The following is a 267,221-nucleotide window of genomic DNA, read 5'->3' on the forward strand; positions in this document are numbered from 1 at the left end:
TAACGTCGTATTACGTATTGAAGTGATGTTCTCACCTGTGTCCACTAGTTCAAAGGGTTTGTCCCCGTTCTCGCGATTCCTCATTTTTCTTCTGGAGTTCTTGCAATAAAACGATGTTTTTTTCAATAACAAAACACGAGGAAATCGTTTTTGAAGTTAGCAATAGAAATATAACAAAAACCAGCTATACACGTTTATATACACTGAGTTTATTTTTAACATCATCTCGATGCTATCCTACATCGTCAAAATACTAAAGACCGATTGAATTACGCAAATTGCAATAGCGCCCGGCCTAGTAGTGAGGGTATTGCACAACTGTTATTTATAACCCGGCCGCGCGGTCAATACCCGGTTCCGGGGATTCCCCGAAAACCACGGGGCAAACATGCCGTCCAAAGTCTGCGCACTGTCATGACTGCGCGCAGGTATTTCGCTGTGTATACACGTGCATATACCGGTACTCGTTGCCTCGTATGTGGAGCATACATAAACGGTGCTCTTATGCAACGTCCGGTCGAAAAAGAAACAAAATTTGTTCAAAGTCGCAATAACACAAGGAAAGCAATAGCTTCTCAACAACTTCCGTTTGTTGTACATATACTCAGCTAATTATACACTTTTTTATTTTTATATATTTACCTCATTTCAAATTGCCATAAATATGGGTTCCAGCGAGTGAAGGCATTATTCATTAAACAACGTCTGTATGAGATAGTCACGACTGGTGTCTCCCAGTGCGATATATTCTTCTGAGAATTGGCTGTGTAATATCAAGTTCTGGATATTTGATTTACTCTTTCTAAGTCTTAAACGATTTAAGGATTAAAAGTCGTTACGATCTTTAAGAAGTCTGGAGCTCCTGTTATGAGGATGGCGATGTACGCACTTTGCGTGTGGATAACGCTGGCCGCTTCGTCGGTGCTGGCATTGACCTCGGTGCCTTCGCAAGGTAAGAAATGGTTCCATGAATACTACGACTAATTAAACTGTCCATGAGTTTTACCCTTTTTTAAATCGGATGTTTTCTACGATGGCAAATCCTCCATGTTTTTGTAATACAATGCATAATTTCATATTAGTGTATGCATTTGAAACCTGAAAATGATTCAGATTATGAGCTAAATCTAGAATCCATGGGAAGTAGATTAGGTAAATGTTCGCGTCGTTATCATTTCCGTTCTCACGCAAGTACCCAAGTACGCATTGTGAAAACTAACGCTATTAGGTACGAACATCCTGATGTGACCGGTCCTATATGTAAAACTCGTTTTTACCCGTCTCCGACTGATTTCTCATCATTGTTTTCTTGTGAAATGCCAAGATACCGGGTAACTTTCCAACATGAATGTTTCTTGAGGTGATCACGGTCAGGAATCATTCTGTCAAAAAATTATACGCCAAGAGAAAGGGCAACCCCTTGTAACAGAAGGGTCACGAGGGGTCCGGAAGCTCAAGGACCAAATGACGTGCTTTTAGGCTCTTTACACACCCGTACATATCTACAATGTTTCTTACAACGGCAAGCCCATGTTAAATGTTGTAACGTCCTAGAAACCTGAAAACAACTGCTTGTATAATTATGTTGCATTTTAAACAGGATCGGATCAGGTTTGTGTTCGAGAACTAAAAAAAAAGATTCCATTTATTACACGTGGTTTTTAAAAGTAATAAAAACAGGCCAACGCAATAAAATAATTCTGAAATTGTGAAGACAGAGTAAATGGCATTGGTGGCATGTGGAGATTTGCCCCACCCCCCCCCCCCAAAACAAACAAACAACGAACCCTTTTTTTTTTAAAGTGACGTCGCAATAAAGGCAGGCACTGCGTAGCCTACACCACCATCTCTTCCTCAAAAAAAAATTGGATAAAGTGGTCAGAAATTGCCCCAGATCGCACCACAGGGCCTCAAGCGGGCCCCAAACCCGACGCCGTCATTTTTTGTACCCACTTTTGGGGACAAAAGTTTTCCCCCCCCCTCCCCAGAAAAAAAAATGTGTTCTGGACCCGCCCTTGGAGGGGCGAACTCTGAAAAAAGGGCCGCAGGGTTCCATTGGGGAACAATTACAATTTGCGAACCCCCCCCCCCCCCCCATGATGCGCCAGTACTTAATTACAATATAACATGTCATGTAACTTAAACTGAGATACAAATAGATCATAAGAACGCCTGACAGGTAATATCGAAGTGGAACATGAAACCGGATGAACTGTTTTCGATCAATGTGACGTGGTCATCGTTATTACAGCAATAAAGGAAATGGAATCGTTTTTATGTCCTATAGTTTCAATCTTACATGTTTTGTTTTACGGATCAAAAATGACTCAGCATTAATAGTGAAAGTTTACATCGAAAGTATAGATCAGTGTATGTGGGTAGCAGTCCAAAATATCATCTGACAATCTCTCTACGGGCATTTCAGTATCATTTCGTATATATCCGAAACATCCTTCAATAAAAAAAAAATCATTAAAAACTATTCCATGTTTTGAGATTATCATTAATGAGGTCTTCAACTTCAAGTTAAGAAGCGGGTCGGGGGGTTTAGGAAACCAATATTCAGGTGCAACTGTAGATTTTTGGTAGTGGTTTGAGGAGTTGTTGTTCAGGGACATAACTATTATAAATATCGAAGGGTAAATTCTTCTTGAGTACAGAAAAAGTCGAGAAACTTTGCCACCGCCTAAATGTTTACCGGTTGGAGGGGAAGGGGTAACACCCCTGGCCTATCAGTGTCGAAACTATCACCGTCTGGCCTCGCGTACACGTCTTTAGTCAAGAAGTGTGTTCATCATTGAAATAATGTTTCAGCTATTCATTAATGTATGCGTGAATGAATTGCCGATAATTATACTGAGAACTCTATAAAATGAAATTCATGCGTGGGATGGTGTGCAGCTACTCGAAGCAGAGCGGATGAGGTGGGAAGGGGGCTTGAAAAGTACTTGATCCCCGTCAAAACGTAAAAAAAAGATGAGAAAATGTTCAGTGTCAACCGAAAATCTTGCTACACAGAATGCAAGGGTTCCTTAATTACTGGTCTTGCACAAGAGGAAATTAGGCCTAACTAATTAGATACAGTCGAGTGGATAAGTAGGCGAACGGTACTTAAACACGAGTGTGCAAGATAAAATTATACCCATTTGCAAAGATCATTAATTTACCATATCTGCCTACGTCTCATACATATGCGTTGCCAGGGTTTTTTTTCTAGAGGGGGGGCAAAGCACACTAATCTCCAAAATCCTTGTACTTTCTCCAGCATAATCTCAATTGATCATTTTTTGTTCGAGGGTGGGCGGGGGACATTTGCCACCCCACCCCAATTTACACCCCACCCCAATGTTGTTCAATGTGCATTCCCCCCTTCTGTTTCCTTTTCTTCCTTTTTGTTGTTGTTGTTGTGGCTTTTCCCAGGGGGGCGCACGTACCCCCCCCCTCGCTACGCCCCTGCTACATTTATATATAATCATCATGTGATAATCATCATGTGAAGTACCCGGCCCTTTCAACTTGATGAAGTGCAGGCATCTACCATTATTGAGGTCATTATTTCCGGGTCGCGAGTTTCCTGCTTACGATCCCCATGTGTATTAAACTATTAACTGGTTTAGAATTGGTTCGAACAATAAGTCTTGAACTTCTTTGACACCTTTGTTCCAGCTAGTGCTTTTATGTCAGTTTCTTGTATTTTTGTATGCCAGGTATTCTTGTGTTGGTTTTTAGGCTTTTTTTAAACCGTATGTCAATATCTACTATTTTTAGGACATGATTGTGGGGTTTCTTATTGAGTTGAAAGAGTTGTATACTCCATTGCCCAATACAGTCTAAATGTTTGCTCTTCGTGTTTTTCCTTACTTCCCCGTTTTGACACGACGGACCGCAAAACATAACAGGCCTAAACATGAAAACAACGTTGCGCTTTATTTCCGTACAGGCGACTATCAGTATCACTTACGAAGCCGATTGCATTTGTCAACATTACTTTCGAAACAGTGAAGTGAAACACTATTACTGTTCAAACTTTCTAGTCAGTGGATTCGGACTATGCGGAGGACAGAATGTCCAACTCTAATTACTCAAAAATGAATCTGACATTATGTTTTAACTGAAACAAACAAATATCATGACGTCAACTTGACTTTTGCTTCTGCCCGCGGTAGTCTTTATTTTCCTTCTACACAGAAAACACAAAATTTGACTCAATATCGTAATAATTGAGTCATTTTGTCGGTGTAGTGAGACACTTTTTGAGCCAAAGTGTGTCACTATACGGATAAAATGACTCATTTTTTTACGATAATGAGTCTAATTACTCACTTTGTGTTTTCTGTGGCACACTACGCTGGCCTTTCATTGATACCCCCTTTTTTGAATGACTATATATTGTATAAACTGAAAGTATACATGTTGTCTTTAAATAGCCTTCCGTTCGAGTGAAATAACACGGGATGAAACCCAATAGGTGATTTTTATTAATTTTTAGCATTGCTAAGGTTTAATTGGGGGGGGGGGCATTTTCTAGATGATGCACTCATGGGTTTAACAATGAAAACAGTTCCGTCGGTTTTACCGCCCCCCCCCAAAAAAAAGAGACGTATGAGCAGGGGGCTGTACCCCTTGCTCTGATGTCACCTTATTTCATTGTATTTGGTTCAAAAGCTGGTCCTATACCCGTCTAACTTATGGGTTTACAAAAAAAAGTCTGCTTCGTTTCTTGTTTTTGCTTCAGGCTCGAACTTCGTATTAGTTTTCCGGAGCAATCATTGATTCATTTTCTCGCACACTATGTTCCGTCATACAACATCAACTTGAGGTTTGCCACACGGTTTGAACCTGGATACTTATGAATAGGATTGAAAAACCAGAAGCTATAGCCCGCTGCACACTTTTCAGATTTTGTGCGGTGCAACAGATGATGCGGATGTCCGCCGGTACATGTTTTTTTTTTATCACCTTTGCGGTTACACCGCATTCACCTCAACGTTACCGGCGCACGCGCCCGATTCCGTTCAATAATCGGTCACAGGATGATCAGGCACACACTGACATGGTGACAAAAATTGACAGCCGTCAATTTGCGACAACTGCTTTTTGGGGGGGTTCAACAACAAAGTTTACTTGTTCAGTTACGGAGATTGCATCGCCGACGAGCCTCGCGTTATTTTTGATCGTCGGATATGGACCAAAAATTGTTTGCAGAGATGAGGAAGACTGGGGGCTGTCCAGAACCTTCAGGCCGAATTTCGTCAGGAGGATGAGGAAGAGTTTTGAAGAAAACTCGTCCATTTTAGCGTCTGTTTGGGGGGGGGGGCGCTGCCATCTTGAATCATGCCGTGAACCGCTAAACTCAACCTCGTCCCCAGGGTGTCGAAAAGTACGCGCCCATCACTACCTGCTCTCTCACCCTGGTATTGGATCATTTGCATGTGCAAGATTTTTGAACACGTATGCAAATGAGGAATAGGCTGGTGCCTGGATATGCGATACATTAGCGTTTGTTTTTGTATGCGGTGTCTGGAGTCAATTCGTCGCAGCGCGAGCACGGCGTGAGTTACAAAAACACGATTTTTTCAAATTAAACTGTTACGATTTTATCGAGACAACATGCAGTATCATATTTCATATTAATATGACCATATTGGAAAGGAAATTAGCATTTTCGAGAAGGCATGGACAAATGATCGCGAAAACACGTACTGCACGTTGTGAATAATAACACCAAGTACACGATAAAAATCCATCACTAGCCAATTGCGGTATCGAATCAGGATACAGGAAGAAAGTTTCCTATCCAGGGTTTACTATTGGAAACCAGGTTGGAAATAAAGTAAGCCCTGGGGAAGAGGTTGCGGTAAACTCGGATAGTTATGCGGCAGGCTATAGTTTTCGTAAACTTGAATGCAGACGCCTCTTTTCCCCCGTTTTAGATTCAACATTCAACACAGAAGACGGCTTTTGTTTCAGGGTTTTTTCATTTTTTTTTTTTAGAGTGTTTAGTTCCCTCGGGATCCCGGAAGGATTGGGAGGGCCCAATCGGGAGGCGTGGCTTTAACATTCCCAGCAAGTTAATAAATATATAAAACAACCCAACCCAAATGGGTTTGAATGTGATGAATAATAGGATTATAGAATTATAGTAGGGGCGTCTCAAATATTAAGGTGCTCCATGCATGGTTTGTGGCTCTGTGCCACAACCACATATATATTTTTTTTTATGCAGGTCATTTGGGGGCCTTCATTGAGTATCCCACGCAGCTTCGCCTTAATAGCTTTTGCCTCAAAGATCATTAATTTTCTCGTCCAACTGTATAGTGAAGAAGTCTCTCGCTTGTAATGTACTTAAATTCTACTAATACTTCCCATTGTTCCTTTACCGTAAATTTTCACCCAAAACCACCATCCACACAAAGATTGGATCATGTTGCAATAAACAGTGTATTACGTAATTAGAATACGTTCTCACCTGCGTCTATTAGTTCGGAGGGTTTGGCCCCGTTCTCGAGATTCCCTGTTTTTCTTCTGGAATGGTTGCAATAAAATAATATTTATCAATAACTAAACACGAGGAAATCCTGCTTTTGAGTGAGCAATAAAAATAAAACAAAAGCTATTTATTTATTTATTCATTTATTTCTTATTTATCCCGTGTGATCCATTCAGTGAGAAAAGCTCACTGATCTCCCATGGATCCCAGCTCACACAAACTACTATTAAAATACAATTAAAATATTTAGAGTACAATGTAAAAAAAAAATCCATTTTAATAAACTTAAATAAAATAGGAATTACACAGATAATAAACAGACATTCACAATACAATACAAAACATCACTGCAAGATGACATTCCCCCCCCCCCCACCCCTGTTTTTTTTTCTTTTCTTTTTTCTTCTTTTTCTCCGGCTTATTTTCTTTTTTTAACTGAGCTGTACGTTTGAATTGATTGACGAAGTGAGTAAGGCTTGCTGGATGCGGAGATTTTAAATGTTGCGGTAAGTTATTCCAAGCCTGGGCATCCCTGGAGTTAAAAGTTCTTCTTCCATTTTCTGTTCTAGGGAGTGGAAGAGCCACATCATGATTGCCAACAGTGCTATTCCTATAGTTCGATGACAGTGGTTCGATGACAGTGTAGCTCAATGACTGGAACAAAAACTTCGCTAAGATAACTAGGAACATTGCCTGATAAACACTTAAAAAACCATGGTATTAATATGAATTTCTCTTCTTTCATGTATAGAGTTTTCCAACCTAGTTCACTACGTACAGTTATCGCACGTTTATATAAACTGAGTGTTTTTTTTTACAATAATATCATCTGGATGCTACCCTAAATCGTTTTTTAAAAGACCTATTGATTTCGTACATTGCAATGGAGCACGGTCTGAAAGCAAGGCTATTGCAAAACTGTTATGATAACCCGCCCGGTCCGCTAGTATAGAGAGTCCGTGTATAGAGAGACCTGGGTATTCCCCAAACACTGTTCCTTCTTAGCCATGTGCACAGGCATTTCTCTGTAGCTGTGCACACGTCCACACTCGTTGCCTCGACGTACAACTAGTGGAGCATTACACGACAGGTGATTATGCAACGTCCGGCCGAAAAAGAAACAAAATTCGCTCAGAATCGCAATAACGCTATCGCCTAATTATACATACTGTGCTAATATCCAGTTTATATTTTTATACATTTACCTCATTTCAGATTGCCATAAATATGGGTTCTAGGGAGTAAAGACATTATTAAGTTAAAGAACGTCTGTATGAGATAGTCACGACTGGTGTCTCCTAGTGCGATATATTTTTCTGAAAAATTGGCTGTGAAATATTAAGTTCTGGATATTTGATTTACTCTGCCTAAGTCTCAAACGATTTAAGGATTAAAAGTCATTACGATCTTTAAGAAATCTGGAGCTCCTGTTATGAGGATGGCGACGTACGCACTTTGCGTGTGGATCGGTTACATAACACTGGCCTCTTCGGCGGTGCCAGTATTGACCTCAGTACCTTCGCAAGGTAAGCTTATAAGAAATAGTTCCGTGAAAACTAAGACTGATGGATTAAAGATGTACCGTCCATGAGTCAAGTTCACCGTGATTTCTTTCATTTTTCCCTTGTAATTTTGGAAACGGAAAGCTCGATATAAAACGAGTTTATACTGAGTGCGTGAAGAAACTAGTTTGCTGTTAAAAAAAGTACCGGTATAAGGGTGAGAAGAGCGCAGCAGAGCGGGCCCGCAGTCCCTTATTACTCATACTAGAGCATCATTTTGCTTCTCAAACGACGTCACCTCCATTTTTGCCTACCCGTACGTACATTAATTTTGTACACACATCACACATCTTGGAGGACACGCGTACGGTCCGGTAATTTTGATTGTCAACCAACATGATCGTGCGCCCGTGACCACTGATATATACGTTCAGCCTAACCGCGAATTTCACTGAGTAAATTTTGCGGTTTCTTAAATTCAGTGAATCAGGCAGGCAGATTGTGCGTTTGTTATTAATAAACGGTTGAGGAACGTACGTGTTATATTACTTAATAGCCTCTTTTGCGCGATAATTTAATGAACCCTAGACCTGAAAATAATGATGTCATAATTTCATTTAGGGTCACAACATCATTTCACGGTGGGTCTGGGAAAGTTTTAAAACTATAATAACAATGCATTGCAACACAGTAGCAGGAAATACTCACGGTCGACCAGGTGAGCTCTGGCTTGATGCAGGCCCGCCGTCACTTCCAAAAATAGCGCCCATAGGCCTATGTGATGCATCGGTATTATATAAGCTGCATGGAGTTATCAGTTCGAAATCAGTAGCGAAATCAGTTCAACCCTCATCTTTTGGATAGTAAGATTCGATGGTTTTTAATTGCTCCAATACCAAAACTACACTCGTACACCGCATGCATGAAACTCATATCAGTTGCTAGGAAATTATTTAAAGTTCGAAATGACGATATGGATACAGAGCAGAATAACCCGGTGGCCGTTCAGAGTTTGCCTGGTTCTCTTTGCAGCTTCCTTCGCACAATGCTCGTCAGGTATTTTTTTTTCTTCAGTTTTTTTTTCTCTTCGGATTTTTAAATTCATAAACACGTATCAAAGTTCTAAGATCTACGTAACTTATTTGTTTTAAATTTCCTAAATTCTTTAATCTTAGCCAAACCTGCCAGAAAATTGTCTGAAAGTGCAGACTAAAAAATTAGTCAAAAATATATTCCAGCTATTATAGCCTAGAGTAATGTCTGTTTTTTACTAGGCTAAACCTCTTACGAGAAAAAAATTCTATGATTACTCATTCTATTGAAAACTTCTCATGGTGCTAGTTCTCGCCTCCTTGGCCAATTATTTTCAATGGGCCGATTGTTGCGTAAACTTAACGGAACTTCCGCCTGTAAAATATTCAATGAGCAAGCTTCTAGCGCGGAAAGCGTGAACTCTTTGATATATTACCTTGTTTTGTTCACCGAGTTCTGACTAATCACTCGATTGAAATCAAAACGGGGTGACAGAAAACGACGGAAAAGGTCTGGGATATAATCAGTTCGGCATGTTGATTTTTCAGAAATAAAAAAAAGTTGTCAACAATAGAGGGCGTCCTCCACATTAGCTGTTTGGTTTTGTGTGTACGAGACATCATACAGTTTTGTTGTAAACTTTGCAAGAAAACTCATCTTTTTCGGTCAGACGATCTCCATCTTTTCAAGTTGTAGGTGAGGCCTTCATTTATCATTAGAGTTCGTAGGCGCGGAACATTTAAATTGAAGTTGATTGATTGTTCAATTCGCTCTTATTAACAATAACATGTAGGCTATTTAATCCTCGACTTCCGTGTTTGTTTGCTGATGGCAGTGATGCATATATTAAATCCATGAAGTGACGTCTGATGACGAACTTTGGGAATTTTGATTTTGTAATCATAGTATTTAGTAAAAAGGGTCAGGGTTTTTTTTCGAAAGGGACGATATTGCGTAAAGCAATGGCTCATCGTTCCAGGAAGTTGTTAGCTTTCATCAAATATTCAAAGAAACTAAAACTCACCTGTTTGCGAAACAAACGGGAAATCAAACTTTGAAGTTTAACGAAAAAACTTGTGTGATTCGGGACCCCAATTTCCCATTCCTATATTAATTAGAACTAAAATGCATATGGGTGCTCTCTAGTTTTAGATGTATGTCTTTCCTAAGTAACAAACAGTGACAATCCACTTTTATGATATTCACCGAAATAGCTTGCGCGGTTCAAAGCAACAGGAATATGAAGTGGGAAAGAGAGCAAACAGTTGTATTTTGTAATGATAAATAATGTTTTTTTATTAAAATGTAAAAACATGCAATCACAAATACTTACTAAAAATATTTGTAATCAAATTACAAATAACCAACCAATGTTTACTGTCACAGATGCAGTAAACTTGATTTCTCAATCTGTGTCCAACAATCTGGGAAAAAAAATATTACAAAGGAGTGGTATTTACAGCATAATACGTGTATGTGTTGCGCAAGCAGGAAAAGGGACTAGTTTTTTTTATTTCATACCAAAAAATACTGAGTAATCTTTTCGCAGTCTAGTTACACTCAAATAAAGATTGTGTGAAATATAAAATTAAGTCAAAAGTCGTAGGATATCAGTTAAATATTTAAGTGATTTTTTTTTGGAATAATTTAGTAGTTGGTTATTGAAACTTGGATTTGATTCAAATATGACATTGAGCTAACAATTATGATCATGTATGTATCAACATTGAAGTTGAACAATTGAATGATACGCTCGTAAAGAGCTTTTAGTGTAGAATTTTAAGCTAATTTTAATACACTGATGTTATGTTGTGGATCATTCCACACTCTGGTTGGCTACACTGTTTGTTATAAACTGCTCATGAGTGCATGTATGCAAACTTGTTGATTCAAGCATGTATGGTTATTCCTAGTTTAAAGAAGTATACATGTACAATGTAGTGTCAGTACAGAGTACATGTACATGTACAATACAAAGGAGTTACATGTAAATGTACAATCAGCAAAAATCTGATCAGAAATAAAGTGACAAACTTCTCTTCCATATTGGGTACTTCACTCATGTTCAGTGCTCCATGATTTCATAATTCCCTTGAATAGTGAAGCTATAGTGAGATCGTTAATTTCTCTCTTTTTAGGAACAAATTGGGTGTAGTTTTAACATGTGAAAACGCAATGCAATTCAAAGGTGTTGAATAATATGTAGTGTGTTGAATATGACAAACTAAGCTTTTTTGATAACTCATACGACAAAACTATGAATATCATAAAAATTGATTTAAATAATAACAAAAAATCCGATTTAAGTTTTATAAAAATCTGATATTTGTTTTTCTTTTTAAGAATCAGGGTTTTTAAACCAGGCTGTTCGTTTGATGACATTTTTTGGTATATCCGGCTCAGCTGTGATGATGTTATTTCGTTCTTGACATGTTTGATAAAATGTCGATACAGTGCTACCCCGGCCAAATTTCTTGAATCCTAGAATTGTTTAACAGTAATGACGATGATGCATTATTAATGTGACTTTAAATATTGTTTTCTTGCCAGCTGATGACGAATGGAAATCCTGCATATACAATGGCAAGGAATCCTTCTTCAGACCGGATGACGAAGCATGTTGTCAGGGGAACATCTTGCCAAGAGCTGAAAACCTGGAGGAGGCATGCTGTGAGTAAATTTTATTTGAAGTCCAGTAAAACCAAGGCCAACTTTCAAGGCTAAAAGGTATAAAATGATGGTTTTGGGTGTTTTTCTCATTTTTCCCATAAAAAAAATTCGGGTAGGGGCTGTCAGAATAGGGTACATGTAGGTAGGGAAACCGGAAGCAGAACTATTATTTTTTTGGCCCAATCCTGAAAGAGAATCAAGCAAAAAATGCACAGCTGTTGGATTTGGTTATTAAACAGGCATGCAACTTTGCCTTATGGCGTACCAGAACAATGGGAGGTACCCCACAAGGAATGCCCACCGACTTGCGGGGTACGGTTTTGGTACCCCGCAACTTTTTCACGAAATAGATATATCGATTTTACTCAAAAACGAGGAATTTTCAAGGTGGGTTAATCCATCGCAAATGGAAGAGTTTTAGAAAAGGGATATTAAGTCCGAATTTCAGCCCAGGAAATTAATTCTGATTAAAATAAGAGCATTTTGAAATTAGTGTGCCAGATTGCAAAATTTTATTGCACACAATAGGGAACAAAAGATTGTATACATGTACGTCTCCACAGGACAATTTCTATATGTTCACTGCAAGTTCAGTCATCAATCTCAACCAAACTTGAAAGGTGGTCTGTGGAGAGAAGGCCTACGTCAAAAAAATCCTTTCCAATATGGATACAATGTACATGTATTTACGATGTCTCTGGAGAGCTTAGCTTAGTACTACTAGGAGACTCGAACATCTGCTGCAGTGGCAAGGGGAACGCACCAAGACTAGGCCGCACGGAGTCCTGTGTCTCTACCAAACCAAAACTTCCCGTTCAACCCAAACTCCCCATTCAATTGACAACTGGTACCTGCCGGATGGATAATCAAGGCCGTCACTGAATTTTTTTTACTAAACTGCCTTCACATGTATAGGCCTACACAAATTGCCAAGATGTAAAGGGATCAGGCAAGTTTTACTTGCGGTATTTTTACTTCCCATGAATGCCATTAGAAATTGAAAAATATCGTACAAAGTCTTGTGTGGTTTATAGTTTCCTTTTTTTAAAAGTCCCAGTTGCATGCCTGATTAAAGAACACTAGTGTAATACGGTTTGCGCATTGTAATAATAATGATGTTTTGTTTGCTGTTTTTCTAGGTAACGGACAGCTCTTTGACTCCACCACTGGCAAATGTTGTGGGGACCACACTTGGATCAACCATGACACCCAGCTCTGTTGCGGACACGAAGTGCATGCAATCAGTGAGCATGGAGAATGCTGTAACCATCAGTGGATAGAAACAACCACTCATACCTGCTGCGCTGGGCGCGTTGTAGAGGGCGTGGGAGAGTGCTGCGGGTACAGCGACGTCTACAATGACATGACGGAGCACTGCTGTCTGGGGCCTGGCTCCGCAGGCCACGTGGCCGCGGTCGGCAGGGAAGCTGTCGTCAGCGGTTTTCTGGAGTGTTGCGGCTTGGAGACCATCGACACCAGGAACAAACTCTGCTGTCTAGATGTAAGTTTGCCACGCCATTCCTCATCAGACGGAACAAATATGAACATGGGTTGTCAAAAGTAGTGGATGATGATTTTCAAGTAAACCCGAAGTATAAAATTCAATTTCTTCATTTGAAATTGAGCAACAAAAAAATCAGTGTAAAGTTGAACAAGGTAATTTCACTGGAGCAGGATGTGAACCAGGGAATGGTGGTGCTAGAACAGAGTTTTGTGTGTGACAGGTGCGAACTGTTTTTTGCTCTTCTGAAGATTGCAGCTTCAAATCGTGCTCCGTTCAGTTTCTTTGTTTAACCATACACGGATGTTTTTAAAAAGTTTAGGCATATTTTTAAGTGTGTTTTTCATTCAATCGAAGCCAAAGTCGTGTTTCATGAAAGCTTGTTTCTTGTTTCATTCCATTTTTTTTGGTTGATCTTGTTTTGTGCAAAACAACTAGCGTTTCACCTGAACTCCGTTTCAAGCACAGCGTGCGTACACGCATCCTTGTGGTTCATATAAAGAAACCGGTACACTCTTATCTAGAGGTGTCAGTGGGAAACGTAGGATTCTTCAAAGTGGGGTTAATGAGATGTTGAAGTCAACACATACTCATCAATGTTTTACAGTGCCCCAACACTGAAATGTTCTTCTTCTGTGTTTGGTACAATGTAGAATCCAACTGACCGGAAGTCTTCCTTCACCGAGTGTTGTGGAGCAGACACCTATGACACCCGGACTCAGGTCTGCTGCGAGTCCGGCATCGAGTATCGCATCAGCCCGCTGGTAGACGGCAAAGTCGAATGCTGTGGACTGGTAACTTACAATGAGGACACCGACCAGTGCTGTGAATCGGTCATCACTCCCAACATAGGTACGGCTTGATCTTACTTAACCAGTGTTTTGTGGACAAGGTTATTGTGAGCGATCACAAGCACATGCGATGGATCAGAAGTGCGTCACGAGGCCGGTCACAAGTAAATCACAAGTCCAGTCACAAGTAGCTTGCGATGAACAATAACAAAGGAATCCCCTGTGTCACAGTTAATTTGAATAGTTTGTGAGTGGACTTGGGACTTTGTGACTTGTGATTGACTTGTGATTGACTTGTGATAGACTTGTGATGGACTTGTGATGGACTTGTGATGAACTTGTGATGAACTTGTGATGGACTTGTGATCCGTCAGGAGTACCTTGACTACAATACTGATCTTAACCTTTTATCTTCAAGTAAACTTGAATCCTCGATCCTGATTGGTCAATCCCATGGCAACAAGCCGTGCTACATATAACCATGTAGCACGGCCCTCTGTCCGTACCGCTTTCTGCGCATTTTAAGATGCGAGCGCCATTCCGTACAACACGCACGTGTAATACGATAACCACTGAGAAGTTTGTGTACAGCGTGTGTTCCATCTTTACTGCGCGTCAAGTTTGCTTGAAGATACATGTAAATTCGTTATCACGCTGGTGTTCGTGGAACACGGAAAATGTAGTGCGTCTGTGTCCCACATATTGGCCTCGTAGTACCGTATGTGGGACACAGACGTGCTACATTATTCCGTGTTCCACTTGTGCTCGCGGGATAACTTATAATATCCTTCCAATAGAGTAGACCTCAAACCCCTGTCAAGATCCTTCAAAATCCATGAGGAGGTTTGAGTGATTTTGCAGGAATTGAGAAAGTTGCACAGTCCAGCCAAGTGTTCACATGTGAATTATTGGAGCACAATGAATGTGCAAATGGTTTTTCACTTAATTGAGGATTGCGGAGGGTTCCGGAAAAATGACAAGAGAGTTTATAAGTTTCAGGACTGCCTAGTTGTAACTCTTTTAACTCTGAAACGAGCCAATATTTCGCTTCCAAATGGTGCTGGCTGGAGAAGGTTGTCTGATTAATTGGCTAGAATGTCACAACACATATTTTTTTGGATATCTCGATATATAAGGCATTATTCCCTTCACACAGAGTTGATTCCACAGCAAACTGAGTCTAAGAATGGTACGTACAATACATGTATCGTTGAGTGCACCGTGAAGTGACGAATACATGTTTGCCCCACCACGAAGTGATGGATCTGTTATTGACGTGGTTTACACAATGTGTCACATAGTGGTACAAGACATCCCACTATGTGGTGTGACCGATGTAATATACGTAACAAAACAACAACAAAATAATATAAATATATTGGCGTGCTGTAGGCCTTTGCAAAGAGTTAAGCTCATGTCTGTTAAACAACATATTTGGGTACAGGTGTCGGTAAGTGCTGTGGTGCTGAGGCCTACAACCCCCTGCGGTCCTCCTGCTGTGACTCCGTGTCGCTGTCTATCCCCGAGATACCAGGCGTTCAGGCTTGTTGCAGTGGAGTATCCTACCTGAAAACCCAGCAAGTCTGCTGTGGGAATGCTCTCCACGATCTGGAACCAGGAAAGGAATGCTGCGGCAACAGTAAGTAGGCTGATAGAGAGAGTGATAAGTCTTGAGTTGGGGATCACAAATCATAAGAAACAGGTGATTCTTAGAGTTTCCTCTTGACTTCACTTCGCAGCTTTTGAAGAGAGCAAAATGCACTGTCACTGTGGACTGTTTGTGGAAAGGGAACACCCCATTTAAATATTATTTAAACACAAAATTGGTGGAGAATATATTTCTCTCTTCCAAACCACCCCTTCACAAAAATGTTTAAACCCGACTCTGTAGCGCTGGCTCTTTGGAACAAATTGGGCTTCGCGCAATGCTGAACCCGCATTCTAGCATGCTTTTGCACACAAATACCGCGTCATGGAACACGGATGATCCTAACAGTTGAATAGTAAATCCCTTTCCCCATGGGTGAACGGGACTTTTTGAGCGCCGGCGTGAATGGGAGCAATAACAAATGTCACGTGATGTGAGTTCCACCAATCAAACGACAAGGATCTGTAGTCCAGTTATATAATTATGGTTAAAACTGAAAAAGTAAAAGAGCCAAGGACCTTTCTGGTTAAATATTTGAACATTATTCCCCTTACCTGCAGGCCTGTACGACGTGACAAACCAACTATGCTGCAAGGGCAACATCATGGAGAAAGCTGCTCCAACATCTCAGTGTTGTGGGGGCAGCAACACGTTCGACCCTGAGCAACAAACATGCTGCGGTTGGCAGGTTTCTGACTTCCCTTATGGGTCCTGTTGTCGCATCAGGAGAAACGCGTTTCAGGCCTATCAGCCGGGAGAAAGCAAGTGCTGCAGCAGAAGTCCGCCTAACAAATATTTCCATAAACGTTTTGGTGAGCGTTTTCATTATATTTTTTTGTTTATTATAATTTAAGATGTACATCCGTGATCTCTATTTTTTCTCTTGGCAAATTTCAACTTATCTATATATTTTACTAAAAAAAATATTTAAAAAAACAAAACAAAACCCTGATTCCGGCTGATTCCGGGTGACTTTGTTATTGTTTGTGCTTATTTTTGGTTGCCATTAATTCTCACTTATATAGGACATAGAAGAAAATAAGAAATTGAAAAAACAGAAGGGAACGAAAAATAACATCAGTATTACATACTACCTTCATACTTAATGTGAAATGCAAAAATGGATCTGACTTGCCAGGAACATCGGCAGTGTAAAAACCTGCACAACTTTTGCAAATTCACAGGCAAAAACTAAGAAACAAAGATAGAACGGCATCCCTCAATTGGGATTGGTCCGGGTTTGGCTCACAGGCTGGGGGTTAGCTGTAAAGGAAAGCTTGCCCTGAATATTGATACTTTTCAGACCCAGGTATCTGACAAGATAATTTGGGTGTTGCACATGCTGTGACACACTCCACGCACCAACTGACATTTAGGCCGAAAAAAAAAATAGTTCTGCTTCCGATTACATGCCGTTTCTAAGTCGGAATTTTTTCTTTTTTTAGGCCAATTTTTTTATGCAGATTGAATGGGGTATTCAATTATATGCGAAGTTTTAGCCTGAACTATTTCCATTGCACTACAAAAGCTATACCCAAAATGGCCACAAAAAGTGAATAAAACCTAATTAGCCTGAACTATTTCCATTGCACTACAAAAAGCTTTACCCAAAATGGCCACAAAAAGTGAATAAAACCTAATTATTGTCAATATATTTACGTTCGATAATTCCTAAAAAATAATGGAAAATTCAGGTCGCTCGCATCATATGGGTTGATTGATGCTATATCTGCCATTACTTCATCAAATATTGCCTGGTAATTATTTTTGTTTTCTAATGTATCATTTTAGCTCTCGGCAGAGTGCAAAGCATTGATGCAGAGTGCTGCGGCATCCATGCCTTGGCTGATGGTCAGTTGTGTGATCCGTGTTCCAAACGGCCCGTGGCCAATGACTCCTTCACCGACGCCTGCTGTTCTGAGGGGAACAAAAACCCAAAGGCCTACAATAAAGAAACACATGTAGGTGCAACACTTTATGTTTTCCTCTGTCCCTGTAATATACAAACTCCAATAGACTAAGCACACAAACCTATTACAGAGGACCGTTTCCAACAAAAGACCCAACTCCCGAGGGCTGAATGGATCTGTTGTTCTCCCTTTGTGTGTCTGTCCTCCGGGGTCATGTAGAAGAAGTACATACAGGCAAACTTCTATGGGGTAACTTTTTTCGGATCTCACAAGTCTAAAAAATCATAAAATGTCTACCAATCTATTTCGATTTTATGTCGCAGAATTATATGTATGTATGGCAATATGTAAACTTCCAAAGAAAAGTAACTCCATTATGCACTGTGAATCAAAGGAAATTGTTTACTCTGTAATTTTCTGTCCAAATTTCATGTTTTTGAGTTTCAAAACAAGAAAACTAAGGTGGCTGTACTGAACCAATTGATTATAGAAATAAAAACTTTGAAAAATAAGTTTTTGAGAGTTACAAATCAACATGAATTTGTGAGTTGTAAATGTATACATGTTTGTGCAAGAATCAAATTTCAAGAAAATTTCAAATTATTTAGATCTTCTGTATTCTTTTGTTCAAGATTAAAATCATAGACAGTTTTGATGAAAGGAGGAAGTTAACTTTATTTATCACCTAGATTTAGTTGTAAGTCTTTTTGAATTTAAAGGTTTTTTTTTAATTATTTGTTTTTAAAACTTTGTTTGACTGTAGATCTGCTATGAAAATGAGGTTTACGCCAAGAAACAGTTTCAACTGGGCAGAGCACCCTGTGGAGATAAAGTCTACACCACAGACACTGAAATATGTTGCGATGGAACCATCCACCCAAAGATGTATCAAGCGAAAAAGCCTCATCAGCAGAAGTGTTGCGGCACCGAGGCGTACGTCCCAGATTGGCATACATGCGTGGGAAACAGCCAGAAAAAAAACAAAAACTTCCAGAGTTACAGACACCTCCAGGTTAACAAAAAGGTCCCGGAGCACTTTGCTGAGTAAGACTTCTCTTCTTTAGATTAAAAAAAAAACTCTTAAACTTGCTTGTGTTTGAAATCCCCTTAGTAATTTGAATACAATTGATCAGGCATTTGATCTCTTTCTTTGTGCGCCGCACCGGCGTAGATTATTGTTGTGCGTGGAAGAGAATGACACTCGGCACATGTGTCCTGAAAATGACAGCGCAATTTTTTTTTTTTTTTTACAACAAAGTGAACCTTTGAAGCTTAATCAAAATTGACAGAACATGCATTTAAAATACATGTGTGGCAATCGTAGTCATAGAGAATGTATGTTTGCGTGTACTGGATGTGCATGTTCATGAATGTTATCCATGTATAAGTAAAATAATCAAAGGATACAGGGTGAGTAAAAAAAATAAAACCCAAATGTTGGGACTATTGTTTCTCCATGTCACACTTTCAAAATCTAGGATATGAAAGCCCAATTTACAAGCTTTCTGTTAGTACAAGAATCATTCAAATCACTCATGTACTTTTCAAGTTACCTAATATCAAAGACAAGTACCGTTTTAAAGTTCTGTCCACGGATCAGAAAAAAAAGGTAAGTGTTCTTTCAGCAAAACGAAACCAATTCACATGCATCCCTATGACTTAATGACTGGGCTTTCATATCCTAGACTTTGAAAGTGCTACAGGCAAACTTCATTCAAAAAATGGTCCTGCCATTTTGGTTTCGTTTTTTTTTTACTTGCCTTGTAATGCAAATGGGCTAAACCAGGTCCATTGCGTAAACCAGATGCATAACCGTTATTGAATAACCAAGCTTAATCGATTGAATAGTATTTTATGTATTCTAGGACCAGAATTAATAGGCTTGCCTTTCCTTGTTATTGTTCTACCCACATGTAGGTATTGCCAAGACAACGTGTTCAACAATCAAACGGACGTCTGCGATCGCAGCAATTGGCACATCCGGCCCATTGAGGAAATGGAGTTGGGCCTGAAGGCCTGCGACAGCTTCAAAGCTGAACGCGGTTACTACCCTTACGATCCCGCGGAGCAGGAGTGCTGCGGGGGTGTCCTGATTGGCCCCGGCGAGACCTGCTGTCTCGAAACCCTACGTTTCTCAACCCCAGGGACAGGCATCGGAGAGGGAAGCTGTTGTGGCTCTGAGGGCTTCAACCCACACACCCACGTTTGCTGCGATGAGGTGCTGCACCCGATAACAGTACAAGGTAATTAGTGGTTTGTTGATGTTTTGATGTTATCAGAAATTTATTGCGTTATCAATTAGCAATTGAATATCTTCAGATGCGTAGAGGGGCTACAAGTAACCAAAAAATTCCAAATTAGTATCTCATTGCGGTGAGTTAATATCTCACGGCGGTGTGTTATCTCGCCGCGGCGAGAGGTGGAAACTTGCCATGGCGAGATTCTATCTTGCTGCAGCGAGATAGTAACTCCCACTGCAATTTATCATCTCGATGTGGAGATTTACTGTGTTTGGAACAGTAATTCACCGCAACGAGATAGTATCTCTAAATTGATGTAAATCTACCCTAGAAAAGTAGAGCAAGCAATTTTTAACATTAGTTATTAACAGTAACTTTTAATCCTTGTCCTTCTTTATTACTATTTTATTGTCGAATGCTTCTCACTAAAAATGTCAATACAATCTGTGTTTCTCAAGAAAATGTATGAATTGCAGACCCTCGTGTGCACAAATTCTCACAGATACATTAATGGCTTTTTAACATCAGGCCAAGAGTGTTGCGGACGTGAACTCTTTGATCCATCAAGCCCGGCGCCGATGTGCTGCAACGACACCCTTCTATCCACCACCGACATGGCCGATGGCAAGACAGTGTGCACCGATGGCGTGGCCCATCGACCCACGGACACCGTGTGCCAGGGCAGCGTCTACCCCGTGGAGAACGGTGAATGTTGCGGGCCGGTCCTGATGGACAGCAGCACGGAGATTTGCTGCCAGGAAAAATTGTAAGTAGTTTTAGAATCCCTAAAGGCTTGTTTCCATTCGGTGTGAAAAGTGAATTTTAGAAGTTGATCTGATGTCAAGCATTCGCAATGCAAATGTGTTCCTGACTTCATATTGCTCTGTGTTCAAATTTGTATTTAGAACTGCCTTCGGGGAGGGAGATTATTTCTAGGGTGGGCAGGCTTCTTTGAGATTATGGCTGTATCACCAATTATCCTTCTGCACAGGGTCACATCATTTGTTTCTCAATCTAGAGTTGAGTCCAGAATGGCACTCGGAATGTTGTCATTAAGTAATTTGATCCTGAGCAATGGGGTATTTGTATGAGGAAAGCAGCTGTTAATTCATCAGTTGTTACTTGTACCGTTGTACCGCCCCAAACCGCCCTACTTGTTACCCCTTGTACCACTCAAAACCGCCGCAGCACTCTGTGGTTTTATTGATTCCTGGAGGAGTGTATTTTAAGGAGGTTTGCAGGAAATACAAAACTTGTGAATACTCACCATTATTTTCATTGTTTAGCTATCATCGGAGGTATCATCAAATATGCACTTTTTTGGTGGCAAATTGACAATTGTTTCCTTTCGTTTCCGTTTATAGTCTGTATCCAAGGGCTACACATGGGAATACGTGCTGTGGACGGGTTGCCTACGACACCCTCGATGAATCGAAGAAGTGCTGCATGGACTCCCTCTTCCACGATGCGCAGAACTCGGTCTGCTGTCACAGCCGGATCATGGACCCATCGACGGAAACCTGCAGGGCAGTCGGCGACGTCCACTACAGCTTCCCCAAGAACTTCTTCAGGCCTGAGGGGGAGATCGTCCCTGGACACACTGTTTGTAACGGTCTTGAGTATCCATTCTCCGGCGAGTGCTGCGGGAACGAGATCGTCGGGAGCAGCGAGGTGGGCGCGATTTGCTGCGGGGGCAGGAAGCAGTTCCACGGGCATGGGCAGCAGGCAATGTGCTGCAGCGGGGAGGTGTTTGATTCCGAGCGGTACACGTGCTGCGGGGAGAAGCCTTTGGAGAAGCACCACCACTGGATGACTTGCTGCAATGGAGAACCAATGGGAAGACGGCAATGCCGACCGAGGCGTCCACCGGGTGACAACCAGGCCTGCAATCCCTCCAAGATGAGTTGCTGCAATGGCCAGATCTACAATGCCCCCATGAAGTGCTGCAACAGCCAGATCTACGATCCAGAGCTGTACAACTGCTCATCTGACAACGTCTTGCAACCCTTTTGCGGCGGTGCCGCATACGACAACAGCACCCTCATCTGTTGCTCGGGTGCGACCTACGATGCATCCTCCACGGGGTGCTGCAACGGGGAGCCCTACGTCCTCGGCAAACGCACCTGCTGCGCGGAGAAGCTGTACCGCGTCAAAAACGGATCCTGCTGTGGCCTGCTGGGCGATAAAGCCTACAATCAGGACCGGTATCTCTGCTGCGATAACAGCCTCCGGAGAAAGAAGAAGGGACGCTCGCAGTGCTGTGGAAGCAGCGCCTACAACCCAGAGACGGACACCTGCTGCAACCAGAGCCTGACTCGAGGCACTCGGCGGGGGAGCTGCTGCGGCGACAGGGCGTTTGACCCCACCCAAAAGCTCTGCTGCCCAAAGACGGAGGCGTTGTCCAGGCGCAGGGATGACTCAGAGGACATCTCGGAGCAGTGTTGTGCACCAGGTTTTCAGTACAACAAAGATGCAGGCGCCTGTCAACAACAAGGTATAAAATTGCATTCTTGATGAATATTTTTGATGCTCCTAAAATCTTGCTCTCAATGCACATACAATACAATTCCATCGCTAATCATCTCGGGTCATCAGAGGTCTATCACAAGTCATCCAGTCTAAAGTCAAGCGATAATCTATTGAAATGATTTGTTTGAGTTAAAAATCCTTTGACATTGTTCATCCCGTAGGAGTTGCATGTACATGCATGACTTCACTTGTGATTTGACTTGTGATTTGATTTCTGACTTAACTTGTTATGACCCAATACTACCTTGGTCCATTGCTAAACCAAAGCTTTCATTCAGCTATAGATATTTTTGGAATTAAGTTTTTATTAAGAAGAACTTGTTTTAACTTGTAAGGTTGAAAAGTGAAGTTGCTTAAATCGTTTGCATGGGTTTTTTTCATGACATTTCCATACTGTTTTGTGCTCACTGTTTGTTTCAAAAGCTTTACTTAGAAACTTTTCCAACTTGGCATGGCATTGCATGGCATTGCATGGCATTGCATGTCACCCATTTTCCCTTTTATATTTGTTTTTATTTATTTTTTTATTTATTGTATTTTGTCCAGTTTTGTCCAGTTTGGAACGTAATATAAGAAGCAGTTTTCAGAGGTAAAGAAACAATTATATGTAGCTTTTGAACTGGTGATGGGGTGTGAACAAAATGGATTTGCTTTCCTACCATTTGCTGCATAGTCGAGAAATCATATAGTTGTTTTGAGAAATTCCCTTGTCACCCTTTTTTTTGGTGCTCTTTTTTTTTTTGGCTTTTGCGGTAGAGGGATTTCTGTCACGCTAGGTTTGCAGGTGCTTCTTTTAATTTGCATTAATGAAAACCTTATACTTACATGTAGTGTTTTAAAGGTATAGTCCATCATTTGTAATTGTGCATTTTGTTCGTTCGAAGCAACAAAAGTGCTCAAAATCTAAAGAAGGGTACTGAACAAACTAACCTGATGAAGTTTCAGCTCAGCTTCAGCTGTTTATTTCGAGAAAAACAGCATTATAGGATCTCGATTTCTTAACAAAAGTTGTTGAATCATGTTTTGAATTGGACCAGAATTCAGCGTCCGAGATACGTTCTCACTGAGCCGATTGCAGCTACGCGATGTCAAATTATAGCAACCGCGTGCACTTGTGTGTCATGTCAACGCTTGCGCGCGGTTTGCCGAATAACAAAACAAACTACTAATTTAAATTTCCTACGGTGCGTCTCAAGAAGCACCGTTGGAAAGGCCTCCTTTTGTTGATTTCTTCAAAAGGACAGCTTGCCAGAAAGAATAATTTCACAGGGAGTTTAGTCCCCTTACTATCTTTCAACCAAGTATGTTTTTTAACAATAATTACGCCAGTTACTTTTTGGATAGCTGCAAATGATGGACTCTGGCTTTAAATGCACATCTTCTGTTTAGTGTGTGAGTTTGTTTATGGTGTACATGTAAATCGAGGACTCACGCATGCAACATCATCAGTGAATCAAGGACAGGGACCAAATCGAGGACGACCTCGATTAGAAAACTTGTACACAAAACCAATGAGAGCTGTTGTGAAAAAGTTCCTCAATTTACACCATTAACAAATGTGTGTGTAGATGTATGTGTGTAAACCACAGATCATTCACAAGTCATTTCACAAGTACATGTAACATTAGGTTCGTAATGCATTTGAATAGCTTGTCACGTGACTCCTGGCAAATTCCAACACCATGTGGGAAACTGCACACAGATATTTCTGACTTTGATTCTGGAGGTGTGCCAACCCAATGTAAATGACTGTCAGTTTAGGGGTACTGTACCCATCCTGACAGATTCCAACAAAACATGCCGTTGGGTTTGATGGGTTGAGTTCTGTTAGGGCTAATATAATTACAATCTATATAGCACTTAATACCTAAGGTGTCAAAGTGTTTACAATTATTATCCCTGTTCATCAGGAATGAGACCATTTTTTTTCCCGCAGCAGTGAAAAATCAGTGCAATATGATCTCTACCTTCACAGGTATCCCTTTATACTCCTGGGTGGAGAGAGGCAATCATAGTAAACTGTCTTGCCCAAGAACACAAGCGCCTTGTTCCCCGTCAGGGTTCAAACTTACGTACATGTACCATGGTACGAGTCGAACACCGTAACCATTAAACCACAGCTATATTGTCATGATTATGTTTTTGTTTCATTGAATTTTAGTGCCTACATAACAGAAACAGGCTTGACAGCTTCTACAAAGTCAATATCGAATGAGTGTTTCTCTAGCAGTCTTTTACATCTTGCCGCTTTATTCGTGTTTTGCAGAGTGTCGACTATGCAAGAACCTCAGGTCGACCAAGGGCTGGCAGAGTCACACCAGCAAGCCCACCCTGATCCGAGGGACAGCTTCCAATCTGACCAGCACTCCCTCCCACCACGTCCTACACCTGACCGGGGTCAGCCACCTGAATCACAACAAGCGCCAGTCCAGTCTGGACAGCCGCGAGCTGGAGGTGACCGTCCCGGGGCACTGCCAACGCTGCCCGGGTAAACTCCTTCTAGGCAAAGCCTACGTGGTCATGAGTGACGCGGAGGTCGTCCTAGAGGGCGCGGACTCGGCAAGCCTCACACTCCGCACCACTGACTTCTTGGCCAGGGCTAGGGACAAGCTGGGAATGAAGATCAAGCATCGGCTATGCAGGATGAGCTGAATTCACTCCCCAAATCCTCGTGTATATCTGTAAATAAATTGCTTATAATTAAGTTATTTGTTAAGTTATTTATATATTAATTAATTGATTAATTAATTAATCAATTAATTAATTAATTGCTTATAATTAAGTTATTTGTTAAGTTATTTATATACATGTATTAATTAATTGATTAATTAATTAATCAATTAATTAATTAATTAATTAATTTATTAACTTATTTTAATTATTTATTTATTTATGTATTTATTTGGTTCATAATTACAGGTATGTTACACATGTGTTTTAGGCCAACAAATAATAATTCTGCTTCCGATTACCCTACCTACCCTATTTTGACAGCTCCTACACCAATTCGTTTTTGGGAAAAATGAGGGGAAAACACCCCAAACCCTCAAAAAACACCTTTTACCCTTGACTCCACGCAGACACCTACATATAATCAACACAAAAAAATGGCCCCCCACCCCCCAAAAAAATAATAATTCCCTATCAACTTACCCTATTTTCAAATGCCATGTAATCAGAAGCAGAAGTATTTTTTTCTTTTGCCTTACCACCAGGATTGACCAGTACTGAAATTGTTGCCCTGTTGGGCATTTGCAATTTGATGGAAGAAATGTATTCTCAAGGTAATCATTTTCATACATACCAGAACCCTTCATTTGCATTGTTTATAGGTTTCCATTCATGAAATTGGAATCAACTTTCTGGACAATCTTTCCATTGGTAATATACGTACTTCCATGTTTCACCCAAGTCGGTTTTGCTTGTTGGAAGTTATAGTTTTTGTAAAACTAGCATTCCTTATTGGACCAGGGGAAGAAGACATCTGCTCATCTTCCAAAAATTGTCAATAATTCAATCGAAACTAAAAATAAATATGTGAAAATAAAGACGATCTGAGGAAGAACAATTTGATGGGTGAGAAAAACAATATATATTTTTGTGACAAAGACATGAATTGTTTACTTTAATAATCCAGATATTTTTCTTTAATATTTATTACAAAAAAAAATGTATTCAGTGTTTAAAGACACAATTGTTGAACTATTTTGTTTTTCATTGTGAGACATATTTATGATTTAACTGGTAGAGTAGTTGCACAAAAATAGTTAGTGGCCTGACGTTTCGACCCTAGCAGAGTCTTTCTCGAAGGCTAACAAAAAAACAAAAAAAGTAGACTAGTTGTTAAATGTCAAATCACAAGTCAATCACAAGCAAGGCTTGAGCTAACATGGCCTCAACAATGCCAGTTAAAAAGACACCGTGATGGCGTCGCAAGCTCCTGATACGAGCTCTGTAAATTTAAGTCCCAAAAAGGTACCTTCCAATAATATGGCAAAGTAAAATACTATGACAAAGTAAAACCTTTTTGGAGGTAGCTTATGAATTAACTTGAGACGTAAGGACTTGTGATTAACTTATGATTGACTAAGGACTTGTAAGGACAGGGCTTCAACTTGACGAGTTGTTTAATACGTACATGCAAATATGGTTCTTTTCTAACTACGTTTTTGTTTTCTGAGCAGTTTGTGTTTGTATATACATGTATTGTTATTTATTATGTAAATAGCCATAGAAATCAAATGAAAATGTCTATTCAGATAAGATAATAATTATGTGTATTTATAAAGTGCACGTATCCACCAGTATTGGTGCTCAAGTTGCTACATCATTGTTACCAAGTGGAGTGCCATGGCCTCGTGGATACCTGGGCTTATACACATCATTATGATTAAGATGCAATATGCATGGAATGTCGCTACACAGTACTTTCAGTAATATAATGGAACATGAATAATTCATAAATAGGCAGAATTTGAGATCTGTAAATTGATTGGAACAGAACAAAGTTTTTGGGAACTTTTATTTCAAATTAACAAGTAAAAGTAATTAAGCAATACAAAATTTATATTAAATTAGACATGGCTGTTTTAAGACAACCCACATTTTTGTAAAAACTCGATAGAAAAGTTCACAGGTTTTTTAATATAAAATTTATCGTAAATGTGATAATCAGGAAGTGCACAGTATTTCACAATATTGCAATTTCAAACTATGCAATATTTGCTACCAGAAATTTTAGAAAGATTTCAAATGTGTGTAACAGAAATAGAGTTATTATACATGTATCATATATTTTCTCAAAAAAAAAAAAGAGTGCTCAAAAATTTCAATAACAGTAATGAACAGTACATTTATATTCATGAATTATCAGAATTTTGCCGCAATTTTTTAATCAAATTTTGTTTCAAGATAACAGATTGCAGTGTGTGTCGAGAACCTTTTTTTCTCAGTTTGCATAGAGTTGAAAATGAAGCATTTATTTTTGTATTGGGTATTTTTTGGGTATTGTAAAGTGCCTTATTTTTATATACAGTTATTTTGGACTGTTCTATTTACAAACAAAACCGTACCACACGTTGTGGAAGACTTGTGTAAAACGCCGTTAAGTGTGGTTGTTTATAATAAACATCTACATTTTAATTGGTATGGCATAGTTCAGTGCCAGATCCTTTTAAAACTGTATATTATTTTTGCAGTGTTAATGCAACTTACTCAAAGTTGATATATACGTGCTTTTTCAAAATTTCAATTTTCTTTTCCAAACAAAATTTAAAGGAATATAATGTCCTGTAACAAATAAATTTGCTTGTTTGTTTCTGCAGGCCTTTATACAATTTCAAAACTTGATTTTAAATGGCGTGCCCCAGTTCAGAAATTGCGCACACTATTCAGAACGAATTAGGCGCGTCCCTCTTTTAATTCAAAACTTGAAATTAATTAATTGAGTATTTGTCATGGGCCGATCTTTTTCGTGCGATGTCTCATTGGAAAGCTCATTACCAATGTAATGCTAGAAACTATCAATTAAATTTGAAAATCTATTTTTTTCAAGGTGCCGCACCCAAAAAGCACGTATACACCAACTTTAAATGGATTTACTTACTTTAGCGATAACAGATAGGCAATGTATAAAACTAAGTTTTGAAGAAAAAAATATTTTTTTAGCTGTTAGTGGCATAATATTGTGTAAATATAATATTAAACTGCAGTAAATAAAGTAGAATTCATTAGATAAAACTTTTTCTTCTCGTTTAAAGACATTTGTGTTTGCTTCGCTTCCATCTGGCATAGGCAAATTTAGCTAAGTTGCTTACTTGGGATGAAAAAAAATTGCATAGTAATAAAACAATATTTGTCAAGCAGAAAAGTTAGTCAAAATACTTTGTGGTATTAATAATTATTGCTTGTGACGGATTCACACCCAGCGTTGTATGTTTTTAACACAAGAACATTTTGTAAGCATAATTTTTGGGGGCTGAAATGAAATTGGCGCATTTGCGTCGCTTTTTAGAATTGTAATTTACCAAGACTAGTATTAAAACATTTTTCAACGCCACATGATGTTTCTATCATATAAAAAGAGCCGGATTAAGGTTAGGCCAAAAATAATTAACAATATGCGGTCTCTGGTCAGACCAAAGTTTTTTTTTTTTCCTTTTTTTTCCCTTCAAGCTTGGATTGTACAGACAAGGTGGGGTACTATTTAGCTTTTTTGGTGTCCTCATGTACATTGGTGTCCTCCAATCGAGGAGGTGCGGCAATAGAGGGCGCTGTTGGAGCTACCGCGGAACATTTTGGAAAAAAAAAAGATTGACGCGCATGATTAAACTCGACGCGCGCGCTGACCAACCAGAGACCGACTTATTTTTTTTTGTTTTGGCCTTACGGGAGGCCCGTGTTACAAGGAAAGTGGGAGCCACAGGCAACGCACGAGGCGTTCCCTCGACTTTCCTCACGTAGTGTCCCACGAACCTCGATGTTGATGACCCTGGAATTCATTGCTACTTTTACGTCAATAGGACTTAAGTCAGGAAATTTAAGGGTGAAAATTATAAAGCTGGTGTCCGGCAATTTGTTGGGGTTGCCTAACGTTGCACACTTCAATCCAAGAATTGCCTAAGTGAACTTCTTTAAAGTTGAAAAGTTATTATTATTTTTTTACGTCATCTTTAATGAGGGTAAACTCCGATCAGTGTAAGGCACTGCTTTCTACGGAGGCCCTCAAGTTAATGAGAATTATGAGACCCATTATTTAGCACCTCTATAAGGATTTACAAGGTGCTGCGGCGTATATTGCAGCCACTGCCAGAAGCACCAGGGCAAACCCCTTCTCTATAGTGATAAGTGTAACTGGGTTCTTTAACGTGCATTACACAACACATGGGACCTCCGGCTTTGCGTCCCATCCGAAGGACGAAGCAATAATGGTAAAGTGCCTTGCTCAAGAGCACAAGCACCATGTTCCCACGGTCAGGATTCGAAACCATGTACCACGGCACACGAGTCGAACACCGTAACCAGTGGACCACAGCACCCAACAGTTAGTTAAACCTGACATTTATTACTTCAATGCTTAGGCTATCCAAAGCAATCTTACTCTGCGCTGCATTTGAAAGTGGAATTCGACAACACAATTAAGTCCACTCTTTCAACTTGTGTTGATGATTTGTTTTCTATATCAAAGTAAACAACATAAATAATAAGCATATCAAACAGTCATACAAAGAGAAGAATGCTGAGCGAGCTTAATTAGCGGGAAACTGCCTGTGATCTATCGGATTGACGCAACTCGATCCGACTGACAACAGGAGAAAGTATATAATTTAATGGACAGACAAAACAAACACAGTTTTCCCTATTCCTCGAAAATATAGTTTCTATTTTGTCCATGCATAACAATACCCCTCTTGTCTCGGCCAATTAAGACACATTGGTTAAAAGGGAGTTTTATGGGTATCCGAAGTGCTGAGTGGTTATGATCGTTAGATCTCGGGGCCCGGGTTCGAATCCCCTCGGTGTCTTTTTGGTTTTAATCGCACTGATTCAGTCATTCGCTATAAGACATTTAATTTCTCGTCGTAAAATACCAGCAGTAACTTAGCTTAAACGGTGAGCTCTGCTGTTGGGACTGTCCGCGAAGTCCAGGTCAGCATCTTCGTAAAGGTACTCTTTTGGTTGTCTTGGCAGCCAAGGTTTAGGACGTTAGGATGCCGCCTCGTTTCCTCCCTTTTATGTTTTATGGAAATTGAAGCTGATCAACAAAAAGGTTAGGTGACGTTCCTGGAGGGAAGTCGGGGGAATGTCTTCTCGAACTACCTGTTAAACATTCCTACAGAACTTCTATGGGCCTCAACAAGTAACTGAGTTTTGCTAACGGAACCCAAGTCCGCTTTATCGAGACATAGTACATGACCCCAACACAAAGGATAATGAACTAAATTAATGAAAATTTGAGAAGCAACCAATGCAACCAACTGCTCCTCATTGTTCGCTTGATATCAGCCGTACGTGGGAAACGTTTTGAGAATAGATGGTTCCCTTAAATGTAATGCAACCCTATTGTAAAGTAGCCCATGCAGAAAGAGACCGATCAATGTTGGGGTGAGTCGAACCATTCTCTTCACGGGTGATAGTATGTGTGCTGAACTACGGGTGGAAGGATGGACGTCTCGTATCTATGGTCTGCAGTACCGACAGCAGGTTCACACCCATTGGTTTCCTTGGGTAAGTTTGATGCTACTGTCGGTTGTGATACTGACGGTAAGGATGCGTCATAGCTACTTGCAGGCCTGTAATAGCTGTGATGCACGCCGGCTCCGAGGATGGACCTCTCATACCCAGGACCTGAGTTGGGAATAGGGTTGGTGAGTTGAGCCTCAAATTCCGGTGGTGATGGTTGTGGTGTTTGTTGTGGAATTGAAGGGGTTGTTGGTGGTGGCGGCGGTAGCGGCCGTGGTTGTGGGGATGCTACGGGTAGGTCATTATGCATGGGTGTGGTCACAGACTCACAGTCACGTCTCAGATTGGTCGAGGGAATGGACGCCTCATAAATGGGCTCTGGGTTGTCTTCACCTACACGCATGGGATCGTTCAGGCAGGTTTCATGAGCCGTTAGAGTCACCCGGTCAGGTCTACCCGTGCCGGCAGACCTCTCCACCATGCAGATCGTTGCCGTCCTTTCCAAACAAAGAGTGATAACAGACCAACATATTGTTAGACCAGGAAGTTTAATTGCACATTATAGCAAGACATCTTTAAATTGTATTTCTATAGGCCTACATGGACCAGTTTTTCTACGAGCATGGTGTCCAACACAGATTCGAAAAAACAAAGGATCTGACACCAACGAGGTAAACTAGTTTGTGCAGACTAAGAGGATGCAAGTTTGAAGAGGCATAACATGATTGAAAACAGATATAAACATCCGGGGTTTCTGTTTTGAGGGTTTGATACTTGCCTCTTCGCTCGAACACGTACGGTGGCCACAATAATGGCGAAGAGCAGGAGAGATGAAACAAGGACCCCGCTCAAAATCAGCCACACATGAACAGGTGCATCTCCTAGAGAACGCAAGAGATACCACACATAAAACAGTTGGGTTTAAATTTTGCTTTGATTTCCTTCTTTGCTGATTTGGTTTTACCAATTAACACTTGATGGCTATTGCATATTTGTATAAGGTTGTATAACGAAGGTTAACCCGCAACTAACTTTAAAATCAATTTTTAAGTTTAGAGCCTTTCAGGCGTTCTTCTTTTTTTAGCAACTTATCTTACTTCTTTACTTCGTGATCGACTTTTTAAAGTGCAGTCAAAGGGAACGATCGCCTGGTCGACCGGACAAGGCGAGCATAGATAGTCGGCCTATGGCCGGTCCAAAAGCACAAACGATTGTATTTGACCGATCCACAATGGCTACTCACCGGAAGTCTTTTCATGTACACAATGGGACCGGATTTTGCCCATAATGGTGATACCCTATACGATAGCACTGCCCGGCCATATTTACAGTAAGTCAGTGAGACAGTGAATCAGTCAGATACAAAGAGTTCATTATAGGCTGATCTTCTTGGATCAGCAAAACGTGTTGGAGATTCATATCTCCCCATCTCACGGATGGTATGTCCCTGGACACCCGCGTACACGGGATAATAAAACAAAAATCAATTGCTATTATTGAACCTTCTCCAGTTTCCTCCAGAGAGCACACCACCGGTTGACCAGACCAGCTCCCATCGTCCCGGCAGACCCGCCGTGCAGAGCCATCGGTTGAACCCGCAACAATGTAGCCACCGTCACAGGTGAAAGTCGCCTCCTCTCCGGGTTGAAACATCGGGGAATCTGGTTCAACTAACTTCACGTGGTTAGCTAAAGGTGGAGCCATACAACTACCAACACCTGAATCTGAAACTGAATTGTTCGGAAGGGGGCAGTTAGTTTGTTGTGCATCGTGAATACAAAATCAGACGTAATCGGAATATCATAACCTTAATTCAGTATTAAACCTGCTTAATTTTTCCCCGTGCCATTATTCTTCAAATTTTGATGTAAAGGAATCGGCCGGTGGTGGTATGCGACATGCCCGCAATGTATCTTGAAACCCGGGTTCAAATATCACCCAACGTGCGGCTGACGTGTGACGGGTTTTCAGTCCCTACGTGATTCTATGTGGTGCCCAGTTTTCTGTGATTTTCCTCTAAGGCTTGTGATTTGCAGTGCCAAATTAGGCCCAAACTACCAAAAATGAACTAACTGACAATAGTTCACGACACGATAGCAATGACTTAGGCTTAAAGTCATGTGGGATCATTTGCTTTCATGTATTTTTCCTCGTTTCCCATGATAAAACCACTCAAATAAAAAATAATGTTCAAAACTTGAACATGACGTTTCAGCTCAGTGGATGGCTCAGTGCGCTTTTCGAGAAAACAGTGAAAAACCACGCTCAACCATTTGATCACGAAACACATTTCGTCTATATAACCCTTTATTCAATTGTACGAATAATCCAAGTAAGCTTTTTGGTAATAATTCGGCGGGTTACTTTTGGGATAAATAAGTGCGAATGATCCTAAGTAGGCCTATGCTGTGCCTTAAATTAAAGTTATCGCAGGCCTACGTATGCATTCAGCTGGCTGTCCGGACCACGTGAAGTCAGACCGACATGTTCGGATGGCGGACCCGCTGAGATGATATCCGTCTGGGCATGCGTACTCAACCAAGTCACCAGGAAGGTATACGGACTGCTCCCCTGATAAGACCACGAGGCCATCGGATGAGTCAGTTGGAAGCCGACAGCTGTTGACTTTAAAAAAAAATGAAATAAGAAGCAAGTTTTGAAAACTACCTCAATATTTGTGAAATCTGACGGGCGTTGGTCCTCAGACTGAAGTTTCCGATATAAGGCCCATGTTGAGTTGGGATACTTGGGCTTAATATTGATCCGTTTTCTGCTTCACAGACATCCAGGTCCCAAGGAGTATGAGTAACAGTTCACATTCTTTCCATTGGTTTAAGACAGTTAAGGCTTCTAAAAGAATCTGAAGGCAGTAGTGAACTCGAAGCCTGACCGAGGAGTGAGCGACGTTTAGGAAATGGCCTTGGTTTGCGATCCAAAATTTGAAAAGTCAGAACACTGCTCCATAGGTGTACCATGCAAAATCGATGTCCCACTCCCACTATTATCACTATACATAACTAGAGCGATAACATAATGGAGGTTAAATTACGTTGAACTTGATATAAATCGCCGTTTATTCAAGTTGAACACTTACCAACTACTTCACTATCCGGAGAACACTCAAGAGGTATACCGGACCAGGTGCCGTCCGCACGGCAGACGCGCCGCGCCAAGTGATCGGTGGTGCCCGCCACGGAGAAGCCGTTATCGCATACGAACGTGACCTCCTGCCCAGGTGAAAACACGAGAACACCGGCTTGAACCAAGGTCACGTGACTGGACACAGGTGGAGCAAGGCATCCCGAGTCAGCTGCCCAAAGGATAGATGAGATAAACAAGGAAAAAGAAACGAAACATGGTAAAATTAAAAAGAGGTTATTTTGTGATACAACAAATCAGAATTATAATAATTAGATACATTTATTTCAATGCTGCTATAAAGGATGATACATAATGTTACATATTCAAATTGACAATACATGCACATAGATATATTTACAATTGATATAATAGTGAACATTGACTAAATGGCAACATCTAGGTCCAGCGTAAAGCACCAGCTTGTGTTCCCCAGCCTATGGACAGACAGACAAGTGATAGACATACATGAAAAGACAGAGCAAAATACACCGATGAAAGGCAGTAATCAAAGCCGTTATATTATATCCCAATAACAATGCTTTAGTATGCAATTTAAAAAAAGAAAGAGTTTTTAGTTTTCTAGCAAGAATAGAGAGAGTGGGTGATGATTTAAAAAAAGACATCCAGACTATTCCAATATAGAGTGCCACGTTGGACAACACTATTTTTGGACAATAAGGTTATACTATAATTAACATAAAGATTTCCCTAGTAGTAGTAGTACTGCGGGTATTATAGGAATGAATGTCAAGTAAGTGTAAAACAGGGGTTAAAACAAGCAGGTAATGCACGATTCATATATTTATACATACATTTTCCCAAGTTAAGATGATACAGGTCAGTGAATTTTAACAACTTCAAATTTGCAAATAGAGGCCCAGAGTGTTCACAAAAGCCAGTTTTAGAAATTACTCAAACAGCTCGTTTTTGCAGAGTAAGCAGTTCGTTGCATAGGAGTTGGACTACCACAAGTCAGAATTGAGTAGTTAAAATACGGTAAAAACAAAAGAGTTGTACAAGGTTAGTAATGTTTTACTAGGTAAAAAAAAGATATTTTAAACGGTTCATTATACCAATATTTTTTTTATTATATGTTAGCTGTTATAACGTCTATAATTACGATCAGTACCAAAGTAGGATATACGCTGGGTGTTACATTGATCGATACTCTTTTAATTGCCAGCATGGGGAAACTAATGCATTTGTCGGACAAGAAATATCAAACTTACGATAAGCACATGTCTGTCCGTGAAAGTCAGGAGCACAGTGACATGAAAATGAGTTGAAAACATCCGCACAAGTTGCTCCAAAGTTGCAGGGAGAATGTTCACAGTGACTGGGTTCTGGGATGAAAAGGAATGAGGTATTTAATACGAAACTATGATTACTACTTGAAAACAATTAAAGAGTCAGATTTTAAAACCATTTGAAGACGTAAGGTAGTTGCCTAGGTCATTTGATAACTAAATAAGCAGCCATAAAAACCGGATGCATTTACATGGGCGTCGCGAGGGCGGGGGGGGGGGGGGGAGGGGGCGCTTGGCCACTCCCCCCCCCGAAAAAAGGATAACAAAGGGGAAAAATAGGAAAAGGAGGTGCGAAGCCACATTGCTGTTAATTTGATGGGGGGGGGGGGGGGGTAGGGCAAATGTTCCCCTGCCCACGCTCGGAAAATGATAAATTCAGAATATGTTGAAAAAGTTAAGACATTTTTGGGGGAAATGTGCTTCGCCAGGAAAAAATCCTGGCGACGCCCATGTGCATTTAATGTCACTGTGTTGGTTTGACTAAACGATGTTCTAAAAACCACCGCTATCATAAAGAAGAAAAGCTCTAAGTAGAGCGCTAATAATTATCCGAACAAATAAGGACAAAAAATCACAACTCTTGAGACACACATCAAATTGTAAAGCTTATGTCATCCTCTTTCATTTTCTGTTAAATTTTTGTGGGAAATGATGATTGAGAGAAAATTTCATCCAATGATGATCATCCCTAAAAGTAGTCCAAAAACTGCGCAATAGCCGTAGCCTTGTTGCCATTTTGTGATTGGACAATAACGACGTTGAGTTCAATGGACGTTCGTATCATGTACATTACGTACGGGCGTGTACATACTCATACAAGACCAGATCGCGCAGGAACAACTTTATCATTTCACAAAACCCATGTGTGAAGATCTTGACAGTTCGATGTAAAATGGAAATGGAATGATCTTATCCAAAGAACATCGCAATGATTCGTTGGACATTTGTGCATAAAGCAGTTAGAAATGGAAGAATTACTTCTTTCTTTAGATTTTTTTTTATGCATCTAAATTTATTGATTTTATATACATATTCACGTTTGCGTATAAAATTTGATCCCTGGTTTCTTTTTTAGTATTGTTTTGATTTTAAAATAAATCAACCCCTTTCTTTACTTCATTCATTCATTCATTCATTTTATTTTGCCAATATAAAAACAATACATGACTAGCGGGATGCCGCGCTTCGCGCGGCACCCGCTAGATGGGTAAAGTTGACTGTTTCGTAATAATTACTGTATACAATGAAATCTCGATAATTTAAACTCTAATAACTCCAAACAACTGTTAAGTCTAATAAAGAATCATACCCTCTGCTGCACGCGAGGCGCGAGCCTATTTGGACTCGCCATCAGTCTCGCCTAATTTGTATTTGCGTTCAACGTGCGTGTACATAACGTTTCCTTCGGAGATTGTGCGAGGGTCCAGGACATATTGTCAATATAGGGGAAGGGGCTAGCTAGCTAGGGTGAAGGGTGCTAGTTGGAACGCCCAATTTCCGTAAAACCCGTCGACCATGTCACCAATATTTCCGGGGATGGGGAGAAACATTTCCAGGGATGGGGAGAAATGGCTTTTGTTATAGAGGGGAGATGGTGATATTGAAATCGCTGATATTGTGGAGGTTTATGTTTGTGCTGGGATTCATACCGTTTAAATGTTTTAAATTGCGCGCCGATTAGGAAGGTCTTGCTGTCAACAGTTGAATGAAATTAAGTATTCATTGCCGACCGATTGTCTCATGCGGTGTCTCATTATATAAAGCTCATAAATAATGTTGTGCTGGAATATTGTCCAATCAATTTGAACATTGAATTTTCAAGGTGCCAAACCATTAAGGACGTATACACCAACTGTACAATTAGGTAATTTAGATGAAACGCGGTTTGATCTTGGCCTATACAACGTCGTATCCATCGTTCTCACTACAGAGGAGAGGAGGGGGCAGCCAGTGGGGGTGGGGGTTGGATATTGTGTGGGCGTCGCCAGGATTTTTTCTAGAGGGGGGCAAAACATATTTTTGCCCACAAAATGCCGGTTTTTCTCAACACATTCTCGATTTATCAGTGTTAGAGGGGGGCAGGGACATTTTGCTCCCCCCCCCCAACCTATTAAATTTACACCACTATGAATTCGCGCCTCTTATTTTTTTTTTTTTTTTTGCTTTTCGGGGGGCCCCCCGCGACGCCCATGCCTATTTATGTTACACCTGTGAATGGTCACTTATTATATTTCCGGGGAAGTGGGCAACAATTTATATTTGTTATGGTGAAGGGGGTGTTTCTTATGTATTAAGTAGAAGTTAATGTCATTATAGCAGTTGGTTTATTATGGTGATGGGGTTGTACAGCAAAGTATCATAACACGTTTATTTGCAGAAGAGAGTAAAACTAAAAGAAAGGACATATTGGAGCAGTTGAACTGGAAAGAATAGGTGTCTTCGTCTTGAGTTGAGATTCTTGCTTTAGAAACTGGTTGAAGCATGCACTGGAGCATGCTTGGAGCATGGTTGGAGCTGGTCATGTGATGTGGGTGTCATCAGGAGTCCTGTGTAAAGGAGTTAGAAAGAAAAGAATAACGACTAAGGTGAAGAAAACTTGCAATACCCCATTTATGCGGAATGCACTACTGAAGTACTAACCAAACATGCCAAACAACGAAACATGTCTTATATGTTGTATTTTTGTGACCCCCCCCCCCCCGCATATGATTTTATCTCAGCAGAACAGCAGAGACACTGAACAGTCATCAACGTATTAGTTTCCTCTTTATCCTGCTTGGGTTCATGTCTGTTGTCGATTCAGGTGATTTTCTGCCAGAGTGTATTCTCTTAGATCCACTATTCTAACTGTGTTGGTTTCAGGTTTTAGTCTTTGCCTGTATTGTTTGGTTTTTGGCCTGAGGTTTGAACTTGATCACGTCTTTAATTTTGATTTGAGGGTTTCTTTATTAAGTTGGTTATTGGTCTTTGATTTGCAGTAAATTAATTTTGTTTTGCCTCTGAGTATGAAAGCCATTTCTTTAAAGGAAGTTTTTAGTATGATTTGCCGTGTTCTAAGATTACCACAAAGATTTAGTTTGCATCATTTGTATGGAATAAATGTACATTTCATGGCCTATATACAAATGCAGCAGTTTTTTTGTAGCTAGTACTGAGTAGTAGTAGTAGGCCTAGGCTTAGGACTAAAACAAACTAAAGCAAAATCCAAAAATAAACTACCAACAAAGCCCAATTGTGAAATCAAAAGTTGACAAAGTTCTACAAACATGTTCGGGTACATGTTCCAAGTGTGGCCTGTAGTTGCGGAGGTCATGCAGCATGCAGTAAATTGGCCACATTAAGCCTAGCTAAGTAAACACACGGCCAAACTCGGGCCGAGGCCTCCCCCCGTACAACCCTCCCCGTACAACCCTCCCCGTACTACCACCAGACTACGCCATCATTGGACACTCACAAACTCACACTTTTCACAAACAACAATGCTTCTCAATGCCAGTGGCGTTCGAAAGAATACCACTTTTCACAAACAAAAATACATATCATAAATGAGACTTACCGTTCAAAGAGAAAACTGGAGCAAGGAGGAACAGATACATCAACCATATCAACAACGCTGTGCTGTTGCATGCGCTGCATGCTCATAACGAACGTATACGTGGCACGTCAATTATCCGGCCCGTACGCTGCATGCTCATAAACGAACGTATACGACGTGGCACGTCAATTATCCGGCCCGTACGCAAGATGGCCGGCGCGGCCCAATGGGGAAGGGAATTATGGGAAAATGGGGTGGAAATAGCCGGGCCCCGTTCCGCATCCCCCGCGGCCAACGGGCGCGGGCGGGACGGGAGACCGGTCGGGAAAATGGCAGCGCCCTCCAATCATTTTCGTGATTGTAGTATAGATATACGCACCTCGTACTCGCGTACGTTGGAGTTATTAAACTGCGAACAACCAAACGTCGTTAATCGTCCAATCACAAAATGGCAACAAGGCTACGGCTATTGCGCAGTGTCCAAAAAGCCCATCGCCATTTTGAAAAATGATGTCTACGCTCCTATGCAAAATAGTTCATGGCCTATACAAAAAATGCTCAAATAGCAGACAATTTGAGGGCATGCAAATCGTGATTTGGTCGGCGTAGACAATCTTAATTGGGCCTTTTTACTAGCCTGCAACCTGAAATCTCGTATGCAGCAGAATAATAGTTCAAATCTTTTTGGATAAACTGAACATCTACAAAGTTAATTGTACCCTCTTGAATGTGAATTCCGGCACCCTGCAGGAAGCTATCTGGGCCAAACCTCTCTATGTCTCTAGCATACACAATGTCACTGCCATTGACGTGAATTCGATGCAGAGTGCCCGATTTCCAATCGGTCCAATACAGGCTGTTCTTATACAGAGCTAAACCGAAGGGATGTATCCCAGGATAAGATTGAATATCCAGCAGGATCGTACGATGGTTGCCTGAGAGGTCACTGCGCTCAATTTTATCCAGGCGAGCATCGCACCAGTACAGGTAGTTAGCTGCAAAAGGCAGGGCAAAGATATTTTAATACGAATGTTAAAGATCTATCGCTTTGAGACTATACGATTGCCGACTGTCGTTTTGAAAGGGAATTGTTGTGGTATATCTGTTGCGGATAATCTACCTTTTGAGATTATCGGAGGATGCACAAAGTTTGGCAACAAAATCCTGTTCACGAACACTGTTCGCGTGTTGGTTCTAGTCATTCAATACCCTGTTCTCGACAAGGGCGGATCCAGGGGGGCCAAAGGGGCCAAGCCCCCCCCCCCCCCCCAAAAAAAAAAACCACCAACAACAACAACAACAACAACAACAACAACAACAACAACAACAACAACAACAACAACAACAACAACAACAACAACAACAACAACAACAACAACAACGAATACAATTAGTTTTTTTAAGTGACTTCCGCAATAAATGCTGGCAATGCGAGGGCTCCCCCCCCCAAAAAAGGGGTTCTGGATCCGCCCTTGATTTTCGAGTTCATTCAATGGGAGAACGGGGTTTGGAATACGGGGGCCGTAACATAAGTCCGACGCCTCATAGGTCCGACGCCTCATATGAGGCGTCGGACTTAATATGAGGCATACAATTTATTTATTCGGCATCATAGATCCGACGTCTCATAAGTCCGACGTCGGAAAAACGAGGCGTTTAATTTGGTTAGGGGATGCGATTTTGTCGGACTTATGAGGCGTCGGACCTATGAGGCGTCGGACTTATGAGCGGACCCCAAGTAATACTATCCATCATTCTTGGTTTTTTTTATGCACAACATAAAAACTTTAAAAAATGTTTTCGTCCCGTGCGCACGATGTCGGGGGAAATTAGCAGGGCTCCTTTTCCGCAAGAGTGCAAAAAAAAAATCCTGTGTGATTTGGGGTACCATCCATCAAATTTTGGGCCGAATTGCGGAGTAAATCACGGGTTAGTGACGTAGCGCGCAGCTAGCCTGTGATTCAGCCCGCGATTCGGCCCAAAATTTGATGCATGGTACCCCGAATCCCACAGGTATTTTTTTTTAATGTTTGGCAATGTACAACGTTGAGGTAATCACAGGTGTTTCAAGTTGATTGGAATTCCTTGCTCATAAATTCTACACCTCCCTGTCTACCTCTTCAGGGGTGGATCCAGGAATTTTCGCAGGGGGGGGGGGGGGTCATCAGCCCAAAAAACCTGAAAATGCACACACGTTTTTTTTTCTCCGGACACTTGGCCTCCGTAAAATCAAAAACTGGCTGGTACCAATTTCAATAGGGGGCGCTGTTCAAATTCGACGATTATTAACACTCATTACAGAATGGTGTACCGTATTTTGAACAGGCGGACATTAAACCAGTATAATTTTTTTGGGATGTCACAGCGGGGGGGGGGGGGGGGGGGGGGGGGGGGGGGGGGGGGGGTTCGACGTATTTTTTAGGAATTTGTATGAGAATTTTTTTTGGACAGAGCTGGGGGGGGGGGTTTGCACCCCCCCTCCCGGATCCACGCCTGCTCTTTGTGCCTTGCTAGCGTTTATCTGCCTCGTTTTTGGCTAACTCATCCACTGTCTGGCTCGTATGTCTAGCCCGCTTTTGTGTGGCTTGATTTACAGTGTAAATAAAGTAAATAATCGCGGTCCCATTGGGACAGCTGGCGCAAATTTCTTGATTGAAAAAAAAAACCTTTCTGGGTTTCTCCATTCCAGGCCTAGGCCAGGTCAACGTAAAGGCTAGGAATACGTGAATGCCTTGAGGGAGGGTCGACGAACTGTCGCGGATCTTATAAAAAAAAAAATTGGGGCCATGTCTCAAATATTTTTGGCACTCCCATTGTACCTCTTCTTTGTCTAGGTCGCGTTCGTTTGGCTCGCTTTTGTCTGACTCGTCTATTGTCTTGGGGCCATGTCTCAAATATTTTTGGCACTCCCATTGTACCTCTTCTTTGTCTAGGTCGCGTTCGTTTGGCTCGCTTTTGTCTGACTCGTCTATTGTCTGGCTCACGTATGCTGGTTCCCTTTTGTCTGGCTTGATTGACAGTTGAGCACCTCGATCGATCCCACTCAGACACCTGTCGCAAATTTCTATGTCTCTGATTGGTCAAATGCAAGGCCTTTCTGGCTCGCCATTGGATGGCTTGATAGACGTTTTTAGTAACTTGGTCCCACTCGGATACCTGGCGCAAATTTCTAGGTCCCTGATTGGCCCATTCCTGGCCTAGACCAGGTCAACGCACAGGCTAGGAATAAGTGAATGTTAAAGCAAGCGGGTCGACGAACTATCTTCGGCTTATTTTTAAGTACCAACAAAAAAGGGGATGCTTTCATAGACTCCGCGACCATTGAGACGAGATGGCGCCCTCAGTCGGTGATCAGTGTAGATCCGCGCACTCGGCTTTCACATTTTATTTATTATCACTTTATAATGTAATAATTCAGGGCATGAATGTGAGTGACATTTTTTTCGCAGTGGAAAAGTAAAAAAAAATAGGGTAGAATGTTTCTCCAAAAATCATGGAATTACCCCCGAAACACTGAACAGGAAATGAGAGATGATTTCATGGGTGTCTCAAACCAGTGGCTTAAATCTGTGCCGGCAAGGGGAGGGGGGGGGGGGGGGGGATGGGGGATGTCAAAAATCCCAAAATTTCCCGCCCGTAGAAATTCGAAAAGGTGTGGGGGTGGAGACCACATTACAGTAGGGGGGCGCTCTTCAGATATACATATATATCAATATGTATACTCGCGCTAACATCAAAACGGCGCATATAAAAGCTTTGTACTTTGTTTTTCAGCTTTTCAGTGCTATTGAAGAAATTTTTGTTGTTGGGATGTTCGAAAAATACCTTGAAATCAGAATATCTTTTTCTCATCACGAAAAAGTGGGAGGAGGAGGATTCAATAGCCCATCCCCTGGTCAAAAAGTGGGGGGATATATATACCCCATCCCCCGGGAGTTACGCCCCTGTCTCAAACGCCTTGGAGAGTTGTAAATGTTTTTCCTGATCTTGAGAAATGGCGGTATTGATCATTGAGATCTACGGCAGCTTATATACTGGTCTGCAAGCCGAGTCAAATTCAAAGTTAGTCAAAATCAGCTGTCGGACATCATTGTCGTGAACAGGCGTAACATTATGACTTAAGTAAATATCAAAGTCAGTAAAAGTATTACGCTATGACGTTTGGGGGTTCTGATGTTAGAGAATGATATACCTTCGAAGTCTATGGCAATACCGTTCAGCCAAAGCAGATCCCCTTCAACAAGGAGAGTCCTGTTGTTACCATCAAGATCTGCTCTGTCGATCTTCGGATTGTCGCCCCAGTTCGCCCAATAAATGTGTCTGGGAAAAAAAACCGTGTTGTTTTGGTCAGTAATCTCATATAGCTATGGATTTGTACATAAAACCTTTTATTTGGTGACAAACATCTATCGCTATTTGGCCTTTGTTTTGTTGGTCATCAATGTGCGTAAATAAGTCGTCAAATCAGATTTAAATAGGTTAAAAACAGATGCACATAAATTATACGCGCTCTTAGTATTTTGAAAGGGAGTTAGGATTTGTGTATGTTTTGGTATTATACCTATGAGGCGTCGAACTTTATGGGTTAGGGGACCTCCGACGCCCTATAGGTCCGACACCTCATAAGTCCGACAAATCCAACGCCTCATAAGTCCGACGCCTCATAAGTCCAATGCCTCATAGCGCCGACGTCTCGTAGGTCCGACAAATTAAACACCTCGTTTTCCGACGTCGGACTTATCAGGCGTCGGACCTATGAGGCGTCAGACTTATGATACGGCCCGACCCCACAGCTGGTACGCCAAAGGCAAAACCCTTGGCTAGCAAAAACTTTAAACCTATAACTTACTGAAACTTTCGCTAAATTATTTGGCTTGGAGACCATTTATGGATCTTTAAACCCAATGTTTTGGAAATGTTCTCTAAATTTCTTCTATGGTAGGCCCTATGCTCACCTACGCTCATCATTTACTATAATGGCTCTCGGTTGATCAAGGGATTCGATGATGTTCATGCCACCTGATCCATTCAGGTGAGCTCTGCCAATGTGCCCGATATAGTCCGTCCAGTATATCATTCTCGATTGGATATTCAATGCCAGTCCGTCAGGCTCTGAATAAAAGTAATTAAAAAATCTGCATAAGCCGTACTACGGAAGCATGGCCATCTGGACTTCTGCGTTACTGATATAAAATATCTTGGAAACAAAGAGTTCCATCATAAAATATCTTTACAACTCGGAATGCAGCGATAGCCCATCATGAAAACGCCGAATTCCATGAAAGTCTATCATGGAAACGTGGAAATCCGTGGTAGGTTACCGTGGAAACGTGGCATTCCGTGATAGGCTATCGTGAATAAGTGGAATTCCGGCCAAAGCAAAAGGCAATGATATCGTTAGCCTATCACAAAATTCCACGTTTCCACGATAGCTCATCACGGAATTAAGTGCTTTCACGATAGCATATCACCGAATTCTATGTTTCTGTGATAGGCTATCACAGTATTCCACATTTCCACGATAGCCCATCACGAAATTCCACATTTCTGTGACAGGCTATCACAGTATTCCACGTTTGCACGATAACCTTTCACGGAATTCCACATTTCTGTGATAGGCTATCACACTTTTCCACGATAGCCTTTCAGGGAATTCCATGTTTCCAAGATATTTCTCAGTAACGCAGTAACGTGGATGGTCATATACGCTTCCGTAATACGCTGAAACCGAACCCAAGGCGGAGAGTATACAAGTTGCCAAAATGAGTATCAAGAAAAAGATCTAAGACCAAAAACTTCCCAGACCTAAAACTTTTTTTTATCTTCGTCTTGGTGCCCTAAAATAACGTGATGAAAAAAAAATTGTGCGGGGCGGCTGTGATTGATGATAAAAGAACGATAGGCCTACAAGCAATAGAACTGTTCAATTACAAACCCAATAAAATATAAATGCACGGTGCCCCTTTTACGGGCCGTATCGTAAGCCCGACGCCTCATAAGTCTTTATTTAGGGGTCTTTATTTGGTTGGGGATGAGATTTTGTCGGACTTTTGAGGCATCGGCGTCGGACTTATGCGCAGAGCCGCAGACCCCCTTTTACACACTCAGGGTGTAAATACAAAGTTATGGTAAATGGGAAATTCTTGAAAATATTGATGGCGGAAGACTCAAACTGATCTGTATCTGTTTCAGAATCTTCAAAATAAGAGATCGAACTGGGCTATATAGGAGTTACCTACATTAATTTAGTGTATGGCAGGCGGATGACAGTGCAACTTCGTCATAGTCTATATCCACAAGACTTTGAAAAGGGACACTTACGATAAAGGTTATCCACGATTGTCTCCTGTTTGCTACCATCCAGATTCGCCCTGGAGATCTTCGGTGACGGCAGGCTAGTGCTGATGTCACTCCAGTACACCATTCCTTCCACCGGGTCGTACCCGACAGCTACCGGCCGTGCAACCCCGCTGAGATGGAGGGGTGTCAGGTCGGAGAGACTCCGGGACATGCTCCCGGCGGAAATGGTACCATTTTCGAGGTCCGCAACCAGTGCAAAATCCCCTACAGCAAGTAAAACACAAAATCTCTGAAAGATGGTTTGTTTATGCCTTTGGGGTGTTGCAGCCCGAACATTACATTTCAAAATAACATTTCCCCATTTTTAAGGACGCAAATTATGAGCTTTTTACTGAGATAAAAACGGTATAGGCTAAAGTAGTTTTACGTATAAAAAGTCCTATTTTTTATCCTAAATGTTTGCTAATGGAATTAGACCAAAATGAAGCCAAAAATTATGCACACAGCATTATTCCAGGTTTCTCCGCCTATTATTAAGACAAACTGTTGAGGAGAATTCTAAGGAAGCCTGATGGCCGAGTGGTTAGATCCGTCATCCACAGTCGAGGCGCCACGGGTTCGAATCCCGCTGGTGTCTTTTTGGTTTTTAACGTACGCGTTCAGTCATTGACTATAAGAGATTTAATTTCCCATCGTAAATCACCAACAGTACCTTAGCTTAACCGGTAAGCACTGCTGCTGGTACTGTCCGTGAGTTCCAGGTTGGCGCCTTCGTACAGGTTCAGAGCATTTACTGACCACTCGGGGGTCAGGGCTTAGGGTGCCGCCCTGTTCCTCCCTTAGCTCTTTGCTTTTACATGGTGCCTGGCCCTCCGGGGTTATATGGATGGATAGGGAAGGAAATGTGTATTGGTCGGGAACGCCCAGATCCCGGAAGAGAACTAAGGGATTGGCTGGGGCATTGTTATGGCTCAGACCGATCCCTGAAAGCTTGACTAGCACATAACTTTTTGATTCTTTTTTAATCCTACTTTGGTTTAGTTTGATATTTACATCTGCTCAGCAGATGTACGGTAGTTTTAAAAACGAAACAGAGGTCTATGTCATGAATCAATGAATCATAATTGACTATAATTAAAACGGATTTCGTTCGATCAATATGACAATACCATTATTTATGTCGCAATTTCCAATTGAAGTAAGGAACGCAGTATGCAATATTGTACCGGGCAAAAATAAAAATGTACATTGTAATATGTTATTGACATGGAACAGACTTTCAGAAGCAGCCGTGTGTGCACCCTCCATCTGTGCCTTCAAGCCCATAGCACTAAACACCATCAGTGCTATGTCACACCACCGGCCAACCTGAGGACCCTCTAAACCAGTCTGCATGAATTTTTACTCGCACCTAAGTTTTGATGTACAGCACCATATTTGTTTGCACTGCACCGACTGTGAGGTCAGTCACCCTTCCAGTTTAGCTCAGAAAGCTGCTATAGGAAGTAAACTACTGAAGACTGAAGACTGAATGACATGTTTCAAAATAATAACGTTTCTTTAATTGTGAACATTGCCCGAAAATATAATCATTCGCAAACTAGGAAAACGCAAGAAAACAAAGCCCCTCACCCTTAGAACTGGAAATACAAAATAAAAAAGTCAAGTGGAACACCGGAATGTACCTAAAGGATAGAGTTTGAGAATTCCATATGGTGCTTTTACAGACTTGCCTTTTACTGTCAGTGACATGCAGACTCGGATCCGGGGGGGGGGGGGCGGTCTAACCCCTCTCCTGATTTGAAACACTAAAGTAAAGATATTCTGCAGTGGCTATTATGTTTTATTTCGGTTTTTGGTGAAAATTGAAAAAAAAATGCAAGGGGTTAGCCTTACTTTTTTATCAAAATTTTGCCAAATATTGACTTTTCTCCAAACATTACAGAACTTCCTTTTGAAGTCAGAGGAGCACTAATCAATACTCAAACACCCAATATTTGGAAGGTTTGGGCAAAGACCATCGATTTTGTGAGAAATAAATAAACATTTTTGACTGATTTTACCCCATATTTTCATCGAAATTTTCTTGTGAAAAGCAAATCTTTTCAAAATTGGAGTTGGAATGTGTTCTAAGGTCCTTAGGCATCTTTCTAGCAAGTTTCAAGGATTTTTATTTTTTGGTCAAAATTGAAAGAAAATGCAAGGGGTTAGCCTTGCTTTTTTATCAAAATTTGGCCAAAACTGGACTTTTCTCCAAAAAATGCAGAACTTCCTTTTGAAGTCAGAGGAGCACGAAACAATCCTCAAACACCCAATATTTGAAAGATTTGGGCAAAAACTATAGATTTTGTGAGAAATAAATTAACATTTTTAACTGATTTTATCCCATATTTTCATCCATATTTTCTTGTGAAAAGCAAATCTTTTCAATATTGGAGTTGGAATGTGTTTTAAGGTCCCTTAGGCATCTTTCTAGCAAGTTTCAAGGAATTTATTTTTTTTGGGTGAAATTTGAAAAAAATGCAAGGGGTTAGCCTTGCTCTTTTTTTCAAAATTTGGCCAAAAATTGACTTTTCTCCAAACAATGCAGAACTTCCTTTCGCAGTCAGAGGAGCACTAACCAATACTCAAATACCCAATATTTGGAAGGTTTGGCCAAAAACCATCGATTTTGTGAGAAATAAATTAACATTTTTGAGTAATTTAACCCCGTATTTTCATCCGTATTTCCTTTTGAAAAGCAAATGTTTTCACAATTGGAGTTGGAATATGTTCTAAGGTCCCTTAGGCATCTTTCTAGCAAGTTTCAAGGAATTTATTTTTTTGGGTGAAATTTGAAAAAAATGCAAGGGGTTAGCCTTGCTCTTTTTTTCAAAATTTGGCCAAAAATTTGACTTTTCTCCAAACAATGCAGAACTTCCTTTCGAAGTCAGAGGAGCACTAACCAATACTCAAATACCCAATATTTGGAAGGTTTGGCCAAAAACCATCGATTTTGTGAGATTTAAATTAACATTTTTGAGTAATTTAACCCCGTATTTTCATCCGTATTTCCTTTTGAAAAGCAAATGTTTTCACAATTGGAGTTGGAATATGTTCTAAGGTCCCGCAGGCATCTGTCTAGCAAGTTTCAAGGAATTTCATTTTTTTTTGGTGAAAATTGAAAAAAAAATGCAAGGGGTTCGCCTTACATTTTTATTCCAATTTGGCCAAATATTGACTTTTCTCCAAACAATGCAGACATTCCTTTCGAAGTCAGAGGAGCACTAATCAATACTCAAACACCTAATATTTGGAAGGTTTGGGCAAAAACCATCGATTTTGTGAGAAATAAATTAACCTTTTTGACTGATTTTATCCCATATTTTCGTCCATATTTTCTGTTGAAAAGCAAATATTTCTACAAATGGAGTTGGAATGTGTTCTAAGGTCCGTTAGGCATCTTTCTAGCAAGTTTCAAGGATTTTTATTTTTTGGTCAAAATTGAAAGAAAATGCAAGGGGTTAGCCTTGCTTTTTTATCAAAATTTGGCCAAAAATTGACTTTTCTCCAAACAATGCAGGACTTCCTTTCGAAGTCAGAGGAGCACGAAACAATCCTCAAACACCCAATATTTGAAAGATTTATATTTAATGATCGTTAACTTGGTTATCGTTAAGATCGGAGTAAACCTAAAGTTTACACAACCTAGATATACCTCACGGTATATCAAACGTTAAATCTGACACCGTGGTAGCAAGGAGATTTCGACCTCTCAAAGGATTTGCCTTTGAATGAGCATGACGACTATTTATAAAAGATATAGACATATATCATACTCGGCAAGAGGGATAGTCAGTGAAGGAACATGGGTTAATAGCATAGCGTAAGAACGGGTAAAAAATGCGGCAGTACATGGCAGACTACAAATTAGAAAACAAAGAGAATGGATACTTAGAGGCATCTATAAGCTACACGGTCATTGACAATAATATGATTCATTTTTAAATATTTAAAATCAAATTTTATCAAATTAAATTGTAATGTTTGTATTTATTTTTATGTTTATTTTTTTATTATTATATTAATATTTTTAATTTCTTAAAAAACTAGTTGATTTATTTTCAACGAAATGGATTTTTCAACAGGAGGACAGTGTCTATCTGGCTTTGAGTGCTGATGAAACATCGGGGATGAGGCGGTCTGTTTGAGAGAGTCGTGACTTGGACCTGAGCTGTCGAGGTATTGATTATGGTAATAATTTGTTTTTGTAGAACATTTAAAATGATAATAAATAATCTATATAGATATTTGAGATGGAGATAATGGGCATAAAAGTGAAGAAAACTTATTAATGGAGGTGACTAACCATCTTGGCTAGGAGGATATATTTGGGAAGGACATATGGAGGTGACTAACCATCTTGGCTAGGAGGATATTTTTTAGAAGTGAAATTTGGAGGTGACTAATCATCTTGGCTAGGAGGATATTTTTAGAAGGGAAATATGGAGGTGACTAACCATCTTGGCTAGGAGGATATATTTTAGAAGGGAAATATGGAGGTGACCAACCATCTTGGTTAGGAGGATATTTTTTAGAAGGGAAATATGGAGGTGACTAACCATCTTGGCTAGGAGGATATTTTTTAGAAGGGAAATACGGAGGTGACTAACCATCTTGGCTAGGAGGATATTTTTTAGAAGGGAAATATGGAGGTGAGTAACCATCTTGGCTAGGAGGATATTTTTTAGAAGGGAAATATGGAGGTGACTAACCATCTTGGCTAGGAGGATTTTTTAGAAGGGAAATATGGAGGTGACTAACAATCTTGGCTAGGAGGATTTTTAAGAAGGGAAATATGGAGGTGACTAACCATCTTGGCTAGGAGGATATTTTTTAGAAGGGAAATATGGAGGTGACTAACCATCTTGGCTAGGAGGATTTTTTTAGAAGGGAATTATGGAGGTGAGTAACCATCTTGGCTAGGAGGATATTTTTGAGAAGGGAATTATGGAGGTGACTTATCATCTTGGCTAGGAGGATATTTTTTAGAAGGGAAATATGGAGGTGACTAACCATCTGGGCTAGGAGGATATTTTTTAAAAGGAAAATATAGAGGTGACTAACCATCTTGTTTAGGAGAATATTTTTAAAAAAGAAAATATTGAGGTGACTAACCATCTTGGCTAGGAGGATATTTTTTTGGGAGGGAAATATGGAGGTGACTAACCATCTTGGCTAGGAGGATAGTTATTAGAAGGGAAATATGGAGGTGACTAACCATCTTGGTTAGGATGATATTTTTTAGAAGGGAAATATGGAGGTGAGTTACCATCTTGGCTAGGAGGATATTTTTTAGAAGGGAGAATATGGAGGTAACTAATCATCTTGGTAAGGAGGATGTGTTATTTAGAAGGGAATTATTGAGGTGACTAACCATCTTGGTTAGGAGGATATTTTTTAGAAGGAAAATATAGAGGTGACTAACCATCTTGGCTAGGAGGATATTTTTTAGAAGGGAAATATGGAGGTGACTAACCATCTTGGCTAGGAGGATATTTTTTAGAAGGGAAATATGGAGGTGAGTAACCATCTTGGCTAGGAGGATATTTTTTAGAAGGGAAATATGGAGGTGACTAACCATCTTGGCTAGGAGGATTTTTAGAAGGGAAATATGGAGGTGACTAACCATCTTGGCTAGGAGGATATTTTTAGAAGGGAAATATGGAGGTGACTAACCATCTTGGCTAGGAGGATAGTTTTTAGAAGGGAAATATGGAGGTGACCAACCATCTTGGTTAGGAGGATATTTTTTAGAAGGGAAATATGGAGGTGACTAACCATCTTGGCTAGGAGGATATTTTTTAGAAGGGAAATATGGAGGTGACTAACCATCTTGGCTAAGAGGATTTTTTAGAAGGGAAATATGGAGGTGACTAACAATCTTGGCTAGGAGGATTTTTAAGAAGGGAAATATGGAGGTGACTAATCATCTTGGCTAGGAGGATATTTTTTAGAAGGGAAATATGGAGGTGACTAACCATCTTGGCTAGGAGGATTTTTTTAGAAGGGAATTATGGAGGTGAGTAACCATCTTGGCTAGGAGGATATTTTTTAGAAGGGAATTATGGAGGTGACTTATCATCTTGGCTAGGAGGATATTTTTTAGAAGGGAAATATGGAGGTGAGTAACCATCTTGGCTAGGAGGATATTTTTTAGAAGGGAAATATGGAGGTGACTAACCATCTTGGCTAAGAGGATTTTTTAGAAGGGAAATATGGAGGTGACTAACAATCTTGGCTAGGAGGATTTTTAAGAAGGGAAATATGGAGGTGACTAATCATCTTGGCTAGGAGGATATTTTTTAGAAGGGAAATATGGAGGTGACTAACCATCTTGGCTAGGAGGATTTTTTTAGAAGGGAATTATGGAGGTGACTAACCATCTTGGCTAGGAGGGAATTACGGAGGTGACTAACCATCTTGGCTAGGAGGATATTTTTTAGAAGGAAAATATAGAGGTGACTAACCATCTTGTTTAGGAGAATATTTTTTTAGAAGGGAATTATGGAGGTGACTTATCATCTTGGCTAGGAGGATATTTTTAGAAGGGAAATATGGAGGTGACTAACCATCTTGGTTAAGAGGATATTTTTAGAAGTGAAATATGGAGGTGACTAACCATTTTGGCTAGGAGGATATTTTCAGAAAGGAAGTTCTTTTTTCTATTACATTATATATGTATATATATTATAATGGGATGATGTGGGGAATTACTATTTGATTTCGATTATTTTCAGGTGAATGATGGAGTATGTTAAGGATCTTCGAGAAGGGATTTAGTAGATGTGAAGTTGGCTGAGAACAGAAAGGAAAACAATTTTCTAGGTAGGTGTGTTTCATGTATTTTTACATTAAGGCATAGTTATAAGTTAATAAAACCACACGTCCAAGGATAAACCTGGCGTAACTGATGGTGAAACATGAACATAAGAATTACGACCCAATATTAGTTATTTTTGGAGTAAAACAAAAACATTTAATTAAAACAATGAGGAGAATTGAATGTTTGTTATTTGTATAATTTATTTTCTATACAAATTTCCGATAAATACAATTAAAATTGGTGCGATGCAAATTTCCGATATATACAATTAAAATTGGTGCGATGCAAATTTCCGATATATACAATTAAAATTGGTGAAATGCTAATTTCCGATATATACATATGAAATTGGTGAGATGTAACACGTATAATGGGAGGTAAAGCTGGCATAATGATATTAATAATTCTGTATAACCATGCAATTCTAAACCATGTTGTTGCTATTCTAAGCTATGTTATGTTAGTCAACATCCTATTTGTGTGTGTTAAAAGTAAATCAGGAGAAGTTGAAGGAAACTTTGACTTTTCTCCAAACAAAGCAGGACTTCCTTTCGAAGTCAGAGGAAAACCAATCAATACGCAAACACCCAATATTTGAAAGATTTGGGCAAAAACCATCGATTTTGTGAGAAATAAATTTACATTTTTGACTGATTTTATCCCATATTTTCATCCATATATTCTTGTGAAAAGCAAATCTTTTCAAAATTGGAGTTGGAATGTGTTCTTAGGTCCCTTAGTCATTTTTCTAGCAAGTTCCAAGGAATTTTATTTTTTGGTCAAAATTAAAAGAAAATTCAAGGGGTTAGCCTTGTTTTTTTATCAAAATTTGGCCAAAAATTTACTTTTCTCCAAACAATGCAGAACTTCCTTTCGAAGTCAGAGGAGCACTAGTCAATACTCAAAACACCCAATATTTGGAAGACTTTTGCAAAAACCATCGATTTTGTGAGAAATAATTTTTAACTGATTTTATCCCATATTTTTCATCCATAGTTTCTTGTGAAAAGCAAATCTTTTCAAAATTGGAATTGGAATGTGTTGTAGGGTCCCTTAGGCATCTTTCTAGCAAGTTTCAAGGATTGTTATTTTTTGGTCAAAATTGAAAGAAAATGGAAGGGGTTAGCCTTGCTTTTTCATCAAAATTTGGCCAAAAATTGACTTTTCTCCAAACAATGCAGAACTTCCTTTCGAGGTCCAAGGAGCACTAATCAATACTCAAACACCCAATATTTGGAAGGTTTGGGCAAAAACCATCGATTTTGTGAGAAATAAATTAACCTTTTTAATTGATTTTACCCCAAATTTTTCAGCCATATTTTCTTGTGAAAAGCAAATCTTTTCAAAATTGGAGTTGGAATGTGTTCTAAGGTCCCTTAGTCATTTTTCTAGCAAGTTTCAAGGATTTTTATTTTTTGGTCAAAATGGACAGAAAATGCAAGGGGTTAGCCTTGCTTTTTTATCAAAATTTGGCCAAAAATTGACTTTTCTCCAAACAATGCAGAACTCCCTTTCGAAGTCAGAGGAGCACTAATCAATACTCAAACACCCAATATTTGGAAGACTTTTGCAAAAACCATCGATTTTGTGAGAAATAAATTTACATTTTTGACTGATTTTATCCCATATTTTCATCCATATATTCTTGTGAAAAGCAAATCTTTTCAAAATTGGAGTTGGAATGTGTTCTTAGGTCCCTTAGTCATTTTTCTAGCAAGTTCCAAGGAATTTTATTTTTTGGTCAAAATTAAAAGAAAATTCAAGGGGTTAGCCTTGTTTTTTTATCAAAATTTGGCCAAAAATTGACTTTTCTCCAAACAATGCAGAACTTCCTTTCGAAGTCAGAGGAGCACTAGTCAATACTCAAACACCCAATATTTGAAAGACTTTTGCAAAAACCATCGATTTTGTGAGAAATAATTTTTAACTGATTTTACCCCATATTTTTCATCCATATTTTCTTGTGAAAAGCAAATCTTTTCAAAATTGGAATTGGAATGTGTTGTAGGGTCCCTTAGGCATCTTTCTAGCAAGTTTCAAGGATTGTTATTTTTTGGTCAAAATTGAAAGAAAATGCAAGGGGTTAGCCTTGCTTTTTCATTAAAATTTGGCCAAAAATTGACTTTTCTCCAAACAATGCAGAACTTCCTTTTGAAGTCCAAGGAGCACTAATCAATACTCAAACACCCAATATTTGGAAGGTTTGGGCAAAAACCATCGATTTTGTGAGAAATAAATTAACCTTTTTAATTGATTTTACCCCAAATTTTTCAGCCATATTTTCTTGTGAAAAGCAAATCTTTTCAAAATTGGAGTTGGAATGTGTTCTAAGGTCCCTAAGTCATTTTTCTAGCAAGTTTCAAGGATTTTTATTTTTTGGTCAAAATGGACAGAAAATGCAAGGGGTTAGCCTTGCTTTTTTATCAAAATTTGGCCAAAAATTGACTTTTCTCCAAACAATGCAGAACTTCCTTTCGAAGTCAGAGGAGCACTAATCAATACTCAAACACCCAATATTTGGAAGACTTTTGCAAAAACCATCGATTTTGTGAGAAATAAATTTACATTTTTGACTGATTTTATCTCATATTTTCATCCATATATTCTTTTGAAAAGCAAATCTTTTCAAAATTGGAGTTGGAATGTGTTCTTAGGTCCCTTAGTCATTTTTCTAGCAAGTTCCAAGGAATTTTATTTTTCGGTCAAAATTAAAAGAAAATTCAAGGGGTTAGCCTTGTATTTTTATCAAAATTTGGCCAAAAATTGACTTTTCTCCAAACAATGCAGAACTTCCTTTCGAAGTCAGAGGAGCACTAATCAATACTCAAACACCCAATATTTGGAAGACTTTTGCAAAAACCATCGATTTTGTGAGAAATAATTTTTTACTGATTTTACCCCATATTTTTCATCCATATTTTCTTGTGAAAAGCAAATCTTTTCAAAATTGGAATTGGAATGTGTTCTAGGGTCCCTTAGGCATCTTTTTAGCAAGTTTCAAGGAGTGTTATTTTTGGTCAAAATTGAAAGAAAATGCAAGGGGTTAGCCTTGCTTTTTTATCAAAATTTGGCCAAAAATTGACTTTTCTCCAAACAATGCAGAACTTCCTTTGGAAGTCCAAGGAGCACTAATCAATACTCAAACACCCAATATTTGGAAGACTTTTGCAAAAACCATCGATTTTGAGAGAAATATTTTTTTACTGATTTTACCCCATATTTTTTATCCATATTTTCTTGTGAAAAGCAAATCTTTTCAAAATTGGAATTGGAATGTGTTCTAGGGTCCCTTAGGCATCTTTTTAGCAAGTTTCAAGGAGTGTTATTTTTGGTCAAAATTGAAAGAAAATGCAAGGGGTTAGCCTTGCTTTTTTATCAAAATTTGGCCCAAAACTTACTTTTCTCCAAACAATGCAGAACTTCCTTTCGAAGTCAGGGGAGCACTAATCAATACTCAAACACCCAATATTTGGGAGACTTTTGCAAAAACCATTGATTTTGTGAGAAATAATTTTTAACTGATTTTACCCCATATTTTTCATCCATATTTTCTTGTGAAAAGCAAATCTTTTCAAAATCGGAATTGGAATGTGCTGTAGGGTCCCTTAGGCATCTTTCTAGCAAGTTTCAAGGATTGTTATTTTTTGGTCAAAATTGAAAGAAAATGGAAGGGGTTAGCCTAGCTTTTTTATCAAAATTTGGCCAAAAATTGACTTTTCTCCAATCAATGCAGAACTTCCTTCCGAAGTCAGAGGAGCACTTATCAATACTCAAACACCCAATATTTGGAAGGTTTGGGCAAAAACCATCGATTTTGTGAGAAATAAATTAACCTTTTTAATTGATTTTACCCCAAATTTTTCAGCCATATTTTCTTGTGAAAAGCAAATCTTTTCAAAATTGGAGTTGGAATGTGTTCTAAGGTCCCTTAGTCATTTTTCTAGCAAGTTTCAAGGATTTTTATTTTTTGGTCAAAATGGAAAGAAAATGCAAGGGGTTAGCCTTGCTTTTTTATCAAAATTTGGCCAAATATTGACTTTTCTCCAAACAATGCAGAACTTCATTTCGAAGTCAGAGGAGCACTAATCAATACTCAAACACCCAATATTTGGAAGACTTTTGCAAAAACCATCGATTTTGTGAGAAATAATTTTTAACTGATTTTACCCCATATTTTTCATCCATATTTTCTTGTGAAAAGCAAATCTTTTCAAAATTGGAATTGGAATGTGTTCTGGGGTCCCTTAGGCATCTTTCTAGCAAGTTTCAAGGAATTTTATTTTTGGTCAAAATTGAAAGAAAATGCAAGGGGTAAGCCTTGCTTTTTTATCAAAATTTGGCCAAAAATTGACTTTTCTCCAAACAATGCAGAACTTCCTTTCGAAGTCCAAGTAGCACTAATCAATACTCAAACACCCAATATTTGGAAGGTTTGGGCAAAAACCATCTATTTTGTGAGAAATAATTTTTAACTGATTTTACCCCATATTTTTCATCCATATTTTCTTGTGAAAAGCTTATCTTTTCAAAATTGGAATTGGAATGTGTTCTAGGGTCCCTTAGGCATCTTTCTAGCAAGTTTCAAGGAATTTCATTTTTTGGTCAAATTTGACAGAAAATGCAAGGGGTTAGCCTTGTTTTTTTATCAAAATTTGGCCAAAAATTGACTTTTCTCCAAACAATGCAGAACTTCCTTTTGAAGTCCAAGGAGCACTAATCAATACTCAAACACCCAATATTTGGAAGGTTTGGGCAAAAACCATCGATTTTGTGAGAAATAAATTAACCTTTTTGACTGATTTTACCCCATATTTGCATTCATATTTTCTTGTGAAAAGCAAATCTTTTCAAAATTGGAGTTGGAATGTGTTCTTTGGTCCCTTAGTCATTTTTCTAGCAAGTTTCAAGGATTGTTATTTTTTGGTCAAAATTGAAAGAAAATGCAAGGGGTTAGCCTTGCTTTTTTATCAAAATTTGGCCCAAAACTTACTTTTCTCCAAACAATGCAGAACTTCCTTTCGAAGTCCAAGGAGCACTAATCAATACTCAAACACCCAATATTTGGGAGACTTTTGCAAAAACCATCGATTTTGTGAGAAATAATTTTTAACTGGTTTTACCCCATATTTTTCACCCATATTTTCTTGTGAAAAGCAAATCTTTTCAAAATTGGAATTGGAATGTGTTGTAGGGTCCCTTAGGCATCTTTCTAGCAAGTTTCAAGGATTGTTATTTTTGGTCAAAATTGAAAGAAAATGCAAGGGGTTAGCCTTGCTTTTTCATCAATATTTGGCCAAAAATTGACTTTTCTCCAAACAATGCAGAACTTCCTTTCGAAGTCCAAGGAGCACTAATCAATACTCAAACACCCAATATTTGGAAGGTTTGGGCAAAAACCATCGATTTTGTGAAAAATAAATTAACATTTTTAACCGATTTTACATCATATTTTTCATCCATATTTTCTTGTGAAAAGCAAATCTTTTCAAAATTGGAATTGGAATGCGTTCTTAGGTGCCTTAGTCATTTTTCTAGCAAGTTTCAAGGAGTGTTATTTTTGGTCAAAATTGAAAGAAAATGCAAGGGGTTAGCCTTGCTTTTTTATCAACATTTGGCCAAAAATTGACTTTTCTCCAAAACAATGCAGAACTTCCTTTCGAAGTCAGAGGAGCACTAATCAATACTCAAACACCCAATATTTGGAAGACTATTGCAAAAACCATCGATTTTGTGAGAAATAATTTTTAACTGATTTTACCCCATATTTTTCATCCATAGTTTCTTGTGGAAAGCAAATCTTTTCAAAATTGGAATTGGAATGTGTTCTAGGGTCCCTTAGGCATCTTTCTAGCAAGTTTCAAGGATTGTTATTTTTGGTCAAAATTGAAAGAAAATGCAAGGGGTTAGCCTTGCTTTTTCATCAAAATTTGGCCAAAAATTGACTTTTCTCCAAACAATGCAGAACTTCCTTTCGAAGTCCAAGGAGCACTAATCAATACTCAAAAACCCAATATTTGGAAGGTTTGGGCAAAAACCATCGATTTTGTGAAAAATAAATGAACGTTTTTAATTGATTTTACCCCAAATTTTTCAGCCATATTTTCTTTTGAAAAGCTAATCTTTTCAAAATTGGAATTGGAATGTGTTCTAGGGTCCCTTAGGCATCTTTCTAGCAAGTTTCAAGGAATTTCATTTTTTGGTCAAAATTGAAAGAAAATGCAAGGGGTTAGCCTTGCTTTTTTATCAAAATTTGGCCAAAAATTGACTTTTCTCCAAACAATGCAGAACTTCCTGTCGAAGTCAGAGGAGCACTAATCAATACTCAAACACCCAATATTTGGAAGACTATTGCAAAAACCATCGATTTTGTGAGAAATAATTTTTAACTGATTTTACCCCATATTTTTCATCCATAGTTTCTTGTGGAAAGCAAATCTTTTCAAAATTGGAATTGGAATGTGTTGTAGGGTCCCTTAGGCATCTTTCTAGCAAGTTTCAAGGATTGTTATTTTTTGGTCAAAATTGAAAGAAAATGCAAGGGGTTAGCCTTGCTTTTTTATCAAAATTTGGCCAAAAATTGACTTTTCTCCAAACAATGCAGAACTTCCTTTCGAGGTCCAAGGAGCACTAATCAATACTCAAACACCCAATATTTGGAAGGTTTGGGCAAAAACCATCGATTTTGTGAGAAATAAATTAACCTTTTTAATTGATTTTACCCCAAATTTTTCAGCCATATTTTCTTGTGAAAAGCAAATCTTTTCAAAATTGGAGTTGGAATGTGTTCTAAGGTCCCTTAGTCATTTTTCTAGCAAGTTTCAAGGATTTTTATTTTTTGGTCAAAATGGACAGAAAATGCAAGGGGTTAGCCTTGCTTTTTTATCAAAATTTGGCCAAAAATTGACTTTTCTCCAAACAATGCAGAACTCCCTTTCGAAGTCAGAGGAGCACTAATCAATACTCAAACACCCAATTTTTGGAAGACTTTTGCAAAAACCATCGATTTTGTGAGAAATAAATTTACATTTTTGACTGATTTTATCCCATATTTTCATCCATATATTCTTGTGAAAAGCAAATCTTTTCAAAATTGGAGTTGGAATGTGTTCTTAGGTCCCTTAGTCATTTTTCTAGCAAGTTCCAAGGAATTTTATTTTTTGGTCAAAATTAAAAGAAAATGCAAGGGGTTAGCCTTGTTTTTTTATCAAAATTTGGCCAAAAATTGACTTTTCTCCAAACAATGCAGAACTTCCTTTCGAGGTCCAAGGAGCACTAATCAATACTCAAACACCCAATATTTGGAAGGTTTGGGCAAAAACCATCGATTTTGTGAGAAATAAATTAACCTTTTTAATTGATTTTACCCCAAATTTTTCAGCCATATTTTCTTGTGAAAAGCAAATCTTTTCAAAATTGGAGTTGGAATGTGTTCTAAGGTCCCTTAGTCATTTTTCTAGCAAGTTTCAAGGATTTTTATTTTTTGGTCAAAATGGACAGAAAATGCAATGCAGAACTTCCTTTCGAAGTCAGAGGAGCACTAGTCAATACTCAAACACCCAATATTTGAAAGACTTTTGCAAAAACCATCGATTTTGTGAGAAATAATTTTTAACTGATTTTACCCCATATTTTTCATCCATATTTTCTTGTGAAAAGCAAATCTTTTCAAAATTGGAATTGGAATGTGTTGTAGGGTCCCTTAGGCATCTTTCTAGCAAGTTTCAAGGATTGTTATTTTTGGTCAAAATTGAAAGAAAATGCCAGGGGTTAGCCTTGCTTTTTCATTAAAATTTTGCCAAAAATTGACTTTTCTCCAAACAATGCAGAACTTCCTTTTGAAGTCCAAGGAGCACTAATCAATACTCAAACACCCAATATTTGGAAGGTTTGGGCAAAAAACCATCGATTTTGTGAGAAATAAATTAACCTTTTTAATTGATTTTACCCCAAATTTTTCAGCCATATTTTCTTGTGAAAAGCAAATCTTTTCAAAATTGGAGTTGGAATGTGTTCTAAGGTCCCTAAGTCATTTTTCTAGCAAGTTTCAAGGATTTTTATTTTTTGGTCAAAATGGACAGAAAATGCAAGGGGTTAGCCTTGCTTTTTTATCAAAATTTGGCCAAAAATTGACTTTTCTCCAAACAATGCAGAACTTCCTTTCGAAGTCAGAGGAGCACTAATCAATACTCAAACACCCAATATTTGGAAGACTTTTGCAAAAACCATCGATTTTGTGAGAAATAAATTTACATTTTTGACTGATTTTATCTCATATTTTCATCCATATATTCTTTTGAAAAGCAAATCTTTTCAAAATTGGAGTTGGAATGTGTTCTTAGGTCCCTTAGTCATTTTTCTAGCAAGTTCCAAGGAATTTTATTTTTTGGTCAAAATTAAAAGAAAATTCAAGGGGTTAGCCTTGTATTTTTATCAAAATTTGGCCAAAAATTGACTTTTCTCCAAACAATGCAGAACTTCCTTTCGAAGTCAGAGGAGCACTAATCAATACTCAAACACCCAATATTTGGAAGACTTTTGCAAAAACCATCGATTTTGTGAGAAATAATTTTTAACTGATTTTACCCCATATTTTTCATCCATATTTTCTTGTGAAAAGCAAATCTTTTCAAAATTGGAATTGGAATGTGTTCTAGGGTCCCTTAGGCATCTTTTTAGCAAGTTTCAAGGAGTGTTATTTTTGGTCAAAATTGAAAGAAAATGCAAGGGGTTAGCCTTGCTTTTTTATCAAAATTTGGCCAAAAATTGACTTTTCTCCAAACAATGCAGAACTTCCTTTGGAAGTCCAAGGAGCACTAATCAATACTCAAACACCCAATATTTGGAAGACTTTTGCAAAAACCATCGATTTTGTGAGAAATATTTTTTTACTGATTTTACCCCATATTTTTTATCCATATTTTCTTGTGAAAAGCAAATCTTTTCAAAATTGGAATTGGAATGTGTTCTAGGGTCCCTTAGGCATCTTTTTAGCAAGTTTCAAGGAGTGTTATTTTTGGTCAAAATTGAAAGAAAATGCAAGGGGTTAGCCTTACTTTTTTATCAAAATTTGGCCCAAAACTTACTTTTCTCCAAACAATGCAGAACTTCCTTTCGAAGTCAGGGGAGCACTAATCAATACTCAAACACCCAATATTTGGGAGACTTTTGCAAAAACCATTGATTTTGTGAGAAATAATTTTTAACTGGTTTTACCCCATATTTTTCACCCATATTTTCTTGTGAAAAGCAAATCTTTTCCAAATTGGAATTGGAATGTGTTGTAGGGTCCCTTAGGCATCTTTCTAGCAAGTTTCAAGGATTGTTATTTTTTGGTCAAAATTGAAAGAAAATGCAAGGGGTTAGCCTTGCTTTTTCATCAAAATTTGGCCAAAAATTGACTTTTCTCCAAACAATGCAGAACTTCCTTTCGAAGTCCAAGGAGCACTAATCAATACTCAAACACCCAATATTTGGAAGGTTTGGGCAAAAACCATCGATTTTGTGAAAAATAAATTAACATTTTTAACCGATTTTACATCATATTTTTCATCCATATTTTCTTGTGAAAAGCAAATCTTTTCAAAATTGGAATTGGAATGCGTTCTTAGGTGCCTTAGTCATTTTTCTAGCAAGTTTCAAGGAGTGTTATTTTTGGTCAAAATTGAAAGAAAATGCAAGGGGTTAGCCTTGCTTTTTCATCAACATTTGGCCAAAAATTGACTTTTCTCCAAAACAATGCAGAACTTCCTTTCGAAGTCAGAGGAGCACTAATCAATACTCAAACACCCAATATTTGGAAGACTATTGCAAAAACCATCGATTTTGTGAGAAATAATTTTTAACTGATTTTACCCCATATTTTTCATCCATAGTTTCTTGTGGAAAGCAAATCTTTTCAAAATTGGAATTGGAATGTGTTCTAGGGTCCCTTAGGCATCTTTCTAGCAAGTTTCAAGGATTGTTATTTTTTGGTCAAAATTGAAAGAAAATGCAAGGGGTTAGCCTTGCTTTTTCATCAAAATTTGGCCAAAAATTGACTTTTCTCCAAACAATGCAGGACTTCCTTTCGAAGTCCAAGGAGCACTAATCAATACTCAAAAACCCAATATTTGGAAGGTTTGGGCAAAAACCATCGATTTTGTGAAAAATAAATTAACGTTTTTAATTGATTTTACCCCAAATTTTTCAGCCATATTTTCTTTTGAAAAGCTAATCTTTTCAAAATTGGAATTGGAATGTGTTCTAGGGTCCCTTAGGCATCTTTCTAGCAAGTTTCAAGGAATTTCATTTTTTGGTCAAAATTGAAAGAAAATGCAAGGGGTTAGCCTTGCTTTTTTATCAAAATTTGGCCAAAAATTGACTTTTCTCCAAACAATGCAGAACTTCCTGTCGAAGTCAGAGGAGCACTAATCAATACTCAAACACCCAATATTTGGAAGACTATTGCAAAAAACCATCGATTTTGTGAGAAATAATTTTTAACTGATTTTACCCCATATTTTTCATCCATAGTTTCTTGTGGAAAGCAAATCTTTTCAAAATTGGAATTGGAATGTGTTGTAGGGTCCCTTAGGCATCTTTCTAGCAAGTTTCAAGGATTGTTATTTTTTGGTCAAAATTGAAAGAAAATGCAAGGGGTTAGCCTTGCTTTTTCATCAAAATTTGGCCAAAAATTGACTTTTCTCCAAACAATGCAGAACTTCCTTTCGAGGTCCAAGGAGCACTAATCAATACTCAAACACCCAATATTTGGAAGGTTTGGGCAAAAACCATCGATTTTGTGAGAAATAAATTAACCTTTTTAATTGATTTTACCCCAAATTTTTCAGCCATATTTTCTTGTGAAAAGCAAATCTTTTCAAAATTGGAGTTGGAATGTGTTCTAAGGTCCCTTAGTCATTTTTCTAGCAAGTTTCAAGGATTTTTATTTTTTGGTCAAAATGGACAGAAAATGCAAGGGGTTAGCCTTGCTTTTTTATCAAAATTTGGCCAAAAATTGACTTTTCTCCAAACAATGCAGAACTCCCTTTCGAAGTCAGAGGAGCACTAATCAATACTCAAACACCCAATTTTTGGAAGACTTTTGCAAAAACCATCGATTTTGTGAGAAATAAATTTACATTTTTGACTGATTTTATCCCATATTTTCATCCATATATTCTTGTGAAAAGCAAATCTTTTCAAAATTGGAGTTGGAATGTGTTCTTAGGTCCCTTAGTCATTTTTCTAGCAAGTTCCAAGGAATTTTATTTTTTGGTCAAAATTAAAAGAAAATGCAAGGGGTTAGCCTTGTTTTTTTATCAAAATTTGGCCAAAAATTGACTTTTCTCCAAACAATGCAGAACTTCCTTTCGAGGTCCAAGGAGCACTAATCAATACTCAAACACCCAATATTTGGAAGGTTTGGGCAAAAACCATCGATTTTGTGAGAAATAAATTAACCTTTTTAATTGATTTTACCCCAAATTTTTCAGCCATATTTTCTTGTGAAAAGCAAATCTTTTCAAAATTGGAGTTGGAATGTGTTCTAAGGTCCCTTAGTCATTTTTCTAGCAAGTTTCAAGGATTTTTATTTTTTGGTCAAAATGGACAGAAAATGCAAGGGGTTAGCCTTGCTTTTTTATCAAAATTTGGCCAAAAATTGACTTTTCTCCAAACAATGCAGAACTCCCTTTCGAAGTCAGAGGAGCACTAATCAATACTCAAACACCCAATATTTGGAAGACTTTTGCAAAAACCATCGATTTTGTGAGAAATAAATTTACATTTTTGACTGATTTTATCCCATATTTTCATCCATATATTCTTGTGAAAAGCAAATCTTTTCAAAATTGGAGTTGGAATGTGTTCTTAGGTTCCTTAGTCATTTTTCTAGCAAGTTCCAAGGAATTTTATTTTTTGGTCAAAATTAAAAGAAAATTCAAGGGGTTAGCCTTGTTTTTTTTATAAAAATTTGGCCAAAAATTGACTTTTCTCCAAACAATGCAGAACTTCCTTTCGAAGTCAGAGGAGCACTAGTCAATACTCAAACACCCAATATTTGAAAGACTTTTGCAAAAACCATCGATTTTGTGAGAAATAATTTTTAACTGATTTTACCCCATATTTTTCATCCATATTTTCTTGTGAAAAGCAAATCTTTTCAAAATTGGAATTGGAATGTGTTGTAGGGTCCCTTAGGCATCTTTCTAGCAAGTTTCAAGGATTGTTATTTTTTGGTCAAAATTGAAAGAAAATGCAAGGGGTTAGCCTTGCTTTTTCATTAAAATTTTGCCAAAAATTGACTTTTCTCCAAACAATGCAGAACTTCCTTTTGAAGTCCAAGGAGCACTAATCAATACTCAAACACCCAATATTTGGAAGGTTTGGGCAAAAACCATCGATTTTGTGAGAAATAAATTAACCTTTTTAATTGATTTTACCCCAAATTTTTCAGCCATATTTTCTTGTGAAAAGCAAATCTTTTCAAAATTGGAGTTGGAATGTGTTCTAAGGTCCCTAAGTCATTTTTCTAGCAAGTTTCAAGGATTTTTATTTTTTGGTCAAAATGGACAGAAAATGCAAGGGGTTAGCCTTGCTTTTTTATCAAAATTTGGCCAAAAATTGACTTTTCTCCAAACAATGCAGAACTTCCTTTCGAAGTCAGAGGAGCACTAATCAATACTCAAACACCCAATATTTGGAAGACTTTTGCAAAAACCATCGATTTTGTGAGAAATAAATTTACATTTTTGACTGATTTTATCTCATATTTTCATCCATATATTCTTTTGAAAAGCAAATCTTTTCAAAATTGGAGTTGGAATGTGTTCTTAGGTCCCTTAGTCATTTTTCTAGCAAGTTCCAAGGAATTTTATTTTTTGGTCAAAATTAAAAGAAAATTCAAGGGGTTAGCCTTGTATTTTTATCAAAATTTGGCCAAAAATTGACTTTTCTCCAAACAATGCAGAACTTCCTTTCGAAGTCAGAGGAGCACTAATCAATACTCAAACACCCAATATTTGGAAGACTTTTGCAAAAACCATCGATTTTGTGAGAAATAATTTTTTACTGATTTTACCCCATATTTTTCATCCATATTTTCTTGTGAAAAGCAAATCTTTTCAAAATTGGAATTGGAATGTGTTCTAGGGTCCCTTAGGCATCTTTTTAGCAAGTTTCAAGGAGTGTTATTTTTGGTCAAAATTGAAAGAAAATGCAAGGGGTTAGCCTTGCTTTTTTATCAAAATTTGGCCAAAAATTGACTTTTCTCCAAACAATGCAGAACTTCCTTTGGAAGTCCAAGGAGCACTAATCAATACTCAAACACCCAATATTTGGAAGACTTTTGCAAAAACCATCGATTTTGTGAGAAATATTTTTTTACTGATTTTACCCCATATTTTTTATCCATATTTTCTTGTGAAAAGCAAATCTTTTCAAAATTGGAATTGGAATGTGTTCTAGGGTCCCTTAGGCATCTTTTTAGCAAGTTTCAAGGAGTGTTATTTTTGGTCAAAATTGAAAGAAAATGCAAGGGGTTAGCCTTGCTTTTTTATCAAAATTTGGCCCAAAACTTACTTTTCTCCAAACAATGCAGAACTTCCTTTCGAAGTCAGGGGAGCACTAATCAATACTCAAACACCCAATATTTGGGAGACTTTTGCAAAAACCATTGATTTTGTGAGAAATAATTTTTAACTGATTTTACCCCATATTTTCATCCATATTTTCTTGTGAAAAGCAAATCTTTTCAAAATTGGAATTGGAATGTGTTCTGGGGTCCCTTAGGCATCTTTCTAGCAAGTTTCAAGGAATTTTATTTTTGGTCAAAATTGAAAGAAAATGCAAGGGGTTAGCCTTGCTTTTTTATCAAAATTTGGCCAAAAATTGACTTTTCTCCAAAACAATGCAGAACTTCCTTTCGAAGTCCAAGTAGCACTAATCAATACTCAAACACCCAATATTCGGAAGGTTTGGGCAAAAACCATCTATTTTGTGAGAAATAATTTTTAACTGATTTTACCCCATATTTTCATCCATATTTTCTTGTGAAAAGCTTATCTTTTCAAAATTGGAATTGGAATGTGTTCTAGGGTCCCTTAGGCATCTTTCTAGCAAGTTTCAAGGAATTTCATTTTTTGGTCAAATTTGAAAGAAAATGCAAGGGGTTAGCCTTGTTTTTTTATCAAAATTTGGCCAAAAATTGACTTTTCTCCAATCAATGAAGAACTTCTTGTCGAAGTCAGAGGAGCACTAATCAATACTCAAACACCCAATATTTGGAAGGTTTGGGCAAGAACCATCGATTTTGTGAGAAATAAATTAACCTTTTTGACTGATTTTACCCCATATTTGCATTCATATTTTCTTGTGAAAAGCAAATCTTTTCAAAATTGGAATTGGAATGTGTTCTTAGGTCCCTTAGTCATTTTTCTAGCAAGTTTCAAGGATTTTTATTTTCTGGTCAAAATTGAACGAAAATGCAAGGGGTTAGCCTTGCTTTTTTTATCAAAATTTGGCCAAAAATTGACTTTTCTCCAAACAATGCAGAACTTCCTTTCGAAGTCAGAGGAGCACTAATCAATACTCAAACACCCAATATTTGGAAGACTTTTGCAAAAACCATCGATTTTGTGAAAAATAATTTTTAACTGATTTTACCCCATATTTGTCATCCATATTTTCTTGTGAAAAGCAAATCTTTTCAAAATTGGAATTGGAATGTGTTGTAGGGTCCCTTAGGCATCTTTCTAGCAAGTTTCAAGGAATTTCATTTTTTGGTGAAAATTGAAAGAAAATGCAAGGGGTTAGCCTTGTTTTTTTATCAAAATTTTGTCAAAAATTGACTTTTCTCCAAACAATGCAGAACTTCCTTTGGAAGTCAGAGGAGCACTAATCAATACTCAAACACCCAATATTTGTAAGATTTTGGCAAAATCCATCGATTTTGTGAGAAATAAATTAACATTTTTGACTGATTTTACCCCATATTTTCGTCCATATATTCTTTTGAAAAAGAAATCTTTCTACAGTGGAGTTGGAATGTGTTTTAGGGTCCCTTAGACATCTTTCTAGCAAGTTAAAATAAATTCGTTTTTGGTGAAAATTGAAAAAAAAATGCAAGGGGTTAGCCTTACTTTTTTATTAAAATTTGGTTAAAAAATTGATTTTTCTCCAAACAATGCAGAAGTTCCTTTCGAATTCAGAGGAGCACCAATCAATACTCAAACACCCATTACTTGAAAGATTTTGGCAAAAAACATCGATTTCGTGAGAAATAAATAAACATTTTTGACTGATTTTACCCCATATTTTCATCCATCAAGGGCGGATCCAGGAATTTTCGCAGGGGGGGGGGGATTTCATCAGCCAAAAAATCTGAAAATGTACACAGGTTTCCGGACACTTGGCCTCTGTAAAATCTGAATAGTGTGCGCAATTTCAGAACTGGAGCGCGTCAGTTAAAGCCAACTTTTAAAACTGTGTAAAGGCCTGCAAAACAAACAAGCCCATTTATTTGTTACAGGACATCATAATAAGATGTGTAATATCCCGTAGTAGAATACCAACAGTACCTTAGCTTGATCGGTAAGCACTGCTGCTGGTATACTGTCTTACAGTGAGTATTTTTTTTCGTATGGCGTAAAAGACAGTAGGACATTTTTTTATTTCACGAAGTATATTAATCGGGTTTAACATAATGATAATTGTCCTCCCTATATTCGCACGTATACGCACCGTGACGTTGAACATATTTTTTGCAGGTTGAAACAGTGTGAGTAAAGTAAATGAGCTGTTTTAAAGTGAAATTTCCGTCAGTGATTCTGATCAGGAATTCGTTTGTCGAGAAAAAATCCATTAAATTGAAGAAAAAAATCGATCACGGGTTATCTTTGTTCTAAATATTAGATTTAGAAGAGCAAGTCGAGATTATCATCAAGCATTACTGAGATGAGTATATTTTGATCGCCTGTATCAAAGTTGCATTTCTTTGCAGAGTGCGTTTGGCAAAGCCTAACAAAATTCCATTTGTATTCGTGCCCTATATAGACCAATCCAGGCAGAGCGAAAGCATTATGATATACACTCAACCAAAAAAGAATGTCCCCACTTCAAATACTTTTTTGCCTAACTCAAAAACTATTGAGCACCTTTCGCTCAAATAACGACTAATCAGTACAGAAATTCCTTAGCAATCTAGCCATAGGCCTACTCTTTACTCGGCCCAAAACAGTGATAATATGTACAAATTTGTGCAATTTATGACAAAATTAATGATACCGAAAACAGTTGCACTTTTGTATACGTGCATGTTGTGGTTCACCCTCACCTTGCAGTATACAAAAGTGCAACTTTTTCGGTACCATTTGTCACAAATTGCCTAATTGTGTACACTTTATCACTGTTTTGGGCCAAACAAAGAGTATGGCTGGATTGCTAAGGAATTTCTGTACTGATCAGTCGTAATTTGACCAAGATGTGACCAGTAGTTTTTGTGTTAGACAAAAAAGTATTAAGGGGGACTTTCTTTTTTGGTCGAGTGTAGCTGTTATTCAGATCATCCATCTTTGGAAAGTGGCGGCGCCAGACTCTACATTGCAAGTGGAGCATGGGGGTGGGGGGGGGGGGGGGCAAAGAATTTTTTTTTTAGGGGGGGGGGGGGGCAGTCACAATAATATTCTGATTGAAATAAACATCAGAGGCTGTGTGGGGAGTGTTTGTCTACCACAGTTTGTTATAATGCTATATATGGGCCAACTGTATGCACAGAACCAAAATATATTATACACTATACTATACTGTACTAACGGCGAAGGAAATAAATAAGAACTAATTTCTACGTTGACAACGTGTGGGGTGAGGGATACTGGGCAGGGGTGGGGGTCAAGAAAAAACTTGGGGGCTCCCCCCCCCCCCAAATCCGTTTGGAAAATTTGCTTTATCACGTGCTCTGCACTGATTCCGTCGATATAAGCTTGACCATGCCAAAAAAACTCACCTGCAATGGCGAAATCAAAGATAGCTCCTATCAGAAGGGACGTCGTCAAGAGGCGCAGCATGCTGATGTCTTCCAAACGACGCACCAAGCAGTTGGCAAATTTCTTAATATTCTAAAGTTACACCAAAACTGCATAGTATAAAACATAAAGCAGCAACTACCCCACCAACTTAGGATGAGGAACAAGTAATCATAGCTGAAATCATTCCGAGGCGTTTGGGCCCTCGTAGTGAGAACAATTGCTGAACATTTCAAATGCAACTGGCGGTATACCCTCGTGAAAACTTGTGTCAACGTGCATATATAGCTGTATTTCCACCTTGTTGGCAAGTACCGAATAAATCACCGCAAAGTACCCAACCTTTTTGTTGTTATGATCAATCGAAAAAATCACGAGAACAAACATAAAAGGATCAGCCAACACGGGTCACCTTACAATCAACAACTGACCTTCATAAAACGAAATGGGGACCGAAACTTTTGTCACCATGTACATGTAGGGCCCACATGTAGGGCCCACATATGGACTATGACTATTTATCATAACGCGACTCGCTCAAACTCAATTTGTGATTTGCCAGGAAAGTAGAAAAGGCTGAAATGACTGATTCACTGTAGGGGCATCGCTGAAAGCATAAACGATTGAAAATATCAAGCCATAATAGCTATACCGAATCATGGACAATTATAATTTGGATGCAGATGTCTCAGAGCGGAACTAATGGTCATCCCCTGGGAGATGAATATGGGCACCGATAACGTAAATAGCAAAAAAAATTAAAATTCCAGCAGGTCGAAAAAAGGGGGAAAAGATGCTCCTCTAGGAGAGCATATAAACACGGCATCGTCATGCAGTCATAATTTCCTAAAACTTCTTCTTTTCACTTTGGCACGATCTGACGTCGCGCCTGCCGATATCAAATTCACACTAACATCGTACAAAAGTGGCCAATGCCAAGCTTTTGCCGGGTCTTTTGTATTCATCATCCGCTGGAGTTTCTCAAGGTGTCAAATGAACAAGGACAATCAGACAAAGAAGGAAATATGTGCCACTTATTACTAGACGACCAATCAGCTGATATCTAGGCGCCTATACCTGGGTCCGGGCCTCCCACAAAATGATCAGGACACCTTCAAGAAATTATTTGTATTTTATTCTTCATCAGGGAACAAAAACTGACGCTACAGAAAGTTCATTTAGTTGGTCATCAATGGTAAATTAATATTAATTTACCAGTCAGTTACGTCACTGATATGCAGAAAAGGGCAAGTCTGCTTGATTTCCTATAAGTTCGCGTGTATTATGATGTACAATACATGTAATGAAGTGCATTCTTGTGTCCCATTTGACTTTGTTTTCAAATTTTATATTTCCAGTTTTAAGGGTTAAGGGGTTTTCTTTTTTTTTCTTTTTGTTTGTTGCCATTTTACGAATTACTGTATTCGTAGGGAATGCTCATAGTCAACCAAGGAATATTTGAAACATACATTACATCTTTTAATTGGGAAAGATACGTTCCTCGTGCTGTTTTGGAGTTTTGTTCCGAAATTTAGATTCCTTTTCTGAACTGCTATTATTCCTATACAACCTATTTTGGAGATATGGTGTTTCGCATCAATTTCTTAAATTGCACCATGAGTAATGGTAGTCATATAAACGCCAACTGATAGGTGGAACTAAAGTTTGTTTCGATATGGCCACATCATTAAGTATATGCATTTGTATTGCAATTAATTCATGAAGTGGTCTTTTGTTTCGTTTTAATATAGTTTTATTACTGTAACCATATAATGTCAGCCTGTGCACAAAATACGAACAGAGCCAAGTTGATTAGGGGGTATTTGCACACTATTCTGTGATATAGCAGGCGCAGATCCGGGGGGGGGGGGGTCACACCCCCCCCAGCTCTGTCCAAAAAAAAATCATACAAATTACTAAAAAATAAGTTGAACCCCCCTGACCCCCCAAAAATATTTATACTGGTATAATGTCCGCTTGTTCAAAATACGGTACACCATTCTGTAATCTAGTGTTAATAATCGTCGAATTTGAACAGCGCCCCCTATTGAAATATGGTACAAGCCCCCCCCCCCCCCTCGCCCCCTCGCCAGTGTCTGGAGAAAAAAACCTGTGTACATTTTCAGATTTTTTGGCCGATGAAACACCCCCCTCCCCCGCGAATATTCCTGGATCCGCCCCTGTACAGTGTTAATAATAGGGCGTCGGACCTATGAGGCAGAATTTATGCCTCGTTAGTCCGACGCCTTGTATAAGTCCGAAATTTCGGACTTAAAAGGCATCGGACCTATGCGGCGTCGGACTTACGATACGACCCTGCCGGAACGTAGACCATGTAAATATCAAACTAAACCAAAGTATAAAAGATAGAGGATTAAAAAAAAATCAAAAAGTTATGTGCTGGTCAAGCTTTCAGGGATCGGTCTGAGCCATAACAATGCCCCAGCCGATCCCTTAGTTCTCTTCCGGGGTCTCGGCGTCCCCGACCAATACACACTTCCTTCCCTATCCATCCATGTAACCCCGGAGGGCCAGGCACCATGTAAAAGCAAAGAGCTAAGGGAGGAACAGGGCGGCACCCTAAGCCCTGACCCCCGAGTGGTCAGTACGTGCCCTGAACCTGTACGAAGGCGCCAACCCGGAACTCGCGGACAGTACCAGCAGCAGTGCTTACCGATTAAGCTAAGGTACTGTTGGTGATTTACGACGGGAAATTAAATCTCTTATAGTCAATGACTGAACGCGTACGTTAAAAACCAAAATGACACCAGCGGGATTCGAACCCCCGACCCCCCACTCTCGGGTCAGCAATTTAACCGCTAGGCTATTTCACTAGTCACATTCTCTTTACCGTTTAAAACATAGACATTCCATGCACTGTATTCATAAAATTGTTTCATTTGTTGAAGTGCTACATTGTCTTTTCCGATTTCGGGCGACTGATGCAGCTCGCCAATTATACATGTAGTTGTGCTCTGTTGCGTAACGTCATTTGTGTATATTCTTATCCTCTTCTTCGCTCTCGTTTGCTTTGAGCAAACTCCCCCCCCCCCAGGCCAATGCAGGCATCAGTCGCCTATGTTCCAATCTCAGCTTACTTAGCTATGCAGTTTCAGGCGCGGTTCTAGAGCCCATATCCAGAAATTGTTACAGGGTGGCGTGCTGAATAGACCGTTTTTCTCAAGACACTTTTAAATAATAGGCATCCAAAAATCTATGGGAGGGGGGTGGGGGTTCGTACCATATTTGTAATTGGGAACGCTTATAAAATCCGGCAATCATGCACACTGCCCCCTTCTCACGTCTATTTATTTTTAGGGGAGACAGTTCGCATGTTACGTCACCTTCTAGCATTTGCTACTACCATGCTTTTTTAATGGAATTTTTTTTTCGGGGGGGGGGGGCTAACAAATGTTTCTTTTTTCATGGAAGAAAGGCCAGTTTACCGCGTCAGATATCTTGGTCCTGCTGGTCAAAAAAGCTTTCGGAAGCTCATATAATTTGTGATATCTACAAAACGCTTTCAAGATTTTTCAGATTGCGTAAATTAGCATTTTTAGAGCTTTTTAAAATCCAATTAAAAAGACTGAGCATGCCAGAGATCTTGTACAGTATATCACAATTTATTGACAACGCTTGTACTCATATAATTTTGCAAAATAAATCAAAGCATATGTACAAAATATAAAAACTGAAATAATTGCAATTTTAAAAATCAAGTATTCCTCTCAAATATAAATTTGATGCAGGAAAGGAAAAAAAAACACCAAACATCAAAAAAGCACGAGGAAAAAAATACAAGCTTATAACAAAACTCAATCTTACTAATTAACCTTCATTATAAACATTTTTCATTACTGAATGATCGTCAATATTTAAAGACAGCAGCTTTGTGATTAAAGAGTATTATAGTAAGTATTATCACACTGTTTTTGTTCACAAAATGGTGTACAATGTTTGTTATATGCACAGTATATTTAGAGTCAACGAATCAGAATGAATAATCCATGCAAGAACGAACTATACGTTAACTATTTGTTATAGCATTATAGACCTAAGACTAAAGTGAAATATTGAGGATCTAATAAACGCATACTATACTGACCTCAACCCCCATTCGTTAAAAACGGTACAATATTAACAAATATGAACCACCCCCTTTTGTATGTGATCCCTTTGGCAAAATGTACTATATCGCGAGAATGCAATCCGTAAGACTAGCAATATAAGTTTGAGTTGGTTCAAATTTAAACATTGGTAACAAGATCGAAAATGAATAAATGTTACAGGCTGAAGGTGTACAGATAACTTCAATGTAACAATATTAATAAAGGGTGATTTGAACAGGTTTCTGCAATAATGCGGTATCGAACCAACGCTAAATGTTAGAATTTGAAATCTTGCCATTAAGTTATTGCTCTCGTCTCTTCAGTAAGGAATGTACAAGAATAATTCTTCAGTAATTTTAAACAATTTAACAACACACTTTTTATGTTATGTTGCTTCACATGGGGCTTTGGTTTTGCAATGCAAACTTAACTTCACACTTTTTAGATTACAAAAGTAACGTTTGATTTCTCATAACAGCATTTACTATTTCATCTAAAATATGTTTCTCCGTTCAGTCTACAGTGACTTTTTTAAAGAAAAATTCTTACTGTGTTTTTAGAATCACTAGGAATTACTAGGGCACGGAATAATCACACACTCAATTATCTTGTCAACAGTTGTGATTTGGTTAATACACTTTTTATATTCATTTACACTGATATGTTATCATAAATATATGTTTGTTTAATTGACTGTACAATAAGCATGTGAATAAACGCGCGATAAAAACATGTACAGCATTAAAACAGTTGCAACGTAGCTGGCTTTTAGGGCAACTAACTATTGAAATGCAACAGAAAAAAAATTCAAAGAAATAAACTAAAACATGATTCAAAATAACGAGCACTTGATTAAGGTTCAATTAATTTATTGTAAAGCACACAGTGAATTTTATAATGCTGGATTTAACATGATACTACTTCTCAAATGTTTCATAAAACACATTAGACTAGAGGGGTGACAATGGCATTTTTTTCTTTGATTAATTCCTTTCAAATTTGACAGTTACTTTCCAAGCAAATAGCACAAACAGATAATGTCCCTGGAAGGGTCCAAGGGAAAAAAAGTACAAAGTTGTTGCATTTCTTCAATTTTAAAATAAACCTCCTACTTAATGATTGGCAAATGAACAGATTACAAAATCAAGATGGTGAACTCTATGTCAATTTAAAAATTTTATCACATTAAAAAAAATTATTCCATACAGTTTTTAAATGTACACACATGAATAGAACACACCTCTTTATATAATGAGACCATCCACTTTAAATGGACAGATATATGCTGTACTTACAATTTAAACAATACGGTACAAATTATCTTACATTTGGAAATTTGGGTGGGGGAAGTTTGAGTCCTTACAAGTCAATCACGACTCAAGCAAAGTAAATTTAGTGTCACGTCAATGCATAAGCTATTTAATTAAAGTTGTCAAAAGCAGTCCTTAAAGGTACAGTCCATCATTTGCAGCTATCCAAAAAGTAACCGACGCAATTATTGTTGAAAAACATACTTGGTTTGAAGATGGTAATGGGACTAAACTCCCTGTAAAATTATTCTTTTTTGCAAGCTGTCGTTTTAAAGAAATCAATGAAAGAAGGCCTTTCCAACAATGTGTCTAAAGATGCATCGTTGGAAATTTCCCTAAGTAGTTTTGTTTTTATTCGGCGAAGTGCGCGCAAGCGTTGACACGACGCACAAGCGCGCGCACGGTTGCAATCGGCTCAGTGAGAACGCGTCTCGGATGCTGAATTCAGGCCAAATTCAAAACATGACTCAGCAACTTTTGATTTGAAATTGAGATCCTAGAATATTGTTTTCTCGGAATACACTGCATTCACTGAGCTGAAACTTCATCAGGTTAGTTGTTAAGCACCCTTCTACAGATTTTGAGCAGTTTTGTTGCTTCAAACAAACATAACGTCCAAATTACAAATGATGGACGCTACCTTTAATTAACCCTAACCCTCCAGGGTATGTTTGCTAGAACCCTGCCAAGCGTAGCAACATACAGACTTGACTAAGTTTGTGACAAGCCTGCCCAGTGCAGCAAGATTCATCAGGGGAAAAGTCTCAAGGCCACACTGCCTCAGAGTCCAGGGTCACTGCACACAGCAGGATACAACTGTGGCTTTGTTTAGTGAGACTAGCGCTCATTGTTACAGAACTGGCCGTTCATGTACTGGCGTTGACAGCTGAATGCATCAAAGTGCACCAGGCTTTTCCACCTGATACACGTGTTGCATCTGGCAGGGTTAGGGTTAAATAATCACTGTTCATCCCCTTTTGACCATACTTGTGATTGCCTTGTACCTTGATTTGTGATAGACTTGTGAGTTGACTTGTGTTTTGACTTGCGTTTGACATTAGATTTCACTTATGCTTCAAGTTGTTGCAATTTGATTTGTGATTTGACTAATGTTTGACCTATGACTGACTCATAAATACATCTGACAGACATGTGATTGATCTTGTGATTGACTTGGCCACAACTCTAGGGGTTGGTGTGGCAGTGGAAGCTTCATCCACTGAAGTTACTGAAGTCCATCTTCAGTTTGATGCTGGGAGCTGCCGGCGCAACCTGCTTGAGCTGCACGTGCTGCGTCTTCTGCTTGTTCACGGCCGCCTGGTTGGCACGGATGGCGCCCTCTAGCTTGGCCTTTAGGTCAGGCGCCGAGCCGATGACGGACTTGAAGGCCGCGGGGTAGTTGGGACCGATCTTCATGAGCTTCTGCAGGGCTTGTTCGTGGAGGGTTCGGCTCTGCCTGGAGGTGGAAGGTAGGATGGTGGTTGGTACTAGGAGACTGATCAGGATAGGTACTAGGAGAGCCAAGAGCTGCACCCCTGAAAGACAGAGAATGAAAATCTGGAGAGTCAAAAAGTGACCTTGTACAGGGAATGGCATGTCAATGCCTTCGATGGAGGATATCCAAGCAGGTGAGTAATGGTGTCTACCAAGAAGTCTTTAGTTGGGTTTTCAGTGGACACTTTTGTGTCTGAAAAGTCCAATGCTGGAACCGCATTTTATAGGTATACCCTGGATTTACATGGACAATGAAAATTTGGGCAATCCAAACTAAGACATATCTCATCTAATTTTACAAGAGCAGTAATCATACGATATGTACATTTCAGGTTTGGTAAAACTTGTAAACAGCAATTTACAACAGCCGTTTCTTTCTATATGTATGCATTCGAGGATACATGATTAGCTATAGGACAGTATTTAGACAAGGTTGTCTGTAAAACTGGAAAGTGGCCTCTCTAGTGAACTGCTTCGATCAGGTGCTGGCTGCTTTGAATCCCCTGATAGAAGATGGGACTTCTTTGCATGGTTGTAAAAGCATAAGGCCTCTGCAAGAGTAACCCCCCTCCCCACACTCATGACAGGGAAAGAGGGAGATGAAGACCACTGAAATGCCACTGCTGCCATGCCCCCCCCCCCCCCCCCCCCCGGCACCCATGCAGAGATACAGCAGTTTTGGGTAAATTCATATGAAAATCACTTACCCAGTGCATGCCGAGGCAGGGACTGTGTTACTGGTACATTGTAAGTTTTCCAACATTTGGAACATTTTGGGCTATCGAGTGTTTCCACTACGTTTTTGGTCCCCCATAAAGGTATCATAAAAGTGTTGTGTGCTCCCCACAACTCCATATCTACATATACATGGCCTAATGGCAACAATGGGGTTCTGACAACAGTAGGGACAAGGGGACAAGCTGGTCGATAGAATTTTACCCAACAAATGCACACTACCGGGTTAGGAATTTCCAAAGACAGAAGGGAGAACAAAATCGGGAAATCAATATTAGGTTTTGCCCTTCACCGACGTATAAACATTGTATACCTCCTGAGTGAAAGTTGGGAAAAAATCACTAGGGTGGGACTCGAACCCACAACCTCCTGCTTTCTAGTGCAGACGTCTCACCACTGAGCTTCCGGGATCGGTCGGGAAAGTAAAGTTTACAATTGTGGTACCCCCCAACTACCCACGTGTATGGTGCCTGAGAGTGAATACAGTGTATCAGGCACACAGGAGCTTCTGTGAGTGGTCATACAGCGCCACCTACTGTTCCTACAGAGTTCGATCTCCTTTTTGACTTACTGTGGGCTTCTTCCGTCAAACTGACTAGCACCTCAAGGACTCTGATAGCCTCTAGGACTACCGGCACCTCATCGTCCTTGTCTGGCTTGTTGCTGCCTACACCGTGGAGATACTCCACCACCCTGGGCCCCAGCGCGTGGATGAACGGGGTTGCAATCTCACGGTGCTTGCACTGGAAGATGGAACACATGGTCTGGAGACTCTTCAGTTTCACCTGTAGAGGGGAAAGAGACACAGAATGAAGAATTTTGATCAAAAATCTGGACAGTTACACAAAAATAACAGACACTTTGTTGGGCAGTGGTCTGTCAGAGTTTCTTTCTGATCAATTCAGAATATGTGCCTGGTATGCATTGAAGTCTCAGTTAACTTAAGCCCATTTCATCACCACATATTTGCCCCAGTTGGATGTCTGACCTGCACGTTCCAAATTGGCTTTATGTAAACTAACTGCAGACGTGGATCTGTCAAATTTGAGCAGATGTTAAGCTGAGCACAATACAAGTAATTTGTATATGGATTGTTGTTTAACCCATTCATCCCTGTCATGCTGTGAAACCCTCTTTTAAGTGAAAACCAGAGTACAGAGCTCATATTCAGGTTTTTGCCCGAGCCTACATGTATACCAGGATTTCACCACTCTGTCATCTCAACTTTTAATTCCCTTGAGGGAGATTATTACGGTTGACTGACCACTGCAGGAAACAATTACAGTGGAACGCCGCTATAACGAACATTATGGGATCCACAGAAAGTGTTCGTAATAACGATCGTTCAGTATAGCGATTTTGAACCGCCGGTATCCTATTTAGACCAATAGTGAAGTCACTCAACTGGCATTTCTCACAGTCCCGCCGCCGCACAAAGAGTTGTCACAAAACTTTAGCAACGGGTGGTTTTCCCTTTTATTCCTTGGGGAAATAATAGCCATCTATCGTTCTTCAACATTCAAAATGATGTAACCGTGGGTGGTTTGATGTTCGGGAATTAAAAGTGGCCCAAAGAGTGTTTAATACATGTACCACTGGAAGGTTTTTGTTAATCTGTTGACTTTTTTCAACAACGATGTTCGATACGTTTTGTACATTAAAACCGGGAGCCAAGGATGATGTTCGGTATAGCCGAATGTTCGGTATAGCGGTGTTCCACTGTATTATCACTTTAATAGACTTAATGACTTGCTTGTTTTGCCTAAATTCTTCTTGATGAACCTAATCAGAGTTTCAATAAATGTAATATCCAGTGTAAAATGTGTTCATGTTCTGTAATGACATCATCTATTATTTTTTCGCATCATTGAAAATGGTCCATGAACAACGGAAATCCTGAAATAGTATGTCCATACACAATGTTATCCGATGTAGTACAGTGGAACGCCGCTATAACGAACATCGCGGGATCCACAGAAAATGCTCGTAACAGCAATCGTTCGGTATAGCGATTTTAAGCTGCCGGTGCTCCGGTACTCACTTTTCAATAAATACCCCCCTTCATAACTTCACCCTGCACGTGTACACCCTGGTAGTTACTGAAAGACGACTGCAAACACGCGCCGGCTATTGAATAATATAATTACACAGTTTTGAGCTTACTACCTACATCGATGCTGAGGTGGCATTCCTTTTCTATTCCTAGGAAAAATAATAGCCACTTGTCGCTCTTCTGTTGACATTTTTTAACAACAATGTTCAGTTGGTTTTTCTGCACAAAAATCGGGAGCCAAGGACGATGTTCGGTAAAACTGAATGTTCGGTATAGCTGTGTTCGGTATAGCGACGTTCCGCTGTACAGGTGCTAATGCGTTAATTAAGCTGAAAAGTTTAAAATTCTGAGTCAGACGTCTATAAGCATTGGAATTTATGAAAATGACTGTTACCTCAATTTAAAAAAAACGTAAGTGTTTGTACATATCTGGAGAGCGGAAATCTTCCTCAGAAACTGATTTTTTTGGAAAGAACGTTGCATCCTGACGCCACTTAAGCAGTTGCGTACAAATTCTATGGAGAGCCAAACAAAATTTCTAAGTATTTCCTAACAGAATTGGAAATGTTTCTCAGTCCCGGATTCATGTCTTTTCAACATTTTTGCAATGACTGACCTTAATTGAGATGAAATATGCAGAAAAAAAGTGGAGTCAGGTTGCAACATTCTTTACTTTCTCTTTTAATTATGGCTTATCTATGAGCACACTCTTGGGTGTGCTGACTTCACAAAATAAGAAGCATTCCCCGATCTACAAGTCAGCCCCAAGTAAAGTTGATTTACCAATGGTTCGTCGGAGTGCATGGTCTTCTTGAAGAGTTCAATGGCTTGGCACTGGAGGCCTGGAACGGCCGAGACGGATGTAGGTGCAGAAGAGACGAAGACAGCAACTGCTAAGAGAACACTGTTCTCATCAACACCTGTCTTGTCTTTGCCTGCAACGACAGAATAAAATTCATCAAGTAATAAAGTTACCAGTTTTGGTGAATTACATGGCAATACGGCACTGAATGGAACAAACAAAACAATTCAAACCAAAACTTACAAATGTAAGTGTATCTACATGTACATGTATGTCAATACTTAAAGGTAGAGTACATCATTTTTCATTTGTTTATTTTTTTGTTTTGAAGCAACAAAAATGCTCAAAATCTAAAAGAAGGGTGCTTAACAACTAACCTGGTTGAGGTGTCAACTCAGTGAATGCTGTATATTCCAAGAAAACAATATTCTAGAAATCCCGATTTCAATTCAAAAGTTGCCGAGTCATGTTTTGAATTGTGCCCGAAATCAGCGTCCTGTACACATTTTTTATTCAGCCAATTGCAGCTATGGGATGTCACACGCTCAACTGAGGAATAGCAACCTCACGTACTTGTGCATCGTGTCAACGCTTGCACTTATTTATTTACGGCTTTGCCGAATTAAAAATGAAGTACTGACGGAAATGTCCAAAAATGTGTCTTTAGATGCATCTTTTGAAATGACCTTTTTTTTTATTGTTTTCTTCAAAATGACAGCATGCCAGAAAGAATAATCTCACAGGGAGTTTAGTTTCCTTACTATCTTTCAACGTAGTATGCTTTTCAACAATAATTCGGTCAGTTACTTGTTGGATAGCTGCAAATGATGTATTCTACCTTTAACAAAAAGTAAACTTTCTGTTTCTGAAAATCTCTTTTATTTTTTCCCAACCCAATTCCACAACAGTTATTGCCCTTGACAGTTTTGATGAACCTATGGGGAGGAATGATGCCCAAGAACCGTAACAATAGTACTTGTTTGTAATTCTACTGTGGAAAGGCTAGTGAATAATAATTGTAAATATGGATCTAGAGTTGATGGTTCTTGGTTGGTTCTTCTCCTACAGACTACCACAAGGGAGTATAATTAGGAGGCCAGAAACACCGGGGCAAAACCCTTCTCTTAGCGATAAGTGTTACTGGGTTCTTTTACGTGCGTTAGGCCTTATACAACACACAGGACCATCGGCTTAACGTCCCATCCAAAAGATGAAGCAATAATGGTTAAGTGCCTTGCTCAATGGCACAAGTGTCTGGGCCCGGGCTCAAACCCACGTCACTGTTGCCTCTGAAACACCAGAGCTTGAGTCTGGTATGTGCTCTTAACCGCTAGGCCATGACACTCCCAGGTAAGCTAGGTTTGAAACAGAAATAGGAACCCTTTCATTTTATTTTCCCATATTTTTTTCTATGGGTACTTGCTCTCCATTATGGATTATTCATGAACATGTCTTCACCTGCCCAAGGATAAAAAAATTGCCTGCTGCTCACCTGGTCTGGCAAAGTCCAGCACAGTGGCCAGCGCACTGCGCAGTAACCTGACCCACTCCTTGACACAGGCCGGGTTGTTGAGATGTCGTGACTGTGTCAGGGTTCGCAGTGCCTGGAGCGAGGCGGAGACCGTGGGGGCAATCTTGCCGTCGATGGAGGGCTCAGCTGTCTCTCGCAGCACCCCCGTGGTTAGGAAGAGGATTGTGGGAAGTACTGATACACTGCCTGAAATGATGCAAAAATTTACGAAATCAAAGAGGGTACAAACACAATTGAAAAAAGGAAACTGTTCTTAGTACAAAGTTTAAGATTTTGAAGTCTTTGAACTGCACCATATTTAACAGTATTTTGTTAAGTGCCAACTCACATGTGAGCAGTGTTTCCAACTGCTGTCATTTATTGCCAAGAAAAGGATTCACAACCTTTTATTCCCTTGATCTTTTCCTACACTAAAGGCCCTGTCAGACTGTCTGCGATCATACATGCGCTCCCACTGCGTCCTTGAAAAATGGCTGGGGCGCAACAACAACTACTTGATCACAGCAACAACTACATAGGTCGCCAGATGGGTGCTGGAGGGTCTAAATGGTCTCTGATGAGCGCCTAAGTTTTTGAGCATGCTCAAAACAATCGCAACACCTCTGCGCTCTGGCCAGGGCGCCGTAATGACGCAACTCCGGCACTGTGCGAACGTGAATCGTGCGACATTGAAGTGCATTGAGGCAGCCTAGGCGCAAGGCAGTCGATGTAGTCTCCATGAGAAATGAACCCAACTGCGATGAATTTGCCGAATAAATTTGAAACTGGACTGCGGATCGACCGTTTTGTCGTGGTATTTATACAGCGCAAGTAACGTCACGTATTTTGGTCGGATAGAGAGCGCGACGCAAGCTACTAGGACGTATCAACAGCGAGCAGAGCGTAGTGTGAGTGCAGTGACAGCGCAGCGACTAGATCGAGTAATTGAGCTTGACAGGGGCGCATAGAGAGCGAGTTGAGTGGATTGTAAGCGGGAGATGAGCACAGTCTGGCAACTTGAGACAGAAAATTGTCATTTTCTTGCGTCCTCGCTGCGAATGTTAAATTTATGAAATATTTTTGGTCGCCGTATGGTCTCTTTTGAGAGCGCATATACATGTAATGTGACAGGCCCTTTACACAACAGTGTTCAATTCAATCTACTGTATCCCTTCTCTATTTACACTCCACTTCCTTCCGTCCTTTTTCCGTTTCATCTGTTATTTGGTGTCCCTTTCTGTCTTAATTGCCACTGCTCCCATACTCATTTTGCTTTTGAGAAAGTTCTACTCAGGCCAAAACATCAACATTTTACAATATTAAACATTTTTGGAAGACAATAGTATACAAATATTGAATGGCTCAGAGTGGAATGGGATGAATATTATCCCAAGGTAAAATCTGGACTTTTAATTGGAAATGTCAAGCGATAATATTCCTCCCATTTCAAAATTTAAAGCCACTCAATATTATAGGTCCTTGTCATTTGATTTACAGTTAAAATGAATTTTGTAAATTGGTGGGAAATGTATTTCTGTCTTCCAAACCACACCTTCACAAAATGTTTGAACCCAACTCTGTAGCTACTGGCTCTTGGGAAGAATACCACACCTTCACAAAATGTTTGAATCCAACTCTGTAGCTACTCGCTCTTAGGAACAATACACGCTACGTGCAACTCTCAACGGGCACACCAGCATGCATTTGCACACAAATACCGCGCCATGGAACAAGGATGATCCTAACTGTTGAATAGTAAATCCCATTCACCAAGGGCGACTGGGACTTTCTGAGCCCCAGCGTAAATGGGAGCAATAACGAATGTCACGTGATGTGAGTTCCACCAATCAAATGACAAGGATCTGCATGTCAGTTACATAAAACTTTTTTAAATGGTTTCGTTTCCAGCTCTGCACCAAGGAGACTTAGGGGACTTAGCAAAAGTTTACAGCAATTTCATTTGCTTGGCTTGTAAATAGAAGTCCTTCAGATCCTTAAGATCCATACAATCCATAAGATCCCGCAAGATCCTAAGATCCGGCAAGAATCTTAAGGTCCTTAAGATCCCGAAGATCCACAAGATCCTGAAAACCTGAAGCCAAAGCCAGTGACAAAGTCATATTTTTGTTAAACCCAAATCTTAGGCCACATCCGAATTTCTTGGATTCAGCCTGCAGTTACACATGCAAATGTATCTCTGGGAAGAGGATTCAGAAGCTTTGACAGGCGCGTGCTTAATTCGGGCGATTCACAATGCAGTTCGCCACCAAGAGTTTGCCACGGAGAGTCCATTTTTCAACTTTACGGTCGACAAAACATGGCCCATCGGAATGAGTGTCGGTAGACAACTTGAGCTAATATGTCATAGATTGGGGCATAGCGTTCTGCCGCCTTACAAAAAACACCATATTGATAACAAGAAAAGAAATGGGCAAACAGACCTCGAATCATACGCTTACGAAACCACTGACAGAAAAAACTAACAATTTCAAAAGTCCCGTGCTGCGTATTTGTCGACCATCTCCCACAATGCACTGGTAAAACTGAACTCTCCGTGGCAAACTCTTGGTGGCGCACCGCATTGTGAATCGCCCGAATTGCAAACCATAGCTATGGAAGTCAGACACGGCCCTACCTGTGGGTGAGCAAAGCTCCGGCAGGCCGGCCATGATAGCAACGGTGGTGGATATGAGCACGCTGGCCTCCTCAGACAACCCGGCGTTCTTGGCGTAGCTCTGGATGATGGCGCTGGAGGCGGTGGGGTTGAGGGCTGGTAGCTGCCTGACCAGCAGGCATAGACAGACCTCAAGAGTGGCAAAGACTACCGAGTTGCCCGGGACGATGTCACCGCTCTCCCCACCCTCTTCTTGGAAGACTCCGCCCCCGCCACTTGGATTGGCCCCAGAGATCTCACCTATTTATGACAATAATAATACAATATGCCTCTTTCAGGGGTGTGAAATTTCAGCTTAAGAGCTGATGTCAGCATTTTTTGTTTTGGATTTCAGCTTTTTTCCCTCACTTGCTGTGTACAAAGGTATATGAGATTTCCAAAGTTCAGCTTTTAAACATCTTTTTCAGCTGTTTCAGCTATTTTTATGGGTGGTCACTCACACCCCTGCTCTTTAACAAACTATGGTGCACTTAAGTGACATTTATTCACATGAACAATGTTGTTGAATGTATTAATATCTTGAAATAATCACTCTGAGCCTTATATGTGAGTAGACTGGTTCACAGTCCCTACATTATTCCACAAGTATAAAGCATGTGCAAACTTTTTTTTTTCACCACTGTCTCATTCAAAAGTACATAAGTTTTGTAAGGGAAGAAAAATAGAAGACTACTAACATTTTCGAAAATAGAATGCTATATGTATTAAGCCCAAAAAAAAAAAGTCTCCGGTTTCTGGTATGCGCGCATTTCGCCGTAGCCATGCGCGTCGGCAAAATTTTAAAAAAAATTGTTTGATGTCTCAAAACTGCCAAACTCACTGGTTTGACTGGAATCCTGCTGCTGCACAATTTAAATGTGTTTTTAGATGGGGTTACGACCGAGTATAAGCTTTATGTGGCCTCTCAGGGCTCCCATACACTTTGCATTAAATTTAGTCGAGCACTATTTGCAGTCATCAGCCAAGATTTGAATGGAAAAAAATGTAAAAATAAAATTAAAAAAAAGACGTGTCACTGCACCACTTTTGGGGTAAGCGCCATACCAGAAACCGGAGAACTTTTTTGGGGGCCTTTAGTACATCTTTTCAATTTTGTTGCGTGTTGCTATCCTTTCGGGGTTTGCATGGAACAAGTTGCTTGTATATCATACCATTGTCTTTGCTTTCCTCGGCCAGTCTTTCCTCCATGGCCTGAATGACCCTCTTGACCACCCCCGTGACCAGCAGATGAGTGCTCAGTGTCTCCCTGGTCAGCAGCAGCCGGTGCATGACGTTCAGGAGCTCCACGGCCAGCGAGGGGTTGGAGCTGAGCTGAGCCCTGGGCCAGGCAGAGTCCAGTAGGGTCTGGACGGCCTGCAGGCAGTAGTGGACACTCTGGATGGGTTCGGCTGACCGCTGGCTGGACAGGGCTTCCACGCAGACACCTGGGGGAGAGAAGTGGACAGACACTGTTAGAATGTGTCTTACACAGGGAGAACATGTCAAAGGCAGGTCACTTTGGAGCAGTACAAGAATAGATGGGTTATCAAGGATTTTCTTTTGTATTTCTTTTCCCCATCATGCAATTCAGGCAATTCACAATGCAGTGCGCCACCAAGAGTTTGCCACGGAGAGTTCATTTTTCCCAGTGCATTGTGGGAGATAGTCGACAAATTCGCAGTGCGGGACATTTGAAATTGTTAGTTTTTTTCCGGTCAGTAGTTTCGTAAGCGTATGATTCGATGATCTGTTTGCGCTTTTCTTTTCTTCTTATCAATATGGCGTTTTCTGTAAGGCGGCAGAACGCTTTGCTCCAATCTATGACATATTCTGACACTCATTCAAATGGACCGTGTTTTGTCGACCGTAAACCTGAAAAATGGACTCTCCATGGCAAACTCTTGGTGGCGCACTACATTGTGAATTGCCCGAATTAAATCAGCAAATATAAATTTAGCATATTTTTGTGACTTCAGCATTACCCCTTACTCCCTTGCAATTGGTTGTGTGAAACATATTAGAATTAGAGGGCTCAATAACTCAACATTACCAAAACGAATTTATAACTAGTGAAGAAAGTACACCAATTATAAAAATACAAGACATACATGTATAGACACAAAATCGGCCTAAGTAGAAAAGGAGATCAAATGTATACATAGAATCAAACCACAAAAAGTATATAAAAGCAAAGAATTACCCCATCTTAAAAAATAATAATAATGAAATAAACTAAAGAAAGAAACAATGTAGAATTATACATACATGTTTAATACAATAAATTATCGCTCTAGAGCTAGGCACACAAGCTTTATGAGAACAGGCAAATTTTGCTATGCACAAGTTACTTTTGAGATTCACAGGTATACTGCCTCTGCAAAAAATTTAGCTATTTTATTATTTGTCCCTTTTCAACTAAGCATGATAAAAAAAAATACTACCTAGTATGAGATGGAAGTAATCCTCTTTCAAGTGTTCAGAGGCCTTCCCCGCTGCCATGCTCAATGGAACCCCCATGCCCGGCAGGACAGGCCCACTGCCCGCCAGACTGCCAAAGCTCCCATCAGCGTTCCTCTCAATGGTCTGGAAGCCGCCATTGTTGAGCCAGAGGGCGGCCGCGTAGACGATAGGCGACCAGGCCCGCTGGTAGTGGGGCCGGGTGGTGGAGATGGCATCCGAGTTGTAGAAGGCCCCGCCGTCCTGGGGTAACTGGCTGGCGAAGTCCGGCGGGAGGGCCAGCAGGGCGTGGTCCCGTAGCGCGGCCAGCCAGTACTTGCTGAGGGAGACCAGCTCGGGTTGGACTAGATTCAGGAGGCTGTCCGCGGAGGGGTCGTTGTTGCCATGATAACCGTCCCGGTCGCTGGTGGGCTCGGGAGGGCTTAGATGCTGCTTCATGGCTACAATGTAAACCTGTGAAAAACCGATACAATGTCATTATTTCATCAATGATGTCATTATTATCATAACACCACTTTAGCATAATAGTGGCATTTCCGTATTAATGATCTCATTACTATACCAATGGCATCACTACCATAACAATGATCACTACCTCAATATCACTTCCATAGCAATGACATATTCCTATTACAATGACATTACTGCCATATCTAATCACACTGCCTTAACTTCGTTACCATAATAATGGCAGTAATATCAATAACATGATCACTTCTTTAGGGTGTCAGATATACAGGATGGTAAAAAAAAAACAGAACCGCATGCTTCCACTACCTTGAGACTCAAACCACCTGTACCCATTGATGGAGAATCCTTTTAGAAGAATTATAATACCAAAATATCCCGATTCGGTCCAGTGTTTTTTGCTGCAAGGAGCATATTTTGTGAAGGATACTTCTTTCATGTGGGTATTACTAGATAACAATCCCGCTATCAATTACAATTGAGGAGTGAGGAGTGAGGAGTTGAGGAGGAGAGTTGGAGTGGAGGGGATCGGTATCGTTTTGAGGAGGCATAGGCTGAGGTGGTATGGTCACGTGGAGAGAAAGGAAGATGCCAGCTGGGTCAAGAGGTGTACCAACATAGTCTTGGGAAGGCCCACACCCGTCGGCCGTCCGCACAAGACGTGGCAGAGCTCTATGACTGATGACATGCGACTTGCTTGGAGTCAATGCGAGGGACGGGACGGACAGGGCCAAGTGGAGGAGAGCCATAGGGAGAAAGCAGGCCAACCCAGAACAGACTGGACAACGGCATCAAAACCGATGATGATGATGATGATGGATTACAATGCAAGTCAAATTTCCGGGCGCGGATTAGTAATTCATCGGGACAAAAATGACCCCCATCTTGCTTCACAAAATAGGCTCTAAAGCAAAAACTACTGGACCGAATCGGGCAATCATGGTTTTATGTTCCTTCTTTAAAGATTCTCCATGCTTTGGTATGTGGTTTGAGTCTCAGGGTAGTGGAAGCACAAGGTTCCGTTTTTTTTATCAGCCTGTATAGTTACCCTCATTTTGCGAATCATTTGACCAAATCATAGGCTTTATTTCTTTAAAAAATAAATTAAAAGAAGAAATTTGGCCTTTGGATACAGTCAAATTGGAAGTTGGAAACTAAAAAAAAACCCTTAATGTCTAAGAAAACTGGATAGAATTACAGATCTGCTTTGCAAATGAGATATTTTTTTTAAAAGACATTCTTGTCTTCCTGTCATGAATAAAATACGCACTAACAAAATCACAAAAATATTGGGTTTTTTTGTAATGGCAGTAATATCAATTACATCACCAGTCAGATACAACCCTCACTTTGCGAATCACTTGGCTGAATCGTGGGCTTAATATTTTTGTTATGCATGAACAAAACTACAAACATGCTTTCCTTTATTCAAGGTATTTTCTTCACTCCTTGAAGTTTAATTTCATCAAACCACATGACAATGTTTAAGTTTGTTAGATAAAAGGAATACTGCCATTGCAGTTTATATGTACAGGAATTTTTCAAATCTTAATATCATGGAAAACAAAAGGGGAAGTGATGACTTACATTATGAATTAAAGTACACATCTGTAAAAAATCAATCAATAAATAAATAGGATTGTTTTTTCCTTGTCACTGTTCTGTCCTTTATAGTGTAAAATTCCAAAGTACAACTTTCAATTCTGGTTTATCAGTCTCTACGCGCACATGTTGTTGTCACAGCTAGATACCAATTAGCCAATGCACTATATCAAATGTGGTTTAAAGGGAATGTACAACAATTTTGCTGCAATTTTCAGAAATAAATGGATTTGAAGGATTAGAATGTTATAGCAAATATTGTTGAACTGACTTGTTTCACGTTTTGGGTTTGCGGATGCTGGAAAAACCAAGAAAACCAGTCATGTTCTTGTAGTCTGGTTCCCTGACCCCACTTAAGATGAAACAGAGCGATTTGTAGACTTTGGGGAATCGTAAGGTCAGAGAATCAGTCTAGCAGGCTTGTAGTCTTCACAGGTGTGTAATCAATTGCAAAGAAAATGCGGAATAACTTAAATATGAAAAGTAGGAGCAGTTTTTAAAAATAAGCCAGTTTTTTCCAACGCTGGTCAGCTGACCAGCATTGGAAAAATACTTTTTTTCCTGCAAATGTCAGCACATTGGGAGCCACGATTTTACAGGATGCTTTAGCTTGTCATTCCCTGACAATCCAGTAAGGAATTTCGTGATAATTTGATCATTTCCTTTTTTGATGTTTGCAAATGTTGTATCTTCCCTTTAATTTATCAAAACTATGTACACAGATATCCCTGATGTGTGTGCTCTGCTTGATAGTAATCAAATGCCCGCACAGCAATACGTGTAATGTAAATGTCATCCATAATGTGTGTACATGTATGTGCACAAAATCAAGTTAAACTTCCGATGTTCTGGGCTGTCACTGGCAAATTGAAGTCATGTCATCACCATGATCACAGCATTTATCACTTTTACATGTGTGTACACAGGTTTTTATGCAAGGCAACTTTTAATGCGCCCCATGTATCTCTGTTGTTCGATTACAGCCAGCACTGTCACTGGCAATCTGAATCAATGCACAGTCATCAAATTTCTCCTCAATACAAGCGAGGTAGGATGCTTCCCGCCCACCTCAATTCTTGTGACTCGCACCACGGCATTATGCACGCATAGAAAACACAAGAGTGTCCGTATTCTATTCGCACGTTAAAGCTGATACTCGGATTTCATCGAGTCCGCTGTCATGAACCTCCGCAAATGCAGAGCTGAAGTTAGAGCTGTTTTTACACAAACAAGTTAATATACGTGTATGGCTAATATTTAACAGTCACTGGACTGTGGCAATACATATCAGTTGTCAATGTCCAGCTATTCTGAGACAGGAACAGTACACTGTTAAATGAAAGTGCTTTTTTGGCGTTTTTTTATTTCAATGGTTATCTGTATCTGTCAGAGACAATGTAAAAGTGAGTCCAGAATTTGACTTACAACCTGCAATTTGAATATCTGTATTGCTTAATACTGGAGTGTCTACGATGGATTTGGACATGGGGAATACCACAAGTTCTGCGCCGGATGGACTCTCCAGGAATGACCCTCTGCCAGAAATCCTGATCGGCACAGCTGGATTTGTGGGCAATCTTCTGGTGATTGTCAGCATCGTACGGGCAAAGTTCATGCACAACGTCACCAGTAGGATCCTCGTCAGCTTGGCAGTGTGCGATCTGCTGGTCTGCTTGAACGTTGTGCTCTTCAGCTCTGCCGTACTGGACGTTGGAGAATCATTCCCGGCCCAGAGCGCATTCATGGGGTACCTGGCCTGCAAGCTGTTCGGCGACCGCATTCTAGTCTGGATACCGTCCACAACGTCCGTAATGCACTTGGTCCTCGTGACCTATGAACGATACATAGCCATTGTGCGACCCTTCAGGTATGCGCACCAGTTCAGACTGCGTCATGTTTACTCCGTGATCAGTTTTACGTGGATGCTTTCTATACTTTTACAGGTTCCGTATATGATCAGTAACGATTACGACTCGACATGGCAGATTTGCACCAGCCAACCGTGCGGCAGTCAAGTTCTACTGCAGGTGTTTTTCGTCCTGACTAATGTACTTCTGATCATCTTGCCAACTATTGCGATGCTCTGGTTCTACTGGCGGATTCTGCGGTGCCTCCGCAGGGACGCCAAGCGACTGGAAATGGACAACGCCGACGGGCCGGCCCGGGAACTCAACCTGGTGCGCGGGAAAATCATCAATACGCTTCTGACGATCGTCGTGGCTTTTATCCTGCTGTGGTTTCCGGAGATGATTATAGACATCACCAGGAATTTCGACTGCAACGTTAATTTCCCCTCAAAGCTGGAGAAAGCTTTCTTGATGATGACGTTTTCCAATTCCGCAGTGAACCCAATCATCTACGTGTTCAAGTACAAGGGCTTTCGCAAGGCACTGAAAATGGCAGTTTGCCCTTGTTGCTGCAAAGGGGCCTTTAACAATGAGATAGGCCCGATCAGTTTGCACTGAAAGTGCTTCTTCTTTATCAGAACAAATAAATAAAAAATATTTATACGATGGAATTTTTGCTTCGGGGTGATTTAAATCAATATTAGGTTTTGCCCTTCGCCGACGTAAAAACACTGTATAGTCAGTGTGTTAGTTAAATGTGGTACCCGCTGCTATACATATACATCAGATTGGAACCAACCAACCAATCCCATAAGCTCGGTGGTCGAGTGGCAAGACTAGAAAGCAGGTTGTGGTTTCGAGTCCCAGCCGAGTGATTTTTTACCAAGTTTCACTCAGAAGGTAACACACTGAGTAGTGAGTATACAGTGTTTATGCGTCGATGAAGGGCAAAACCTTCTTTAAAAAATAGTTTAAAAACAGCTGTGATTTACATTTTGTAAATAGTAATACTACACATACATGTAAATTGCTTTTAATACACTTTTATTAGCTTTTTCAGCATTTTCCTTTATGACAGAAAAGAATTGATGCCTGTGAAAAAGACTGAGGGCAGGAATGTTAAGTCGTATTTACACTTTAACTCCAGTCTATCCGCTCCGTTCACAAGTACCCCCTCCCCGGCAAAGAAGGTACGTGGGGGGTGACCGACCGACACCATCTTGCCTGACTGCAATTTTGCTGCAACGACCGGCCGTACCACTGCGTGTACATAGTACAAATCCCCTGGTGTACGTGCGTCACACACAAGGAATGGTGCGCGTCAACCAGCTAAACGTCCCGCCCCTGGACGTCGTTGCTAGGTAAAAGGGCGCCCTCTTTCGTTGGCGCACCGAGCCCACATTTTTCCCCTTTTTGTAAAGCCAAGGTTTTATTCAGAGTTGTCATCATACGTTTAAACAGGCTATATACCAATCCAGGCATCAAATCACAATACAGTAACATGCCCCCTCCCCCACCCCCCGCCCAGAAATGATGGGAGGATAACGCCAGCTGTTGAACAGAACGACTTTCCCAAGACAGTAATTCTGACCCAACTAATACTCCGCCATTACTAAGGTCGTCTGTAAACAGGGTTCGACTTTAGCGGTAGCCCGCTAGCCAAATGCTAGTCAAAACAGTGGTGGGCTAGTCAAACTATTCCTTAAGTAGCCCGGCTGGCAAGTCAAAAAATTATTGGGATACGGCAAAGATGAACACACAGGAAAAAATAAATCATTAAATTCAGAAAGCAAACCTGTATCAATTTGTGTCTAATATTGTTAACTGTTAAGGTGAAATTATTAGATCTGTTTATTGAAAACACTGACAAGATTGCCTCAGGATACACGTTTTACATGTATGCACCTTATTGTTTATGAGACACTCTATAGCAGAAAAACATGCGGACTATTGAAAACACCCGCAGGTTAGTTAAGACTCTGTTTCAGTAACCCGACTAGCTAGTGAAAAAAAAGTTAAGGTCAACCCCGGTAAAGAGTTTAAGTGCCCAGATTAGTCTGTGGTAAAAGTTGCGGCAAACAAAAGATGGGAATTACGTTGGAGGTTTGATATGCCAGTATAAAATGGTTGTCATTAACCAACATAATTTGTTAACTTTACCTCTGCCCAGGCCTTGATGACGGCCAGTTTCTCCATGGTGGAAGCGCTCTCGCTGTAAATCTGAGCGGGGGCGCCCTTCCCCACCTGCAGCTTGGCGAGCGAGGAGACCAAGAGCTGATGGACTCGCCGTAGGTCGTTCAGATCATGGGCCACACCGCTACCGATCCATGCACTAGAAACCTGTCCACACAAATTTAAAAAAAAATAAAATATAACAATGATAATGATTTCTTTCCATGGGTTTTCTAAGTTCGTTTTCTTCTGAATTTCAATGATTATAATCACACAGAGTCCATTAGGCCAAAAAAAAAAGTCTCTGGTTTCTGGTATGGAGCTTGCCCAAAAAGTGGTGCGGCGACGCGGCTTTTTTTTTTTTTTTACCTGATTTTTTTGCTTCAAATCATTGAAATGTCGGCTGATGACTGCAAATGGTGCTCGACTAAACTTAGTGCAAATAGATGGGAGTCCAGAGAGGCCACATAAAGCTTATTCTCGACCATAACCCAATCTAAAAACACGTTAAAGTTGTGCAGCAGCAGGATTCCTGTCAAACCAGTGAGTTTGGCGGTTTTGAGACATCATCTTTCATTGAAAAAAAAACGTTTTCATTTTGCCGACGCGCATGGCTACGGCGACGCGCGCGCATACCAGAAACCGGAGACTTTTTTTTTTTGGCCTTATTAGTTCTTTTCAAAAAAGTACAAACGGTAGGGCACGGCATTTCCATTTAATTAATTATATTTCTGCGATTTAGATTTTCAACAGCTGTGCTATTATAAACCAATTTGTAGTTTTGTATACTCTTCTAAAAAAATCCAATAATGTTTAATTTTTAACAACTTTGTGATACACTGCATCTCTAACGACAGGTGCATTTTGCATGCCAGGATGATGTCATGTATGCATTTTAGTGTGAATGTGATATATTTCAAACCACTTTTATTTTGCAGAGTGTTACAAAGCCTCAAGTACTTGTACATGTACATGAACATGAAACAGATTTTTTTGAAAGGTTTTTTCCCCCTCTCCGGCATTTCTTTTAAAAGAAAAGTAAATCATTTGTGAGTACCGGTACGCATGTTGATTACAGCAGGGACTTCAGTACATCATTCATAAATACCTGAGACAGTTTACCATTTCCTACTGGATGAGAGCCCGTCACGTTGGTGCTTTCATACCAGTGTTTAAACCCTGCTCAGTGCTTAAACAGCAATGTTTAAAACCAGTCGCAATTAACCGCGCTCTGGGCCAAATGCATGCAGTACATGCCGCGCGCTCCGCCGGCTTGAGAGCCACTGATGCGATCTCCCTATAAGGAGAGGTTGAACATACCACACACCAAGGCAGGATCCAGAACACAAATTCTTTTGGGGGGGGGGCAAAACAAATTTGGTTCCTGAAAAATTTAATATGAACAACAAAGGTGAGGGGGGGGGGGAGGATGGTACAAATGTATTGCTTTCGTTTAGTTTTGTGGGTGGAGTATGCAATGGCTGCTTTTTTTTGCATTTTTTTTCCGGATCTGCCATTGCCGCATCACGGCGTGCATAGTTGATTAAAATGGTAGAGCAAAAATCTTTGGAATTGTGTCAATTTGACTTTTTTTGTAGTTATTGTTTAAAAAAAAAGTATTTATGAATGATGTACATTTGCAATTATAAACGGGATGTTTTAAACCAGTTAGGGGCCTGGTACAAGCGGCCACTTTTAAACCACACATTTTCAACTGCTCAATTACACTATTATCTCCTTATTAAAAAACTATCAGCAAAGTAGCTGCTTCTTCATCATGTACATGTAATTTCAGTTTGTCAACGTTCTTCACTGTATCGATACATGTACGTTTATGTTAAAAAAGAAGTGAACTTTCAAAGACGCAGACTACCCAATACAACTTTAATCATATTTCCCTTCCTTGATTGATCGCTATGGTAACAAATGCCAAAGAAATACGACTCCATATAGTGATGTACATGTATCCTAATGAAATATGACTTATGTACATGTATCTTTGTATTACGTTCATCAATCACCATTACCATGATTACCGCAATCTAGATTTTAAATGTCAAGGACTTTTTAATAGGGCAGAAAAGATTATCAAGCATTGGCAAACTGGGGCTTCAACCAATGACTAACAACTGAACCATTTTTTTTTTGGTTCCATCTGCCAAAATGCATCTCCGGAATTAGGTCTGAAATTTGTTTTTTAACCGGGAGTCTAAATTATTCCTGACAAGGTGGAGTAATGGCACAATTTGCAGATAGATAAAAAATGACATAGTTTGCTACAAGGTTTGGCGGAGGAAGACATGAAAGTGCACAAAGAAATTGTATCATACGGTACATGTATGTAAAAACCCTCCACTTGTAAACACCGTTCACATGGTGAACATTGTCATGCTTGAATTTTTTAATCATCCTGTTTATTTTAAACATGTGATTTTTTCCTGCTGACAGATTTGAGAATTAATAACTATAAAGTTAAAGTGTCTAAAATCAACCCTTTATTAGTCACTTTAGTCTGCATGTACAATGCCATACAGTATGGCAAAAGCATGCTGAGGTTAAGGCAATTGTGTGATTTCTACTTTTTAAGTGGAAACATCGCTCAACCATCATCCAAAAACATGTACATTTGTAAAAATATGTTACTTTAACTAAACTGTAAGATTAAAAAAACATTAACTTTTCATATACTGCTAAAAACAGACAATTGAATACAGGTACATCTACACGTATGTACATATGCTGGCCATTTGTAGCTGCAATTCTGCCCCATCTTGCCAAATGTGGTTACTAGTGGGTTAATGAATGAATAATCAATAAGGACCATTACATTATTACTATAAGGTCATTTTTACACAAATGTTAAATTTCAATATAATCCTGTAAATATTATTCCTTGTGGGTGTTCCTTGATATCTGTTGCCGGGCCAATTTATTTGCTTGAAAAAAAATATGCCAACAAAGAGGACCAGCTGTGAAAGCGGTACATCTGGACTTCAAACACTGCTCTAAACTTGCTTTCCGTTCTGCAACGTTTTGTTCACATGTATCTATCAGCTACTGTACATGTTTGTAATACTGTATGTAACATTTCTTCATCACAAAAGAAGTGATTTTTTGAATTACTGTAAAAAACAAAATAAGGTCAACTGAGGCTTTATGAAAGGATGAACTGGAATATGCCAGAGCAGTGCATCTAAGTACAATATAAGGTCACACGTTCCACAGTATAATTAATGCTTACAAAATGTAAATATTTAGACTCGTGTATTACAATTTTACGCACATATTTGTTAATTAAATTTGCCTAGATTTAAAATTTGAGGTTGTTTTACAGAGCCTCGACAGTTCGATAAAAGTAAAGCAGTTTTATCAAATATTTTTGAGCTTTCATTTACACATTATTAAAATGATGGCTGAATGATGGCTGTGCACATGCATATGTTACATGTATTTATCTTCAAGTAAACTTGAATCCTCGATACTGATCGATATTGAATCCTCGATATTGGTCGATCCATGACAACAAGCCATGCTACATATAACCATGTAGCACGGCCTACATGTAAGTCCATACCGCACTCCGCGTATTGCGCTTTTTTAAGATGTGAGCACCATTCCGTATAACACGATAGGATACATGCAATAGGATAACCGCTGAAAAGTTTGTGTACAACGTGCGTGTTCCATCTTTACTGTGCGGCAAGTTTGCTTGAAGATAAACTTGTTATCATGCTCACGTTCGTGGAACACGGAAAATGTAGTGCGTCTGTGTCCCACATACACAGACACACTACATTATTCCGTGTTCCACTCACGCTCGCGGGATAACTTATAGTAATGCTTTTGCTGCTGAATGTAGCATAGATCAGTGGTATTTGACAGCGTTCATTAAAAGCTTGTAGCAGCAACATGTAACAATTGGTTTACATGTCACTTGGTTTTCGGTCGGTCTGTCCCCGGAAAATTGACCACAAAATTGACCAAAATAAGCCCCCTTTCCTACAAAGTTTCCTACAAAATATGACTACCAAATATTAATTTAAACAAAAAGCAAACATACTAACTAAAAACTTTTAGAAATAAATGGATTTGGAGGATTGGTATGTTATAGAAAATATTGTTTCACGTTTTGGGCTTGTAGATGCTGGAAAAACCAAGAAAACCTATCGTATTCTTGTAGTCTGGTTACCTAAGATGTAGTCTGGTTACTTAAGATGAAACGGAGCAATGGGAATTGTAAGGTCAGAGAATCAGTCTAGCAGGGCCAAGCAGGCTTGTACCCCTTCACAGGTGTGTAATGAATTGCAAAGAAAAGTCAGAATAACTAAATATGAAAAATTAAGAACAGTTTTTGAAAAAAAGCCAGTTTTCTCCAATACTGGTCGGCCGACCAGTGTTGGAAAAATACAGCTTTTCTTGAAAATGTCCGCACATTTTTTGATGTTTGCAAATGTTGTACATTCCCTTTAAACATCAACCGCAAGTCAAAGTGGCCAACAATGTGCGTCATTTGGAAAGAGCTGAGACGTGAAACATAATTCAACCATCCAACAGCAAGCCAACCATGCTTTTAGGAGTGCACGGAGTAGGGACGTTTTTTGTTCAAATGCTATGCATCGATAGAGATCTAGAGGGTTTAATTAGGACAAGCACGTCAGGCAGATGATAAATTGCCATTAAGAGCAACCAGTAAACGAGCCGTGCTTTATCCTGGGACAAAAAAAAAAGCGTCGTAAAAGAAAAAAAGCAACGTTAGAATGGATCACTTGGAAAGTTGGACATTAAACTGGGAACTTGATCTTATGAAGAGAGGGAGGGTTACGACATTCTAAGCAATTTCTAGAGCTCATTGGTTGCTTTGCATTAAATGAAGAGTTCAGGCATGAGAATGAATTTCAATGAAAACAAAAAAGTTGTGCAAAAACAGGAAAAGATATGTGAAATCAGGCAAAGTAGCCCTAAACAGGTTCAAAATAAATAAAAACGCAGAAATTTGGGCAAGAAAAACCAGGACTTCCTGTTTAAACAGGAAGATTCTCATGCCTGAGTCTTCCCCCTCCGTAATCCGATTGGTAGGTTTCACGAGTAACTCCATAATGGCACAGTCATGACAGTACCGATGTGAGCAAGCTACATTACTTAAGCTTGACAGATTTTGCTTGTTGGTCACACCCAAACATGTTGGTTTTGTTTTTATAAAATTCAAATTCCCTTCTTTTCATCCATACACCTTTGAAAGTCTATGTTTTCCAGTCTATACATATATTTGTTTACCCTTATATCTTATCCACAGTTTTCTTGTATGTCAGTTTTTGTAGTAACTTGTTCTCTCCTCTTTTTTCTTACTTTTCTTATTTTTATATGTAGTTTCCTTTTTTTTTCCAAAGTCATTTCCCTTATTGTTTTTTCCTACCACATTGCGTTTTGTTCGTTCCATTCCATTTTCATCTTAGCTCCATTAACCCTAACGTACCTGAATCCATCAAAATCCACACCCCTGTTTCGGGGGATTTTGGCGGATTCAGGATACCTCCATATTGCACCAACTGGGGGATTGTGATGGATTCAGGATTGTAAGCCTAGTGGAACTGCAGGATTTTGATGGATTCAGGACACCTCTATATTTAGCTGTTGAAGAACTTTGGCGGATTCAAGATCTCAACAGATTTACTCTTGCCTAACTGGTGGATTCTGATGGACTCACTGGCCACCAAAATTTTTTGGCATTTTGAAATTGATGGATTTTGGCGGATTCAGGATACTTTCTAGTAAGAGCCCAAGGGGTTAGGGTTAATGTTCATCTCACTACTCTTTTGAATACTTTTTTTTTTCAGTTTACATTGACATGCATGTATACATATAATTTTTCAAACTGTTTTTATTCATGATACTTTAAATCCATTTTAGTAATAATAGTTTGTCTTACGTCTTATATTGTCCTATAATTTTTGATAGTCATTGTAAATCCAACCACAATTCGGCCTTGCGTAGCTAAAGGTGGATATTATATTAAACCATAATTGATTGATTGACTGCTATTTTTCAAGCTAAATAGTTATCAGCTTTCTAATAAATCAGTGAAAATGATCTGCAAATGATAAATAATAGATTAAATTATTTCTGTCAATAAACGTCTATCAATCTTTACGTTGAAAGCTTGAATAAGTGATTTTTTAAATTAAAAATATAAAATTCTTTGAAATATTGTTATCAGGCAGGAATGATTTAGATGAAAACATTCAGGATAGCACTGCAATGATATTGCATGAACAGCAATATATTTCAACAGTTTCAAAAAAAAGTTAAGGCCAGTTTTGGACAGCACTGTGGGCAGGCAATCCAACAGGCCTGCATATGGTACAATTTAATGTTTTTTTTTGTGCATTTTAGTTCCTTGAATCTTAGCCTTTTGTCATGTTTGTAGTTTGTCCTTTTGCTCCTTTCCTTTGTTGTGACTTGTAATTTTTATGTAAATGAATTTTAAAACTGTCATATATTTTAAAATGTCATGTACCGGTATTTTGCCTGAAATATAATCTAATAGGTAAATTAATAACATATTGGCTATAAATTAACTTGACATCGCAGGAGGTAATCAGGGCAGAAAAAAAGACTCTGGTCAAAATCGGACTCCACATGTGTATATCCAGATATCCCAAATGAAATCCAAGATAGAGGCAGTGATCAGATGACGCCAAGTTATCCAAAAATATCCAACCTTTTTAGATGTGACCTTTGCAGTTTTTCTTACGGACAAAAATCATTCTTGTCATTTTCTCATACGTACATGTAAGCCTTATTTATTACTCAAGGGAAAGAGTCTTCTTTTCTTTTTCTCTCATCCTTTTAAATATGGTCTGCCATTAAATCCTTACACAAGCTACTCTACGTGTTAATGTCATCACTTCAAGGAGCCCACTCAGCATAAATCTCTTTTTGTCATCTACAACCACAGATGTAGATTACTTAAGCCAGCAGCTGGCTCCCTCAAACTAAATGGCTTTTCCATACCAACATCTATGTACATTGTATGTACAACAGAGGCCCCAGTACATGTAGCGGTAGGTAGCCATATTTTTCAATTGAGAAACCACTGTTTTTAATCTTGATCTCAACTCTAGCATGGCAACTTCATCTCCCTTCTCAGGTGACAATAGTGATTGGTCTGTAGTCTTATGGCTTGCATGCATAGATGTCACGATGATGGATATTAAAAGGGCAGAAAAAAAAAAAAAATTTCTCAGAAGCAGAGATGTCCAGGTAAATTCCAACTCTCTGGCAACAATTAATAATAGGGCAATTCCACACCAAAGTGGACATGACACCTGTCACAATAAAACCACCCTTGTCTTGTATCTGTGACTATTTAATAGGTAGTGTGAATAAATCCTTTTTTTTTAACCCTTGTACAACTACGCATGAGTGGATCAGAGCCCAAACCTAGCCAGCCGTGGTTGACTGATCAAGGTAACAATAAGAACACATTCCACACACAATACCTCTAGGAGCATCTTCCATGTACCCACACGCACACAATACACATCCCTGATATCTCCACTCTGGTAAGGTAGATATTTTGCATATTCATGAGCTTTGGTTTAAATAAGAATGGGAATGAAGTTAAGTTTGAATGAGTGTGAGGAAATGAGATGGTAATTAGTGGAAGGTTGCTGGAATTTGAAGGGAAAGTGAGGTAGTTGTCTCCATGATTCTGAGCTGTGTACATGTACATGTATTTGCGCCATCACTCTGCTCTGCTGCAGCGATTTTTTATACTTTAGGGTAATTCAGACCCTAAGATCTTTTTTCCAAGCAATCTGGCTTGTGATAATTGCAGTGCAGCCAACATTGAAGATTTTAGAGTGCTTTTCAAGCAAATTTGTGCTTGAATGTGTTTTTAACTTTGGCGTGAGGGAGACAAGTCAGCAACATCGACCAGCAACCGTAAGTTGAAGATTTAATTGTTTTCATGATTAATTAAAAGAAAAGAAAATATTGTTTTCCCTTCATTATATTTATGTTGTGAGATTCACCAGGATTAAGGATTGAATCTAGAATTGTGAATTGTTTGAGATAAAATTGATTGGCTATATATTATGAGGATTGTTGCATACCTGATGTATATATCAGAAGTTAATTTAATTGTGTTAATTTAAGAATGAGAAAAGTCTAAGTGACATGAGATCGAAGTAAAGAGTAGTATTCATTTTTAGGATTAGCTTTGAAGAACATTTGATTGGTGATTCGGCCTGTATTTTGTATAATGACTCCAAATTATTGTGAGAGTTTATTGAAATTATAAATTTACAGACGGCCTAATCTGATCCTACAATTGACGAGGATAGATGCACGAAGGCGACGCCACAGGTACTGAAGTCAAGCCAGAGGGCTGAAGGCAGCTTACAGCAGCAGCATTTCCAGTGTTTTTAACCGTGGAGTGGGTGGCGAGAACTACCAGGAAGAAGTCAGTTGTTTTTATGCCTGCATTTATGTAATTGTTTTTTAGATAGTATTGTAATAGTGTATTTTGAATTTGCAGTAACGTGAGGACGTGAAACGTCATCAAAAGTAGGATAAACTATTCAATTTAAATTTGTGACTTCGTTCACACAGACCCTGCGGGGAGTGGACTGTAACTTACAGAGAACCTAATAATTTGGTAGTATTTGCGGAGAGAAAATTGAAATTTGATTCCACTTATACAGTGAAGATTAAGGAGTTTTGTTTTCATATATTTTGGAGAAGTTTAACTTAATAGTTTGCAGAAGGTTGTGAATCTTGGGTAGATTCAACCGTTCGTAATAGTGTTATATTTATTTTTGTTGGATATTTCACCAGTGTAATTAATCCCGTATTCATTCGTACTTTGGATGTAATTGTCCAACACAGCTGGGATATTTTCTGTTTATATATTTGATTGCAATTTACAAGTGGTGCATTTGAGAGTAATTAACTCAAGCTTGAGGTATTGTTGTAAGTAGGAGTGATTTTTAAATTAATAAATTAATTCGGAGCACAGAATAATTTGTGGACATTGTTTTATTTACCATTGTCTTTGAACATTTTAAGAGGAAGGTTAACTGGATCTGACAACACCAAAAAATTCAAATACATGTGATTTAAACAAATTTGGCATCAAATGAAAGCTAAAAGTCTATATTTTCAAGATTTGAAGTCGGAATTTTATTTTTTATACATTTCAGTACCAAAAAATAGGATTATGTAATAATCCTGTTTTAATCCTAAAAATGTGATTAATAGTGATATGAAAGTATTCTACCAAAACACACACAAAAATATGTACTAATGCCATCCGTTTCTGTCATGAGTAAGTATTGGTCTTGAAAAACCGACTAAAACTTGTTTTTAACATTTTGCGTAATTTGCTTCGCTTCAGTGACTTCTAATATTTCAGCCTTCGAAAATGTCCTTCCGTTACCGAAAATATACATATTTTTAATTTATTTTTAAAACTTGCAGTATGAATGCATTGAAAGTTATTGTGCAAAGCAAGTTTAGGTAGGCCTTCAATATGACATTATAACTGACACTGCTTTTCTTCTCGTTTTTTAATTACAATTAATTAAATCACGTCCTTCCGTTACCAAATTGGTAACGGAAGGACGGTAACGGAAGGACAAATCGTATTTTTATCAAATGTTACGACATTTGCGCTCATGTTTGAAAAATGAAAATCACTGCAAATACATGCATGTATAATGAGCATTGAAAGGACATTCATGTGACCCACCTTCACAAAAGCGGGATAAGCAGGGCAAGGTGTTTGTTACAAAGGAAGGCACAGGCATGTACAACATGTACAAGTACATATATGCTGATGTACCAGTACTTGTACATGTATGGAGTTGTTGCAGAAAATCAAATCATAAAGTTGCTGCCATCAGCATTCATGGACAATAGAGAAAGATACGAATTCTGTGAAGCCATTCCAGAAGCAAATTAAGTCAAAAATGAGATGGCAGAAAGTACCGGTACTTTGGGGCACTTTCATTCAATTTACATGTGTAAGACATGTGAGGTGCAATCTTTGAAAATTATGCCCAAGTTAACAATTTCAGTTTGGATGTTTATAAATTAATTGTTACTACTCTAAATCATTGTAATTTGATTTCAAACATTGATTTTAGAGTTCAATTAAAAGCAACACCTAACTGAAGCCATCAGTACTACCGGTAGATGTTTTTACCTTAAATGTACATGTAGGCTGGTTGCCCCCCCCCCCACCCTTTAGGTAAACCACTGAACCTACCGGTATTATTATTAAAAGTTGTTGGTGAACATGTAACCAATATACTCAAGAGTTCAAATACTGTGTATTTAAACTTTTAAGGATTGAGGTGATGGGTTTGAAGTCTATTTCTGTAGTTGTCTTGTGTTCGTGAATTATGTGTTTTGGGTTGTTTTCGTTTTTCTTTTGTTATCATTAATTAGCAGGCTTCTATCTTTATCTCAATAGTTTCTTGGGTATAATTATTTATGCCAGGTCTGCATATTGTTGATTTCACATTCAGTTACACATTTCAGCAATTTGTTTCACTTGTATTTAGTGTAAATTCACATTTTGTTCATGCTGTAATTGAGTAAACCTTTTGTCCTTCCGTTACCGTCCTTCCGTTACCAAATCATAATCTGCTTAAAACGTTGTAATTATAGTACCGAAACACTTCAAGTCAAATGAAAGGCGGTATAGTATAGATAAAGCTTCAGGGATTCCATTTCTTACCTTTAAAATATAATTGCCCAATAAAATTCACAGAGTTTACGCAAAACGCGAGTAAGTTGAAAAACCCTTGTCCGTTTTACCGTCCTTCCGTTACCGACCTCATTAATATTCATAATTCAAAAACGGGAGGCATTCTTCCCCCTCAAAAGTGTGGAAAATGAAAGTAGCATTCTAGCAATACAATTGTGACATTTGTTTGCTGTAACTATGAACAGTGTCTGTGATACACACATTTGAAATTTTATTTAATGAGTGAAAACGTCCTTCCGTTACCGTGGAATTGCCCACTAATAATAATAATTTGGGAGGCTAATCATCCTTACTTGCAGCTGGTATGCTGAATTGCGAAGGACGCGGCTACAACGTGGTCGGGCCGCTGGAACGTAAAGGCGCCTATGGCTGCCGGCCAAATCGACCCATATATGACCACGGAGCACAGCCTGAGATCAAAAGTGTTTCATTTTTCCGGCGAGAGGAAAACCGGAGGGCCCGGAGAAAAACCCTCATGGCACAGGAGAGAACCAACGCACAACTCTACTCACATGCGATCCGCGGCCGGGATTCGAACCGTGGTGAGAGGCGAGCGCTTTACGCACAAGCCACCCATGCCACCCAAAATTCTAAAGTGGTTTTTAAGTATATTTTTTTATTACAGATTTCAAAAGAGCACAATCTCAGCATTGCATGCTGATACCATCTTTAGTTCAAAAATTATGGAAGTCGGAAATCCAGGAGATGCGATGAAGTGATGTTATGAAGTGGCCCTATTTTGGCCTGCATCTCCACATAAAAATTCCTGACAAACGACTCATTTAGCTTGATCGCATCTCATGCATTTGGGTATTCCCCAGTGTGCATTCTTCCTTTGCATCTTATAGTGGAGGATATACACGTACACATGCATTCTTTAAAAAAAACCACAAAAAGCCAAAAAAAATCCATTCAAAAGTATATTTCTGCTCATATATTATAATTTTAGGAAGACTAGTCAGGTAAAAATTTGTAAATTCGACGAGCAAAGAGTTTCCTTTTAAATTTTATGAAGTGAAGTTTTGATATTTCACTTAAAGAGTCCAAACACAGGGATGAGATTGAGGAAGAATAAAAAATCCAAGAAAAATATTTGGTGAATCCAAACAGCAAGACAGGGTCTATAAGGTGCATGTATTTAAAATGTAACTGACCGACAAAAATGCCCACTGCCATCGTTTCATAAAAACTTAGTTTCCTGATTTTTAGATTTTATAACCTTCATTTTCATTCTTTTTTTGTGGGAGGGGGGGGGGTTTGAATAGTTTAACTATTCAGTCCTTCTGATTTGAAAATCACAGGTGTGTGGAAAAACGCACACCTGGATTTTTCTAGGCGTGTGATTTTTCTAGGCATGTGATCTTTCTAGGTGTGTGATTCTGTGGTCCAAGCTGGGACTGAACAATCTGGTATTTTTTTTCATAATATTCATCTTGGTTTTTCACAAATTATGAAGGGTAATTATGCTGTAAATGTATGCCAAGGTGTGGGGTACTGAGGGATTCAGGCGTGCGATTATTTGCACTTCTCAGGAAGCATTTAGGCGTGTGATGGCGTGGGGGTGCGATCGCACGCCTCAAAACAGGTCTGACTATTCATCCAAAAGAAAATGAAAATTTTTTTTTTATGAAACTGAAGGTTATAAAATCCAAAAATAAGGAAACGTCTACACAAACATGACCTCTGCAAACATGTTTTCACTGTTGCACATCATCTATCACAAATCAGAAACAAACTTTTTATTTCAATCCGAATATTGGAATCAGAAGTGTACAGAACCTGTTATCATCAGAACGGCTCTGTAGATGCATTTGCATATTTATTTTCCATCATGAAAAACACCCTTCAAGATACACGCTAAAATATAGTCCAGTAGATAATTAACTTTTTTGTTAATTTTCAACACGGTGGACAGGGCTCCAAATGAAAACACCTGTACACTTATATTATAACTGCTTTAAGCACAAGGATAAGGTTGATATCATAATGAAAGAGGATTTAAAAAATTGCCTCCACTTTGAAACAGGTTTAAAACTGTTTGCATGGACAAAAAATGTGAAAATTGATTGAGTTTGTAAAAAATTAACTTACATATCACCGACACACTAGCAGAAGTTACACAAAAAACTTTTTTTTTATTAAATTCCCCTTGAAAACAGCTTCCCAGCATTCAACAACGGATACAATTTATGCTCACTATCCATGCAAATGGAAAATGGAATTAAATAATAATCTTGCAATAACAGACAGTGCTTTTCCATAATGGTCTACCAGGTTTTCATTAGTTTTCCATTACGTTGATGTCAATTTTTATTAGCTCTGTGTTGGTTTGAATAATATCAGTTTGAATAATATCAGTACGTACGCGTTTCACACCTAACACGCAGCGAACTTGCAGACTATCAGCTGTCTCGAGCACGCAACATGCATGTGAGATGACGTCGTATCATGATTGTTGTGTTTACTGCTGTTTGTTTTCGTGATTTTTACATCAAAATCCAAAAAAATCCAAGACATAGGCCCCTAGGTATAATTAAATGACAGGAGGTGATTTCCAGAATATGAAATTCATTAGGTATGAGGACCGGACGTGCTTACATACATAATACATGTTACTGCAGTGCATACCATTGCGCAGCCTGCACTGAAATATTAATTAAGCGGTGGTGGACTCTGTTGCAGACGACTGCCAGGGGGAGTAAGATGGACAAATGCAATAGCCATTACAAAACCCAACATTGATGTTGAAGCTACCTACCTGACAGGCCATGGCCGTTACATCAGAGGGAGTGTCGGGGGAAAAGGCTGGCCGCAAAGCTGCCCCCACCTTTGAAGGAAATCAAAATCAATGTATAAATAGAAAGAACAATAAGCATAACAGATTAAGCATTAAGCAAATGTGTTCAGAGAAATTATTCGTAAGGCAAAAAAAAAAAAAGTACTCGGTCTCTGGTCAGCGCGCGCGTCGATTTTAATCATGCGCGTCAACCTTCTTTTTTTTTCAAATTAACACGGAAGCTACAACAGCGCTATTGCCGCGCCTCCTCAAATTTTTGTACCAAGGAGCACCAAGGAATGGGGAAATTGCACCAAGGCAAATGATAAAGGGCACCAAGGCAAATTATGGAGGACACCCATGTGTAATGAGGACACTAAAAAGCAAAATAGTACCCACCTTGTCTGTACAATACAAGCTTGAAAAAAAAAAAAAAAAAAAAAAAACGCGTCGCCGCATCAGTTCCGGAACTTCGGTCTGACCAGAGACCGACTATTTTTTTTTTTGGGCCTAAGCTTCAAGATCACTAAATGCATACAAAATGTAAATGGTCCCCAGTACGTTTTTAAGTTCAATTTCTCACAAATAGATCACAATTTTTTAAATTCTTTGAATTTGTTTTTTTTTTAGTGCTATCACTAGGATTTTCAGTGATAAAGGTCAACAATTGAGTTTTGACAGTCAGTCTAAGTATGTGTGGGAAATATTGCAACCTGTTACACATTGCGGTGAATGGAGAAAATTAAGATTAGTTGTTCTAGCACAGGCCTTTTAAGAGAAAGGCTTAATTTCTCCAAAGCTATTTTTGATTACTTGAAATAATAACAATGCAACTAATTAGCCATCAAAACGATCATAGAATAACCAAAACGATGGTTATTCGATGGAGTTTATGCACACAATACGTACGTCAATAGTTGGTGCAGCAGTTATCAATGACACATCGCCTCGTGATGCAACCCACGAAATGAAATAATCGTTCTTCATTGGGTAAGAATGCAAAATCAACCAAGCAGTAACTCAAGGTTACACATTGTAAACCTCGTAAAACCTGAACTTACCGCTTGATTAATTTCACATTCTCAACTTAGTACCAACCTCGGTTGGTACTATTCCGCGAGGTAAATTCCCAGGGTGACTTGAGGTAAAACCAGGGTACACCGTAAAAAAAACCTTGAGATAAACCTCAAGATACCACTTGTTTAATTGTCACATTCGCCCTTATCTTAGCATGATACAATTCCATAGGTAATCTTGCAGGGTAGCTTGAGGTAAAAACCTGGGGTATACCATGGACCCCATAAAACCTCGAGGTAAACGTCGAGATACCACTTGTTTTAACTGTCACATTCTCCCTTATCTCAGCTTGATACAATTCCATAGGTAATCTTTTAGGGTAAAGTTGAGGTAAAAACCTGGGGTATACCATGAACCCCATAAAACCTCGAGGTAAACCTCGAGATACCACTTGTTTTAATAGTCACATTCTCCCTTATCTCAGCTTGATACAATTCCATAGGTAATCTTTTAGGGTAAAGTTGAGGTAAAAACCTGGGGTATACCATGAACCCCATAAAACCTCGAGGTAAACCTTGAGTTACCACTTGTTTAACTGTCACATTCTCCCTTATCTCAGCTTGATACAATTCCATAGGTAATCTTTTAGGCTAACTTGAGGTAAAAACCTGGGGTATACCATGAACCCCATAAAACCTTGAGGTAAACCTTGAGTTAGCACTTGTTTAACTGTCACATTCTCCCCTTACCTCAGCTTGATACTGTTTCACAAGGTACACTTTCAGGGTTACTCGAGTAAAATCCCAGTCTATGGAATATCCCCTCACACAGTAAGGGTCTATACGTGAGCAGATTCTGTGATGAATTATGCAAAACAAGACTTGCGTTTTGACATCCAGATTGTGACCATTCTATCGGGGCTTTCGTAAACCGTTTTTACACCTAAACACGGCACCTAAACTAACCAATCAATGGCTTAGTCCACATTTCTGAATAAGATGACGTCACAATTTCTAAAGTCGACTGGCTGGCATGCGGGGTTGCATAAAATGTGCATGCTTTGATACATCAGACATTCATTCCTGTCGCTCTGCACACGTGAATGTCTGATCCTCAGACTAGTAAAAAAACTTCACAATACCTCAAGGTAAACCTTGAGCTACCGCTTGTTTAAAGGTATAGTCCATCATTTGTAACTTGTGCATTTTGTTCGTTTGAAGCAACAAACATCCAAAAAATCTGAAGAAGGGTGCTGAACAACTAACCTGATGGAGTTTCAGCTCAGCTTTAGCTGTATATTCCGAGAAAAACAGCATTCTAGGATCCGATTTCATATCAAAAGTTGCTGAATCATGTTTGGAATTGGGCCTGAATTCAGCATCAGAGACACGTTCTCACTGAGCCAAATGCAGCTACGCGATGTCACGCACTGATCCGACGAATTATAGTAACCGCGCACGCGTGTGTGTAGTGCCAACGCTTACACGCGCTTCGCCGAATAAAAAAAACGAACTACTAACGGAAATTTCCTTTGGAAAGGCCTTCTTTCGTTGATTTCTTCAAAATAACAGCTTGCCAGAAAGAATAATTTCACAGGGAGTTTAGTTCCCTTACTATCTTTCAACCAAGCACGTTTTTCAACAATAATTACGTCAGTTACTTTTTGGATAGCTGCAAATGATGGAATATAGCTTAATAATTGTCACATTCTCCCCTTACCTGGGCTTGGTACTGTTCCATGATGAAGTGTCCAGGGAACTCCGGTTCCGGCACCCGGGCAAACTTGTTGATAATGTCCTGAAGGAGCAGAAGGCCTGCATTCCTCAACTGGCTGCTCTCCGAGGTGGCAGCAATGAACGCCGTCCGGACCAGGTCTGACAGATGCAACACCAGGTAGTTGTCTGTGCATCAATCAAGAATACTGCCATTAAAATTTGACTCAAAAGGATTTGTGGGGTTACGACCGGTGTATCTGTGCCCTGCTGAAAAAAATCCATTTCTCCCTTTTTATAGAGTTTTAAAGAAAGTGTGGGGTTTTCCGTTTTTGTTTTGTTTTTGCTTTGAACCAAAATAGTCACTACACTCTGCACTGTGTTTGGTTTAAATACTGCATTTTTGTTAAAGGGAAAATACAACATTTGCAAACATCAAAAAATAAAACTACCAAATCATTTTGAAATACCTTGCTGGACTGTTAGTGAATGACAGTGTAAAGCATCCTGTAAAATCATGGCACCTGGTATACTGTCATTTTCAAGAAAAGTGGTATTTTTGTATCAATTTCCAATGCTGATCAGCCGATCAGCGTTGGAAAAAAAACTGGCTTTTTTTCAAATACTGGCCCCAGTTGACCATCGCACTTGTTTGCAATCGATTACACACCTATGAACGGGTACAAGCCAGCTAGACTGGTTCCTTGACCTTACAATTCCCCAATGTATGTAAACTGCTCTGTTTCTTCTTATATGGAGTCAGAGAACCAGACTACAGGAAAATGATCGTTTTTCTTGGTTTTTATAGTATTTTCAAACCCAAAACCTCAAAAAAGTCAGCGTAACTATATTTGCTATATATTTCCAACCCCCCAATTCCATCCATTTCTGAAAATTACAGCAAAAGCAAATGATGTATATTGCCTTTAATACTGCTTTTTTGTTAACGTTTAAGTTGGAGGGCTGATACACCTATTCTAGTAGGACCTTTCTAATAGACCAAATGCCTTTGAGAAAGGTAATTTTTCCCGTGAGAAAAGTACTGATAGATAAAAGATCAGGTCTACTGACTTCTATAATTTGTATATTTCAGGTCAATCCAGTCATTACCATGGTAACTAGTATCTTTCAGCTTCTTCTTTTTTTTCTTTTTTTTTAAAAATATGTATGAAGATTAATATTCATGTTACTCTCGATGAAATAAGGACCAGGATGATCCAAATTGAAAATATGAAGCTTCTCTGTCATTATATGGAAGCACAGAACTTTCTTTGAATATCATTTTGTTACTGCTCACTGACCCTGTGATGTCTTTGCCTTCATTTCTCGGGCCAGAGCAAGGTCAAAGTGCACCGTGTTGCCGTCACACACTTGGATGACTCGCCGTACGCTGTCAGCTGCAAAGACTCGTGTGGGCCACCGTGGTGCCACTGAAGAGAAAAGATGCGACAAAAGACGTGTCTAGTTATCTATCTTTAATTTATGATGACTTTGTGCAAGGAAGTTATGGAACATACAGTGGCGGCGCCAGACTCTGAAATTTGGGGGGCCAGGAAATATTTTTTTGGGGGGCAGTCAAAATAATATCGAATGATATCCAAAATCTAAGGGGAAAGTAAGCAAGAGCCCAATAACTAAATGACAACTAAAAGCTTGTGTATGCGCATGTGCCCATTGACAATGGTCCTGGAATAAGCCACTCGAGAATCTTAGAAGTGTAGTCTTGTTAATTTTTTTTTACACAAGGCATATCTGGGCCTTTACAGCAAGACACATTATTGACTAATAGAGACTGCTGATGGCTTGTCGCCCAGATAGCGATTCACCTCCCTCTTGAAGCTGGCCAGATTCCTGTCAGTGGGTATGTGGGCAGGAAGAGAGTTCCATATTCGGGCCGTAGATGGTAAAAAGGACCTTAGATGACTGACCAGGTTTGATCTTGGTACCTCCACTGCCACGTTGTGTGGTCGGACAGACTGCCGTAGCCTTGGATCTGGAATATACCTGGTTGGCAGCAGCCATACAGGTATATTCCTAATGATCCTACATACCTTCAAACACTAGAAGCCAAGGGATGTTTTTTTAACCACTCCAATGGCAGAGTGCACAGCAACTGCCAAAGATTTATCTATAAGTATTTTCACCTGGAGGATGCGTGTTGACTTTCTCCCCTGTCTTAAACTTGGCCGAGTCATCAACCTCTTGATCTTCGTCTTTGTCATCCTTTTCCTCGGCACCTTTGCGATTGTGGTCTGGCTTGGGAGTACCGCCTCCACTCTCTAAAATAACAAATAAAAGAAATATAAGAATTAAGGAAACAAGCGCGAGTGTACAATAAGCTGTGGCCTGGTTTCAGAATGTTTCACTTCATATGCAAAATAGATGCGCATGCGCATCTATTGAGACAAAGGGTCGTGTTCCGCTTTCATTAACCCTAAAAGGGCCGGGAGGGGGGGGGGGCGGATTCCGCTTTTTCAACTTTTTCCGAGATAGCCTAAAAAATGTTCACGACCCGAGCTATTATGACTTTTCAGCCTCGAGCCTTGCGCATCTTTTGATACCAAAAACAGAAAAATTGGACCAGGGGTTGCCGCGTAGCGAAAAAGCTGAATTTTCCCATATACGTCCTGTACACAGAGCAGAATTACCATTCGTACATATGAATAATTAATGAGCCATAATTCCAAAACCCTTTGACCTAGAGTCATGAAATTTCTTGGGTATGTTCATGATGAGTTGCTCCTTTGCACGTACGGAGTTTTAAAAATTTTCGTCACTCGATGGCCCCCCCCCCCCCCTCCCCGGCAGAGAGATGGTCAAAATAACCCGGCCTTTTTAGGGTTAAGAGTGCATTTACTGATGACGGCATTGCATTTGGCAAATATTTGGTCAATTGGTAGTTATATTTTATGGGAAACTTAGGGGGCTCGTTTGGCACATTTAAATTAGGACTGCAGTCAATGTGGTTAACGCGAAAAAAATTTCATACGTGACGTGACGTGCAGGAGATAACGCAAGCGCATATACAGGGTGTTTCGAAAAAAAGGAAACCAAGCTTATTTTGTTGATTTCTCGGGTATGACTACTTATTTAGGAAAATGGCAACCACCATCTGTTACATAACCATGTCTTCTTTTTCTTGACGCCACGAACTCCATGTTACCTTCACGGATGACTGAGCACCAAGTGATGTAACTGACATGCCAGAAATGGCCTTGTACCACATGCACCATAAGACCAATTGACAGTTATCAGAGAGAGAGAGAGACGTTATCAGGAATGCATTCACAACAGATTTGCGTTCAAAGGAATGGGGCATGTTGAAGGACAATGGGGTTAACGGGGACAGTGATAAACCTTGATTTTTTGTAGCAATTGAATAAATGACTTTGATAATGTGCGTTCTGGATTTCTTTATTTTCAACATGCTGAAAACTGTCAATTGGTCTTGTGGTGCATGTGGTACAAGGCCATTTCTGGCATGTCAGTTACATCTCTTGTTGCTCAGTCATCCCGTTACAGTGAAACGGAATTCGTGGTGTCAAGAAAAAGAAGACATGGTTATGTAACAGATGGTGGTTACCATTTTCCTAACAAATTAGTCATACCCAAGAAATCAACAAAATAAGCTTGGTTTCCTTTTTTTTTAAACAGCCTGTATAGAGCGTGCAGTCTTCTAAATACACGCGCAGTACGCTCTGAATAGTCAATCAGCGTCGTGTACGTATTCCTCACAGCCAGAGGTTAGAGAATGAACGCACACGCCCCCATGGAGTCGAGGCTAGGGATTACCTTTGGAAGCCGACAGCACAGTCTTGCACAACGTCAGCCACCTTGCCAGGTCTTTCCCTGACAGCTCATGCAGCATACTGATCAAGGTGTCGTGGATGTCGGACAGGAGTCGCTGATCGGTTTCCTTGTCTAGCATACTGAAGAGAACCCCTTCCAGGCCAGTCTCTGAAGAAGTAGGAAAAGAGAGTTACGTCTCAGCTCCGAATACACACAATCTTCCCACTTTTTGTGTAAAATACAGACATGGGAGTAAGGTAGGTGTAGTGGTGTCTTACATGCCTTTGGCCATCTCGGTTAACATTCTAACTACACCACTGTTATGAGTGGATTTCAGTCTCTAGACAATCATGTGGGGATTTATTTGAAAAAAATAAAATAAAATAAATGCAAATGACACTTAGGAGATGGTATAAACAAAATCATCCTAATGTTACTTGAGGAGAAAACTTAAGCTGAGACACTGGTGTACCAATGTTCGTTTTTTTTAATTGCACCAAAGCATGATAGTAATTACTGATAAAGATGTTGTACAACTTAGTTCTAAAGCTGTACATGTAGAGTTCATTCCTAACATCCCTTAAAACACACCCACTGCTAGAAAGTTCCATTTTTAATTTTTGTTTTACCCTTCTTATAATGTATTTTCTTCAAGACTTTTTTGTTATGTTTATTTATATTTCAAACTAAACCAGCCTGTAAAAATGACTGGGTGCATGCAAAATAAATTATAAAGTTGAACGAAGAAACTAAACAAGCAGAATTAGAATGGTACCATTGCGGGTTCAAAACCCGCTCCGGTCAATAAGCCATTTGCGAGTAACCTATACCCTTTGGGATTTACATTTGAAAAACATCTGGCACACTGACTTGCTCAGAATGCTTAGCACATTTTAACTTTGAATTCTCCAGACCAAAGACACTGTTGCTAATCACATGATTCGGGGCAAGCTCTTGCATAGTTACGTAAGAGACGCTCAGCACCAATACATTGTTCACAATGGGTGAGAATGGCACAAAGACACCAGACCATGCCGGAGCTGGGGGTTGCTAGCATAAGCCTTGCCCCGAATCATGTGATATAGTAACAGTCTCTTTGGTCGGGAGAATGCAAACTTAAAACATGCAAAGCACTGGATTAAGTCAGTGTTCCAGATTTTATTCAAATTTAACTCGCAAATGGCTTATTACTTGGTTCCATGATACAATTAAACCCACCTGTGATAACCACACCGTCCGTGACAGCCGTGCTGACATCCCTGGGGTCCTTGGCTAAGCTCTTGGCGTATTCACACACCTCGTGGGCCTCACGCTGGGACAGCTGCCTCAGGCAGGCCACGGCAGCACGGCGTAGTAACAGATGCTGGCTACCAAGGGATTTCTGCACCGGAAAAGAGATTTTGTCCCCCAAATATTAGGTTGTAGTTGGTTATGTAAATCAGTTTGGTTTCTTTACACACAAAAATGAGGTAAAAACCCATTGCAGTATCAAGGCCGGTTCATACTTCACACAAGTTTCAGTGGGAAGCAAAGTCGTTAGGTTAACAGCAAAATGTCACAATGAAACTTCAATTGTTGACATAAAGGTGGTCATGTGAGCGGAGGGATTTAGACGCAATGCTGAATGAAGAGGTCGTGACGACCTCACAAGCTACGTCATGCTTAACAAAACAGACTCTGAAAGGAAACTATTATTCCTACAAATGTACCATTAGGGAGACACGTTATCGTAATTTCTTCGACAATAGGGAGACATTTTCATGTCTCCCTAATTCCACAGCCCCCCTTTAGAGGCAAAAATTTATTGTCGCAATCAGGTTATTTTTGTTGCTCGTGGTCTAATTAGTAAAAATACCGAAATTCGTGGAAAAAGGACAAGGGAATATTGGGTTAGGGCACATTTCAGTTTGAAAAATGTTGTGCACAAGTCTATGGGAATGACTCCCAAATGACCCATTCCCGGTAATTATTATTTCTATATCATGAAATGCGTTTGGCGCTCCTTTTCACATAAGTATAAACCAGCCTTTACATTTATATCAATCCATTCAATTCATAAAATCTGTTTAGCCCAGGGGCACTCACTTCACCTTTTATCACTTGCTTTTATTTTTAGTCAATTTGTTAAAACTGCAGTCACCATTGTTATTTTTTATTGAGTTTTCACTTGCCTGGATGGTTTAGCAGTGTCAGGTCAAAATGGGAAATGTAATACGAAATTTGACTTTCTAGTACTATCAAAGATTTTATTGACTTCTTTCAGGTTTGGACAGTGGCACTTTCCTTGCCTTCTACGTCTACCCAAACTGCTTTTTCTTCAGCATTTCTTACCATTAGAGGCAATGGACACCATTTGCAAACATTCAATAATAAAACTCTTAAAATATCTTGAATACAGGGCGAGTCCAAAAAAGCAAAACCCAAACCCAAAAAATTATATTTCATATTTAAAACAAGATGTAGCAACAAAAATAATAATGACTGGAAAGACAATTTCGTAAGCTACTTTTAGATGAAAAAATTAATGAAATTGCTTAATCTGTTCAAAGAATATCACCATTTAAAACCTCTTTCATCCAAAAAGGCAATTTCGGGAATCGTCGTCACAATTGTCTTCAAACATCACCACCGATAAAACCTCAGTTTAAAATTAAGTCCTTTTGAAGGCCCGTCTTAACAAAAAATTGGATTTTATAAATCATATTGCTTGCCTTACCAGGGTTGTTAATAAAGATATTGTGTACTACAGTTGTTGACAGTTGTTGAAACAAGTATTCTGTGTCATTTTCTTTGTTGTTCCAAACAGTCAGAATGCACAATAAATTGCTTTTTTTTGACGAAACAGGTTTTAGGGTCATTGCGTTTAAATAGTGATATTCTCTGAACGGATTGAGCAATTTCAGTTTTTTCTTCATCTAAAAGTACATATGAAATTGGCTTTCCAGTCATTATTATATTTGGTGCTACATATTTTTAAAATATGAAATATAATTTTGGGGGTTTGGGTTCTGCTTTTTTTTACTTACCCTGTATTCTACTTTCTAAGTATATAATAGTTGTAAATTACATGATGTTTGTAAGTAAATAATAGGATTCAGCATCCTGTGAAAATATTGTGCCTGGTGGGCTGTCAGTTTTGAGAAAAGTGGAATTACCATCATTTCATCGCAATGGTTGGTACTGAACCATCAAACTTTCAATAGAAACATGGTTTTTGTCGAGGAAAAATATGATTTTCACAAGTTTTCGCAAAAAGAATATAATCTACTGCGCTGAAATTTTGACAGGTTAGTTTTTCAATAACCAGCTTTTGATTTATTGTATTGTTGTTCCTTGAATCGGCATAAACACGGTTTTGCAAATGGTGTACAGAGCTTTTATCAAAGGTTTTAACCCCCCCACAATTAAAAAAATTCAAACAAATCTGAATTTTGAGCGCTCAAAACCTGTAATATTTTATATGATGACCAAATTTTCAGCAAAGGTGAAAAATCTTTTTGTTAATAATAATAATACCACAGTCTTATATAGCGTATGTATCTACCAACAATTAGGTACTCAAGGTGCTGGTAATTATGTCTAATTTTTTAAAGACAGGCAAATGAAGTTTATGAGAAATATGAGACTCATTATGTAGCACCTCTTATAAAGGGTTTACAAGGTGCTGTGGCGCATATTGCAGCCACTGCCAGAAACATCGGGGCAAACCTCTTTTCTTATAGCGATAAGTGATAAGTGGTTCTTTAACGTTAGTTACACAACACACAGAACCTATGGCTTAATGTCCCATCCCAAGGATGAAGCAATAAAGGTAAAGAGCCTTGCTCAAGAACACCAGCACCATGTTCCCTGTCAGGATTTGAACCTGTGCACCATGGCACTTGAGTCGAACACCATAATAATTGGACCACAGTCCCGCACATACATGTTTGTAATGCTAAGAATCTTTACTAAACTTCATAAAATTAGTCACAAGATAGAGAGACCTGGTTCACAGACATGGTACTTACGCAAAGGTGAGGAACCAAGCTGGTAAGGTTGACGTGCCTCGGAGCGAACATGTGCAGCTGCTGTAAGCAGGCGATGGCCTCGGAACCAACCAAGGAGTCTGGGTGATCCTGCATGATGGTGCAGGCTACCAGGCAGGATGTCCGCGCTGTGGCTAGGTTACCCTTGTTACCTGCAGCAAGACATGGTTTTCAATTTCTCACAGTCAGACGCTAGCAGGGATGGTACTGGATCGGTTTTATCAACTTAGTGGAATTTATTTGGTTTTTTTTAACCAGTTCACGTTGGATGACGTGTATTTGCAGTATTCGAAACGACAAAGGTTTTCACAAAGGTTTGCAGTATTCGAAACGGAGGACGGAAAAACTTGTTGCCGGAAAATATCTGTCTGCGACCTGCTCGCAGCGAGCAAGGCCGGAAATATTAAGATGTGCTACCCGCAGATGACGGCCTGAACTCGTCTTGCATCAAGGTTCGTGAAAAACAATCCTGCGCCTGGGTCCGGTCAATGTCAAAAAAATCCCGGTGCAAAGTGGTTAAAAGCCCTTTTGTTATCGTTGCCGATAAATTGTCTTTATTGTTACGCAAGTCAACGCAATAAAAAAACCTGTGTCACGCACTGGCTGGCTGTTGTATTACAAAACACTGCTTTCGAATTGACCAATCAAACCATTTAGTCCTGATTTGGGAATGAAATGACGTCAGTAAAGTCGACTCCGATTGGCTGGCGCGCAGCTTGCATATATCTGCATGTCTAGACATATCAGACGTTATACAGGAGACTTGGCTCCATGGATAACAGGTGATACTCAGACTACTCACTCAGGGCTCTCAAAAGTGGTCATAACGCCCCATCTTCTGTTCACGCACAAAGTTCATATCACCACTCACCTTGTAGTTCAGGTCCCAGTGTTGTGATCAGGGCAGCTAGGCATCGACCCAGACACTGATGGACCTCCACGTTGGAGGGAGGTACACTAAGAAGCAAGGTCAGGACGAGAGACAAGGTGGGCTCCACGTAGGAGCGGAACATGGGACCACCCGAATCCGCTATCAGGGCTAGTGCATGCAATGCCCACATCTGAAAAGTAAACCAACGAGGAATAATTCAGGGCTAGGATCCGTGTGCATTTAGCTGGGTTAGTAAGGTTTCTACAGGCTTCCGAGTTACTCTGACGGTGCAGCAGTTTCATCAGAAATTTCACTCAGGATGGGAGAAACTTCACTCAGGATGGGAGAAACTTCACTCCGGATGGGAGAAAGGCAAGTTCAGGGTGAGAGAACTGCCTATACTGGAATGCGGCAACCAGAATCAGAAGCTTTTACTGTGGTGGTGTCATGCCAATGCGACTGCTGCACGCGTTGTTAAAGACGAGGCACACGTGCATTTTGGTATTCCCATTGGCCAAAGGAGCCCAGGGCCCAATTTCACGGCACTGGTAAGCACACAATTTTCTGCTAACAGAGCCTCCGTCTATTTCATGGAGACCGTAAGCATAAGCACAGCAAAAGGCATGCTTACCTCAGAGGAAAAATTTGCTTAACTTAGTGACGTAACAATAGAAATCTCCATGCAAGCGCGACCGTTAGCACACACACACCGTGAAATAGTGCTTGAGGTTAGTACATTTTTGTGCTATGCTAAACACAACTTTTCTGCTAACTGTTAAGCAGCGCCGTGAAATTGGGCCCTGGCGTGTGTGTACTACCTGAGCGCGACTCGCATGACCCTTGCGCCTCTGCAGAAAATGGCTGCCGTCGGATTTGTCTGTAAGAGTGGTAGAAGTTGAAATTTGGCACATACACTGTAGTTTTCCAGAGTTGTGCACCATTTTTCAGCATGGCGGGAATGTCATCCTTAGGTATGCCTTGTCAGACCACTGTGTCTATCTACTTCCGAGGAACCATTCATGAACAGGAAGAATTTAATAAAAAAAAGTTAAAAAGGTAACTCAGCACTTGCCTGTACTGTAGGGGAGGTTGAGTCCTGCGCCAGGGCAAGCAGGATACTGACGCTGGTGTTGAGGTGCTGGCCTGCCCCCATGCCACCCACGTACCTGTGAAGACATCCTAAGGCCAGGGAGTTGCCTGTGATAATGTGAGAAGCAAGTGTGGGTAAAATGAGGAAATGAGACGAGTGTTGATGAAGTCCTCAAAATCTTCATGTAACCCAACAGTTTTTATTAAAGAATTAATCACTAAAACTGTGCTCTATTGCTGATGAGGAGTAATTGTATTACTCCGAGACAAGTCCACCGTTAGGCGTTATGGAAGAAAATGTAATGTCCGGGACAGAGCAAATTAACCATGATATCTAATTAATGATTCAGAGAAATGATCCAAAACTCCTAGTCTGTGATCTCCCTGACCATTACCAGATGAAAAAGACATTACACGTTTGTTCACTGAGCTCTTGTGGGGGAGTGTGGCCTAGTGGTTAGGGTTTGTGACTCATGATCAGAAGGTCAGGGGTTCGAATGCAGCCGCTGGCCATATGTGATGCGATCAAGCTAAATGAGTCGTTTGTCGGGAACTTTCATTTGGAGATTCAGGCCATAGGGCCACTTCATCACATCACTACATCACATTTCATAGTGTTCCGACTTCCATAATGTTTGAACTAAAGATGGTATCAGCATGCGGTTTTCACAGCAGTAATGCTGAGATTGAGCTCTTTCCAAATTGTTAGCTTGCTTGCATCACATATGTCGTGTCCTTGGGCCAGCCACTTCACCCCCACTTGCCTCTCTCCACCCAGGAGTATAAATGGGTCCTGGCATAAGCCAGGGAGTAGCCTGCGATGGACTGGCATCCCGTCCAGGGGAAGTAGAAATATTCTCAGTTGTTTCATGCTACTGAAACCGGAGATAAACGCCGGTCTGATTGGCCACATTGGCTCCCGACAGACTTACCTTTTTACTTACATTGTACTTCACTGAGCTCTTGTAGAACCAACAAAAGTCTGATTTGTAACGTCTGTGACACTGGAATTGCCCTTTTCCATGCCCAATTCTTGATTCAGCTGGTCATACATTCTGATTTGCCTCAGCCTATTTCATAGATAAACCCACAGCACTATAAAGCAAATCAAAGACCATGCTGAACATCCAAAGGCAGAATGTGATTATTCCAATATTCAGTATATTGGGTACAGCCCTATTGACTGGTAATGTATACCAACCTGTTCTGGAGACAGCATCTCTTGCTGTCTTGAGTCTATCAAAGCACATCTGAGCAGTCTGCGCAATGAAGGAGTTGTCTCCTCCCATCTGGGCCATCCTCCCTAGGGCCTCGCCGGCAGCGCAGCGCAGGATGGGATTGGAATTGGTCAAGGCATTCTGAAACAAAAAACATGAATATTCATAGATATGTCAAGTACTGATATGCTAATCTCATCTGTGACATCCTCCCTTAAGCCTCGCCAGTAGCGCAGCGCAGGATTGGATCGGAATGGACCGATCCAGTAAGCACTGCCCCATGGTGTTCTGACCAATCACAGCCGTGATTTATGTCCGACGTGCGTGCACTAAAGTCCGACATGCGTGCACGCGCGTATGATGTGCGCGGAAGGAACATGCAGGGTGGCCTTAGAGAGGAGCACATGTTAACAAAAAATTGAATATTCATAGATATGTAAAGTACTGATATGCTAATCCCATCTGTGCCATCCTTATTAATGCCTCACCAGTGGCACAGCGAAGGATGGGATTGGAAATGGTTATGGCATTCTTGAACAAAAACATGAATATTCAAAGTATGTAAAGTACTGATATGCTAATCCCATCTGAGATATTCTCCTTAAGGCCTCACTAGCAGCGCAGGATGGGATTGGAATTGGTAAAGGCATTCCGTACATAGAATATGAATATTCATAGGCAAAAGCACTGATATGCTAATCCCATCAGTTGGAATTGCTCAAGGCATTCTAAAATGAATAAAGGAGTGTCCGTAATATGTATAAAAAAAAAATTGCTATGCTGCTGTTTTCATGGTCATTTTCATTGAATTGTCTATGACACAGCACGGGAAGATATCGGAACTAGTCAAACAAGACAGAAAAACTAAACATTGGTGGTAATGCAACCTCACTCGTCCTTTCATACGATACAAAATCACAAAACTAGACTTACAAGACTCCTTCGCCGAAGCTTAATAAATTAACAAAGAACAAACATTGTTTAGCAGAGACACAACAGTTGTGTAACAAACATCGTTCGGCCAAAAACTGATAACATGAATTTACATTAATCAAGGTATATGCAAGTTACAGTAATCCATGCAAAGTATTTTCATCTTGATGTCTTACCATGATCAGATTATTCGCTGCTGCTCTGACACCACTATGCTTAAGTCTGCGTTTGTTGTCTGCTAAGCCCTGGTAAAATAACAAGAAAATAACATTATTTAAAGAAACGATAGATCATTTGCTTTTTGTAATAACTTGGTAACAACTCTAATAACAATACTGTTACATTGAAAGTGTAGTTGATGGCACACCTTGAGAGCACTAAGAACAGCCGTGAAGACGTTGATCTGAACTGCTTGTTGTCTGGCCGACTTGGCTTGCCTGATACACTCCCCAAAATGCTCCAGTATTTTCAGGCGGTGTTTGTCGGCGACGTGGGGTATAACGGCACCAAAGAGAGAGACTGAGGCGTCAATGACGGCCACGCCTAGTGGAAGGGGTCCAGGAACGTCTTCACCCTGGAGAAAGAAGAAAAATATGAAGTTAAAAGTCTGATTTTGCTTACAGTACTTCATGTCAAACAAAAAGAGAACATTACAAGTCATTCAAACTACGCACTTCTCACGGGTTACACCTTTGAAAAGAGGCCGACGATTAACTTGCAAGACACGTCTTAAAGGCATATAGGATCATTTGCTTTTCATGCATTTTGTTCATTTCCAATAACTCCACCATTCAAAAATATCCACTCACCTGAAGATTCAGCTCAGTGGATATTACACTTTTTGAGAAAACAGTGAAAAACCATGCACAACCTTTTGATCCCGAAAAAAACAATCTCGTCCATAGCACTCCTTATTTCCAAAAATCGGTCAACTGACTGATCGTTGGAAATCAACCACATTTCTTGATTTTTTTCTACATGACAGCAAGGCAGATGGGATTTCAAGGGGGGTTTAGTACCAGTACGATCTTTAAAGGTAGAGTATATCATTAGTCATTTGTGCATTTGTTTAGATTGAAGCAACAAAAGTGCTCAAAATCTTAAGAAGGGTGCTTAACATGCAACCTGATGAAGTTTTAGCTCAATGAATGCTGTATAATCCGAGATAACAATATTCTAGGATCTCAATTTTAATTCATAAGTTCCAGAGACATGTTCTCATTCAGCCGATTGCAGCTACGCAATGTCACGTACTCAAGCAACGAATTATAGCAACCATGCCAATTCACAGCTTCGACGAATAAACAAACTACTAACGGAAATTTCCAAAAATGCATCTTCAGATGCACTTTGGAAATGACCTTCTTTAATTGTTTTCTTCAAAATGACAGCATGCCAGAAAGAATCATTTCACAGGGAGTTTAGTGCCATTACTATCTTTAAACCAAGTATGTTTTTCAACGTTAACTTTGTCAGTTACTTTTTTGGAGCTGCAAATGATGTTCTCTACCTTTAATCCAAGTAAGCTTGTTAAATAATAGTTGGGTAAGTTACTTTTGGGAAAAATGCAAATGATCCTATATGCCTTTAAAATAAAGTATGACTTTCTATTCATAAGATGGGATTTTTGCGTCGGGGTGATGCTAATCAAATTAGGTTTTGCCCTTCACCGACGTATGAACACTGTATACTCTGTGTGTTACCTCCCGAGTGAAAGTTGGAAAAAAATCCCATCTTATGAATAGTTAATGCGGTACCCGCTGCTATCTACATCAGATTCAAAGCAGCCACCCGATCCCATTAGCTCGGTGGTCGAGTGGTAAGACATCTGCACTGGAAAGCAGGAGGTCGTGGGTTCGAGTCCCACCTGAGTGATTTTTTCCAACTTCCACTCGGGAGGTAACACACCGAGTATACAGTGTTTATACGTCGGTGAAGGGCAAAACCTAATTTGATGAAAGTATGACTTGTTGCTCACTACCAGCAAAACCTAATTTGATGACAGTATGACTCGTTGCTCACTACCAGCAAAACCTAATTTGATGAGAGTATGACTTGTTGCTCACTACCAGCAAAACCTAATTTGATGAGAGTATGACTTGTTGCTCACTACCAACAAAACCTAATTTGATGAAAGTATGACTTGTTGCTCACTACCAGCAAAACCTAATTTGATGAAAGTATGACTTGTTGCTCACTACCAGCAAAACCTAATTTGATGAAAGTATGACTTGTTGCTCACTACCAACAAAACCTAATTTGATGACAGTATGACTTGTTGCTCACTACCAGCAAAACCTAATTTGATGAAAGTATGACTTGTTGCTCACTACCAGCAAAACCTAATTTGATGAAAGTATGACTTGTTGCTCACTACCAGCAAAACCTAATTTGATGAAAGTATGACTTGTTGTTCACTACCAGCGAAACCTAATTTGATGAAAGTATGACTTGTTGCTCACTACCAGCAAAACCTAATTTGATGAAAGTATGACTTGTTGCTTACTACCAGCAAAACCTAATTTGATGAGAGTTTGACTTGTTGCTCACCACCAGCAAAACCTAATTTGATGAGAGTATGACTTGTTGCTCACGATGAGAGTATGACTTGATGCTCACTACCAGCAAAACCTAATTTGATGAAAGTATGACTTGTTGCTCACTACCAGCGAAACCTAATTTGATGAAAGTATGACTTGTTGCTCACTACCAGCCAAACCTAATTTGATGACAGTATGACTTGTTGCTCACTACCAGCAAAACCTAATTTGATGAAAGTATGACTTGTTGCTCACTACCAGCCAAACCTAATATGATGAAAGTATGAGTTGTTGCTCACTACCAGCATACCTTGATTGCTTTCCAGTACAGTGACGACGGATCGTGCTCCAGGGCCCCAGACCCTGAGGCACTGTTGGGCTGCAGCTGTAGCTCCACCGACTTGTGGTCGGTCTCGGTGATCCAGCTCTGAAGGATGATGGAGTCGTTCTCGTGGCACAGCGAGCGCATCAGGGAGGTGGTGGTGTTGGCTGCGTTGTCCGTCAGCGTGAACTCGGCTACAAGCTCGCGCAGCAGGGCTGTGAAGCTACCTGATGATTGGGAAAATAAGTATTACCATCTTCCCATTGGCCTTTTTTGGGGGGGAGGTTAACTTCTGTCACTGGGCTGTGCATAGGAACGGGTACCCTAGTACCTGACCGCTGATGTCAGGAAGTGGTTCCAGACCATGGAATCAAGTACCCGTAATTAACTTTACATATTACATGAAGTAAGGGTTCTTGTCAATAAAAAGTCCGCTGACTGTCAGCGAATGTACGCTGAATTCTGGCGTTGCCAAGGGCCAGCAGTTTGTGAACTTTCGCGACCGATGTTTACTAATGCCTGGCCAACTTAATGACTCAGTCCCCGCTCGTGTGATATTGTTATTAATATAGAATAGAAATTAGAATAACAAAGGCCCATTGTTATACCATGCAAGACTCCAGGGCTCGCCGCTAACCTGTAACTAAGGACCAAATTTAGTCCGCGAGCTCAGCTGAGTCAGCGGACAATCATTATTGATAGGAACCCTAAATAAAAGATACCTTTTTGGGACTTGAGTTCTAGGGCTCGCATCAGAAGCTTGTGACACCATCACGGTGTCTTTATCAACTGGTTTGTTGAGGCCAGTCGATAAAGACAACAGCAACGCCAGATGATAAGGGCACCGTGATGGTGTCGCATGCTCCTGATGCGAGCCCTGCAACTCAAGTCCAAACAAATTATCTTTTATATTTACTTGATATAATAATGGGACAGGAAACAAACTTTCATGCTCAATATTACATGTACTTAGTAAGTTCTAAGAAAATGAAAAGAAAGGTTTGAATGTCATTTATGGGAAATTTTCAAAATGAAAACCAGGCTACATGGAAAAACAAAACAGATTCCCATTTATGATGCTCGCGAAAATGCAATTTACACTGTAAAACTAAAGAGCCACACACTTGTATTTTGCTGCACCGATGTGGTAGTATTATTGTGCTGACCTTTATGAACAGAAACTTCTGAGACTTCAATTTTGGGGTTGAGATTCTTTAACAGGTACCCAGGTACCAATGTTTTGTTTTTCAATCAGGTACTCGATTCACGCACTACCCGTTAATGCATACCAGTCATTACCGAAAAAATTACATTATTAAATCTAGTGCGAACAGCCGGGATATGAATTCATGTTAAACTACAGCGACCTTGCTGTAAACCTAGCTTTCTTGCCCCCAACATTTGTTTTCTAGGACCCTTCCTAGTTTCATATACATGTACTTCCATCTAAAGTGGCTGCACTTATTTCTGAAGTCATGTCTTAATTTAAAATTCAGACTCTATAGATGCCTCATATCCCTCAGGTCCAACAATTTCTCATTAAGACAGCTTCCCCCTCCCCCCCCCCCCCACCCAAGAAACGCACAAATTAAAAACAAAAAATTACAAATTCATTGAGAGGCTATTTTACTTTCATAGGATGTGGGAGGCAAAAGCCTCAACACTTCATACAGTCTGAGTCGAACCATAGCTGCACTGGCCTTGAGGTGGGCACCGCAAGACTTGATCACTGTGTGAATCCTGGTGACAAAAAAGCACGACAAAATCACTTCAATTTTAAGAGGATGTGGAATGCTCGAAGACATTTCCGTCATTTTTCGGGTATATGTAGCCTAAGGTGTGATGAAATAAAAACGACTATTGTGTCTGTCATGAAATGAGTACAAAAGGTACTTTTGAGAGCTGTTTTTCAGGTCCTGTTTGGACCCGAAAGTGCAATTTGTGTAAAAGTCGTCGTTGGGGGCAGCAAACAAAACATAGTAAATCATGACGTAATAAACAGGACTCCCGATGCAGTGTAGTATAAACGAGTCCTGTTTATAACATCACGATTTTTTTCATTTTACGAAGAACCCGACGACTGTTGATTTCAATTATGTGCTCGCCGACCAACAAATTACTCGATGAATTTCAGTTTTATAAACATATAAATGCACATTACAAAAGAATGGGACTTTGTCATTATGATATATATGGGTCTACAATAAAAAAATACAAAAAAACAAAACGACTTTCAGCATTCCACAACCTCTTTAAAGCAGTCAAGAGGATGTGATTTCAGGCTCAATTTGTTTGCTTGGCATGAAGAGTACAACTTTGGACAAGTTTGCGGATTTACAAAATGAAGTCAATACTTTCAACCCTAACCCGACCAAATGCAAGACAATGCAACATAGACATTAGAGAGGTTTTGCATCTGAACGGATACGTGTATGCATACGTTATCTGTTAACCGATATCGACCATTCACAGATACAAACACCCTGCTGAAGTCAAATTTCATGACTTTGCTTTCAATATTGTTATTTGCATAATATGAAAGCCCCTCCTTCCAAGAAAAAAACTAATGCTCAACTGACATGATACAAAATTCATGTACAAAGGGGCAATTCCACGGTTACTCACGTTACATTTTCGTAACGTGAGTAACCGATTTTATGCGTCTTGTTTATCATACACAACACATTTTTCTGGATGTCATCTTTGGTGCTTAGGTAGGTCTAGGTCTACTCTATCTACTATGGGGATCACAGTTATTAAACCTTTTCCGTAAGGTAATTACAGCCCAAGGAAACTCAAAAGTACATCAAAAATGTAACGTGAGTAACCGTGGAATTGCCCAAAAGCTTTTTCTTGATCCTAAAGCCATGTGGTGCAAGAAAATCATGTTATTTTGTAAAATGCATTTATATGTAGAAATAAGAACAAAGAAGACAACTTCTTCTTCAAAATACCGTTCTGTTCAATTTTTTAAAAAGAGTGCTGTCTAGATAACAAACGTCAAGTCAAGACAACAAATTCTCACAACAGTTTCTTTTTTCAGAACCAAGACTTCTTAACAGGGGAGACAGAGTTCCACAAGGGCCCACGTGTACTTACTCCGCAAGCATAGACATGGCACACTCCAAAGGTGTCATGCATCTCCTAATGACGTCGTCAGTCACTAAATCACGACAATGAGTAATGAAGCTCTGCATGGCTGCAATGAAACAAAAACAAAAACACAGAGGCAGGAGTGGGTGGTGTTTCCTTGGCACATTTTTTTTGGGCTACATGTAATTCCAATTGACTTATGACCTATTTCTGCCACTTTGTTTTGTTTTTTCAACGCTGTTTAGAAATATTTTTCAAGCAAGTAGAAAATCAAATCCTATAAAGGAAAACATGCTTGACTGCAACAATAAACTGCAAACTGGTAATAGTGTCTACTTCCTTCTTAATTTTGTACATAGGATTGACGACATGGAACATGTACGTTTAACCCATCACTCACTGTAGCGCCAAAAAGTGCCCAGCCTTTTACCCCTTGTAGCACCTGAAACCTCGCAAGCACAATATACTTCTATTGATTCATCAGCGAATAAACACACTGTAATACAGCTTGTAATGTGTTAAAGAAATATGTTGCCAGCCAGAAGAATTTGAGGTTCTTGATGTCTGGTTTTCACCAAATAGGCAATTTACCCAAACTTTAAAGCGTAATTTGCCCTAGATTTGAGATTGCACATGATGCAAAGCATCTCATATTAAACTTTTAGAGACATCATTTTGACCTTTTAAATTGTATACTTCCGCAAAAAACTGCATCACAAATGAGGAAATGTTGAATGCCTGGGCAAACCGATGATTGGCTCTTTAGGTGTTACAAGTGTTCCACATCTCTGGAAGAATTCTATGCATGGACATCACTAATTTTCCCTGCACTACCTATCAGCCATCAGAAAGCAATGACATGTCATAAAAAGTCAAAGTTAGCAAAGAAAATATTGAAGCATTTACTGAGGAAACACTAGGAATTTTTCAGACCAGACTCCTAGGGTTTGTGCACAGGGTGTCAAGTGATGTCCAGATATGGAACTCTTTCCCACCTCTCAATTCCCATCACAGAGACCAGTAAGCGTTCATTCAGACTCTACCAACACCAAGAATTGTGTTTGCAGAGCAGACACAGGTAAGTTACAGAGGAATCCTACCACAAAGTGCTCCTGCTCGTCCTTCTAACGTGACCTGCCACGTGAACGCATCTCCCCTGGCCTTCTCAGACTCCAGCTCCTTGGACGATCTTGGGAATGCGTTACGCCAGAGCAGGAGCAGCCTGGGCAGGTGGTTCCGGACTACTGGAGTACCTACAATAAGAGGGGGGAAAAGGACCAATCATTAATCCTTATTACCAAATCACTGTGCAGGAAACCAATATCACATTCTTTGTACATGAACTTTGAAGTGGCATCAAGTTGTTATGGCTCGACTCTATGTTCTTCAATCTTGTGGAATCATTCAAATTGTCCTGGTGGATTCTGAGGCATCAGGGAGGTTCAGGGTTGATATCTTAAAGCCTCCGATCATGTTAGCCTTAAATCTGTCATGATACAATTGTGTTACGTGAGATTTGCAGCTGCAGCCTCTACCTAACCCTTAACCCTACTGCAAGTACTTTGCTAGATCCCTGCTGAAACCAACAAAATCATACACTGCTAATTACAACTCTGACCAGCAGAACATACATTTGTGAATTGCTTAAAGTTGGATATTGAACACTTTTGGTTTCAATGGGGCTACCAGCAGACTTTTTGAGGTTTCACGCAAAGGAATGAAAACAATGGCAACATGGTCAAGCTGGTCATGAAATTGCAAAGAAGCTTGTGCTAACCAGATATTGAGAAGATAAAATTGTTTCACTTGATTACAAACAGCTGATTATTAAAGGGAATATACAACATTTGCAAACATCGAAAAATAAAACTACCAAGTTTTTGCGAAATACCTTAATAGGATGTTGGTAAATGACAGTCTAAAGCATCCTGTAAAATTATGGCACCTGGTATACTGTCATTTTCAAGAAAAGTGGTATTTTTGTATCAATTTCCAACGCTGATCGGCCGATCAGCGTTGGAAACAACTGGCTTTTTTTTCAAATACTGGCCCCTATTGACCATTGCACTTGTTTGCAATCGATTACAAACCTATGAACGGGTACGAGCCAGCTAGACTGGTTCCCTGACCTTACAATTCCCCAATGTATGTAAACTGCTCTGTTTCTTCTTATATGGAGTCAGGGAACCAGACTACAGGAAAACGATTGTTTTTCTTGGTTTTTATAGCATTTTCGAACCCAAAACCTCAAAAAAGTCAGTGTAACTATATTTGCTTTATATTTCCAACCCCCCAATTCCATCCAATTCTGAAAATTACAGCAAAAGCAAATGATGTATATTCCCTTTAAATGAAGACTTTAACCAGTTCGAGCCAGGTTTACTTTGACAGTGACAAGACCCAGGCATGGGATTATTTTTCACGAAACTCGGTGCCAGATGGGTTCAGGTCATGATCTGCGGGTACACCCTGATTTTTCTGGCCTGCGAGCAGGTTGCTAACAGCCTCACTCGTTGCGCGTTTATCACTCATCTGATCTGAATTTCAGAAAACGTTTGCGCGTATACATGTCTTCCAGTGCCAACTGGTTTGGGGTGCTGTGGTCCAATGGTTACAGTGTTCGACCGGTGTGCTGTGGTACATGGGTTCGAATCCTGACCGTGGGAACATGGTAATTGTGCTCTTAAGCAAGGCACTTTACCATTATTGCTTCGTCCTTCGGATGGGACGTAAAGCCGTAGGTCTCGTGTGTTGTGTAATGCATGTTAAAGAACCCAGTAACACTTATCTCTAACAGAAGGGGTTTGCCCCGGTGTTTCTAGCAGTGGCTGCAATATGCGCCGCAGCACCTTGTAAACCCTTACAAAGTGCTACATAATGGGTCTCGTATTTCTCATAGACTTCATTTACCATGTTTACCTGTCTTTAGTAATAGACATAATTTCCAGCGCCTTGAGTACCTAATTGATGGTAGATATGTGCGCTTTATAAGACTCCAGTATTTTTATTATTATTAAATCCGATAACGCTCAGAGTCTGCAAATCCTACTACCAGTGCATCACAGTACAGTTTGTAAGCATGGATGAATTGCTCCCTCACCTAACGTCATGACAGCACCTAGTATAAGCCAGCTGGCCTGTGTTCTGTGCAGAGACATCCGGCTGTTCTGAGAGGCTGTTCTGAGTAAATCCTCGGCAATACTGAATATGACCTGTAAAAACAAAAACGGTAGATTAACAAAACTTTTAAAACATGTGCACAGCTTGAGTGACAATCCTCAGTCCTATTTACGATGATTCGTCCACATTTTTTGGACAATCCATCAGCATTTTTAACTGTGCTACTTGTCATTTTAACATCTCACTCACAGTCACTGTACCTTGTGGAGCCCATTATTACTTAAGTTATCAAGGTTGATACAAGACACTCACAACTTTATGTTAGAAGTAAATGAATTTCTATTTTACTCGTAACATAATTTTTAGAGTTGCTGAACGATTCCAAAGAAAGTCAGACAAAATAATTTTCATCGTGACGAGCCAAGGTGATCCAAAGACTGTTCCGTGAACGAACAAATTCACACAGAAAAGCAGTCGTAAATGTTGTTTTTTTCCTTGTCCAAGATGTTTACATACTTTATATCAATGCAAAGCTATGCCACAATTTGTGAAATCGATCTTAAGCTTACATGTAATTGCGCAGTTGCACAACAAATTTGTTGTGTATTTGAGTCCAACACATGGCGCAAGCTGCACACTTTTTTTGTAAAATCGTCCGCTGTACACTGTGCGTGTCAGCATTACACAAAGCACAGAGCATGAGCAATACACTACCTTACTCTCCACTGTCCACGACTCAAGTGATGCAGAACATCACATGCTACCGGTACCTCCCAGGTAAACATGCAAAAGCTGTACAAACACATGTCCGGGCCTTTGGGAACCAATCGCGTACGTGCATGCACACACTGAGCGCTAAGCTGCCCCCAGTCACGCACGCATGCACTACATGTACAGAGTACAGTTCATGACATTAAAATACAATCACATTGCAATAGCAATAGACTGGTTATATACATGTAAGTCACTACACATTCATTCAATAGACATAGGCATTAGTCATTGGTCTCCTACTCAAATTATACAAAGTTGGGATCACTGGTTCCGCTCCCACCACAGCCCGTCTTTCCAGTGCTGCTGCTTTCAGTTCGGTGGTGTCACACCCTGACCATTCTCGGATGTTGTCCACCCAGCGCATCTTTGGCCGGCCCACGGAGCGACGACATCCCTCTGGCATCCCATCCACAACAGCTGCCGCCATGCCACCATGCCAAACCACATGGCTCAACCACACTGCCTTGCGTTCCACTACAGTGCTGCTGCTGAAGCACCACAGGTCACTGATCATCTCCATCAGGATTTCATTTGTTACATGGTCTTGCCACTTGATGTTGAGTAGGTGACACAAAAATGGTTTGGCCGAAACTGTCTTGGCGTTTATGTCAGCTGCCTTCAACGAGAGGGTGGTAGCACCCATACACTTTCCATTACATAAATAGGCCCGAACATGCTAGGGTATGACCTCATACTCCATAACCATAATAAAAATAAAAGGAAAGTGACCTAAAGCTTACAGTAACTTCCTCTTTGTAATTCAATATAAAACATAAGGCTTAACATTTTCTAGTCACAAGATATTGTACTTGGTATCAGGGCACAAGAGCACCAAATTTCACCTAATTAAATATTCACAAGATTCCACCAGAGAAATACTTTACAGAGCCCGAATCAAACTTTGCTCATTAAATATTCACAGAACATGTACAGAAAATCGTCACTGCATTTTAAATAAATGTAGAGGAAGAATGGTTGGATAATTTGAAGACCTTTGTACACATATATTAACTGTTAAATTTAGGCCCTACATTGTACATTAACTGTTAAATTTGGCAAGTTACAAATTTACAAGATTTTGAAGATTATAAAAATGGAGGGATTTTGATTAAATGATTTTCCTGATCGACAACTGACATTTAATTTTTGTGAAAACCATAACTCAACATATGAAATGGTTAAATTGTTTAAAGCTCATCGCTCGCTGGTCTCCCATCAGACTCTCCTCATCCACCTGGGCTTAACCTGCTGAAAGTCCCCCTGTTCTGCTCCTCAGTGGTGACTCTGTTGCCATCCAGCCACATCTTGGTCGTGGTACCATCATGCATCAGGTCTCCGTCCTCGTCCTCTTCATGGATGGGGTCGACTCTTTTAGTTGTGTCGCTGTTGCCTTAAAGCTCTGGGCAGGTGCATCCCTTAGACGACCCGATTATCCCTCGCCTTGATTCAATTCAATTCAATTCAATTTTCACTTCAAAGACATTTATTTCCATTTCACCAATTCACAACAAGCAGAATAAACAAACTATTAAAACATTAGGTAAGTATGTAATAACAGAATAATAATGGTGAAAATGGAGGCAGGCCCCGGTAAGCATGTGCTTGTGTTGGGGAAGCCTTAGGACAAAGATTGGACAAAACAGTCAGACAGGACAAAGGAACAAAAATAAACACACAAACAAACAGATAATTATACATGGTTATGATGTAAATACAGTATTACGTAATAATGAAGTGTACGTAATAACAGCAACAAGCATAACAGCAATTATATATAAGAACGTCGATATTTCGGTACAAGACCCTATTTGCCGGTACAACCCTCTCAATGCCAAGCTTGTCACAGACACTCGACTACCACAGGATAATGACTAGCAGAACTCCAGAGCCCTAACTAAGGCCTAGCATCACCAGTGTTTATGTCATGCTTGACCACGTCCGTGTGACCGATGTCATGGTCACCCTTGGACAACACATCCTGAAAGTCTATAAGACATTTCCAGACATCATCATGGTACTTAGCCTCTGCATTGGCTGTACTCCTCTCATTTAAGTCTCGCAAATACAGGGGCAACTCCTTCCCTGTGTTTGCCTTCACATTCAATTCATCATGAATTGAACTGGGCTCAATCTGGGAGATCATTCCCGCTGTTGTCCCCTCATGTGCAACTCTTTATCCCTTCCGGGATTGAAGACCTGCAATAGAACAACATCGGCTTTAGTCTCAACAAGAGATCTGGCCACCGCCAAGCCTTCTTGGCTACACGTCACCACCACCTTCCACCGGTTTGACCATGGCTGGCCCGAGCAATGGTCTTGGCCTCCTCTTTGAGACTTTGCTCTAAATTCACAAGCCTCCGCTCTGTTCCAGAGACCTCGCCAATTTAGCGGGCTGCCGGTCCAGCAAACTGTGCTGTTCGACCTTCTCAAAATTCTCAGTCTCCAGCGCAGCCTGAACTTCTTCCAAAGTTTTTGGACGGGCTCTACTGATGTCCTCTCTAATTGAGTGGCTGTCAACGGCATCTATGAAGTGGTTCTTTGCCAACTTCTCTCGAGCATCTTCCGGTATTTCATGGATTGCCTGCCCTAACTCTAGCTATCCCTCTTTTGGCTTTTGGCGCCAGTGTCTGAGCTCAACGAGATACTTCTCACTCTGTCAAGCTGACCCAAGCCTACGCCCAAGCAACTTGACCAGCGCACTGTACATGTGCTTTTTACCCGAGTCGCCCATCAACCACAGAGCATCCCCTTGCAAGCTTGCGGATAACCACTTCGCAGCTTGCTCTTCGCTCCACTGGTTTACCTCAAGGCACGTCTCAAAATGGCAGAAGTACTCCTTCTAGAGCACTTTCCCATTATATCGGTCAGGGGTTATGTTTGGCCTGCGATTTGGTCGCTCCAAACTTCCCTTCAGACCCAATTCACTATGGACACATGCCTCTCGTTTAAGTGGCCGAGGACCTACTGACCTACAAGGTGTCCACTCTTTCAGCTGAACTGCTGTTCTTCGCCTCGACTGGTCGAGTTGCGAAACTTAGCAGTTAACTGTGCACCCTTGTAGGGGTAACCTTCTCCCTATCACAAACAAACAGGTTAGTACTTGGCTTACCCTGTTCCACGCCACCGTGCCCGGACAGGAACAGCATCAGGTTGTCTATGACTTGACTCTCGCATTCCAAGGCGATTGGCGTTGACCCAGCTTGGGGTTTTATCCTTAAGCCTGAGTCCTTCAGAGGCGTACTCTACATAAACCTCACCTCCCTCCCAAATTTTGGGACTCATTCAGGCACCACCTTAGTGCCAGACTCTCGTCTCCCGGTTGCTCCAGACACATACCCAGTAGTCTCTTCGGGCAACCTCAGCTCAACATCGGTTATCTACCTGATGGAGCACACGCCAGCTCCCACCTGGCGTGCCTGTGTTCCCTCCCTTTGGGAACCACCCGACTGCAACTCCATGACAGCCTCCTACTTCTTTGCAATGGTCTTTTTCCCACCACAGTGTTGAGCTTTCATTCGCAGTCGCTGCAACTCGGCATCAGCACTTTAGGTGCCCGCTTGACCCTGCGAGCCTTCGCTCATAACTTTTAACAACCACAACGATCACACACAACAAATAACCAACAATAAATGACAATCGCAATCACAATCGTCCCACTTCTGAAACCATTTGTGGCGGGGATCTCCCCGGGCCAAACCTAAGTTTGTTGGGACCAAGTCTGACACCTATTAAGGTGTAGCTGATCTTCCCGAACCCAAGCTTTCCCAAGACGAGAGACCACTCAGAGCAACCTCAAGGCTTAGGAAGCGGCTATGATTTGGAGGAAAAATACCACTGATTATGATGATTGAGATTACTTTCTGCTAACTGCACAATAATCCAGCAACAAATACACCTTGACAACAGGATTGTCGACACAACAAATGTGATTAGAATTTATTACACAATAATCAAGAATTATACAGTAGTGATTGAGTGATAACGAGGTTGTTAATTACCAGGGTCACTAAATTACACTTGGGAGACAACAGCTCACATAAGCAGCAACGCGAACAGCCTCAACAATGTTAAAGTATGTAGGCAATGTGCTACCTTGTTTTAAAGGGAATATACATCATTTGCTTTTGCTGTAATTTTCAGAAATGGATGGAATTGGGGGGTTGGAAATATATAGCAAATATAGTTACACTGACTTTTTTGAGGTTTTGGGTTCGAAAATGCTATAAAAACCAAGAAAAACGATCATTTTCCTGTAGTCTGGTTCCCTGACTCCATATAAGAAGAAACAGAGCAGTTTACATAAATTGGGGAATTGTAAGGTCAGGGAACCAGTCTAGGTGGCTCGTACCCGTTCATAGGTTTGTAATCGATTGCAAACAAGTGCGATGGTCAATTGGGGCCAGTATTTGAAAAAAAGCCAGTTGTTTCCAACGCTGATCGGCCGATCAGCGTTGGAAATTGATACAAAAATAGTACTTTTCTTGAAAATGACAGTATACCAGGTGCCATGATTTTACAGGATGCTTTATACTGTCATTCACTAACAGTCCAGCAAAGTATTTGAAAACGATTTGGTAGTTTTATTTTTTGATGTTTGCAAATGTTGTATTTTCCCTTTAAGTAATCGATGCCTGAAGTCGCATATACTAGAAAAATCATGTCAAAATCGATATTGATTGTTTTGTAATTTTTTTGAATAGACAAGGAATCTAAGATTCACACTATGCACTTTTGTTGGGGGAAAAATACCCACAAAAGTGGAAAAACTGAAGATGTTTTCCACTGCCGTTGGTGGCCCAATGCATGTCTTTATTTAAAAGCCGTTTTTCTCGAAATGCGGTTTTCGTGAAACTTGGCAGGACACTGTTGAAGTTCCTGCGTCATGTCTTTGAAATAAATTTAGCTACAGAAATAAATTCGGTATCATTGGAAAGTCAATGATTTACCTTTTAACATGATGTGCATAATGTGAAAGTCAAAGGTGGGGATTATTCCTTGTTATGCTACGGCAGGTCGCATAAAGAGCAGGTGGTAATGGGTTAAGACACTCTCACCTTCCCCTTGGCGTGAGGGATCCCCAGCGGGCAGTCCCGCACCCCTCCCAGCAGGGTGGCGATGGCAAAGCTGTAACCCGACACAGCCTCGGGGGAACTCTTCAGGTTGTGGAGCCTGTCGGTGCAGCGGTCCAGCAATGGCGTGAGCTGGGAGGGCAGGGCCACAGCGATGCAACGCAGGCACCAGGCTGCGGCTAGACGGGCCGCTGGGCTCGGGTGCAGGAGTACGCTGGCTACTGCGTCACACATGTCTGCAGGAAGACACAAAATGTATAGTGTAACTCTTTAAAGGCATATAGGATCATTTGCATTTATCCCAAAAGTAACCCAGCGAAGTGTTATTAAAAAGCTTGCTTGAGTTAAAGATCACACTGGTACTACACACCCTGTGAAAGTATTCTGTACGGTTTGCTGTAATTTAGAAGAAATTAAGAAATGGTGATTGCCTGTTCGTTGGAGATAAAGAGTTCTATTAACAAACTCGTGTTTCGTGATCAAAAGGTTGTGAATGCTTTCCACTGATTGGGGGAAACCAAAAAATCCACAAAAATAAACGGCAGAGGGTCTGAGGGTCACCAGAACTCCATAGCAACGAAGGGTATATGTTTGCATCCCTCAAATACCCATTTCTTTCGTTCTGTATAAACTTTTAAAGGTAAATATCACTGCTATGTACGTATACATCAGATTGGAACCAGCCAACCGATCCCGTTAGCTTGATGGTCGAGTGGTAAGACATCTGCACTATGTGAATAAATCTCTTTTGTAAGTATGTGTGGTTCTGAAAAGAACCACACATACTCACAAAAGAGATTTATTCACATGGTGCTACCGCAAACTTATCTTGTCTTAGTATCTTTCCACCATGCAAACCTTCATATCTCACATCTGCACTAGAAAGCAGGAGGTCGTGGGTTCGAGTCCCACCCGAGTGATTTTTCCAACTGTCACTCGGGAGGTAACACACCGAGTATACAGTGTTTATATATCGGTGAGGGCAAAACCTAATTTGATTTAAAAACACTTTTTGGGTAAAACCTCTGGAATTCCAGATAAAAAAAGGATTCTTTAGAATCCTGGTATCAGGCGAAATCCTCACAAAATATCCTGAAATCAGGGGAAAATATTGACAAATCTCATCCCTGATGATGTTATGGGTGCGACATGGCCTATAGACCAACCAAGACCAGGGGTGTGAGTGACCACTGATAAAAATAGCTGAAAACAGCTGAAAGGGTGTAAAAAAGCTGAACTTTGGAAATCTGCTATACTTTGATACACAGCAAGTGAGGAAAAAAAGCTGAAATCCACCACAAAAAAAGCTGAAATCAGCTTTAAAAATGAGATTTCACACCACTGCAAGACTTACTAGCATTGGGTTCGGTAACCAAACTACTGGCGCAGGTAGACAGGGACTTGACCAGACTGCCTAGCTCCTGCATGGCACATATCAAGACGTGCTGTGTGTTGGAGTTGTCGTGGGTGTGACCACCGCTGTCACTCGGCTCAGCTGTGATGAGAAAAGGAGGGATTCAAAATAAAGTCTATTTTTTCACTGACTATTTTTGAAAAGTTGAACAAAGAAATTGCCTGAACCTGCAAACTCCGGATTACCATTCCAGTGCTCTACCAACTGAGCTATTCATGCAGCCCAACCAGTATGTTGGCGATTCCCCACTTTGTCAATATCTTTGTTCAAGGGGCTCTAGTCAGAAGCCATTAACCCGTATGCTATCTTAATTAACTACACCCAACCAAAAAAGAAATTCCCCCCTTAATACTTTTTTGTCTAACTCAAAAACTACTGGGCACATCTCGCTCAAATTACGACTGATCAGTACAAAAATTCCTAAGCAATCCAGCCATACTCTTTGTTTGGCCCAAAACAGTGACAATGTGTACAAAATTATGCAATTTATGACAAATGGTACCGAAAAAAGTTGCACTTTCGTCCACGTGCAAGGTGAGTGTGAACCACAACTTGCACGTATACAAAAGTGCAAGTTCTGTTTTCAGTCTCATTTGTCATAAATAGCATAATTTCGTACACATTATCACTGTTTTGGGCCAAATAAAGAGTATGGCTGGTTTGCTAAGGAATTTCTGTACTGATCAGTCGTTATTTGAGCAAAAGGTGCTCAGTAGTTTTTGAGTTAGACAAAGAAGTATTGGAAGGGGGGGGGGGACTTTCTTTTTGGGTTGAGTGTAGTCCAGTTCCTACAGATATCATACTGCAGGTATATTATCTATCCTTTCCTGACTACTTGCAGTACAACAAAAATGCAAATCCACTCGAAGGTATTCAGAGAAACATTCCAATTAAAATCATGTACTTGCGTTAAAAAAGAGAGAATAAAAACAGATGTGTCTTTGTCGCTCAGTGAACAGTGCAACAAGACAAACCAAAACAAAAATGAAAGCCAGAAACTGTACCTTCAGTGATCAAAGTGTGCTGTGACCCTCTTCACAAAAAAAGGGTAAAGTCGCACTGTGCATTATTATGTAATGGCTCACTCAATGTTGAGAGGGTGAACATTTTGTCAAAATGTGTCAATTTGTTGTCATGAATGACATTCTTTAATACCTAAAGTTTCAGGGTTCATTCACAGAAATGTTGATTTTGATGAATAAAGTGGAAAGAAATTACCGATTTTAAGTGCATCGTTCTATTGTTCTACAACAGAGCCAGCTATTTCAACGCCTGTTTTCTCAGTTGTGTAATTTGAACTCCAAGAAAGGAATTAATATGTAAATATGTAATATCTCCAGAATGGGAGGTGCTATGGAGCTCTACTACAGTCAACCAAAAAACAAGGTCCCCCCCCTGCCAATACTTTTTTGTCTAACTAAAAAACTACTAAGCACCTCTCGCTCAAATAACGACTAATCAGTACAGAAATTCCTTAGCAATCCAGCCATACTCTTTTGGCCAAAAACAGTGATAATGTGTAAGAATTTATGCAATTTATGACAAATGATATCGAAAACAGTTGCACTTTTGTATACGTGGAAGTTGTGGTTCACACTCACCTTGCACGTATACAATACTGCAACTTGTTTTCGGTACCATTTGCCATACATGTAAATTACATAATTGTGTACACATTATCACTGTTTTGGGCCAAACAAAGAAGAATGGCTGAATTGCTAAGGAATTTTGTACTGATCAGTTGTAATTTGAGCGAGATGTGCCCAGTAGTATTGGAGTTAGACAACAAAGTATTTAGGGGGGACTTTCTTTTTGGGTTGAGTGTATATACCAAATGAAAGCTTACATTATGGGCTTTCTAAAACATAACTCAATGTCACTTATTTGCAAAATGATACTCTTTTTTGTGGAGGGGGTCACATATGTACATCTAAAATGTTTTTGAAATTGAGCTGGTTGGGTGGACTCACCGACAGAGTTCATGTAGTTGGTGATGATCCCACACAGCTGCTTGCAGCAGGAGACTTGGGCCTTCTCTCCCAGCATGTCCCCCAGGGTGGAGCGCAGGATGAAGGTGACGCAGCGGCGGAGATAGACGGCATCCACGTGGGTAGGGGTGGAGCGGGGGTTGGCCACGATGTCAAAGACCCTCTCCAGGAACAGCTGGAGGTTGCGCTCCAGCCAGAGACCGCCCAGGGTCCGGACCAAGACCACGTAGGCCTGCAAGATGATAGGGTGACGATTTTGATGATGATTTACATGTAGGTTATAGATTCAGTCAGTGAGATCTAGGATCTATTTGGGTCTTCAAAACCTTTGCTTTGTCTCAAGTTTCGAATTGATCATCAGCTTTAGAATAATTCAGAAGACTTCAATATCCCTAACCCCCAGGGTATTTTGGCTAGAAACCTTGCTTAACGCAGCAACATGCAAAATGTCAAAATGAAAAGGCTGCTCAGTGTAGCAAGATCCATCAGGTCAGACATCTGACGGCCAAACTGCCTCAGAGTTCGTGGTCACCAACTGCAGCAGATACAACTGTGGCATTAATCGATGGGACTAGCTCTCACTGTTTCACAATTGGCTGTTTACGCACTGGTGTCGATGGCTCAATGCAGCACGGTCCCGCAGACTTTTGCATGTACACCTGATGCACTGTGTTGCATCTGGCAGGGTCAAAACTTCAGCCTGATATTGTAAGATTAGATGTTCCTGATGAACCAGAACACGGACCCATACTGAGCCGGAGTCCCCAACATGCCCCACAGTCAGGAGCGTTAAATCTCCTCAAGCCAAAGCCAGAGAGATGCAGCGAAACTTTTGAAAATTGAAAATATTTGTCCATCCAAAACAGTTGCACTATTAAGTCAAATTTGGTACCGTAAGTGCATCATGACAGCTCATAATTGATTGTGTTTGTTAATTTTGAACGAGCAATTTTTGGCTTAAAGGCATATACATGTAGGTTGTTTTGCTTTTTTATCTCAAAAGTAACCTACACAATTAGACTAAAATTTTTTACTTGGATTAAAGATTGTACTTGTATTAAACACCCCGTGGATTATTTGGTCTGGCTTGCTGTCATTTATAGGGAAAAAATGAAGAAATGTTGGTGATTTCCAACGATCAATCGATTGACAGATTTTTGGAAATGAAGAGGGCTATGGACAAACTTGTGTCTGGTGATCAAAAGGTTGTGCATGGTTTTTCATTGTTCTCTAGAAAAGTGCAATATCCACTGAGCTGAAACTTCAACCCACTGCAATCAATAAATGAACACGTCATGAGTGACTATACTCACATGAGTGAATCCGACCCGGACCTCCCTGTTGATCATCCCGCCCCCTTTCTGCTCTCCTCCGCCCGCTTTGAGGAAGCCGGACGTCCCCTTGATGAAGCCCACCGACAGGAGATTGTAGACATCGTCGATGCTGGAGCGCTTGGCTCTAGGGTCTGTCAACACAACAAGCATCTTTTATAAACATTGATATGTAACATGATACGGCGGTCGGGATATGATGTATATCTTGATTAGTTTGTGAACTTAAGTTCTGGAGGTGTTTGACATCTGTATATATTGTCTCCAGAGACAGCAGTGTCAACACCATGCTGAGTAAACTGGGTTGGGAGTCTCTACAACACCGAAGAGCCATCTCCAAAGTCACAATGATGTAACGGATCACCAACAAACTCATCGACATCCCAGACAACCACCTTATCCCGGTCAACTCATCTACCAGAGGCAACAGCCATGCAGAAACTCCTCATCCCACCCACCCGTACAACCTTACTGAAGGGCTCCTTCTTCCCAGACACCATCCGCCTGTGGAACTCACTGCCCCAGCAAGTTGTTGAGTCACCAACCCAGGATATCTTCAAGACCAGAGTGAACGGTGTCACCTTCAGATAACCAACCTGTCCCAAAATAGCTGTTTTTACTTGCACATATTTGTCTTTTTATGCCTCGAGTTATGTCTGCACCTGCTTGTTTGCACTTCAACCAATGTGCGAGTATACTCCAGCGGAGGTTTCTGCACAGTATAGAAAGATGATGATGATGATGTATTGACTCAAAAGTACATGGGTCACTCCATATACATGTATTTAGGGTCCAAACTGTGACATTTTTCCTGTGCCTGTTACCTTTGTAATTTGCCATTCAGTTATCATAAAGAATGACTTCAATTTCTTTCTTTTTTAGGTAGGTAGTTTACTATTCATAATCACTCTTGGAGGGCAACTGCATTAAGGAGTGCATCAGATAAAATCACATATCAGATGAAACACCAACAGGGAGTCGGGGACAGGGAAAAAAGTGGACCTCACATTTATAGAATGAGCCACAAGTATTCAACATGCAGTGACTGTGTGTTCAAATACAATTTTCAGACATTTGCAACTCTGTAGAACTTCTTACATCTACTTTACCATCTTTCATTTGGGAAGAAACTTTTTAAATGATTTATGCGCTGTTCATACATGTTATCAACCATTCCAACTTCTGGTGCCTGAACGTATTTCTGTTGTCAAAATTATTCAAAGCCTAGTATCTTAATTCCTGATTTACGTATCACGATGCCTATCACAGTAATCTTGTATTAAGATTATCAGTAAAATGTATTTATGCATTTTCACACCCAATGTGCACAGTTCTTAAACCGGACATTAGACACCAAGATCTGACGATAAACGTAAGACCATGATTTTCCAAAAATGCAACTCGTTAAGCTCTCATTTATAGAAATCCTTGCAATACCAGGATTCGAATAAGCCCATCTAAACTATGAAGAAATGTAAGAATCCAAAACAAGAAAAGGCGACTATTTTCCTGTCCCACCTTTCGAAATGTTGGTCTGAGTTGTGGCCAGCAGAACTCCAAGAAGCTTGGACACTGCACTGCGGACGTCATAGTTGGAGCCATCCAGTGCACGGAAGCACGTCGAGACCATGTTCTCCAGCTCTGTTGTGTGCAGAAAGTTGCCTTCTTTCACCAACTCCAGCATGCACTGAAGGGAGAAATCAAACACTTGCCTCAACATTTTAACTTGAGTTATCATTGCAGAATTTCTAAATAGCTTTGCCAGACAGCGAGTAATTGCTTAAAATGGCGCTGATCCATTGTACAAAGCATACATGCTTCCTCGGACAGCGCAATCTTCACTAAATGGAGTAGCCATAGGTTAGCGAAGGATTTGGCTTCAACACTTGAACACCAGGGCCCAATTTCACGACGCTGCTAAGCACAAAAATTGCTTAGCACAAAAGAAGTCTGGCTTATAAAAGCAGGTTACCAGCCAAAACTCCAAGTGATGTATACTGCTCGTGATTAATATTCACCTGTTGTTTGCTTTTTTTTTTAATAGCATGAAAATCACAACGATTTTTGGCTGGTAACCTGCTTTTATAAGCCCAAATTTTTTTGTGCTAAGCAAATTTTTGTGCTTAGCGCCGTGAAATTGGGTCCACGGCCTGATGTCTTTGCATTGCTTATCGCAGCAATTTTAACCTACGGTTTGCATATGGTAAGCATGTTTCATAGGTTAGGAAGGTACATGTATATGGACTCCATGCGCAAACAAGAGAGGTCACTTTTTGACCACTTTCGAGAGCCCCGTGGACGGGATATACATTGTACCGCGTGTGCATACTGGTTTGCCTGTATATAGTGCGAAGCACGCACAACTCATTTAATTCTGAATGTGCACAAAGCCATAGCATCTTTACGTGAGCGTCAGGCGATGTTGGCAATGCATGGGAATGTCTTTCCCAGTGGTCTACCCAATTTTCCCCTTTCTTACCATTGAGGGGGTACTTGTGCGCGGAGTCCATTGGCTAATCACATTTATACATCCCACTACTAACGATCTTTGTAAAAGGGTAAGTTTGGGTGCTGACCTTTGGTCAATTTGCGATTTAAATCACGCATGCGTAGTCTGTTTTTCACTCAAACGCGTCTAGTCGATCCACTAGTCAAATCTGGTTAGTGTGTGACAACAACAGGCCTTCACGTTGTTAATGAAGCAAATTTTGGCACATATTTTAAATTTTTAAAATTATTTTCTCTACTTAACTTTAGCGCAATAAATAATTAATTATCTTATTGTAAAGATTTATTTTTATGTTAAACTATACTCATACGTTTTTAACATTAACTGTGATAACAAAAGTTTGCAAAACTTGCCCCAGTATACCTTTCTGCCAACTTGAAACAGTGATGTTACTCACAAATTTGTCTAGAGAAACGGTGCTCTGGGACTAGGCTGATCCAGCTGGACTAGCTAGTTAAACCATGCAGCGACATCTAGATCGACTATGGTTAAGTCTAGTCAACCCTAGTCACCCAACCAAACTTGCTCAAATTTGGCCCTGGTCTATGCAACGATACAACCAATCCATTAAGTGTGCGTTTATGAGAAGACCATGCAAAATCCTGAAAAATCGACAAGGTGGGGGGTCAGCGAATTAAGTTCAAATCTTGGCCATTTGATCCCCACCTGAGACGATACCACTCGGTGGAGTAGCTCGATAAATAATCACACGGTGGCCGAGTACGGGGCACCAACAATTTTGAGCAAAAAGGGTGACTTCCGGGGAGTAAATTTGTGTTGTTTCTGGTGTAAAGTTATAGCCTCGTTTATACCCTTAAACTAAATCGTTTACTGTCGACCTACATATCAAAAGAAAGGGTTTAATCTCCTCTAAACGATGAAATATAAATCTTTGATATGCAAGCATTTACTGCGGAGATATAGGCGTAAGAAAAACACGTATCAGCTCTATTACGAAATGAAGTCCTTTACGCGGTAAACCATAACTTAATTAATGCAGGGCTGAGAGTCAACAAACTTGGAGGAAATATAGTTCAGATATCCGACTACAATAATAAAAAATAAAAAAACTGTCAGCTCTTCTTATTTTTGTTTGCTCACGGTCAACAAAGTTGAAAAATTCCTAATTTTCAAGACCAAACCTACATAGCCCCCTAGACAGTTCCGAGTGCAATTGGTTGCCCTTAATTGACATTTTGCAGGAATTGTTGTAAGAGCATAACAAAATGTACATTTTGCAGACTTCACCTATTGGGTGGGTGGGTGAGTGGGCTACCTTTGGTGGTGCGCACTGATCCGGTAGGAGGGGAACGTCCTGTTGCCGCCCACCCAGTTAGCGCGCGGTATCGAAAGAGGGCGCCCTCGCATTACATTACCGTCAAAATGGCAGCCATGGACATGCCGTCTGTACGGCTGCAATGTGATTTTATTAATTTTGAGTATAGCAAAGCCATCGAATGTGGTGCAAATCCCTCTTATCTGCGCGAACTAAATACAGTGCAACTTAATCGATGCACAAAAGACATACGGAGCCATTTGCAGAAGTGGAAAGTCGCTGCATATGATGTGAATGTCGAGTGGAAACTGATCCTCCTGCGATGTGGTTTGTTCGACGTCGATGCATACACTGATAAGACAATACGTCCAGCGCATAGATACAAGTTAGGGTTGAGTTGGACATCATCAAGGAAATGTTGTCATCCACTCCATAAAGGGAAAGGCAAACCATTCCGTGGTGTGAATAAAGCAACTAGCCGTGAGATCATAGATGTTTGATCGATGGGGTACCATGATCACTGTTGGAACAGGTAAGAAGACAGAAATCAAACAAAAATACATTTTTGAAAATTGAAATGAATTAATCATGGTCAAGGTCCATTTCTGATCAACTGACTTTGTTCCTGGGTAGGTTATATCAATTAAATCCAGTATCATGCAGTTGACTTGGGACCAGTGAAATTTTGTGTGAAATATTGTGTGAAATATTGTGTGAAAAATTAATACTGGTTGTCACAGCTCTGGACCACACACATGGTTTTCGGCAGTGGACACACATGGTGGATATTTAGCCGGAGCTGGATTTTGAATTATTTTTTTTTATATAAAGAAAGTTGGAACTGCACTGAACATGGCGCAGTTTGGGGAATAAAACATATTTTTTTTTTTTGCACTTACATTGTTTTTTTTAACTTTTATTCACGAGATGTGACTCATCAGACCATTTACAACTTAAAGAACAATTTCAGATTTGTTTCCCCTTTTATACAAATCCTCCAGAGCCAGCCACATCAGAAAAAGAAAAAGTAATAAGTGCAATTAAATACAGGCAATATAAAATAATAAAAGAAGATTTCTTATTTTTTATTTATTTATTATTTTTTTTTGGGGGGGGGGGGGAATTTATGACATGGGTTTTGTTCAAGGCATCTATTGCTCAATATTGTTGGCTACATACGCCCCGCTTTATATCTTTTACTTTAAAAAAATATTAAGCCTGCTGCGGCCTTAACACTTTGTTAATTCTCACTGTTCATATAACTTTCAGGTATCTGTAGAGGTTGTCTATCTTGGCACAAACAAGCAGTTACGCACCAGACAGCGGAACAATTACCATCTAGCGATGTGCTCTCTAAGGAACAAGAAGAGCAGCAGTGTACAATCAGTGATTTCACATCACCGGCTGGTGTACCATCTCTCCAACCCACCGACACAGAGTGCACTTCAGTTCATGAGGTAAAGAGAGTGAACTAAGAATGGACCTTGACATATTGCACCTCATTTATCACAGATGAATTGTAAGCACTCTTTTTTGAGTACATCAATTTGTATTTCAACCCTATATGTAGCATGCATCTCACTGTTTTTATTTTCTCATGATTATTTCTAGCATACATCTGAGTCCTCATCAACTGATGGAGATATTACACAGGATGTAGGTGCACTTGACTCTTCTTGGGCTCCAACCCCCCGACCAAAGAATGTGGAGCTGCAATCCCTGAACACTTTCCTTACTCAGGGGGGAATGTCTGCTGTTGATGGGCAGCTTCATCTGTCATTAGAATAAGCATCTGAGACTGATAGCACCATCCATTATTATAGAAGGAAGGCAAAGGAAGCCTTTGGTTTAGTTCTTCATTGTTTAGCACCAGGTCAAGAAGATGGGCTCATGAAGATTACAATCGGTGAAACAACTGCTGAATCATCACAAAGTGGTCAAAATTTTGATAGTAGTGCCCGTTTTCATTTTTTTTATTGCATCCTTTTTTACCAACATTTTTGCATTAGTGGTTCCATGTTCTCTTCCTTTACGTATTTTGTGTTTAAACAAAGGGTTATCATGGTTTGTTATTGGAAGACAGTGACTGTTCTTGTTTTTTAATGTTAATTTAAGAAGGAAAACAATTTCTTGATTTATATTTAATTGTTTTTTCGAGTTTGATCGTTAGGTTGTTCCATGTGTCATTCTATTTGATACTGTGTTGGTTCAGTTTTCTTCTTTCAACTTCCATTTAAGTTTAAAGTTCAATTTAGTTTTGTACAGTTGACTCTCGTTATAGCAAGGTCGGTGAGACTGCCCAAACTACCTCTTTAAACAGAAATGTTGCTTTAAAAGGACAGCGGAACGAAGAGACACAAAGAGAACTAGGGATACGAGACCTCAGAATGTGCTCTATATAAGCAGCAGTAGAACATCTTTGTAAAAGTGTTCTTTATAACAAAAGTCGACTGTAGTACTACCATTTTACTTATTTGGTGGGGTGGATAACAGGTTTAAGGTTTGGATAAAAGTTAATTTGGATCCTTTTTGATTATTGGTTTTTTGAAAGTTTTTTTTCAAATTTTGGTTGGTAAAATAAATCAATTTTTTTTGGTCTTTCTAAAAATTTGTTTGTCATTGTTTCTATTTATTCAAATTCCTTTCTACTTGTTCCTACCCCATCTAGGTGTATCTCATTTTTGACAACGAGTACCCCAACATTTAGCGTTTTTCTCATTCAATTTATTATTTTCCAAGTTTATTAATTTTCCGGGTTACATTAACATGCCAAAAAATAACAGAATTGTCATCCAAGCCTCATCATTCCCACATTTGGTGCGCGATATGTGGCAGGGTGTAACCCCCCCACCCCCATTGTGTCTTCATTGTGTTCTGGTAATCTCAGGAATTCTTTAGATGAATATTGGGGGATACTTTTGTTAACAAAAAGACAAGTGTGTGTTGAGTATTGGAACATTTGTGGGGACTCCCTCTGCCACAAATCGGGCAGGGTATACATTCCATCCTGGACTCTGAAAGGTGGCGGCCATATTGATTTAAAGTGAACCCCCCTACCCTAAAAATGGGATAAATTAAGGAATTATAGCACCCCTTATGGCGTCTCCAGTATTAAAATATGCCAAAAAAAGCCCTCTGTTAAAGATTTTTAAAAACATTTTTGACGTCATTATTTACAAATTGGAAATTTAAAACTTGGTAGCAAATTTCATGAAAATTGGTTGTCGACTTTTGAAAATACAGAAAAGGGGGGGGCTGTATGTCCCTCCCCCGTCCCTTTACTAGCGAAAAATAGGGGTAAAACAGACTCCTGCCAATTTATACTAAAAACTGCTGACAATGTTTTTATTCTTGATACTTAAGGACCATGATAAGAACTCTCTTTCACCTGAGTGTCATTGTTCAAAGACCTGCACTAATGACGCTACGGCGACTTAAAGATTGCTATTTCTATGACTCAACTTTGGGGGTACCCTTAGTGCCGTTGCCTCCTGAGAGCAATTTTTTTCTAAATTTTGAGTACCTGGTTTTAGGTCAGGATACAACCTCAGCACCCTGCAAATTTCATTTCTCTGCTGCTTTCCCCTGTTGAGCAGCAAGCGTTTAAACGTTTGTACCCCAAAATCATAAAAATCTCCATTTTTCACTAATAAAAACACATTTTTGGCTCTTTTTTCTGCTACGGAGGTCAGATTGACCAAATATTTTGTACAACCTCAAGGCTACCTATGACCCACCTACCCCCCAAATTTTAACCAAATCCGCCGACCCCCACCTTGTCACGGTCTGCATGGTCCTCTCGTGGACATACTCTTAAGCCCTGATATGCGTTCACTTGCATATGACACGTGCAACTGGGATGTGTAACATGTCATTGAAGAGGCGCCATGTTGTTGCCCACACTCTATGTTTTTGACTTCACTCTTACTCTGTGGAAGCCGATCGCAAATTGACAAAACCACTTAAAAAATTTGGCATCGCCCACCTTGGCAGCAGCACACCGGACTGCCATGCTCCTGTCCTGCAGGGCGTTGCGGACAGCCTTGTAGATATCTCGATGGTAGGATTGAGCCGCTGAGCCCAGGCCCTTCACGATCCTCTGCAGGCACAGCATGATCTCACAACGGCCTGTTGACTGTATATTGAATTTAAAAAAAAATGATCAGTGTGGTTTTGCAGCCAAGTATCCCTCAATACAAGAATTCCTTAATAGAGAATGATTAGAGCACACTTGAGTATTATCGCATCCATGCCCCAGTGGTATGAATGAGGTCCCATGCACCCCCTTAACCCAGCAGTGTGCCACAGTACTGAAATTATCAGTACATCTTTAAATAATGTTTAATTACTCCATCATTTTTTTGTCAAACATTTCATACTCCACAAGTTTCCTATTAAGACACAGCTAAAAAGCATCGCGAGTACCCCTTTAACACTGGTTGAACTTTTCACCCAGAATTTCCGAGGCAAAGATCAGAACCAAACCAACTCCCATATGATTTTTATTGTCCAGCTCTCTTCACATGATGCCAACAAATCTAGCAAGGTTTGAGAAATAGTTTTCGAGTGGGGATTATTTACTTTAACATTACAAGCTTGGCATCATTTACATGCTGTTGGAGGTCCGGACCTCCACCAAAATCTCTCAAGGAAATTCACCAGGGAGGTAATATTTTTTGGTCATTTTCTAGCATGGGTGTCCCCTTCACACTATTGCATTTTTGTATTAAAGATATCTCAAGCATGAGAAAAGTTCTCAAGCACTGTAAGGTTTTTTGGTCTTGTATAAAGAGGGCTTTCATTGGGCCGCTGTCCTGCGCACAGCAAAAACAACGATTTGGCAGTCCACACTAGATCAAATGAAATGGATGTCTTGATGACCTCAGCTGGATAAGGATGTGAAAAGGCTGTCCAATTTGAAAGTCTGGAGTGTAAAACCTCTTTGATTTTAGACGCCACTAGTACAAAATGCAGCCATCTCTGGAAACTAACGTTAAAGTTCATTGACTCTGCGCACAAAATGTGTGCTGGAGATGGTGAGGTGATATATATTATATTGAATGTCACTGCGCATTGTTTCAATTACGTCTTACAAAGGTAATTGATTCCGTTATCAAAGAGTTAAACTGATCGGAACAACAAAATCTGTCTTCTTACCTCGGCATTTTTTAATGCTTTCACAAGGCCTTGAATGGTTTCTGGAAAACTACTTCCCATCATGCGACCAAGTTTCTCGTACATTGCGCCAAGAACAGCAACTGCAGCCCTAGCACAAAGAAAAGAAAACAAAAGGAAAAAAAGTCATGACCCTTTTGACCAACGACTTGGATCATTATTGAAAATAGGAGTGAAACAAAACTGAAGAGGCATTCATTTCGATGAATTTCGAGAAGGTTTTTCTCTTTCATTTTGACCACTTTTTCTGGAACAGTCTGAAAAACGTAAGCATTATCACCTACAGTAACTGGCTGACTGATGACAACTTTGAAAGTTGTCAGAATATTTTTTTTTCCTTACTTGTTAACTCAACTGAAAACTAGAGCACATACAGGTATACAACTGAAACCCTGGCACCAATGCAAAAACATGGTTAGCCCTTTCACTTATCATATCATCAAATATAATGTTTCACTCTTTAAAGCCCCCCAGTGTTTGGAAGATCCACACATCACCAGGTACATGCTTTTAATTCTTATTCATAAATACCTCAGACAGTTTATTCCTATTGGTCGAGAGCCCGTCACGTGGCCGGTCTTAAACGGATGATAAAGACATGGCTAGCTGGTTTTAAACACTTTTCCAGTGTCACATAAAATGTGGACTCCTAAAAATCCAGTGCCTCTTACCGTTTTATTGGTTGAACGTTCACAATCCTCACGTAAGCATGCGCAACACTACCATGACTACCAGCGAGTCAGAATTTTATAGTTCTAAATTCAAAACGCAACGCCCCAGGTGCGTTCTGCGCGACATCGCGCAGAACATGCTACGCGGGCGTCAATCTCCATAAAAGGGTTGTTTACATCTTACTCGCCAGCTGAACACTCCATTATTTTGCTAGAGGGATGTTTCAAAAAGCATGAAGTGAATTTGTTGAACAAAATCGGGACTTTTTTTAACGAATTATTTGATTTATTTTACCGAAAAGGTATTTATGAATGGGAATAAATATGTGCTCCGTCGGTATTTATCACTCTGTTTAAGACCGCTTAGAGTCTGGGTGCTGATAATTACCCGAGCCGGAGGCTCGGGTAATTATCAGCACCCAGACTCTAAGCGGTCTTAAACAGAGTGATAAAAACCTCCGGAGCACACATTTATTCCCTTAGTAATGCAAATTTTGAAGGGTTTGAAGTGTAAAAGAGTAGGATGCCTAATCCAATGAAGAAACACGTCCAAAATTCCTATTCATTTATGTCTGTATCACTTGAGATGTGGAAGAAAAGAGGCACTACAAATGTACACAGCACTTACAATCTCGACGGCAGAAAGCTGGGCGAATCGTCCTTGTTTCTGATGATGTCATTGCAGAAGTTGGAGGTTTCCAGCAGGTCATAGGAATCGCCGACGCTGTAGACGGTCCCGATGCATTTGCCGAGTAGCGCCCTCGTTGGGGGTCCGGGAGACTCTGTGATCTGACTGGTTAGCTGGGCGACCAACTTCTTCTGGGAGCCTTTCAAGTCAGACTTTGGAAGAACAATAAAAAAAATGAATGTTGAAATCCACTTTCTCTGAATCAAATAGATGAACAACAGTCCATATTTTCTGATTGACAAAATCCAGCAGAAATTAAGCACATTCAGGTGAAATAAAGTCAAGCATGCTTTTCATACGCGCACTTGCCATATGCTTACTACATTTTGTGCACAATTGCCATATATGCATGCTCGTGTACATGTAGTTTACAAAACTGTAGACACTACCCATGAACTTGCGCACATTCAGATGAAAATGTGTACCATTATCACGGAACTGCTGCACAGGAAATGTTGATTAGCACATCTGCATGCTCAGTCAAAATCAGAGTTGTAACGAGTCACTGATTTTTGTGACTCGAGTCAGGTCGAGTCATTTGCTCGCAGCGACTCGAGTCGAGTCATTAGGTCAAGAAGGTCGAGTCGAGTCACAGTGTGTTGTCGAGTCGAGTCAAATATTAAGCTCGAGTCAATTGGAGTCATGAAAATTTGAACACTATACAACAAATAAAGACAAGAGAAAAAGTCATTTGTATCATTAACCGTTCACAAGAAGTGAAACTTTGGTCTTATATTGGCTATCTGCTTTGGCTTCGGGTCTAGAATTGTTTTCCTTTGATAAAAGGTCATGACCCACAAATCATGAAATCCAGGATTTTTTACATTTATTTTCGAGGTTTTAGGAGCCAGCTGCAATATTTTTTGCAAAGTTTTGCTTTTATTTTTGGGACTCGAGTCTTATTAGCCTTCGCTCGAGTCGAGTCGAGTCTTCTGATGAGGGACTCGAGTCGAGTCAAGTCATTTGCTCGCAGTGAGTCGAGTCGAGTCATTTACCCATAGGGACTCGAGTTGAGTCCAGTCACCAAAAATTGTGACTCCAGTCGGACTTGAGTTGAGTCATTGACTCGAGTCATTACAACTCTGGTAAAAATCAGCTGAAAACCAGTCACAAGTAATGTCAGTCATGTCGGTAGCTTCAAGTGTGAGTGGCCCTGCACAGCGCCACCTACATGTATGGCCCCTAACTAAAGTCCCAGCTCTCACCTTCTGTGCAGCCACCAAGACTTTATCCAGGAAGCGCAGCCACTCATAGATGAAGATGGGTCGCTTGGACTCGGCTATCTGGGCCAGGGCCTGCTCATTGAGCAGTAAGCTATGAGATAACTCCATCACTGCCTCCTCGTCAGAACCATAACCCGATTGGTCTTTGTTGTCCTCGTCGGTGCTGTGTGTACTACCCAGTGTGAATTCTGCAAAAGAGAAAACAGGAATGATAATAATATTGGCACAAAGATCACGACATCGTCAAAGTTTGTTAATTAAAGCCTTCATACATAATGAGAAACATCTACATGTATGCGGTCCGCGTGGACAAGTACCCCCTCAACGGCATAAGAAAGGGAGGGTTGGGAGAGACACCTGATCACACAATGATGCCTGAAGCTCACACGAAGGCTTTGTTCACATTCAGAATCAAGTTAGTCATGCGTACCGGTACAAGCTTCTCGCTATACGCACACAAACGTGTGTTCACCGTAGACTGTGGACGTCATATTGTCCCTCTTTGTTTGAACTCTAACTTTTTAGGAAGACTCCCATAGGTTTTGTACACGACCCCAATTGCGGGATGTATGCTGGGAATCATGGACGATATTGTTCTCTTTTGTTTTCTGGTATTTTTCGTCCACGGTTTAAAAAGATGAACACGTACACACCCTCCAGTAAGCACTAACGGTGTTCCGTCCACAGGGCTCTCCAAAGTGGTCAAAAAGCATTCTCTGTTGTTCTCTATGGTTACGGAGCCCATACAATAGGTGAGGCAAGAGTGACGTCTTGATTCCCAGAAACCAAAGACAAAGACTGTGCTAAAGTTCAAATTGCTTTCCTGTCATAAAATGCTCCGTATCTGTCTACATAGTACATGTACTACACATACATGTACACATAACCCTATGAGATGACAAATTTACATGCACATTTCACACTATGTTGTACATCACGTGTATTCGAAAAACACATAGGCGTACATGTTACATACATGTATGCACTGTAACAAATAAATGGCTCTAGCCTACACAGGCAGTACAATAATAGAATGACAGTACTTACGTACATGTGTGCGTACACATTCAAGTTCATGTACATGTACACGTATGATACATGTATAAATACAACAGGACTGTCAAAATCATGCACACTTGGGTAGAAAGTCAGAATCAAGTTTGTACTATCAAATTAGACACCTAGCTTTTACAGACCACATTTCTTTATGGTATGTAACGTACATGTAAATGTGTGAACGGGTGTGTGTTTCTGTGTAAATGTATGTACATGTACATGTAGGACACGAAGGACATTGCATACATTTGTGCTTACATGTATGTTAAACATTTCATGGTCATGCAGCATGTGCACCTGTTCAAATAAAATTCCACCAGCAAGCAAGAAACATTGAATTCAGGATCCAGCAGCCCCGTTGAATACATTGTACCTATTGAAAAATGCCAGACACCGACATCAAACTACACAACAAATGATCAGCATGATCACAAGAGACCAGCTACAAGGTAGGACATGTACCCGGTAGGATGAAACAACACGCTCCTTCAAGTGCTCCACACCCCCCTTGAGATGCGCGCGTACATGCGCATGTACAACTGTATGTCCCATCAATGCGCAGTACACGCAGCTGCCCCGTGGCATGTTTAGACGGCAAGTTTGTCCGTGGGGTTTTTGGGACATCAATACGGCATCGTGACTGTGCCTGCTGAGGGTGCATATCTAAACAGCTTATCTCAAGAGCAATCGTCTGGGAGCGTCGAGTCCTTGTTCATTTCCCAATTCTCAAAAACTCTTAGCTCTTTGTTTTTCATCGCACAAACACGAAAAGTTGTCAACGTTTTAACTTTCTCCAAAAAATGAGGAGTTATAGAGTGTAAAGTACAATTTTCTATACTTTAAGGTACACATACAGTACATGTACTTGTACATACCTCATAATGATCTTCTTTGCCTTCGAAAGTAAGGTACATGTACATGTACATGTACATGTACCATTACATGTATACATAGTTTCAAAAGCACAGTCATGCCAAAAACAGCATCCCCAAATGATATCATGCACACCAATGATCCATTGGGCCCACATTGACATCACATGGCAGCACTTGAATGTACATACAGTACATGTATGTACCAGTACCTTCATACATTGTAAATCTATTTTTATACATTTGTTTTTTGTGTATTTTATGTGTTCACAATTAAATTTTGGTGCTTTAGGAGGAGTGAAGCACACTTACATGTACCTGTATGTACATGTACCACAAAGCAAGAATGCATGTGGACAAATTTATGTTTCCCACAGATTTTGCATGCAGAAAGTACATCAACCTTAAAACGTGCATTGTCAGCATGGTTATTACTTGGGTCAATATTGGTCAAGACCCCCATTGGTTTGCACACAATATGCCAGGAGGTGAGATACAAACATTTTGACCATTGGTGGCCTCTTAAATAGAGGGAAGGTTTTAATTGTGTGATTTACATGTTCAGTATTTGATAATAAATGACCATTAATTTGATCAACTACAAACTTGTACATGTACATGTATGTATCAGCAAATCAGCATCAGCATATCCATATCAGCAAATGTACATGTACATGTACCGGGGTACATGTAGTACATGTAAACAGCAATAACAATAAATATAAATAAAAAAAAGTGCATCAATTATTTCTGGATTTTGCAAACTGTTAATAAATTACAGTTGTACAAGGTCAATACACATAAATACCGGTACAGGTCCATTGTACAGATAGAATTAATAATTATCATATCCAATAAATTAACTTGCAGAACTCTGTATTAAGGATGTGACATTTACACGTTTAAACGTTATTTATTTTTTACTGAATTTGTGTAAATTTACCAAAAAGTCCTAAGGAAACCTGCATTTGCTAACATTGTAATAAAAATGGTGAATTTTGAACTTCCAAGACAATCAAAATCAAAGTAAAACCATGCTCTACATGTATTGAAGGATTTGCAGCAGGATACAGAAATGACCAAAATATTGAAGCATACAATGTACAAACCTGTAGTTAGTACGTGTATGGGAACGCCTTTCTCTGCAATGTGCGTATGTACTCAATGCGTGACATTCACCACAAGCAGTTTACTATAAACATGCTCAGATGAAAATTTATGGAATTTCACAACAATGTGGGATGTATACATTTCGTCTTGATGAATGTCAGAAATGTACTGTATCAACGACGCTATTTCAGTCTTGGAAATGCACAACATGTGGACGCAATATGTGAAAATTTACAAAGGGAAATCCATACCTCTTGCATGCTGCAGTAAAAAAAAAAACAGTTTGGTATTTCAACTGCGCAATGCATCTAAACAGAGTTCATTCACAAAACTATTCGGGTAACGGTAACCAAATGTGCAATTTTAGAAAATTTTTCATTTAATCATCCCTTACTCTCTGAGGGTAGTTTACTGCATGTCAGTTGGTTATGCCAATGCCCTCCAGCTGCAGTATATTGGCAGATAAACTATCTTGACAGTGAAGGCTCCAATTGGCAGGAGTTGGAGGCCCTGGAGGGTGCCTGATACTGACCAGCTGGGGGCACTCACTTTGTTATCAGAGGACTCTCATTGTTCTCTGTGGCATGTATTGGAGTGCCTGTCCAGTTACCCTTGAAATGACATGGCAGATATTGGAGGGCCATGCAAAAAACATAGGAGATTTTCTTGAGGCACATATTGGCATGCGTTGGAGGGTCAAGTAGGGTAAGGGTTAAAGGCAATAAAACATGTACACGTACTGTACCTTGACACTTGATGAAGTTTATTATGTGTCTGCTTTCTTTGACATTTTCATATTGGTGTAAAATGTTTTGTGTCACGACACAAAACATAAATGTGTGAGTAAAATACATTTTAAAATGTCAAATACCCTTTAGTTTAATACAACATTGTATACAAGCGGAAATTTGGTTTGCAAATGTAGGCCTATCGTATTTTAAAGATTTATGGAAAATGTTATGTGAATGTTTTGGGAGTTTCATATATTGATTTTTTTAGAACGTATCCATAGAACAGCCAGCAATTACAGGGTACCGGTTCATGTACATGTAGCACCCTGTGACAAATCTCTTTTATGAGTTTGTGAGGTTTTGAAAAGAACTGGGGGAAAAACTAAACGTTTCGGACCGTAGCCCTATACTCTGCCTGTCTCCACGAGACTGATTACAATGTACACATTAAAAAAAATACTTAAGTATTAAAATTAAATGGAAATTAAAAGAACGAACAAACTTTTTGCTGACCAAGTCCACACCTACATGTACATGTACATGTACCAGCATAGACCGTTACTTAGATGTAAGTTGAATCCTCATCAATTACGTGTTATTACCAAGGCCAGTATCATTGTAATCACTGTCACTGCACCTGGGCCATGGATTAAATTGCTTGAGCAGTTACACCATAACAAGAACAAGTATTTAACGTCTGTGTAAAAACATTGCAATTGACAGTACATAAATAAAATAATGTTTTTAATATTTCTTTTTTTAATTCACTTTTTTTTCTGAGCAAAATGTTATCATAAAGTAATTTATGCATTTATTTTATATTTTTTATTTCTATTCTATGTGTAACCTATTCAAGTTAGGATCGGCAGGCTTTCGAGACAAAGTGTTTTACTACACTTTTGTCAGTCCTGGCCAACTTTGATAGGGTTGTTTTTGTCTCTAATTTTAGTGTATTTTGGAAAGTTATGTTGGTCATGTACATGTACATGTATGTTGTACTTTGTACCTGTTGTAGAAGGCCGAATAAATAATAATAATAATAATAATAAAATTTACCTGCTAGTGCCAATGACAAACTATTTAAAGGTACTAATGCACATAGCTCCTTACATGTATGGATTACGAATATTTAAAATTTGCTTTGATTTTGATCACAAGTTGATTTGCTTAAATTATATAAAAAACTAAAAAAAATTAAAAGCTGTATGAAAAACAGAAATCAATAGAAAAATGTCAAAGTTAGAAAATATCAAAAATACATTACACCAGTACGCATGCGTGCATAAACATTTACAAAAACAAGGCAGAAAGGAAAAGAGAACATAATTCAGTGACGTACATCATGTACATTTTCAATTCAGTTAAAAGGCGCTACAGTACACAGCAGTGCTGTTAAGGCTGTTGGCACACCATGTGTGGCTAACGTCATTATACCATTTACGCCCCGCGGTTTTCCTCGACCCATTTGAAAGTCATTCCGTGCTAATCAAATATACACACTGGTCTGTTCGGTGGCCACGCGAATCGGTATTGTGTATGGCGACCGACTTCTTAAATGTCAGGAAAAAAATGGGTTCAAACAAAACATTTTTTGAGAGGGGGGGGTGTCCTGTGATTCCGATATGCGACAGGTTGTACGAGGCACTCTGCCTTGTTTCATGCAAATTAGACAATGCTGAAAGTACAATCCTATTGGGCAAAGTCCATTAGGCAAAAAAAAAAAAGTCTCCGGTTATTGGTATGCGCGCGCGTCGCCGTAGCCATGCGCGTTGGCAAAATGAAAAAGTTTTTTTTCAATGAAAGATGATGTCTCAAAACTGCCAAACTCACTGGTTTGACTGGAATCCTGCTGCTGCACAATTTTAACGTGTTTTTAGACGGGGTTATGATCGAGAATAACCTTAATGTGGCCTCTCTGGTCTCCCATAATATTTGCACTAAGTTTAGTCAGGCACCATTTGCAGTCATCAGATGACATTTGAAGCAAAAAAAAAACAGGTAAAAAAAAAAAAAAAAGCCGCGTCACCGCACCACTTTTTGGGCAAGCTCCATACCAGAAACCGGAGACTTTTTTTTTGGCCTTAACCTTAACCTTCCCAAATCCTCCAAAATCCTGTTTGTAAATTTCGGAGGATGCACTGTACGTATCAAAGTCTTGGGCTGGACCTTGTGTTGTTTATGCTCAGCCGTGCATAAATTTAGGCCTAGAGTATACTTGAAATCCTCTGCACTGCTCCAGGATGTCACTGGCTCTGCCTCAACATACTGACAGTGAATGCTGGAGGCTGTTGCAGGAATGAGGCAGTGGTCACTCCTCCAAGGACCACATTCAAGAAATAACAGAGGATTTTGGAGGATTGAGGCTGTCATGCAATTTTACATGGAGGTACATGTAGTTGGAGGATTTTGCAGGATTGAGGTTGCATCAGGTAGCAAAAATGTCTAGGGAGTTAGGGTTAAAAAGGGGACATACATGTACAGGCAAGCAACTGGGAAGTCACAAAAAAAGAGGAAATTCAAATTTTTCCAAGACTTTGTACAGTGTTTTTCTATTTTTAATGGCACACATGGGAAGTAAAAAAAAAGAAGAGGAAATCAGCTGATCCGAGGAAAAGTTGCATGCCTGCATATGTAGAAACAGATGCAATTTGAGGTCCTTATTATATTTCAAATCTAACAAATTAACAATATCAAATACGTAATCACGAGCAAATGGAGTGTGGAAATGAACAACTGTGCAGATTTACGTGTACATGTACATGTATGTATACAAATGATGAATATTTATCATTGCAAATGTAAGAATAATTATAAAGGTGACAGAATAATTGAGAATCAGAAGAATATTGAGGTGACAGATGGAATGTTCCATTCCGCGAGGTGAAGCCGAGTGGAATGGAACATTCCATCTGTTACCAAATGAAATCATTCTTTCCATTGCAATAATGTGAAACATTCATTCTTTGTTTGTTTAACACCTGAATAAATCCTTGTCATCTGAAAAATGTGACCTTGCAATAGTGCAGGGTTGAGTTCAACCCTGGGTTGAGAGGCTCTAGTGTGAAAAGGCCTATAATATTGTGTTTCCTTTCTAATACTTAGTGTCTCAATAAGTTGATAAGCTCACTTTAAAATTAGCATTTTCTCCTCATCTTCATCCTGCATCTTGAATCTTTGATTGACAATGAATCAAAGTCATTATCACTCAATGTCCACTCAAATCACAACCACTATCACTATAATCACTAGCATAAACACAACCAAATAATCACTGACAACCAACATATTGATCATCACCACAATATCACCTTTTCTCCTTTCCCATCAATTCAATCCACCCCTGTCATCATGATCACACATCTGACACACCACAGAAATCACTGCAACACTGCCACTGAATGATCATACATGTAACATGTACACATGAACATGTGCCATCCAATGCATCTAACCGTACAGTGCGGTGCATTTCACGCTAACCAAGTTATCCGCTCGGTCTGTAGGCCTATTTCAAATATTCCATTACGCAGAAGACCCTGATTTATTATTTTTCTCCTGCAAGAACCAGACGTGCCGGCAGTAAGCTGACCTTATTTATCACCAATATCGTGACACCGATTCCCGGAGGCAGACGTGCAGACTTGAGAGTAGGGAGCAAAGCAGACGGGCCCGGCGATACGTGCACTCGATCCTCACAGACGACACGCACGACATAGAAGGCATTCTGACTGAGTCATGGATTAGAAGCTGATTAGCATAGTAACAAACCACAAATACGCAGGTGTTTAATCCATGGATGCAATTTGATTCTAATGTCAATTAATCTTAAGTTTATTGCACAGTCTTGTACAAATCTACAGTGTACATGTATACCGGTACACATGTTCATTCTGTGCATGTCTACTACATTGTACTACATGTAGTGATGTGCCGGTTCATAATAGATACCAAGTAGAATTTTTGAAAAGCACACTTGACAAAAATCGACATTTTAAAATTGGTGATTTGAGTCCCCAGCGCAATTGGCAAATGGAGGCGAGTTCATATTTAAGCATTTCTGTCCCTAGTGGATTGATAGTATGATCCAATTTTTTTGGTAGATAACAACCATGACACATAGCATTCTTACCATGCATAATAAGAAAATGTATGCATTCAGGTTTGCTTGAAGGAGAGTGGAGCATTTTTGGGGGACACCCTGTACAATGTACATGAACACATACATTGTGGGTACAAAAAATATGTACACATGTAAGTCCAATAGTATCAGGAAAAACAGTTTTGTCAGGATTTTTGATTTCTTTTTTTTTTTCCCTCAACTTGCAGACTCTTTTCAGAATACCGGTACATCTTCATGTCAATACCTTTTCATATGCTTTGAAGTAGTGATGTTCATGCATGGTGACTGGAATGTCCAGAAAAAAAATGTTTTCAGATAAGACCATGCACAATATTAGCCTACATTTCTCATGAAACTAAATTTATAGGCCTACCGGTAATACATGACATCCAAATTCATTATCTGCAAATCTACAAATTATGCAGATCGACAGTACCGGTATAGTGTCAGATGACTCACGAGAAAGAACACTAAGGGAAAGCATCTTTTCGGCCTCTACTGGCATTATCGATCGACAGAACTTGATACACAGTAGCTTCAACATGGCACAGACATGCTTGCTTGAACAATGTTTAAGATTCAATTTCCATAGTTAATTTCAACATGTTCGTACACGTACATGTACCCATGCAGATTTTGTACAGGTACTATACACGTTTGAGCAAGTACATGTTCATGTAGCGTGCGATGGGGGGGGGGGGGGGGAGAGAGGAATTTGTAAAGTGGGATACCGGAGGGGGTTCGACGCTACCAACATGTAAGGTTAAAGATTAACCCTACATTGTCCCGGTACATATGTACATTTATCAGGTAGCATGTATTTTACATGCACATGTAACTGAAAAAAATTATGGAACTGAGGCTTGGTTCCTAAGCATCAATATTTGCACCAAGGCCAAAAAAAAAAAAAATACAGACCAAATTTCCGGAATTGATGCGGCGACGCGGCTTTTCTTTTTTTTTTTCCCCCAAGCTTGTAGACAAGGTGGGGAAGGTGGGGTACCATTTTGCCTTTTTTTGGTATGTACATGTACATGTACGGTACCGGTACATTGGTTTCCTCCATAATTGCCTTGGTGCTCGCGATCATTTGCCTTGGTGCAATTTCCCATTCCTTGGTGCTCTTTGGTAAAAAAAATTGAGAAGGTGCGGCAATAGAGGGCACTGTTGGAGCTACCACGGAACATTTTGGGAAAAAAAAGGTTGACGTGCATGATTAAAATCGACGCGTGCGCTGACCAGAGACCGACTTTTTTTTTTTTTTTTTTTTGCCTAAAAACCATTTCTTTAAATTTCGAAGAACTTGGGATAGATGTTTTGCATATTTATACTTCAATTATAATCATAGGCCTACTGGTACAATGTCCCTCTACCTTATTCCTAAAGCACTTTCAGAAGCAGTCTTTGAAATGTCCAGTGAGTGGTCCTGCTATAATGTACTAATAAAAAATGCAACAAAAATGCTCACTGATGGCCATACTCTGTAGAGCATAGCACACACCCCATCCTCTGAAATTTAGCAAACATTTTCCTTTTGGTGGTTTTGCATCAACGTCCTATGTCAAGACATGATGTAAATTCCAGGCACATGCAAATTTACATTCAGCATGTTTGGTCAACTCAAATATGAAACAAAACCGTTTGACAACTTTATGGTCACAATTACAGAAATATGTTGCTCAAGAGAAACCAATTCTGTCGGTGAAATCTGAGCTTTCAGGTTGATCAATGAACAGCAGGTTGATTACGAGCAGGTGACTGTGAATGAATCACGACATCAAACGCTCACCCGCTGCATCGTGAGCAAGTAAAGGTCAAGGAAAAGTATAGAAGGAATGAAGGAAAGAAGGAATACAAGGATGCTCAGGAATAATTACACATATTTTATGAGTAAAAGACAGGTCATTCAAATTTTTACGTGCGCTCAAAACGTACATGTACCTAATGTACAATGTACAGTGTATTTTTTTCACAATTTTTTTAAAATAAATTGAAGGATGATTAAGGATGACATTACCGGTATTTCATTTGACATTATCAAGGGGTTTGCCCCGGTGTTTCTGGCAGTGCCTGCAATATGCACCGCAGCACCTTGTAAACCCTTACATTGTATATCGTGCTACATAATGGGTCTCATATTTCTCATAAACTTCATTTACCTGCCTGTAATAACCGACATAATTTCCAGCGCCTTGAGTACCTAATAGTTGGTACATGTCTATACGTGCGCTACATGTATATATATAAGGCTTGGTTATTATTATTATTATTACATTGTATAAGTTCAGTCGTAAATGCAAAAACAAGCAAAAGTATGGAATTCAATCTTTTTTTGGTTCACTGTAAATATTTAAAGTTACATACATTGTACTCAGTACTCTTTTTAAAAGACTTGACTATTTTCTCCTAACAAACTTTTGAATTTGTATAAATTTATACTGTTTTGTTTTGTCGACAAAATTTTTTGATCCTACCTTTACATGTTTTATGCTCTTTCCAATTAACATTATTTCGTTTAAAACCCATCTAGCATTGTTTAGTAGCCCAATTGGGTGCAATGTCCCTTTAATTTAATGTTAGGCTGTCGTCACAAATTTATACCACGACCCAGTACATGTATTTGGAGGATATTGGAGAATAAAATTCTGCAGCTTCCAATCTCGTCCATGTTATTATTCTACACGTACACACATGTACATGTACACGTACATGTACATGTACACGTTACTGAAGAGAAAATCTACGAAACACACAATATGTTTAGCCTGAGGTCACATTGAACTCCAAACTAAAGGCAGACCAAATATGCAATGAATAAGATCAAAACCACCCTACATTTGTACAATGCACACGTAGCATCAAACATGAACTTGACAACAATGCAAGGATTAAATCAGCTTCCTGCACAAACTGGTTTCGGTTGTGATTCTGTAAGGGGCTAGCCTTTAGTCAAGTCCCACGCGCCTATACCCGGACCATCCGGACACGTAACGCACCCTGGATGCTGGCACATAAAAAGGCTAGCACGAGCGGCGAAGCTGCGAGGGCCTTTACTATCTCGTGGAGCTAATCACTTATTCATTTTTTCACGTAATGTAAATCAAACAATATAAACCAATCATCTAACGGCAGTTTGCGGTTACCAGCAACAGCACCCGCGCCATGGCGCGCGTGCTGTCTGGCGCCAGACGACGGTTGATTTACGTTAGTAATTCTGCATTTTCATTGGTCAATTCACAATGGGTAAATAATGCATTATGCATGTCTACCAAATCGGTAGAAAAATGTAAAGAAAAACATAGCGTTCTCCACGAGATGGTAATGGCCCTCTCGTGCTGGTCTTTTTACGTGTCAGCATCTGGGGTGCGTCACGTGTCCGGGTAAGCGCATGGGACTTGACTAAAAGCTAGTAAGGGGCAAGCTGGAAGACTGAACATTCAAAATTTCAAGCTTCTGGCTAGTCCATGTAATAGTTTTGTCATGGTCTATTACACGTACATGTACCGTACCGGTACATTTGAGCAGATTTGCTGATTAATTATGCAAGACAAACTGACAATCGCATCTTGACCTCTTGATTCTGACCAATCAGCGGGCACTTTCTATATCCATGATATCTGGTCTCCGGTCTTTCACCGTTGTCGCGTCATAGACACGGATAAAAAAAAATACCCTAGACACAGCAGCAAAGGCTCATGTTAGACGATACGCGCCCGGCTGTTGTTGTATTACAAAACAATGCATTCGAATTGACCAGTCACACGTTTAGTCCTGATTTGGGAATGAACAATGAAGTAACGTCATGATTTAGTAAAGTCGACTCCGATTGGCTGAGACGTGAATCGCATAAATCTGCATGTTTTGGGACGTTAGGCCTACACAGGAGACTTGGCTCCGTTGATAACGGGAGATACTCAGACCAGCTTCTGGCCTGCTACCCATAGAAAGTACATACATGTACGTACCAGTACAGGGCATTTACCAAACCTTGGCTTTTCTCTACAGCATTGGCTCCATCCGTGACTCATCAACATGCCCAAGGTTCATTTTCGGTCCTTTTAAAGGCTACATTGTAAATAGGATCAAGTGCTCTTCATGTATTTTGTTCGTTTGCAATAATTACACCACTCCAAATCCATAGCTGCCAACATTTCAAAATCCCAATTAGTAATCAACCCGCGCGGTCATTTTCAACTGCTCATTTTATCAAAAGCTTTACCAACATCGAGTACAGGTACATGGTTTACATGTACACATACATGTGCATACCCTTCTTCTTGTGAATAATAATGTAATGTAGGCCAAAAGATAATTTAAAAAAAAAAAAAAAATGTTTTTTTTTTTTTTTTTTTTTTTTTTAATTAATTTTTTTTAATGTCTGTATTTGTTTGTTGGAGTCAAATAAATAATAACAATAATAAAATATGCGCATATTTTTTGGGAGATGCATGCTATCGATGTGGAGTTTCGAGTTCGTATCAATGTTTTTACACACAATGATTTAGGGCCACCGTCATGACCGTATGCAATAGAAATATCCCGCCAACATACCTTGCAAACGCATGCTGATTTACATGTATCTTTTCTGGACGTTGTGACAAACTCAAACTGTAATACCAATTATTCCAACCATACTCTTATTAAATTCCATGATTAAATTGTCGCACTGATGGGTCTCATCCCGGCAATAAGCGACCAAATGTGCTCACGATCGTCACTGAAAAGTACTCACATACAGTACACACAACCACACATCCACGAGATGCACACAAATGACACACCATTGAAAAATAGTTTTAGTCTGGTCCTCAAGTACTCCACTGCGCACACTGCATTGATGTCTATCAGGTGCTTGACTGCATTCTTATTAGACTTGTCACCAGTCCATCCATTATCGCGACATTTCGCCAGAAGTTTTCGGTCAAAAACGATACTTTACAAGTATTTTTTTTTTCATTAGGTAGAAAATGGGAAATTCGTAATGTTTTAGTGGCAAATCGTATTTTCGTAATTTAACAAACAATTCGTAATAATTACGAAAAATTAGTAACAGTTGGCAGCTATGCAAATCCAACGCAGACTGTCCAAAACCTAACCTGTCAAACTTTCAGCTCAGTGGATATTACATTTTTTGAGCAAACAGTGAAAAACCATGCCCACCTTTTAGATCAAGAAACGCGATACGTCAATAACACTCAGTCTTACATCAAGTCACTGATCGTTAGAAATCACCTACATGTAAATTTCTTGATTTCTTGTTAATGGCAGCAAGACAGATGGAACAATTTCACGGGGTGTTTAGTACCAGTACCGGTATGTCTTTAATCCAAGTAAACTTTTGATAGTAATTTGGTACATGTACATGTATGTACATGTACATGTACATGTACTTTATTTTTGGGATACATGTGTACATGTAGATGCAAATGCTTTCATGTCTAAACCAAATGGAAATTCTACACGATTTTGTCTCTTGGATGTCAATTATAGGATTCAATGGTCCTAAAACAGAACATAAACCTGCATGTCAAATGTATGGCCTCTCGATCTGTGCACAAATAGCCCCTGACTGATTACAAAAAGAGAATTTGGGGGAGACCACAGTGATTCCCGAAAATCCCCCGCTGCTCATGCAAACATGCCACTATTTTGTGCATAGAACCAGTATGCACACGCAGTACCTCCACTGGAGCTCTTGACAGTGGAAAAAACCACCATCTTCTGTTCACACACGGAGTCTACATGTATATACTGAGCCAGAGTCACTTGTAGCTGGGGGCCTAGAAAATCTCCTTATTTTATGTCAAAGTCAGAGATGAAACCGATGTTTGAAAGCAAACTACAGTACATGTATTTATATCAATATAACAATCAACATTTAGAAAGACTACCATAAATAAACAGATGAAATGTGAGGCATTCTGGCAAAGTGAGACGGAACTGGGGAAAAATGCAAACAAAAATTAGATTTGATTTTGATTTTTAGATTTACTGATACTTGTAATCTTTGATTCATGTCTTCTATGTATGTATGTATGTACATTGTATTTTAAAGTGGATATAAATATCATGAAATAAAAGTGTTTTTAAAGAAAAACAATTGGCATCTTTTGTATTTACAAATGTACGACTATAAAACTGTTGAAATTTAAAGGCCTTTTTCTCAGTACATTGTATTTTACTTTTTTGACATGTCGATAAATGCAAACTTTAAAGGGAATGTACATGTACAACATTTGCTTTTGCTGCAATTTTCAGAAATAAATGGGTTTGGAGGATTAGTATGTTATAGCAAATATTGTTAAAATGACTTGTTTCACGTTTTGGGCTTGTACATGTTGGAAAAACCAAGAAAACCAATCAAGTTCTTGTAGTCCGGTTCCCCGACCCCACTTAAGATGAAACGGAGCAATTTATAGACTTTTTGGAATTGTAAAGTCAGAGAATCAGTCTAGCAAGCTTGTACCCCTTCACAGGTGTGCAATCAATTGCAAAGAAAACAATGAATAACTAATTATGAAAAATAAGAAGCAGGTTTTGAAAAAAAAACAGTTTATTCCAACGCTGGTCGGCCGACCAGCGTTGGAAAAATACCATTTTTCTTGAGAATGATAGCACACCAGGAGCCACGATTTTACAGGATGCTTTAGACTGTCATTCCCTAACAATCCAGTAAGGTATTTCATGATAATTTGATCATTTCGTTTTGTGATGTTTGCAAATGTTGTATCTTCCCTTTAAACAGTCATAATTGTCATCGGAATGTCCAATTGAAGTGCAACAAGCACAATAGTAAGGAGTATTCATTATCTTTCCTAATACCTACAAACCCTCATTTCGACCTCTGCCCAGTTCTGTCTCATTTCGTCAGAACGCCTCACAAATGAGCAAAAATCCATTGCACAGGACAAAAGCCCATCACCTATTTTTTTTTTTTTTTCATGCAACAAATAAAGCAAAAAATAGATACCATACCTCAAGAGTTTGGAGGGCTTTTTTCTGCGGCGCTGTTGCAGTCTCAAGCAGTGCAAGAATGCATCTTGAAATAAACTGATGACAAGCAAAGCATGCACATGCATAAAAGGGGGAAAATGAAAAGAAAAAAAAGAAAGAAAAATGATCAAAATAGCAGAAAGTGGCTTGAGCAAAACATGCACGCTTAAAGGGAATGTACATCATTGGCTTTTGCTGTAATTTTCAGAAATGAACTATTTGAGGGGTTAGTATAATAGATCAAATATTGTTTAACTGACATGTTTGAAGTTTTGTGTTCAAAAATGCTGGAAAAACCAAGAAAAACACAACTGTTTATGTAGTCTGGTTCCCTGACTCCACTAAAGATACATGTAAAATGGATCAATTATACATGTAGATGTCGGAAAATTGTAAGATAAGGGAACTTGTAACCAATACATGTAGCAAACAAAATTTAGACTGAAAAAATTGTAAATTTGGAGCAGTAGTTGAAAAATAGTTAGGTTTTTCCAACGGTGGTCAGCCGACCACCGTTGGAAATGTATACAAAAATAGCATTTTCTTGAAAATGACTTGACACCAGGTGCCATAACTTTACAGGATGCTTTAGACTGTCATTTACCAACATCCTACATGTAGTAAAGTATTTCGTTAAAACTTGGTAGTTTTATTTTTCGATGTTTGCAAATGTTGTATATTCCCTTTAAGTGAGTGTAACTGAAGTGTAATTAAATCTGAATATTTGAAAATAAAGGTTACAGGCCCTAAATATAAATTATATACAATGTAAGGGGAAACCAAAACTTTTTGAGTTTAGATGAACAAAAAACTTACAGAAGTGGGATTTACTCATGCACTTCTTAGACAAAGATAATTTTGAGATTATAAACATCAGTTGATAAGGCACAAGACATTCTTATAGTGGGTACATGTAGTTCGCATCAGATGGTACAGCCTTTGGGGTTTTCGCGTAAGTCTGATGCCTCATAGGTCCGACGCCTCACAAGTCTGACAAAATCTCATCCCAAAAGCAAGTAAAGGCCCATACATGTATATGTAATTCCGATTTCCGACACCTCGGGGCCGACGCCCCATAGGTCTGACGACCCATTTGTCCGACAACTCATGGGTCCGACGCTTCATTAGTTGGACAGTTAAATTTACTTTTTTTCCAGTCCATTGAGTCCGACACCTCATAACTCCAATGCCTTGTTAGTCTGATAGCCATTATAATAAAATACTAACATCGCGTAAAATGTCACAAATATTAGTGCTATTATGTACAGTTACAACTATACATACTACAAAATGTAGTCAGCAAAGTCCAACCCCACTTCTGGTTTTTAACGCGGAGGTTCATTGTTAGAAATACAAAGTCATTTTCAATTTGCCACCCCCCCCCCCCCATCACGTCTTGACTATATTTGCTATTTTGACAACTGAATCTGGTACAGCCAATGATAGCCCCATAAATGTGGCCAATTTAAGGCCACACTTGGAATATTTACATACCCGAAAATGTAGACCCGTGAACGTGGCTTGTAAACTACGCCACGCTCTTGAACATGTTCGAACCAAGCGAAATCGCCCTTCCGTGACAAAGACTGAACATTGCCTTACCGTGTGATAAGTATTCACACATCAAGCTTTCTTGAACATGTTGAAATCTGCTTTTACGCCAAATCTGGCATTTAAACGATATTCGAGGTAAAATCTGGCAAGATCTCGACGTCCTGCAACCTCCTCCTGATGCATGTGATATACCACGTGATAAATGCTGCAGATAATTTGGTATCGCACTCCTGATGTCCGGATCATAAGTGCGATTCCAAATATTAGCTGCGTTTATCACGTGGTCTCGTTATTGGCCAATCAGACGCCGCCTATCATATGCGCCACATGAAGCAGACGGGTAGCTCGGAGGGCTCTGACAATTTTGCACGCAAATGACCCTGGGTACTCGTCCAGGGTCATTTGTCAGGGTCACTTGTCAGGTTAAAATCTAATTTCTACACGTTCGTATGGGTCTTCATTGATGGCAAATTTCGTCAAAATGACTCATCCTGAACACGCAGACAGGCAAATTTAGATTTCTAGGCGAGTACTCAACATCCATACAAAATTATGTATGGCGGATCGATTTCGCTAGGTTCGAAAATACACAACAGCGTGGCGTTGTATACAACGCCACGTTCACGGGTCTACCGAAAATGTAGAACTTTGTCAAGTTTTGATTTTCATATTTACACTTTGTAGTTTATTTATGCTTGGAAGCACACTCACCCTCAGAGTCTTACAGCGATAGAAAAGAAATTCGCCATTTTTCAGACGTCTATTTTTCGTGTAATTTCGTGTTGGAAGTTAGATACGCAAACGTGCGCAAACGAACCTGGGAATTACACAAAAAATAGACGTCTGAAAAATGTCAAACTTCTTCGGGAAAGAATGTTGCAACCTGACGCTGCTTTTTTATTCATACATATGTATATCATCTAAATGAAGGTCAATCAAATGTTGCAAACATGATGATTAAATTAAGACATGAATCTGGGACTGAGAAACATTTCCACTTTTGTAATGTTCGGAAATACCGGTACTTAGACAATTTTCTTGACTCTCCATAGACTTTGTACATGTACACAACGACAACTGCTGAAGTAGCGTCAGGTTGCAACGTTCTTTCCCTTCTTTGGACTACAACTTACGTCTAACCATGGCCTACGTGAACAAACTACACAGGCTAAACACAGTACACACAGTACATGTACAGTCGTTTTTCTAGTTCCGGATAGCAAACATCATTCACTTATTCAGGCTGCTTTCGGCTCAACTACTCCGCGAATTCAAGTGACATTGCGCTTTGGTCATGTTGGTTAAAAACTTTACCTAAGTTGAGTGATGGAGATACTACAAAATAATTTTCCAAATTTAAGCTCTTTCTATTTAGACTTTACGACGTCAAAAGTACCGATGCCACTTTAACTTTTCTAGTGCCTTACATATCCATGCATAGTGACAGATGGCTGTGCGGCGCGGCGTACGCGTAGGCCGGCCTAAGCTACATCGGGGGTCAGACAAGTCGACCGTTGAGACAACTCGACTCGGGACAAGTCGCCCGTTGAGACAACTCGACCGTTGAGAAAACTCGACCGTATGTGCGATAAATGGAAAGACAAGTCGACCGTTGAGACAAGTCGCCTCGCATGTTTTTGGGCCTAGTTTTGGGGATAGTACCGGGGATTTTGACGGCGGCTGATCGCCGTTTGGGAGTTATGACACGTAACAGAGCAGAGCCGATATAGCGCAGCGTGATTGTCCGTGCACATCGTTCGTTTTTGCCGGGCCTGTGCGCGCATCTCCGGTCAACCGCGTGGCCGTACCGTGCACGTGCCGTGCACGTTAGCTGTCTCAACGGTCGAGTTGTCCCGAGTCGAGTTGTCTCAACGGTCGACTTGTCTCAACGGTCGAGTTGTCTCAACGGTCGACTTGTCCCGAGTCGAGTTGTCTCAACGGTCGACTTGTCTGACATTCGCTACATCATTGTGCGTCAACTATGCAGGTCATCGCATCTTCCAGTCAATTTTGGTGAACACATCACATTAATTACCTGATTTGACGCCGATCTCGAAGAATATCAATTCTGTTTTGATTCTGACGTTGATATGTATCCGATTCCGCTGCAATTCAATCCAATTTCATTAAAATCTGCTCAGCGTTTCATCACAGTCTCGAAGAAGAGGGGGAGTGGGACATTATTATAACATGTGTGGGTCGAAGTTGCCCATTCGCGAACCGTGGCCCTACATTTGGCCTGGTTTAGAATGCCTCCCAATTAATTTATTCAAAAAGGTGCAGTTGTGACTGAATTTTGATCGCAGTGCACAACTTGATATTTTTTTTAGAGAAGGGCGTACTTTTTTTCTTACTTTCTACGGTTCTCATATTTTGTTTGCCTCTCAAGAAGTGTCGGTTGGTCGAAAAAATATAAATAAATAAAACTGACCCGCATATTATAAATGATGGCAACTGCGTACGTCTCACGTTTTGTTTATTGCAACATGGAGGAAGGAATTAATTCCTTCCTCCATGATTGCAATGAGCGTCGCGGGTAGGCGTCGCGAGAGGGGGGAGGGGCGTTAGGCCCCCTCCCCTGGAAAAGCAAGCAAAGAGAGAGAGAGAGGGGGGAGGGGCAAGAAAGAAAAAAACGAGGCGCAAAGTCATATTGCTGTTAATTAAATGGCTTGGGGATGTATACATGCATGTCCCCGCCCACCCTCGAAAAATGATAAATCGAGAATGCAGGGAACATGCAGGAATTGTGCTTTGCCCCCCTCTAGAAAAAAAGCCTTGCGACGCCCATGGTAATGAATGTATCATGAATTGATATCAATGAATAAAGTAATAAAACCATATTGGGCAAGATTTACTTGTTTTAATTATATCTGCATCAAGCAGCCCACTGACGTCAGACATGACATACCAGTATGAGAGGCACTATCGTCTTATCTTCTGGGATCCGAACTTGGCGTAAGAATCTGGTTTTCCTTTTTTAATAGTTTTAAAATAACACAAGTCTGATTGCCTGAATTTTGTATTCATTTTTTCCCAGTTCTACTTTTGTTTTGTGTTGTTAATGGTGTTTCAGACATGGTCGGCGGTTATAAAAATTGTTTTCTTGGTTGGGGCCTTAAATAGGGACGACCGGAAATAGGAACCAAAAAAATAAAAAGGATGCGTTAATAATGGGCCCAGTCCAAAAATGTTGCATTTTTTCACTTTCAGCGTCAAAACACTCAGTTGGCGATACTGACCTTTTTGCGTTGCACGGTAAGGTCCTATTCGACAGGATTCAAAACCTGTTTGCATAGTAGGCCCTTAAGGTACGTAGTAGCCTACCGATCATAAGAAACCTAGCTCATAATGTATTCATTATGTCTTTTATTGTGTTTTCTGTAATTTTTGTCGTTGTTATAATCATGTTTTTATGTAATCCAGGGCCCCCAGGGAGAACAGTTCATTGACAACTGATGGGGCTTTCCTGGTAAAATAACACGAAATAAATAAATAGATAAATAAATAAGATGGGAATGGTAACAATTACCCTGTGCAATTAGAGGTCCACCCGATAGTCCGAAGGTTCGATTGTCCGAAAAAAATTTAGTCCGAAGGTTCGATAGTCGATCCGAATGCACAAAATTTCCATAAGAGGTGGTTCTTTAGTCCGAAAATGAAATAAGGTTCGTTAATCTGAACATTTGATGCAATAATCCGAAGGTTCATTAGTCCGAAGGTTCATTAGTCCGAAACCAAAATAAGGTTCACTAGTCCAAATCTTCACTATTCCGAATTGAATATAAGGTCCTATAGTCCGAATCGACAATTAGTTCCGATAGTCAAAATCAACACGTGCGGTCCTGTTGTCAATTCGGACTATGGCACGTCCATTCGGATTATCGAACCGTTAGTTCGGATTATCGGACCTTATTGTCTATTCGGACTATCGAACCTTCGGACTATTTAATTTTCTTCTGTTTTCGGACTAATGGGCCCTTCGGACTATCGAACCTTCGGAATCACGAACCTTCGGACTATCGGGTTGTAACCATGCAATTAATCCATGAAATGGTTTCGGTCGAAAGAAAACAATAATTGAAGAGTGGTTTTAAAAGTGTGCGAACGAAATCCAGTCATAGTGGGACAAATTTGATTTCGATTATTATTATACCCGTACCCCATGCACCTCCAATAGGCCTTTATCATGCTGCCACCATTTCAGTCATGTTCCTAACCAATATATTGCAATAACAGTACGAAATGATAACGTTTTTTAGCAAAAATGAGGCATAACATTTTCCTTCAAGCCTCGCTTTGGTTACGTTTATTTGATTGGGAAAATCCGGATGGCCACAATATGATAATAGATAATGGCCTTTCCAGTGGTTGATTTGCCGTCAGGCTATACTGTAATGGTGGCCGTGGGAGGGCGGTATACAGTTTTAATTGTTACGACTGCGTACTATGTGCTATTTCCATTTTCCTTTCGATTTGTAAGTCCTTCTCAAGGGCATTTTAACAATACCAAACCCCGGATGGACAAATGGTTATGTTCAGTAATCTATGTTATACAGTATAGGCCCTATTTCAATTAATGTCATACAAGTTCTTTGCTAGGAGTACAGAGCTTGTCATTGACTTTCGTAAAAAGAAGAGTGAGCCTAGTAACATTGTGATCAACAGCTGTGTTAAAAGGGTTCATAGGCCTACATATAAATATCTTGGCGTTATGTTCGATGATGAACTTGATTGGAGCGATCAATTGGATTGCGTAATGAAAAAAATTAACTCACGCATGTAAAAACTCACTTTCCGTAAAATGAATGCTTTTAAGGTCAAAAAGGAAATTCTTGTCACATTCTATTGTTCAGGGATCTGTGGGGTATGGAGTTAATGTTTGACGGGATGGGGTGGGAATGCTTTGAAAAAGGATAACGGTATGATTGATCGGCTAGTGAGGAAAATATGACGGGGTTGTGCTTGCAGTCGGTGGACTCTCTCTGTACCGGGAGCGAGTGATTGGTATTTGGACGACAGAAGCCACCCACTGTGCGCTGAGCTTGCAGGTCATATTATTTCTAGAAGTGGAAGAATGAGACTGCCGGCTGCTCGCACCAATCGCCATCTTCACTCTTTTGTCCCAATAGGAATAAAATTCTTCAACGTCATTTTTAAAATATGAATTTTGTTTTGGATGGCTAGACAGTTGGTGACAGGTATAGGCTTCTCCTTCCAGTGTTGGAGTACTCGTACTCGAACTCGAACTCGAGTACAACTCGAGTCCGTACTCGATCGTAAGTGCTCGAAAAAAACAAGTACTCGGCACGTACTCGATCATACTGTAAGTACTCGAGAAAAAAAAACAAGTACTCGGCACGTACTCGTAATTTTGTACTCGGACTCGTCCCTTAACTCGACAAATTGTACTTGGTGAACTCGATCCCAGTCGCGCAGTACTCGAAAGAAAATTCGGATTTTTCGATACTAAAGTTTGACCCAAAATTTCACAGAGTGAATATGAAAATGATGAAAGTATTGCGCTGTATTCTTTATCGACTCTAAATCGAGTGTTCGTGAATGGGTATTTTTTACTGTCCTATTCCTACTGAATACTACAAGAATACCAGCGAAATAAATCGCAACCTTCTTTCCATGGGCTTCATGTGCGTTCATCACACGAGGCATTTTCTAACTAACAAGGCGCGGAAAGATCGTATCCGTGGGGAAGAGGTTGTGCCAAGGGCGTCACGAGGGGGGCAAGGGGGCGCTTGCCCCCCCCCCCGGAAAAGCAAAAAAAAAAAAAGAAGAAAAAAAAATAGGAAAAGAAAAGAAAAGAAAAAGAGGCGCGAAGTCATAGTGGTGTAAAATGTAATGAGTTGGGGGGGGGCAAAATGTCCCTGCCCCCCTCTAAAACCGATAAATCAAGAATTTGTTGAAAAATACAAGAATTTTTTGGGAAAAATATGTTTTGCCCCCCTCTAGAAAAAATCCTGGCTACGCCCATGGTCCTAGGCCCAAGCTGCAGGGCGGGGTACGAGCGAAGAGCTATGCCAATCAGTATCATGAACAGCTCCCCTAGTGTAATGCGGTGCATGTCCTGGTGAAATGTTGTCTACATTTTAATAGTCGGGTTTTTTTTTTTGGAAATTAAGGATGAAAACTTCCAGTTCACGAAAATAATGTTTGATAACAGGCTGACGAAGGACTGTTGGGAACAGCGAACGGAATATGCATATAGGCCTGATATACAATGTTAACAAACAAATCCTAAAAAAAAAATCCTTTTTTTTTCAAAGACGTCCGTACGATTTTCAAATAGTAGTAGGGGAGTTGAGAATCTGTGTCTGTCCAAGTACAAAGAGTAGAAGTCAGGCGCGGAACTCCTGAGAAAGGTTTGAACACCCCCCCCCCCCCCCCGCCAACCCCTCACCCACGTTCTGACGCACATAATAATGTACATCTATAACAATTATAATAATGATAAGGTCCGTTTGTCCGCAACAATCGGATATGAACATCTCTAACGGGCCTGACCCTTTCCCCCGCCAAAATTCCAGGATCCGCCCCTGCACGCCTGATGTCTTTTTCAAAAAAGGCCTGCATAATAATAGTTTCCATTGTTGCGTAATGAGAAGCACGTTTAGCACACGTAGGCCTACGACTAGCGAGGCTGCCGTATACAATTTTCAAAAGAAATGAAAACAGTGGGCTCATTATTGCCCGAAATGTCAACTTCTCTTCGTCCATGGAGCCCAAACAGATGGACCCACCAATGCTCCACGTTTCTCAGCCTATTATTTTTGAGAATAACTCTAAGAAAGCCGAATGGCCCAGTGGTTAGATTCGTCGTCCACGCATCGCGCGGGGCACGGGTTCGAATCCCGTCGGTGTCTTTTTGGTTTTAATCGCATTCGTTCAGTCATTGTATAAGATGTTTAATTTCCCGTCGTAAAATACCAACAGTACCTTAGCTTAATCGGTAAGCACTGCTGCTAATACTGTCCGCGAGTTCCAGGTTGGCGCCTTCGTACAGGTTCAGGGCATGTGGTCCACTCGGAGGATCAGGGCTTAGGGTGCCGCCCTGTTCCTCCCTTAGCTCTTTGCTTTTACATGGTGCCTGGCCCTCCGGGGTTATATGGATGGATAGGGAAGGAAGTGTGTATTGGTCGGGGACACCGAGACCCCGGAAGAGAACTAAGGGATTGGCTGGGGCATTGTTATGGCTCAGACCAATCCCTGAAAGCTTGACTAGCACATAACTTTTTGATTTTTTTTTATCCTCTATCTTTTATACTTTGGTTTAGTTTGATATTTGCATCTGCTCGTCAGATGTACGGTAGTTTTGAAAACGAAACAGAGGTCTATATCATGAATCAAGGAATCATAATTGACTATAATTAAAACGGAGTTTCGTTCGATCAATATGACTACCATTCAATGGCGCAATTTCCAATTAACGTAAAAACGCCATATTATACCTGGGAAAAATAAAGACGTACATTGTAATATAAACATTATTTACATCTTCCAAATAACGTTTCTTCAATTGTGAACATTCCCAACAAATATAGTAATTCGCAAAATAGGGGAACAAAACGCAAGATAACAAAGTCCATCACCCTTAAAACTGGAAATTCAAAATGAAAAACAAAGTACAATAATGTACATTAAGGATTGAATTGTAAAAAAATCCATTGCATGGGGCTTTTACTGACTTGCTTTTTTTACAGTCAGTAACATGCAGGCGCAGATCCTGAGGAATTTTTTTTTTCGAACCCCTCCACTGCTCTGACACAAAAAGTAAAGCTATTCTACAGCGGTTATTAACGCTAGGCCTATATCACAGAATATGCATATACAAAGCTGCCGATGTCCGTATTTTTGTGCAAAGCGGACATTATTACCAGTAAACAGTTTAAAAGCGTGTCAGAGCGGGGGGTGTTTCGCATTTTTTTTCACGGATTTCTATGAATTTTTTTTTTGGACAGAATTGGGCATGGGCATCGCGAGGGGACAAGGAGGGGGGCGCTTGCCCCCCCCCCCCCCGAAAAGTTAAAAAAAAAAAAAAAAAAAAAAAAAAGAGAAAAAAAGGCGCGAAGTCATAGTGGTGTAAATTTAATGAGTTCGGGGTGCAAAATGTCCCTGCCACCCTCTTTAATTAATAAATCGAGAATTTGTTGAGAAAGACAAGAATTTTTTGGGAAATTTTTTTGCCCTCCTCTAGAAAAAGTCCTGAAAGGGAGGGACCCCCCCCTCCTCCCCCAGATCCGCGCCTGCACCTCCTCGATCGTTTTGCGCAACACATGATCAAGTAGTGTGCAATAACACCTGGCCTCCGAAAATCAAAAGGTGGTAAGGGGGGGGGGGGGGGGGAGAAACGCACTATACTTTCAATGGGGGCGCTGTTCAAATCCGACGATTATTAACACTAGGGCTATATCACAGAATATGCATACACCCCTAACAAAGCTGCCGATGTCCGTATTTTTGTGGAAAGCGAACATTGTTACTAGTAAACAGTTTTTACGTGTCGGAGCGGGGGGGGGGGGTATTTCGATTTTTTTTCATGGATTTCGATTTTTTTTTTTTTTTGGACCGAGCTGGGGGACCCCCCCCCCCCCGGATCCGCGCCTGCACCTCCTCGATCGTTTTGCGCAACACAGGATCGAGTTGGTGTGCAATGACATCGGGGATAACCCTGCATTTCTTCAGAAGCTTTCGGCAGCAGCACGCGCCTTCCGCCGCCGCGTTCCCGTCTTCTGCAAGGCTACCCCCCTTGCAATTTTTGTCAATTTTGGTCAAAAAATGAAATTGCTCCAAACTTCCTGGAAAGACTCCTAAGGGACCCTCGAACATATTCCAACTCGATTCAGGGACAGATATATCATTAAAAAGAAATTCATATTTTAGCCAATTTTTATGAAAACTGTAATTTTTTTATGAAAACCTTTCGCAATTTTTGTCAATTTTCGTCAAAAAAAAAAGGAAATTGCTCCAAACTTCCTGGAAAGACTTCTAAGGGCCCCTGGAACACATTCCATTGCGATTTAGGGACAGATATATCATTAAAAAGAAATTCATATTTTAGCCAAATTTTATGAAAAATGTAATGTTTGTCAATTTTGGTCAAAAAATGAAAATGCTCCAAACTTCCTGAGCTGGTCTCAATTAACCACACATTTCTCCATAGTCAAGCCACCAGACTATTGACACTGAATGAAGAGGTCAGTCTTTTCAAATAGTTGGACCATTGTTGGACATGTACCAGTCTAGTATTTAGGGACAGAAAACGAAATTCATATTTTAGCCAAATTTTATGAAAAATGTACGGCTAACCCCTTGCAATTTTTGTCAATTTTCGTCAAAAAAATGAAATTACTCCAAACTTCCTGGAAAGACTCCTAAGGGACCCTGGAACATATTCCAACTCGATTTAGGGACAGATATATCATTAAAAAGAAATTCTTATTTACCCATTATTATGAAAAATCCCTGCCCCCCCCCCGCTCTTTAACTGATAAATCGAGAATTTGTAGAGAAATACAAGAATATTTTGGGAATTTTTTTTTTGCCCCCCCCCCCTCTAGAAAAGGTCCTGGCGACGCCCATGGGTTGTGCACATCACTCTTTGTTGGAAACGCGTCACATTCTCTGGCGCATGGCGGCGAGTTCGATCCAGACGTAGACATGTCTTCTTCGTCAGAAATGATATCTTGGGGGTTTAGAGATCACAAGGAATATTTCGCTAACGGAAGGAAGCAGCACAGCGCAGTATGCAAGTCATGTGGGCTGGGGATGTCGGAGAAGTCTGAAACAACTTTACCAAGCAAAAACAACACTTTTTAACAACACTTTTTAAATGGATTTCTATGGGATTTTTGTGGGTTTTTTTCAGATCTGTTTTTTTTTTACTCCCCCCCCCCCGATCCGCGCCTGATTGTAATTTCTTCATCTGGATATTTATAAAGTTTTCGTATGTCTTATGTCTACAAACTGAGCCAGTGGGACCTAGGCACGCGTTTGTTCCTACTCCATGATATTTTGCACCAGCACAAAGTAACTGTATATACACAGCAAGCCAAGAACAAGTGGTACAGGTCTTATTGCTCTGAAAGCCTGCTGGCACCAAGGGCGTCCATCACTTCTCAAAATAAGAAATAAGACCTACCGATATATCAGTTAGGCTCCTAAATATTGTATAACGGTTGGAGAATATAGTGATACTATAGTCTAAGTGGATGCAATCGCGTAAGAATAATAACGTTATAATGTACACATTTTGCAGATTCGCTGACAGTATGTTTCCATTGTGTTTTTACAAACTGACTTTTTCACTGCATCTTTTTGCCGATTGTGTGCGGAGACATGTAAAATAAATTTCGTGGATTAAAAAAGGCCGGATTATTTTGACCATCTCTCAGCCGGGGGGGGGGCGGATTCCGGCCCCCCCCCCAAGATCTCGGCCATGGAGTGACGAAAAATTTTGAAACTCGGTACATACATAGAGCAACTCTTTCTAAAAATACCCAAGAAATTTCATGACTATAGGTCAAAGGGTTTTGGAATTATGGGTAATTAATTATTCATATGTACGAATGGCAATTCTGCTCAGTGTACACGACGTATGGGAAAATTAAGTTTTCTGGGCGCGTAGCGCCGGAACATTTTGTGCTACGCGGCAACCCGTGGTCCGATTTTTATGTTTTTGGTATCAAAAGATGCGCAAAGCTCGAGGCTAAAAAGTCATAACAGCTCGGGTCGAAAATGTTGGGGGGGGGGGCAGATTCCGCCCCCGGCCCTTTTAGGGTTAATACATGCAAGTTTCTGAAAAACTGTGGTGAATGAAAAAAGTTATGTGCTGACCAAGCATTCAGGTGCACGGACTTTCAACTCAATGAGCCCCTTCAATAAACCAAACACCCACAGTCGACATACGCAACGCCCTCTAGTGTTCACACGGAACACTTCACGGTAAGACGAATTAAGGAAAACGCCCATTCGTAAACGGAAATTTATTCTTACTCGGGCAGCCGTCAGCCGTCGGTCGGCTGACGTCAGACTTGGATACTTGTAAGGATAACTCTCATAATAGAACAAATAAGGTTTATTAGTTGACAACCGAATATTTCCATACAACTCCTCCATTAATTGGAGATTAAAGGTACACAGATTGCTTCATTTGCGATCTTTTCACAACTCTCTATATCATATATATTTTTCCCACTGGAAATTCAACAGCGGTACTACATTTTCTACGCGGGTGTCCCTACAAACATCGTTCAGAATGTGCGACAGAATACATGGAACCCGTGAACCTGGCTGTGACACTGACTGACCTCTGAGTCATCCCCCCTCTGCGCGTATCTTCCTCAAACGTGGCATAAGTGACATCGGCATACAGTTCCAGAACCACTAAATTCAGGGTTTGGATTGAGGCGATTGTCTTCCAAACTTCAAGAATGGGTCTTTGTAAATGCCCCAAGAGAAAAGTCACCAACTTGTTTTGTTTTGAGCACCGTGTGAATGTTTGCGAGCATTGTTTAGTCGCAAATCATCCGAAGGCAAGTATCAACATGATCAAATTTCTTTCCCATTCAAACTGTGCACAATTTTGTAATACAGGATACAGGCCAAGGCCTACATTCTTTCCAAATGAAGTCTTTGGAAAGAACATACAGATTTGAATGTAGTATCAGACGCCACTTCTTAGGTTGTGTACAAAAGTCTATGGAGTGTCGAATGCATTTTCTTTATTTTAATTTTTATTTTAATTTTATTTTATTGTAATCTTTAACGAGGGTAGGGCTAATTCGCACCATAAATGTGGCCAATTTACTGGACTACCTCCGTAAATAAAGGCCACACTTGGAATATGTACCCGAAAATGTAGAACTTTGTCAAGTTTTTATTTTCACATTTAGCAATAACACCAATTGGCACCAGACTAATGACAATGAATGAAGAAGTCAGTCTTGTCAAGCAGTTGGACCATGGATGAACATGTAGCAGTCTAGTCTTTGGCCTCATTTTGAAATCACTTGACTTCCCTCTCTTGTGCAAGCCACTGCCAAATATTGAAGAAATGTCTCCTTTAAAAATTGAATTGAGTCTTCAAACTTGGATGGTAAAATACTGAGGAACTTTTCTTTGCCCAACGACAGTTTTGAAGAAATTTGCTGATTAAAGAGTGAGTGAAATTGGCCTGATCTTCTTTTGCATCGTTTTGAGCTACAGGCTACTTTTGTTGCAAATTGTTGAGAAGTCTTAAGAATGCCCATTATAAGCCTGATAAATCTTGTCCTTGCAGTGCATCGTCAAGTCTTACCTACAGTGGCTACAAGACAGCGACTATGACATCAGATGCAGCCTGTGCCTCAAAGAACTTGCCGATGGAGATGTTGTAAGGTTACTGTGCTACGGTAAGCTGACACACACATAACAATAGACCAGTTGCCCATTGTGACCCTGTTATGCCCAAACTATGGCATCGTCCACAGTAGCGATCATCCCAACCATAGAACTTTAGGAATTCTTTAAGTATTATTATTATTCATCATTTCTGGTAATGAAACCAAGGATTCCTCAAGATCGCCCTAGGCACTGTAAGCTCGCAAGCCTGAAAAAAAAAACGGTAGAGAGAAGACAATGAGAAGAAATTACAGCTTTAGAGGTGGGAAGAAAACCCCAGACGAATGTTCTGGGGAAAACCCACGGAATCAGGTAGGGACTGAAAACCCAATCCACATGTTGGCCCAGGCGGGATTTGAACCCGGGTCACAGCGGTGGAAGGAGAGGAAAGTACCGCTACGCCAACCTGACTCCCCTATTGTTGGTACTGTCCCAATAGTGTTGGGACAGTACCAATGGGACTGTCCCTGATAGTTTGAACCATAATACACAGTTGGGCCTTAAAGTTTGAGACTGCCAAGCATAACATATCGCTTATCAATTTTTTTTTAGCTAAGCAAAAATTGGATGGAAAACCAATCACAGGCAAGGTTAATTGCATTGCAGTTCTGCTGGTACAATGTAACTATGCAAATTTTACTATGCAAATATTTCATGTACTTACGCAAAAAAAAAATCTGCTTCCAGTTTCCCTACCTACCCTATTCTGACACCCCCTATCCTAATTTTTTTATGGAAAAAACACCCAAAACCATCAATTTCTACCTTTTACCCTTGACTACACACAGAGGCCTCCATATGATTGCACACAGACAAATTTGGCCAAAAAAATGCCATGTAATCGGAAGCAGAACTATTTTTTTGGTTGGCCTTAGCATATTATCAGTGCTTATCAGCTCTATGAAAGTGGCCCTAAGTGGTTCAGTGGCAATGCTTTCATTTTTAGAGTTGGGTTGGTACACAGGTTGTATGCACTGGCAGGTTGCGCTCATGATTTTCGGCTAAATCTTGCGGTTGTTGGTTCGAGCCCAGCCTGGATTAGTGGTGCGGGTTTCATTGGGACAGAAACTTTGTCACTCGTTGCTTTCGCCCACCCAGGAGTGAATGGGTACCTGTGAGGGTAGAGATGGTTATGTGTTTTTCAACAATATGTTTGTAAATTTTGTCCTCAATATTTTATTCATCTTTTCCCTTCTGCAGATGTGTTCCATTGGGCCTGTCTAGACGAATACGCCCGCCAACTTCCCCCGCACACGGCTCCAGCAGGCTACACGTGCCCCTCCTGCAATAATGGTATCTTCCCCCCGAGCAACATGGTATCTCCCGTCGCCGGGGTCCTCCGCGAGACCCTGTCCAGAGTCAACTGGGCGAGGACAGGCTTGGGGCTTTGTCTTGTAAGTCGTTACTAAATTGACTGGCTGCCACTCACTGTTTGGTCTGTTCACTTTGATGTGACCAAAGCAGCTTTCCCACATTGAGCTATATTAAATTAACAGAGCGCTAACTCCTCATTCTTGCGTGCGGAGACTCTTTGAAGCCGTCCTGGGTGCAGACATTTTGAATTTATGTGCATGTTTGTAGAACATAACGAAATTAGATATATTGAATTTTGAAAATGTACTCTAAATGCAATGCGTAAGTAGAACGTACATGTACGCAAACAACTTCAGCGCGTCTGTGGGGAGTGTGGCCCTTGTGGTTAGGGTTTGTGATTCATGATCAGGGGTCATTGAATCAAAGTACTGGCCATATGTTGTGTTCTTGGGCAAGCCACTGTACCCCACTTGCCTCTCTCCACCTAGGAATATGAATGGGTACCAGCATTAGCAGGGGAATAGAGATATTCTCAGTACCGTAATTTTCGGAATATTAAGCCGCCGCTTATACGTTGAATTTGCCCATGAAAATGTTTACTGCAGCTTATACACGGGGCGGCATATACGCCGAGCCTTGAAGAATAAAAATGACATTCAAATGTGTATTTAATGTACTGGTATAAGAAAAGATCTGTTGCTGAAAGGACCGGACGGGCCAGCTGGCAGCAATTTCCGTTTCTTATTTTTCATCATCAATTTCCATATTTAATTGTAAGAGTATCGACTGCAAATGATCTGATATACATGTTACTTTTATGGCCCTTTTTATAGCTTTCGTAGTGTAACTGAAACTGGTTCAGAGCATTTTGACTAAAATTTGGAGGCCTCACAAAATTAAAACCGCTGTGGTTATTATCTTCATTTAGAGCAAGGTTTTTATTAATTAATTGATTGGTACCTCTCCGGCTAAATACAAGTGATCCAATGTGGGTGGTAAGCCATTCCAACCATCCCAAATCCAGTCGTGATTCCCTAATCCACTCACAATCTTCACCATGTTGTTCCCACACTCCACAGATCGATGAACCACAACAGCCTGCGCAGCAGCGTTTGCAAGAGCCCGTCGAGGAGCTGTACAAATCCGCGGAGAGCAGCTACAGTGACCCCACTCCATCGTCCAGCATGACCGAGGTGGACAGCGCTGCGTACAGGCCCGCTGCTACCACAGGGGTACAGGCCAGGACAACAAGTACTAATATTGTCAACATCGACAGCACAACGCCACTTCTAAAGCCGGAGACGTTGTCCAGTGGTAAGTGTCGGTTGGACAGATCCAAATTGCCACCAGTTTAGGTTCTTCTTGCCATGAGGTGATTTTCCCTTTTAAAAACCTGGGTTTGTTTTTATACCAAGATTTTCGATGTTTATCGTTGACTGAGCCCAGTGTGACATCATCTGGTTAATCCCTTAAAGGGGGTGGGGGCCGGATGCCCCTAAGATCTCAGCCATCGAGTGACGAAAAATTGTTAAACTTGGTACATGCATAGAACCACTTTTCATGAACATACCCAACAAATTTCATGACCATCCGCTCTGTTCACAAGTACCCCCTCACCGGCAAAGGAAGAACAGTTAAGGGTGACTGACCGACGCCATCTTGCCTGACTGCAATTCATTTGCCACGAAGCGCGGCCACTGCGTGTAAATAGAACAAATCCCCTGGTGTACGTGCGTCACACACAAGGAACGGTGTGCGTCAACCAGCGAAATGTCCCGCCCATGAGACGTCGTTGCTAGGTAAAAGGGCGCCCTCTTTTGGTAGGGCACGGAGCTCATAAGTCAAAGGGTTTGGGAATTATGGGAATTAATTTTGCATATGCACGAATGGTAATTCTGCTCTGTGTACACTACGTATATGGGAAAATTCAGTTCAGACAATTTTTCGCTGTGCGGCAACCCATGGTCCGATTATTATGTTTTTGGTGTCAAAAGCTGGAAATTAAGGCTGGAAGCTAAAAAGTCACACCAGCTTAGGTTGCGAAAAAAATTGTTTTGAGGCTATCACGGAAAAAGCCCCCCCCCCCCCCCCTTCCCGGCCCCTTTAGGGTTAAATGGTTGGGGTTTACAAACATTGTACATGTATTTCAATAAATTTAAAACAAAATCAACGGCAAAGACTTTGAATTGTTCTACAACAGACTATGGTTGATTGTTTCTTCACCAGGTCAGCTCCCAACAGCTCACAAGAGACAAGGGGGGACTCGGGATGATGAGATTGTGGACATTATCCAAGACCACGACGTAGACAAGTACAAGAGGAGGAGTGCTTTCCATTGGTTTGCAAGGTGGTTCAAGTAAGTCCAAACCTAGAGTTTGTGAAACCTTTTAATTTATGAGAATCGCTTACCAAATGGCACTATTTATAGCTATAGTCCATCATTTGCAGCTATCCACAAAGTAACTGGCGTAATTATTCTTGAAAAAACATACTTGGTTGAAAGATGGGACTAAACTCCCTGTGAAATTATTCTTTCTGGCAAGCTGTCATTTGAAGTAGTGAACGAAAGAGGCCTTTCTAACAATGCGTCTTAAGACACACCGTTTTTATTTATTTTTTTTAATCGGCGAAGCGCGCGCAAGCGTTGACACGACGCCCACGCGCGCGTGGACACTTTAATTCGTCGAATCTGTGTGCAATATTGCGTAGCTGCAATCGGCTCAGTGAAAACGTGTCTCGGACGCTGAATTCAGGCCCAATTCAAAACATGATTCAGCAACTTTTGATTTGAAATTGAGATCCTAGAATGCTGTTTTTCTCGGAATATACAGCTGAAGCTGAGCTGAAACTTCATCAGGTTAGTGGTTCAGTACCCTTCCTTAGATTTTGAGCACTTTTGTTGCTTCAAACGAACAAAATGCACACATTACAAATGATGGACTATACCTACACACAGAAGGGGTAGAAAAAGGAAGATAAGTATGGATGTTACGTTTGGATTGGGACCGATTATAATCAACGGGAAAACAGGATACAGGTAAGGAGTTCCATAGTGAGGCAGTGCGTGGGAAGAACCTGGATGAATATTTCCTAGAATTTGCTTTAGGAACAATGACTGTATGGGCTCCATGCACGAACAAGAGAGGGCGTTTTGTTAGTAATTCCGAGAACCCCGTGGACGGAACACAATGCGTTAACGTACTGGTTCACGTACGTATGGCGCAAAGTACGCACGACTTAATTCTGAATGTGTGCAAAGGCATCGCGGCTTAGTCTGAGCATCAGGCATCGTCGGCAATGCGTTCGAATGTCTCTCCAAGTGGTCTCCCCCAGCTCTCCCTTTTTGGCCGTTGAGGGGGTACTTGTCTATGGAGCCCATATGGAATATGGATGGAAAGCATGTAGTGCGCCCAAAGGGACGGTTAGAGTAATATATTTGCCAGTTATCCGGATGCATCTGTAATCCTCCAAACGAAGTGCATTCGGGAGGGAATAGCTTATTCCCAGAGACTCCCAATGGAGTGATTTGGAGGGTTCTCATGGGCTTCATGAGCAAATGTCACGAGCCACTGTGGCCCATCAGGCCAGCGTTTATCTCCGGTTTGAGTATAGCATGAAACGACTGAGAATATTACTATTCCCCCTGGATGGGATGCTAGTCCATCGCAGGTTGCTCCCACTAATGCCAGTACCCATATATACTCCTGGGTGGAGAGAGGCCAGTGGGGTTGAAGTGGCTTGTCCAAGGACACACCATATGACCAGCAGCTGGATTCAAACTCCTGACCCTCTGATCATGTGTAACGAACACTAACCACTAGGCCACACTCCCCCTCTCATGGGCTTATTAGGGGATTAAAACTTCCTCTACCCGAAACTACAATACCCTGTTTTAATGACAATGCCACGTGTTTGTGATCATTTCCAGGACGCGCACAGGGAAACGAAGCACAGATGCCAGCACGCCGATGCGACGCTACGCCATCCTCCTCATCCTCGGTGTGATTGCCTTCTTCACCATCGTTGTCATCATGACGCAGGCAGGCCGGGCCTCGGCCAATGCGGACCCATTCCTGGACCCCATGGCCAACCCCAACATCAGGGTGGGAAGGAAGATACTGGGGCTGGGTCACCTCCAGCTCGGCTCATAGTAAATCTAAAAGGACCACGGCTAAGGGAAATCAAACTGTTTAAGACCACTTTTTTTAAAATAGAATCTGTCAAAAATATTTCAAGGATCAAGCCAACTGACCCCAAAAAGCTTGGTGGTACAGTGGTTTGGACCTCTTCACCATAAAACATTTGATGTGGGTTCGAGTCCAACCGGAGCAAGCTTAGTTTTTTTCTTCCAAGTTCTTAGGTAGCACAAAGTATATAGTGCTTATAAATTAAGTTTATGAAGGACAAAATCATATCAAAGAATGCAACCTCAAATTGTTGGACCCAGTTGGCCGAAAGAGTTGATGCAGGCCCGAAATATTTTTCGACAAACTTTTTGTTCTCCACTTCCATGCCCAATATCTTTCTGTGGTCACTCCGGTACAAGTTAAATTTAAACCAACAACTTTCTAAATGAGAAATATTTAAACCTTTCAATTTTTTGGGTGTGATCTTGTGCCTGTCTGGGAAACGGATCCTCAATAGATTTTTTTAAGTGTTCTTTGTTTCTTTTTGACTTCAGGGTCTTCTGAAATTTCAAAAACTTTTTCTGTCTGGTTTGCTTCTTTTAGTCCCCCCCCCTCCTTTTTTATAAAATGTTAAAGAAAAAACACATAAAAAGTATGGTGAAGGACAAAGCCTTGTATTGAAAATAAAAGTTATTGTTAATAATCTGATAAATAACTTAAAACTAATCAGAAAGAAGTTATCTGTGGTTTTCCATTCACAAATGCTTTCTTCCCCTGCTTTGCTTGTGATGTTCATTCAGCGTCACTGCCATAGTGTTTAAGTTATTTGCCTCAGATTTGCTGAAACAGGATAGTGAGATAGCACATTGCTATGGAGACAACATCACTTGGTCTGTGTTTGCAAATTTAGTTGTATGTGTTTACTTCTTTTTTTTTTCAATACTTTTGTCAAAATAATTAACTGTGAGTTATTTGCGGCACTATGGCTAGCCTTGACCAAGCCTGTCAAGCCAAGCATTTTCCCTGAACTAACGGTCCGGCAGCTGTTATTATTTTACCCTACTTGTCACGGTACACGTACGCCGCGTGCAGCCCCCTGGCTAGCTCTGCTTTGCAAAGTTCAGGGAAAAAGCTTGGCTTGACAGACTTGGTCAAGGCTACGCTATGGCCAGTTTCTATGCAGCCACAACCGAGGGAATTTTTGAGGATGGTTAATACTTCTTAATTGTTGGAACTGTTTATTTTTGCCTTGAAGTTAGCCTGATGCGTATTTCCTGCTTGCTTCTGTACGATTTAAACAAAGACATTGTTGGAAATTGGGATGCTCAATGTTACAAACTTGTTAAACCATTCCCGATAGTTAACAGCGATATTCTAATCCATGAATGGTTAATGTAGGGAGTGAGGCCATGTTTCGCCAGTATATATTGTTATAACAAATTGTACATATAAAAAAAATAAAGTCATTGTAAATAAAATAAAATCACACAACTTCAAATGATACAGACAAAACATTGCGTGGTGGTGCTCATTTGTTTGTTTTCTAAGTTTTTAATCATGACTTTCCTTGATCAGCAAATATCTACATATGTATATAGTTTTACATTATGGGTGCACGAGTGTGTTTTGTATTGTGTATCTTCAACACGGGGTAGATTGAGAACGGTAGATCGCATCAGACTATTCCGTGAAGTTCCTGTACCGCGCCTCCCTGAACTGGATGAAGCCTGCCTCAATAGCGATCCGGACGAAGCACGCCAAGAAGTTCAACACTAAAAGAGAAAAATAAAAGTGGTACAGTAACTACAACAAAGGTAGAATGCACGTTGGAAAGGTGCTGTTGATGTTTGTACCACTAGTACTGCCATCAACCCAGTCAACGATGAAAGGCAGAACTTTTTATTTAATATGATTTTTTTTTTAAAGTGTAATTACTGGGGTATACAGGGTGAGTAAAAAAGAAAAGGAAACCAAAATGGCAGGACCAGTTTTTTAATGAAGTTTTGCCTGTAGCACTTTCAATATCTAGGATATGAAAGCCCAATCAATGAGCTTTCCTTTAGTACAAGAATCATCCAAATCACTCATGTACTTTTAAAGTTTTAAATTTTGACCGTGTTATAGTTCTGTCCACGGATCACAAAAAATGGGTAAGTGTTCTTTCAGCAAAACGAAATCAATTCACATGCATCCCAATTGGAGTTGTTTTCGTTTTGCTTAGTAAAGAACACTCATTTTGTGATCCGTGGACAGAACATTAAAACGGTGTTTGTGTTCAAAATTCCATAACAGGAAAATTACATGAGTGATTTAAATGATTCTTGTACTTAAGGAAAGCTTAATGACTGGGCTTTCATATCCTAAATTTTGAAAGTGCTACAGGCGAAACTTCAAAAATTGGTCCTGCCATTTGAGTTTCGTTTTTGGGTTTTTACGCACCCTGTATATTCGAATCCGGGCATGTGATCACTCGAAACTCACGAGGCCCCCTCTAATGGAGAAAACTGTGTGCACGCTATTGTACATGTATGTACAAATCAACTGCCCCGTGACAGATTATCCGAACGCACGCTAGCACAATGCTTCCGCCATTGACGGGGGCCTTCGTGGTAGAATTGATAGGGTGCTGGAATTGGTCTATACAGGAATTGGTCTTTTTTTTCTCGCTTTTCACTGAGTACAGTCGAACCCTGATAAGAAGAGCACTGTTAATACAACATCCTGCTTATAACAAGCAAAATATTAGGTCCCAAAGTCTTTGTTTTTTCTTTGTTTTCCATTACTGTTAATACAAGGTACCTGTTATAATAACGGTAATTTGTAAAGTCCCAAGGACCTTGTTATACAGGTTTTTCGACTGTACTGGGATATTGAGCAGCCTGGTTTGTATAAATAATGGGTTTTTAATCCGTCACTACAAATGAGTACCAAAACTCCATCGGATAAGAGCTTCCTCTTGCCACCCCTACCTAACGAAAACCACTCGCAACGGGCAGCTCTCCAGTGCTTTCCCGCCTGGGTGACGTAGACGAAGCCAAGCAGAGCCATGTAAAATGAGATTATGTGCATCACCTGCAAAGAAATATGCAATTGCAAAATATTAACCAAATCACAATTCCATTTAAATTTCTTCTGAATAATATATTTACATTGTTTAAGTAGACAAGATTGCTTACAATCTGGTCAAAGTTCGTGGTGTCCGATCCCTTGTTTGATTGCGACTGGTTATTAACATCAGGTTTCTGTACTGAGCATGCAAATTTAAGGCGAGTAGGCCAAACTTCACGGTGAATCATTTTTCTCCATCAGCCAAGCCATGATATCATAAACCTTCAGCAGAAATTTGAATTAACGGAGATTGGCGTGCTAGGGCAAAGTTTATCGTATGCTTTGCTCCTCAATCCCACCCCGCATCTCACCAACTATTTTCTTGCTTCTCCCCTTGGAACTTGGAATACCCGTGAGGCAAAGGTCCATAATCTTACCAGGACAGAGTCACTGAGGGTCTGAGTTGAGAGATGCGTCTTCTGCGTGATGGAGTAGGCTACGATGTCGTTGATGATCGTAGCAACGAGAAACAAGGCCAGAAATATCGAGACATAAACGAAGAGTTCCTTCTTGGATGTCTTCCGGAGGGCCGACCAACAGGCGCATCCCATCATAGGCTCTCTGTCATTTTGGTGCCGAGTCGATCTCCCGCCAAAACGACGTAATCTATGATAGCTTTACAGTAACTTATATTTACTATAAAGCCCTTTTATTTGGTGTTTCATGGGTGGTGGCGATCATCCCGTCGATCAAGTACAACCAAATTGCAAAGGAAAGTGTGTAAAGTGGAAATGATTAGCTTACTAAAAAAAAAATTGACTGCTAGAAACGCGCGCGTCTCGTTGAAGGGATGTTTTGATCACGTGTTGTTTACACGCGCGGCGCGCCTAATTTGTTCTTTTGACGCAAGTGATGCCCACGTCACAAGGCGTCTTTGTCACATCTGCAGAACTGACGTTGAAAGTGAGCAAAAGACGATTTTCCAGAAAAGAGGTAGGGCCTAAGCTTCCCGACTAAAAAAGAGAGGATAAGTTGCGTTGTTTCAGAATTGAAATGGTAACTGCCCTTAATTACATTACACTTTCTGGCACACATTTTCACTAAGGATTCACCAAATTTAACGAAGTTCGGAAGTTTGTGCTAAATATACTTTAAATTTCTCCACCATTTCCATTCGGTTTTGCCTTCTTGTTAGGGGGAAACAGTACCAGTAATGTCAAAAGAAGAATTTCCTTTTATTATAGTATACATGGATGAGCACATCATTTGATGACAGTTTTTATACTTTTGTTCATTTCGTGACAGCCCCTGCTTACATTTTAGATTGTATATTTGAACTGTCTAAAGATTTAAAATGAAATAAATAAATACAAATAATGAATGTTTCACATTCGTGCAATTTTAAGAATAATTTCATTCGGTGACAGATGAAATGTTCCATTCCAGTCGGCTTCGCTTCGTGAAATGAATCATTTCATCTGTCACCTCATGAAATTACTCTTACCACTGCACTCATAAACATCCATTATTTGTATAGTTCAACACCTGAATAATCCTCATCATCAGATGACGGGGATTTATTCAGGTGTTGTATAAGGCCAAAAAAAAAAAAAAGTCGGTCTCTGGTCAGCGCGCGTGTCGATTTTAATCATGCGCGTCAATCTTTTTTTCTTCCAAAATGTTCCGCGGTAGCTCCAACAACGCCCTCTATTGCCGCACCTCCTCATTTTTTTTTTTTACCAAAGAGCACCAAGGAATGGGAAATTGCACCAAGGCAAATGATCGAAAGCACCAAGGCAAATTATGGAGGACACCAATGTACATGAGGACACCAAAAAAGCAAAATAGTACCCCACCTTGTACAATCCAAACTTGAAGAGAAAAAAAAAGCCGCGTCGCCGCGTCAATTCCGGAACTTTGGTCTGACCAGAGGCCGAATATTTATTTTTTTGGCCTAATACATGTTATTGTTGAAAAGTCGTTCATTCTATACAATAAGTCAGGTGGCATCAGTGTTAAAGTACTCGTACTCGAATTCGAACTCGAGTACAACTCGAGTACCAATAAGCACTTGGCCCGTACTCGATCATAAGTACTCGAAAAAAACAAGTACTCGGCACGTACTCGTAATTTTGTACTCGGGATCGTCCCTTAACTCGACAAATTGTACTCGATGAACTCGATCCCAGTCGCGCAGTACTCGAAAGAAAATTCGGATTCTTTCGATACTGATTATTCGATACTAAAGTTTGACCAAAAATATTTACATCTTTCAAATAACGTGTCTTCACTATGATCATTCCCAACAAATATTAATTCGCAAAATAGGGGAACAAAACGCAAGATAACAAAGTCCATCACCCTTAAAACTGGAAAACTGGGGGGGGGGGGGTGTTTCGCTCGAAGTCAGAGTGGTGTAAATTTAATGAGGGGGGGGGGTGCAAAATGTCTCTGCCACCCTCTTTAACTGATAAATCGAGAATTTGTTGAAAAATACAAGAATTTTTTGGGAAATTTGTTTTGCCCCCCTCTAGAAAAAGTCCTGAAAGAAAGAGACCCCCCCCCCAGATCCGCGCCTGCACCTCTTCGATCGTACTGCGCAACACATGATCGAGTAGTGTGCAATGACACTTGGCCTCCGAAAATCAAAAGGTGGTAAGGGGGGGGGGGAGATCGCACTATACTTTCAATGGGGGCGCTGTTCAAATCCGACGATTATTAACACCAGGCCTATATCACAGAATGTGCACACACCCCTTACAAAGCTGCCGATGTCCGTATTTTTGTGGAAAGCGAACATTGGTACCAGTAAACAGTTTTTGCGTGTCGGAGCGGGGGGGGGGGGGGGTATTTCGCATTTTTTTGGACAGAGCTGGGGGACCCCCCCCCCCCCCCCGGATCCGCGCTTGCACCTCCTCGATCGTTTTGCGCAACACATGATCGAGTTGGTGTGCAGTGACATCGGGGGTGACCCTGCATTTCTTTAGAAGCTTTCGGCCGCAGCACGCGCCTTCCGCCGCCGCGACCCCCGTCTTCTGCAAGGCTAACCCCCTTGCAATTTTCGTCAATTTTCGTCAAAAAATGAAATTGCTCCAAACTTCCTGGAAGGACTCCTAAGGGACCCTGGAACGCATTCCATTTCGATTTAGGGACAGATATATCATTAAAAAGAAATTCATATTTTAGCCAATTTTTATTTCAAAAAAATGTAAGGCGTTAGCCTTACATTTTTTTTTAATACAAATTGTAATGATTGTCAATTTTCGTCAAAATATGAAAATGCTCCAACCTTCCTGGAAAGACTCCTAAGGGACCCTGGAACACATTCCCACTAGATTTACGGTCAGATATAACAATAAAAAGAAATTCATATTTTAGCCAAATTTTATGAAAAATGTAAGGCTAACCCCTTGCAATTTTTGTAAATTTTGGTCAAAAAATTAAATTGCTCCAAACTTCCTGGAAGGACTCCTAAGGGACCCTGGAACGCATTCCGACTCGATTTAGGGACAGATATATCTTGAAAAAGAAATTCATATTTTAGCCAAATTTTATGAAAAATGTGAGACTAACCCCTTGCAATTTTTGTCAGTTTTGGTCAAAAAATTAAATTGCTCCAAACTTCCTGGAAGGACTCCTAAGGGACCCTGGAACGCATTCCGACTCGATTTAGGGACAGATATATCTTGAAAAAGAAATTCATTTTTTAGCCAAATTTTATGAAAAATGTAAGGCTAACCCCTTGCAATATTTGTCAATTTTGGTCAAAAACTAAAATTGCTCCAAACTTCCTGAAAAGACTCGTAAGGGACCCTCGAACACATTCCAACTCGATTCAGGGACAGATATATCATTAAAAAGAAATTCATATTTTAGCCAATTTTTATGAAAACTGTAAGGCTAACCTCTTGCAATTTTTGTCAATTTTGGTCAAAAAAATTAAAATGCTCCAAACTTCCTGGAAAGACTCCTAAGGGACCCTCGAACACATTCCCACTCGATTTAGGGACAGATATATTATTAAAAAGAAATTCATATTTTAGCCAATTTTTATTTAAAAAAAATGTAAGGCTAACCCCTTGCAATGTTTGTCAATTTTGGTCAAAATATGAAAATGCTCCAAACTTTCTGGAAAGACTCCTAAGGGACCCCCGAACACATTCCCACTCGATTTAGGGACAGATATAACATTAAAAAGAACTTCATATTTTAGCCAATTTTTATAAAAAAAAAAATGTAAGGCTAACCCCTTGCAATGTTTGTCAATTTTGGTCAAAATATGAAAATGCTCCAAACTTTCTGGAAAGACTCCTAAGGGACCCCCGAACACATTCCCACTCGATTTAGGGACAGATATATCATTAAAAAGAAATTCATATTTTAGCCAAATTTTATGAAAAATGTAAGACTAACCCCTTGCAATTTTTGTCAGTTTTGGTCAAAAAATTAAATTGCTCCAATCTTCCTGGAAGGACTCCTAAGGGACCCTGGAACGCATTCCGACTCGATTTAGGGACAGATATATCTTGAAAAAGAAATTCATATTTTAGCCACATTTTATGAAAAATGTAAGGCTAACCCCTTGCAATGTTTGTCAATTTTGGTCAAAAAAATGAAATTATTCCAAACTTCCTTAAAAGACTCCTAAGGGACCCTCGAACACATTCCAACTCGATTCAGGGACAGATATATCATTAAAAGAAATTCATATTTTAGCCTAATTTTATGAAAAATGTAAGGCTAACCCTTGCAATTTTTGTCAATTTTGGTCCAAAAATAAAATGCTCCAAACTTCATGGAAAGACTCTTAAGGAACCATCGAACACATTCCAACTCGATCTAGGGAGATATATCATTAAAAAGAAATTCATATTTTAGCCAATTTTTATGAAAACTGTAAGGCTAACCTCTTGCAATTTTTGTCAATTTTCGTCAAAAAAATTAAAATGCTCCAAACTTCCTGGAAAGACTCCTAAGGGACCCTCGAACACAATCCCACTCGATTTAGGGACAGATATATCATTAAAAAGAAATTCATATTTTAGCCAATTTTTATTTAAAAAAAATGTAAGGCTAACCCCTTGCAATGTTTGTCAATTTTGGTCCAAAATATGAAAATGCTCCAAACTTCCTGGAAAGACTCCAAAGGGACCCTGAAACACATTCCCACTAGATTTAGGGTCAGATATAACATTAAAAAGAAATTCATATTTTAGCCAAATTTTATGAAAAATGTAAGGCTAACCCCTTGCAATTTTTGTCAATTTTGGTCAAAAAATGAAATTGCTCCAAACTTCCTGGAAAGACTCCTAAGGGACCCTGGAACACATTCCAACTCGATTTAGGGACAGATATATCATTAAAAAGAAAACCATATTTTAGCTAATTTTTATGAAAAATGTTAGGCTAACCCCTTGCAATTTTTGTCAATTTTCTTCAAAATATGAAAATTCTCCAAACTTCCTGGAAAGACTCGTAAAAGACCCTGGAACACATTCCAACTCGATTTAGGGGCAGATATATCATTAAACAGAAATTCATATTTTAGCCAATTTTTATGAAAAAATCCCTGCCCCCCCCCCCCCTCTTTAACTGATAAATCGAGAATTTGTAGAGAAATACAACATTTTTTTGGGAATCTTTTTTTGTCCCCCCCCCCCTAGAAAAGGTCCTGGCGACGCCCATGGGTTGTGCACATCACTCTTTGTTGGAAACGCGTCACATTCTCTGGCGCATGGCGGCGAGTTCGATCCAGACGTAGACTTCTTCGTCAGCAATTATATCTTGGCGGTTCAGAGATCACAAGGAATATTTCGCTAACGGACAAAAGCAGCACAGCGCAGTATGCAAGTCATGTGGGCTGCGGATTTCGGAGAAGTCTGAAACAACTTTACCAAGCAAAAACAACACTTTTTAATATGTGTACGTGTTAAATTTCTTGGAATACTGGGTATTATTACTTCACATATCAAATGTAAATAACGGTGCTAATTTCCATAATGCTTTAGATTAAAAATGTAGTCGGGATGTACTCGATATCTTTGTACTCGTACTCGGCCCGTACTCGGACTCTGAAAAACTCGAACTCGGATTTTTGGCCGAGGACTCGACTAAAAAGTACTCGGACTCGGCCCGTACTCGGCACTGTGTGTACTCAGAAAACTTTGTACTCGAGTTTTGGTACTCGACTACAACAATGGGTGGCATATTGTCAGAATCGTGACCCACATCAAACTTGGCAGATAGCCATAAAGAAGATATTTAGAAATGGTGACACCCTAAAATTCTTTTGGGAAGGGTGCCTTTTTTCCATAAGTCGTAAATAGCCTCCGCCGTTATATTTTTATACCCATATTTCGGTATATTTAAAAATATACGAACATATTTTTTGAAAGTATATTTTGTGGATTTTATTTATACATATCCTTGCTTCAATAACATTTTCTAAAGCATGTAAGTGAATGGACAATTATCGTTTCCCTCCCTATTACAAAGAGCTCGATTGTTTCTCAATAATCTCTTACCTGAATTTTCAATTAAAGCCAAACAATATTGAAAACAATTGATATTTCAATTCAACTTTTTAATAAACATTTTTTTATAGCTTGCATAGATTTTGTATTTTTCAGTTATCTACAACTTGTAAGTACATGTACTGCTGCACTTTAGAATTCCAAACTTACAATAGTCAGTCTCATAATAAAAGTGTTGAATAACAAACATCCGTATCTTTATTATGAGACTGACTATTGTAAGTTTGGAATTCTAAAGTGCAGCAGTGTCTTTTCACGAAAAGATAAGGATTTTACTGACATTGGATTGTACTTTGCTAAGTCACCATATGTTCAAGTTTAGTTATCTTGAAAAGCGATATTCAATTGTCCTGAATTTAGAATGTTATCTACATTTCATCATAAACGTCAAGCGAATGGACTTTGACTCTCATCTTTGACAATAGCTCTATGGAAGCAGAGGAAATGTAAATGCGTAGGCCTATGGTGAAACGAGTTATAAAAGTATAAAATGACTTAAAGTTTTATTTTACAGAATATAAATGGTGCTCATTTACGATGATACATTCAGTCACTATCAAAATGTTCAAAGTTGGTATTCCGTACTCGGCTGCAAAATTATATTCCATAAATTGCAGTCTACGAGCACACTAAGAGATCAATCAGCATTTAAAAAAACACAACAAATCAAATTAAAACAAAACAAACAGCACTAACGTCTGCATTCTATTTTGACCTAAAATGTTGTTAGTGTGCTATACATGTATATATTTACTGATCGGGTGAGAAGCAGGACACCTCTAATTCAAAATTTGAAACTCGTTTTATTTTTGTATACTCCATTTTTCATGTGTCAATTGTTTTTGCTAGATTTTTGGAAGACTCATAACTTCAATTGAATCAGCCTATAAGTGAAGTTAATTTAAAACTTTTCTGGCCTCCACACGCCATTTTCCTCCAAAAAAGCATGCGGTAACTAACACTTTCTCTAAAAATGTACTATGCCCAATTTTGGTGTATTGTAACAGCGTCGACCATGTAAGACATGATTTACTGTTGCAATCAATGTCTTAAGGCATATAGGATTATCTGGTTTCATGCATTTTCATTTTTAGTTTCCAATAACAACACCACTCAAAATCCAATAAAGAATGCTCGAAACCAAACCTATTGAACTTTCAGCTCAGTGGATATTACACTTTTCGAGAAAACGGTGAAATACCATGCACAACCGTTTAATCACGAAACACAATTCCGTCGATAGCACTCTCTGTATTTCCAAAAATGAGTCAATTGACTGATCATTGGAAATCACGTAAATTTTTCATTTCTTCTGAACGTAAGTACGCCAGACTGATTTACTGGGTGATTGGTACCAGTGCGATCTTCAATCCAAGTAAGCCCTTTGATAATTTGGTAGGTTGGTTTTGGGATAAATGAAAATTATCCTATATGCCTTTTAACAGTGTATGTTTTCATAAAATTCTAAGAACAAACAATGGAATGGTTCACTCGGTGGATTTGACGTGATGATACACAGTGCACTCAAAAAGTCTTCATGGGGGGGGGGGGACAATTAGCGATCCACAACAAACAACACTTACATGTAGTTCTTATACCGTTTTGTGTTGAGGAATTGCCATCCATTAACGCCATGAACTATGTTTTGTTTCACATCAAAAGCTCTGAATCAATGGAAGCTTTGTGAACAGTCCCCTACTAAGTTGGACATGAAGGCAAGACTAATGAAAACATTCAGGGATCAGTGGTCGAACACTTCGAGACCGCGTCATTTCCGAGAAGAAACAAAATAAAAATGAAAATCTGATTCCCACCCTCCACCCTGCAGGCCCCGCCCCGTCTTGAGATCATGTAGCCAAGGTGTAGGCTAGAGAGCACATCTCCCGGTAGCGTTCCTCGCGTCTCTGGGCGATCTCCTTAGCAACGGGTGCCATGGCAGCCTCTGGGGTCATGTACTGGAAGGTCAACGCCATGTTGGCAAAACCATGGCCCAGATACTTGGCAGTTTTGATCCCAGCCTGTGGGAAAGACATGGAAGAAGATAGGGAATTGAGGTCGGGGAGATGAACACGTCCATGTATAACATAAATGATTCGTAGCTGCGGGGGAAGTGGCATGGGCAACCCCCCCCCCCCCCCCACCGCTCAAAGCTGACCAAATGCATCGGTTCAGAATACGAAATACTAAATTTGTATTTGTTGAATCTATGGCAAAAATCCCATTATATGCCAACTTTGAGACGTTCAAAATTCAAATGCCCGTTCCCCAAATACAGTACTGATACGAAGCTTCACTGCATTTTCAATCAATGCCACATCATGTCAGTGCAGGTATATAGTTCACACTACACATACAATGTGTCTTTAAAAAAACACGCCAAAGCCCCCTCTTTCTCACAGATTAAAAAAAAAATACCTCGCAAATATCGAAACATTTGTGGAGAGTATTATTCATTAGCTTTTCACCAACGAAAACATCTTTCCAATCGGGTAAATAATTAATGAGTTATGGCCGAATTCAAAATAAGTGCTCAGTATTTTTCAATCTGTCCACGGTCTCAAATGTCATTTACTAGAAATATTGTGGATTTGGGGTGAGGGTGGTTTTGCTTCTGTAGTATTTTAATCTTTTTTTCTTGATTTGGTTCATTTAAATGTTTTATATTTTTTTTGCAATTATGCTCATTTATCATTTTGGAGGTCATGGTAGTCCTGAAAAGGATGGGTTAACTTTTTTACAAATTTACTGTGCTGCTCTGTGTCTGTTCTCTACTTGGAATATAGCCTTTTTCACAGATGCAGTTTCGGCCCGTGTTCTTATTGCGGCAGTCAAAATATCAGTCACCGTGGACAAAACGAAAAAGCGGTACTTGTAATAAATTGGCCATAACTCAATAAATATTTACCCGATTGGAAAGATTTTTTTGGTGTTGAAAAGGTCATGACAGATACTCTCTAAAAGTGTATCGATATTTGCGATGTATTTTTTTTAAAGCTGTGAAAAAGAGGGGGCTTCGAGGGTTCTTTTTTTAAATTGTTACACCCTGTATATAGTTTTTATAACACACAGTTTCCATTTTCCAGTGATCTGAAATGTATTTTTATCTTAAATGCTGCAGTTTTTTCCCATCCAGGTTTGGTGACAGAGGAGCAGAAATTATAATATGCTCCCATGTCCTTTTAATTATACTCTTCGACAAGTACATGTATGAATCCATATAGGCATGGCATTAGATGACAACATGTCAACCGACAAATTTATATTTTGTTTACTTTAAAATTGCGAAACACTTCGACGTTGTACACGTTCACATGCAGCGACTTAATTACCTTTTTAATTTTCTTCTTCGCCGATTTTTTCTTCTTCTTTTGTGGGGGTGCCTGCTCTTCAGTTTCGATAACTTTGATGTCGTCGGAAATGACGACTCGTTTGACCTCTGACGCCCCCTTCTCATCACACCTTTCCTCATCATCGCTTTCGGACAGTGAACCAGTCAAATCCTGTACCGTTTCGCCAGCAGCATCGGTGGTTGTCTCGTCAACCGGGGTTTCCTCCTCCACTAAGCACTCGTAGGCGCCTTGTCTGCGTGCCGTCTTTCTCTTACCGGAGTCGGGGTCATTCGGGTTGCCCTTCGCTAACCCCAAGCTCCCCCATGCAGCTTGCAAAAGCTCCCTGGGCCTCGCTCGCTTCTGCGGTTTGTTTTTGGTACTAGGGCCAGACGAATTGACCTGCTCCGATGAAGAATTTGGTTGATCGTCAGCCAATGAAGACTTGGCGTCTCTTGGGTAGCACTCGTCCAAGTCCGGATTGTTCTCATCCAGCACTTTGTATTTCCGTTTTCTGAACGGGTTGAAATTCTTCAACCTTACTCGCCTCTTCTTCTTGGGAGTCTCTGAGGCTGGGGAGTGCTCCTTGATGAATTCTTTGATGGCTCCCATTTTAGTGGAAACTTGGCAGGTTTCTTGGTTTGCTTTAAAAAAACTGTCTTGCGAGTGGCTAACATAGCCATGAGAAAATATATCTTATAGACATCATTCTGGTCAGGGTTGCGGATGGATGACAGAAAACTTCTACAATGGCTGTCGCTATAGTCCAATTCAGATACTTACAGGTTAACCAAGCCTTGTCCTATGGGTAGGTCCCGCAGTTTTTCTACGTTTTGAACGCGTATATAGACTACATCACAGGCCTATATTGTACTATTCACATCGTCCAATTGAAAAATAGACGGTCATGCAAAATCGCTCAATGTAATGATGACGTCCAACTAGGTCTTCAGATGCAGATCATCCGCCTACAATAAATGTATGTCTGCTGCTGCTGCTGCTGCTACTACAACAAAACACCTGATGCATTGATGATGATGTATTGGTGTGCTATCATGGAGCAGCAAAGGAGGCTTTTCGTTAGTCCGTTATCGGAACACCTGTGTGGGCAAACAAGTCTCTGCTGCAACCGTGAACAAACAAACCCGTGTAATAAGTCTGCTGCGTCACCAGTTCCCCGCTCACCAAATCAGGGTCAGGCATAACCGAAATCAAACAGAGATGATGTAGATTTAGTATTGTCGAGGTCCTCGATTGTTTAAACACCACAGGTATTTATCAGTCTATCCAACTGGGCGAGGGAGGACGAAGTACAAGTCTTTACCGGCATTTCACCAACACGAACTGCAGTGTGTGTACTGTGAGCTGTATTGACAGTGTGGTTCTTTTGTCAGCTGACAACAAACTAGTCCATATGGCATATCGTGGAGATCCATAAGCATATGCAGTATGGTGCTGAAATACAGGACTCAGCGGGGTCAATGCATTGAAAATGTGCACCGGACTGTATTGGTGATTCGTTCGATCAATACCTATGTACAGGCCTATTGAAATAAAGTAGTAGAGCGTACATAATTTTTAGTCAATAAAAATATCCAATAAATCAACCGGAGTATGAAAGTTACAAATTTACATTTTGGAGCAGAAAATGTTAACGTTTTAATAGCACCTGGGAGCATTATTCCCAATAACCACCAGTGCGTCTGTTGAAACCTCCTGGTAGGGCCTATGTACATTATTCTGAGATATTGTGTTAATAATCGTCGGATGTGAACAGCGCCCCCATTGAAAATATGGTACAAGCCCCCCATCCCCTTACCCCTCTTTATGACCTTACGGAGGCCAAGTGTCCGGAGAAAAAAACGTCTACCTTCAAGAATTTTTTGCTTCCGGGGTATCGGCGTTCCCGGCCAATACACACTTCCTTCCCTGTCCATCCATATAACCCCGGAGGGCCAGGCACCATGTAAAAGCAAAGAGCTAAGGGAGGAACAGGGCGGCACCCTAAGCCCTGATCCTCCGAGTGGACCACATGCCCTGAACCTGTACGAAGGCGCCAACCTGGAACTCGCGGACAGTACCAGCAGCAGTGCTTACCGATTAAGCTAAGGTACTGTTGGTGATTTACGATGGGAAATTAAACATCTTATAATGACTGAATGCGTGCATGCGTTGAAAAACAAAAAGACACCGACGGGATTCGAACCCGGGCTCCACGATTCGTAGACGACGAATCTAACCACTACTAGGCCATTCGGCTTCCTTAGAATTCTGCTCAAAAACGATTTGTCTGAATAGGCGGAGAAACCTTGAACATTGTTGAGTGCATCTGTTTTACCTAGCTCCATGTACGAACAGAAGTTGATACTTCGGGCAGCAATGAGCCAACTGTTTTCATTTGTTATGTTTGGAAAAATATGCGGCAGCTTCGTTAGTTGTAGGCCTATACGTGTGCTAAACTTATTTATAGTTATTTATTTATAGGGGGGGGGATGTCCAGGCCAGTCAGATGTTCATATCCGATTGTTGTGGACAGGCGGATCGTGTCATTATTAAAATACTTATACATTTTCCGCGTTTTTTTAAAGGCCGGGTTGGGGGTGTCTCGACCCCGTCTGTACCCGCGCCTGACTCCTTCTCTTTTCTCAACTCCGTCACTACTATTTCAACATTATATGGACGTCTTTAGAAAAGGAAACATTTTTTTCGGATTTGTTTGTTAACACTGTAAATCAGGCCCCTGTTCCGTTCGCTGTTTCCAATAGTCTTTCATTAGCCTTTAATCAAACACTATTTTCCTGAAAAATAATGTGAGCAGTACGTTCTCATCCTTTTAATTCTATAATTAAAAAAAAACATTAAAACGTAGGGGGCTGTGATGTGCATCATTATAACTTCGCTGGTACACCCCCAGCCCTGCAAACAGGGCCTAGGGCGCTGGGCCGGGAAGGGCTGATGAGTTTCACAGAATTTTGTGTATGAAGTGGGGATGTCTTTCTGGGTAACTTATAAATGACCTATTTATAAAGAAATAATTTTTATAGCTGCAGCTGTTTAAAGTATACAGGCCAGTAAATCGGTGCAAAATTGGCTACGCCGGCCAAATCACGATTTGCATGCCCTCAAATTCTTCGTTTATATTTGAGCACACTAAGGGCCATGAACTTGAGGGTTTGTAAAACATAGGGGTGGAAGCCTTGCACAGGACTATAAGCTTGTAGTTCTGTGCAATTTGGAAGAAATTTGGGACCTAAAAGCGCTCTATTTTGCAATGGAGTATATGCATCGTTTTTCAAAATGGCGACGGGCTTCAGGACTACTTCAAGAGGCGATCATCTTCGGATGGAAATTTCTCCTAAAAGTCATGGTTGACCACCCAAAAAAATGATAAGATAATGAAAGAAGAAGAAATACGCTTTAATTTGACGTGTGTCTCGAACGCTTTGGAGAGTTGTGAGTATTTGTTCCTGAATTTCGGAAGTGGGGGCATTTATAATGGGTTCCAGGGCAATTTATTCACTGGTCGGCAACCTTAAAAGCGGACATAAGTATCGGACAGTAGGCGGCGCTCTTCATCCCTTCCGACTGAGGTGCCATGCTTTTTTTCGACTGGCCGATTTTATCGCCGGCCTGATTTTGCTTCACGCGTCCCCGCCTGGCTCGCTCTTAAAAGCTGTAGCCGTTGCAATTTGCCACTCTGCAACCCCCCCCCCCCCCCCCCCCGTTATGCCACTGCACCGAGGTGAGTAAAATAGGCGCTAAGAATAACGGAAATGGAAGAACAAAAAACTATCCATCCAGGCGCGGATCCCGGGGAGGGGTGGCTTGGGTTGTCAACCCTACCCCAAGCTCTGTCCAAAAAAAAAAAATCCATAGAAATTCATGAAAAAAAATGCGAACCCCCCTTCTTCCTGCTAGGCTCCGATACCCCAATTTTGTTTGGAAATAATAATGTCCGCCTTGCAACAAATACGTACAGAACCAGCTTTTTTCGGTTTTATTAGGCCTACATATTAAAGAAACTATGCAAAAATAACGGGGTTTTGTACAGTTTTTTTTATCGAGGTCGTGGTTTCTAAAATTTAACTTTTAATGTTCTAACAAATTTGAATATTAAAAAAATACACTTCAGTGGTTGTTCAAAGATTTGGAAACAGTCGTTTTCGATTTATTCTATCAGGTTTTGCCTTTTATTGGCATACTGGATTTGCTTATGGATGCCGAAATGGTCCAATAAATAAATTTGTATGTTTTCAATACCATAGTACGTTATGAATGTACAATTATATAGGCCTAGGCCTACACCAAGTGTTGCGTTTGCATATTTTGAACGACGGTAACCCCCCCCCCCTAATATTTGATTTTACGGAGGCCAAGTGTCCGGTGGAGAAAAAAAGCTGGATACGCTGCTGCTACATGCACCGACGGCAAATGCCTTTGGGAATTTAGGACTATGAAATACGTACTCATTGGTAGTATTGCGAACGTTCACCCAATAAAAGGGTAAAAGGGAACAGGGCCCAATTTCTTGGCTCTGCTAACCACATAATTCCGCGCTTACGGCCACAAATTTTGTGCTGACCGCGCTAGCAAAAACAAGCGCAGAATCCTTAGTTAGGGGATATGCGCGTGCGCAGAAGCAAAAATTCATTGCTAACGCGTGAAATACGCTTACCGTAAGCACGGAATTTTCTGCTATAGTAAGCAGGGATTTTTCGCTAACGGTAAGCAGAGCCAAGAAATTGGGCCCAGATTTCATAGGAATCGAACTTAAAAGTGTTTAAGATCAGCCAGCCGGTGTTTTATCAACTGGCCACATGACGGGCTCTCGCCCAATAGGAATGAGTAAACTGTCTTAGGTATTTAGGAGGGACCTAAAACGCACAGTTATTGTACATAATGGCTTCGCAGAATATCGCCCCCATCGTCGAATGATGTCCATCACCGCCTACGGCCGGTCGGAAACTGAAGACAGCGAAACGTGCACCCTATCAAATTTCTTAGATGTAACAGCATGCCAGGAGCAATGCAAGCCAATATAGAAAGAAGCGGTAGATCACGCTGCAATCCCAGATGCGAGCCAGTTAGCGCTAGTGCACAAGGAGTCCGCGTGGAATCAAATCCCAACCAGGCACGCTTGTGAATTCATCCTTCATTAATTGAGGCAGCCTCGCAGATATAAACATTTGTCGGAGGGCAAAACCCAGTATATGTACGGGGCCGTATCATAAGTCCGACGCCTCATAGGTCCGACGCCTCATAAGTCCGACATTTCGGACTTATATGGGCGTCGGACGTATGAGGCATAACGTTTATATATTCCGCATCATAGGTCCGACGCCTCATAAGTCCGACGCCTCATAAGTCCGACAAATTAAACGCTTTGTTTTTCCGTTGTCGGACTTATGAGGCGTCGGACGTATGAGGCGTCGGTCCTATGAGGCGTCGGACTTATGAGGCGTCGGACCTTTGAGGCGTCGGACTTATGGGCCTTTATTTGATTAGGGGATGCGATTTTGTCGGACTTATGAGGCGTCGGACCTATGAGGCGTCGGACCTATGAGGCGTCGGACTTATGAGCGGACCCCATATGTAAAGTATAGGAACATGGTCGAATCAGGTACGTTTGGGAACGGATACAAGGGGGAGCTGGCGTTGCTAACCACGCCCAACCCTCTACAACTGACAAGTGTTAATTCTTAAGCATGATGGAAATATCAAAAATTTCCCGAATAACGTCATTACTCGATTGTCAAATCTTGATCCTTTACTTCAGGTGCTTGATAGTCGTATTATGGACATGCGTTAACTGCAACGCCTCATCCAGCTTCCCCTATATAATCCCGGACCGATAATGTAACAGCAATTGACTGATAGTGTGGTACATTTTACTTACACTATCGGTCAATTTTTGTTACATTATCGGTTAATGATACAATATCGGTCAATTAGTATGACATCGGTTGATGATACGTTATCCGTTCTAACATCCTACCCCTGGACAATCTTATGGGCTCCGTGCGCCAACGAAAAAGGGCGCCCTTTTACCTATAGCAACGACGTCCCATGGTCGGGACATTTAGCTGGTTGACGCGCACCGTTCCTTGTGTGTGACGCACGTACACCAGGAGATTTGCATGGGCGTCGCGAGGGGGGGGGGGGGCAAAAAAAAGGGGGAAAAAAGAGAGAAAATAAAATAAAAAGAGGCGCAAAGTCATAGTGGTGTAAATTTAATGGGTGGGGGGGGGGGGAAATGTCCCTGCCCCCCTCTTAAACTGATAAATCGAGAATGTATTGAGAAATACAGGCATTTTTTTGGCAAAAAAAATGTTTTGCCCCCCTCTAGAAAAAATCCTGGCGACGCCCATGGAGATAGATTTGTACTATGTACACGCAGTGGTACGGCTGCGCGTCGCGGCAAAATTGTAGTCAGGCAATATGGCGTCGGTCGGTCACCCCCAACTGTACTTTGCCAGTGAGGGGGTACTTGTCAACGGAGCGGATAGACTTCAACTTCCCAACCAACGTATCCCACCTCTGGAAAGTCCTGACCCAGCCACTGTACATGACCCTGACCTATATCACAATGTCCACAGCATTCCATGGTAATTGACCTATTCTATATCTAGGGTGAAATATTGTCCAATACATGGTATACAAATGGACGCGGAACGCGCAAAATCTGAGACAAACAAAATTTAGTCTACAAAAACTCCACAGGGTTGTCTAAGGGGGGTGGCTAACTCGCAAACGGCGATAGGTCAAGTACATTTGGACTTAGTGCAACCACAGTACACGTATATCTGGAAACTCTCAGACAAATGAGACCATGCAAAGTTTAATTAGCTCGATTCTGAATAATTATTGTCGTCTGTACGAAAAACTACGGTTAAGCCAAGTCTAATTCTCTGGCGGAGTGGGAAATATAATTATATGGGCCATGTTCGGTGGAGATGGGCCAATCAGCTACGTGGTGAATATCAAATGAACTTTTATGGATATTTAATTACCATTACAGGCTGGTAGCAGAAGATATAACAGACAGATGGCATAATGGTTGACAGACGTATACTACCTGGACGAGTGCACTGTACTACCACACACCATCCATGTAAGTTAACGTTATAATTTAGTACGGATTTTTTTTTATCAAATCCATCTGAAATTGTAGGATTTGTTTCTTCATGGCAAAATGTCGGGCCTTGCTTATGTATAGTTCTTATTTCTACAGTTAAACAACGAGTCTCTATGTACAGCCTGTCTCAAAAAAATGGTACAATCGAAAACGTTTTTTTTTTTCCATATTCAATCTCAACATAGGTAAGTCGTTTTGAGCATCACATTAAAGAAAAAAGACCAGGCTTTCCAATACTTTTTTGTTTTATCTCATTTGCTTTTGTCAATCTAGAGATAACTCCAGTTTACTGCGGAACACAAAAATCGAGTTTGTTTCTTTTTCCAAGTTGCAATCTTTTGTGAGCTTCAAGACAGCATGGCACAATACTCGAGGCAACTCTGCCCATGCATAAAAGTGGCACAAATCTATTTCGGTGTATCGCACTAAATTGATTATATCTCTGAATTGACAAATTAAAGCAAATAAGATCAAACAAACACTATTGGAAAGCCCAGTCTTTGTTCTTTAATATTATGCCAAGTAAGAAACCTTATCTGGTTTTTAACTTGTATTAATACCATCTTGGGGTATAATGTATAGACTTGAAACAAACAATCTACCCAAAACTACTCATTCGCTATTTAACCAAAACTCGAATATTCATTCTCATTGAATACAAAGGTCAGCCGAAAAACTTCATCTCCATAAAGCTATAACATCTCTTTACTTATTGACTGTCAGAAACCAAGGACCTCTATTGTGGAACCACCTCAAACCAATGCCTATCTTTAGATCAATGAAGCACTTCAAAAACTACCTAAAACGTTGCTATTGGCAAGTTATACTGATAATTAAGTATCCCAATAAATACTCAATTTCATGTCATCTCACGGATTGTTGAAAAAGTATCATTGTTTTAAAATGTCTTGACCACTTTTTGCTCCTTTGTCCCCCTAGCTATTCCTTCCTTTCTTGTATTATTGTAATTAATTGATTTATTTCCTTGTAATGTATGGATATAAAAAGTATATTGGAATATTCCAGAAGTACAAATGTGAATATTAGCGGTTGAGTTAATTTCTTTTCAATATAATTACTATAGGCCTACATGTATATCACCTGATTCAATTCAACTAGGTACATATTAATTTATAAGCTTAATTTGTAATTACGGGTTAGGTCTTGTACAAGCATAATGCCTTTTACCTGGATCCCTCGTATCATTTTTTTGTGTCATTCTTTATATTGATTCTTGTTAATTATGTTTTTGAGATATGATTTGAAAAAAAAATAAACCAAACCAAATCAAACCAAACCTAACTAAAATCCGTCGTATAAAATGTGTGGGGAAAAAACCAGAACGAATTTATACCAATTTTATCGCCCGTACGAGAATCATTCATCTTCTCAAAAATCACTCAATACGACCAGTACTTAAACACAAATGTATACGTATACGTTCGCTTGCTTGTTGTACATCATTTTTGTTTGAAGCGATTGATCAAAATAGGGTGCATAACAACTAACCTGGGAATATGCACTTAACCAAAAAAGAAAGTCCCCCTAACACTTTTTTTGTCTAACTCAAAAACTACTGCGCACATCTTGCTCAAATTACAACTGATCGGTGCAGAAATTCCTTAGCAATCCAGCCAATCCCATACTCTTTTTTTGCCGAAAACAGTGATAATGTGTACAATTATGCAATTGATGACACTGGTACGGACATTTTTTGGCACTTTTGTATACGTGCAAGGTGAGTGTGAACCACAACTTGCACGTATACAAAAGGGCAACTGTTTAGGTACGCTATCATTTGTCATAAATTGCATAATTTCGTACACATTATCACAGTTTCGTGCCAAATAAAGAGTATGGCTGGATTGCTAAGGCACTTCTGTACGGATTTCTTGTTATTTGAGCGAGAGGTGCGCATAGTTTTGAACTGGACAAAAAAAAGAATTGGAAGGGTGGGAGACTTTCTTTTTGGTTGAGTGTAGCTCATTGTCGGTGGCTAACTATAATGTTGAGAAAAACAGACGAAACATAAGTGTGCCAACACACTTAATAAAGCTTGCCCAATTGCACGGCTGCCCCATTTTGAAAACGCCTTCAATGTTATAGTTTTCTTACAAACGATACCAATTCAGGCAGAATAATACATGTAGTGTACTGTACATATATTTGATGCCAGTCCATAGTTTGAGCTTTATGTAATTAAATCGGTAGCTACTGTTCCGGGTAATTGCAAATTATTCTGCGATAACTTTAAAGACTATAACCGCTCAATCAAAACGGTTGAGATTAGCCGTGAAATTGCCTTTTAAAAAAGGTAGACAACATATGCCCATTATTATACTCTAATTATATGCTCCGTCAGAATGAGAACAAAAATATCACTTGCCGGTCTGTGGCTGTAAAAAATAAATGAACCAGTATTGCACAACTACCGCCCAACATTGTTCATATCAAACATATTTAACTGCTCAAATAACAACATTGATAAAGGTTACTTAATGGTACATGAGTGCAGGGCTGTTGTTTCAATTTAACCAGCCGTAGGGCGGACAAAATTTAGGTTATTCCCAAAATTAAGGCAAAATTAAGATTGTGGGTTCTGAGTCCCGGGGTTCGCCGTTTTTTGTATAAGTCCAAATAGTGGAGCTGCTAAGCGAAAAATCGTGCACTTTGTGGTAAAAGCATGAAATTTGGCATGTGGGGTCAAAATGGGCTAAAAATCATTTTAAGATCGGGACCCATCCTGGATCTTGCCCATTTTGGGGGCGGAGCTTGATTTTTCAAAAAAGGGGGTGCAAACAATACAAACTCATGAAAACTGTATTTAACATCAAATTTCCTTGTTTTTTTTACGTTTTGAAATAAACTTAAACATGAAATAAGACATTCTAGCATTCTAACACCTGTTATTTTCCACCCATTTTGTGGGCGTGCTCTAGATGGTAAAAGAGGCGGTATATCTTAGCAGTTTGGTTCTAATATGGAAAACATCATTCAGTTTGGTGGTAAAATTCTAAAAATTGGCATGTCCAATTGAAATGGGCTGAACATAATTTTTAGAGGTGAACGCATCTTGGATCTCGCCCATTTGGGGGGCGGAGCTTGATTTTTCAAAAGGGGAGTGCAAAAATAGAAAACTCAGAAAACTGTATTTTACATCCACTTTGTTTCTCATGCTTTGAAACAAAGTGGATGTAAATTCTAACATTCTAACACGTGTTATTTTCACCCTTTGCGGGCGTGGCCTAAATATGTAAAGAGGCGGTACATTAGAGCAGCTTGATTCAAACGAGGGAAAATCATCTTTCTTCTCATTGTCTTCTCTATAGGTTTTTTTTGGGGGGGGGGGTTGCGAGCTACAGTGCCTGGGGCATGCACTTTTGAGAAATCCTTGGTTTCATTACCAGAAAAAAATTATTTAACGTTTATACTTCGTTTCGTATGAATAAAAAGGAGTAAATGCTTCAGATTTCAAATATGCACTTGTCATTCACAAGGCTGGGTTGGGGCAACCTTGAAATTACAAAGCAAATAATTATATGTTAATCGCGTAAAATTAATATTAACTAAGTTCACAGGGTACAAATGATACCATGTTCGTATGAATAAAACATGGCATTTGCTTTTACTTCCAATTTTGAAGCAGTTTACTCGCATCTGTATGAATGAAAATTAAGCAAACACTTTTACTCAAAACCATTTGCTAAAATCTGAAAATAATTAGTTTTTACCTTTTAGGTTTTGCTACACTATAAGCGTTTAAAAGTATGAATATAAAAGAAGTAAATGCTTCAGATTTCAAATATTTACATGTCATATTTCTGAAGTCCTTTATCTACAGAACTGTAAGTCCGATTGGGTTGAAACTTGGTATGTGGCCAGACCGGGATGTGTTATAGGTAAAAAAAAAATGAAGTGACGTCATGATGACACCATCCTGAGATTTTTTATGAATATTTGAATTTTTGGACCGTTTAGCCATATCTCACGAACGCAACATGCAAAGTTAAAAATTCTTTTTTGTATTTGGATTGTTAGGTAATAGGTATTTGCACAACATTTTTGAAAAACTTGGGTAGGTAGATAATGGTACTAGTATGCAAAGTCCGAAGTGACGTCACGATGACGTCATCATTTGATTTTTTAATGATTTTTAAATATTTATGATTTTATTCTGCTTCCAAAATTGCACACTTTCTTTCATCGGATAACCATTAAACTTGGTTCAAACCAAGACCACAATGACAAAATGTGTATTGAGAAGGGTTTTAAAGATGACGTCATTGCAGGGCATGTGACGTCATGTGATAACATTACATTTTAGGAATTATTCTAAGCATTTGAACAACCTTTAACTGCATGAAGCACTATGACAAGTGACTGCAAAAGGACCAACGAAACATAAACATTTATAAAATGCCCAAAACCCTGTGTTCTGTTTGCAAACAGACATGGTGTTTCATCTTTTTATTTTTAATATGACGTCACGTGACATGTGACGCCATATTAAAATTGCATATTTTGAAGGCCAATATCTACAGAACCACTGGTCCGATTGGGTTGAAAGTTGGTATGTACCTAGACCGGGATGTGTTATAGATGAAAATTGAAGTGACTCATGATGACGTCATAATGGGTTACGTGACGTCTCGTTAGAGATTAATAGATTTGATCTTAAAAAATCAATATAAAAAAAATCAATATAAAATCAATATGATTTTCGTGGGATATGATAGAATTATCGAGGGTCTTCATTTTTCATATTATGTGCAAAATGTTATTTTGTAATAACGTTTTGCATGTAGTACTTTCAAAATCTAGGATATGAAAGCCGATTCATAAGCTTTCTTTTAGTACAAGAATCATTCAAATCACTCATTATGTACTTTTCAAGTTACGGAATTTTAAACACAACCACTGTTTTAAAGTTCTGTCCACGTATCACAAAAAAATGGTGTGTGTTCTTTCAGCAAAACGAAAACAATTCCAGCGCATCCCCCTATATGTGAAGGGTTTTCGTTTTGCTGACAGAACTTTGAAGACGGTGTTTGTGTTTAAAATTCTGTAACTTGAAAAGTACATAATGTAAGATGATGTCTTTCAATGTAAGATGATGTCTCAAAACACCAAACTCACTGGTTCGACTGGAATCCTGCTGCTGCACAATTTTAACGTGTTATTTCTCATAAAGTTATTTCTCACGTCTAAGTTTATTTCAAGCATGAAGAACAAAGGAAAATGGATGTTAAATACAGTTTTTCTGAGTTTTTTAATTTTTTGCACTCCCCTTTTTGAAAAATCAAGCTCCGCCCCCCCCCAAATTGTGCAAGATCCAAGATGTGTTCACCTCTTAAAATTATTTTCAGCCCATTTTAACTGGACCTGCCAATTTTCAGGATGTTACTACCAAACCGAAAAATGTTTTCCATATTAGAACCAAACTGCTGATATATACTGCCTCTTTTGTACATTTAGGCCACGCCCACAAAATTAACTGGTGTTAGAATGCTAGAATGTTATATTTTATGTTTAAGTTTATTTCAAACCATAGAAAAACAAGGCAAATGGATGTTAAATACAGTTTTTATGAGTTTGTATTGTTTGCACCCCCTTTAAAAAAAATCAAGCTCCGCCCTCAAAATGGGCAAGATCCAGGATGGGTCCCGATCTTAAAATGAATTCTAGCCCATTTTGATCCCATTTGCCAAATTTCATGCTTTTACCACAAAGTGCACGATTTGGGCCAAAAATGGACCTAAGCAGCTCCACTAAAAGCAGATACTGGTCCACTCGGAGAAAAGGGCTTAGGTTGCCGCCTTGTTTCCTAATTCCTTCTATTGTACTTGAAAGGCTTATGAAAGGAAAGGAGGTATGGTGGGCTGGGAACGCCGAGATACCAGAAGAGTCCTATATGAAAGTCTGATTAACGTTATTTTTAAGGCATAAAAACGACACATGAATGCTTGGTCATCAACCACACCTTTTCTGTGTGGAACACAGTGGGTTAGGTCATTTAGTTTCAAACGATACAATATCTTGCCTTCTCAAAATTCTCAGCAGGCGGGGCCAGGTACATATTATGGGCCAGGTACATATTAGATTGTGATGTAATTTAACCCGGATATAGGGTTGTACGTCCTAATCTTAATTTATAGTATAATTATATGTAAATAAAACTAATAAAAGGAGCCAAGTCTGGACGGATGGCGTGAGTTAATGGGAGGGGTCAGCATGTCTATTATTCTGGTTACGTCTCGATAGTCCGACGTCCCATTGGTCCGACGTCCCATTGGTCCGACGTCCCATTGGTCCAATGAAAGGTATTACTGTGTAGTTCCACTGGTTCAGGTTGACTGACCCTAATCCTAAGCCTTATCCTATGGGGTGTCGGACCAATTGGACGTCGGACCAAAGGGACGTCGGACCAATGGGACGTGTAGACCAATGGAACATATAGACCAATATGGTGACTATAGAGACGTCGCCGTTATGGCTCGTAGATGATTCGTCCTATTAATGTTATTTTCTAACATTTTCCCCTCATTGCCCCCAAGACTGACGAGAAGATGGATGAGGGAAAGACAACAGCCGACCAGCCGACTCACGGATGGCGTCACAGAGTGCTCCGCATCCTACGGATCCCCGCGGTCAAGGTGCTCCGGGTATTCCGTCGCCCAATCCGAAAGCATCGCTCCGGGTTAGGTACTCTCCCTACGTACGGTGCTACGGAGGACTGTGATGAAACCTTGCTCTCAAGTATGACCCAGGGAGAACAGCAGAATGATGATCACATTGATGACTCCATTGCTGCAACCGATGACGGACCGAAGCGAAGCTTGCGTAAACGGGTAAAGGGACCACATGTATTTCATTCGGGACAGGGTGTGGGTATAGGGGATAGGTATGCGGTTCGGTAGAACTGACTGGTAATATCACGAGTTATTTTCACGAAATCAACGTACAAACATCTTACCATTTTGCTATGAAAAGCATATTGACCATAATGTGCCAGATGAAAACTTCCACACAAAATGGCAATTTAACAAGCAACTTTTTTCGAGCCGCATTTGTATTCTGTACGTGCACTAATTCTAATGGTCCCTTATGATACGATTCGGAAGACGTATGCGGCAAGGAAAACTCACCTATTAATTCACCATTAGGCGACTTTATCCCATACGCGTACCATTTTTAATGGTACCTAAAAATGATGCAATCCGGAAGACGTATGCGCAGCTCGGGAAAAAATGTTGCTTGTGAAATTCCTAAATTAGTTTTGGATATTCATGGATACACTATGCGTATTTCACATCAGCAAGCTTTTCTGAGTTGCATGGTCCTATCCCGTGAGTTCATCATTTCTAATGGTCCCTAATGACTGTCAACATATAGCACAAGCATAGACACGAACCTAGTCTTTTGACAAGGCCGTCGTGACTTTGGCCTGGCATTGGTTTGACGAATTGACATGACGAACTGAGCAAAGACCATACACTCGCCGAGTGACGAAATCGTTTCATAATACGACAACCTCCTCTCAATGCTTGGATATGATTTTGCTGTGCCATGTCGTTTCCCACCATGCATTTTAACCATCATCTTTAAACCCAATCAGCATTGTTTGCGTATGTCATACTGCCAGTGGGTCGTAAAGGGAGGCGCGGCCAACCCACGGGTGTTCAGGATGTCATCACTCGGGCCCGGCTGTACTGTATCCTCTTCATTCGCCTCACCTCTTCGCCGTTCGGTCAAAATGGCCAACGTCACGTTAGCCTTGACAAAAAGCGAACATATGAACCTTACCGTAGGTCCTGATGGCCCCATACAGAACCCCAGTCACACCTCTCTCTTTCAGTTTGAGTTATTTTTCGAGCACAAAGCTCTGAGAAATTCGGTGATATATTAAAGATTCAAAATTATGAAACACTGAGTCCACTGAATTCATAAAGAATCTTCCTATGTACTTCGTCAGTTTCAAGCTTCAAGTTTGGTTTATTTCACTCACACAACACAATAGGTAGTAAGCATTGATGAAGATTTTTTTGATCGAGGGATATCTGGAAACTTGGAAAATACCAAGAATAGTGTGGAAATACAAAATCAATATTATCTTAATATCCACCAGTTTTAACGGTCAAACAAAGTCATGACAAGGCAGAATAATTAATCATAAAAAACATATTGTTGGTACTTTGCGTTTTTGAGTCAAAAGATGAACAAGAACCGAAAAGGAACCATCAATATGATTTCAGTATGGGTAATCGAAACCGAATGACGGGTTTTTTTGAGTGGAGATTTAAGCACCGGGTTTCCTTTCTCATTTTCTTTCTCATGTTCCTTTCTTATCTCCTTTTTGTGTTTTTGAAACCACAGATGACGAAGACGTTGCGGAGGTGGGTGCAGCATTACGGCTACAGCGCACTGTTGTGCGGATCACCGCTTAGTACTGCGTACATAGCACGTGATATTCAGCAGCGAATCACCTTGAACCACGAATATGTAGAGATGCTAGACCTTTATATGCCTTCTTGCGTATTCTACTGAGCATCTAAGTAATAACTTTGTAGCTCTGCATATTTGCATCTGCAATTTCCCATTAAATATGTCTAACTGAAGTATTATTTCATTTATAAGTATTGAATTTGGTATTTCTTGTCATCTTAGTGATTACGCCTTTCCATACACTGTCGGGAGCCAAAATGTGGATTCTTGGCCTCTTGGTTTATTCAACGTAAAATAACAGCAGATCTGCGAAACTGCAACCAGCAATCGTACACCGGATGGCCGTGTCGCTAGCTGGTGCAAGGAAGCAGCCACAGGACTTGTTGATAATTGTCTGGAAGAGGATGAGACGGTCTCCGACTGAAATTAAACCCGTGAACTGGTTTTTCATGAATCGCACAATAGGTGATGGTAAAGTGCTGACAAACGGTGTCACGAAAGGAGTGATGCTGTGAGAATTCTGCGCAAAAAGATGTGTACAGCCAAGAATAGCTTCTCCAAAAAGGCAACATCCAAAAAGAACTACAACACATCAAGACTATCCTTCAGCTCAACGGATACAAACAACGCCAGATCAACTCCTCCAAACCCACCAACTCTCATGACCCCAATTCCAACCCCTGTACAGCCCTCGGTATGTTTTCCTTACTTAGGTGTCGCCCAAGTAGTCAGGTGGCTTAGTGTCATATTTTGACATTACCGTTACTTGGCGGATAAAAGCACCAAATTTGGCATGAAGCTCCCTTAGGACCTATTAATTAATGTTAGCCTAGGAGCCCTCCGGAGGTTTTTAAAAAAACTCATGTAAAACACTAAATTTCAAGATGGCCGACATCTATGCCAAATTATCACTTTTGCTAAGTCCTGGGAATCATAAGAAGTTCAGAGAGATGGCAAAATATTGATTTTCCGTGGCGTAAATCTGTGACGGCGTGTGGGGGGTCGGGGATGCCCAAAATCGCCCGGCTGAGGAATCCGAAACTGAAGCGGGGACGGGGGGGGGGGGGGGGGGGGGGGGCTGCTTCACATTACACTATTGGCACAATATTCATTATATATCGGAATGTACTGATAATGTCGCGGATCCGGGGGTGGGGAGGTTTGGGCCCAAGCGCCCCCCCCCCCCAGCTCTGTCAAAAAAACATTCTGACACCCGAAACAAATTATACTTGTATTATGTCCGCCTGTGCACAAAATACGGACAGAGCCAGCTTGGTTAGGGGGTATTTGTGCACTATTCTGTAATATAGTCTTAATAATCGTCGGATGATAAGCGCCCCGTTGAAAGTATGGTACCGGCACGAGCGAGCCCCCCCCCCCGACCCGCACAGCCACCTATTGATATAACGGAGCAAAGTGTTCAAACAAAAACAACCTGTCTATGGTTCTGCACTGATTTGCTGATTAACCCCCCTTGCAAAAAACTCCTAGATCCGCCCCTGTTTATCTCAATTTTTTTCAGTGCTATTGAATACATTTTGGTTATAATTAAAAAAATACCTGAACAAGTGGGGGGATGTTAAAAAGAGGAGGAGATGTATAACCATTAACCTCATTCCACGGGACTGGAATCGGCCTTTTCCAGTTGCCTACCAAGACCAAACTGGTGAGAGCTGACCACCTATTACGATACCATCTTCTGGAAATGAAAAGCACACTCTTCCTGACAGCTCACCTGTGTACCAGCCCTAGCTTTGAAGACTACTGCTGTTGCGGTGCCAGAATGTGACGAATTTACAGTTGAGATGTGCTTAGCTGAGGCCGGAGCCGAGAAACACATGGAGGCCTTCATGCGCAGCGAGGGCGCCAAAGATGAATAGTCGGCCACGGCTTGGAGCAACGACATGCAGAAGAAGAGTCGTACTTCCATGTTCTGGGACCTGATCATGAGATATGAAACCCTCATTCTCATCTTCATCAGGGTCCATTGATGTGGATGCCTATCCACATCAAGGTTATGACGCCCTTTCCCGACACTATCAAGGATGAGTTTGAGAACAAGATTGTGAAAGTTTTGGGTGGTGCTGTTGGGCTCACAGCAAATCCTGTTGCTTTTTCAACGATGGATGATCTCAGGACCAGAGATGGCTAGGCTGCTGAAGCAATTTAAAGAAGAATACCTTCCCAATGATGACACAGGGATCCAAGAGAACTTCCAGCACCATGAGCAGGGTCTCTCAACACAGATGAGACACAAGAGACAGGTTGCCAGCCTCGCTGATACCATCAGACAAATGATCAATCCTTTCTTGTAACTCTGGACAGTCGCAACTGCACGTATGAATCAGTGGTGGCCGCATTGCGAACCATGGAGGACAAAGGCAAGAAACAGTTCAAGGCTTCGTCAAGAATGTGCTTGATGTGCGCAGCCACTCTATCCATAATCCAGTCAAGAGTAATTCTCTATAGCACTATTCAGGGAACCTAAACGTAAGGCAACATCTAAGCAGGTGAAGAAGATCAAAATGCTTCAGCACAATCTGGCACTCTTTGGTCAGCTATACATTATTCTACGCAGAACCGCGATGGTGACTTGGCCGAATTATTTGCACATGAGATACAGTCCTTCCCTCCTTACCTATCAGACTTTGACAAGCTTCATTTGCCAAGTACGAAGTCTGACCTGCTGAAATGTCTTGAGCAGCCACGTCAATCAGAACCCCTTTCAACCTATGACTGCAAAGTCCTGGATGGTGCCGTCATCGTACACTGCCTGCCCACTATCGGCATCAGCACCTTCAATGAGTATGCAGACAGGGTCTTCGTCCCTAACATGGGAAGCAGCTGCAGGATGCCGCGAGGTTGGATGTTGTGTGGGACACATACATCCCAGACAGTTTGAAGGAGTCAATCCGGGGGAAAAGATGTAAGGGTGTACGCAGGAAAGTGTCGGGTGAGACCAAACTCAGTGCTAGGCAATTGGATGGACTTCCTCCATGACCCAATCAACTAGAAGGAGCTGTTTGCTTTTTGACTTCCAAGGTTGAAGAGTTGAACTGGCCATCAGCCAAAGCTGTACATGTCACATCAGAACAAGCTGTGGCATCCATTGGTGGCAGCAACCCCCATGCAAAACTGTAATCATGAGGACACCTGTGTTGTGGTTCATGTGCTACATGCACTGAAACAGGGGGGAAAGACTATGTGTGTACTGGGGACACAGATGCTGTAGTCATCCTTGTTGTCACATTCCAAGTCTGATTGCGACTCAACCTTTGGCCGACATCTTGGTGGTCTTTGGCATGGGTAAAAATTACAAGTTTTACCAAATCAAGGCCATCTGCACAAACCTGGGGGAGCCTCAATCATGAGCATTACCTGTGTTCCACGCATTTTAACTTCAAGGGTATAAGAGGTCGGTTGGGCAGGCCTCAGTGGCAGGACAATGAAGACGTCACAGAGACATGTATCTGGCTGGTCATCCTTTCTAGATGCTGGATCTCAACGATGACCATTTTCTAAGGATCGAGAGACTGACTGTATTAAATCCTATTTGACAAAACCATGTCCCCTGAGCTCTGTCAATGGGATAAGAAGGGAACTCTTCTGCCATAAGAATCGAGCAATGAACAAACTGCCACCCACCAAGGATGGGGTACTCCAGCATGTCAGACGGGCAGTGTATCAATCAGGAATCTGGACGAATAGCTCACAAACACAGCTATTGGTTCCATCTCCGCAGGAGTTTGCCTGGCCCAAGATATCAGTCATGGGTACCAGTAAAAATGAAAATTTCAGAAATTTCCAGATCGTGCAGAGAGCTTATCAAATACGCTCCTGCAGTTGTAACAATGTAAAGTGTGTGTTAGACATTACAGAACAATGCCACATACATATCCGCCGAGTAACGGTAATTTCACTAAGCCACCTGACTAAAGGGCGGATCCAGAACACAATTTTTTGGGGGGCCAAAAAATTTTGGCCCCCCAAAATGGTGGGTCAAAAAAAATTACGGCGTGGGGTTCGGGGCCCGCTTAAGGGCCCCGAAAATTTTTTGGATTCTAGATGCTCTGTGGTGCGATCTGAGGCAATTTCTGACCACTTTAACCAATTTTTTTGAGGAAAAGATGGTGGTGTACTCATTGCCTGCCTTTATTGCGATGTCACATTAAAAAAAAAAAAAATTGGTTTCGTTTTGGGGGGGCCATGGCCCCCTTTGGCCCCCCCCCCTGGATCCGCCCTTGGTGTCGCCTCCTACCAGCTCCAGCGCATCTTCCGTGAACCGGCACAAACCCCCTCTGACGGAACACCGGGCGCATGGACGGCGATAGTCTAGAGGCTAGACGTTGTTATTGTTTGTACGCGATAGCCCGCCGCGCCGCCGCGATAACCGGCCGCCCCGCGAGGGCGCTATCACGACCAACCAATATCGCCCACGAACCCGTCAGAACAACGTCTAGGACACTTGCTAAAATCTCCCCCCCCCCGAAAAATGGGGGAAAATAGGGCGCATGCGCGACTTCTGCAGGCAATTACGGTCCATTTTCAGTACCACACATACTACACACAACAAAAGAGCTGACCAGTGAAATTGCACAAAAGTCTTGCTGAAGCTTTTAACCTACTGGAAGAAATTTTAGAGTTTGCTTCGGAACTACTATGAATTTTTAAACTGCGCACGCACTGCATATATTAGGCCAAACCGATGCGCGCGCATTACACAACCAATAGCAAATGTTCTACTGGAGTGCCATGTACTCGCACCCTGGAAATTAATGCACTACAAAGAAAGCAATTATCTAACGTAGTTCCATCTCTTTTATCGTTCTATTTTTTTTCATCTATTGTTTTCATCTTTTTTTTCTCTTCCGAGAGATTCAAGTACATGTATTTTAACTTTTAGTTTTCAATATATCCCAGTCCGTTGGTTCGTTTTTGTTTTTGTTCGTTTTGTTTGTCCTGTTCCGTTCGCTGTCTTTCTGTACGATCTGTTTTAAGTTCTGTTTGTCAATTTTTTGTCTTAAAAATGACATTTCTGTATAAGACGTTTGTCTTTTGAGCATGCCTCCATAATTGCCCCCTTTTTTCATTTGTATCTTATACATAATTATTGATTTTTTTTTTTCAAACATACACTTTGTTCGTATAATGACCTTCTGTCTAGTTACCTGAATGTTCTTTGCAATATGAAAATAAATGCTGAGATGAACTGAATGAATTGATTTGAACTGTTCATCAGACAGTATTGCAGTATGCTAAAGCGATGTCTGGAAAATAATGTGGCGAACTCAGTAGGAAAGACAAGGTGAATATATTGAGGAAATTGAGGGCTGAACTACGTCAGCTTGAACGCACCATATTTTACAGATAACACGGAAACGGATTTTGTTAGAAATTGTGCAACGACGAATGCATGGTTTTCAAAAAACCTATTTGTAGATCAATACATCACTATGAAAGGTCACTGCAAACAATAGAATAAGGAAACAGAGGTTCGTGTAGTTCATTGTGTTCAGCGACTGCATAACATGGCGGCGAGTGGATGACTCTGCCCGTTCATTAATCGATGCTTGTAAAAGGTTTCAAAACTTCCACTAGTCTGTTTTACAAGGAGAGTTACACTTCACGACCGTAACGTACGTGGCATCGATTACAAGATGGTCAGCGTACATGTCTATTTTTTGTAGAGAAAAATATCATTCGCCACACAATTATAGACCAAGATAAAAGTGTACCTATTTTTGCTGGTCTCGAAATGTTCCTTTCTGTGAAAGTTCCCTGACGCCTGGTAATTAGAAGTCGATATCTATATAGATCGTCATAGACTGAAGTTTTCCCTAAAACACATCTTTTGTTACATTTTGAGTGCCAGCGCAGTGAGTGATAAACATAATGCATTTGGTGTGCATCTGCGCGTTCCTCCCTAATGTGATGTTACCAAACTAGGTCTATTATTTTACTTGATATGGTCACTTGAAATCATTTAAATAATTTAGATGACCACAATCAATAAAATACCTGGCCGTTGAAATTTAAAAAGTGTGTGTGTCTGTGTGAGAGTTTGTTTCTGCATTCAATATAGGACGTTGAACAATAGAGGACAATAGGGTCCCCAATTCCCGAAGGTCAACAATTGACGATCGTACATATGGGAGGTCTTCCTAAAAGTTAGAATACGACCGTACCCTAGCAAACACCTTGATAATTCTCGTTGACTTAACACCTAGCCATCCCCTCTGTAAAATCCTGGATCTCCGATTGCCGCAATCCCACGATCCGATTTCAACAAGGGGCTTGACCCTTGCAGTATGTAATTGACCCTAGCATATACCACAATATTAAAATATGAGTTAATGTTCACGTTCAATGTGGCGTTTAATTATGAGGACACAAAGCCGTATAAACTACATAGTGCAAGGTGCAGTACAGTTTTAAAGGCTTGTCCATGGGCTTTGTTTCAGCTGTTTGTTTCTCTTCAACTCAGTACAGACGTAGGCTTAATAATGGGAGGTCTATACAGAAAACAGTTGAAATTCGACACATGTACAAACCTGATGGATCTTTCAGGGTTTCGTGTTCATATCTTACATTTGAGTTTCAATTGGGAAACGAGATTTTGGAATTCATGAGACACTTCGTTAATCATGAGCTCTTTTTTGTAATGGCAGGAACGTCACCAGACGTTTCGTCTAGATAATACTGAAATTATATTTTTGTAGTATTCGTACTGGTAGTGATACTCAAAGCAGACTACGCTTTAATACACGTACTCGTATTAATAATGAAAATGTTTTCCTGCTGAAATGTTGCCTTATACAACTATTTTCCCAGAGGTATAGAAGCAGGAAAAATGATGGTTCACTTGTTCACAATTTTATGTTTATTCATCTTTTGTTGTCGTAAAAAGTTCTGGGAACATGACTTTGTGTATCCACTGCAATGTACTTGTACACGTGGAAATTGATGCACTAAAAAGAAACACATTTTTTATTCAGTATAATAATATGCAAAAGTGATGTTTGAAAAATAATGCGACCTACTCGGTCGGAAAGACAACGCGAAATGGCCATACTACTGATGCATTTGAGGGCTGAAGTGCGTCAATCTGTGGGTACCATAAATTTTACAGATTATAAATTGGTCAACGACGAATGGTTTTCCCTTCTTTAGAAATTTATCAAGAGCGACCTATTTATGGGCCCATATGTCACTTTAAAAGATAGCTGCACACAGCACTATATATAGAACAAGGAAACAGAGGGTCCTGTGTAGGGATTTGTGTAGGCCTATGGGTGTTTTCTATGTGTGTTCAGTGATTGAAAGATACTGCGGCGAGCGGCTCACTCCCGTTCTTAATTGATGCATTTTAGAAGTTCCATAACTTCCATCACTTTGTTTTCTGCGAGGAATGCTTGCCTGTTTCACGTCTGTGGCGTTGTCCAGATTACAAGATGGTCAGTACACATTGTATATGCCTGCAATTTATAAAGTCTCTGGTAAGATTGACTCGGAATCCAGATCTGAAAACAATGCTTTAAAAATGACACTTTTCACTGTCATTTTGGACCCGAAACCGTTTTGACCCGGAAAAGGGTTTGGTCAAAAATAATTTCGAATTCAGGGTCAGTCTGAAAGAGACTTTTTAGAGAGTAAGTATGACCAAGATATAGTAAATAAAGCTTTTTTTACCAGGCTTGAAAAATCCCTTCTTTTTGAACCCTCCAAAGCCTGTATTTTACCGGAACATAGGTGTCAATACTTTTGTTACATTTTGAGTGGTAACGCAGTGAGAGTAATGCACAATATATTTGGTGCGCCGGCATTTGGTGCACATGCCACACAAAATAGGTGTGATGTCTCGACACTATTAAAATTCTCGACGGGAAATGCATTTGAAGTAAACTGAAGACTTAAAGTGACAAGTTTACTTCAAATGGTTTTCCCCTCCTTTTACCAGGGTTCGAAATTAGCGGTAGCCCGCTAGCCAAATGCTAGTCGAAACAGCGGCGGGCTAGTCAAACTATTCCTTAACCAGCCCGGCTGGCGAGTGAGAAAATTATTGGGATACGGCAATGATGAACGTACAGGAAGAAATAAATCATTAAATTCAGAAAGAAAACCTCATCAATTTGTGTCTAAATTTATCAACTGTTTTAAACGGTTAAATTTATTAGATCTGTTAATCAAAAACACTGACAAAATTGCCTCAGAATTGATCCTGAAAATACGCCATTTTGTATTTGAGATAAGAAAAAAAAATGCGGGCTAGTGAAAATGCCCGCGGGCTAGTTAAGAGTCAGTTTCAGTAACCCGGCTGGCTAGTGAACAAAAAAGTTTACAATATAATTTTTCAAAGAAGCCTATTTTTGGACCAATACATCACTATGAAAGGTCACTGCAGCACAACCATATAATAAGGAAATAGAGGTTCGTGTATAGTGTTATAATATAGGTTGTGCTATAATATATGGCGGCCAGTGGATAACTCAGCCACCTATTACATGAAGTCGATGCATGTAAAAGGTTCCATAACTTCCACCAGTCTTTTTACAATGAGAGTTAGGCCTATACTTAATTAGAGTTAACGACCATGACATCGATTGCAAGATGGTCAGTACATGTTTTGTTTAGAGAGAAAAATGTCACTTTCGTAACACAATAGACCAAGATAAAGGTACAATATTGATCAAGATAAGGTAAGCCTATTTTTTTGCTGGTCTCGAAAAGTTCCTTCTCATGCACAGACCACCCAAATGTGATGTCACGAAACTAAGTCTGAAGTTACTTCAAACAAGTGCTTGCAGTCGTATTTTGTTTTTGTTCAAATTCCTAACACTATTAATCTACACTTTTCTCATGTTTCCTAGAATTATGTCGCAGTCAAACAAGACATGTAAATCTCGATTTATTAGTTCAGGCACTGATGACTAGCATATAGTCACCAGCAAACTCCTTGAAAACTCTCTTTAATTCCTTTTTAGTCTATGGGGCGAGAGGCCCAAAACGCTTTAGCTTTCGGAATAGACGATCTAAAAACTTTTTTCCCGCATCCACAGTTCGATAGTCTATGTAATAGATATAATGTTTTAGCTGCAGGTTCGCTGATTAATTAAGCAAGACGACCGCATCTTGACCTCAAGATTTTGACCAATCAGTGGGCGCTTTCTATATCAGGACTTTGGTCATTCAACCGTTGTCGCGTCATCGGATAAAAAGAAAACCCTTGAGACAGCAACACAGGCTGTGGTCACGCGCTCTGTATTATGTTACGCGATTTGCGCCCGGCTGTTGTTAAAACACTGCATTCAAATTGACCAATCAAACATTTAGTCCTGATTTGGGAATGAAATGACTTTACAATTTAGTTAGGTCGACTCCGATTGGCTGAGGTGCCGGGATCGCATAAATCTGCATGCTTGGTTTTTAGTTTATATTTGAATGTATTACTTGAAGGGCAATTAGTTAAAGACGGTGAAAGACAGTTCCAGGTGTTGGTCCAGAGAAAGAAATGGTGTGTTGAGAAAGAGTTGTTCTGACTTGAGGTTTATGTAATTTGCATGAGGACCTAGTATTATAATCATGAATGGATCTATTAAATTGGAAGAGGTTGTGTAACGATTCAGGAAGTTGGTTGTTTACAAATTTACACAACATTTTGCTGAAAGACATTAATGTTCATTAATAAAAGCTTGTGTTTCATGAATAAAGGAGTGGTGTGTTCATTAAAGTGCACCTTACATACAATACGAATTGCCCTTTTCTGTAGTTTAATCAATTTATCAAGATTTGACTTGTAAGTGTTGGTCCAAATAATGTTACAATAAAGAGAGGTGAGAGAGAACTAATGAACAGTAAAGAGTACGCAAAATGCTCGGCGGAAGAATATACTTCAATCTGCTCATAATACCAATATTTTTGGAAATTTTGTTTTCTAATTCTTTTATGTGGAATTTCCATGAAAGACATTCATCAATATAAACCCCAAGAAATTTGGTGTTTGACACTCGCAGTATAGGCTCGTTATTAGTTTTAACTTGACAATTAGATATATTCAACTTCTTTTTACTACTTCGAAAAACCATAAATGTACATTTTTTCAAGTTAAGTGACAATCTGTTAGCCTGGAGCCAAACCGATACTTTGTTTAATTCAACATTGAGAACATTTACAATAGTATCTACATTTTTGTTATTACTTGAGTAAAATATATTGGTGTCGTCAAATGATTTTGAGTTACAAATCTCAGCCCTCACAGACAGAATCCTGTTCTGGGCAAGATTTAGAGATGATATACTTATCGTCTACAACGGCCAACTCGAATCCTTCACCCAATTTGTTCACCAGTTGAATCAATTGCATCCCACCCTCAAATTCACATTTGAGGCATCTGAAACTTCCATCACATACCTGGACCTTACCATCTTTAAAGGCCCGTGTTTCCTCTCCACGGGTACCCTAGACACACGAGTGTTCACGAAACCTACGGAAACATATCAGTACTTGGAAAGAACATCAGCCCATCCAAACCATGTGTTCCACGGTTTTATCAAAGGAGAAATCCTACGATATGCCAGAAACACAAACAATGAGGATGACTTCTTACAAAAAGTACAAAGTTTCGAAGCAAAACTACTGAAGGGAGGCTACAATCAAGACGATATTCACAAGTGCAAGCAATCCATCGATTTCTCACAAAGGAAATCTATGATTCACACAGAACAAGTGAAAACCCAAAAAGAACTTCCCCTAGTCTTCACCACGACAACCCCCATGTAAAACACATGGACATCAAGCGTGCTCTCTCCAGACACTGGCATCTTATCTCAAGCAACCCAACTTTGAAGGAAGTTGTCCCGAAACCCTCCTCTAGTTGCCTATAAGATAGCTGAGAACATCAAGAAGAGACTTGTCAGAGCCAAACTCAGCCATACGGAAGACAACCAATCCTCCACAACTGAGAACGAAGATAACACACTTGATATCCTAATTTCACTATTGGATGAACAAATCCCATCCGAATGAAGTTGTAATCACAAATACCGGATAACTTAGACGCAATCGTTTCCGCAAAGTGAGCTCCATTCAACTCACTAACCCATACCTACAGATTCTTTGAATCTAGCGGCTGATGAGTCCCCGAAGGGACGAAAATGCATTCCCGCAATTGCCCTCAGGTAAAACCTAACCCACCCCACTGCCTGGGTAAACTTGGCTACGGTCAAAACTTCCATTGATTTCTCCCTCTTATTTCTACCCAATTTTTAAGACCCCTTCATGTGTCTTAATTGAAGAAATGAACCACACAATATCACACCATCGAATAACTCAATGTGTTGTTCTTACGCACATTCTTTATTCACAAGCCAATCTATAGGAGAGGCGTCTCTGAATGGGATAGAGCCATCATTTCTCTTATCTTGTCGGCAAATAGGATAAAAGAAAAGACCGTCGAAGCATTGCAAATATCATTAATGTTCAACGAAAATAATAAAGATTATTTTGGTTTGATAGATCATTCCAGTAGAAACCGGAACCTGAAACGGAACCCCGCCCCAGGAAAAGGGGGCCGGGTGGGCTGGGAAACCTAAAAACTTACTACGACTGCAACTTCTAGGCGTACAAAACAAGATAATTGCTCACTTCTAACGAGTTAGCCTCTTACCAGGTATACAGCCCCACGAATTCCATACCTCCAGTCAGCTAGAATCACGAATGATTTGATTCCTCTGTCGCCCTCATCGTTTAGAGCGGTACAAATATAGCATACTCTTTCGATCTGGGAATTAGACAATAACTCCCGCTCCACCGAAAAATGAGGGCGCTTTTCCTATAGTTGTTTGATTTTATGTGTGTGTGGGGGGGGGGGAGAATTTGCACTTCACAACGTGCAGTAATTGCAGTGACAATTACAACATCTTCTTTTTTGACGAAATGAGTAAGTCATTTTCGAGTTCAATGTGAATTAATGTAAAACCCTGTAGTATTTCTTGTGTAAATTTGGTACTCTCTTTTATACAAAGTCCACCGGATTTCTTTACGTTAACTGTTAGCGGCAGAAACGCCTGAGTGCTACAGGTAGTTCACACCAGTTTAATCACATTTTAATCACATTTGAACTTAACAGTTTCCAACTGACGGCACGTAATGTTCAGGTTGTGCTAGCGGCTCCACCTTTACAGCATTTGTACAGGTGGTTAATAATTTGCAAAGCATAGAATTACGCATGACTTTCCTCAAAACAGCGACTGTTAAAATATGGGTTTTTTTGCTCATTCAGTGCATTGTACTTCAGGCTATGTGCATTCTTAAGAACTCATTCGCTGTTACATCATTCTTGGCGGTTCGATTAAGACAAATAACAGTCTCCGGTTTCCGGTGTGGAGCTTCCCCAAAAGTGCACTTTTGGGGAAGCTTAAGTGGTGCGGCGACGCGGCTTTTTTTTCACTTTCAATCCTTCAAATGTCGGCTGATGACTGCAAATGGTGCCCGACTAAATTTGGTGCAAAATGTATTGCAGCCCAGAGAGGCCACTAAGAGCTTATACTCGATCGTAACCCCATCTAAAAACACGATAAAATTGTGCAGCAGCAGGATTCCACTCAAACCAGTGAGTTTGGCGGTTTTAAGATATCATCTCACATAAAAAAACCCGCGCATGGCCGCTATATGCCCGGATAAAAATAAACACAACCAACAGCTTTTATCACAGAATTAATAATTAATATTGTTCGCTCTGACGTAATGGATGCGGAAATGAAATGAATTTCCCATAAAGTAAAGGTTTCAGGAATTTAAGCATTGTTCTCCCCTTGTCCCTTTACAAATTTACTCCCTTGGTAATACAGTTCAGTCGAGGATTGTTTCACATATATGAGCTTTGTTGTGTTGATATTTTTCTATGGTGGTTGGGATGGAGAAAATCCGTAGAGCATTCTATACCTCGCATAACTCTTGTGTTCAATGCATGCAATGTCACGGGCAAATATTTTTTGTTTGCTTTTCTTTCATTTTGTTTACGCTGTGATATTTTGGACATCTAAATGTAAAAAAAAAATGTCACAACAACTCTGTCATAAAGTCCCACGCTTTGTGCAAGCGACAACTAGCGCCGCGTAATTTAATCGAAGTCTTACTAGAAAGCAATCAAGCCAAGAAAGTCAGTCTAGGGTTTAAAACAGGAATCAACAGGCCTTGCGCTGAAAATGCCCGTTAGGCTTAGCATTCAATTTCCTTTAATACGCAAGAATTTCGGTGTCTGACGTATTTCAAATGTAATGGAAAAGTTAGTTCTTTCAATTTATTTCCTGAGGTGATCTACCCAATCAGACATTTCACTCTCCAGTGCACAACATGATGTTTATCGAGCGAAAAGAAGAAGTATACACTCGGAATGTTGAGGAAGGTATTGTACACGCCTCCCCGTATGGCTGTGATAAAAACACTGGGATCTTGCCAAAAGTCATCGTACGTTGCGATTCAAGAGTAAACAGATGTTGATTAGTCAGTACAGCCTTAGACGGTTGAGGCCGGTGGGCGGAATGAAATATTATGTAAAACCAGACGAGAATTGAGAATAGAGGCAGTCGATGAAATTATGACAAAATTTCTGACACTGCGCAACTAAGCAAGCCTCGAACATCAATATTAGCAACAGAATATGAGAGGTATATCGGACAAGCATCACTCTGTAACAGTGACCAGTTGGCCACGTAAAAAGGTTAAAAACGTGGTTACCCAAGTCCTTCTGGATACAACAGAGTGTAGAAGTACACACGAGTGAATACTGCTTGACATTTGTACATATTCCATTGCAAAACAGGCCCTCAGATTTCTATTCCAATAGCACGGTCTGTAAATAAAAAAGGAGGTCAGAGGTCACCCCAAAATTGTTTGTGGGTTCTGAATTCATCCACGATCGACGGTGAACACATATAAGGTTGAATGTATAAATACTGCCTTATGGGGTACCGAAACAATGGGAGGTACCCCACAAGTAATGCCCACCGACTTGCGGGGTACCGTTTTGGAACCCCAACAGTTTTTCAATAAAAAGAAAAAGGAATTTAATTGTGGTTAAAATAAGAGCATGTTGAAACTACACTTTCAAACTCGAAGTCTTTACTATACGAGAACAAAGAAATGTCTCCACAAGGATACAAAATTCAGTATGGGTGTGGTTGTAGTGATTACTTGCGGATACAAGCACAAATACAAAAGCCTCATTGAAAATTGTTGAATGGATATTTGTTTAAGCACTTTGAGAGATTCTACATATTTCTAAATGGTGAAATTAAGATTGATATTTACTTTGAAAAAGAATCAGCGCAGTCACAATTCGAGTGAGAAACAATTCGATCTATTCCACTGAATGAATTTTGCACGAAATAGCGTTGTCCCTCTTTTTTTTTTAATTCAGTAGGATGGGGTAAATTGTAACATGACTTTTTTAATCTTTTAAATTAAGAGAGCACGAGTTCCTATGTATTTCTGCTTCACTGGAATTCTAGTCATTTAGTTAAAATTAAACTCAGTTTTCCTGTAAAAAAGAAATTTGATTTTAAGTTTGAGGAGTAATACAATAATCGAACCGCTAAGAATGATGTAACAGCGAATGAGTCCTTAAGAATGCACATAGCCTGAAGTACAATGCACTAATCGGGCAAAAAAACCCCATATTTTAACAGTCGCTGGTTTGAGGAAAGTCACGCGTCATTCGATGCTATGACAATTATCAAATATCTGTACAAAGGCTGTAAAGGTGGAACCGCTAGCCCAACCTGAACATTACGTGCCATAAGCTGGAAACTGTGAAGTTCAAATGTGATTAAAACGTGATTAAAGTGGTGTGAAATACCTGCAGCACTCGGGCGTTTCCGTCGCTAACAGTTAACGTAAAGAAATCCGGTGGACTTTGTTTATAAGAGAGTACCAAATGTACAAAAGAAATACTACAGGGTTTTACAATAATTCACATTTAACTCGTAAATGACTTACTCATTTCGTCAAAAAAGAAGAGGTTGTAATTGTCACTGCAATTAATGCACGTTGTGAAAAATGCAAATTCTCCCCCCCCCCCACACACATAAAATCACACAACTATAGGAAAAGCGCCCTCATTTTTCGGTGGAGCGGGAGTTACTGTCTAATTCCCAGACCGAAAGAGTTTGACTATTTGTTCCGCGCTAAACGATGAGGGCGACAGGGGAATCAAGTCTTTGTAGCTGACCGGAGGCGTGGAGTTCGCGGGGCTGTATACCTGGTAAGAGTCTAACTCGATAGAGGTGAACAAATGTCTTGTTTTGTACGCCTGGAAGTTGCAATCGTGGTAAGTTTTTAGTTTTTCCAGCCCACCCGGCCCCCTTTTCCTGGGGCGGGGTTCCGTTTCAGGTTCCGGTTTCTACTAGAATTATCTATCAAACCCAAATAATCTTTGTTATTTTCGTTGTACATAAATGATAGTTGCAATGCTTCGACGGTCCTTTCTGTTATCCTCTTGTTCTCAATGGTGAATTAAACAAAGTATCGGTTTGGCTCCAGGCTAACAGATTGTCACTTAACTTGAAAAAATGTACATTTATGGTTTTTCGAAGTAGTAAAAAGAAGTTAAATAGCCTATATCTAATTGTCAAGTTAAAATTTAAAACGAGCCTATACTGCGAGTGTGAAACACCAAATTTCTTGGGGTTTATACGGACGAACGTCTTTCATGGATATTCCACATAAAAGAATTAGAAAACAAACTTTCCAAAAATATTGGCATCATGAGCAGATTGAAGTATATTCTTCCGTCGAGCATTTTGCGCACTCTGTACTGTTCATTAGTTCTCTCTTACCTCTCTTATTGTAACATTATTTGGACCAACACTTACAAGTCAAATCTTGATTAAAATTGATTCAACAACAGAAAAGGGCAATTCGTATTGTATGTAAGGTGCACTTTAGTAAACACACTGCTCCTTTATTTATGAAACGCATGCAAGCTTTTGTCTCTAACTAGTAATATTAATGTCTTTCAGCATAATGTTTTGTGTATAAATTTATAAACAATCAACTTCTTGAATCGTTACACAACCTCTTTCAATTTAATAGATCCATTCATGATTATAATACTAGGTCCTCATGCAAATTACATAAACCTCAAGTCAGAACAACTCTTTCTCAACATACCATTTCTTTCTCTGGAACAAAAAACTGGAACTGTCTTTCACCGTCTTTAACTAATTGCCCTCCAAGTAATACTTTCAAATATAAACTAAAAACATTCCTAATTAATTCTCAGAATACCTGATTTTTTATTAAGTTGGTCGCTATTGATATGTTATTTATTATCGTGTCTACTTTGTTTAACCGTTATATATTTAACAATTGTTATTATTTCAAATTTTGTAATTAGTGTTGTTTGTCTTGTTTTGTCTTGTATTGTTTGGCACATCCACCAAAAGCCTCGGATTTTGAGGATGCTGCCTCCACAGAGTGGAAATAAACGGTTATGAATTGAATTGAATTGAAGTACGTGTTCTGGAGCCCGCAGCAGAACAACAAAAATAGTTTACTATCTAGCTTCTTTCTCTTTAAGCAATTTTATGTCTGGGCACCACTTTCATCAGATTTCTCAGAGCTTACATTTACACGTGGGGAACGTTGATAAATCTTAAACCATAATTAATATACATGTACATCGAAAACAGCTTAAACATAGTCCAAAATGACACGATGAAAAAAAAACCCTGGTGTACATTTTATACCAAATCAAATTCAAACGGCGAATAAGATAAATCTAAGAAAACAAATCATGCTTTTATGTAGTCCGGCCTATATTAGCGAACTTTCAAGTACTCCAAGGCTAAACTTTAGAGATTACGACACTTAAATCACTTTGTTAAAAATGTGTAATTGTAATTTCGCTTACTCCAGTCGTAATACTAACGGGAATTACGTTACCGCTGACCTATAAACTAGTATTTCACGAAAACAAATTTCGGTGAATTATGCAGATAGTATACTATATTTTAACTTATTCTAAAAAAATATAGCTTAAGTAATATCACGATAAACAGCAAAGAGTTCATACCTGAACATTGTCCCTTATTGATGCTATAGAGCTCGCCAGTAATGCAATATATCATAAAGCATAATCTTTTAAGTACATATACTTGGAGACGTCTAAAATATTCACAATGTGTTTTTTTTTTTTCATGATTAATGCACATAAAAATGTGTATGAACAACTTTTATATTTTTCTGCAGTACGTTTAATGTTTATCATGTTCACTTGGATGACTAGGACCAAATATTTTGTTAGGCATTAATCGATCTTAATTGTTTGGTCCTTGTATATGTCAAGCTATATGCAATTGTTATAGGACGGTAGGCCCTAAATTGGAAAATCATGCCTGCACTTGATGCAGATCTTACTGGACAGTTCAAGCCCCAACCCACCCAGCACAGACGCATTATTTCCAAAATTTGGCTACACTTGACAAAAACAGTGGGCCAATCTTGGACGCCAATTCTGGGCAGAACTTGGCCAATATTGGCCTGATTTTTCCCAATACTGGCCCATGTTCGTTTTACTCATTGGCGCAAAATTTGTGCTATATTGGTAAATATGGCAATGTGGGCAAAATATTGGCTGAACTTTGGCATGGGCTGGCCCTTACCAATGTTCAGTCAATATTACCCAATATTGACCAACGTACATTCTGCTCATTGACACAATTTGGTCCGATTTATATAGCCTACATTGTGTATTGACACCAATGGTAATATCAGTATAACACTGCAATGTTATGCCGATGCAATGTTAAACTACAGGCCTTTACTTTGGCAAAGGTCTGTAGTTTTTATCCAATATTATGCCCATATTGCCATTGTTGCCAATAATGGGACCAATTTTGCTCCAGTGAACGAATTTCGAACGTGGCCCAATATTGGGTAATACTAGGCCAATATTGGCCATGTTCTGCCCAAGATTGGTCAACTGTTTTTGCCAAGATAAGCCCACTGCTATATGTGTTTGCCAAGATAAGCCCACTATTGGACCTATCTGTGCTGGCTGGAAAGTACCAAAATTGCCCAACAAATTCCAACCACAATTAAAACTAATTACTTACGAAATGCAGTAAAAACTTTCAGCTAATTTTGAATACATGTATTATTAAATGTATACAGTCGCGCTACGTTGTTATAAGGCACTTTGTTGGAAGTATAGAGTACACAATATTATCATTCGGAACTTGAAATCTGTTGCGGATTATGCAAATTAATATAACTCGTCTCCTACTAGTAATATATACAGGAACCATTCCTACATAAGACACATACACGTTATTTCTACTTTTAGGCCATATGCACAAAATAAAGATGTTTCTCGTATTAGTTGTATCTTTCATGGAAGACTGGTCTGCATTCTGCGGCCAGAGGCACGTACAAAAAGCATCCGTTACCTCTGCACTAAATTAAAACAAAGTGGGCAGTTACAATCAAAAGAAACCTCAGGTAAAATATTGAAAATGTTCTGGAATTGTGGATGTTGTGGAGTGATTATTTTATTGTGAGCATATGTGGATGTCTTTAATTGACAGAATTCTTGTGAAATGTGTACAGTACATTTATCTTATTAGTGCTTGTCTCAACACAAATTGTATTCAACTTCTAAGCAATCTGGCTCCGTTGAAACGAAACAATGATCCAAGTAGGAACACAGGAACTGAAATGTGTGTCGGGCCGCGGGATCCTTCTCCCAGCACTTGAGCATGAGTTTGTACAACGTTTGAGGGCAATCAGCCATCTTGGGCATGCGGTAGCCGTGCTGAATCTTATCCATGACATCCTTGTTCGACATACCTTTGAGAGAGAACAAGTATAGGGCCAAATAAAAAGTATAAAGGAATTTCTGTACCGATCAGTCGAAATTTGAGCAAGATGTGTCCAACAGTTTTTGAGTGAAACAAAAAAAGTATTAGAAGGGGGACTTTCTTTTTTCGTTGAGTGTATGAAATTAGCACATGTAGAAGTATGCAAGTAGAGAGAAAAAGTAATCAAAAGTCCTTTCCAAGAGGAATTGAGCACAATTAGGAATGGAGTGCAAGTGGTCTGGTGTTAAAGAGAACTAAACGTAAACACTGAACTTGAATCTTTCCACAAATCAATATTTAATTAAGCACTAATGAAACAGGTGTTCAAAAAAATACCCCAGAAAAACTAGACTACAGTTAGCCTTACCTGGGTAAGGTATACATCCATGCGTGACCAACTCAGTCAGCAAGACACCAAAGGACCAGACATCAGACTTGGTGCTGACTCGTCCGTACATGAAAGTCTCAGGGGCTGTCCATTTGACTGGGAAAACGACTGCAAAGAACATTCAAAAATACAAACGCAATACGTTTATGGAAGATACACGCAGGGCTCAAGTTGCAGTTGAGTGCTCCATATATTGGTTGTGCTTAGGAAGAACACTTCGCCAAAAGCTCCTTTGCTGTGTACCGCAGGTATATCAAGTGCAATTTCTTAAATTCACGTACTCGAACTGTAAGTTCCATGTAAGGTCAAATAAGCCAGACTCTACTTTCTTAAAATTGCTAAGTCGTCCCAAAATTCATGGAAAAATAGCACATGCACACTTTGAGATCGGCATTTAGGGGCGGAGCAAATTACTGGCCCAGAAAAAAAATATGTGAAATATATGTACAGAGTGAATAAAAAAATAGCGGAACCCAAACCCCCAAAATTTTATTTCATATTTAAAAAAAATATGTAGCACCAAACATAACAATGACTAAAAAGCCAATTTCACAAGCTACTTTTAGATGAAAAACATACTGAAATTGCTCCATCGTTTCAAAGAATATCACCATTTAAACACAATAACCCCAAAACCTCTATCATCCAAAAATGCGATTTCAAGAATCGTCGTTACATTTGTTTTCAAACATCACCAGCCATAAAACCTCAGTTTAAACGTAAAAAATATTCAACAAAGTCCTTTTGAAGGCCCGTCTTTTAAAAAAAAAAGTGGATTTCATAAATCATATTGTTTGCCAAACTAGGGTTGTTAATAAAGATATTGTGTACTACGGTTGTTGACAGTTTTGAAACAAGTACTCTGTGTCATTTTCTTTATTGTTCCAAACAGTCAGAATACACAATAAATTGCGTTTTTTTTTATGAAACCGGTTTTAGGGCCATTGCGTTTAAATGGTGATATTCTTTGAATGGCTCGAGCAATTTTAGTACTTTTATTCATCAAGAAGTAGCTTGTAAAATTGGCTTTCCAGTCATTATCATGTTTGGTGCTACACATTTGTTTAAATATGAAATATATTTTTGGGGGTTTGGGTTCCGCTTTTTTGGACTCACCCTGTAGCTCTATATAAACCTCTATAAACAACAAATATTTGAGTGAGTATTGGCTATAACTACAAAAAATGTATATGTTTTAAGCATCCAAAAGGCAATTGACATGGGGGAAGGAGGAGTGCCGGTACCTTTTTTTGCAGTATACTCTGTTTTCTCAATCATTCTGGCCAGTCCAAAATCAGACACCTTAACGATGTTACCCTCTCCCACCAGTACGTTCCTAGCAGCCACATCACAATGAACGAACTTCATGAACTCCATGTAGGCCATGCCGGATGCGATCTATCCGGGGAAAAAATAATTACGTTCACGTTTAAAACGTCATTTAAAATGAACGCTTGGAGAAAATTGGGGAAAGAAAGAAATCTCTACTGACCTGAGCTCCTATTTTAACAAGCTCGGGCAACTTCAGGTCGCGTCCTTCGCCATCTCTTAAGTAAACCAATAGACTGCCGTTGCACATGAACTCCATGACAATGTAGATAGGTTCCTGGATATCGATTGTTGGTATAAAACAATGACAAAAATGTAGGCAACCTGTTTAAATCTGCATATTTAAGATTTTGGCTGTATGGCCTAATCGTTGGCCCTCTCTGCTCAATTCAACTTTGTGAATGTTTCAAAAGAAGTTTGAACTGCCAAACAGATTTGTAAAAAATCACGATAATTTGTTAATGTCAAATATAAGTTATTACTGCGCCTAATCCTTACCATCTCAGTGCAAACTGCAAAGAGTTGGCAGAGTTTAGGATGGCGAAGCTTCTTCATGACATTGGCTTCCGCCAGGAAGTCATTCACAATCATGGTGCCCTCTTTGAATGTTTTGATGGCCACTGGGGTCTTCCCAAGCCAAGTACCTGGGGAAACATAAAAGATTTTCTTTTTATTTAGGATAAAAACCTGAAGGTCATTTCACGGGCACGCAAGAAGCGAAGTAAGCAGCTAACGCAGTAGCCTACAGCACTGCAGCAATCATCAAGTCAACATTACAAATCTACTCTCCGTAGTCTGGGTTTATATCACATTCCGAATATTTAAATCAGCCGTACTTTGCACGGTTATATTCTGTAATCGTTACGTTTCTTTTTTTTTTCTTTCTTAATATCAGCCGTGCGGAGCACGCTGATATACTTTGATCGGTCACCAAAGGTCACCAACTGGTCAGTAGGGGTCAATTTGCGAAAGAAATTACAAAACGCTTATTCTTTTACATTCTTTTGCCGATTTCAGTCAAACTTAATGAGATGCTTTTGCAATTTGGGAGCAATGGTCAACTTGATCTCAGTGTGAGTCAGTTTTCAGGATAAACCTTTCAAAAGGCTATTTAGGCTGATACCCGTGATTCGTGAAGCACAATAGCTGTAGTAACTATTTGTTTTCCTCTTTTTCCTCTCCCCTCCCCCTCTTTTGGGCGTCTAAAACACTTTCCGAAAGGCTTAATTTTGTGTTTCTAATTTGCACAAACAAATTACCCTGCTACGGTATTCCCGGTCCCATCATTATAGGATTTTATCGTCTTTCCTGTAAATATGAATTATTATCGGGTTGTTGATAATTCCCATTTGTAGAGTAATAAAAGCATTCCGTAACTATTTGTGAGGTCCGCTCATAAGTCTGACGCCTCATAAGTCCGAAATTTTGGATTTATTAGGCGTCGGACTTATGAGGCGTCGGACCTATGAGGCGGACTTTATGCCTCATAAGTCCAACGCCTCATAAGTCCGAAATTTCGGACTTATGAAGCGTCGGACCTATGAGGCGTCAGAGTTATGATACGGCCCCATTTTTTTTCAGTCGATGACTCATTCAAATATTAAAATGTTTATAGTGCTAAAATTAAACAATAAATGTTCATAATGAAATCAAAAAAATCACGAACAGAATAGCCTCCATCACTGAAGAAAGCTACTGAAGTAATATTGCATATTTTCATGAGCATTAAAAACGACCTTTAAAGACTTCTCCAAAGCGGCCAACCGAAAGCTTTTCTCCTAGCGTCAGGGCCTCGCGGGGAGATTCCCAGTCATCTTTGTCCAAGCCCATGGTTTTTTGGGTCTCCTTAGGGCAAGGGTCGGAAAGATTCAGTCCACCAGCATCCCCTACAACAAAACATCGTATAAGTGCATCACTACCGAACGTCATTAAAGGGGAACATGAAATAAGATTTATATGACTTAAATACTTTGAAAACAGTTTTCTTGTCATGTTTATGACTTTCCCACCTCCTTTGTAGCAGTAAAAGGGAGAAATTTCAACATTTTAGTTTTATGCTAATGAAAACTTCCATATTCAAATATATGATGTCATTCAAGGCAGAACAGAAATGTTTCCATATCTTTGTGTACAAATATATATCAAATTTTCTTCATATTCTTGGAGTAGGTTCCACTTTTTACCTGTTTATCATGTTAACAAGCTTGTTCGGACAATAGCAGCGGCAAGTATTTCTTCATAACTTTTTATTGTAAGTAATTTTGAAGGACTAATTTGTGTACTGTTCACATGCTGTTTTGACAAGGAGTTCCTTGTGTGGCAAAAGCAAAATAGCGCCCTCTTACATGTATTGATTAAAGGATTTGCTAATAATTGAAAAATTATCACTTTCTTGTCACTTCCAATGAAAAGAAGTATTAGGAAAAAAATGTATGTATTGTTGCAACACATAGTAATAGTGTATGTATTGTTGCAACACATAGGTGAGCTGAATTTCCACTGCATGTTTCCTTTAACGGATCTCAGTAACCGCTCCTCATACTTTAGGCAGCAAACTTTGACCAGAACTTTAAAATTGGTCATTTATTTTCGTCTGAATTTGAATGCACGTCCTTATTCCTATTTCAATTCAACGAACGTTCAATCGTTTTCACTTTCCGTGCATTCGGTTTTGAGAAACAGACGGCCAATTACGTTACCTGTGCATTCATTTACGCAAGCATACGTTTTCTAAATTGATTTCAGGTACAGCTAATTTGATTGACGGTTAATGAAAAAGAAACCCCTAATTTTATTTGGTGCCGATGGCCTTAAACTAAAAGTGAAATGGAATGGTGAATGTTTGAAATCACCATTTACAAGCGAAAAAGAAGTCTTGTAAACGAACATGAATGGATATTAATGAAAGGTGCTGTTCAATCACTTTAACTGATTGAACTGAAATGGAATCGAATGCTCTTGTAGCGAAAACGAAACGCTTGTTCAGAGCGATTCTCAAATTCAGACGAAAATGAATGACCGATTTTCAGAAGTGAATGAACAAATATTTTAAGGAAATTGGCCGGGAAACATATATTAATTTAAACTACTGAGACCACAAAGTAACACCTATGACGATTTCAGGGTGTTTTTTTAAAGACACATGGGACAAATCCTAGAGAAATCGAGAGAATTATGACAAAGCTGTTTGGACCCCTGTACATTTTAAATGGGCCGATCTCGCTTTTTGCCTTCCGGCCCACGTGCGCATGCGTATAAGTATTTGAATTTATTGGCAATGTATTGGTCTATACTGTCAATCTCCGCAAGCAAGTATAATGTTCAGAATCTAAGCAGACGTACAATAATCAAAATCAATTTACGAGACAATAATAGTTCTGAGTTGAAACCTTATTTTCTCTCAACCATACTGGCGTTTTCATAACAACAAACTTACCTCGGTAATGACGGAGTAGATCATAAAGACATTCAAACTCTCGTTGATTGTTACATTCAGTATCAATTTTGAATTTGTGGTTGACGACCGTAATCTTGTAGTGTATCACTCGGTTGTCGTTACGGACAGAAAGTGCAAACGAACCTGTTGAAACAAAACATCAAACTGTACTACTGCGTCACCTTGTACAAACTTAAATGTCCAATATCACATCGTCAATGTGTCCAATATCATATCGTCAATGTTCAGTATCCAACTTGATATTAGGGAGGTTTCGCAAGCGAACGGATACGCTTATACTTACGTTTAGCTATCCGGATCCGTTTTTTACTTACGTGTAGCGAGCGAGATATGCGTGTCGTCTGCACGTATGACGTCATACGCCACTCACTATCCGCTAAACGTGCAGACGACACGCATATCTCGCTCGCTACACGTAAGTAATAAACGGATACGGATAGCTAAGCGTAAGTGTAAGCGTATCCGTTCGCTTGCGAAACCTGTCTATTGAAATAAATAACCTACACTTGCATGCTGTACAGACGTATGTGAATGTCAAATGTCCGTTAAAAAAAAACACTTTTTCTGCTATTTAACTTATCTTATACCTAGCTTGGACTCACTATCCCGCACGATGAACATTCCTTGCTTGACACCAGGCTGTAAGAGTTTCCGCTCAGCATCAGTGCGACTAAGACCACCAAAGTAACACCTGAGAATAAATCGGTAGAGCTTTCAAATACGGCCTTTCAAATATTGGGTTCTCCGCCCAACAACAAAATCATGATTGACTCAAACAACATACAATGGGGCCTAATAAGGCTATTCGAAATAAAATTACTATGTGTACTTATTCTGTTTCAACAACAGTGGACATGTTATGGCATGCGAAGTGCAGGCTGAGGCCCACATACATGTACGGACCGTACCAGCACATCGCGTGCAGGTTTGGGAAGTATGTGCAGTGGCGGGGCCCGACTCTAATTGTTTTTGTTAAGGAAAAGGGGGCAATGAGGGGTGGGGTGGCAAGGAAATATTTTTGGGAGGCAGTCAATGGTTCCTAAATAAGCCACTGGAGCAACTTAGCAGTGTAGTCGTTTTTTTATGAATGAGAAATGTATCAAACCGCAGAGTGGTGTGTAATATACAAATAATGAATGTTTGTGAGTGCAATGGTAAGAATAATTTCATGAGGTGTCAGATATGGAAATATGGAACATTTCATCTGTCCCCGAATGAAATCATTCTTTCCATTGCACGAACATGAAACATTCATTATTTGTTTTATATAACACCTGAATAAATCCTTGTCATCTGATTGGTTAACTTTTAATAGCCAATTTATGCAGATTAAAAACTTTTTAAAAGTTCGACAACTTCACCTTTTTTTGTTCATGCAAACTCTTCAACAGGTTGAGAACCATCACATTCAACATCATGTTGTCCATTAACAATTAATCATATTAAAGATTTTGCTTTTCGTCACAAACTAGCAATGAAATTTCAAACAACTTTAAACTAAAGCTGGAAATGGGCATAGAAAAAGCCATGGACGAGACCACGGTCTAGATATTAATAAAATGGGCTTAATAGCTAGTCCTGCAAGGGCGCACTTCTGAATTGAAATGGACCGCGCAGCAGAAGTCCATTATCCAAAAGTCTTAGTCCAACACTAACGTGAGAGGTGCAATGAAGTTCTTGGGGACATAGCCTTCTCGACCCGTCTTTGTTGACCTTGCCACATACCAACAATCATCATCATCATGACTATAAAAACAGAAAACATGAATTCATTTTAATAAGGGAATAAATGTGTGCTTTTGAGGTTTTAATCGCTCTGTTTAAGACCGCTGGCGTCTGGGTGCTGATCAATTACCCAAGCCGAAATACATTTTCGGTAAAAAAAAATCAAACATTTCGGTAAAAAAAACGATTTGTTCAACAAGTTTTACTTCATGTCTTTTTTTTTAAACACCCCTAGCTAAATAATGGATTGTCCAGCTCGCGAATCCGGTTCATTAGTGTGACTTCATCTCAATTCAACCATAAGTACTTCACACGGAGCACCAATGGAACCGTAAGTTAACGCACCTCGAGCGTCTATCCAATGGGCGCTACTTATCAGACGCGCGCGCGCGTGTATGACGTTTTTACTAACGAACCGGATTAGATGTAAACAACTCCCTTTTCGCAAGCGAACGGATACGCTTACACTTACGTTTAGCTATCCGTTTTTTACTTACGTGTAGCGAGCGAGATATGCGTGTCGTCTGCACGTTTAGCGGATAGTGAGTGGCGTATGACGTCATACGTGCAGACGACACGCATATCTCGCTCGCTACACGTAAGTAAAAAACGGATACGGATAGCTAAACGTAAGTGTAAGCGTATCCGTTCGCTTGCGAAACCTCCCTATTTGCGCGCGCGTCGCACGTACTGCTCGATGTCGCGCAGAATACACGTACCTGGGGGGTTGCGTTGTGAATTTAGGACAATAAAATATCAGTCAGTGGCCAGTCACGCACACAGCCACCAGTTATTATAAACAGAACTACACATACTTCCTGGATGGAACTATACTTGAAACTTTACATGTCATATGTCACACAAAAAATACCGAAACAGCCCTGTGTTTGTCCACAAACATAAGTCTAGTTTTTATGTGTTTTTATTTGCTGGCACGTGTGTTGGCGACCACTTTGTGTAGTGTACCCTATATAACACAATCAGTATGAATAACCTTTGCACATGATATATTTACCTGTTTTGTATTATGAGTGTTTCTCCAATGCTGAGGCTCAGGTCGCTTTCCGAATCCGCCTCAAAATTCCACAACGCAACATATTTCTGTTCTTCAGATACAAAATAAAGTTCAATGTTATCGCGTATTAATGGTGCTTTGTTTCCAATAGGCAGGTTATTTAATTGTTTTAGTTTGTGGGTTGGATCGGAATGGGCCCGGCGCGGTTGGGGGGGGGGGGACGTCGGGGGGGGGGGGGGGGTCGAAACCCCTCTCTTACACCCCTCCCCAAATGATAATAGTTATAGTAATAACAATGTGCTGCATTACCTGCAGGCCGCCTGTCCGCAGCAATCGGACAGAATCTGATGCGCGTGACCCACCCCTTGCAAAAATAAACCATGGATGGGCCGGGGTAGGTTAGTCTATGTAATAGACCACGGCGAATGCCGTGGTCTATTACGCGTGAACAGATTTGCTGGTTAATTAGGCAAGATCCCGCCTCTTTGACTTCCTAGATTTTGACCAATCAGCAGGCGCTTTCTATAGGTCTATCGGGTCTTCGGTCATTCACCCGTCGCGCGTCATAGACATGGATTAAAAAAAAAAAAAAAAAAGTCACGGCGCGCGGCGCTCGGTATCATGTTACGCGAATGCGTTCCCGGCTGTTGTTGTATTACAAAACGCTGCATTCGAATTGACCAATCACAGCGTTAGTCCTGATTTTGGGATGAAATGACGTCACGATTTAGTAAAGTCGACTCTGATTGCCTGGCGCGCGGCTTGCATAAATCTGCATGTTTTGACATATCAGACGTTAGACAGGAGATGGCTCCGTGGATAACGGGTGATACTCAGACTAGGGGTAGGTTGGGTTAGGTTCGTTTTAATTGGGTTCGGTTGGGTTGATTTGGGTTTGGTTGGGTATACGTGTGTTGGGTTGGGCTGCATAATTATGGTCGGGTTTGGTCGATTTGGGTTGGGTCCGGTTGGGTCGGGTTGGGTTGGGATGGGTTGGGTTGAGTTTGGTTGGGTTGGGTAATTGGATTGAGTTGAGTTTGTTTCTGCATTCAATAGGGACTTCGAACAATAGAGAACAATGGGGTCCCCAATTTTGGTGTTGGTTGGTGTTGGGTTGAGTCGGGTTTGGTTTGGTTTGGTTTGGTTCGGTTTGGTTTTGGTTGGTTTGGGTTGGATTGGGGTTGGGTTGGGGATGGGTTGGATTGGGTTAGTGTTGGGTTGGGGGTGGAGTTGGGTTAGGTCGCGTTGGTTAGGGTTGGGTTTTGGTTGGGTTGAGTTGGGTTGGGTTCGGTTTGGTTTGGTTGGCTGGGTTGGGTTGAGATTGGGTAAAGTTTGGGTTTGGTTGGGTCGGGTTAGTTCGGGTTGGGTGGGGTTGGGCTTTGGTTGGGGTTGCGGTTGGGTTGGGTTGAGTCGGGTTTGGTTTGGTTTGGTTTGATGTAGTTTGGTTTGGTTTGGTTGGTTGGTTGGTTGGGTTGGGTTGGGTTGGGTTGGGTACCAAATTTCCCGAAGGTCCCCAATTTACGATCATGTTCAAAACATATGAGAGGTCTTTCCAAAAGGTTAGTGTACAACAGTGTTGAAGTCGAGTACTTTTTCCGAGTGCCGAGTACTTAGGTTGCCGAGTACGAGTACGAGTACTTGTACCTCCGAGTACAAGAACGGGTCTCCGAGTACGAGTATTTGTACTTCCGACTACGAGTACTTCCGAGTGCGAGTACGAGTACTCGCATTTCCGAATACGACCATACGGCAAATGGTTCATTGTGCGTAATGCCCAGGACCAGTCAGATATGCAGACCCACACACGGCTAGCTGTTAAATGTATTTGTCTGGACTTGCACAAAGGAAAATCAGGAAATCTCGGTTTCTCCAAAACCCAATCAACCATTTCAAACTGAAAGTATCGATAAAATAAGGCCACGGTAATTGAAGCTATAACATCCCCCCGCCGAGTAGGCTACTGCTATTCGAGTACGTGTACTTTAATGATCGAGTACAATTTCGACATGACGAGTACGAGTACGTTGCTGTCCGAGTACGAGTACCGTCATTTCGAGTACGAGTACTTTGACATTCAAGTACGAGTACCGAGTACGAGTACTACAACACTGGTGTACAAAGAAAAGAGGGGTTCTGGTGGTCTCGATTGCAGACAAAATAATACACAACACTTGTATGGGTTGGGTTGGATTGGGTTGGATTGGGTTAGGCTGGGTTGGGTTGGGTTGGGCTGTGTTGTTTCTGCATTGAATAAGGGACATTGAACAATTATAGAGGAGGGTCCCCAATTCCCGAGAGGTCCCCAATTTGGATTCGTGTACAAAACTTATAAAAGGTCAACAAAAACGGGACAGTAGGGGGCCCCGATTGCAGGTGAATACACCATGACATGGGTCTGGGTTAAGGTTGGGTTGGGCTGGGCTGGGTTGGGTCGGGTTGGGTTGGTTGGGTTAGGTTTGGTTTAGTTGGGTTTGATTGGGTTGGGTTGGGGTTGGGTTGGGTTGGGTTGGGTTGGGTTGGGTTGGGTTGGGGTTGGGGTTGGGGTTGGGTTGGGTTGGGCTGGGCTGGGTTGGGTCGGGTTGGGTTGGGCTGGGTTGGGTTGATTGGGTCGGGTTGGGTTGAACTGGGTTGGGTTTTGTTGGGCTGGGTTGGGTTGGTTGGGTTAGGTTTGGTTTAGTTGGGTTTGAATGGGTTGGGTTGGTTTGGGGTTGGGTTGGGTCGGGTTGGGTTTAGTTGGGTTTGATTGGGTTGGGTTGGGGTTGGGTTGGGTTGGGTTGGGTTGGGGTTGGGGTTGGGGTTGGGTTGGGCTGGGCTGGGTTGGGTCGGGATGGGTTGGGCTGGGTTGGGTTGATTGGGTCGGGTTGGGTTGAACTGGGTTGGGTCGGGTTGGGCTGGGTTGGGTTGGTTGGGTTAGGTTTGGTTTAGTTGGGTTTGATTGGGTTGGGTTGGGGTTGGGTTGGGTTGGGTTGGGTTGGGGTTGGGGTTGGGGTTGGGTTGGGTTGGGCTGGGCTGGGTTGGGTCGGGTTGGGTTGGGCTGGGTTGGGTTGATTGGGTCGGGTTGGGTTGAACTGGGTTGGGTTTTGTTGGGCTGGGTTGGGTTGGTTGGGTTAGGTTTGGTTTAGTTGGGTTTGATTGGGTTGGGTTGGGTTGGGTTGGTTGGGTTAGGTTTGGTTTAGTTGGGTTTGATTGGGTTGGGTTGGGGTTGGGTTGGGCTGGGCTGGGACAGTAGGGGGCCCCGATTGCAGGTGAATACACCATGACATGGGTCTGGGTTAAGGTTGGGTTGGGCTGGGCTGGGTTGGGTCGGGTTGGGTTGGTTGGGTTAGGTTTGGTTTAGTTGGGTTTGATTGGGTTGGGTTGGGGTTGGGTTGGGTTGGGTTGGGTTGGGTTGGGGTTGGGGTTGGGGTTGGGTTGGGTTGGGCTGGGCTGGGTTGGGTCGGGTTGGGTTGGGCTGGGTTGGGTTGATTGGGTCGGGTTGGGTTGAACTGGGTTGGGTTTTGTTGGGCTGGGTTGGGTTGGTTGGGTTAGGTTTGGTTTAGTTGGGTTTGATTGGGTTGGGTTGGTTTGGGGTTGGGTTGGGTCGGGTTGGGTTTAGTTGGGTTTGATTGGGTTGGGTTGGGGTTGGGTTGGGTTGGGTTGGGTTGGGTTGGGGTTGGGGTTGGGGTTGGGTTGGGCTGGGCTGGGTTGGGTCGGGTTGGGCTGGGTTGGGTTGATTGGGTCGGGTTGGGTTGAACTGGGTTGGGTCGGGTTGGGCTGGGTTGGGTTGGTTGGGTTAGGTTTGGTTTAGTTGGGTTTGATTGGGTTGGGTTGGGGTTGGGTTGGGTTGGGGTTGGGGTTGGGGTTGGGTTGGGTTGGGCTGGGCTGGGTTGGGTCGGGTTGGGTTGGGCTGGGTTGGGTTGATTGGGTCGGGTTGGGTTGAACTGGGTTGGGTTTTGTTGGGCTGGGTTGGGTTGGTTGGGTTAGGTTTGGTTTAGTTGGGTTTGATTGGGTTGGGTCGGGTTGGGTTGGTTGGGTTAGGTTTGGTTTAGTTGGGTTTGATTGGGTTGGGTTGGGGTTGGGTTGGGCTGGGCTGGGTTGGGTCGGGTTGGGTTGGGCTGGGTTGGGTTGATTGGGTCGGGTTGGGTTGAACTGGGTTGGGTTTTGTTGGGCTGGGTTGGGTTGGTTGGGTTAGGTTTGGTTTAGTTGGGTTTGATTGGGTTGGGTTGGGGTTGGGTTGGGTTGGGTTGGGTTGGGTTGGGGTTGGGGTTGGGGTTGGGTTGGGTTGGGCTGGGCTGGGTTGGGTCGGGTTGGGTTGGGCTGGGTTGGGTTGATTGGGTCGGGTTGGGTTGAACTGGGTTGGGTTTTGTTGGGCTGGGTTGGGTTGGTTGGGTTAGGTTTGGTTTAGTTGGGTTTGATTGGGTTGGGTTGGTTTGGGGTTGGGTTGGGTCGGGTTGGGTTGGGCTGGGTTGGGTTGATTGGGTCGGGTTGGGTTGGGCTGGGTTGGGTTTTGTTGGGCTGGGTTGGTTGGTTGGGTTAGGTTTGGTTTAGTTGGGTTTGATTGGGTTGGGTTGGTTTGGGGTTGGGCTGGGTTGGGTTGGGTTGGGTTGGGTTGGGTTGGGTTGGGTTGGGTTGGATTGGGTTGGTTGGGTTAGGTTTGGTTTAGTTAGGTTTGATTGGGTTGGGTTGGTTTGGGGTTGGGTTGGGGTAAGGCTTGGTTGGTTTGGGTTGAGTTGGGTTGGCTATCTTCTATAAACACACGATTTTTTTCTAAGGGCTGGAGAAAAGGGTGCACTCCGGAGTTTCACGCGCAAAATACATACGAATGGATTTCTCATCAAAGCAGGAATGTAGAAACTCGAAAGTGTGTCTGGCTGTAGGGTCCTTGTCCCAACATTTCAACATGAGGTTGTACAGACTGTCTGGGCATCCCTGCATCTTGGGCATGCGATAGCCATGGGTAACCATCTTCAAAACTGCTTCATCTGTCAGACCTGTTGGAGGGTTGTGGACAAATCTGATGTCTTTAAACTGCATGAGAAAAAAATTACAGTACCCTGCCAGGTGTTCAAGACCCCCCTGGAAACATAATAACAAAATTGACTTATGTGTTCACTTACAAAATGTTAAAAAGGGGAAACAAATAACCACTATTTGTTTTGAAGTGGCATTTATATATCGTACATACAGGAAAAGGCAGAATATGAAAGAAATGGGGGGGGGGGGATAGTATAACCCGTGAGGTTACATAGACAAAGTAAGACTGTAAGAGACGAAGTGGTACTTGGGATGATGTGGTTTATTCGGTTGGCTGTGACGCTCTCTGTCTGATTCCTAGATTCTACTGGGTTTTTATACAGTAAATGAACATTCCAATCTTACAGCTATCTTACAGGTTTCTTGTCTTATTAGGAATCGTCCACTAACTAATGAATATTAATAATACAGAATTGAAGGTGTTTGGTCAACTTGTATCTGGGGGCAGGGCTAGGCAAATTAATAGAACAATCGGATTTCCTTATAAGTCTGTGGGCTGAATCACTGTGGCCTTCCGATGCAGCCCAGCATCCACCCACGCGGACCTTGTGGCTAAACTGGCCATTCCTTAGATGTGTCTCATTACCAGGAAAGTGGTCATGTTCCTTGAAGGTCAACGTATACAACTTAAACAGTAAATATAAAACATGATATTTTATCATGGTGATAATAGCCTTACCAGGATATGGTGAACTGCAGGTAATCATCTCTGCTAGAAGAAAACCAAAAGACCAGACGTCGGACTTGACGGTAAAACAACGATCTAGGGCAGCCTCAGGTGCCGTCCACTTGACAGGGATATCTTCATCTGATTGGAAAGAAATGGACCATGCCACAAGTTTTTTTTCTTCAATGTTTCAAATTTCAAAGCCTTTCATTTAATTCCTGGGACACGTTGTTGTAACTTTAGTTGATAGCAAGCGTTGTGGGTGGGAAAAGGGTACAAATCTTTGGAAAAAAACTTTAAACCGGACAATGCCATCGAATTTGTCCGGTTAATTTACTTGTGTAAAGAGTTCCAACCTAATTCGGCCTTGTACGCGCCATTCTCCATCATCCTAGTCATTCCTAAGCCAGCTATCTTGACGAGTTTTCCTTCCCCCATGAGAACATTCCTGACTGTCAAGTCACGGTGAACCATGTTGTGGGAGCCAAGGTAGTCCATTCCGCTTGCAATCTATGGTAGGCCAAAATAACATTCAAATCCAAAGGACCAATAATAAATGCATATTGCAAGCATCGTCCAAGTTAGTATTATACCTGAGGTAGTCGACATCTCATGTCTACTTTGTTAACACGTCGTTGCTAACATCCAAAACAAGTTTAAGATTACAAGACTTCAGAGGAGGATCAGACGTGTGAATGCTCGTCTAAATTTAGGTTTGTTATTGTTTTTGTTCATATTTTTATGGAAATGACCATGGTTATACAGTGACAGTAATGCTACGATTTATGAGCAAAGAAGTATTCAAGAAATACATTATGCCATAAGGATATCATCAAAGCAGAACAAGTTCACGTAAGACGACTTACTATTTATATGTCCTCTTACCTGAGCTCCGATTTCATAAAGATCCGGTAAGTCTGGATCATATTCTTGGAGGTAATCTGCAAGACTTCCGCCAGACACCCACTCAGTCACAACGTACATTCGCTGGCAGAAGTAGGAAATACACGAGATTAACTTGTGAATGATACCTACATTTCATATTCACTGTAATGATGATCTAAATGAATTCACTAAACAACAAAAATATAACAGTTATCAGCGCTGAGAAACTTCAATACCTCATTTGTGCAAACCCCTATCAATTGGCAGATGTTGGGATGACGTAGTTCCATCAGAATGCTGGCTTCGAGTAGAAGTCCTAAAGGAAGCACATTGTTCTCTCCAGATGTTTTAATAGCCACCGGGATCAAACCGTCCATGGTACCTGAGAAAAAATTGTCATGAAAGCATGGGCCAACACATTCGTATTGATTATAGCAATTCCACTATTGAACAGCCTATCTTAAGGCTAAAAAAGTATCCGGTTTCTGGTATGGAGCTTGCCCCAAAAGTTGTGCGGCGACGCGTTTTTTTCCTTCATTTTACTTCTTCAAATGTGTTGCAGATGACGCTTCGATCCCCTTAAAACTGAGCTGCCAGGACTGGTCATGTAAGTCTGCTCCCTTACAAATTGCGCTACATGTATTATTAAAAAGCGTTTGCATGTTCCAGATCGCGACCATCGCTCCCTCAGTCTGCAGGCTTCCAGATGCACAATTACAAAATTACAACACCGTCTGCAAATGGTGCCCGACTAAATTCAGAGAGGCCAAATAAAGCTTATACTCGATCGTAACCCCATCTAAAAACAACTTTAAAATTGTGCAGCAGCAGGATTCCAGTCAAACCAGTGAGTTTGGCGGTTTTGAGACATCATCTTATGCAGAAAAACAGTTTTAATTTTGCCGACGCGCACGGTTACGGCGACGCGCGCGCAGAGAAACTGGAGACTTTTTATTTGACCTAACCCATCATTACTAATTGATTGGTTCAACCCAAACTGCAGTGTGCCCGAAAAAAGACAGGTTGAGTGCTTTAAAGTATGTTCAAAGTGAAAAACTCAATGTCGCACTACCGGTAACATGTCATTTTGCTATAGAGGACAAACTCATCATCAAACATTGTTTCATTGCATGACATACACTTTCTTTGCCTTTTTGTCATTGGCTTGCGCAACTTTAGGTGAACATATTTCCTGCCTTGGTAATGAAATATTGATTGTGGGTTAAATTTTTGTATTGCAAATAATGAAGACAGCTGTATCTTACCAGCCGGTATTCTCTCACCTTTCCAAACTTTTCCAAAAGACCCTCCTTGAGAAATTTGGTAGTCCTGCTCCAGAGAACGTAAAGAAATCGCAAAGGAACTCCATTCCGTGGAAAACAGCGCTACAACAAAGACAGATTGCATTTTGTCACAAAAAGGAATTAAATCTGACAAAGCAAGAAATAAGCCTTGTAGTTTAAATTGCATGAAAAATCAATATCATACTTGAAGTCTTTTAACTGATCAGTTTTTCAATCTGATGACCAGAAACAACGTTGAGCTTTGAACAAACTGTGATGAATTTTATTTTATTTTCAGCAGATATAAGGCCCTGATCGTATAACCGGCAGCATGGTCTTCCTTGTGAGGTGAGGTCGATTTCATATCGCCGTATACCTTTTCTTGATGACATAATTGGTTTTTACTTATCTTCTTAAAAAGTCTCGAAGTTAAACTCCGGCAGGTTAATTGTCTCTCATCACAGATAATAAGTTGTATCTTTTCAAAATTATCAGGTTACGGAGATTATTAACTTATGACATCAAAACATGAGCTCTGGTCAAACTGAAAAACTGAATCTAAAATCGCCCTCCTACCTGGTTCAGAGAGGCGGACAACCTCATCCATACTGGGCCGCCTTCTGTAGTCTGGATCCCAGCATTCCGTTAGGAGGTTACGCAGGGGCTCAGGGCATTCCGTCGGGATCTCTAGGCTTTTCCGATCGGTGGCGAGTGCTGCGGCTATTTCATATGCAGACTGTCCGGCGAAAGGTGTCTTACCAGTGAGAAGTTCCCATATGACAACAGCATAAGAGAAAACGTCAGACTTTGGTGTTACTTCGTCAGGATCATCGTGAGACTTGCCTACCTCTGGTGCCGTCCAGGGAGAAACTCCACACATGATGATGTCTGCGCTAGCTGTACCTTGGCTGGCAAAGCCAAAGCCGCAGATTTTCAGCGTGTCGGCCCTTGTGATGACCAAATTTGGAGATTTCACATCTCCGTGATGGTATTTCTTCTGATGCATGAATTGCAAACCCCGTGCCAACTCAACAGCCCATTTTACCCAGCGATGCTTTTTGAAATCTGACCAATCATCTCGATGTTGCTGTATAAGATTGCACAAGGATACCCCTTCGGTATACTCAATCACGGTGAGGTATGAGTCGGAAGAAAGTGGTGCAACTCCCAAAAACTCGATGATGTTTGAGTGGCGCACGTCTTGCAATATCAACGCGTCTTCCCTGCGGAACTTGGCGCAGTATTTCACGATGACTGCCCTTTCACTATAAGGTGATACATATTTTGCTTTCCACACCATGTTCAAGCCCCATGCCCAAGGGAAGCTCATTTCGGATTCCATTATTATCTTTTTCGGATCTATCTCGATTAGTTCCTTTTCCTGTTAAATAGTTCAACAGAAACAAATAGTTCAAGATTAACGTGAAGAAACCAGTGTACAAAAGACTCCGCTGACCTCGGATCCCTGACAGATCCAAGGTGCCGGTACTGTATAGAGCGTGTAAATTGACCCTAAAAACTTGCGCAATTTTACGAGAATATACAGCAATCTGGGCACCAACAGCATATTTTGTAACATGAATGGGACCTTGAACCCATCCCATCATGGGCATTTCAAAAGAAGGGAAAGTATTACAACTTCGGCCTACAACATGCGAATCGATGACTATTAAAATTAAAATAGTTGACCTCAAATTCCGTTCAATCGATCACGCGGATAACAAGTGGGTGAATTCAAACACGGGAGGCTGTGACTAGACTAGTCAGTGTATGGAACCGAGACGTTCACATAAAAGTGATTGTGGACTGTGGACTTACACGCTCTGTTTTCTGTGGACCTCTCTCTATTAGGCTAGTCTGAGTATCACCCGTTATCCACGGAGCCCAGTCTCTTGTCTATCCTCTGATATGGAGTACCGAAGTGAATACGTCACGCGCATAATCTGTGTGTGAAAGACATTAGCGCGTGATTTGGCCCGTGAACCATAGTGAACCAACACGCGCGTACTCCATTCGTTTGCACCATAGATATAGGTTTGCATTACACTTTCTGGTTCTTAATGACGTCACACTTCGGTACTCCGTATCAAAGCATGCAGATTTATGCGATCCCGCGCCTCAGCCAATCGGAGACGACCTTACTAATTCGTAACGTCATTTCATTCCCAAATCAGGACTAAATATTTGATTGGTCAGTTCGGATGCAGTGTTTTAACAACAGCCGGGTGCGTATCGCGTAACACAATACAGAGCGCGTGACCACAGCCTGTGTTGCTGTCTCAAGGGTTTTCTTTTTATCCTATGACGCGACAACGGGTGAATGACCGAAGGCCCGACATAGAAAGCACCCACTGATTGGTCAAAATCTAGAGGTCAATATGCGGTTGTCTTGCCTAATTAATCAGCGAATCTGCTAAAACATTATATCTATTACATGGACTATAGAACTGTGGATGCGGGAACAAAGTTTTAGATCGTCTATCTCGAAAACTAAAGTTTTGGGCCTCTCGCCCCATAGACTAAAAAGGACTTAAAGAAAGTTTTCAAGGAGTTTGCTGGTGATAATATGCTAGTCATCAGTGCCTGAACTAATAAATCGAGATTTGCAATACAAGTCTTGTGTGACTGCAACATAATTCTAGGAAACATGAGAAAAGTGTAGATTAAAAGTGTTAGGAATTTGAACAAAAACTAAATACGACTGCAAGCACTTGTATGAAGTAACTTCAGACTTAGTTTCGTGACATCACATTTGGGTGGTATGTGCATGAGAAGGAACTTTTCGAGACCAGCAAAAAATAGGCTTACCTTATCTTGGTCTATTGTACCATATCTTGGTCTATTGTGATACGAAAGAAACATTTTTCTCTCTAAACAAATAAAACATGTACTGACCATCTTGCAATCAATGTCATGGTCGTTTACTCTAATTAAGGATAGGCCTAACTCTCATTGTAAAAAGACTGGTGGAAGTTATGCAACCTTTTACATGCATCTACTACATGTAATGGATGGCTGAGTTGTAACCTCGCCGTCATATATTATAGCACAACCTATATTATAACACTATACACGAACCTCTATTTCCTTATTCTATTGTTGTTTGCAATGACCTTTCATAGTGATGTATTGGTCCAAAAATAGGCTTCTTTGAAAAATTATATTGTAGAAATGTAGAGGGGAAAACCATTTCAAGTAAACTCGTCGCTTAAAGTCTTAAGTTTACTTCAAATGGTTTTCCCGTCGAGAATTTTAATAGTGTCGAGACATCACATCTATTTTGTGTGGCATGTGCACCAAATGCCGGCACACCAAAAATATTGTGTATTACTCTCACTGCGTTACCACTCAAAATGTAACAAAAGTATTGACACCTATGTTCCGGTAAAATACAGGCTTCGGAGGGTTTCAAAAGAAGGGATTTTTCAAGCCTGGTAAAAATAGGCTTTATTTACTATATCTTGGTCATACTTACTCTCTAAAAAGTCTCTATCAGACTGACCCTGTATTCGAAATTGTTTTTGACCAAACCCTTTTCCGGGTCAAAACGGTTTCGGGTCCAAAATGACCGGGAAAAGTGTCATTTTTAAGCATTGTTTTCAGATTCGGATTCCGAGTCAATCTTACCAGAGACTTTATAAATTGCAGGCATATACAATGTATACTGACCATCTTGTAATCTGAACAACGTCACAGGCGTGAAACAGGCCAGCATTCCTCACAGAAAACAAACTGATGGAAGTTCTGGAACTTCTAAAATGCATCAATTAAGAACGGGAGTGAGCCGCTCGCCGCAGTATCTTTCAATCACTGAACACACATTGAAAACACCCATAGGCCTACACGAATCCCCCTACACAGAACTCTCTGTTACCTTGTTCTATATATAGTGCTGTGTGCAGCGATCTTTTAAAGTGACATATGGGCCCATAAATAGGTCGCTTTTGATCAATTTCTAAAGAAGGGAAAAACCATTCGTCGTTGCCCAATTTATAATCTGTAAAATTTATGGTACCCACAGATTGACGCACTTCAGCCCTCAAATGCATCAGTAGTATGGCCTATTTGCGTTGTCTTTCCGACCGAGTAGGTCGCTTTATTTTTCAAACATCACTTTTGCATATTATTATACTGAATAAAAAAACGACCAGTGTTTCTTTTAGTGCATCAATTTCCACGTGTACAAGTACATTGCAGTGGATACACAAAGTCATGTTCCCAGAACTTTTTACGAAAACAAAAGATGAATAATCATAAAATTGTGAACAAGTGAACATTTTTCCTGCTTCTTTTACTTGGGGAAAATAGTTGTATAAGGCATCATTTCAGCGGGAGAAAACTTTCATTGTTAATACGAGTACACGTATTAAAGCGTAGTCTGCTTCGAGTATCACTACCAGTACGAATACTACAAAAATATAATTTCAGTATATATACTTTGTATATAAGAGAGTACCAAATGTACAAAAGAAATACCACAGGGTTTTACAGTAATTCACATTGAAATCGCAAATGACTTTCTCATTTCGTCAAAAAAGAGGAGGTCGCAAATGTCACTGCAATTAATGTACGTTGTGAAAAGTGTAAATTCTCCCCCACACAAAATCACACAACTATAGGAAAAGCGCCCTCATGTTTCGGTAGAGCGGGAGTTATTGTCTAATTCCCAGACCAAAACTATTTGTACCGCTCTAAACGATGAGGGCGACAGATGAATCAAGTCATTTGTGGTTCTAGCTGACTGGAGGCGTGGAGTTCGCCGTACTGTACCTGGTAAGAGTCTAAAGGCCGGTTAATACTCGGTGCGAAGGCGAACGCAAATTTGTGACGTCGTGTCAAGTATTCGCGCTGCGAATTCGTAAAAGTTGAGCACATTTTAACTCGGCGAATTTCGCAGCGAACGTTTCATGACGTCAAATTCGCTTCGCATTCGCGTGGAGTATGAACCGAGCTTATCTAGTGGTGAGCAAATATCTTGTTTTGTACGCCTGGAAGTTGCAGTCGTGGTAGGATTTTAGGTTTTCCAGCCAACCCGGCCCCCTTTTCCTGGGGCGGAGTTCCGTTTCAGGTTCCGGTTTCTACTAGAATGATCTATCAAACCCAAATCTAAGCGTTTCTGGAGCCCGCGGTGGAACAACAGAGCGATATAAATAGTTTACTATCTAGCTTCTTTCTCTTTAAGTAATTTTATGTCTGGGTACCACTTTAATCAGATTTCTCAGAGCTTACATTTACACGTGGGGAACGTTGATAAATCTTAAACCATAATTACCATACATGTGCAGCTTAAACATAGTCCAAAATGTCACGATGAAAAAACCCGGGCGTACACATTTATACCAAATCAAATTCAAACAAATTCAAAATAAGATAAATCTACAAGAAGAAAAAAAATATGCTTTTACATAGTCCGTCCTATAGCGAACTTTCAAGTACTCCAAGGCTAAACTTTAGAGATTACGACACTCAATCACTTTGTTAAAATGTGTTTACATGTAATTTCGCTTACTCCGGTCTTATACAAACGGGAATTACGTTACCGCTGACTTATAAACTAGTATTTCACTAATTATATTTTCGGTGAATTATGCAGATAGTATACTTAATATTTTAACTTATTCTAAAAATATGGCTTATGTAATATCATCACGATCAACTGCAAAGACTACATACGTAAACATTGTCCTTTCATGATGCTATAGAGCTCGCCAGTAATGCAATATATCATATAGCATAATCATTGAAGAACGTATACTTGAAGACGTCTAAATTATTCACAATGTGTTTTTTTTTCATGATTAATGCACATAAAAATGAAGCAATCCATCTGTAACACACAGAAATGGATCAATGTTGGTTTAAGGTTCGCGTACCTTGGCAAATATTGGGCCAATTTTCCAATATTGGGCCAATATTGGATACACACCTGCGGAGACCACCTTAGATGTACCGGTTTTGCCAAAATAATCCCACTCTTGGACCTATCTGTGCTGGCTGGGAAGTACCAAAATTGCTCAACAAATTCCAACCACAATTGCTTACGAAATGCAGTAAAAACTTTCAGCTTATTTTGAATACATATATTATTAAATGTATACAGTTGCGCTACTTTGTTAAAAGGCATTTGTTGGAAGTATAGAGTACACAATATCATCATTCGGAATTTGAAATCTGTTGCGGATTATGCAAATTAATATAACTCGTCTCCTACTAGTAATATATACAGGAACCATTCCTACATAAGACACATAAACGTTATTTCTAGTTTTAAGCCATATGCACAAAGTAAAGATGTTTGTCTTCTCAGTTGTATCTTTCAGGGAAGACTGGTCTGCATTCTGCGGCCAGAGGCACGTACAAAAAGCATCAGTTACCTCTGCACTAAATTAAAATAAAGTGGGCAGTTACAATCAAAAGAAACCTCAGGTAAAATTTTGAAAATGTTCTGGAATTGTGGATGTTGTGGAGTGATTATGTTATTGTGGGCATATGTGGATGTCTTTAATTGACAGAATCCTTGCGAAATGTGTACAGTACATTTATCTTATTAGTACTTTTCTCATCACAAATTTTATTCAACTTCTTAGCAGTCTGGTTTCGTTGAAACGAAACAATGATCCAAGTAGGAATACATGAACTCAAAGGTGTGTCTGGCCGCGGGATCCTTGTCCCAGCAATTGAGCATGAGTTTGTACAACGTTTGAGGGCAATCAGCCATCTTGGGCATGCGGTAGCCGTGTTGAATCTCATCCATGACATCCTTGTTCGACATACCTTTGAGAGAGAACAAGTAGGGCCAAATAGGGAAGGATATTCTGTACTGATCAGTCGCAATTTGAGCAAGATGTGCCCATTAGTTTTTGTGTTAGGCAAAACAGTTTTGGAAGGGGGATTTTCTGTTTTCGTTGAGTGTATGAAATTAGCACATGTAGAAGTATGCAAGGAGAGAAAATTAGTAATCAAAAGTCCTTTCCAAGAGGAATTGAGCACAATTAGGAATTGAGTGCAAGTGGTCTGCTGTTAAAGAGAACTAAACGTAAACACTGAACTTGAATCTTTTCACAAATCAACATTTAATTAAGCACTAATGAAACAGGTGTTCCAACCCCCCCCCCCCGAAAAACCAGACTACTGTCAGTCTTACCAGGGTATGGTATACATCCATGCGTGACCAACTCAGTCAGCAAGACACCAAAGGACCAGACATCAGACTTGGTGCTGACTCGTCCGTGCATGAAAGTCTCAGGGGCTGCCCATTTGACTGGGAAAACGCCTGCAAAGGACATTCCAAAATACAAACGCAATACGTTTATAGAAGATACACGCAGGGCTCAAGTTGCAGTTGAGTGCTCCATATATTGGTTGTACTTAGGAAGTACACTTCGCCAAAAGCTCCTTTGCTGAGTACCGCAGGTATATCAAGTGCAATTTCTTAATTCACGAACTCGAACTATAAATTCCATGTATAAAGGTCAAACTAGCCATAATCTACTTTCTTAAAATTGCTAAGTCGTCCCAAAATTCATGGAAATATAGCAGACTCACACTTTGAGGTCGGCATGTGGGGCGGGGCGAATTACTAGCCCAGGAAAAAGTATGTGAAAAAAATGTAGCTCTATAAACTACAGATATTTGAGTGAGTAATTGGCTGACGTTTTAAGCATTTTTTGTCAAAAAAGCAATTGACATGGGGGAAGGAGGAGTGCCGGTACCTTTTTTTTACAGTATACTCTGTGTCCTCAATCATTCTGGCCAGTCCAAAATGGGGTTGGGTAAGGCTGGGTTGGGTTGGTTTGGGCTGTGTTGGGTTGGCTCGAGTTTGTTTCTGCATTGAATAGGGGACATTGAGCAATAGAGGAGGTTGGGTTGGGCTGGGATGCGTTGGTTGGGACGGGTTGGGTTGGGCTGGGCTGGGTTGGGTTGGGCTGGGTTGGGTTGATTGGGTCGGGTTGGTTTGGACTGGGTTGCGTTGGTTGGGTCGGGTTGGGTTGGGTTGGGTTGGATTGGGCTGGGTTGGGTTGGGTTGGGTTGGGTTGGGTTGGGTTGGGTTGGGTTGGGCTGGGTTGGGCTGGGTTGGGTTGGGTTGGGTTGGGTTGGGTTGGGTTGGGTTGGGTTGGGTTGGGTTGGGTTGGGTTGGGTTGGGCTGGGCTGGGTTGGGTTGGGTTGGGTTGGGTTGGGTTGGGTTGGGTTGGGTTGGGTTGGGTTGGGTTGGGTTGGGTTGCGTTGGGTTGGGCTGGGTTGGGTTGGGTTGGGTTGGGTTGAGTTGGGTTGGGTTGGATTGGGTTGGTTGGGTTAGGTTTGGTTTAGTTAGGTTTGATTGGGTTGGGTTGGGGTTGGGTTGGGGTAAGGCTTGGTTGGTTTGGGTTGAGTTGGGTTGGTTATCTTCTATAAACACACGATTTTTTTTCTCTAAGGGCTGGAGAAAAGTGTGCACTCCGGAGTTTCACGCGCATAATAAACATACGAATTGAATTCCTATCCCAGCAGGAGCTTAGGTCCAAACAGAAGTGTAGAAACTTGAAAGTGAGTCTGGCTGAAGCGTCCTTGTCCCAACATTTCAACATAAGGTTGTACAGACTGTCTGGACATTCCTGCATCTTGAGCATACGATAGCCATGGGTAACCATCTCCAAAACTGCTTCATCTGTCAGACCTCTTGGAGGGTTGCGGAAAAATCTGATGTCTTCAAACTGCATGAGAAAAAAAATATACAGTACCCTGCCAGGTGTTCAAGACTCCCCTTAAAACATAATAACGAACGTATTGACTTGTCGATGAATACACGACAGGTTATGTGTTTAGTTTGCAAAATGTTAAAAAGGGGAAACAAAAATAACCACTATTTGTTTTGAAGTGGCATTTAAATATCGTAAATACAGGAAAAGGCAGAATATGCAAGAATCGAGAGAGGGGGAGGATAGCCTTACCAGGATATGGTGAACTGCAAGTAATCATCTCTGTTAGAAGAATACCAAAAGACCAGACGTCGGACTTGACGGTAAAACAACGATCTAGGGCAGCCTCAGGTGCCGTCCACTTGACAGGGATATCTTCATCTGATCAAAAAGAAATGGACCATGCCACAAGTTTTTTTTTCAATGTTTCAAATTTTAAAGCTATAAACTCGACGTTCCGGTCAGTATGCTTTGACCGTCTTCAGGAGAAAGGTCAGAGTCTTCAGGAGAAAGGTCAGAGACGGTCAGGGCAATGACCGGAACGTCGAGTTTATACCTCTGGTTCTTTTCAGAACCATTCTCTTAGTTGAGAAATTATTCGCACATGGTGTTTCCGCAAACCTTTCATTATTTAGTATCTCCACCATGCAAAGCCTCAAATTTTACTTAAATTTCAAAGCCTTTCATCTAATTCCTGGAACACGTTGTTGCAACTTTAGTTGATAGCAAGGTTAAAGCAAGCGTTGTGGATGGGAAAAGGGTACAAATCTGTGAAAAACAAACTTTAAACCGGACAATGCCTTTGCATTTGTCCTGTTAATTTACTTGTGTATAGAGTCCCAATCTAATTCGGCCTTGTACACGCAATTCTCCATCATCCTAGTCATTCCTAAGCCAGTTATCTTGACGAGTTCTCCTTCCCCCATGAGAACATTCCTGGTGAACCATGTTGTGGGCGCCAAGGTAGTCCATTCCACTTGCAATCTATGGTAGGCCAAATAACATTCAAATTCAAAGGACCAATAATAAATGCATATTGCAAGCATCGTCCAAGTTAGTATTATACCTGAGGTAGTCGACATCTCATGTCTACTTTGTTAACACGTCGTTGCTAACATCCAAAACAAGTTTAAGATTACAAGTCTTCAGAGGAGGATCAGAAGTATGAATGCTCGTCTAAAACTTAGGTTTGTTATTGTTTTTGTTCATATTTTTAAAGTAATGACCGTGGTTATACAGTGACAGTAATGCTACGATTTGTGAGCAAAGAAGTATTCAAGAAATACATTATGCCATAAGGATATCATCAAAGCAGAACGACTTAATATTTATTTGTCCTCTTACCTGAGCTCCGATTTCATAAAGATCCGGTAAGTCTGGATCATATTCTTGGAGGTAATCTGCAAGACTTCCGCCAGACACCCACTCAGTCACAATGTACATTCGCTGGCAGAAGTAGGAAATACACGAGATTAACTTGTGAATGATACCTACATTTCATATTCACTGTAATGATGATCTAACTGAATTCACTGAACAACAAAAATAGAACAGTTATCAGCGGTGAGAAACGACTGAAATTCCCGACCTTTCACGACTTCAATACCTCATTCGTTTGGCAGATGTTGGGGTGACGTAGTTCCACCAGAATGCTGGCTTCGAGTAGAAGTCCTAAAGGAAGCACATTGTTCTCTCCAGAGGTTTTGATAGCCACCGGGATCAAACCGTCCATGGTACCTGAGAAAAAATTGTCATGAAAGCATTGGCCAACACATTCGTATTTATTATGACAATTCCACTATTGAACAGCCTATCTTAAGGCTAAAAAAAGTATCCGGTTTCTGGTATGGAGCTTGCCCCAAAAGTTGTGCGGCGACGCGTTTTTTTCCCTTCTTTTTTCTTCTTCAAATGTGTTGCAGATGACGCTTCGATCCCCTTAAAACTGAGCTGCCAGGACTGGTCATAAGTCTGCTCCCTTACAAATTGCGCTATTATTAAAAAAGCGTTTGCATGTTCCAGATCGCGACCATCGCTCCCTCAGTCTGCAGGCTTCCAGATGCACAATTACAAAATTTCAACACCGTCTGCAAATGGTGCCCGACTAAATTCAGAGAGGCCAAATAAAGCTTATACTCGATCGTAACCCCATCTAAAAACAACTTTAAAATTGTGCAGCAGCAGGATTCCAGTCAAACCAGTGAGTTTGGCGGTTTTGAGACATCATCTTATGCAGAAAAACAGTTTTAATTTTGCCGACGCGCACGGTTACGGCGACGCGCGCGCAGAGAAACCGGATACTTTTTATGTAACCTAACCCATCATTACTAATTGATTGGTTCAACCCAAACTGCAGAGTGCCCGAAAAAAAGACAGGTTGAATGCTTTAAAGCATGTTCAAAGTGAAAAACTCAATGTCGAACTACCGGTACCATGTCATTTTGGCTCGTGCAGGTACCTGGTTTATGTGGAAATCTTTTGTTCGGAAGTCCACATAGTGAATGTAATGCTTGTCCACCAACACACGTTTTGTTTATGGTGTAAATCGAGGATTCTGTTTTGTTCCTCGTCCCTTTTTCTTTGTTTGTACACGTTTTCGCAACAACTCTCATTGGTTTTGTACACAATTTCCAACCGAGGAGTCCTCGATTCAGTTTCTGACCTCGATTCACCGATGATGTTGAACGTGTATGTCCTTTATTTTACATCATAAACAAACACGTACACACAAGTGTGTATTTGCGTGCAATCGGGGACCCCCTATTGTACTTCTTTTGTTTGTAATTGGGGACCTCTCGGGAATTGGGGACCCTCAGTTGTCCTCTATTGTTCAACATCCCCTGTTGAATGCAGAAACAAACTCACCTACCCTTTTCACTTTATAGTAATAGTACAGTGGTACGATTACCCAATAGTATACGTCTGCTGTCATCGCACATCAAGGAGCTCTGGACGAAGTATAAAACCCCTCTTATTTCGAACTCCCATATAGTGAAGCGGCATAGCCCCAATATCTCCAAGAATTTTTCACTTTAGGATAAAATTATGAAACTTTGCATGTTCGTTGTTCATGCCATGAAGAAAATTTTCAAAAGCATGGAGGCATTTCATATTTGACCTCTTGTGACCTTTGAAAGGTCAATGACATTTATAAACACTATTTATAACAATTATTCTTCAAAACCTCACTTTCTTATATATACCCAAGACTACGTCATAGGTCTTCATACAATGGAAATAATAATCAGATGTGGGAACAATTCACATCTGACCTCTGGTGATCTTTGAGAGGTCAGTGACCTTTGTAAACCTTATTAATAACTATTTGTAAGATTTGCGCTTTAAACCCCAACTTTTCACAATCCAAGTCTAAATCGTAGGTGTTCATGCTATGAAGAGCATTTTCATCTAGAACATTTCATATTTAACCTCTGGTGACCTTACGAGAGGTCATGACCTTATCTATAGATATAAAGAAGAATTACTCTTGTAAGTGTATTTTTTCCATGACCCAAGTCTAAAGGTTAACTCTTTCGGCCATGAAAAGAATTGACAGATATGGGTACATCATTATTTGACGTCTGATACCCTTGGAGAGGTCAATGAACTTTGTATACCTTACTTGTCGCTATTTATCATATTTATCCCATTTGTTCGTGACCCAAGCCTAAGTAGTGCCAAAGCAAAGTATTGCACCTATTATTCTACAGTCGTGTTATGAATTCAGACCCCACAAACAATTTTGAGGTGACCTCTGACCTCCTTTTTCATTTGCAGACCGTGCTATTGGAATGGAAATCTGTGGGACTGTTTTGAAATGGAATATGTACAAATGTCAGGCAGTACCCACTCTTGTGTACTTCTACACTCTGTTGTATCCAGAAGGACTTGGGTAACCACGTTTTTAACCTTTTTACCTGGCCAACTGGTCACTGTTACAGAGTGATGTCCGATATGCCTCTGATATTATGTTGCGCCTGCGTCTGCCCTTAAAAAAGAGAAATGGAGATCAGAGGTCATGAAAATTGTCTTTGGGTCTGAATTCATGACGTGCTGTGGAATAGTTGTTAAAATAACTTCTTTTGCACTATTTGGACCAGGGTCACGAACAAGTGGCATTTGGAAGATTAAATATGATAAATACCGTCAATTAGGGTATACAAAGTTCATTGACCTCGCAAAAGGTCACCAGGGGTAAGATACGAAATGTCCACATTAAAAAAAAAATTAAATTAAAAAAAATCATGGCAAGAATACATAAAAAAAATATCATGGCAAGAATACCCAAATTTAAGATATGGGTCATGAAAAAGTGGGGTTGAATAGAAAATCTTAAAAATATCTATAAAAAGGACATAGAACCGATATGAGATGTTTAATAAGCTTACTTTCAGTGACGTATTGTAGATTCTTTCCAGTTAGGTTTTTTTCGCATTTTCTTTTCCTTTTCCTACCCCCCCCCCCTTCCAGCCCGCGAACCCACCACTCCACCACCCCAAAGACCCAATCGGGCGCCATGGCTACGCCACTTGTTGTTATAGCCCGTCACACGAGACAGGCAATGTACGGGCAATCGTCAATACCAAAATGACAGTCCAAAGCCGGAAGCGTTTAATTTCCGCAAACTGTCTTATAAAATGTACGTTCTCTTCTCTGGGATTCTCTGGCTTCTAGTAATTCTGGTTCACCTCAAAGATGTCTGTGAATATGCCACGTCCCCGTGTGACGTGGTTGGGCGTAAGTACACGAGTTTTAAAACAAAACCGCCATTATTGATGTTCGAGGCTTGCTTAATTGCGCACTGTCAGAAATTTTGTCATAATTTCATCGGCTGCCTCTATTCCAAGGCTGTACTGACTGATCAACAGCTGTACCCCTGAATCGCAACGATGACTTTTGGCAAAATCCCAGTGTTTTTATCACAGCCATACGGGGAGGCGTGTGCAATACCTTCCTCAACATTCCGAGTGTATACTTCTTCTTTTCGCTCGATAAACATTTGTTGCACTGGAGAGTGAAATGTCTGATTTGGTAGATCACCTCAGGAAATAAATTGAAAGAAATAAATTTTCCATTACATTTGAAGTACGTCAGACACCAAAATTCTTGCGTATTAAAGGAAATTGAATGCTAAGCCTGAGGGGCATTTTCAGCGCGAGGCCTGTTGATTCAGAAGCGTTTTCTCATCTTTGAATGTGACTAAAGCAATTTTAGACGCGAGACTGACTTTCATGGCTTGATTGCCTTCTGGTAAGACTTCGATTAAATTACGCGGCGCTAGTTGTCGCTTGCACAAAACGTCGGACTTTATGACAGAGTTGTTGTGACATTTAAATGTCATATTTTTATTACATTTAGATGTCCAAAATATCACAGCGTAAACATGCAATATACCCAAAACTCGCCGAACAAATGAAAGAAAAGCAAAACAATATTTGCCGGTGACATTGCATACATTGAACACAAGAGTAATGCGAGGTGCAGGATGCTCTACGGATTTTCTCCATCCCAACCACCAAAGAAAAATATCAACACACCAAAGCTCATTTGTGTGAAACAATCCTCGACTGAACTGCATTACCAAGGGAGTAAATTTGTCTCAAGGACAAGGGGAGAACAATGCTTAAAATCCTGAAACCTTTACTTTATCGGAAATTAGTTTCATTTCCACATCTATTACGTCAGAGCGAACAATTTAAATTATTCTTTACTAACGGAAAAGAGGAGCAGTACATGGGACTTTTGTGCAGGACAGCAGCTGAAGTCACCGAAGTGTTACTGAGAATCGTATACATTCTGTGATACAAAAAGTATTGGTTGTGTATTTTAATTCTTAGCATTAATTCGGGCACGCTATTATATCACGGAAGCTCCCTTTATAATGACAGCATTGTGTGCTAGCCATAGTCCTGTAAAAAAAGAAAAGAAAAAAAAGGATTAACTGTTATTTTGTACATAGCTAGCACAATGTATTCGCCATCAAAGAGGGCCTATGTACATGAGTGTAAAGTGTACGTAACTACAGGGCGAGTCAACGAGACCCAAATGTCGGGACTATTGTTTAAGTGAAGTTCTGTATGTAGCACTTTCTACATCTAGGGCATGAAAGCCCAATTCATAAGCTTTGTTTTAGTACAAGAATCATTCAAATCACTTATGTACTTTTAAAGTTACGGAATTTTAAACACAACCACCGTTTTTAAGTTCTGTCCACGGATTACAAAAAGGTGTGCGTTCTTTCAGCAAAACGAAAACAATTCACACACATCCCTATGTGATTTGTTTTTGTTTTGCTGAAAGAACACTGAACTTTTTTGTGATCCGTGGACAGAACCTTAAAACGGTGGTTGCGTTTAAAATTCCGTAACTTGAAAGTACGTGAGTGATTCCAATGATTTTTAAACTGAAACCAAGCTTATGAATTGAGCTTTCATATCCTAGATTTTGCAAGTGCTACATGCAGAACTTCACTTAAACAATGGTCCCGACATGTGGGTTTCCTGTTTTCTGACTCACCCTGTATTCGCCATTAAAGAGGGCCTATGTACATGAGTGTACAGTGTAGGTTATTATGGCTGAGTAGTTAAAAGAGGGTCCTGGATGAGTCCCAATCCCTCTAAAGTCTTTTTTTTTGGGGGGGGGGAGGTATTAATGCATGCCTTCAGTCATGTTCTGTATAATGTTTGATGTAATGTCTTAAGTACCAACAATCCATTTACGCAATCATTAACTCTCTACTGCGGAGCGTCTTTGTATAATTTTTAAATTGTTTTTAATTTTTAACTGGTTCATTTTTCTTTTAAGCGCCTTGATTTTCCGTAAATTTTGACGGATTTAGCGCCATACAAGAATTATTATTATAATTATTATTATTATTATACGTTTAAAGGTATCACCAAGGAGACACGTTATCGTAATTTCTTCGCACGATGGGAAACATCGGTCTGAAGGGAGACATTTTCATGTCTCCCTAATGTCAGAGCCCCCCTTTAGAGGCACATTTTTGCTGTCGCAATTAATTTATTAATTTATAATTGTTGCTCGTGATCTAATTTGTAAACATACCGAAATTCGTGGGAAAAGGACAAGGAAACAAATTTGTGCACAGGTCTAAGGGAATATCTCCCAAAATTAATGTCCAATCCAGGGTAATCACTATTATTACTACAGATTTTCACGAACAGCACAGCTGTGTTGACTTTATACAGAAAATGTATACATCCAAATCCACCTGATTCTCCATGTTTCCTTTTAAAACCTGTTAACGAGGCCGTTCTGCTGCGATTTCAGTCTAAATAATATTTTTGGAGGGAAGGGGTGTCAAGAAAAGAAGTTATTAACGGAATCCGTTTTACAGTGGTGGTAGGAAAACAACATTTAATCAAATAATTACTTATGTGCTAAACTCTTGTAACTTTCAATCAATCCTGCACGATTGTAATCATTTTTTTAAAGTGTTGAAAGCGCCGTGATATTTCAAACGTGTCGATCCATCGATTGAAATTTTAAAAACTCGTTATGAGTTACACCATGAATGTAATTCATTTCTCGCTTGCTTTAGAATTGCATACATTCCGTAATTAACATTTAATGCAATGTAATTGAAATAACACTCTAACGTTGTGTACAGTACCCAACTCTGATCTCAAACTTGTTACTGCAGTACGACGATAGTGTGAAGTAATTACATCTGGGGTACACATTTTGGTGGCTCAAAGTACAATATAGTCATGTCTTTGTATTATTGGCCTACGGTTCCACTGCACTAAATACGTGCTAATAGGAAACAACGCAAAATCTGACACAAAGAGCGCCGCCTTGTGAAGCTCAGGAGCAAGGCGGCAACCTTTTTTTTTAAACTGGAAATTAAAGATTACTACTTCTAGAACGATTTTCTGTACAATTATACCAGAGGTAGCTCGTCATATTTTTTTATATTCCCTCTCCCAAAACCAACCCTAAAACGGTTGCCTATCCTGGGCCCAGGCCTAAGTAAGCCCCCCCCCCACCTTTATGCGAAATACACCCGTAAGTTGGGCTTTATTCGAGCAAAACTATATACCCGAGTTAGAAGCCACGAGTCACAAAGTAATGCCTGATCTCTATAAATATTTGTGCAATCAATATCCCAATATAGGCCGCAAGGCCCTTTTAATCAAAATTATCTGTGGGATTACAAAATATTTTTGAGCTCGCGCGCAGGAATTTACAGCTACATCGTGTACTTACTTGCGTGCAGCCTTAGGTTTAAAAAAGTACTTTTTAACTGATTGCTGATGGACATGCAAATTTGACATCAGATGAGAGGAAATGGTTTTAAATATAATACTTAATATTTCGAAGAAAAAAATGTTACTTGGGTTTTCACCAGAAATGTTATGGATTTCTGATTACGAATTTTATCAACATCGATGAAACATAACTAAAATTAAATAGCTATAGAAGGATATGACAAAGTAGCATACCTCTTTCTGATAGAAGATTAGGATGCTTTCATGCAGTATTTAAATTCACCATTTCGGGAGTTTAGGGAAAATACGTTGAGGAACAGCTAATCTCCACTTTTTTTCGCTTTCGTTTTTCAGATTCCACATTAGAATTAATTTTCAATAACATGCGTAAGTATAGCCTAAGAATTTAATCCATTTGACAACCAGTAGAAGCCGTAACGTTTCTGTCAAACGTCATGCCATGTGTTGATCCAGCTAGAAGTGTCTGATTTGGTAGATCACCTCAGGAAATAAATTGAAAGAAATAAATTTTCCATTACATTTGAAGTACGTCAGACACCAAAATTCTTGCGTATTAAAGGAAATTGAATGCTAAGCCTGAGGGGCATTTTCAGCGCGAGGCCTGTTGATTCAGAAGCGTTTTCTCATCTTTGAATGTGACTAAAGCAATTTTAGACGCGAGACTGACTTTCATGGCTTGATTGCCTTCTGGTAAGACTTCGATTAAATTACGCGGCGCTAGTTGTCGCTTGCACAAAACGTCGGACTTTATGACAGAGTTGTTGTGACATTTAAATGTCATATTTTTATTACATTTAGATGTCCAAAATATCACAGCGTAAACATGCAATATACCCAAAACTCGCCGAACAAATGAAAGAAAAGCAAAACAATATTTGCCGGTGACATTGCATACATTGAACACAAGAGTAATGCGAGGTGCAGGATGCTCTACGGATTTTCTCCATCCCAACCACCAAAGAAAAATATCAACACACCAAAGCTCATTTGTGTGAAACAATCCTCGACTGAACTGCATTACCAAGGGAGTAAATTTGTCTCAAGGACAAGGGGAGAACAATGCTTAAAATCCTGAAACCTTTACTTTATCGGAAATTAGTTTCATTTCCACATCTATTACGTCAGAGCGAACAATTTAAATTATTCTTTACTAACGGAAAAGAGGAGCAGTACATGGGACTTTTGTGCAGGACAGCAGCTGAAGTCACCGAAGTGTTACTGAGAATCGTATACATTCTGTGATACAAAAAGTATTGGTTGTGTATTTTAATTCTTAGCATTAATTCGGGCACGCTATTATATCACGGAAGCTCCCTTTATAATGACAGCATTGTGTGCTAGCCATAGTCCTGTAAAAAAAGAAAAGAAAAAAAAAGGATTAACTGTTATTTTGTACATAGCTAGCACAATGTATTCGCCATCAAAGAGGGCCTATGTACATGAGTGTAAAGTGTACGTAACTACAGGGCGAGTCAACGAGACCCAAATGTCGGGACTATTGTTTAAGTGAAGTTCTGTATGTAGCACTTTCTACATCTAGGGCATGAAAGCCCAATTCATAAGCTTTGTTTTAGTACAAGAATCATTCAAATCACTTATGTACTTTTAAAGTTACGGAATTTTAAACACAACCACCGTTTTTAAGTTCTGTCCACGGATTACAAAAAGGTGTGC

The 267,221-nt window shown here is 40.2% G+C and overlaps 11 protein-coding genes and 1 long non-coding RNA gene across 15 annotated transcripts; 5 read left to right on the forward strand and 7 right to left on the reverse strand.

Moving 5' to 3' along the window:
* The first annotated feature begins 8,828 nt into the window (after positions 1–8,828).
* LOC119741726 lies at positions 8,829–25,038 on the forward strand. Of its 2 annotated transcripts, XM_038217598.1 has the most exons (13): positions 8,829–9,048; positions 11,575–11,694; positions 12,834–13,195; positions 13,849–14,047; positions 15,431–15,625; positions 16,195–16,446; positions 17,426–17,595; positions 18,308–18,588; positions 19,462–19,787; positions 20,313–20,550; positions 21,149–22,278; positions 22,860–22,902; positions 24,580–24,936. In XM_038217598.1, exons 1-13 carry the CDS (start codon positions 8,958–8,960, stop codon positions 24,803–24,805), a joined length of 3,633 nt encoding a protein of 1,210 aa, XP_038073526.1. In that variant the 5' UTR covers positions 8,829–8,957; the 3' UTR covers positions 24,806–24,936. The 2 variants fall into 2 exon arrangements, with proteins under 2 accessions (XP_038073526.1, XP_038073525.1); XM_038217597.1 differs by lacking the exon at positions 22,860–22,902 and having other exon boundaries at positions 24,580–25,038.
* A 5,397-nt stretch (positions 25,039–30,435) lies between these two features.
* Positions 30,436–68,936, reverse strand: LOC119741290 (low-density lipoprotein receptor-related protein 2-like). The gene is made up of 11 exons (XM_038217042.1): positions 68,624–68,936; positions 44,799–45,041; positions 43,433–43,589; positions 42,670–42,797; positions 39,197–39,472; positions 34,865–34,978; positions 33,589–33,804; positions 32,934–33,119; positions 31,997–32,224; positions 31,273–31,375; positions 30,436–30,991 (listed from the first exon to the last, which is right to left on the reverse strand). The coding sequence occupies exons 1-11, from the start codon at positions 68,682–68,684 to the stop codon at positions 30,436–30,438; spliced, it is 2,268 nt and encodes a 755-aa protein (XP_038072970.1). The 5' UTR covers positions 68,685–68,936.
* Positions 68,937–74,866: 5,930 nt separating this feature from the next.
* On the reverse strand, positions 74,867–169,914 carry LOC119740286 (HEAT repeat-containing protein 5B-like). 2 transcript variants are annotated; one of them, XM_038215549.1, is made up of 36 exons: positions 169,725–169,914; positions 166,118–166,192; positions 151,236–151,441; positions 149,971–150,182; positions 148,654–148,762; positions 147,482–147,631; positions 141,230–141,398; positions 139,694–139,845; positions 138,363–138,612; positions 136,333–136,473; positions 134,964–135,214; positions 129,116–129,227; positions 127,116–127,268; positions 126,022–126,121; positions 124,553–124,662; positions 122,911–123,149; positions 120,428–120,634; positions 120,237–120,305; positions 119,112–119,268; positions 117,894–118,018; positions 116,822–117,011; positions 115,933–116,102; positions 113,141–113,303; positions 111,926–112,090; positions 110,278–110,412; positions 109,435–109,563; positions 108,141–108,322; positions 105,387–105,455; positions 91,843–92,022; positions 85,750–86,218; positions 84,481–84,753; positions 83,291–83,569; positions 80,638–80,862; positions 79,127–79,278; positions 76,862–77,075; positions 74,867–75,596 (listed from the first exon to the last, which is right to left on the reverse strand). In XM_038215549.1, exons 3-36 carry the CDS (start codon positions 151,359–151,361, stop codon positions 75,274–75,276), a joined length of 6,150 nt encoding a protein of 2,049 aa, XP_038071477.1. In that variant the 5' UTR covers positions 151,362–151,441; positions 166,118–166,192; positions 169,725–169,914; the 3' UTR covers positions 74,867–75,273. The 2 variants fall into 2 exon arrangements, with proteins under 2 accessions (XP_038071477.1, XP_038071478.1); XM_038215550.1 differs by lacking the exon at positions 166,118–166,192.
* Positions 99,187–100,867, forward strand: LOC119740288. Its single transcript, XR_005272664.1, has 2 exons — positions 99,187–99,798; positions 100,165–100,867. It is a non-coding gene; the product is annotated as an uncharacterized LOC119740288 (long non-coding RNA).
* On the forward strand, positions 143,668–146,067 carry LOC119740287. Its single transcript, XM_038215551.1, has 3 exons — positions 143,668–144,028; positions 144,766–144,953; positions 145,108–146,067. The coding sequence occupies exons 1-3, from the start codon at positions 143,989–143,991 to the stop codon at positions 145,282–145,284; spliced, it is 405 nt and encodes a 134-aa protein (XP_038071479.1). The 5' UTR covers positions 143,668–143,988; the 3' UTR covers positions 145,285–146,067.
* An 8,779-nt stretch (positions 169,915–178,693) lies between the features above and the next one.
* On the forward strand, positions 178,694–186,509 carry LOC119741530 (zinc finger protein-like 1). Its single transcript, XM_038217322.1, has 6 exons — positions 178,694–179,232; positions 179,979–180,090; positions 181,280–181,473; positions 182,473–182,707; positions 183,620–183,749; positions 185,322–186,509. Exons 1-6 carry the CDS (start codon positions 179,131–179,133, stop codon positions 185,542–185,544), a joined length of 996 nt encoding a protein of 331 aa, XP_038073250.1. The 5' UTR covers positions 178,694–179,130; the 3' UTR covers positions 185,545–186,509.
* Positions 186,294–189,358, reverse strand: LOC119741531. Its single transcript, XM_038217323.1, has 3 exons — positions 189,006–189,358; positions 188,490–188,592; positions 186,294–187,292 (listed from the first exon to the last, which is right to left on the reverse strand). Exons 1-3 carry the CDS (start codon positions 189,180–189,182, stop codon positions 187,201–187,203), a joined length of 372 nt encoding a protein of 123 aa, XP_038073251.1. The 5' UTR covers positions 189,183–189,358; the 3' UTR covers positions 186,294–187,200.
* A 6,221-nt stretch (positions 189,359–195,579) lies between these two features.
* LOC119741708 lies at positions 195,580–199,903 on the reverse strand. 2 transcript variants are annotated; one of them, XM_038217571.1, is made up of 3 exons: positions 198,812–199,903; positions 198,431–198,775; positions 195,580–197,119 (listed from the first exon to the last, which is right to left on the reverse strand). In XM_038217571.1, the coding sequence occupies exons 1-3, from the start codon at positions 199,037–199,039 to the stop codon at positions 196,949–196,951; spliced, it is 744 nt and encodes a 247-aa protein (XP_038073499.1). In that variant the 5' UTR covers positions 199,040–199,903; the 3' UTR covers positions 195,580–196,948. The 2 variants fall into 2 exon arrangements, with proteins under 2 accessions (XP_038073499.1, XP_038073498.1); XM_038217570.1 differs by having other exon boundaries at positions 198,431–199,903.
* Positions 199,904–205,245: 5,342 nt separating this feature from the next.
* LOC119741952 lies at positions 205,246–214,723 on the forward strand. The gene is made up of 3 exons (XM_038217920.1): positions 205,246–205,538; positions 212,117–212,410; positions 213,936–214,723. The coding sequence occupies exons 2-3, from the start codon at positions 212,129–212,131 to the stop codon at positions 214,104–214,106; spliced, it is 453 nt and encodes a 150-aa protein (XP_038073848.1). The 5' UTR covers positions 205,246–205,538; positions 212,117–212,128; the 3' UTR covers positions 214,107–214,723.
* A 16,850-nt stretch (positions 214,724–231,573) lies between these two features.
* LOC119740224 (tyrosine-protein kinase STK-like) lies at positions 231,574–238,724 on the reverse strand. The gene is made up of 8 exons (XM_038215456.1): positions 238,623–238,724; positions 238,015–238,158; positions 236,315–236,464; positions 235,077–235,222; positions 234,742–234,855; positions 234,488–234,647; positions 233,229–233,357; positions 231,574–232,850 (listed from the first exon to the last, which is right to left on the reverse strand). Exons 1-8 carry the CDS (start codon positions 238,654–238,656, stop codon positions 232,636–232,638), a joined length of 1,092 nt encoding a protein of 363 aa, XP_038071384.1. The 5' UTR covers positions 238,657–238,724; the 3' UTR covers positions 231,574–232,635.
* A 6,797-nt stretch (positions 238,725–245,521) lies between these two features.
* Positions 245,522–249,953, reverse strand: LOC119741291 (tyrosine-protein kinase Yes-like). Its single transcript, XM_038217043.1, has 6 exons — positions 249,200–249,953; positions 247,577–247,722; positions 247,341–247,442; positions 246,812–246,965; positions 246,468–246,596; positions 245,522–245,745 (listed from the first exon to the last, which is right to left on the reverse strand). Exons 1-6 carry the CDS (start codon positions 249,951–249,953, stop codon positions 245,522–245,524), a joined length of 1,509 nt encoding a protein of 502 aa, XP_038072971.1.
* A 5,253-nt stretch (positions 249,954–255,206) lies between these two features.
* On the reverse strand, positions 255,207–259,030 carry LOC119741292 (tyrosine-protein kinase Fyn-like). Its single transcript, XM_038217044.1, has 5 exons — positions 258,905–259,030; positions 258,643–258,744; positions 257,088–257,313; positions 255,768–255,896; positions 255,207–255,397 (listed from the first exon to the last, which is right to left on the reverse strand). Exons 1-5 carry the CDS (start codon positions 259,028–259,030, stop codon positions 255,207–255,209), a joined length of 774 nt encoding a protein of 257 aa, XP_038072972.1.
* Between the last annotated feature and the right edge of the window lie 8,191 nt (positions 259,031–267,221).

This window comes from Patiria miniata, unplaced genomic scaffold, assembly GCF_015706575.1.
Source record: "Patiria miniata isolate m_02_andy unplaced genomic scaffold, ASM1570657v1 HiC_scaffold_5, whole genome shotgun sequence".
Lineage (NCBI taxonomy): Eukaryota > Metazoa > Echinodermata > Asteroidea > Valvatida > Asterinidae > Patiria > Patiria miniata.

What these genes read in the sequence shown, in the direction of transcription:
- LOC119741531 (XM_038217323.1), bottom strand. Translation starts at nt 189,182, where the DNA reads ATGATGGGATGCGCCTGTTGGTCGGCCCTCCGGAAGACATCCAAGAAG. An exon ending in CCCTCAGTGACTCTGTCCTG is followed by an intron (nt 188,593 to 189,005) that starts GTAAGATTATGG and finishes ATTTCTTTGCAG; the next exon opens with GTGATGCACATAATCTCATT. An exon ending in TTGCGAGTGGTTTTCGTTAG is followed by an intron (nt 187,293 to 188,489) that starts GTAGGGGTGGCA and finishes TTTCTCTTTTAG; the next exon opens with TGTTGAACTTCTTGGCGTGC.
- LOC119741291 (XM_038217043.1), bottom strand. Translation starts at nt 249,953, where the DNA reads ATGAGCTTCCCTTGGGCATGGGGCTTGAACATGGTGTGGAAAGCAAAA. An exon ending in TTTATGAAATCGGAGCTCAG is followed by an intron (nt 246,966 to 247,340) that starts GTAAGAGGACAT and finishes GGCCTACCATAG; the next exon opens with ATTGCAAGCGGAATGGACTA. An exon ending in CTGCAGTTCACCATATCCTG is followed by an intron (nt 245,746 to 246,467) that starts GTAAGGCTATTA and finishes ACCCTCCAACAG; the next exon opens with GTCTGACAGATGAAGCAGTT.
- LOC119741708 (XM_038217570.1), bottom strand. Translation starts at nt 199,039, where the DNA reads ATGGGAGCCATCAAAGAATTCATCAAGGAGCACTCCCCAGCCTCAGAG. An exon ending in CGAAGAAGAAAATTAAAAAG is followed by an intron (nt 197,120 to 198,430) that starts GTAATTAAGTCG and finishes TCTTTCCCACAG; the next exon opens with GCTGGGATCAAAACTGCCAA.
- LOC119740286 (XM_038215550.1), bottom strand. Translation starts at nt 151,361, where the DNA reads ATGGAGTTATCTCATAGCTTACTGCTCAATGAGCAGGCCCTGGCCCAG. An exon ending in CAACTACATGAACTCTGTCG is followed by an intron (nt 136,474 to 138,362) that starts GTGAGTCCACCC and finishes TTCTCATCACAG; the next exon opens with CTGAGCCGAGTGACAGCGGT. An exon ending in GGACGGTGTGGTTATCACAG is followed by an intron (nt 112,091 to 113,140) that starts GTGGGTTTAATT and finishes CTACTTCTTCAG; the next exon opens with AGACTGGCCTGGAAGGGGTT.
- LOC119740287 (XM_038215551.1), top strand. Translation starts at nt 143,989, where the DNA reads ATGTTTGATCGATGGGGTACCATGATCACTGTTGGAACAG. An exon ending in CATGATCACTGTTGGAACAG is followed by an intron (nt 144,029 to 144,765) that starts GTAAGAAGACAG and finishes TATAACTTTCAG; the next exon opens with GTATCTGTAGAGGTTGTCTA. An exon ending in AGTGCACTTCAGTTCATGAG is followed by an intron (nt 144,954 to 145,107) that starts GTAAAGAGAGTG and finishes GATTATTTCTAG; the next exon opens with CATACATCTGAGTCCTCATC.
- LOC119741292 (XM_038217044.1), bottom strand. Translation starts at nt 259,030, where the DNA reads ATGGACGGTTTGATCCCGGTGGCTATCAAAACCTCTGGAGAGAACAAT. An exon ending in ACATCTGCCAAACGAATGAG is followed by an intron (nt 258,745 to 258,904) that starts GTATTGAAGTCG and finishes TACTTCTGCCAG; the next exon opens with CGAATGTACATTGTGACTGA. An exon ending in TTTATGAAATCGGAGCTCAG is followed by an intron (nt 257,314 to 258,642) that starts GTAAGAGGACAA and finishes TTTCTCATGCAG; the next exon opens with TTTGAAGACATCAGATTTTT.
- LOC119741530 (XM_038217322.1), top strand. Translation starts at nt 179,131, where the DNA reads ATGGGTCTTTGTAAATGCCCCAAGAGAAAAGTCACCAACTTGTTTTGT. An exon ending in CAGGCTTGGGGCTTTGTCTT is followed by an intron (nt 181,474 to 182,472) that starts GTAAGTCGTTAC and finishes CACACTCCACAG; the next exon opens with ATCGATGAACCACAACAGCC. An exon ending in TGGTTTGCAAGGTGGTTCAA is followed by an intron (nt 183,750 to 185,321) that starts GTAAGTCCAAAC and finishes GATCATTTCCAG; the next exon opens with GACGCGCACAGGGAAACGAA.
- LOC119741290 (XM_038217042.1), bottom strand. Translation starts at nt 68,684, where the DNA reads ATGCTGCGCCTCTTGACGACGTCCCTTCTGATAGGAGCTATCTTTGAT. An exon ending in TATTGCCATAGACTTCGAAG is followed by an intron (nt 39,473 to 42,669) that starts GTATATCATTCT and finishes TGCCTTTTGCAG; the next exon opens with CTAACTACCTGTACTGGTGC. An exon ending in CGGAATTCACATTCAAGAGG is followed by an intron (nt 34,979 to 39,196) that starts GTACAATTAACT and finishes TTTTCATCCCAG; the next exon opens with AACCCAGTCACTGTGAACAT.
- LOC119741726 (XM_038217597.1), top strand. Translation starts at nt 8,958, where the DNA reads ATGACGATATGGATACAGAGCAGAATAACCCGGTGGCCGTTCAGAGTT. An exon ending in AAACCTGGAGGAGGCATGCT is followed by an intron (nt 11,695 to 12,833) that starts GTGAGTAAATTT and finishes CTGTTTTTCTAG; the next exon opens with GTAACGGACAGCTCTTTGAC. An exon ending in AAAGGAATGCTGCGGCAACA is followed by an intron (nt 15,626 to 16,194) that starts GTAAGTAGGCTG and finishes CCTTACCTGCAG; the next exon opens with GCCTGTACGACGTGACAAAC.
- LOC119740224 (XM_038215456.1), bottom strand. Translation starts at nt 238,656, where the DNA reads ATGTTCATCGTGCGGGATAGTGAGTCCAAGCTAG. An exon ending in TTGCAGTTTGCACTGAGATG is followed by an intron (nt 234,856 to 235,076) that starts GTAAGGATTAGG and finishes ATCGATATCCAG; the next exon opens with GAACCTATCTACATTGTCAT. An exon ending in TTGTTAAAATAGGAGCTCAG is followed by an intron (nt 234,648 to 234,741) that starts GTCAGTAGAGAT and finishes TTCCCCGGATAG; the next exon opens with ATCGCATCCGGCATGGCCTA.
- LOC119741952 (XM_038217920.1), top strand. Translation starts at nt 212,129, where the DNA reads ATGGATGAGGGAAAGACAACAGCCGACCAGCCGACTCACGGATGGCGT. An exon ending in AGCGAAGCTTGCGTAAACGG is followed by an intron (nt 212,411 to 213,935) that starts GTAAAGGGACCA and finishes TTGAAACCACAG; the next exon opens with ATGACGAAGACGTTGCGGAG.